This window comes from Perognathus longimembris, chromosome 3, assembly GCF_023159225.1.
Source record: "Perognathus longimembris pacificus isolate PPM17 chromosome 3, ASM2315922v1, whole genome shotgun sequence".
NCBI classification, from domain to species: Eukaryota; Metazoa; Chordata; class Mammalia; order Rodentia; family Heteromyidae; genus Perognathus; species Perognathus longimembris.
In genome coordinates this window covers 9147962-9436319 of record NC_063163.1, presented here as the reverse complement: position 1 = coordinate 9436319, position 288358 = coordinate 9147962, and the positions used below count along the sequence as shown (strand labels likewise).

The following is a 288358-nucleotide window of genomic DNA, read 5'->3' as shown; positions in this document are numbered from 1 at the left end:
AAAGAACCTGCTGAGAGTAAACAACTGCACAAGAGCTTGAGGTCCTGAGTTCAAGCCCTAGTACTGGCATGGGGAAAAAACAGGAAGGAAGGAAGGAAGGAAGGAAGGAAGGAAGGAAGGAAGGAAGGAAGGAAGGAAGGAAGGAAGGAAGGAAGGAAGGAAGGAAGGAAGGAAGAAAGGAAGGAAGGAAGGAAGGGAGAAAACATTTTCATAAGTTATTCAGGCTCAGAAATTATACCAGCCCAAAATAAACTAATATGGAAAGCTTCATCTATCTGAATATTCCCTGAAATAACTACAGCAAGGATGAGATATAATCCCAGACAAAGCAAATCCTAAATCCCAACTCCTGAAAGCTGGGGCCCCTTCACAGGGTAGACAGAATAAAGTAGGCAATAACCTTATCATATCTGTCTCCCTATGAGACATCCTAAAATGAGAACACAATATGTTAATGTTCTAGGTTCCAGGTAAAAGGAGCCTGTGAATGTTTTCTACATGTGCCTAGAAACTTTGACATATTTCCTGTAGCAAGACTTCTGAGCAGGGCTGGGAATGTGGCTTAGAAGTAGAGTGCTTGCCTGGCATGTATGAAGCCATGGGTTCAATTCCTCAGTACCACATATATAGAAAAGGCCGGAAGTGGAGCTGTGGCTCAAGTGGTAGAGTGCTAGCCTTGAGCAAATGAAGCTCAGAGATAGTGTCCAGGCCCTGAGTTCAAGCCCCAGGACTGGCAAAAATAATTTAAAAAAAAAAAAAGACTTCTGAACATCCTTCTAAGGACCTACTTCTGCCTCAGCCCTCTCAGATGTTAACTCTGAATTTAGTTGTGTGTAGTAAGTATTTCTGTAGGATAGTCTGCCAGATTCAGCAGTATGCTCAAAACCACAGCATTTATTCACTCATTCCTGCATTCATTCAGTATGTGTCTTACATGTCTAAAAGTTACAGAAACTTGATAATTGAAATAGATTTTCTTTCTCCTGGGGGGCCGAGCCATATGAGAAAATTAGAAGTAGTTGCATGTGAGACTGTACTACACACTACAGTATTGAGGAGTTGATTCTAATAATTTTGAAAAGATAGAAAGCTTTGAGGCAGATCTGATTCTATGACTCCTAGAAAGTCATGACATGAACAATCCAGCCCTTCTGTTGCCACAAGATCAATTTCTAGATCAGCCCCCAGGCTCCCAAGGGCCATGTTTTAAAAAAACAAAACTCATTTCAGAGATTTTGTTTCCGTGGATTAGATTTCAGGAAACCAAGGGACTAATTACACACATGGAGTTGAGGGAGTAGCTATTTTTATTTGGGTTGGAAACACATTTTCCATTCTCTCATTACACCTTGTTCTCTTTACCAGTGGGCAATATATATTTTTAGATCCAGGTTTTAAATAATCCTTTCCTTCCAAAACCAAGTCCTGTTCCAGTCTTTCTTGCCCTTCTCCAATTCCAACGTCATTATATTTTCTGGGAAGGAAGTTATGTTCTTGCGTCTACAAAGACAGTTTTACTATTAAGGGAAAGAGCTGTGTTATGGCATTACCTCTAGGGTGACCGGGCCATCTGGAATTAAGTGGCTGTCTCCCAAGCCTGTTGTGTGATTGAAGCTGAGTTGTAAGGAAAGTTTAGACTTAGCCCCATGTCATAAATCTCAGGATGCTTCCACTGAAAGGCACCAGTGCTCAAGATAGGAGGAAATGTAGAGCCACCAAAACAAGCTGTCTCCTGCTTGCTAGGAATGAAGAGCGCACGTGGCATCATTTCTGCGTTTCTGTCTAATTGCATTTATTTTTGTCCTTGACTCTTTGAAAACTCAGTATGGAAAATAAGGTAGCACAGACTCTCTACCGTCCAGGGGCCGTTCATTTTCTCTACCAATTAGAGATCAAAGGAGGGACAATGGTTAAGGTAAATTGAATGAGTTCATTTAAAAGGGAAATAAAAGCCAGGGAAGTGGCCAGTCCACGGGAGAGAGGTGAAAAGAGGGGTGCGATGTCCTCCTACAGGGCAGTTTTGTAGTCCAGGGCCCTACAGAATCTCCTCCCTTGGGCTTTGGGCTGAGTGCTTGACAGCTCGCGCATGCGCCTCCCCGGCCCGCAAGGCATCATGGGAAGACCTATTTAAGTAAGAAAAAGCATTTCAGCAAGGAGCCCGAAGCCCTGACCGTGCCTTTTTCTCTCTGAAACACACCACACACACACACACACACACACACACACACACACACACACACACACACACACGTGAGCACACAGATTTGTTTAAATAGCACATTGCCAACTCTGCAGGGTTCTTTTGAAAGTCCCAGGAGCAACAGTCATGATCATCTCTGCCTTGGATCCCTGACCTTGACGCGTCCTTTGGCTCTGGATCTCTGTCCTCCTGCCGTGGTGCGTTTGCGGTCGGCGCTGACATTCCAGCCTGCTTCCCTCCTCTTCTCTGGGAAAGGCTCTTGTCTTCCTCCTGCTTCCAGGGCATGCCTCTGATGGGGATTGGCACCGTGCACACCCTTGGCTGGCCGTGCTCCCTGGGCCTGCCGGCCTGGCTCTGCAGCCTGGCTGGCTGCCCCTCCTTGCTGGGTGAGGGCTGAGTAAACCGTACGGATGCGCCCTGACTTCATTCCTAAGGCTAAACTGCTTGGAATGAGAACCAGGAACCTCGGCTTTGTAAACACTCCTATTAGCATGGGTGCCGTCGGAGATTTATTTGCTGGTTTTATGGCCTACTGAAGAGGGACTCCTTTCATTTCACTCAACAAACACTGCTTTCCTTAAATCTAATTTTTTTCCCCTGACACCATAATTTGAAAGAAAAAAAAAAGACAGTGAAATCTGAATGTTTTCAATGAGATATGTGATGACAGACATAATTCTAAGATGTTTTTTTCCATGGTTTGTTGAAGATGTTTGTTGCTCTGTCTATGGACGGAGGCCTTAGGATCACCTAAAGACTTACCCCAAATGGGAAAGTGTTGGATGCCAATTATTCACACCTGTTGATCCTAGCTACTTAGGAGGCTGACATTTGAGGATTACAGTTCAAAGCCAGCCCCGGAAGGAAAGTTCCCCGAGATTTTGACCTCCAATTAATCACCAAAAAAAGCAGAAGTTGAACTGTGGCTCAAGTGTTAGAGTGCCAGCCCTGACAACCTTAAAAGATGGTACCGCAGGCCTTGAGTTCAAGCCCTGGTACTGACTGGCATGTGTGTGTGCATGTTCACACGCATGCACACACGCACACACACGTGCAAGATAGCAATCACAAACTCCGCTACAGATCTACTGAAGTCCTTCATCTTTTTTTCTTATAAAAATTTCCAGGTTGTCCGTATCCTTAGCAAAGTCTGAGAAGCACTACTTCTAGATGTTGCCTTGCAATGATGCCAATGCAAACTGTTTTCTAGTGGCCTTTGTTGTTAATAGGAAATTAATCCCCCAGTGAGCTTCCTAACTCGGACCTCTGAAAACCCAGCTTCTTCTTTTAGTATCATTGGGTAGGTTCTAGTGTTGGGCTTTGTCTAAATTTCAGGAGCACGTTGAAAGTGTCAGCTGATATCCCAACTAAGTGTAAAACCATCTTGAGCTCAAATAATTTCAGGGAAAATTTGTACAAACAATTCTGAGTTTCTATTATGACTATTTTACTGGAATAGTCTATGGATGAAGAAGTTTACACATCACCTTGGAGATGCCTAAAATATGCATTTATTGTAGAAAAGCATATGCAAGATGACCATGAATTCTATTACTGTGCTGATAGAAAGCAATCGTTCCTAATATAACTGGGGATATGAGAACCACCGAGAGGCAAAGGTTTCCCATATCTGGTTAACCTGAGCTACACAAATTTCAGCAGAGCTAGAAATGAAATTTGGTGTCCACTCTGGAATATGGTCAGCGAGGTGTTTTGAAACATAAAGACACAGCTTCACACTGGGAAATTGGGACTGAGAAGATCAAACTGAGATCAACATCCCACCAACCCTAGGAACGAAGAGGACAGGTGGAGAGCAAGAGCCGTACAGTCTCCCCAGATTCCAAGCTTCCAGCGTGGAAAGGTAAGTATGAAAGCTGGCGCTCACATACCTGACTTCTGCACAAACAACACTTTCCTGTGGCAAGGAGAATGTGTTTTCCATGCAGCACCTGTTCCTTTGCGCATATGAATTCATATAGGTACGTTTCTTTCTCCTAAGCATCAGCTTCTACTGCTTGTAGTTGAGGGAAATTATAAAAATAAGGAAGAGTGGGTTCAAAAGCTCTGGCATAGATTGGCTCCTTCTTCCTCCAAAGGAAGTTCTGAATAAAGGAAAAGGGCACAGCACGGCCCTGCCTTTCTTTATCAACTTAGACCACTTAGAGTTCATGTATCCACTCTAGCATACTGCTCGCGAGAGAAGAAGCCTGTGGAAAGTGATCTGTTCACTTACCTGTAAATTCTAACAACAAAATTTGATTTTTCACATCTTTTTGAGATCTGGGTGACCAGAGAAGAAATCCTATCAAGTGGGGAAATGGAGTATCAGGTGGGAGAAATGTAAGAGAAAAGGGCCTGAGACTCTGCCTTCCTAGGTCCCAGGTCTTTCCTAGGTCTGAGGATTAGTGGAAGAACTTACAAGGGCCTGATACCGAGAAGCTAGAGAAAACCATGTCTTTGGTCCACCTGAACATGTACCTGCCATTAGCCAGGAAGTGAACTTAGTTTCAGACTCTTACCACAAAACACTAAAGAAAGGACTGTGTGTACTCTAAGGTTTGAGGAGACACAATGTAATAAAGCAAAAAGAACATCACACAGGCAAGGAGAAACCTTCTTTCTGTGGCTTCAGAGACAATATTTCAATATATCTCCTAATCTGGTTCCCCCCTTCCTGTCATCTCACCCACCCTTCCATCTCTCCCTCCCCTCCCCATGGGCAGGATTTGTGGGCTGGGACTAGAGCACACAAATGGAAGCCCTAGAACGCAAGCATTCCTTTCCCTCCTTGGAAGCTCCAGCCTTAGGGGGAGTGGCACCCATGGGGGCGGGGAGAAAGGGGGGCTTGCCCAGGTTCTGGGCTCTTCAGTGGTGATAGCCCTAGGTGATAAGAAAGACCCTGACCTATAGAATGCGGTGTGGTGCCATCCTATTCTCAGCTCAGGATTTCTCGAAGCCTCACCACCTCAGTAAAAAAAAAAGAGTTTGCAGTCATCTGAACCCAGTCAGGCGCCTCTGTGACTTGGGACAGCTGACGTTGAAGTACCCAGCGTCCCCAGGCAGCTACGGGCAGACGCTGGGATTGCAACCTCTCTGCACACTCTTGGCAACAGTCTCCCCCAGTCGTCTGGCTTCGGGGTGCAGCTTGGGTTCAGTACCATGCTCTAGCAATTCACACCTGCTCAACCAGTCACCACCCATGCAAACAACTTCTCCTGAGAGTGAAGAAGAAAAGTGAGACGTGTTGCGTGTCTCGGGTACCCAGGGACACTGAAGCGTGAGACACGCTGCCATGCTGTTCTTGCTCAGTTTCGAGGTAGCCTTAGGGCCTCACATTGTGTCACTTCCAAAGCAGTGACTTTGCTGCTGGGGATAGAAGTTTCTGCTGCTCTTCTTGGTGGGCAGAACCTGCTCGTGTCTGGCTCCATCGCTGGCAGAGAGGGCTAGAGGTATGGCCTGGGAGAGCCAGGTAACATTGCTAGAGTTGCAACTTTGCATGCTGCCTTTGCCTTCCCAGGTTCTTCTCTTGGGAACTGAAGGCTGATGGATGAGTCACAAGTGGTTCTCTGCTATTCGGCTGTCATTGGTTGCCCGTAGGTGTTTGGAAGGTGATTTTTATTTTATTTTATTTTATTTTGCCAGTCCTGGGGCTTGGACTCAGGGCCTGAGCACTGTCCCTGGCTTCTTTTTGCTCAAGGCTAGCACTCTGCCACTTGAGCCACAGCACCACTTCTGGCCATTTTCTAGATATGTGGTGCTGGAGAATCAAACCCAGGGCTTCATGTATACGAGGTGAGCTCTCTTGCCACTAGGCCATATTCCCAGCCCCAAGGTGATGTTTTTATTGTAACATCTTAACTGGTCTTTCTTCAAATTCTCTATCAGACCTCTTCTTCAAGTCTACCCCTAAGGTCATGGAAATGCTATTGAAACTTGAAGAACTAAAATGGAGGCGAAAGGGCAGAGGTAAGATGTTTGTTTCCTGTTGGGATCACTTTTGCCACAATGTTGTTTCTTTTGTATCTGGTTTCCACTTGCCAGATGATGTCATCCAGGAGTCCTGGATCCTAACAAATGTACTGTTAGCTTTTGCCTGTAAGGTCTGTCACTTTGACTACCACTACTTTATGGGACAACCCATATCCATACACACACACACACACACACACACACACACACACACACTCTTACACTTACATCTATTGCCTACTTGGAAATCCTTACTCATCTAACAAGACCTAGGTCTCTGTCCATCTTTACCCTCTCCAAAAAAGAGGTCATTGAAGCCCTAATCCCTTTCCCTTAGTCTATGAACTAGAGCTAGGGTAGATGGAAGCACTGAAATTCCGAGGAGATTTTAATGGAAGAGGGTGAGCTCTTAACCCTTACAAGAAGAGGAAAACATTGACCCAGAGGGGAAAAAAGACACAGGGAGAAGGTATCTTTGTGAGTTTGGAGAGGGTGATGGTCTACAGGCTCCAAGACCAGAGGCTGCCAGAAGCAGGGCTACCAAGAAGGACTCACCGTGAGGACTTCAGAGGCGTCCTGGGTCCCCTTGGAGCCCCGGTTTCTGACTTTCTGAAACAGGATAAATTCCTGTTGTTCAAGCCACCATCTGAGTGCTACGTTGCTGGGACATTCAAGAGCTCCTGAAACAGTGCTCTGGGTGTGCTCTGCACACTGACAAGGTTAGGATTTTGTGTCTTTTGGTGCCACCAACGCATGATTGTTCTGAGTACTGTTATCCCATGTTTTATCTTATAAGTCCTGGTCCAGGGCTGGGTGCCCAGAGGTGCCGAATAAATACAGGAGGAACAGATGTGTGAATGGATGAACAATTGAGAGGGCTCATGCAAAAGAAAAAAAAATGTTTCAAATGCTTACTTACAGGTTTGGAAGAAGCAAGTGCAGCACAAAGGAGACATAAAAAAATGACACCAAGAGCCAGGCGCCAGTGGCCCACGCCTATAATCCTAGCTACTCAGGAGGCTGAGATCTGAGGATCACAGTTCAAAGCCAGCCTGGGCAGGAAAGTCTCTGAGACTTTTTTCTCCAATAAACCACCAGAAAACTGGAAGTGGTGCTGTGGCTCAAGTGGTAGAGTGCTAACCTTGAGTTGAAGAGCTCAGTATAGCATCCAGGTCCACAGTTTAAGCACCACGACCAAAATTTTTTAAAAAGTTGTGTCTGCGGCCTAACAAGAACATTAACAACTACTATATTGCATTGATTTTAAATATTCTCTCCTAAAGAGAGAACCAGATTTAGACACATTTTTTACCATTTTAAAGCAGAGGATTCGTTTTCTCTCCCATTTTCCCCACTTTGGTGGTACTGAGGTTGGAGCTCAGGGCCTTGCTTTTCCCCGGCAAACACCCTATCATTTGAGCCACACTCTCAGCCCAGGATTTGTTTTCTCTATTTCTAAAAAATAAGGCCAGGGAGAAAAGCACGTCTTAAATTTTAGAGAAGGCCAGAGCTTATTTTACCCTTCATCTGGTACCTGCCATGACCTATTCTCCTGTACCACAGAACAATAATAGTAATCATAATAATAAAATAATAAATAATTTAAAATGAAGACTCGGTGGGGCCTCCAGGGTCACCATGTCCCCAGGTTTAGCAAAAGAAAACAAATTTTGTTTACAAAACTGCCTTTAAGGGGCTAGACAAAAATACAGCCTAGGGAAATGAGGAGAAATGAGATTTTCTTTTCTAATAATCCCTGAAAGGTAAACGTGTCACCTTAATTTAATTGGGGCTTTGCTGTTTCATTTCTTCTCTATTTGTGACACAGTTAAACTTTTATCTTAAGCACTGACCCAAGATGAGCTACTGTCACACACACACACACACACACACACACACACACACACCTGTCTGACATCATTTTACCAATATCTTGTACGAGTCCTTCAGTTCTGAAGTAGCTATTCAGTTTCAGTTGGAACATTGGAGGCGTGCATACTTTGAAAAGCATATTCAACATGGTGATACAGATGTATTACTAGAAAAAAAATACTTAAATGTTTAACAATACAAATTAGACAGAATAGAAAGTCCTTACTATTAGGGATGCACAAATGACCGACGTGGAGTGACAGGAACTCCTCAGCGTCAAGGACACCCCCAGGAAGATTGACAGTTATCCAGGTCTTGAACACAATGACATATAATATAATATAGGAACCAGGCACATGCTTTAAATATATATATATATATATATATATATACATACATATATACCATGCTACCTACTCTTTATATGTCCTTGGCATCTCATTCAGAACACCCATCCCATGTAGAATCCATCCCTGGGCCATTCTAGTGCTGAAGCTGTACCTACCATTTCCAGGAGATATTTTCCACCACTGACATTGCGTTTGCCTCCCCTCTGGCTCTTGCTTATCTTGGACAAGTAAAGAGAAATGCATTCTGAGCTTAGGAGTAGTTGGGAAATAACCACAAAGTAGCTATCAGGATGTTTGTAGTGGGAGTGGAGAAACCACTGTGGAAACCGGCTCCTGAATAAGAACACGGGATTCTAGGTAAATTCAAGAGAGGTCTAGGTGATGACACCCACTTAAAGTTGTTTTAGGGAAAAAGGCATGGGGGATACATAATAATACAGGGGTTTGTATATAATGTATGTAGGCATATACATATGTATGTGCCTATGCACATTATGAACAAATGTCACCCTTTTGGACAATTATAGGCACTAAGAAAAATGACAATGCTAGGGGGATATATTTTTCCACGATAGTGTTGCTTTGCTTTGCATGTTTCTTCTTGAATTAGGAATTTTCAGATAGCATATGAATCATATAATTTTTTTTAAAAAAACATCATTCAGGACCTTTCAGACCCACTCATGGCTGTACAGGCGATTCTCTTCATCTTCATCTCGGGGTTGGGCATGAATGCCAGGCAGGTGGGGCGTGGCATGTCCACTGCTGGCTAATTCTGAGCCTGCATTACATAGAGGGAGAAACTCCAACCACCAGAAGCTTCTGCTACCTTGGAGGTCTTGTAATCGTCTCAGATTCAACGGACCGCTCTGCTCCCATACCAACGATGAGAGGAGAAAAATGCCCTGAGTGTTACCTCCATCTGAAACAAGTGCTCAATAATATCAAAACTAAAATTGTAGCCGGGCACTGGAGGCTCACTCCTGTCATCCTAGCTACTCAGGAGGCTGTGATCTGAGGATCACAGTGCAAAGCCAGCGTTGGCAGGAAAGTCCATGCGAATAATCACAGAAAAAGCTGGAAGTGGCACTGTGGCTCAAGTGGTAAAATGCTAGCTTTGAACAAAAGGAGCTCAGGGACAGAGCTCGGGCACTGAGTTTAAGCCCCTGGACTGGCAAAAAAATAAATAAATAAATAAATAAAATCTTAGGTTACTACCTGCTTATATTAAGAATACTGATTGAACAAAATAGCAAAGACTCATTCAATTTAGAAGTCTCAGGAGGTAAACCCAAATAATAATAATAAGATAAAGCAAATATACTATGTAACAGGAGAGTACCTGTAGTGTCAAGAGATGGGTAAATTGAGTCACTCAATTATATGCCTAGGGACATAAATGCATATGTAAATTATATGCAAATGTAGAACTGAACTGTAGAACTAGCTTTGCAATGTTGCTCTTGCCATCATGCACACATGGGAAGATCAATTGCTATGTTATTTAAAAAATAACTAAAATAGTGGATCTCAGCCATGGATGAAGGCTATAATCCCAGCTACTTGGGAGGGAGATGGTGGATTGCAGTTTGAGGCCAGCCTGTGCATAAACGTTTGTGAGGCTTCACATTACCCGCAGGCTACGCATGACGGTGCATACCTGCCATCCAAAGCTACAGAAGCACAAAGGAATGTGCCCATCATTCAAGCAACCAAGAGAAGTACAAGTGCAAGGATCGCAGTCCAGACCACCCTAAGCATAAAGAAGGACCGTGATTCAGAAGTAAACAGTGTAAAAGGGGCCAGAGGCATGGCTTGGGTGGTAGAATGTCTGTCTAGTGTAAGCACAAAGCACTGAATTCAAACTCCAGTGCTGCCACACACACAAAGAAAAGTGAGTTTGGGGATAATTGGAACCAGAAAGTAGAAAGGGTAAGGAGGTTAGAGCACTAAAAAATGTCTTTTTACAGAGATTGATTCCAGTTTATTTCTACAAGCGTGTATTCACCTGCTTTCCTGAAAGTGAAATCAATCGCACATTAAATTCATGTATGTTATTTTATTTTCAAAAATACAAGACAGCTTGTGTTAACAGATTGAAGCAAATTCTGGACCTGGATTTTTATAGTTAATCATGAAGCAGAGTGTTCAGAAAAAGGCACTCTGCTACGTTGCTTATCAACATGACCTCAGATGTACAGCATCATTCTTCCCAGTTTCCAGGTGCCATGTACCCCCATGAGCACAAAACATTTCAAAAGCAAAGGAGGTCGGAGGAACACATGCATTCCACTCTGCTTAGTATTTATCCCTGTATGTGTATATTTGTCCAGTTGAAAATTGGCTATGCTTTAGCCATCTTAACAATATTAAGATAAAGTAAAAAGGAAGATATCCAAGTCTTCGCTTTAGTTTTTAAAAAGTGATCTAGGAATTTAAGAGACTGAGCTTCAAAACTTGTCAAATCCAATTAATCCCCAAATTAACTTCCATTTCTCCTGTGCCTGCCCAGACTCGCCAGGAAATGAAGAACAATGATGAAAGACCAGACACTTTGTAAATAGAGGAGACTAGAAATGTTATGTAAATATTGTATTCCTGTCCCTCTCTTCTTTTTGCACTTTATTATTTTAGAAGTCTAGACAATTTTTACTTTTTTTTCTTGTTTCCCTTATAGAAAAAAAATTTGATGAAAGTATGGGCTTGGGCATACATTTACTGCTACACAAGTGTTTCAATAGTACCATGCACACATTCGGCACATTGTATGTATTCATTTGAATCTAATAGGCAGAATGACCATCTACAGGTGATCTATAAGCAAATGATGGCCCAGCATTCAAGTTTTCTATCAGCATTCATTTAGAATATAATGTGAACTCCTTCAAGGACTACCAAGTCATGTTCTACAAGAATCATCAATGAAATCCAATTTCTGTGGCACTTCAGCAATTTACAAAGGGTTTCCCCATGCATTTCTCATGGGGACACCTAGGATTCTCCTGGTAAGCTTTTTTTCTGTTCTCTCCATGTCAAAAAGGAGGCTAATAATACCCAGGGTAGTTACAAGATTTGTCCCAAATCAGCAAACACTCAAAATGTCTGAGCCCACACATTAGGTAGACTGAGTCCTTGGAAAGCAAAGCTTGTCTCCGCTGCATGACTTCACAGATCTGCCCTTCTTTCTAGCTTATAAAGGCTGTGTCCAAGCTGCTCTCCATGTAGCACCTCGATAAATGACCAAGAACTTCTTATCATAAAAATATCAGGTCAGATTCCCGAATGTTCCATTATCTGTAACAACTTTTCTTTGACTACCTCGTTCCTATTGTTCATTTTGGACAAGACTTTGCCAAAAAAAAAGAAATAATAATAATAATAAGAGAGGCAATGACCTCAATGGCTTTGTATCCTTCCATTCATACTGCACAATAGTTGGTTGACAGCAAGAGAATGTAAAGTAAATATCTGACACTAAACATAAATGAAAAAGACTTGAAAAAAATAATGATTTTGTTTCTGCCTATCAACGTTTGGGCTCACCTCCAAATGTCTTCAGTCAGAGGTTAGGTTGGAAATTTCATAAAAACAAAATTTCTCTGTACTCAGTTTTCTGAGAAAAATTCAGGCTGGTCAAAGCCAAATGTTTTACTGTATTATGAAAGCTTTTTGTGTTCCTAAGTAGTATGGTGAATTTGAAATGATCATGTAATTGCCTTATGCATTTAAAAATCTCTGTCTTCCCCGTGGGTTTATGACTGTTTGTGAGACGATCAAAATTAGGAAAAGCACACACTACTTACTTCTAGACAGTCCTGCCATTTGTGGCTGTGCCACAAACTCTGTCTAATACGTGTTTCCACAGGAGAGCTCCATCGCGTAGGCTGCTGGCAGCGGGGCTTGATGAGTCCCTTCAGAATGTGTCTTAGTGCATGTGTGCTGCTGTCACAAAGCATGAAAGACTTGGGATCACTATGCAACTGTGAAGTTTAAGTTCAAGTCCAGTTGGTTAGGTGTTTAGGTATGGCATGGTCCCAAGGGGACATACCCACATGATAGAAGGCGGAAGAGCCAAAGGCGTCAAGCTATCTCCCTCCAGCCATGTTGGGAGGCACTCATATTTCACAAGGAGGGAACTGGATCATATCCCCAAGTCCCCCACCTATTCATACGGCCACAACAGAGATTAAGTTTCAAGAACAAATTGGAAAGGACAGTCAGACAATAGCAGCATGGAACTCACAATAGCACGCCCAATTTCACAACTTTAATCCCAGGGAGAAGGCTTCAATGTAGTGTATTGTACAAAAGAAATCCAATGGAGGGGAAGAGAGCATCTGGCCACTCTTTACTGACATTCCAACCACACCTTAACAACAACCCCCCACCCCCAATGCATTTGAAACTCCAAGGCTGAACTTCTCATAATGTAAGTGGCGTTTCTCATTCTTCTGACTGTTCACATCGTATGTTAATCCTGACCCATTTCACTTGGGGTACTTTTCTGTGGTGAGAAGATTTTCTTACTCCTCTGAGTTCCTATTTCAGCCTGTATAGATCTGTGGCGATGCTTCCAGCATGCGCATTATTCCTCCTATGGACTGACTGCCAACTGAGATCCAGCCATAACACTAGATACTTCACAGGGCTGCCCCATTGAAAACGCCCCCTAATTGTTGTGGGACATAATTACCCCAGACTGGGTAAATAATGTGCCCAGGTTTGCACAGTACAAGCACTGCAAACCAAATATCGCTTTGTCTGATTGCAAGCAGTCCTAGGCTCCAACCCTAGGATTCTCTCCAGAGTTTAACCATGACCACTTAACCATTATAATAGTTCATTGAGAGCCATCCACATGAGCTAGTCAGTGTTTGTGCTTGAGTATTATTGCCCTAAATACTGATAAGCAGATGCTATTACTTACTACAGATGAGAAAACTGAAGTGCAGAATGGTTACAGATCTTGTTCAAAGTTATCTAGTTTATAAGTCATTATATTGGATTGTAATTTGCAATCTCACAGCTTGGTGCTGGAGGCGTTGTTGACAATCACTGTATTATACTGTCCTCTCAACTTATCAAACACTTTCAAAGAGAGGCCTCCTAAATCATTAGAGCTAGATCATTTTCCCTTGAAACTAGCTCTCTCTATTCATGTGTACATATGATACACTACACACACACAAACACACACATGCACTTGCACACTTCACTTTTCTTGGCACCTTCACAATAAGAACCATTTAGATTTTTGAAACACCAAAGTAAATATGCCCTTACTGGCTAGAGATAATATATCTGACATTGCCCTTGTCTATCTATCCCATTTAACACAGATTCTCATAGACACCAAACTGAAAAATGCAAAGAACGAACCTAGGTACCATTTGTTTCCAACATCCCATTTTATTTTCCTTGGCCCATTGCAGAATGAGGGTAGGGAGAGTATTTTTTTAGGAACATAGATAATAGTTGATGGGAAAAAACAGGGGTGACCCAAGGGGTAGAGTGCCTAACACTGAGCCAACTTTGTAGACTTTAAATAGTCAGGTTCTTGTTCCAGAGCCTTCTTCCGCCTCACCGTGGGCACATCCCCTCTCTTTTGTTTTGTTCTCTGGGTAAAGTGCTAGCAATCTACATAGGGCAGAGCTCTGATTGGGATGTCCAATAAAACTGATTGATTTTATGACTCTATAAAGGTCACCTCCAAAGGTAGACTGATGTCTACTGCAGAAGAGCACCCATAAATCCAAGCTTTTTGTGACCACTCTTGTCCCGCTATGGGGAGATGGATTTTTGGATCTTCCTTTAAGCCTGAAATAAGATAGTAAATTTTCCATTGGACTTGGCTTCAGAGAGCATACTGTTTAGCTATCGAGGACGTTTACGAAGATTAAAATATAATAGTTTATAATGCCAATTTGCTGTTAATTGGTCCTAGAGTAGAAATGTAAGAATGACCATTTTAAGCGGCGACATTATTCCTTTGGCAAAATAAAAGGAAGCCTGTTGCACTGATCACTCTTGGTTTCCTCATTAGCAAAGGGCCCTACATGACTGCGAAGGCCAGTGTGGGCCCAGAGGCCTCCTGTCCCCACTGTCACCTCCAAAGCTCTGGAAAGGTGGGGGAAAACTCTTCTTCTTTGATTATGTTCATTTTCCTCAAGAATGCGTACGGTGGAGCCCATCCTCGAAATCAGCTGAATGGATATATGAGTTTCATGAAATCTTCATCTTAAGTTTCAGGGTACCATCAGAATGCCTTGGGATTCCTTAGCCAAATGAAGGCAGGGGACATGAATGAGGAAACAGGCAAATGTGATTACAAAGTGGGGTGAAGACCCACGTTATTTGGAGTGATAATCATGTGATAATGGATATAGGAGAGGCGATTTGCATGAGTCCAGGGCAAGAAGGCCCACTGTCATTCCAACTTTCCTACGACAATGACAAACCAAAGGGAAGACACTCATGGGGACTGGAAGTTACCTCAAAGTACCACACGTGTGGCCTAGGTGACTATGGCCATCCTCTCTAACGTACGGAATGCATGGAAAGGGCAGAGACTGGAAATCCAGCTGTCCCGGAGGAGGTTGACTTGCTGCAGCCACAGATGACTGGCAGAAGGGTGGGTCTGTTCTAGGTTTTGATGCTTAGTGGCTGCCTCAGTGGCTAGCATCAGTGAGAGCCTGATGCTACCTGCCAGCTCTCCCTGCTCCCTCCTCAGTGCTGACAGCCAGAGAGGCAGACATGCCTGCTCCTCCACTTTCATTGCTTGAAGGAATCCACAAGGCTCCACCCTTGTGCTTTGTAAGCTCTGCCTCCAAGGCCTTCACATGCTAGGACATTTCCAGCCTCCACAGGCTTGTAATTTCCTGACTTCTCCCTGGAACCTTGGTCCCTGTCTGCCTGGCTAGAGTGGAATCAGCACAGAGCTGAGGTCTCAGTTTGTCCAGGAATCTTGCCCAATTGCTGGCTTGATTTAGAGGCCTTCTTCTGTGTTTCTATAGAACTCTCTAAATTCCTGGGCCATAAAAATTTACCACATTATGTTAAAACAGTCTGTTTACATAATCAATCTCACTACTTTATAGGTTGTTTAAAAGCAAGAGCCAAGTACTGCCCAGCCAAATGCTGCCCAGAGCTTTGTACACAGTCTGTAATAAAGTATATTGTGTGTGAGAGAGAAAGAGACAGACAGAAAGACAGGCAGACAGAAACAGAGACAGAGACAAAGATGGAGAGGCTATGTGTCCCATGACTGGCTTAGAATTCACTCTGTGGCACAGGATAGCCTAGGACTCTGAACCTTCCGCCTCCCAGCCTTACAAGTGCTAGGATTACAAGTAAGTACCACTATGAGCAGCCACCATGAGTGTAATGTACTACTGTCGTGATTCTGGTGGGTGGCGGGAGGTATTCAAGAAGACATGCTAGCTGGAAGGAAACTATGAAATGTCATGTGGGGGATCCTCAACTGCCCACTGCACAGCCACACACCTAAGTAGTGTCTGTATTGAGTGTTTTCCACCTTCCTTCTGGTCACACAGAAGAGCTGGCCTTTCTCTTGACTGAGGCTCCATATATTCTCCATGTCCATCCCTTTCCTCTCCCCTCGCCCAAACCATAGGAATAGAGGAACCAAAATGGTGCCGTGTGAGCAGGATAAAGAAAAAGAGGAAGAAAGTCTATGGAGGAGGAGAAATGTCATCCACCATTAGGGAAGGTGGAATGAGGCTGGCTGAGCAGAAGAAACTGCTGAAAGCTCTGTGTCTGCATGGGGAGCACTAACAAGAAGCGGGCCTACATGCTAAAGCTACCAGCACAGCCATGTTCATTGCAGAATTGTTTACCATAGCTAAGATATGGAAGCAACCTAGATGCCCCTCAGTCAATGAATGGACAAAGAAGATGTGGTACACACACACACACACACACACACACACACACACACACACACACACACACACTAGAATTCTATGTTTCCATCAGAAAGAATGGCATTGCCCCATTCGTAAGGAAATGGAAAGACCTGGAAAAAATTATATTAAGCAAAGCAAGACAGGCCCAAAGAAATGCAGGTTGCATGGTTTCCCTCATTTGTAATAACTGGAATATGTCCATGATATTCTTAGCAGGGGTTCACAATAGCCCAATTGCTAAGTGCATAGGACTATATATAATGAAGCATATCAAAATGAACTCCAAGAATTGGAAACAAGAGGTTCTTATTATGTTCTGTTTGCAATTATTTCTCCCCCCCCCCCCCGTTTTAGTTTTCTGTACACTTTGTCTTGTATATAAGGTTACCTGATCAGTGGAAGGGAATCACAGAAACAGTAGAACAAATGATGAACTAATGCAACAATGATACTCACTAGACACTATGTTGAAAATGAACTTTACAACTGGGGGGGGGGAAGAGGAGTAGGAGGGGTAAGCAGGAGAAAATGAGGGAGGGGGTTAACAGTTTTCCAAAAAAGTACACATTTCCTTACTTATGTAACTGTAACCCTCCTGGTTCATCGCCTTTACAATAAATAAATAATTTTTTTAAAGAAGTAAGCCTATTCAAGCTGCAAACCTCAATGCAAGTAGAGGGCATTGTGATGCCTTGGGTAGATTCACAGGACTTGAGGGGCAAACGAGGCTGCCTGGAGAAAGCACAGATCCTAGGTGTCGTCTCCTCGCTCATAGCTAACCAATGCCCTCCTGTATCTCCATAGGCTCCTTCCTGGGAAAACCAAAGCAGGGGATCTCCAGGGTCCAAAGCCCTCAGACCAGTGCAAAAAGTGGGTGAGTCCTTGCCCTGGACACAAGGGCATCCAGGGGAAGCCCCCATTCTCCCCACTCTGATGTGGCACCCTCCACCCTTTGTCCCACTCACCTTTCAGATTCTCACAGCCAGCTCTGGACCCTAGGAAGGAGACCGTGTGATTGGTGTTTTGTTTTGTTTTCATTTTTTAAATTTATTTTTTAAAATTTTTGTTTGTTGTGGGTTATTTTTGTATATGTGCCAATCCTGGGATTTGAACTCAGGGCCTGGGTGCTATCCCTGAGCAAAAACCCAAAGCTGATGCTTGTGCCACAGCGCCACTTCTGGCTTCTGGGTGCTTAATTGGAGAGAAGAATCTCATGGACTTGTCTGCCCAGGCTGGCTTTGAACCACGATCCTCAGATCTCAGCCTCCTGAGTAGGTAAGATTGTAAGGCATTGTACTACTGTGCTCAGCTCATTGCTGTTTATCCTAATGTGTTTTGTGGTGCTGGGGATGGAAACTCTCAGAGCTTCATATACTCCAAGCAAGCATTTTACCACTGAGCTGTTGAGGAACAGCCATCTTGGATGGCTACGTCTCAGGTTACCTTCAGGGTCACGCTAAGCATGCATGCCTTTGGATTACATCCAAGTAACGGTAGACTATCTTATGGTCTGACCACCACAAGTGACTCTTCCAACAAGGAACAGGAGCTTCCCAACAGACAATGGCCAAGGTACTCCTCAGACTTCTCTGCCATCACAGGCTTCTCCTATGGAACTCCTCTCCTGTCACAAGTGCCAGGCCTGCACTGCAGTCTTCCTACGTGACTCTTCTGCCATCTGGTTCGGAACTGACCGCAGTGGTATGAAGGCTGGTCTGAGAACATGGGCGGTAAGCCTTGAGGACCATCTCATTCACCCTGGGAGGACTCCCATTGTGAGTGCTCCTCAGTATGGAGACAGAAGCGTGGATACTGATCCCCACGAGCTGGCAGCCTCACTGAGATGGATTTTACTGGTGGTAACCAAATGTTCTGAGAAAAAGAGAAGATTCTTTGCTAAGACAATGATCCCCACTAAGGAGGCATTTACAAGCTAAAGGTAGAACTCTATCCACCACCCTAGCGGAGTTGGCTGGAAATCACTCATTCACTTTGACACCCTGCGAAGGGGTATTGAGAACCCGAGCGCAGTGCATGCACCACAGAAGCCCAGAGGCCCTTACCTTGCTGTACCTGGAGGATGGACCCAGCCAGGGAGCAGACTCAGAACCAGATGGAGCTGCAGAGCTCTAGAGATGTCTGAAGGCACAGTAAGGAAAGGTGGTTACCACAGCGACAGCCTGGCTAGGAAAATACAGAACCCTAAAACTTGGAATGAGGATACCCGGATGGATTTTCCCAAGACTGTTGACTCTGTGCGCATACCTGACTGCCTGGAACATTCTAATAAGCCCTCCCACCAACCCAGTAAAAGATATTCCTTCTGTCATGCTGGGCCTTTTTCTCGGCAAGTCAAATGCTTCCCTCCTCTCCTGTCTGCAGACATATAACTCATGTTAAACCCCAGCGTAATCTGGCCAAGAATGTGCTGAAGGCCAGATAAAGAAAAGCAGAGGTTACTCACCAAAAGAAGCTGAAAGAATTAGCAGGTATAGGCTGGGAGGACTGAGTACCCCCTGGAGATGAGCACACATCAGCACAGGGGCACTTTCTTGGAGCACTGGACTCATGGTGAGAGAACCTTGAGCATGCTTGCTCTATACTGAGTCATGAGGAAATGCCTTCATTTCCCTGGAAGATGGAGGGAGACATAAAAGGCTGAGCAGCACAGGCCTGTTAACGCAGATACCCTACATGAGGCCTGAAATACAGTATTATACTGGCTCAAAAGATGTAATAGTCACACAGGCCTTAAGAAATGTTTTAGCCATAAAGAAGTACAACTAAGAGCTGGGAACTAGCCATTCACTTCCATAATCCTAGCTACACGGGAGGCAGACATCTGAGGATCCTAGTTCAAAGCCAGCACAGACAGAAAAGTCTGTAAGACTCCAATTAACCAGGGGTGAGGGAGGTGAAAAACTGGAAATGGAGCTATGGCTCAAGTGTTAGAGCACCAGCCTTGAGTAAGAAAACAAAGGGATAGTGCCCAGACCCTGAGTTCAAGCCCAGTACCAGCACATACACACAAAAGTATAACAAAAAGCAAACCAGGGTAGACTGGAGCAGCAGGATAAAGGATGGCATGAAAATAGCTTCAACAACAGTTGTAATTATGAAATGGAAGTGATTTATTTTTGTGTCTGTACAGAGAAGGATATTCAGTTCTGTTGCAGAGTTTGAGGAATAATTAATGATCAGCACAGAGAACTTTAATGAAAAATAAATAAGCTGCATAAGAGAGAAAGAGAAATAATAGTATAGTTTGTGGCTCAACACGAATAATAATTATGACCAAATACTGAATATTTATTTAGGTAAAAAATTATTATGCAATCATCTGGGGAGAACAAAGAAAAAAATACATAGTAGGAGACCATAAGATTTCTCCAAAGATACTTTAAACTTATCTCTCATAGGAGGGAGAAGATAGAAATATATAAAATTAATATTACTTAGAAATATAATGAAAAAGAGTTTAGCTTCTTTTTTTACTTGGAAAGTAGGTTTCTGAGATAGACAGATGAGGTGTGGAATGATATTTATCCTCATTTATTCTTACTCTTGTTTTATTCTTGCAATTTATATTTATTCTTGTTAGAACATGTGTTGTTGAACTTTAAAAACCCAATTCAGTAGATGTATTTCTTTGATTAAAATAAGTTATTGAAGACCTAATCACTTCCACAACAGGTAAGAACGGTATGTCAAGTCACTCTCAACTCAAAGCAAACAATGGTGCATCTGCCTTGGTGTTTTGGCCTCTTCTACCTACTTATTGTCTCCAATTCTAACTCCCTCATCCACCTGCTCAGAGAAATGATCTCTTGGTTATTCTACCCAGAAAATTCTCTTCCTTTGCTTGTGGCTGTTGAGTAGACTCAGGGCCTAGCTACCATCTATAATTTCTCCCATTTTTGATTCCTCCTTGCCACTTTCCATCTTCTCACACACATGCTTCTCCAAAAGTTCTAGGTTTTCTTCTGTGCATGGGAATGTGCTCACAAGACTCTAGTGAATGTGTTTCCCAAGTAACATGAGAAAGGTCTTCCTTTCCATGCCCCTAACCCAGCTCACTTCACACTCTGAGATAAATCCTGGCAAGGATGAGTCCCTATAGCCCTTACCAGGACCTCCTCCTTATCAGGATCTTTGTGGTTCCGTGGAATACTCCCATCTGAACAATCCAGCGGTCTCTCCATCTCAGCAAGCCCTCATTTAAGCACATCTGTAAAATGCCTTCTGCTACCTAAAACAATATATTCAGAGATTCCCTGATTAAAATGTGGGCATTTCTGGGAGAACCATTACACACACACCATCACTCTGTGTGTGTGTGTGTGTGTGTGTGTGTGTGTGTGTGTGTGTGTGTGTGTGATCTTCCAGTGATCACACCAGAGCCTTGCACATGCTAGACAATGGTGTAACACTGAGCAACATCACTAGCCCTTGGTTTTTGAGACAAGGTCTCTCTTTGGAGCCCAGACTGTCCTTAAACGCTCAGTCCTACAGCCTTAGCTTCCGGAGTATTGGGATTACAGGTGTATACTGAACTCAAGAATGTGGCATTTCAAGTGAGATGCTGTTTTCTCCTCACCTAACCAAATTAAACTCAGAGAGATAAGGAAGTTTCATGGGTGAGTCAAGGAAATGAAATTTATACTCTTGCCATCTCTCACAGGTACGTCTAGTGAGCTGCTTATGAAAGTTTTGTTTCCTGCTCTGTAACTCTGAGATTTACTGGCTAGGGGGTTTTAGTGTCCAAGAGCACTATTCTTCACAAAAATGCAGAATGGTTCCCAAGGAACCATGCAAGCTGATTAGTTGAGACTCCTTAGAACAATGGGCAAACAAGCAAAGAAAAGTTAATGTTTAAAAAATAAATACCAGGGGGCTGGGGATATAGCCTAGTGGCAAGAGTGCCTGCCTCGGATACACAAGGCCCTAGGTTCGATTCCCCAGCACCACATATACAGAAAACGGCCAGAAGGGGCGCTGTGGCTCAAGTGGCAGAGTGCTATCCTTGAGCGGGAAGAAGCCAGGGACAGTGCTCAGGCCCTGAGTCCAAGGCCCAGGACTGGCCAAAAATAAATAAATACATAAATAAATAAATAAATAAATAAATAAATAAATAAATGAATGAATGAATGAATGAATAAATACCAGGAAACAGGTACTTGAATGTATGTGGGGTGAGTCAAGGGGAGGGGGTAGACAAAGGAAGAGAAGAAGCGCAGGAGAACGCAGTCAAAACTTCAAGGCATATCTTATAAAAGTAAGAAAAGTGAGGGAAGGGGTGAATTAGGAGGGATGGGTGAGAAGGTTGAAAAGGGTGACGTTGATCAAGACACATTGTATTCATAAACTGCTTTGTTGAATGACCCCTCCTCTGTAAAACTACTTAAAGGTGATAAAAATATTCCTTTAATGCTAATGTTTAAGCTAGTGCATTTGACGCTGACCATCTGGCATAAAAGAGGGCTGTCAGCCCAGTGCAGTAGGATGGATAATGGGACCCAGCAATCCCATAGTGTTGCTCTTGTCCTGTCTGCTGGACGGATGACTCATGCAACTAGAACAGATAGATGGACTAAGAAACACATGCCTGGTAAGAGCCCATCAAAGGCAAATCCAAGCAGGAGGTGGAAGAAGGAAGTCATGTTCAGCTAACACCTAGTGACAAGTTATAGAAATGATCATTGCTGCTATTATTCATTTTTCCTCTTTGCTATGCCTATATTAAATGTGTCATTGGATTTTCTAGCTCTTTCCTCTCCTTTCCTCCCCTATCTTATATAATGAATATTGGTGGCATTTATTCCATTTGGCACATCGTAGAAGACTTGATAAGAGGTTATGGTAGAACAAGAGGAGACTTGAGCATCACTTGGATAATCTAGGCTTGGGAGTGGATGAAGTAGCTGGTCAGATTTGTAGTTATCTTTTCTTTGACAGAGGTTAGATTCTTTTTTAGTGCAATAAGAAATGTAACATGTTAGTCAGTTTGGGACATTTTTGCAACTATTAAGATGGGAATAAGATGTGGTAGACTTTAGGCAACAACCAAGAAATGGGCAGCATGTTATGTGGTTGAAGCCCTGTGCCCTTCACCTTTCCAAGAGAACCTTGAATTCTAGCTTAAGAATAGTTTCCTTCCTGATGCATTTATTTGGTCTTGGCAAGGAAACTGGGTTGATCTAGGGAAGGCAAATGCAGGCTGACAGCCAACTAAAGAAATAGGATTAATGTAATTTATAAGTTACGCCAACTATAGATGTGTCTATTACTATATTTAGGGAATAATTAAGTTCAAATTTTTATAAAGTCAATAGAACTGTCTGGCTTCAGGAACCAGGATGGAAATGTATCCAGTTCACTGTGAAGTTGCCATGCTGTTACTTCGAACATGAATGAGGTACATGAAAATCAAATAGGATGGAGGAAGGAAGTGCTATCTCTCAATATGGAACTGAGAAAAATCTTAACAGAGATATGGTTATGCATGCTTTTCTTGCTTCATTTTCTGTTCTACTCCCATTGTTCACCAGAACCACTGCTCTCTGTCTCTTTGTGTTCCAACAACTCATCCTCTTCTAAAACAAAGTTCAGTTGAATTTGTAGCCAATTTCTTCTTCACGGTAATTACTCAGAGATCAGCAACTCGGTTTCCCCAACTCTAGTTACCTCTGCTGCTAATCATACAGAATTTAAGAAGATTGCTCCTGTTTCTACTGGACCCCAAAATCCTTTCCTCTTACTTACTGACGGAGACTCGGGTTTCTGCTTGGTAGGTATAGGTTGACGGACATCTTCTTATTGTCCTACCGGTCTCTCCCTTACCTTTCTAAGCCGTCTCCAATCTGTCAGCACACTCTGCCAGATATCCAACAGGCGCCGCCCTCTGCCCGGATCACCATTCGTGCCCCCCTCCTAAGCACAGAACCACAAACACCTGGTGTTTTCCTGTTGGACAATTTCAAGAAGATGGTTGGGTTTATCTCCGATAGGACTTTGGCCAGCTCTGACTAGCAGGTAAAATGTGCAGTCTCCAAAGAAGTGCCTTCACTTCCCCTCATTAATTCTGGAATTTTTTTTCTCTCCATGGAAACCTTTAATCTTTTGCTAGGGTGGATGGTGTGGGTTTATCTGCCTTCTAAAATCAATGAAAGGGAGTTTACCGTCCTACCCCCCTTTAGGCATCCCCCCCCTCCAATGATTGAATTGCTTGCAGGAACCTGCTTTTAGACAAGTGAGGTGGCTGTGCAGGAATGAGACAATTGGATATGAAAGCAAATCCCCCGTCTCTATTCTTCCCCCATTATGCATTGATCTAATCATTCTGATGAGAGTAAAATGAGATCTAGTTGAAAGGAGCTTAAAGTTTTGGAGATGTATAAAACATTATAGCTTAAATGGTCATAAGAAAGCACCCAATCCAAATCTTTATTTGATTTTTTTTTTTAAAGAGGAAATGCAGGCTGGTCAGATGAAAGCATGTTTTCCACCGCCAATAAGAGAGAGAAAGGACTAGTCTCATATCTATCCCACTACCAGGAAGAGCTGCTTTCTTCTCATAAGAGAAAGAAAATCATCTTAGGAGAACTTAATGTAGCACACACAGATCTGCCTAATGTGTTCATAATATTTGAGAATAATCTCTTCTTAAGAACTACTAATAAACTGGGTGCCAGTGGCTCATGCCTGTCATCCTAGCTACTCAGGAGGCTGAGATCTGAAGATTGTGGTTCCAAGCCAGCCCAGGCAGGAAATTCCACGACACTCTTATCTCTAATTAATCCAGGAAAGGCCAGAAGTGGTGCCGTGGCTCAAATAGTATAGCACTAGCCTTGTTAGCCTTGAGCAAAAAGAGCCCAGGGACAGTGTTGAAATGCAAGGCGCAAGTTCCAGAACTGAAAATAAAACAATGAAGGCAAACAAAAGGAATGTAAACTTCGCCTACCCTCATCCCGGTCAGCTTCCCTGACGTCTGGCTCTCATCTTCCCTGCATGGTGATCTTCAACTCCCATCCTTGTTATCTCCTCCATAACCCCACATTCGCTCACCGGCAGTCCTGCTCCGCCCCGACCTGCTCTCCTACCCGCTGGCCTCCCTTGTGCTACTTCCTCGCCTATTCCTCCATCGCCTCGTTGAGTCCCCTACTTATTCTTTAATAGCTCACCTTTTCAACACAAATTGAAATTTTTTTTTAATTACAGAAGGCTACAGATTTCAACAATAGGCCTACCTTGTGGAGTCGAGGCCCATGTTTTGCATGAAACCACAATTATTCACTTGATTTATTTCCTTCTGGTGTAAGGTCACATTTCACATACATTATCTCAGTTATTTTATGACTTTCTGGACGTTTTTCATGTGTTTAGCAGTTACATCACATTCGATTCAGCCAGGCACTGGGGGCTCAGGCCAGGAAACTTAGCGACTCAGAAGACTGAGATCGAAGGATCCAGATTCAAAGCCAGCCTGGGAAAAATAAGAGTCCATGAGACTCTTATTGCAGGTTAACCAGCTGAAGTGCTTAAAAGCTGAAGTGGTAGAGCACGAGCCTCAAGTGAAAATGTCAAGTTAAAGCACAGGCCCTGAGTTCAAGCCCCCAAACTGGCACCAAGAGAAAATTGTGTTTAAACCCTTATTTACAATGATATTTGATATGTAAAGAAATCAAATTCATATTCTTCATTGCCCGAATGACTCTAGTCACGTCGGCCTTTTTCATTCACGGACAAAGAGCTTTTAGTATTATGTTGATTAGTATGTAATATTGTATGCAATTTTTATTGAAGCCTAATGATATTTTATTACACTAAAATAATAGAAAGTGTACTTTAATCAGAAAACTGTAACTAATCTAAAGTAAACAATTGGGCAGTTCTTTCTCCTGGAGCTGGGTTTGGCACGCACTAAGATAAGGTGGATCTAAATTAACTCAGGTTCCTGGTAGAGATGATTTGGTGTTTTCCAATAACTAGGACTGAGATGGCAAAGAAAGGGTTAGCAATTGGGGAAATCATGAGCTCATTTTAGATATGTTGTCTTTAAGCACCTCTAGGACTACCTAGGTAGACATACCCAATTGGACATTTGGATTTAGGACACAGGAAAATTCTGGAATAATGAGAAGTTGCCCATACCTTATGGATCTGGAAATCCTTCCCTAATCTTCTCTTTGTGGCATGTACTAGTCTCAGAGTACTGTTCCTGGCCTGGAATTTCCATGTACCAAGGTTAGACATGGAAGAGACAACAGCTGAGCTTTCAAGAGAGCAGATCTGGGTTAAATCAACCTGGTATGCAGATCCTGATCCAAAGGGACTGTTAGAGTCAAAAACAAAACCAAACCTTGGGAGCAAAGGAGGGAAGTGAGGGAGGCAACAGACTGACGGGGGAGTTCTGAAGCCCTAGTTCATTGTAATCTCAGCCCTAGTTATTGGAAATCACTTTTTTGGTTGGAGACGGGAATTCAGACTCAGTAACTGAGGCTTGATTTTGCTCATTGGCTGGTGCTCTAGGACCTGTGCCACACCTTTCCCGGGGAAACATAGGATGTATGTTATCCCTCGTTTGTGGTAGCTAGAATGTGCCTATAAATCTGTAAGTAAACACTGGGTTGTATGCAAGCAGTTACGAATGAATGAACTGAAGTATAATAGATTCATAGAGAGCTCAAATAGTATTATTCTTTGTTTTGGTTTGGTTTTTTGCAAGTTCTGGGGCTTGAACTCAGGGCCTGAGCACTGTCGCTGGCTTCTTTTTGCTCAAGGCTAGCACTCTACCACTTGAGCCACAGCGCCACTTCCAGCTTTTTCTATACATGTGGTGCTGAGGAATCGAACCCAGGGATTTTTATGTATACGAGGAGAGCACTTTACCACTAGGCCATATTCCCAGCCCCTCAAATAGTATTATTCTTTAGAAATATTAAGTCAACGTGCTACAAAATAAGTACCAGAAAATAGGTCTTGCAAGAGGGCAGGTGGGGCCAAGGGGAGAGGAGTAGACAAATGAACGAGGTCAGGAGAAAATTCAGTCAAGAATTCATTGTATATACCTAAAAAAATTAAGAAAACTAAGGGGAGGGATGGGTAGAAGGCAGTGAAGATGTTGAAAGGATGACACAGACAAAGATGCATTGTATACACAAATTGCTTTGTTAAATGGCAAAAAATAAAATTCAATACAATTAACCTAAAAAAATTAAGAAAGATGAGGGAAGGTTGGGAGGGGTGGGGGAGAATGTTGAAAGGGGGGGCATCAATCAAGACACACTGCATTCATGAAGTGCTTTGTGGAATGACAACTCCATTGTACAACTACTTAAAGATAACAAAAATGTGTTTTGTGTTAAAAAATAAAAAGATTAATATTACAGCAAGAGGTTTGCTCCTATTTCCAAGTTATTCTAATGAGCACTAAAAATGATCACTCTATATTGTTACAACTTGATCATGAACCAGAAAAAAAGGGGTGGCATTGGTCATGTCCAGTGCTCAGGAGGTGTTACCAGGTTCAGACAACATATTAAAATTGGGGTTGGGTGCTGGTGGCTCACACCTACCATCTTAGCTGTTCAGTAGGCTGAAGTCTGAGGACCATGGTTCAAAGCCAGCCTGGGCAGGAAAGTCCATAAGACCCTTACCTCCAATTAACTACTTGAAAACCAGAAGTGGTGCTATGGCTCAAAATGGTACAGTGCTAGCTTTGAGGGAAAAAGCTCAGGGACACTGCCCAGGCCCAGAGTTCAAGCCCCATGACTGAGAGGGAAAAAAAATTAGATGTCTAGGGCTTCCCCAAGTGATTGTTCAATGAATTCAGTTTTTATGGAGACCCCTAAGTTCTACCCTCAGATGTGTGAGAATTCCATCTGTAGAGGCTTTCCTCATCTATGTATCTTATTACTCTGGGGATGACACGCTTAAAGATTCTGCCTGTGTTTTACTCACATGTAAGTTCTTAGAATTTATGCAATTTCACTTTTGCCAGATGTGTTGCAGCTTTATTTCCTGTTTAAAAAAGTGTATATTCTCATTGCCAAAAACAAAGATCACCATCAGATAATATTATTATCATAACAGATAATTGAAAGAGATATGTAATAGATAACCATCTTAAATCCAAAGATGTAGTCACTGTTGACACATGGTTGTATTTTTCCAAGATTCTGGCTAAGAAGCAGGTAATGCAAAGGTTTCTGTCTGTGCCAGAGTTGGCGGGGGGGGGGGGGGGGGACGGTAAATGAAACAGAGAAGCTAAAAGGTTGAGAAGTAGGAAAAGTAGCTGGGTGCCAGTGGCTCTCGCCTGTAATCCTGGGTACTCAGGAGGCTGAGATCTGAGGATCACAGTTCGAAGCCAGCCCCGGCAGAAAAGACCCCATGAGACTCTCAGCTCCAATTAAGCACTCAAAAACCAGAAGCAGTGCCGTGGCTCAACAGAGTGCTAGCTTTTGCGGGGACAGTGCTCAGGTCCTGAGTTCAAACCCCCTAATGAACAAAAGAGAAATGTAGAAAAAGCAATCTCCTGTGTGTGCTGTGGCAGCCAATGCAAGCAGCAAATGTAAGAAATCAGAGCCCCAGAGCTTCACGCGCGTGATCCTCCCTAATGTAATTGGGAAGCCAAACCTATCTATTTCCCTCGGCCACAAGGAACCTTCCAACTAGGCAGTTGAAAATAAAATAAAACAAGTACAATATCTTTCCTGAAGTGCACCAAGACCTGAGATATTAGACACAACTCCCCCCCCACCCCAACCCACAGAATATTCATGAAGCCCCAATTTGCTGGAGAAATCTACTGAGGGACGTTTCGTTTTTCATTGCCACCTCCGACAGACCGGTGCTCGGAGCGAGGGAATACTTTCCCCTAATTTCAGCAACAGAGAGATTGTCCTTCAAATGAAGCCACGAAGGTGAGCAGACCCGCTGGGGGCAGTTGAGCCAACCAATGCCTCAGCTGTCATCATCAGGGAGACAGGAGGTTCGATCTCCTCGCCAGGCTTCAGCTCTCTCCTCTGTACAGTGGAGCTCCATGTCCCCCACACTTCCCAAGACGTTTCCTAGATGATACCCCACGAGTGCAGGTAAGGACACTCCCGGACGAGTGCAGCCATGTGCATACACCAGGAATGAGCACCATGCTTGGAACCGTAATCCTACCCACCACCTCAGAATGGGGTCCCCCATTCCTGGGGGACAAACTGCTCCCCTTCTTTCTGCTCAGGGCATAGAACCCACCACTGCCACACAAGACTGAAATGTGCAGAACCCGACCTCTCGCTTCTTACAACCAGCATGTTCCAACCACGTGTGCACTGCCGACTCGTGCATAATTCCCCCAGAACACCAACACGCTTGGAAACGCAGCTGAAGAACTGAGAGGTGAGGGGAAGGCGTATCTTCCGAGCTTATTTTTACACTAAGCCGCTCTGATTCCCTCTGGGCAAGGCACCTATGTTTCCTCAAGCATTAAGTCTCATCAGTTGATCCTGACATTTAGTGTTTTCCATACCTGATTCCTATCCATCCAGCCCACCTCCTCCCTCCCCACCCCACGCCCTCCTTCCTTCTCCCAAGCCAGGCCTGGTAGCTTCATTTGCTGTCAGCCCAAAGCCCCCGCAGTTCCTGAAGGAGCCTCCATACCATTTTTCTACACACAGCTCTCTCCCTCTGGGTCTCCTCTGCTCAACACCTAGACTATCCTTTAAGCAACTCCAGCTTCCTTTGATCTCTAGAATCTTCGTCGGCCTCCAGGAAGGTGACACACTGCACACTTCTTGCACTTACCAGTCAAAGCACATCTGCTGTGTGCTAGTGGCCATTTTACTCACCTGGCTCTGTCACTGGTGAAGACAGTGCCTTCCAGCATGTTCCACAGGAACAAAGATGGGGAGACTCAGTAAATGCCCATCACAAGGAAGAGTAAAGAACGAAAGACAGAGAAAGGAGGAAAGGAAGGAGGAAAGAAAGGGAAGGCGAGGGAAGGAGGGGAAAGAAGGGAGGGAAGCGGGAGGGGGGGAGGAGGAGAAATTCAGGGTGGTTCATTTTACCTTTGTTAAGATAAAACTGAATATTTTGGTAAAAGAATCAAAACGGTTCCTTGTCTCTGCAGGGGAAGAAAACATATATATGTATACACATATATGTATTTGTGTGTGCAAAATGTGTGTGTACACATTAGTGTGTACAGATATGCATAAGTATGTATATGTGTGTCCATACGCCTTGTATATGTGTATGCACATCATGTCCATATGTTCATATGTGTGCACATGTGCACGTGTGTATGTGAATGGGTGTGTTTCATGTCTTTGTACAAATGCACATAAGTACATGCGTGTTATATGTTTGCGTGTGTGCATACGCACGTGCATGCATGAACACACACACACAAACACGCTAAGTCTAGTCTTCCTGGCTGATCTGTTCATCTGCGGAACTCACATTTCACACAGACAAAATGACTGTGATCACCACGGAACAGGAGCGAGAAGGACTTTCAGCCCCATGGATATCCATGTTTACTTCCACAACCACATGCTCTCAGCATGTGCAGTTGGCAACACCACGCGAGCCGCCTGCCACCTAGGGCTCCTTCCATCCTGCTTGATGATCAAGACGAGGGCGGCAAGTGTCAGCTCGCTCCCCCTGATATGTATTTTATCATTCCATCTGCGTGCGGGCAAAGGAGGTCAGCGCGGGAGGATGCGCGGCATGGAGGAAGCATGGGGCTCTGGCCGCCTGCCACCTCGGCCCTGGGGTGGTAGCCATGTGCCGCGCTAGCCTGACAGAACACAAAGCCCAACTGGCCGCAGTAGGTGTCAGAAGCCAGCCCTCAGCCCTTCCCGAAACGAGCAGGACCCTCGTGGATGCTGACAACCATCAGAGTACAGTCGCCAGTTCCCCTGTGCTGTGTAAATAAATACACTTGTGGAAAGAATCAAACAAGACAAAAGCGCTTGATGAGCACCGGCGGAGTAGACCTCGCTTCTCTCTGGCTGGCCCTTTGGTTTGCTCTGTGCGGTGCGTCTAACATTTGTGATGGGGTGATTTTGTTTTTGTTTTCTTAACAAAGAAACAAAATGAGATCCGAGAGGTGGACAGAATGAGTTTCCGAGGATTGTTTATGATAAGACTTGAAGAGCCAGATTTATTACAGATCAGAAATGTATACCCAAACAAAAAGTGCAGTCTCATATCAAAAAAAAAAAAAAAACAGACTTAAAGGTGGGGAGTCCTAAATTTGCCCACAAAAGAGCTATATAACACAAGGCCAATCATGCACTTTCTTCTTCTTTTTTCCTCCCCTAGGGCTTGAACACCGGAGCTGGACACTGTTCCTAAGCTTTATTTCCTCAACACTCTACCATTTGAGCCACAGCTCCACTTCTGACTTTTTGATGGCTTGTTGGAGATAAGAGCCTCATGGACTTAGGCTGGCCTTGAACTGAGATCCTCAGATCTCAGCCTCCTCAGTAGTTAGGATTACAGGCATGAGCCGCCAGCACCTAGCCAATCATTTACTTCTTTTACACTTGATGCTTAAGGGGTAAAATGGAAACATCCCTTTTGTGTATCTCTGAGGAAATGGTGCAGTAGGGAAAACACCAAGGGTTAATCATTGCCAAGCCCTGTAATGGGTGGCCACCAACACAAAGATCTGTGGTCATTTGCTATTAATTCTGCCCTGCAAAATCCTGAGTCTAGACTTACATTTTCACACACACACACACACACACACACACACACACACACACACACACATGCTCTTAACATCCTATGCAAAGGAAAACAGGTTGCACATTTGTAAACCAGAGCCTCATTTTATCTTTTATTGTAACCTCCCAACCGTTGGCTATAACAACTCCTGTTGAATACAGATAATAACACCAAGTCTTCATAACAGCCAGGCACTCTCATTAAAGTAAGTCCAATGAAATCGCAGAAAGTAATTCTTTTATTGGGAAAGCCACATCAGTAATAATGCCACACCATCATGCATGCGACAGAGATGATTAGCTCTGATAAAAGAGTTGTCACCAGCATCCTATGTCAGAATATTTCTCAATTTCTAGGAGAGTCGTGTTCCAAAAGTTCACTTAACAAGTCTGTTAGAAAGGTATAACTCAGGTTACACTCAGGAAAACCTGCTAGGCAGGTTAGGCAAATGCCTTTCCAGACAGAGCGGACCATCGATCGCTAAAAACTGCACACTCACAACTCAGGTGTTAAAGAGCAGGCCTGAAGCCTTTGCGAATCGTTCTCCCTTACTATAGACATGACTGTCTGTAGCTCTAAGATCTCAGCTTCTGAAATGAAATGACCTCAGGATGACCCCTTCTGTTTCTATGGAAGCTATGATGGCCTTCAGAGATTAACATTCAAATCTGCAGCTGGAAGAAACAGCGAGAGCCAAAAAAATATCACCTTCAGAAATGGAAGCAGAACCAGTGTCAAAGGATGTGTATTTCAGAAAAACTGTAGGATAAGAAAGAGAAACAAACCATTGCGTTCATGCTTGTGCACACGTGCATGAACACACACACACAACACAACCAAATATTTAATTTATTTTCGACCCCATCTCCTACCTTTGTTTCCAGAATGAATGGGATCCTGGGCTAGAGCTAAGAGGTAAGATCAGACCAGGCCTACCTGACCGATGTCAGACGCAAACAATCAGAGGCAGAAGTGAGACTGAATCACTGGCAGATGAAGGCTAGGCTCAGAGCAAAGCTTAGATGATGACTATTACTCTGAGAATGAGGCCAGCCAGAAACCAGGGAACTGAGTAACTCCAATGGACAGATTGCTGAACCTGAATGGTCTCGTGGATACCCACAAGGTAGACTGTTTACCATTCATAGTTTGGCAATCAGGAAACTCAGTCCTGAGGACGAGCCCTTAGGTGGGAATTATTGACGCACTTACCCTCCAGAGATTAGGACTTGACTCACTTTAGGAACCTTTGGGCCACTCTTTGAAAATTGTTCTGTGCAATTATGTTAGGTTTCATCACCTTGGGCCAGTTGCAGACCCTGAAAAGGAGGAAGTTAAAATAAAGGGAGGCCAGGTTGAGGGGTGCATGGAGCTGCCCGTCAAGCCACAGTCTCACCTGAAGGCTGGGGCGTCAGGAAGCTGCAGATGAAGGAAAGTAGATATTTTCAGGGCCTAATTCTGCCCCCAAGCAACGGTCATTTTTCTACTCAAGTCTTAAGACTTAGCTGTGTCTTAACTGAGAACAGGCAGCATTTGAAGGAAGGTCATAGAAATGTGGCGTGTGGGGTCAGACCGGATGTAAGATTGACAGGAGGTCACCAAAGAAGGAAGTCACAATGACGACATGGTTCCAGAGGACTGAACCACTCTCTGCTCTCTGTGCTAGACCAGCCTTCAGACACCAGGCTGCCCATGGATTCTGCAGCTGTGAGGACAGTTGTGGCTGGACACTGATAGGTATATGTGCAAGACCCTGGTCTGACAGGAGAGAGTTGAAATTAAGACTGACACAGAGAGAGGAACATCCAGACAGTGGTTAAGAAAGCAGGTCTCGAGGCTAACAGTGAGCTTGTGTCTTGGTGTTTAGCAAGTCCTGGCTTGATTAACCAGAGGCAAAAATACTTGAATCTCAATTATTTGATTAGTAGCATGTAGATAATTGTCGCGCCTACCTCTTGGATTCTTGTGTGGATTAGAGGTGATAAACAAGGCGAGGCGACTGCCTGCCAATCATCAGCAGAGTCTACTGAAGGTGGATGTGCTGGGTGGACTTTGTTCTTCGTCTTCCCTGGTATTTTCTCTATTAAGCACCCTTGTTTCCTTTCAAGTGTCCTCAGAACATTAGTATTATCCTCCTAGCGTATGCATGTGTCAGGACTGGCTCTGTTTTCACACCCCAACCCAACTTCCCTTCAAACTGAAGTTGCTTGAAAGAATCATCTGTATGCTGTTCTTCCTCACCTACCAATTGCTCCATCACTCCTCCCCATTCCTCTGCCTTGCCAGGGTTTCTGTACTTTATGGCCAAATCTATAGGTACCTCCAAGCACGGATTGGGTGGAGTTCTCTCCACACCTGTGACTCACCCCTTCCTTCTGAGTCTGCTTTCTTTCTTGTTGCCCACTTGAAAGCTTCACCTGCTTTTCCCTCCCACAAGCAAACTGGACCTCCTCAAGGTGACTAACCACACTACTGCTTGCTAGTACCACTGCCATATCTTTCCTTCAGGGGTCCTCATTTCTCACCTGTGGTTGCTCCTAGCGAAGTCATGTGTCTATGTGTCATGGCGGCCTCCTTAATCCCTGAATGTAAATTCTTCCAGAAGTTCCTCTATCTTTCCACGTGTTCTACCCCCTCCTCAAACCTTGGTGAATCCACAAGCTAGATTTTATTTCTAAATGTCAATTTCTTACCCCATCATGGCCCCCAGTTGTCCAATGTTGAACACATGGCTTCACCGTTGGCAAAGTTGTCTGGAGGGACATCAAGCTAGGAGTCTGTGATCAAAGGCTTTCTCCACAACCACATCTAGGTTCCAGGAGACAGAGCAGTGCTGCCCAAAACACACCTGTATCCTGTCACCTCTTTTGCCACCAGCAAGTAACAGCCACTGTGACTTCCTTCCTGGTTTCTCGGCTTCTGGTCCAGCCTGCCTGCGATCCGTTTCTTACCTGAGTCAGCACGGTGTCGTGTCTTCTGCTTGTATGCTACCTGCAAGTACAGTGTCTTCGATGGACCACTAACCCTGTTGCCCTGGGCCTCACAGCCTCTGCATCCTCCCCCGTGCTGTTTTCCAGACTCCTCAGCCTCCGAAGCTGGTTGAGCATCTCATGCTTAGCTCATAGCATTACTTTGAATATCCTTCTCGGCCACTCTTTCACCTAGACCATTCAGCACTTTCAGTACAGTCTGAATCTGGAATAATGCCTCCCCTACAAGGCCCTTGCATCAAAAGCTTGATCCCCAAGGTTGGCATTGTTCAGAGGTGATTGGATGACAGGAGCTTTAAGCTTATCCACGGACTCATTTATCTGTGGGTTCCTGGCTAAATGGACTCCTGGGAGGGAGGGAGTGGAAACTTCAAGATGAGGCCTGAATGGAGGATTGCTAGAAGCATGCCTTTGGAGGGCATATCTTGTCCCCAGACCCATGCTCATTCTGTCTGCTTGCTTCCTGGCTACCATGAGATGAATAGCCTCCTTCCCGTATGCTCCTGCTATCATGGTATTCTGCCTCACTGCAGGCCCAAAACAATGGAAACAGATGACAGTGCGCTGAAACCTCGGAGCAAACACAAAGAAATAAAAATTTCCTTCTTTAGGTTGATCTCCTCACTTGTCTTGTCATAGTAGCAGAAAGCTAACACAAGCACATTCCTGCATGAGCAGCCTCTTCCTCTACCTTCCAGTCTTTCAATGATACTACCTTACAGAGGTGACATAGAACAGCCTGCCCTGACCCCGTCCCCATGGCCAACCAGTGCCGTATTTCCTCCATAGCAAAATATGCACTTCTTTAATATAGTTTAAAGGTTTGGGTTTCCAGATTTATCAAACCACCTTTTAGAATCCAAATGCCATACGAATAAGACCCTTTCTGTTTGGTTCATCCTTTTATCCTCAATTTCTACTACAGGACCATAGGTAAGCTCCTTAAATGTTTGTTGAACGGCCAAATTAACTAAGCATACTAAAGATTTCAGTGAAGTCTGGGTCAAAGCCTTTAAAATACAGACCTTAGCCACCTATCAAACCCCTTCTAACATCACTCTGCAGAATCCTAATATTGTAGCCCTATCAATCCCTAGACAACCTTAACCTCTTTTCTTGGGCTATTCCTCTCACTTGGAACATTCTACATGTGCCATTTTCTCCTTAAGAACTTGGACATTATCTCAGCTTAGAGTTCAACCACCCTAGTGGTGCCAATACAGGGTGCCAACTCACACATCTTTCATGCTGTGTGTGCCCCAAGGACAACTATTTATCATTGTATCACTAGAACCTAGTACCTTACATAGCACGTCATTTTTGCTCAGAAAAAAAGTTAAATTAAGAAAAGAGTAAATAAAGCTGCCTCTCTACATAAGGCTCTTAGAATAGCTGTGTTATAGTACTTTGTTGTGTTTTGTTTTTTTTTAGTTTTCCTGAAATCAATATGTTGATAATGTTGGGCTAGAAATTCAATATGGCATTTGGGTGAATTAATATGATGTAAGCCATGAAGTTAAAATTATCTCTAATAGCATAATTCTACCTGGTATCAGATAATTACAGGTGATAAGTGACTTTAAAAGGTTTTAGGTACATTTTCACTAATGGTTGGTTCCTGGTAATCTTGGACATTTTAATATGGTCAATGGATGAGTAACTTAGTGATGATCAATTTTACTTGCAGGAACTTCAGATTCTGCAGCCTGTTGTTTTTCCTCTAATGGCACCACGAGGATAATTTTACGCATTCATTACACAGCAGCTGTAAAAGGTGACTGGGGAAAAAAAATCTCCAAGAACTTCCATAGTCCCAGCAAGACAAATGAATACATGCTATATTTATCTTAACTCAAGAGGACATTAGTTTTTAAACAATTTCAAGCTTATGCTGTCTCGTGCTATATTCCATATCAGTCCTATAGACAATAACAAATTTAACCCCTTTCTTTCTGTCCGGCAATATTGAAGCCTTGCTCCTTTGTTATCTTACACAGGTGAGAAGTAAATCTCTAAGTCTGAAGTTGGAAAAGAAACAACCACTTTTACATATAGCCTGTAATTTGCCAGTGATCTCTGTCTAGAAATGTTAAAATTGTACTACATCTGAAGGAACACAGAAAGTATTCTGTGGGTTATAGGACTATATAAACCTTACCCTTTGAGTTTTCTTCATCTCTTAAAAAATTACCCAGCAAGCCCAATACTGGTGGCTCACTCCTGCAATCCTAGCTACTCGGGAGGCTGAGACTTGAGGATCGTGATCTGAAGCCATACTGGGCAGGAAAGCCTGTGAGATTCTCTTCTCCAATTAATGAACCAAAATCCAGAAGTGGAGCTATGGTGTAAGTGGTAGAGTGCTAGTCTAGAGCAGAAAAGTTCAGGGGCAGTGCCCAGGCTCTGAGTTCAAGCCCCAGTAGCAAGGAAGGAAGGAAAGGAAGGGAAGGAAGGGAAGGAAGGAAGGGAGGGAGGGAGGGAGGGAGGGAGGGAGGGAGGGAGGGAGGGAGGAAGGAAGGAAGGAAGGAAGGAAGGAAGGAAGGAAGGAAGGAAGGAAGGAAGGAAGGAAGGAAGGGAAGGAAGGAAGGAAGGAAGGGAAGGAACAAAGGAACGAAGGAAAAGAAAATCCTTGGCACTTCCGTGTCATTCAGGGAAGCAGAATCTATTTTCATTGGGTCAGAAATTTTTAAGAAACTTTTAAGAGACAGACAGACCCAATAACCTTTAAGAGATATTGGGGCACCCAAAAGTTTAGGTATGGTAGGAAACCCCTCGCTCCTACACATCTGAAGGAGAAAGATGAGGAGACAGTGCTGGAATGGAGAAGGAGAGCGTTAGCAGATAGAGCTTCAGAGGGTCACAGTGACTTTGAGAAATAAGCTTGGCACAAGGAAGGACAGTATACTCTCCTGGTGTCCAGAGAATTCAGACCATAGAGGGTCAACCCGGGCATAGAGGGGTGAGGATGAGGAAGAGATAAAAAGACATAAACTAGCCAAGCTCCACAATTCTGAGGACCACAACACTCCCTTCCTCCACCCCATAATCTCTGGAACCTTCTCTATTTCCAAAATATCCTTTGTCATCACTGGGTTCTAAAGATCCATCTTTGAGAAGCAGCAGCCTAGAAAGATACAATTTAAATTGAACATCCCTCTGAAGTCCTTTTTGTGATCTTTGTTATTCAGATTGTTTACAAAGACCAAGGGTCACCAATTACTTTGCCCCTGGAGCTAGATTGTGGAATGCCAGGAAATTGCTTTCAGTGATACTGAAAATTAAAAATGGAGAGTCACAGAGCCTCCAAAGACATTGATTATCCAGCCTGGGTCTTGAAGAGGAAGGTCAGATGACTTCTGTATTAACTCTCCCATCTGTAAACTCAGTGCAATGTATTTCTATAGTTTGAGTAGCAAATACAGTTTATTTCTTAGGTAGATAAATTGTCTCAGTGTCACAATTTTATTTCTATTAAGCAATTACTGGTCTTTTGCATGCCCAATTATTTTGCCTTCTCTACTTGCTTTTTCTAAATCAGAACAAACAAGAATAGAATTCACAATTTCTGCAACAGATTAATGTTTTTACTCGACTTTTCATCCCACATCCTTGGTTAAAATATGATTTCTGGTTCTTAGTTATTGAATTTCTGTTTATCCATTAGTGTGTCAAGATCTTTATGCTTATTCATTTTCCTGGAACAATATTGATAATCTCTTGCAAGTTTTATACTACAACTGGTTTTCTTTTCATTTGTTCCACAGATAGTTTTTCATGTGTTCAAGCAGTTTCTGATTAGCTATTTTTTTACTAGCCAATTGTGCTCATTTTCTATGCTTTCTTTCTCATATTTGATTCTTTTAATAAAAACCACATGAACCGTGTGTTTATGTTCTTTGATCTACAAATGCATCAAGTTTTTGTAATTCCTCTAATTTATATTTCAGCAATATAATTTCTCTCTAGAGGATATTATTATTGGGCATTTGGATTATTTTAGGATCCAATTAAACTAGCTAAAATTAACTGCTTAAATGTTTTCCTAGTTTTTATTTAATCATTAGTACACCACTCTACCTCCCCTTGCACATAAATGCTGTGGTTGTCTATTGAATTCCGACTTCTATGCTAAATACAATGTTTAATCAGGTCAGATTCTGCTGTCACAACTATTTTAGTTTAAATAAGACTCTTAGAATTGTATCTCCTGCCCAAACTTCTCTACTGAACTTCAGAATCTTATTAGATTGTCTTCCTTTAGAAATCCATTAAGTATCTGTACCAGTTCATTGTCTATGTCCTCTTGACTGTGCTATGAGCTGCCCAGATATTTGATCGAACATTATTCTGGGTGTTTCTGGGAAGGTGTTTTAGTTGAGATTACATTTAATTCAACAAGCTGACTAAAATAAACTGCCCTCTATGATGCAGGTGGGTCTTGTACAATTAGTTAGATGTGACTGCAGAAAAAGACTTCCATGAAAATAGAATAAATGCTCCTGGTGATTGTCTTCAATGCTAACTTTCTTTCCACCTTTCTACTCATAATCTCACATCAACACTTTCTAGTTTCGAAATCTCTTGGCATTCAGACCAGAACTACACACCGTTCTCCTGGATCTCTAGTTTGCTAAGTCAGCCTGCAGATCTTGAGACTTCTCATTTCACATGCACAAAACCAGGTAGCAAACTCCCAGTAAGTCTGTCTGCCTGTCTGGCTGGCTGGTTGTGTGTGTGTCTTTCTCATGTGCACACACACACACACACACACACACACACACACACACACACCTTAGTTCTAACACGGCATCTCAAACTTTAATCAAACTTACTGGTTTTCTTTTCGCACAGGCTTCCTTGTATCAGTAAATGCTAATTCCATCCTTCTAGGTCATGTCCAAAATCCTTAGAAGTATCCCTGGCTCCTCCCTTTCAATCACATCTACAATGACTCTTTAGAAGGATTCCTTTCTTTCTTTCTTTCTCCCTTTCTTTCTTTCTTTCTTTCTCCTTTCTTTCTTTCTTTCACCAGTCCTAGGCCTTGAACTCAGGGCCTGAGCACTGTCCCTGGCTTCTTTTGCTCAAAGCTAGCACTCTGCCACTTGAGCCACAGCACCACTTCTGGCCATTTCCTATATATGTGGTGCTGAGGAATCGAACCCAGGGCTTCATGTATACGAGGCAAGCACCCTTGCCACTAGGCCATATTCCCAGCCCTTTAGAAGAACTTCTTGAAGCTAGCTTCAAAATATATGCAGAACCCCCACTTATTGCCATCTCTGCTGCCACTTCTCTGCCCCACCTTGTCTCCTGCCGGTTGCAACCTTCACTAGCCTCCTGATTGGCCTCCTGTCCCATCATACCTCCCCACTGGCCATCATTTTGTGAGTCAGATAGCTCAGTCCTTCTCTTAGCAGCCTCCAGCCACTTCCTATGTGATCATAGGAAGTCACTTGCAAGTCACATAGCAAGTCACTTGCAAAAGGTCCAGCATGATTCGCCCTGTGCCGTCTCTCCCTCACTCTTATCATCTTCCACCCTCTGCCTAGGCAAACTGTATGGGCTGCTCTGGGTTCCTTTGTGGTTCCTTGAACAATCCTAGCCTCCTTCTGCTTCAGGCGTTAACACTGTCTATTCTCTCTCCTCAGATTCTCATGCTCCAGAGACCCAATAACCAAATTCCCTTCCTTCGCTTATGTTTCTACCCAAGTAACATCTGTCAGGAAACCCTTTAGACAGGACAGTCCTCTCCCCATGACAATCCAACCACCTTACTTTCCCCATGGCTGTCGTTACCCCTCCACATTATATTAAGAAATGGGTCTCCTATCTTTCCTGGTTTGAAAGCAAACTCCATGAGTTTTTCATGCTCCCTGCTTCATCACTAGCATTCATGCCTGGCACAAAGACAATACTTAGGAAATACTTGGGGGATGGATAAAGTAATGTGTGCATAAATGGCCACAGTTGAATGCAGAATGTGTAATTACTGCACGGGACTTACCCTCCCCCCACCTAAAAAATGCCATGGATATGAAGAGGAAAGAGTATTTCTACCTGCAGAATCCAAAGTAGGCTCATTCCATGGAACCTTTGCTCCTGAGGAAGTGATTCACATTGTGTGGAGTGAGATGGAATGTGATAGAAAGAGAATGGGAGGCTTAAAAGCTCAAGCTTCCTGTCGCAAGCACTTGATTCAAATTTTGACCCTACCACTTATAAGGCTGGTGACCTTTGGCTCGTCTCTTCACCTGCTTTCTTAACCAGAAATATGAACACTAATGCCTATTTTTTCTTGGGTAATGTTGAGATAGAAGGGGATTTTATGTGTCATGCATAGAAACTGGAGCTTGGCCCAGGAGGCAACCTTAATGCATGCTAGCTCTGGTTAGATAAGCAAAAGCTGGGTGAGGGTGACATTGTTTGTATAGAAACCTAAGAAAGCCCCATCCTTAAACCCAGTGGCTCAGTAGCTCAGAGGTAGAACACCTGCCTTAACATTGTGAGGCCCTGGCTTGCTGCGTTCCATCCCTAGTGCCATAATGAAAGAAGGCCGGCAAGGGAGGAGAGAGGGAGAGAGGAGGGAAGATGTATGACCCTCAAAGATGACATATTACCATGCAGTCTGATCTTCTTGAACTCAGAAAACACACAGGGCGAACATGAGACAACCATGTAAAAAAAAACAACCATGTGGCCAGAGTGTTGAGGGACTGGAATGGCAGCCACAGTGTGGGCTCTGTCCAAAGGCAGCAGCCAATCATGGGGGGGGGGGCATTGAATAGGATGGTGTGGCTGGAATGCTATCATGGCACACAATGCAACATTTTGGCAAGGTAGAAGACATTCCTGTGAGAGCCTCACCGCTCCCTTCATCTGCTTCCTGCAGGTAGCAATGGTGCATACATCGCAGAGTTAGGGTGAAAATCAAATGAGCTATTTTATTTTTTACGTGTAGGACATTACATGTAGGCCATTCTGACCCATGGAAAGTTCCCTAAAGTGGTCACATTCGTGGTATGAAGAGGAGAAATTCTTAGGATATTTTTATATAGAAAGTCAAAATGACTCAGATCTCACAGTTCCTCAGAAATGAAGAAACTTGTCATCTTTTTCTCTTCCATGCCCACATTAGTCAATATCTTTCATTATAATTAAGAAAATTTGCCCCAGCTGGACTCAATGATTAACCCTACTTACCTTCCTACCTTTCTACCTACCTACTTACCTACAGACTTGTGTGCCTCATACAATCTTCAGAATACCCAAATAGTAAGGTTTGGAGACCACTTTGCAGGAAGAGTGCAGGAGCATTCTTTCGAGATCTTGCTGTTGTCATGGAGGCTAGACCACCACACACCTCTGACTTAAGCAATGGAAACCTGAACCTCTACCCATGTTTCCAGGAAATCAGAAACCATCCCATTTTACCTTTACCGGAAGTGAATTCTGAATGGTACCTGGTCATGTCCATTCCTGTCCTCTAAGTGGACACTTTGCCTTATTCCAAATGATTAGGATATGGACCAGGAATATGGCTCAGTGGTGATGTGCTGAAGACTCTAGGCTTATCTTCAACAACGTAAGAAAACAGACAGATTAAAACTTCTCTGGACTCATGTGGACAACCTATGTCAAGCCTTCCCCAGGGCTGCAAAGCAAACCAGAAAAGATGGTTTCAAGGTAGAACCATGATGTGGGGAATTCCTCAGTCAAAGAAAAAGTATTGAAGGATGCTTAGAGGAAATAAATCAAGACAAACCACACTTCTGCTATTAACAGAAATCAGAAAGTCTGGAGAAAGCATGTACTTACTTGTAAGTAAAGGGATGGTTTGAAATTGAGATTCTAATGGAATGTTCCATAGAATAACAGATATTTTGAAAGTAGACTTGAAAGTCAGTAGTGACATTGAAGGAAAGTTATATTAAAAAAAAGGTATTGATAGTCATGGAAATGCATGCCTTGGTATGTTAAATTAATTTTTTGTTTGAATGTTTTCATTATTTTTAAGTTGTACAAGAGTTGCTATTCAACAAAGTAGTTATGAATACAATGCAACTTGATCAATGTTACCCCCTTTTAACATTCTTACCCACTCTTCCAAGGCCACTCCTTCCCTCACTTTTCTTAAATGTTTTTAGGATATGTATTGAATTGGTTTTTTTGCCATTTAACAAAGCAGTGTGTGTGTGTGTGTGTGTGTGTGTGTGTGTGTGTGTGTGTCTATGTCTGTGTCTGTGTCTGTGTCTGTATGTGAGTCTGTGTCTGTGTTATCTCTTCACCATATTCACCTTCCCTCAACCCCCCCTCTTCCATTAATTTTCTTAATTTTGTGGTATATACAATGAATTCTTGACTGCATTCTCCCTCCTTCACTTCATTCATCTACCCTCTTGCAAGTACTCATATCCTTACTCTATGACCTAGCAATTCCACTTCTGGGCCTTTATCCAACAGAGCACAAAAAAAGGCTATACTAAAGCCACTGGCACAACCATGTTCTTTGCAGCAATATTTACCATAGCCGAAGTATGGAATCAGCCCAGATGCCTCTCAATGGATGAATAGGTCAAGAAACATTATATATATATAAAGTGGAGCTTCGAATCTATGTCTGTGATGTTTGATTAAGAGATTATTTTCCTGTTGGCTCTGTAATAACCAATAAATGGAGAACCTCTAGAATTATTTAACTTTTGATCTGTTAGTCTTAATGGACAGAATATTAATATTGATGATCATTAATGATTATGTTGGTGCATTAAGAAAGATGAGACAATTTCATACCCGGTATTTACATCATTTGCCTTGAAGGCTGTTTTTATGAATTTTAGGGGGGTATTTTTTCCTTCCAGTGAATGATTTTCAGTCATTGAATATTTTTCATATGTCATAAGATGCTGGGTAAGCTAATTTAGGAGGCTGACATGTAAAGATTGGGAGTTGAAGCCAGCCCAGTCTTACAGTCTGTGAGACTCTTATCTCTAATTCACCAGAATAAAGGCTGGAAGTGGAGATGTGGTTTAAGTGGTAGAACACCAGCCTTTAATGAAAAAGCTAAGCAAGAGCATGGAAAGGACCCGAGTTCACGCCCCAGTACTGGCATCAAAGAGTGAGAAGAAGGAAGAGCAGGAGGAGGAAGATGAAGACAAAAGAAGATGTAGGAAGGAGGAGGAAGAGGAGGAATTGCTCTGATACAATGCAGGGGAGCCATAGGAGTTAGACCTTTAAGCATTTGCGAACTTTGGGGTGAGACAATCTCTACAGGCTGTTGACCCTGTATTTACTGTGGAGCCTGAAGCATGGAGCCTTTAGGACTTTCAGCTTGGTGAGTGGGGAAGAAAGTTAAATGTGGCTGAGATCAAAGGCAAACAGGAGTGTCTCTTGGTGAATTAGAGCCCCACAAAGTCTATGGTGATCTGTAAGAGAAAGTGGGAGCAGAATCAGTTCTTCATGACCTCCACCTTGGAGCCCCTGTGGGAGCTGCTGGAGAATGGCTTGCAGCACAGAGCTGCACCTGCACACTCCAGGCCCCAGAGAAGCTGAAGCAGCAGAGCTTGTGGAAGCTGAGTGGTGGTACCGTACGATGCTGACTCACAGGAAGCAGCCAGGGAGCAGATCGGCCTGTCTTTGCCTGTACCCTATGCCAACCTGCGGAGCACGGGCGAGATGGCCATTGCCTCACCCTACATCTCAAGTCAAATGCATCCTGCAGCCTGCACTAGCCTCAAACCCTACAAGGAAACACAGGCCCCACTTGGCTAAACTGACACATCACCATTGCTGGAATTTCTCCTCATAATATTTACATTGCACAACTCATCATTCCATATGGAATAGTTATCTGCAGTGGACAACAACAACAACAACAACAACAAAATCCTTTTGCGTTACATTTTTCTTGACCTGACTACCAACAGTTATAAAACAAAATAACAACAACAAAAAAACCAGTTACAAAGTGGCATATAAGCCACATCTCTTTAAAGTCTGAAATGTACTTAATCTCTGAAACCTTACTTGTATTTGAGTATGGAATTTCATAGCCTAGTACCTACAGACACCACTGAAAGATAAATGGAGTCACTGTGGAGTGTTTTACACTAAGTAGAGGAAGGCATTGCTCGATGCTAAGGACTCTCATTGCTCTGCCTTTATTCTTCCAGGCAGATCTGCTTTCTCTAGGGTGGTAGACCAAATGACTCCTTCGGGAACTTGGGCTGGCTGACCTTCCACCCCAGGTCTTGCTGTAGCATGTACTTACTTATCTCCTTTTAAGTTCTAACTTTGTTTATAAAAGTTCATTATTCATCATTCTGATCCTTTCTTCCCTACTCATGACCTCAGACTCTCTTCTCTCTGAAATTATCTCCTCTCCCTCACTCATTAAGCTAATGGACCAACAAGAAAGTGGGGGAGGGGGAACCCTTTCCTCAAGAGCCACTTCTTCCTTGAAGTCCCTGAGTGATGAGCTTTTAATGATCTATCCCTTTCTTTGGGGGAAGGAGGCTGGGATCAGAGCTGCCCACACACAGAAGAAAAGTGGGACTTCAAAAGACCCTCCTGTCTGGGTCTCATCTGAACTTTCATTTATTTCTTTTCCTCTTCATTCTATCACAGAAAAAAAAAATCAGACTTTTAGGCTCATTCTTTACAGGGTTGGCTGTTTCGTGCCCCAGGAGAAATATTAGTTTCTTTTCATGTATTGTTTTTAAAAAACCACTTTTTTGTGTGCTGTTTGGGGGGCTTGAACTCAGGGCCTCGCGCTCTCACTTGGCTTTTTCCCTCGAGGATGGCACTCTACCATTTGAGTCACAGCTCCATCTTTGGCTTTTCACTCGTTAGTTGGAAATCAGAGTTTCATGGATTTATCTGCCCAAGCTAGCTTTGAACCATAATCCTCAGTTCCTGAGTAGCTATGATTATAACTATTAGCCACCAGTGCTACAACTACTTTTAGATACACACACATGCACGCACACACACACACACACACACACACACGATGGCTGGTGGATGAGAAGATAAATGGGTTGAGTATCAGAAAGAAAGGGACTATTTGAAATAATTTACCTATTATTCTTTTTTTCAGACCAGTGGTTTCACTTTTTCTTCAGATCTACAAAGGTTGGCCATCAAGGAAATTGTATTAATTAATTTTATTAGTTAAATAAAATCCTCTGGGACTTTATCCTCTGGGATTCCAGATAAATAGATAAATGGATAGATGGCAGACAGATGTGTGTCTACTATATATATATGTATATATATAATTTATATATACTTATGTGTACATATATAATATATATAATATCCACTTAATCATATGAAACAAAATTTGAACAGGTGGCTCTCTGTACCATGTTGTTTTGCTTGGTATTTGTGACACTAAGGATTGAACTTAGAGCAACAGGGCCTCATGCTTCCCTAGGCAGGCGCTCTGACACTTGAGCAATGGCTCTAGCCCCTTTTGGCACTGGTTATTTTCAAGGGAGGTTCTCACTGCATACCCTGCCTGGCTGCAATCCTCTATTGTGCTCCCTGGGGTCTCTGGAGATGACAGGCACACATCACAGTGCCCAGCCATGGGTGGACATTGGTAGTCTCCTGAACTTTTATGCCCAGCCTGGCCTGGAATCATGATCCCTTCAATCTCAACCTCCCTCCTAGTCAGGACAACGAGCTTGAGCCACCACAGCTGACATAAATAAATCCTATTGCTTCAGAGAAAAACACAGCCTGAGCAACTTGCCTGTAAAATAGTTTCATTTGATCAAGCAATTACTGAAGCACGTTAGAATACAAATGATGTGATAGTGAATTGCTAGAATTATTTTTTGTCTGTATAGAATCAAACCTTGGAACTATATGAAAGCTTGAACCCGAACATTTGAAACCAGAAACTGTCCATGAATTACTGTTAACATACTTAGATGTGACCATGGCATTGTGAGTATATATTCTTAGAGTTTGCTTCTAGAAACTCACACTGAGTTGCTTACAAATAAAGTGACCTGGATCTAACTCAAGATAATACTGTGTTAGGGAAATTAGGAAAAACAGGAATGGTTTTGCATGATCATTATTGAAAACAAGCAGTGTGAACATGCCAACATATTAGACTCTACTACCCACTTCAGCTAATGCTCAGTTTTCTATGACAAAGTAGATTTTATAAAACATTACTACTGGGGCATTAAGGTACTGAAAATAAGTTGTAACTTAAATGTGAGTGATTTTCATTCTAGATCAACCCCTTACTAGCCTCTTGTCTATAGAATGACAGTAATGTATATACCTTTTAGAGTTGCAAAGATTAAATGGGATTCACGTATGTGAAACCCTTATAATAGCCCCTCACACATTTTTGGTTCCTCAAATTGTTTCTACCGTGTTATGACTGTTGTATGTCATTTCATGGAAAGATGCCTTACTGCCACAACATTCTCATCTCTTCTCAGCCTGCTTGCCATGTTGAAAATACGTGTATAAAATAAACGAAAAGAGTGAATGCCACTGTTGTAGTTCTTGGGATGTAAAGTTTCCAGCCAATGTGTCACAAGCAAGGGCCAGGTGAACTTTTCCTTTCCCAGGAAGTGTTCTTGATTAAATGAGTCATTCTCCCAAGCGGCAAGAGTGACTGACCATCATTGACGAATTTAACCCATGACTGCCACATGTGATCTGTCACAGCGCAGCAGGTTTTGCTTGTTGTCAAAGAAACCATCCAGTATCCACCCCACCGGTCTCCACTTCCTGCCCAACACTTTTCTTTCTTCCTCATTCTCTCCTTCCACTCTGCTCTTGTTGCCAGTCTTTTATGGTGAGGTCATGTGATTAAGTAATGAGCACAGCACCGGCATTTGTCTGTGGGGTCTCTAGATGGGGGCCATTAGCCAGAATGAAGAGCCTCACACTTTATCTGCAACATGGACCACTCACAAATGAAAGGTCAAAACCACTGCTTTATAGAGGATATCTGGAGGATCTTCAGAGTTGTTTCCATGCCCAGTTTATACACTGTGAGTGTGTGGATGTGGAAATAAAGCCTGCATCAGGCATTCACAGATAGACTGGTAAATGTCAATGGATTGATGACTCTGTGAATAAAGGCCAAGGTCTTCAGAGTAATGTCCATTGTGTACTGTCCGGAGTACCACCCGCCATCTCCACGTCATTGCCGGGGTGATGTCGGTTCCTACCAAGCCAGCTCCACCCCTCTGATCTCCCAGAAAGCCTTGACTTTAAGCTCTGATCTCTTCCGATTTCTTTCATTGCAAAAAATGTCCTCTCACATCTGTCATCCTACCCACTCAGGAGTTTGAGATGTGAGGCTGGTGGTTCAAAGCCAGCCAAAACAGGTGTAGCTCAAGTAGTAGAATGCTAGCCTTCAGTGAAAAAAGCCAGGTGAAAGAGCAAAGCCCTAAGTTTGCACTCACACAAAAGAAAGCAAAAGCCAAAAAGTCCTCAGGTGATTCGATGACTTGCTTTCTCACTTGCTCTCAGTGTTTAACTACATACAGCCTTGGTGTGACCTGAAAGATGATTGACACTATAAACTGTTGCCTGACACTCGCTCTTTTTCCTTCTACTTGTCTTAATATTCTCGATAACATCAACTTCAAAAACACTACCTAATTTAGGGAGTTAATTGGTGATCAATCTCCTCCATCTCCATCCAAGTATATATTTGTGTCTGTTTTATTCTTTAATAGATCCCTCGATGTGTAGTACCCTGCTTAGAAGAGTAGGAAACAAACATCTATTTACTTGAATGAATGATGCACAAATGAATAAATGAATCAAAGAAGAAAATAAATACAAAATGTAAAACTTGTCATTACAAAGTGTAGCTCATTCATTTTCTTAAACATCTGCTCATGATAAAAACACAACAAATTAGACATAGGCAGAACATACTTCAACACACTAAAGGCTTTATATATAACAGACCAAAGCTCACATTGCACTGGATGGAGAACGTTTGAAAGCTTTTTCTCTAAAATCTGGAACAAGATAAGGATTTTTAGTTTTCCCACTCTTATTCAGCAGACTCATAAGTCTTAGCCAGAGCAATTAGGCAAGGGAGAAAAATAAAGAGCATTCAAATTGGAGGGGAGGGAGCCAAATTATCCCTGTTTGTGGACAAGATCTTATATATAGGAAAACCTAAATAGTCTACCAAAACAAAAAAGCTGTTAGAGTTGATAAACAAATTCAGTAAAGTTGCAGGCTACAAAATCAACATACAAAAAATCAGTAGCATTTTTACACACAAAATGCTAGCTTAAAAAAAGAAAAAGAGGGCTGGGGATATAGCCTAGTGGCAAGAGTGCCTGCCTCGGATACACGAGGCCCTAGGTTCGATTCCCCAGCACCACATATACAGAAAACGGCCAGAAGCGGCGCTGTGGCTCAAGTGGCAGAGTGCTAGCCTTGAGCGGGAAGAAGCCAGGGACAGTGCTCAGGCCCTGAGTCCAAGGCCCAGGACTGGCCCAAAAAAAAAAAAAAAGAAATCAAGAAAACCAAGAAGAAATCAAGAACGAAACCCCATGTATAACACACACACACACACACACACACACACATACACATACACACACACAAATACACCTAGGAAAGAAATTAAACAAGAAGATAAAAGATACCCCCCCCACACACAAATACCTAGGAAAGAAATTAAACAAGAAGATAAAAGAGACCCACAATTAAAACTGTGAAATATTTATGAAAGATATTGAAAGTGACATTTAAAATGGATTGGAAGTATGAACGTTGTTAAAAATGTCCACATTACCCAAAATTATAGCCTACATATAGTTATTAAAGGCCTACATCTTAATATCCATTGGTGCTCTTCACAAAAACAGAAAAAGAAAACATAAAATTCATATGGAGGGACTGGGAATGTGGCTTAGTGGTAGAGTGCTTGCCTAGCATGCATGAAGCCCTGGGTTCGATTCCTCAGCATCACTTAAACAAAAGTGCCAGAAGTGGCACTGTGACTCAAGAGGTAGAGTGCTAGCCTTGAGCAAAAAGAAGCCAGGGACAGTGCTCAGGCCTTGAGTCCCAAACTCCAGGACTGGCAAGAAAAAACAAAACAGCAACAACAAAAAATTCATATGGAAGCTCAAGTAGCCAAAGGAATCATGAAAAAGACAAAGCTGGAGATACCTGACTTCAAACCTACCTCAGAGATCTAGAAAACAAAACAATTGTGGGGCACAGGTGGCTAGCACCTGTAATCCGCTAGGATTATTCAAGAGGCTAAGATCTAAGGATTGCAGTTCAAAGCCAGCCCTGGCAGAGAAGTCCATGAGACTCTTATCTCCAAAAAATGACTCAGAAAAAGCCAGAGGTACAAAGAATCTCAGGGACATAGCCTAGACCCTGAGTTCAATCCCCAGGACTGAGTTCAAGCCCCAATAAACTACTCAGAAAAAGCCAGAAGGACAAAGCCCAGGCCCTGAGTTCAAGCCCCAGGACTAGCAAAACAAACCAAACCATTCAAAATAATTGGCTTGTTTGGATCTTACCAAGACTAGATCCCTCTCCCAACCACCCCGAGATCTGAGGATTGGCCGCAGTGACACGCTTGTCTTTTCTGGAGACCATTTCGAGGTGAGCTCTTGTGTCACCGACCCAGATGATTATCTCCTCATTGCTCTCCATTCCCTTTCATGTGAAAGACAGCAAGAAGAGTGAAGGCTGGGGCGGGGGGGGGGGGGTGGCTTTTGGGGGCATTTCCTTACAGAGTTTTAGGGTTTGATCTTGGACTTAGTGACTTGATCAATTATTAAATATGTTAGAAGAAGATGATTGTGTGAAATACTATCGTAGTCATTTCAAATATTTTCAAATTATGTTAAACAAAAAAACAAATTTGGGGAGCGATGGCATGGCGGGGGGTGGGGCGGGGGGGGGGGGAGACATGCCTGTCATCCCAGCTACCGGAAGGCGGAAATCAGGAGATCACATGGCAAAAAAATTAGCCAGACCTCCATCCCAACCACCAAGGTGTGTGTGTTGATACACAGCTGTGGTCTCAGTCACATGGGACATGTATGTAAGATGATCATAGTCCAGGCCAGCAGGCCCTGGGCAAAAGTCCTACTTGTCAAACAAACTGAAGTGGAAGCACTGAGGGCATGGTTCAAATGGTAGAAACACCTGCCCAACAGGAACAAGGTCCTGAGATCAAACCCTTGTACTACCAAAAAGGGAAAAAGATGCCATTTTTATTCATCAAACTACACAAAAACAAACCAAGCTCTTAACCAAGTATTACCACAATGAGAATTGCCTAGCTTTGTTTCCTGAATGTTATGGTTTGTTGGAGCAATTATTATCTGTGCTATTTAAAGGAGAAAGGATGTGCATTGCTAGGCCTCATGCCTGGAATCTCAGCCCTTTCATCTCCGCAGAAGCTCAGCCCGTGGCCTGCGCTCCCAGCTAGGACAGGAGCCCTCAAAGCAGGTGGAACACAGCTCAGGAACATGCCAGGGTAGGAAGTGAAACCCTAGCTCAAAAAGAACCAGCAGAAACAGGACCAGAGGCACAATTCAACACTATTGCATTAGCCTAAAAGCACAAGGCCCTGAGTTCAAACCCAGGTACATACTTCGCCAGCCCCTCCTCCCCCCAAAAAGGACAGCAGCACAGTGTATCTCTGTGAGCTCCTTCCCTGCACTAATAATCCTTCTTAGCCACAAACCAGGAGCTATACCCTGAATTCTATAAGACTATCCTTTCAATGGACTCCATATTCTAAATCTGACAATGCTGGTGGGTTTCCACTTGAATGCAGTTTTTCTCCCTTGTAAGAAGAAAACTCTCATTCAGAACAGGACCTGTCAGAAGGTGACAGCTGTTTTTTGTTGGATGTAAAATTAAGTAAACAGTTAAGACAGCGGGGCTTTGACTAAGATGATTTAATAAAGCTCATTAATGTTGTTGATTTACATAGCTGACCCAGATAGAATTACGAAATTCAACTCTGTGCCGGAGTTATGTGTCATCAAAAGAGATTTGATGTATTCAATGCACTTTCAATCTTAAATTTTAATTTTGAATTTAATCAAATTGGTTAAGACAAAAAAAAGACCACAGAATATTAAGAGGAATACTGGAGAATCTTTTACATTTATTTTCTTTGTTTTTTAACCCAGGTAAAAATGTTCGGTCTATCTTCCAGGGAAGCAATAATTGCTTCACTCTTATGCAACACACACACACACACACACACACACACACACACACACACACACACACACACAGAGTTATTTGTAAGATTAGAGGGTAAAGCTATTAAATCAATCAATGTAAAAGCCAATGAGTAAGTAGGTAGAGAAGGGCCGAGCTCTCAGTAAACATCCCTTTGTCTCTATAGCTTCTATGCACAATAGTGAATCAGCAAGAATGTATTTGACCCAGCAAAATTCAGCTGCCTGTACCATGGTGCCTTCAGTTCTGATCCTCAGAGCCAAGGAGAGAAACAAGGAAGATAATTTCCACCTCCCTCTGCTGACTGCACAGTGATGGAGGGGACCCCAGTCTTCTTGATGAGTGACTCATTTTCCATCTATTAAGACCTTTCAGCCTCCCTCAGCTCCAAAGCAGTGGGAAGGGAGAAGAATTCTATTTTACCTTGGATTCTTGCTGCTCCTGACAGTTCATAACCAAGTCTTGACTGTTTAAAAAAAAAACATGGAAAAATGAGAATTAAGCTACAAATTGTAGTGATCGAAATAATGGATACCATTTGTACATATTTGTCCTTTTCCACAGAACTCCTTCAGAGGATGACCACAGAGAGGGCGTCCAATGGACAGGAGCCCAGACAGTGCCATTTGCAGCTGCAAGAGGTCAGCTTGGTGAAGGGCTGACTGGAGCCTCCCATTATGCTATGATGCCTCTTTGATGGCAGTGTTAATAATAAGGCAATGTTATACCGAGGGCAATATGGTGGTGTGAGTGTGAGGAAAGGATGCAATTGGAGATTGGAAATAGGGATTCCATTTAACGTCATGGTCCAAACTAGGAGTGTGACCTTCAGCAAGTTATTTAACTTGTCTACGACTTAGCAACCAGACTAAGTAATAGGCCTGCCTGGTGCCCTTCCTTTTTTTCCTCTCTGTGTCTCCCCTAGACTCCAGATCCATCTCTTCTCTCCCTTGCATGCAGGCTGTGGCAAAGTCTCCAACCTCTTTACACAACTAAAGAGCTTGTGAGGTCTCTAAATGACTATGTGTGAGGTGAACACTAAGATGGAGGCTAACAGCTAGCTAACCAATAAGAGAGCGGTCCCAGGATAATCTAAATCATGCAGAGAATCAATTATCTTTTAAAAAATAGAATTGTATCTCTCAAGGTTCATTTTTTACATCAATAGGTGTTACCCAAAAAATATTGAAGACAAACAAATTAAACATGTAACTCTTGTAAAACTTCTTTAGTATTCCAGTGTTCAACACGAATCTCCCAAGTAGACGATGCAGTATGACGTTTCCCAGATAAATCTCAAGAGGAATGCCTTTTCAATTTCTCTCAGTCATCTTACAGGATGGGCCTTTAGTAGGAGAAAGTATGGGAAAGTCTTAGATTTGGGCGATACCAAGGGAGAACTGTAGGAGTCCAAGGCTGAGAATTGTCTGTCACAGGGGCATGAGACAATATAGCCCTCATTCCTCTGGGATTCCATAGCCAGACCCAGATACTGCACTAGAACTTAGAGTCTTCCTAGAGCTCCAGAAGTGAAGGCCAAAGCTATGACTTTATTATTATTTATTGCCTCCATCTTCCTGGCTAGAGATGCCTAATCATTACTCCTTGTGCTATGAAAGGCCCTGTAGAGATGTCTCAGAAGTAGCTACCTGTGAGTCAGTCATGAGAAAGAAATGAGAAGACTCCAGAAGAACCAGAGAGGAAACACAGAGGCATGAGAAGACTCCAGAAGAACCAGAGAGGAAACACAGAGTCCCTAATGTAGCTACTCATTCCAACCTGCATCTCAAGCTATCAGCCTGGCAGGTGGGTAGGGCTTAGCCGGCTGTATAATTCAAGGTATGTTGGGTAGAGTCTATGGCTTGATAATAGCCTTCAAGAATGATGACTATGATATGATGACTGTTACCTGAATCATATCCTGGACATTAGGACATACAAGTTCCATAGTCTTAACACAGTGGTCTTGGACCTGAACCTCAGCAATTAAGCAAACTGAGAAAGGTTCTCATGAAGTATTTATTTGGTTAAACCGTAACTGGTTCTTCCACTTAAAAAGTTCTGGAAGGTTATGGCAAAACAAACAAGCAAACTCATCACCCAGTTAGCTCAAAAAGACACAAGGAATTAACATAAATTCCCCTAAAGATATGAGTTGGAAGATGGGCACCTGTCACCTAGAGGATCACAGCTCAAGGCTATCCCAGACAGACAAGCCTGTAAGACTCTTGCTCCAAAGTAATCAGCAAAAAGAAGAGCTGTGGGCATGGCTCAAGTGGTAGAGTGCCAGCGTATCAAGTGTGAAGCTCTGAGTTCAAACTCCCCTACTGCCAAAAACAAAAACAAGAAGAAATTCCTAAATCCAAATCTGGACAAGACTACAGGAAGAAACTGTTTGGAAACTGGGTGTTACTGTGTTTGAAGACCTTAGAGAACATCTTGGGCTTTCCACAAGTGTGTTCTTGAAAACCATAATTTCAAGGTTATTAGCAAGTCATAGACTTTACTGAAAGCAAAGCAAAAACAGCAAACTCCAAACAACAATACTAAAATGTGAAGCCTTCAGTTCAAAATTACAATATATTTGTGTACGTGTATGTGTGTGTTAGAGAGAGAGAGAGAGAGAGAGAGAGAAAGAGAGAGAGAGAGAGAGATTGAAATTAACAATACCAGTTAAATCTCTGTGATTCCTTTAGAATATTTCAGGAAGTTCTCTGTATTTCTTTGTTTCCAAGGCAACCTCACCCCTCATTATTTTCTTCTGTGGGAGCAAGAGAATCTTACCCAAATTTCATGTGCCAGCTTCCTGCCCAAGCCTCGCGACTGGGGACCTGCAAATGGGCTCGGGTTTACCCAGAATTCCTTGCACTCCACTGGGCCTCAGCGGCCTCTGCTTGTAAAATGAATGGAGAGCAAGTGACCACCCCGGATTGCGGATGATGTGATAAATTCCTGTGAAGTGCTTTTCAATGAATGAATGCTTAATCATCTCTCTAGTATGGAAGACATAAAGATAACTCAGGCCACTCCTTTGTCCTCTTTGAGAGGTTTGCTGGTACCTTTATTTGGATGTCAGTCCGATTAAGGCAGTGAGTCCTTGTTGGTTGATTCTGATTGGGGTGTGTGTGTGTGTGTGTGTGTGTGTGTGTGTGTGTGTGTGTGCCAAAAGCAGGGCTTGAATTCAGGGCCTGGGCACTGTCAGTTAGCTTTTTCACTCAAGTTTGGCACTCTACCATTTGAGCCACACTTCCACTTCTGGCATTTTGCTAGCTTATTGGAGATAAGAGCCTCACAAACTTTTCTCCCTGGACTGGCTTCAAACCATGGTCTTTAAATCTCAGCCTCTTGAGGAGCTAGGATCACAGGCAAAAGCCACCAGCTCATGGCTGATTCTATATTTTTTTAAGGGTGCTAATTGCCCATTTGGTAAAAGTTGTCGTTTTCTACCACTTATTTGGCTACTTTCTATTTTCAATATTATAGAATCCTTACAAAGAAAGACATGGATTTCTACCCCCAAAGAACTATGTCTCCTTGCATTTAAATGCGAAGTCTGTATAAGAATTTTTAAAGTATGGCCCTAGATAATATTCAGTGATGCTACATAACTCAGTATGTAACTATAATGCAAAATTATACATGCTTAGTTATGTTAAAAATAGCTTTGAAGATTGAAACAGATTAAAAATATCATGGTTATTTCTTAGGCATCCAGTAAATGGAGAACTTTGAAACTTCCTTTTGCAGACCTGACAGCTAATGTGTGCAGAGTGTTTATAAAGGGAATCTTTGTATTTGTACATAATTTGTGGTTTTGAAGACCCAGAGCCTGACTTTGTCAAAGGGACAGTCTTCTGTCTATTGATAGCAACATTTTCCTGTCACCATGTCCAAATGCCTACGACCAGAAATAAACACAGTTTAAATAAATAATTCCACACAACGGCGAATCTTCAAAATTTGAGGCCAAAGCCAGTCGTGAGCAAAGGAAACACAGATTGGTGTCCTGGGCAGTGGAGTTTCTGGTGTCTGTTATTCAGTGAAGGATGTAGGGAACTTTCCTGGATGGGGGAGAGTGGGGGTGAGGGGGTGGATGGATTCCTGAGGATTACAACCCTCAGTGTATGATCTTTCATGTCCTTTATAAAACTCAAGGTTGGTGTCACCATCTTGTTTCCTGCCACTCAAATAAGAAGCTAAAAAATCTCTGCCAAGAAGCGGGCATCTTCCAGCTCTAGGCTCTGCAACTGCAACCTTGCAGGAACTGACTCAGAATTGCACTGCATTTTACACAATAAAACGATGCCGTTTCTAAGTGATCCAGGCTCGTTGGAGGGGCTGGGGATCCCAGGCGTGCGTGGGCACTGGTTTAGGAGAGAAGAGGCACAGGCAGAGCTGGAGTGCACTGTAGGGAGAGTGGAAAAAGAACAATTCTCATTTCATTTTGCTGGCGGGGGAGGGGGGGTGAGGGAACCAGCTAAGAGAGCTCAAGATGAGAATGACTCAGTGAATATTTAAATAAGGTTATTGCTTCCTTCCCCCCACCCCCCACCCCACCACCCTGGCTTCTCCTAAGCCTTTTACTGCAGAGGTCTATAAAGCTGTGGTTTGAGATTTGAGAGAAAGATCACAGTGACATGAGACCAGAATGATGTAAGGTGATGCCATCTACAGCACACACGGTTGCCAAGGTGAACCTGTTTTTCTCTCTAATCCAGCTGGAAGGCAAAATAATTGCCCATTTCTGGATATATATATATATATATATATATATATATGTATATATCTGTCCTTGACTCCTTGACATGATCCCCCTTTTGGTAGCAGATCCAACAAAGCCTGGTGCTCTCTTGTTTATGCAGAGTATTAAAAAAAAAATAAAGATACATTTTTCTTGTAAAGCATCACACATATGTCCTTGAGAGAAGGCTCAGAAGGTTTCCAGGCACTTTGAGATATTAATTTCTCAAGAATCTATACCAAGATTCGAACAAGGTGCCAGTGACTCATGCTGGTAATCTTAGCTATGTGGAAGGCTGAGAACAGAAGGCTCAAGGCTGAAGGCCATCCCATAAAAGGCAGCAAGACTCCCCCTCCACACAGGGAAGCTGGATGCGGGGCAAACCCGTGATCTCACCTACAAACGTAGGTGGACGGCAGCCTCAGGCCACCGAGACAGGAAGTAGGGACCCTATCCTAAAAACAGCCAGGGAGAAAAGAGGGCTGGAGGGGTAGTGACTCAAGGGCATCATCCATCACCTGAGTCCCTCTTTAAGTTCAACCCCAGGACTGCCCCCCCTCCCCCCCCCAAAAAATCCATACATACCAAGATCCAAACAGATCCTGGGATGAAATTCTTTAATGAGTCAACAGAATATGAGGGAGGAGGATTTTCAAGTTCGTCAAAGGTTCATAGAGAAATACCCATATGTTTAAAAGAAAAAGATCTGAAGCCTCCTGGTTGTGAACAGGAAAAGGGCAAAAAGGGCAGACAGACCTGGGCAGGGAGGAAAAGAGACACTGTCACGTTATACTCTAATAATGGATTCTGCTATTTTTTGCAGAGAGAGTTTCCAGCAAGATCAAGAAAAAAAAAAAAAAAAGACGGCCAGAGCGCTGAACACCGAGGCTCCTCCCACTGGGAGAAACCCTGGGTCCTGGCCCGTCTCTGTTGAAGGGCTCTTTCTCATGAGTCAAGTGCTCGTCACCCTTTTCAAGCAGGGACTATTCGCAGCTAGTGCTACCTTAGTGCCTTTTCTTCCCCACTATGCCCTACTTTCCCTGTCTGTGTTTTTTTTCTTAATATTTCATTCTTTCTAATTTATCAGCTGGTGTGTTTATCATAACCTACAGCTCACATGGATGACGGGGAAAATATCAACACTGGATCCATCTCAGCTGTGTGATGCTGGGCAGGTGGCTTTTCTCATAAAACCGAGATGGTACTAGCTTACTGCATAGGATCCATTACCAAGTGGGCATGTATGAGAATCAGTGTGTAAATGTATCAGAAATTGATTGTCTCTCCCTGTCTCCACTGCTATGGGAGATTCCCCAGAAGCATTTGTTGGGCAGAAGAAAAGATGAGTTTTCAGAAACTGGATGCTTCCATTGGAAAAGAATTTAAATCAACTTAAAATTTGCCCGGGGGTTGGGGGAGTCTGAGACACAGAAAGTGCCGTTGTGATTTGGAGGGCACCTCTGTGGTTACTGGCCACTGCAAGCCTCAGTGAAGCCAGAAAGTAGAGCCCTGAGTACAAGAAACCAAGGTGGAAGATATATGCCAATATGGACAAGGCCCAGTAAACAGGAAAGAAAATTCATCTCCAATGTACCAAACATCATACTGATCAGACATATTTTGAAAAAAAAAAAAAAAAGGTCGGTGATATTAGAAACCAAACATCCCTCTTGAGCGTCTCATTATCCATTCCTAGCAATGAGGATCTGAGAAGTAAGTCCCTTAGTGAAAACACCTTAGTTCAGGTTTCAAAATTTATTTGGCCATGGATCCTTTCCTTCAGGAACAATTTGACACAAGTGTCCAGAGATCTTGCTTGGGGAATCACCATAAAGTATGTGAAACTCCTTTGAGGGCAGATCTAGACCTTACACATCACTGTGTCTTGAAGATCTCAGTTGGGACCAATACGTTACATGTATTGGTCCTATTATCCCTACTCAAATCAGGAAACAAGAAGGTGGAGTCAGGGCAGAAATTCTAGAACAAACAGAAAGACATGGAGGAGCAAATGAGATCATTGAAGTCCTGTATTGAAGAACATTATACTTGTAGTAAATCAATTGCCATAATTATTTTGTGTGTGTGCTGGTCCAAGGACTTGAACTTAGGGTCTAGGAGTTGTCTCTGCTCAAGTCTAATGCACTATCACTCGAGCCACAGCTCTACCTCTTTTTGTTTGATGATTAATCAGAGATCAGAGTCTCATGGACTTTCCTGCCCAGGCTAGCTTCAAACTACAATTCTTATATCTCAGCCTCCTGAGTAGCTAGAAGCTACCAGTAGTGTGAGCTAGTAGTACCCAGATTTCATTATTTTTAAATATTAGTTGGCCACTGGAGTGGCGATAACACACATGTCATAAGTCCCATATCTCATCCTTCCTGTCACTCTTAGATGACAAGGTCTTCTCCAGTTGTCAGGCACATATACTGTCACTGCCGAAGAGACCCATCCATAATCTCACCAAGATCCTTGATCCCACAATCTATTATTCCCACTGCATTGAAGATCCATTTCAGGGACCTGGACTGTCATTTCATATCTAAGAAGCACAAAACCTGGACTTCGCAGAAGCGTGTGTTCTCCAGTGGTGTGAAGGTTGCACACTGCACTTTAATGAGCTGCAGAAGCCCTTAGAAGTCTGTCCAACATTGATGCTTGGCTTTGTGTCTCAAACACAATCACCTGCTCACCATATTATGATACGATTTTCCAGAATTTCATTTTTTTAAATCTTTGTTGTCAGTCTCAAGTGTCAGGTACAGTGACCTCGCAAGCAAGAACACATGAAGATCCCTTCCCCTTGTCTGTGTGGTGTCATCCTTCATAGCAAGAAGACAGACTGTGAACAGCAAATACGAAGCGTGCAGACTGATACACGGTTCTAAGTGTAAGAAAGAGCATGTGGAAAGACAGCCGGGAGAGACATGCCATTCTCTCTAACTGCTAGAGGACTCTGGTTGAGCTCGAGCTTTTGCTCAGAAGATGGGCAAAAAGTCCAGGGGTGCAGAAATCTTACCAGTATTCTGTCATGCATGTAACCTGCTGCATTTCAAAATTAGAGAGGTCTCCCTTCTATCAGAAACGAACCTTTCCTACGAGTAGGAAGACATAGGGCTCTGAAAATAGTCACCTTCAGCAAACGAGTGATGGTGCACGGTGATCCTAACTAGTCTGGGAGTTGGGTGGAGATGAGCTGCAAAGAGCTACACAGACCCACCGAAAAGCCATGGCAGGGGAAATGCACACTCCTGTCCTTTCTGCACTCATCTTCGGTGCAGGGCATCCAATGGGGACTGGCTAGTAGCAGCCATCTGCTGGAGTCTCAGCTGGCGGGGTCAGCACCTTCCTTTCCTTGGTTTCTCTTTAACCCACAAGCACATCTGCAATTCCAGAAAGCCACCCAATTTCACCCACATCTCAGAGAACTGGATCCATTTCAAGTGACCTAAACAGGAGGAAGGAAGATAACCTCTGCAGTTTCAAGTGCTCTCGGACCAGGGAACAGGAGGCAGATTTGAAGGCTCCGTCTAGAACAAGCAATGAGACAACTGGCATTGTCCAACCTGTTGGGGGGGGGGGGTCCTTGCGTTAGTGTTCATTTCCCAAATTGCTCTGAGGTACGTGGGAAGCTGTGGTGAATGCACGGGGGCTCCATGAGTGACGTCACACTTTCAAGATAAACAAGGCAATACTCACCACCTGACAGACAGCGTGCGCAACTATTAGGTCAAGGTAATTTGCGGTTTCTGTATGACAATCACAGCGCCTTCCTTCTGTTGAGATTTCATATCTTTGCAAAGCTGGATTTTTCAGCAGTTGCTAAGATGAAAAGCAAGTACACTCCAAACAAAATCAGCAAGGAAGAGGAAATGAGAATAGTCATTGCGATCTGATTCCAAGCTTTGAGAATTGTAGACAGTACATACTAGGCGTCTGCAATCCATTAGTAACTAATTGGGGTTAAGGATGAAGTCGAAATATTTTTTCTTCCAGTTATTTCCTATCAACTTTTCAAACAGCTACTGAGTTACTAACAGGCAAACACTAATACATGAAATAATGGAGAATCTCTTTTGGCTTAGGAACACAGTAGAAATTACTGAATATCAAGAGTGCTAGGAAATTACAAAACTGGGAATTTGCTACCTTCATTACCATTTCATTACCACTTTATTGTGAGCCCTGTGGACTTGAACTCAGAATCTGGAAGCTTTCCCTCAGCTTTTTCACCCAAGGTTGGCACTCTACTACTTGAACCATAACTCCCATTCTGGCATTTTTTGTTGTTGTTGTTTTGCCAGTCCTGGGGCGTGAACTTAGGGAGGGCCTGAGCACAGTCCCTGGCTTCTTTTTGCTCAAGGCTAGCACTCTGCCACTTGAGCCACAGCGCCACTTCTGGCCATTTTCTATATATGTGGTGCTGGGGAATCGAACCCAGGGCTTCATGTATACAAGGCAAGCACTCTTGCCACTAGGCCATATTCCCAGCAGCACCCCCCCCCCCCCCCATTCTGGCATTTTGCTGAGATAAGAGTCTCATGGACTTTCCTGCCCTGGATGGCTTCAAACTGCGATCCCCAGATCTCAGCCTGCTGAGTAGCTAGAATTACAGGCATGAGCCACCAACACCCAGCTCATGACCAATGCCTATTCAGTGGAATCTCCCAAGGATTCTAGAACCTAAGGTAATGATGATAATGATGGTGATGATGATGTTGAAGGCAATCATGGTAATGGTTAGAACTAAAAAACCCTGAACATGTCTGTGTTCACCATCATCCATGTCAAGGATTTCTCAGATGTTAGTTCATTTATGTAGATTTTCTTTGAAATGTATTTACCTCTACTTTCCTTACCCCAGAAAATGTAATTCCTAATTTTCCCTGAAGTCTTTTTACCTTGAGACCTATTAAAGAAAATTTAGAAATCAGCTAGCATTTCTTGTGATAAATTCAATAAGGAACATCAAAAGTTTTTCTGACAAGTATAAAACTAATTTTCTATGCCCTGCTGCCCTCTAACAATTCACAAATAAAAAAAATACACCAGTCTTTTCTAAAGGATGCAAATTTTCTTCAGCATCCTAAATAGAAATCCATTCACCAAAAGGAATTCAGTAATGTTCCGTGCAAGGCATTGTGGGGGATATGAAAAGATTTTTCTCCCGCTGGGGATATGGCCTAGTGGCAAGAGTGCTTGCCTCGTATACATGAGGCCCTGGGTTCGATTCCCCAGCACCACATATACAGAAAATGGCCAGAAGTGGCGCTGTGGCTCAAGTGGCAGAGTGCTAGCCTTGAGCAAGAAGAAGCCAGGGACAGTGCTCAGGCCCTGAGTCCAAGGCCCAGGACTGGCCAAAAAAAAAAAAGATTTTTCTCCCGCTAGGGTCTCTGGATCAAACGTGGAGCCTTGTATATGTAATGCTTCCCTCAAGTGGCTTACACTAGAGAAAAATAAAAACTGGTGTACACTAAAGTAATATACTAAGTAGGGAGGTATAAATTCAAACTATGTCAAGAAATGAGCCCTAAGCTAGAATGGACCAGACCCACCTGCAACTGTCCTTATCTCTTTTTTTCCATTCTCCTTCCTAGCTAAACTTCCCCATCAGTTCTGAGTTCCTTGTCCTTTGCTACTCAGAGGGAGATTGTGTTTCTCCAGAAATTACCACTATTTTAAACATCTTCAAGCTGGGCACTGATAGCTCATACCTAGTTACTCAGGAGGCTGAGATCTGTGGATTACAGTTTGAAGCCAGCCCAGGAAGGGAAGTCCATGAGACTCTTATCTCCAATTAACCACAGAAAAAGCTGGAAATGGTGCTGTGGCTCAAGTGGAAGAATGCTAGTCTTGAGCAAAAGAAGTTCAGGGACAGCACAGGCCCAAAGTTCAAGTCCCAGGACTGGCAAAAGAAAAAAAAAATCTTCAAAGACCTTTACCTGTTGCCTGAGCATTTGTTAATATTGGTATATCTACCAACAGAATTGGTGTCACAGGCACAGTACCTTCTACTTTATCATAACTTCCTGTTCCCTTCTCTAGCCCAAGTTTAATATACACACGTGTATATACTTATACATACACACATTCGGCTTGTTCCATAAATGCTTTATTTCTATTGATGGCTTCACAGTCAGTCTTTTGCTTGAGATTTGTATTTGTTTGAAGTACTTTATTTCTAGTGCCATTTTCAAGTGTACCCATGTAACTACTCAACTATCTAGTGCCGGTTACATAACTGCATGTTTGAAGGACTGAGGATAAATGGGTGGAGAAGAAAGGTATGGTCACTTTGCTCACAGGGACTAGGATGCTCATAAAAGTATTTCAATAGAATAAAGTTAATTCAGCCAAACATTCTAACAATAGCAATGAAAATGCTTTTAGTTGGAGATAGGGTGAAGTTGAGCTTCTTTGGTTCATTCAGGTCAAGAAAAAGGAGTTGGAGTTAGAGACCTAGAACTCGTCAACCTGTGGAAGGCAACTGAGAGCTCATTTTGGACAAATCAAAGGTGTCATTTACTTCCTTCCCTAGGACCCTTCCTTTATTTTGGACACAACTCTTTCCCTTTTTCTTTTTCTAGGACTTCCTATACACTGTCAAACAGCATACTGCTAAAAATCCATCCCTGGCCCTTGGCCTTTTGAGACAGGATATTGCTATGCAAATCACACTGGTCTTGAGCTCCCTATGTAGGTGAGATTGGCCTTGAACCCAAGATCTTCCTGCCTCTCTGCCTCCAAAGTGCTGAGATTACAAGTGTTTGCCACTGCACTTGCCACCGTCTTCTTGATACTTATAGTTCTGTTTTCTCAACCATTCTTTTTCCTATTTAGCATGTTACGACCTCAATAAAGATTAAGCTTTAATTTCACACTTTCAAGAAAGTTATGAAAGAAGGAAAAGAGAAAGGAAGAGGAGGAGGGAGAAGAATCGAGGTGGGGGGAGGGGAAACCACAAAGAAGGGAAAAATCCAGCTTGGCTCTCTATTCCCCACACCAGTCGATTCGTTCTTTGGGCATTTGTTCATCATCCATCATGTCTCCTGTGCCGGGCACATAAAGGTGAAATGCAAGTGAGACCATGCTGGCTTCTGATGCTAACACGCTGGCTGGAAAGGCCGCCCTAAGTAAACAGTTGACCAATTAAGGTAGAACCATCACCTGTCCTAAGAGCGATAAAGTCAACAGCTGCCAAAAACCCTCACACTGGAAGCAAAGTCCACGGGCAAGCAGCCTCTGCATCACCTGGGAGCTTGTTAGAAGAGCAGAAGCTCTGTAGTCACCCAGGAACCGTAGACTGGATCTACATTTTAACAAGGTCCCTGAGGGAACCGCATGCACATTGACATTTGAGAAGCAAGTTCTCAAGTTCTAGGGTGGTGAGGAAAAAACAACAGGGGGCCTCAGGTGAGGGCCAGGGATGGTGGTGTGTGTCGGGGGGGGGGGGGGGTCACTGAAAAGATGGCGTCTGATTAGGCCCAAAACTCAGGCAGAGGCTCACAGGTCACAAGAGACTGGGACGCTCACCCGATGTACATGTATTTTCTCCCAACTCCGGAGTCTGGACATCTCACCTGTGGTGAGATGCCGGGCAGGGCTGTCTTCCTGGCACACAGACATCTGCATCCTCCATGTGTCCTTACATAGGAGAGGAAGACGGGGAGGGAACACTAATGTCTATCATGAAGACCTCCTCCCCCACCATGACTTCATCAATAGCACCGTCTCCAAACACCATCACTTTAGGATTAGGACATTGCAACCTCCTTTATTTTTTGAAGGGCGGGGCAAAACTCAGTATATAATAAAAGTTTCCATCAAAGGAGTATAATAAACAATTTGTATTTTTGAACTCTTGTTCTAGGTGGAGGAGGTAAGGGGCTTTAACATGTCAAGAATAGAACGGGAGGGGCTGGGGATATAGCCTAGTGGCAAAAGTGCCTGCCTCGGATACACGAGGCCCTAGGTTCGATTCCCCAGCACCACATATACAGAAAACGGCCAGAAGCGGCGCTGTGGCTCAAGTGGCAGAGTGATAGCCTTGAGTGGGAAGAAGCCAGGGACAGTGCTCAGGCCCTGAGTCCAAGGCCCAGGACTGGCAAAAAAAAAAAAAAAAAAAATAGAACGGAAGGCAGGTACCAGTAGCTCACATTTGTAATCCTAGCTGCTCAGAAGGCTGAGATCCGAGGATTTCAATTGGAAGCCAACCAACATGGGTAGGAAAGTCCATGAAAGCCTCATCTTCAGTTATTCACTAAGAGGCTGGAAGTGGAGCTGTGGCTCAAGGAGTAGAACACTAACCTTGAGAAAAAAAGCTAAGGGACAGAGTCTCCAGCCTGAATTCAAGCCCCAGTGCCAGCAAATACCCCCCCTCCCCCAAACACGTATGTGTGTCTGGGTGACCACCTAAAGATTAATTCAATGATCAAAGTAAATGACACTGATGGCTCACACAAATAATTTGGGACAAAGCAAACCACATGGAAACATTCAGGTATTAAACTAAACAGACTTCAATAATGGAGTTCAAATTGTGGTTAGGGAGGAGATGGACCTTTTTTTTTTGCAGTTTATTCAATTGAATAAGTATGATGTCATTTCTTGAGCTAGGAATCATCAGCAATTTTGTGTGTGGCATCTTGCTAAATGCCCTAAACAATGTAGAAAGACCAGCTATCATTTAGTGCGCTGCTGTATGCATGTTTGGTGCATATTATCTTAATTCTTGTAGGATACAAACTGTTTTCCCTCATGGGAAGGTCAAGCAAGGCAAGCTATCTACACAAGGCGACATTGTTGAGAGTTGGTAACAGTCTGGTACAATGAAAGTGCAGCATGCTTGCCCCTGAGAACATCAGAGAAGACAGGACAGAGGACAGGAGATGGAAAATGAGCTCTAAAGATTGAGCCAGGCAGAAATAGGCCCAGAAGGAGCAGTAAGGGCAGAGCCATCTGAAAGTTCACTTAGTAAAATAGTAAAAGAAAAGTTGACGAGAAGGGGAGGGACAGAGTAGGAGGACCTTGAAAGTCTGTAATTTAGATTTTATAGAGGGAAGGGTTTGAGCATGAAAAGAACATGACTTTACATGATTTGGAAAAACCTGTTTAGCAACAGGGAAGCCCAAAGACAAGGCCTGAGTCTCAGAGGCCATTAATTAGCATTTGTATTGTTCAAATCATAGGTCAGAGTTTTAGAATAGCTGAAGAGGAAAAATCAACAATACTTAATTTCTTTGGGTGAGAACGGGGGATGAGAAATAGGAGTCCAAGATGGTTAAAGATTCCGGTATAATATTAGAGGAATGGGAATATCAAAGGCAGAATCAGAAGGAGATGAGAAAGAGGAAATGCCCACCTGTGTGCAGTCTAAGTGTACTGATATAATTTTTTTTTCTTGTGCCCATACCAGGGCTTTGAATTTAGGGGCTGGGTTCCTTAACTGTTTTACTCAAGTCTGGCAGTCTGCCACTTGAGCCAAAGTTCAAATTCCCGATTTGGGGTGATTAATTGGAGATAAAAGTCTCACACTTTACTGCCAGGATTGGCTTCAAACTACCATCATCAGATCTCAACCTCCTGAGTAGCTAGGATTACTGGTGTGAGCCACCAGTGCCTACCTGTATAGACTACTTGTTTGATCACAGAGATAATTTAACTTTGCAGAAAAATCACAGTAGATGAAAGCCTGAAAGTTACATATTTTGATGGATTTACATGGGAGCATATACAAATCAAGGAGAATAACGCATTGTACTCTACTGAAGAAAAGAATCCACTACTCATATGAAACATGTTTTTTTGTTTTGTTTTGTTTTCCAGTCCTGGGGCTTGAACTCAGAGCCTGAGCACTGTCCCTGGCTTCTTTTTGGCTCAAGGCTAGCACTCTACCACTTGAGCCACAACGCCACTTCCGGCTTTTTCTATATATGCGGTGCTGAGGAATAGAACCCAGGGCTTCATGTATACTAGGCCATATTCCCAGCGCCTCATATGAAACATGTTTTTAAGATGCAATTGGCAAATTAAAAACATTACACCTCATTAACCTCCTTCCAGATGCACTAAACAGTTGCTTCTATATATTAAAAAATAGTTTCGGTCCAACATTTCAGATGACTAGGTCCTTTGTTCCTGCCTCCGTCTAGTCATAAACTCATCATCATATATGTATTTTTTAAAATTCAAAATGTTGTGGTTAGTGGGAGGAAAATGCGCGCTCATTGTGTTTCCTAAAAGCCATATGTTTTTCATTTTTTGTTTTCAAAGCATGTAGAAATGTTATTGACTGGAAAAAAATAAATAAATAACCCTCACTAACCTTTCCATCTCTCTTTTCTTGCTGTATCTCAAGGAACCCCAGCAGCTTCTGGAACCTCTTTTTCTGGAATGGTGGTGGTGGGGGGGGGGCTGTGTGTCTCCACAGTAAGCACCTTCCTGTGTGTGAATGACAACGTGGGGTTCCCCGCCCCCCCCCCCCCCCGGGCGTGGGATGTCTCCAATGGTATCTAAGACTGCGAAGACACACCTAAAACCTCTCTGGTGAGTGCCTGCCAAGAACCCAAGAGGCGGAAAATGCGGGTCGGATCCATGTTATTGTTCAGCCCTCCCTAAGTGAAGTCCCCAGTGGCCTTGAAACTTAGAAGGTTATCCATCGGGGCTGCAGGAATTATAACCACTTGCAAGAACAGCGAGCCTACAGGGCCGAGAAGCGTGTTTTGATTTCGCCTGGGGGCGGGGGGGGGCGCAGTTCTCTCCCCGCAGCTTAGGAGATCCGACGTGTGGATGTGTTCTAAAGGGATCGGATTCCATGGCAGATACTGCCTTGATTTGCACAGATATGACATATATATATATATGTGGGTATGCAGAGATAGGTGTACACACACACACACACACAGGTGTGGCATGGTCTAGGGACTTGGGTTTCAGGTCCAGCCTGGGTTCCCCCCCTCCCATCCCCCCCGTAGAATCTGCGGAGTTGCGTGTGGTTTGCAGAGCTCCGGAGCGGGCTCGTCCTCTAGCTGGGCCGCCCTCCCGCCGCCTCCCCCACCCCGGGCCGGCTCTGCCGGTTACGTGCCACTTTGTCTCGGTGCGGCGCGGCGCGGCGCGGCGCGGCGCGGCGCGGTGCGGCGGCGTACGGCTTCCTCCCGGCGAGGCCGGGGAAATTCCTCTCTGCCCAGTATGGATGTTCTGTTTTCAGACCCTGCCAGCGCCGTGTTGCTGTGTCAGTCATCCTATGAGGGCCCGGGGCAGACGAAGAGGGCTGACGAGCTGGCCGCGGATTGGCTAGCCGCGGCGGAGGGGGCGTGGCCTGCGGGAAGGAAGGGCTGCATTTCACAGCAACAGAGTTTAGACTGTCTTTGCTTCATCATCTGAAGGTAAAAAAAAAAAAAAAAGGAAGAAAGAAAAAAAAAAGAAAGAGAAGAAGAAAAAAAATTAAAAAAAAAAAAAAGAAAGGAAAAAAAAAATTCCAGATACGGCAGGCGGCTCTTCCAGAGTACAAGAAACAAGGGGACGGGAACTATTGATTGGCCTGGAAATTTCTTCCTGGTGATGCAGTGGAGAAGAAGCGTCGGCCTCTGGATCCTACCAGATGTTCCTGGGGTCACCGCACAGGAGTAGGACCCGAGCTGAGCAAGGTAGGGGAGTCACCCCCCCTCCGTCTCCCCCCTCCCCCCCCCCCCACCCCGCCACCCCAGCCCCTGTTTTCCTGAATGTTTAAAGAGTTTGCTGCAGTATGGTGCATTCCATGTGCTTGGCTTAGGGAGGCCGGCGAGACCGGATTCCACTAATTTAGATGGAATACTTGCACGGAAGCCTAGAGGGTTTTTTTTTGTGTGTGTGTGTGTTTTTACATAACATTTTGATTTGAGGAAAAAGACTAGATCTCTTAACACCGTGGATTTAGGGTGAGGCGTTATAGCTGAGTTTGTAATTTAAAGACTCAATCCATTTATTATTATTTTATTGTTATTCATGCTTGGGGGGGGATTGAAATTTTGAGAACATTCTTATTTTCCGGTTGTAGAAAATATCCATGGTTGCCGTAAGTAAAGTTTACAAGGATCTGATTGTTATTTGAAAACAGCCTGCTTGGCAGTTAAAGATTGTTGTTGTTGTTGTTTAAAAAAACAACAACTTTATACAGAATGATCTAGTTAATGTGTGGGCCACAAAGATATCATCTGTTTCTGGGAAATGAGAGGCCTCCCTGGCTTTAGAAAGCTACAGTTTTAATTGAGTTTCAAGAGCACGATTTTTAAACAAGGACTAAGAGGTAGCTTTCTGGCAAGTTTCGTTACTGTAGTTGAATGTTTACATTTCTTTTCCTGGCATGTCTGAGCCTTTGTTTCTACCTTAGAAGTAGCACCATTATATTCAAAAGTAAAGCTGGGTTAATAATGCTTACTGCAATTATCCGATCCGTATGCATTTTTAATGAGAACACACAGCCAGCAGAATAATTTAATGAGAGCAGGCTGGCTTTGAAAGCCGTGTTTTCACTGTGCCCAGCCCTATCAACTTTCTTGTCGAGAAAACACCAGTGAGAAATGATGGGAGAAGATTTATTTTTAACACACTTGGCCCAGGAGAAGGAAAGGATATATTTGTTAAAGATTTCTTTCTGCCCTTTTCCGTTTTAAATTTCTGCCAGGCGTGAAGAAACTGCTTTTTTTGTTAGGCCTCTGGGGGAAGCATGTGTTTACAATAAATGTGTAACATTTTTAGAATAGTTAGCAAGCACTGGAGCGAAGAAAAAGAAAATCTGACTTTTCCAAACTGCCACAACTGTGTTCTCCAAGAAGCATTACTGTCTCTTTAAAAGATAAAGGTTAAGTGGAAAGGGATTGTTCATTGGAGAATATGTATTTGGAGAACAATAAGGTTAAAAAAATAATTAAAGGCAGAGGACGTTCTTCTAATCGCTACGCAAGAGGAAGTTTCTTCATCCTTCCTGCTTGCTTTGGAGGGGCAGTGGTGTTCATTGAAGTAAAGGCAATGCCACGTAGATTCTTCCAGACCCATGGTTCTTACTTTCAAGGAGAAGTTCAGGACACTAGCCCAGAACTTCTGACGTCATCCCCCAACTATTTCTGCTGTGTGTTCTTTTTATTCGGCTGGTGGAGAGGAAAATTTCTCTAGATGCTGGCTAGGAACATGCTAACCTCCGGTTGGCCGGACTTGAGTTGATGTCTTTACACTCTGGTCTGTTCTTTGTACATCCACAACTGATTTCCCCTTTAGAAATAGGGCATCTTGGACTTGTGGGGCCGCACAGGTTTCCCGCAGGGCTCTGGTTTGGCTGATGAGAATCGGTCGGTGGGGAGAGCTGAGCTCAGCTTTTTTTTCTTTCTTTCTTTCTTTTTTTTGTGGCCTCTATGGTTCATGGTATGGTCGGTTACCTGTGTGGTGCATTGTGTATGGTCAGTTACCTGTGTGACTCAGCCCCTAGGTCCTTACTTTCCTAGGGCCATTATCTAGGCTCCCGGTTAAGTCACCAAGTTCAAGGCTGGTGGTGATGGTAGGAACAGCGGCTTTCATACATAAAGTACTGTGTTCTAAGGCAGATGGCCCACAGGAAATCAAAAACAAGACTACCAGCTGTTAACCTGTCACAGGTGCTACTTGTGAGCTTGGTCTCATAGATGGAGGTTAGTGTTTACTAAGGAGCCTTTGGGGGGGAAAAAAAATTGGTCAGGACACACTGAAGTTCCCGGGAATTCCCACCACTTATGTAGCCTTAAGCAACTGCTTCCTTCCATTTTTCCACCTAGCAGAACCGAATATTAATTGCTATACTTCTCCTTATTCTGGCATTTTCTTAGGAGACCTTGACCTTGTACCAAAAAAAAAAAAAGTTGCTTGACTCTTGGCACGGTGAGCTGTTTAAAGTACAAAGGGATGAAATCTGGGTATTATGGAATTGTTGACAGTGCCTTGAGGTACCGAGATACAGAATCATATAGAAAATGCTGCAGTCTGTGCTCATGGGAATTTTCTAGGGATATTTATCCTTTACAAATGAATACAGTTTCCAAGGAAATGATGGCACTGTTTTTTCAGTTTCTCCATTGATCTAATCTAATATACTAGAAGCTACGTAAGCCAGAGCAACCTCATATTAGGCTTTCAGAATGCCCAAGAAAAGCATTTGGTCCTATTTTTACTTTGACTTTTGGATTAAATTTGTGAAAGTAGAATGAAGAGGAGAGAAAACAAGAAAAATAGGCTTGTGAAATCTACTGGTCATGTAGCTTCTGTGAGGAACAGCCTGCCTTCTCTCTGCTCGTTGTTTTAATTCGCTGTTGCTATGGTGAAAACAAATCAATATCACATGGCTGCCAGCCAGTCCCGCGCTCAGAGCGCCATAGAAATTCAAGATCAGGTACTCAAGATTCCAAGGAAGAATTGGAAGAAGAGGAGTTTGATATGGAGCTTCAGAGAATTCCTTGCAGTAGAATGGGAAGGGTCAATCTTGCTTGCATTTGTCTCTTCCTTTCTTCCTATACTCTTGCTCCCCAGAGCCAGAAGAAGATAGGAAGAAAGGTGAATTTGGTATGTTTATATCTTCCAAAATAGCCAGAGAGTAGCAACACAGAAGGACGTAGGAGGACATACAAGGGGTATGGGATTTGGTTCATGAAAAATGGTATAAATGCGAGACGTGTTTGTGTAAGGGGTGTACATACAAGTCTGTTGAAAATAGACTTGGGAGGACTGGCCAGGTCAGCCCGGTGCTCAGGGTCAGGCCCTGCTGCTCGGGAGGCTGTCATGTGAGGATGCAATTCAAAGCTAGCCTGGGCAATAAAGGCTGGGAGACTCCGCTTAACCACCACAAGATAGAAAGAAAGAAACCGGAAGTAGAGCTGTAGCTCAAGTGGTGAAATGCTCGCCTAGAGTGAAAAACCTTAAAGGACAACGCCCTGAGTTCAAGCTCCAGCGCACACACACACACACACCACCACCACCACCACCACCACCACCACCACCACCAAAAAAAACTAGTAAAATCAGAAAACCCTACCATTCTCATGCCAGGTAGAAAAACCTGGCAACTAGGAGGCAGGTAGGTAGCCAGTGGAAGTTCTAGAAAGGGCGGCAAGTCCGAACTTCAAAGTCATGAAAAAAACGGAAGGTCAAAAGTCAGACCATGTCAGCACAGAGCCCTTAAGAGCCAGGAAAAGGAATATGTCTCTTTTCACAAAAGCTGCGGTGGCCCCGCCTGAAGCCTAGCGAGGAAAGAGAAGAAGGTGCAGACAGGAGGGGAAGGTCAGGAGCCCAAGCATTCTTTCTGGAAGCATCTACTGAATTGGGTGTCCAGTGCTATGTCGAATATGGAACTTGATATTTTATGCATCTGAAGAAAGCCTCTTGGGACAAAGAAGCAGGAAGGCCTAGCCGAGCTTGGTAAATCATTTACAATGTTATTTTTCTCCATCACCATTCTCAGTTTCCTTTTTGTTTTTCTTCTTGAAAATGTATACACACTGTTCTTGCAGCCGTGGGAATGGTCCTAGTCGGCAGAGGGGATACCTAGCTGGGTTTGTGGCTGGCCTAGGCCCTTCACTGTGGGGTATTTATGGACTCCTGGCTCTTACCTCCGCCATTGAGAGTGAAAACAGGTGTGAAAGTTAAGGCCCTAGGCTTCCTTTTGTGGATCTGAGCTCTGGGGGCGGTGGACTTTTCTGCTGGCAATCCCCCCTCAATATGGCAGGAAAAAAAACCCTGCTTGGTAATAAAAATGGGCTCAACAATGTACCTTAGTGTTTGGACAAAGAATCCATTGTCTAAGGCCTACTCAGTCAGCATGCCCCACCAATCAATCAACAAGTGTTGGTTAAACACCCCTCGGGCTAGCTCTTGCTATTTGCTTAAAATACCCAGTTACCTAGCACCTGGCCTTGTGTGTGTGCACAAACATACAGGGGACAAAATTTTTGCTTTTCCGAGATCTTGGTAACGTCGTTTGAGCTAGTATCAGTTTCACCTTGTACGTGTTGTGTCAAAAGTGTACAGAATCTGAGAGGCTCATGCCTGTAACTCTAGCTACTCATGAGGCTGAGACCCGAGGATGGAGGTTCAAAGCCATCGCAGACAGAAAAGTCCATGGGACTCTTATCTCCAGTTAATCACCAAAAAGCTGGAAGTAGAGAGGTGTGCTCAAACAATGCAGCACCAGATCTGAGTGGGGAGAAACTAGTCAAGTAAGAGCACAAAGCCTGAAGTTGAGCCTCAGCATTGCACACACACACACACACACACAAAACATATAGACACGTGAGGTTAGTGGTGGATGAGTGAGGATGATAGAAAAATCCTAAGGACTTCAGGCCATTGGTGGCAATCGGTGTATGTCAATCAGCAAGCAGCGTTTGTTTCAGCCCTCCAGTAACGAAGGACTCGTGAATTTATGAAGTCTTAAACAGCAGTCAGTCAACAAAAGGAAATCTCAGAGTTTCTCCTATTCCGAGCCCCAGTGTAGCTTGCGACCCACAGCTTCTGGTGTAATTAGCTTCACTGTCCCTATCCAGGCAAGAAACCTGATGCCTGGCTCTCAAGGATTATACTTGCTTGCTGGGGTTTATTTCTGCTTTTGTTTTGAAAGCTGCGTTCCTTTTAGAAATGGATTGTCTGGTTGGTATTGCTTTTGGATTCTTTTCCCTACTAAAATCTGAATTAACATCCATCTTCAAAGGTAAGTTGCGAAATGAAGGGAGAGGGTCTGGAAAGAGCTGGAGAGGGAAGCCTGAGGAGGTAGCCCTGCTTTTAAAAAAAAAAAAAAATTTCTTTTCTGAGCCAAGCTATGGTAGCTCCCGCTGCTCAGGAGAATGAGATCTCAGGATCCAAGCCAGCTCCAGCAGACAAATTTGGGACTGGAGTAGAGAGAAGTATGGCCCCATGCCTTGAGCTCAAAGGCCAAGTGAGAGTCTGAGGCCCTGAGTTTTTCTGGTCCCAGTACCAGCACCAAAACAAACAAAACCCCAAATAAAAACAAAACCAACAGTTTGGAGTCCTGGCTTCCAGCAAACTGTGGAGTGAGGCTGAGATTAGGAGTATCTAAGGCAAGCTGGTTTTTATGGAAGAGCTTTGGGGATAGTGAAGTGCCCCAGAGGAAAGAGAGGAGGCCGGACTTTCTAAAAGACCACTGACTGTGGCTGAGCCTTTACAATCCACAGAGGCGGGGAGGGGAGCTATTACAAACAAGATAAGAATGGTTGAGCACACACATGTCTACAGAAGGGTAATTAACATATGTGTGGCTCCTTCCACTTCACAAAGGGCTTTCACTGGCATTATCTCAATTAACAGTTCAAACAGAGAATTAAAAAGTATGAGGCCTAAAATTAGGGCAAAGGGACACCGAGGGAAATCTCCTGGTTATCACCCCGATTTGTAAACTTTTATTTGCTGATTTTCTTTTCTTTTTTAGCGATTAATTGACTTGAATTTTTGTGCATGTCGCCATCTCTTTCCCCCAAGTGCTCTAAAGGACAGCTTGTCATTCAGGCAGCCACTGCAGACTCGAAGCCAAAGGACAGCCAGAAAAAGAGATGGAGTCCCAGCTTTGAATGCTAAGCTCTGAACCCCAACCCAAGCATACAGCAGTGTGGTACTTGAAAAACAGTCCTGAATGGTTGTAAATGGCCCGAAGACCTGGAAAGCACCAGTCAGCTAGGAAACCCCCATTCAAAGCCTTCCACGTTCCCCAGATAGCATCTCACTACATTCTCTTAAGCATGCAGAAAGGCAGGGGAGAAATGAACAAGTAGATGCACGTCCTGTAAGCCAGGAGCTTCACCATGTAGTTGATCCTTAGAAGGGCAGGAGAACCCCCCAGAGTCAGTGTGATTCCCAGTGGGCTGACACAAGGAAAAAAGCTCAGAAAGATTCATTCAGTAACATATTTTGTGCAGTCCACAGCTAATGGTTGGCCCAGTAACTGCCTACACTCAGACCCACGAGAGTCCTAAGCCCTATATATAGGTAAGCAACAGCATAGTTTTAGCAGAACAAATAAAATTAAGAAGATTAAAATAAAGCAGGGTGCTGGTGTCTCACACCCGTAATCCTAGCTGGGCTGTGGATCAAGGTTCGATGCCAGCACAGGCAAGGACAGTCCTCGTGAGACTCTTATTTCCAATTAACCACCAGAAAACCAGAAGTGGTGCTATGGCTCAAAATGGTAGATCACTAGTCATGAGCAGAAGAGCTCAGGAACAGTGCACAGACTGCGAGTTCAAGACCCATGACGGGCCAAAAAAAAAGATTAAAATAATTCATTTGTAAAAAGAAAGGGGAGCTCAAGCTGGAAAAGGGAGATGAATTACTTTAGAAAGATATATATATATATAAATGTATATAAAACTATATACATATATAATTACATAATTATATATAATATATGCATAGTTGCATAACTATGTAATCCATATATGCATGACTATGTGTGTGTGTGCTTATATTGTTTTGTGTTTTGTTTTTATAAACATACTTCATTTTTCTTCTTTTCTTTTTGTCCATCATGGGGCTTGCACGCAGGGCCTGGGTGCTGTCTTGAGCTTTTTTCTTCAAGCTAGTGTTCTACAACTTTGAGCTGCAGTACCACTTACTGTTTTGCATTTTTTTTTGTTTGTATGTCTGTACTGGGGCTCGAACTCAGGGCCTGGGTGCTCTTCCTTAGCTTTTTTGCTTAAGGCTAGCACTCTACCACTTAAGCCACACCTCTCCTTCTGGTGTCTTGCTAGTTAATTGGAGATAAGAATAGATGGGGTTTGTTTGGGCTCCTCAGGTCTCAGCCTCCTGAATAGCTAGCTCATATTACAAGTGTGAGCCACTAAGTGCCTAAATAGTTCATATCTTAATACTGAGTATAATAGTGATGAAAGACATCTCATTTGTATCTGCTATGTCAGGTTTTGTGCTTACTATGTCTTTTAATGTTTATAAAATCACCTACCCTCTGTTTTATAAATTAAGTGAAAACTGAATTTAAGTGTGGATAAGCATTAGGCTAAAGGTCTTATTAGGCAAAAAGTAGAAAAGTTAGTTCTGAGGGCTGTGGGAATCTCATTCATGTGATATTTTATAAGCTAATAAAGTTACACTGTGGTCTAACCTGGAGTTTTCTTGCAATGAATGTTGCATAGTTGAATAGAGCCCAGCCCAGTGAGTTTGGGAAGACACTAATGTGTTTAATTAAGAGATTGAACTATTCTAAAAATCTATAAATTTCTGGCATCCTAAATGCAAGCTTCAATTAATCAAACTGAAAGTATTGGTGAAGCATATATTACATAAATGATTTAGTACTATAATTTTAATGTTCCAAGACTTTAGGAAAGGAGAGCTCCGTTTTTGGTTAGATTAATAGAGAGCTAATGGCAGAAAAGCTACTCCCTCTCACTGGATGTGTTTTGTTTAGACCAGCTTTTCTAGCGTGAAACGTCTAGCAAGATTATCCACTGGGAAGGTAACAGTTGAACATATATCTTATATATTATTTAGCTCATCCTTTTAAAATGTCAATTTTCATGTATGTTTGATGTGCAAGACATGTTAGTATTATGATGCAAGTATACCATTTATAAATAACTCGTGATTATGTCTGCAAAACTATGTTTCTGATATAGATGTGTGATCAAAAAGTTTGAAAAGGCCAATGGTCAAACTTTCAGGAAAGAGGAACGATGTAATATCACCTACAGGCTAGTGAAGAAATCTGACCTTGAGAAAAAGGACTCCATATTAGGGGACAGTAAGAAATAAGGCTTCATGAAGGTTCTGGAATCAGGGAAGTGAAGAGTCATGTGGCAGAGTGTCATGTCATTATCTACAGCATAAGTCTAATGCTTGATTAAGAGCCAACCCAGACGTATTAGATAGGGTTAGTGATTACAGCATCTATTGACTAAGAGACTTTTGGAATCTTCCAGGCACAGTGTTGGAAAGGCAGTGGATGAGGAAGGAGGTATGAAGGGGAAAGGATAGGTGCACAAGGAAAAGCATAGCGCTGGTGAGAGCTCAGAAAAGCCAAGTGACATCATCCCTCTCTCTCAGAAGAGATACTGATGGTGCCGTGATCAAAATGGAGGACCAACCAATGAAAGTTAGGTCAGAGAAGGAAGGGTAAGGTAAGTTTTTCGTTTGGGGCATGGTGGGACAGCTAAGTGCAGATATCTTGGGGACTTCTGACAATGTGGGATGGAAAGCAGCCGAGACTCCAGGCTGCCAATATAATCCTGAGACACAGCCAACTTGAAGCCACAGTTGTAGCTCTGGATGGCCACAGTCACGTGGAAGAAGGGAGCAGAAAGAGAGGCTGGCAGGTGATCCAGGTTGAGTCTTGTGCTTGAAGGAATGAAGTGAACTAGCAAAGAATCAGGACAACAAAGAACCACAAAAATGCACACATGTGTTGGTCTTAAAATAAGTCATACTATGAAAGCTTCAAGATCCCGTGGGAACAGAACGGCCTCCTGCGTTTATTCCTCCTGGAGGCAAACCCTGGCTCGGGATAATTTTTAGAGCCACAGAATATTGAGTGGCTGAGGGAACGTTTGTGGCTGTTTCTTCTGCCTCGATGGGCGATGTTTTCTAAAGTAGATCCTCATGGCCAACCAAGGAGAGAGCATTAAAAAACCAACAGTCATCAATACTTCTGCCTCTGTCTTTCCTAATCTGTATCTAGCGGGATGTTACTGACTAGGACAGTCATTCTAGACTGATAGGAAATATTTCTAAATTCTGGTCAGTCTGTTCTTAAAGACCCTGGGATTCCATTTTTCTTGGTGATCTCAATTGACCCCTGCCATAAGGATTACTGTGAAGAGAACAGACCGTCAGCATGAGTGAGAGCAGACTTGGGAAGTTTGCAAGTGGTTTGATGCCCTCCCAGCAGATGCCTCCAGAGACTAAAGCAGGACAGCATTTCTGGAACTTTCATGTGCCTGCAAATCACCTGGGGACCTCATTAATGATGTAGATTCCGATTCAGTTGGCCTGGGTGGGGCTAAGTCTCTGCTTTGCTAATAAGCTCCCCAAAGATGGAGAGCAGAAATGAAAGCAGGAGCAGATGACAGACGGGGCTCGGGATGGAGCCCGTGAAGAGCTTGCACACAGCTCTGGCCAGCCTTCCATCTTCACGCAGGCCATTCAGCTTCCCCGTGGAGCTACAGCCGTCACCCACCATCCGTGCACCAACCTGGCTGCAGGCAAAAGTGTCAAGGCAGGCAGGGACTTCTGTGGTGTGAAACAGCTCTGCAGCGACACACAGCTGTCTGTGGAAAAGTCTCCTGTGCCCAAAGTGTCTGGCATCTCTGTGGAACAGACTCACAAATTCCCCCAAGAAATGTGGTTACCACCTCTAGGGAAGTCGAAGTGTTTACAGATCAGCGGCAGAGAGTTTTCTTTTTCCACTTTAAGAAACAGGTGCTCTGGAAATTAGCCCTGGTTTTCTTTTTTTTTCTTTTTTTTTTTTTTCCTAGATGGGTCAAAGAACTAGAACCCAAATTTGAATGTGCCCATTTCAGATCTCCTAGCTCCTGTGAATGAGCGCAGGGAGCGCTAACAAAGGCATTCGTCCTCTTCGGATGTAGATCACACTTTTTCTCTCCTCATTCTGCCACTAGCTAGGTAAAGGATAGAGGGCGGGTTATGGGCCATTCACATTGCACTGGATCAAAAATGGTAGGTTGAAAGTCAGGTTGTATAAATGAATGTATCACTAGGAGAGACAGCTATCAAATGCCTGGGCCTTATTGAAGACACAGCACCATCTCTCCTAAGTCTTGTATTTCGTGCCTCTGTCCGTCCTTCCTGTGTTCCCAGGTGGCCCCTTCTTTCCTAGCACCGGGAGTGGAGCTAAGCTGATTTGGAGGAAGTCTCCCCTGCCCAGATGCCCATTCACAGATGGCCGAGGGGTTTATACATTCTTAATTGACCTTTTACGAATGAAATAGAGGAAATGTTTATTGAGTTTATTGAGCGCCTACTGTATAGCAAGTCCTCTGCCGAGAGCTTTCTGTCCGTCAATTTGGTGAAGACGCTTCAGGAAGCAATCCCGGCGCTGGGAGAGGAGAGAACCAGTGGCTTGCCCAGGTCATGCTGCAAGCAGGGCTCACTTGAGGCTTGCTTTAGGAAAACCTGCACAGCTACAATGCTCAGTAGTTAGATCAGAACAGACATGGAAGAGATAGAAGGGAAATGAACAATTACTGGCAGCCTGTTGAGGCAGGAGTTCTGTTTAGTCAGGAGGTCCTTCTCACGAAGGGACTGTTCTTTATTCTGATTTGCTGGTTATTTATTGACCTTTGCGTATGTGTGTGCCAATCCTGGGAGTTAAACTCTGGACCTGGGCACTGTACCTGAGCTTTTTTTTTTGTGGGTGCAGAAGGCTAGTACTCTTATGACTTGAGCCACAGCTCCACTGCTGACTTTTTGGTGGTTAATTGAAGATAAGAGTCTTACGGACTTTTCTGCTCAGGCTGGCTTTGAACTGCAGTCCTCAGACCTCCGCCTCCTGTGTAGCTAGGATGACAGGCATTAGCCCTGGAGCGCAGCCATTTTGTAGCTTTTGACTCTTGTGTGCGTACGCGGAATACAACCCACCCTAGTGGGACCCAGCTTATAAGACGTGTCAAAGACAAAGGCTCCATTCTCAACTCCAAGGCATCCTCAAGCGAGAGATGCCTTGTGCTGCCCTGACTTTGCTTTCCCAGAGAGAATTCTTGGCCACCCCGCTCCTCGTCCGCTCCTTCCTCTCCCGTACAATGTGTTTCCTCCATACCCCTGGAGAGCACATACCTTTCTGTCTGCTTCCTGTTCCCGATTCTCTCCCAGCAGCCTTTGCTGCTCCGGATGACCCGCACTCTCCTTCCTTCAGCATCTGAGTCTGCACCTCGCATTCTGACTCCACGTCGCGATGTAGATGCCAGTGGTTCTAGGGGCTCCTCGCACCAGGCTAGACAGGATGCTTGATCCCACCTCAGGAAACCCCTCATTTGAGCCCTGCACCATCAGCTTCCTGCAGCCACCACAAACACCATCCCCTCAGGAAACAAAAACAAGCCTTATCTCTACAGTCTCCTAGCCTTCACGTTTCCTGGTGCTAGCAGGCTGCAATTAAGAGGCCGGGTGAAAAGGACTGGCCCCTGGGGGCCCCTGGGACCAGCCTGGAGCTCTGGTCTTTTTTTTGTTTTGTTTTTTTAACTGCTTGCTGTCCAGGCTGCTGCCTGAGTGCTTGGGGGAGGGGTTAGTACTCAGGGATGGGGAGGGGGGTTGTTGTGTCCATTGACAACAGCCGATGTGTACGTGCAGTTTGAACACGCTTCCTCTTGCTGCGACGAGGGCTGCTAGCACCCCACGGCCTCCCTTCCTCACTCTTCTGCTGAACCTCCACTTAGCCCATCTCCACAGGTGAGCCCTCCACCCAGCTGAGGCTGCCCGGCTCCCGTCGACGGGACCCCTGTGATAGCTCCCTTATTGGGGATACGATCATCTCATTCACACAGCCCCACACACTTTGAGCTTCTCGTCTGCGGTTGACTCCTGTTGGACAGTGGCTGACCAACGATAAAGAGAGGGGCCGTGTTCTCCATTTTCCTATCTCTGCTCCCTGGGAACAGCCGACGATGGGAGGTGAAGTGGGAGGGACACCAACCACAAAGAAGAGGGGTGCTTCCAAACCCGCACCAGCACCAGTGTGAGGCGGCTGTCCCTCCCCCCCCCCCGCCCCCCAGGTACCTGCTCAGATGTTAGACATTGGGTTTTTGCAAAATCACCCCAAGTGTGATAGATAGGTGTCAGATAGACCAAGGTTTAGATGACTGTATAGACAGATGATAGACAGATAGGTGATGGAGAAATGTAGAGAGATATAATAGAGATAGAAAGGTTTATATAGAGAGACTGACTCATTTCAACTTAAATAACCAAGTTAATTGCACAGACGTAAAATGCACATCTTAGGCTTCTTTCGCTGTGTGTTTTGCAGCACATGGAGCTCTGCTGCTCAGTGGCTCCCAGGCCTCCTGAGCGCCTCTGTGCTGCTCAGGTCCCTGTCATCCGCAGCTTAGACCCCGCCCCCCTCGCCACCAACCGGTGCCAAGGTCACCAAAGGAATGAATGAAGCAGGCTGCGCTCACCTGCTCTGCTTCCTGCAGACAAACAGGGCAGGCTTCCCCCCCCCCCCCAGCCCTGCCTGGGCCCACCCCTGAGCAAAGAAAGGGGGAAGGGCAGGGGGGAGGGGGCCCAACATCTCTCTGCTAGGGGGGCCAGGTGTTCATCTCCAGCTAGCTGGAACCTGCTCCCACATGCCTTTCAGACAAGCTTTGAGATGAGCTTCCAGAGGTTGCTGAAGAAAATCCTTAGGTTGATATGTAACCCGAAGGTCCTTAGGCTCTGACTTAGTCACATACTTGGAGCTCTCTCTCTCTCTCTCTCTCTCTCTCTCTCTCTCTCTCTCTCTCTCTCTCTCCCTCTCCCTGGCTTGCTCTCACCCTATCTCTTCTCTCTCCTCCCCCCCTCCTTTCTACCCATCCCTCAGCCTCCCTTTCCTTCCCTACTGCTAGTTTTCTTTATGCCCTGCAAATCTCACCATTGGTCCGCCATGCTGAAAATTTGCCCTTCTAATGAGAACTGCCTGTTTCCTAGCTGGGTCCTGAGGCTCGTGGATACCCCTCCCCCTCCACACCCACTGCAGAGTAAAATATATGTCGTCAAACCCAAACCACACGACACAATTGATCAGAAAAGGTCACCGAGAGGAGGGTGGGTCTCCCAGAACCCTGATGGAGGACCTCGCTGTGGAAACCAGTCCCTGTAGGCAGGTATGTGCTGCGTCTTGAGTGAATTGAGTTGTGTCGCAGACGCTGTGATCTCTTCCTTCCACATGGATCCATCAGTGCCAAGACGGGAGGCGAGGTGCTCCTGTGGCCCGCACGTGTGCCTGGTCAGCTCCGTAGAGGGGCGCCGATGCTAAGACCGTGGGCTCGGCAGCCTCGCCCTCTGTGCTGCCTTCCGGATGAGGGTGGGGGTGGAGGGAAGAGCTTAGGGCCCGGCAATGAATTTCCCATTCCGCTTAGGTCCAACCCAGCCCCGGCGAAGCCTAGAGCGAGGCCTATGCTACTCCATCTTACTCACTGGCTAAAAACAGAACAGGGGAAAAAACACACACAAGAAAAATGAAAACCATATGTTCAACACCCTATCGAGCTTCTCGCTAGAGAGCAGGCTGCCGTTAAGTAATGCCTGTCTACCTAGCCGTACCCCTCAGAGTCACAGGCCACAGAGGGACCCCGGCTGACCAGGCGGGGCTGGGGAAGGCGAGAAAGGCAAGGAGGGGTGCTGCCTGTGTCCTTCTTCAAAATGGCATGTGGCAGGAAGCCCTGCCGCCTCCACCCGGGGAGCTGAATAAGGACAGCATTGATGGACTTATTCCCCCCACCCCCCCCCCCCGGCTCATATTCCTTCTTCCCTCACTTTGCAAGACTGAAAATTAAAAACACTTCTTTCCTACACACAGAACTGCTCCTCCCCTGACACATTTTCCTCCTGTTTTGAAATGGCGATCGCTACCAGAGCAGGCTTCTCAAAGGAGGGAATAAAGGAGAGTACACACAATCCTGGAAGGCCACTGAGGGGGTCTGCCACGGCATGGTCACCCGTGGGGGCCCCCCCGAGAGACTCCCAGGCTTCTGTGAATCTCCTGTTTCTTAACCTAAGTGCAGCATGCACAATGGAAATCCACTGAACAGACACAGGATTTGTGGCTTTGTCCTTCCCTTCCCTTCCTTTCCTTTCCCTTCCCTTCCCTTCCCTTCCCTTCCCTTCCCTTCCCTTCCCTTCCCTTCCCTTCCCTTCCCTTCCCTTCCCTTCCCTTCCCTTCCCTCCCTTCCTTTCTCTTTCCTCTTCTTTCTTCCTTCCCTTTCCCTTTCTTTCTCACCTCCCTCCCTCCTTCCCTCCTTCCCTCCTTCCCTCCCTCCCTCCCTCCCTCCCTCCCTCCCTCCCTTTCTTCCTTCTTTTAGTCCGAGATCAGAATTGGCTGGCACTCTTACCACCCTGAACCATGCCTCCAACTCACTCTTTTCTTTCTTCAAATATACATATAATATAATATATATTATATCTGTCTATCTAGTCTTGCACTGGTATTGTAAACTAAAGAGAAAGCTCACAGCAAGGTCTCCTGTACCCCAAGCTTTCTCTTCCTCATCTCTCTTAGCCCTTTGGGCTTCCAGAAATAGGCCTTCTGGAGACCAAGAACTTCAGGGATTCACTAATAGACCTCTGAAGGACATTCTCCCCCCCCCCCCCCAATCCTAGCTTAGACCAGTGGGGTCATTGAAATGTAAATGTTTAACCCTAAAACTTGAGAAGGAAGGGATTGTCAGTGTTAGATAACAGAGTGATAGTAGCATTCGCTTCTTCATCCTCTGCAGAATCTTTTCCCTTTTCTCCTTTTCTTCGCCCCTTTGTTTTAGTCAAACACATGAAAGTTCAGTTTCTAAGATGAATTTTCTTAGCTGGTGACTAAGACCAGGAAGGAAGGGTATAGTGACTACTCATCAGATCTCCTTCTCCTTTCTTTCTGGGTAGCCCAGGTACCTGTTAGTCCATTTTAAGTCCAGGGAGTAGAGATCTCAGAAAATAAATCAGGGTGTCTAAGGGTGGTGGCAAGAATCCAAAACCCATGCACACTGACCTGGACCTTGTGACTCTCTCTCCTTTGACCAAATAGGGATGGTCATAGAATTTTTGTGATGATTTAGTGAAACAAAAATACTTGGGTTGCCTAGCCCACAGGGAAGGCCTCGTTGTTAATAGGCTGGACTAATGATGTTGTCCCTTTAATTTTGACATTCTGTATCAGGGCAAGTGCTTCTATAGGTGATGAATTTTATTTTTCTTGACTGTGGAAACATTTGCAGAAGGAAAGTATCATATAAAAATACAGCGAGAAAGAAATATTTCTGAAGTCTTCCATTTTATTTTCCTTCCTGGTATGTATACTCCAAGGTGAGATGTAAGTTATAAATCTCCATGTTGGAGATGACGACGCACGCCATGAGGGAGGTCAAAGGTGCCAATGAGGAGATAACTGTCACTCACATGAGGCATAGAAGGCTTCCTGGAGGAGAGAGCATCCGACATGAGGCAGATAGCAATGTATGAGCTGGGGAAGCACCCATGCAGGCCTTTCTACAGCATGAAGGTTGTAGTCCAGGAACACTTGGCATGGAATAAATTGCCAATGGCCTTGAACACCACCCCTGTGGAGTTCCATCCTCACATAGCAGATCTACCTCAGGTAAGAGATGGGTCTGGATATCACTTCAGGGAGATAATTCTATGAGCACAGTTGAGACCGAAGAATTGCAGGACTCAGGTGAGTCCTACAGACAAGAGTTACCCTAGAAGCAGTGACAATCAGGCAAGATGTGTTGTACTCGTACAGGGACAGCTTACTGAGAAGAGTGTGGGCAAGGGTTTATGGAGGCCAAGTCAGAGAGAGCAAGGCAGAGTGGACTGGAGACACTTAGGTACCAAAAACATGAGTGGTGCTGCTCACAGGAGCATATGGGAGGGTGATTCCACTCACTGGGAGGTTAAAGGAAGTTGGAATGTCCTTTAGGAAGCCCAAGATAGGCTTTGTGGCCTACAGAACCTGACATTCATCCACACAGGACTGATACTCAGATGACAAAAGGAACTGAGATAGCCAAGGAAGCAAGTAAAATAGAAAATGGTTGAGGACACAGCCTCCAGGAATCTTTACATTTAAAGGAGTATCCTAGACACACTTTCGCTGGTGTAAAGATCCAAGATGGACAGCACTTCAAAGAGGGCACCTTGGTACAGGTATCTGGGCCTTGAAGCTTTTCTCAGTGATTGCAAGAAGGGATTTGGCTCTTCGAAATCTCCTAGATTAGAGAGTCTTACGAAGACAATAATGAAAAATAATTGGCTAGATTCTCAAGTTCAGTAAAGATAAAGACTGGGCTATACCCAAAGCATGTGGAAACTAAAAGCAGCAGCCTGACCTTAGGGAGAATACATTCGGAGGAGTGCTCGATAGACATCCCAGGTACTGGAGAGCTGGAAGGAAAACCCGTGCAAAGGACATGGAATCTCTCCGGCAAGTGAAGGATTCATAGTAGAAAGAGGGAAGGGAACAGGGCAATGATGAGCTGGTTTGTGTACGAGGGAAAGGTGCACCTCGTTGGTAGCTGGTACGGGGTGCTGCTCTGAACTCCAAGCAGCTACCAGGAATGTTGGAGGCGAGGCCACATTGTGTGAACATTTATGAAAATAGGTTTGATCCCGTCATGACAAGAAAGGTGGGAAGAATCAGACACATTTGAAGGAAGATGGTAAGCTAAAGTCTAAGTGCTTCTCTGAGAAGTTCCCAGAGAACCGCAGTTTTTTTCTTTCTTTAGAATCATTGTAGGGATGTGAGCCCAGTTGACCGTGCTGATCTCCATTGCTAATTAAAGGTGAGCTTTGTGTCATTATAGGCTTAACTATAGCACAGCAACCATGTCCCTTTCTGAAGTGCTACAGTGACTAGCACTATATAGGATGCCTTTTGCTGTATTTCTTTTATCTTATTATTTTCCTTAGCTTTTTGCTTCATTCCATGGGTTTCAGCAAGTGATCATTGATGAGCCCAATACTCTCACCTTTATGAACAAAATAGATTACTATGGATGAGATCACATATGAAATACTTTTTTTTTTTGTCACTTGTGGGGCTTGAACTCAGGGCCTGGGTCTGAGCACTGTCCCTGAGCTCTATTGTTCAAGGCTAGCATTCTACCAATTTGAGCCACAGCTCCACTTCTGGTTTTCTGGTGGTTAATTGAAGATAAGAGTCTCACAACTTACCTACCAGGGCTGGCTTTGAACCATGATCCTCAGATCTCAGCCTCCTGGGTAGCTCAAATTAGAGGCATGAGCCACCAGCACCCAGCTGAAATACTTTTGACTGTCTCCTTATTGTAGCAATTTACACACATTCTAAAATTGAGCCAAGGTTGGGTCAGTAGTTGATACTCGGTGAATGTTTATGGGATACAGTGGAATGACTGAAGTGCTTTATTATTGAGACAGACATTTCTATAGATGATTATTAGCTATGAGTCATACTCACAGAAATTCATAGTTCATCATCTACCCAGTTAGTGCCAGAATTTTCCATTATGATAGAAACAGAATGTGTTTTCCCATGAGTGCATAGACATTCCTATGAAGCCGTGCTTCATAAGAAGAGAGGCCAGCTTAGTTCAGCCCAACCCTGCAACTAGGGATTGTGTTTTATTTAAATTTCAGGAGATGTTTGGCTGATGAAGGCAATAAGAGAGAGAGAGAGAGAGAGAGAGAGAGAGAGAGAGAGAGAGAGAGAGAAAGAGAGAGAGAGAGGGAGGGAGAGGGGACAGACAACAGACAGACATGAATTGAGAGTTATCTGAAATGTCCTACGTTAAGTTCTAAGTTCCTAATTGCTATTAGATTGATACTTCTGGCTTTGCTCAGCTGTACAAAATGTACAGCACGTCTCACAAAATGGATTGACCTATTTCTTTGCCCTTGAGGGGCCACTTGAAAACTAAATAAGAGGCGAGCCCATCCACAGTCAAGGCCAGGTAAGCCCTGCAGCAGTAGGACAAGGTCACATATCTGTTCTACCCTCGCTTCATCCCATGTCACTCCAGAAGAAGAAAGAAGTGTTTTCTGGCCATAGCTTTCTTACCACTGAGTGACTATAAAAATTGGTCCTGTTGGCTATTCAAATGCATGAAAAATGTTGTTTAAAAAAAAAATCCCACAGATTTCTTGGCTTCTTCTAAAAATTCTAACTTGGGATGTCTGGGGTGGGGCTCAGGAATCTACATGTATTCTGAGAACACCCAATAATTGAGACGCAAATTATTCACAGACCTCTTGGCATACAGGCTCAGAGACCATTGAAACCTCACATACAATTTCTGGCTCCGCTACAGGTTTAGATGTACAACTTCAGAATAACTGGTTTAACTTCAGGTTTCTCATCTTTAACATGAAGTAACAACACCCATTTCTTGGGGTGATGATTAGGATGAAACGAGATCACTTACCTAAAGGACTTTCTAGATTGCCAAGAATACAAATACTGCCTAAATAGTTAAGATACGTTTTCTGGAATGGCATGAAACTCTTGGAGAATAACCTACAGTCTAAGTTACAGGCCGTCCATGCAATTCCAGAAAGAGCAGAGACTTTAATGGGATGATTTCTGCACATTCCTCAAGCTTTGTTACTCACAAAGAAAGGCCTTATTGTTCTTTCAGAAGAATGGAGAAGGCTTTATATTCTAGAAAGAGAAATGTGTGCTAGACTTTTGGGAGTTTTTACACTTGGTCAGAATGGTGAGACGCTAGCACGTGCTCTCCTAGACTAAAGAAATCCTAGTATTTCCAGGATGATTGAAATGCAGTTGCTTTGGGGAAACCAAACCCAGAGTGGTAGGCTACATTTGGAAAGTGTTTCATAGTGCATGTGTGGAAATGGAGCCCGAGAACTAGCTCCCTACTGAGCCAGGCCTTGAGCTGTTCTGGCACAGAAAAAAAAAATGGATTCTGTCTTCACTCAGGCAGATTGTTTTTAGGTTTTTCAAGCAGATGGGAATTGGATCATACAAGGACCCAACTCCTGAACTTAAACTTTTGGAGATGAATGAATGAATACCTGGGTGGAAGAATTTTCTGAGGGATCCAGAAATACTCCCATGACACCTGCCAGTCAATTCTGGCCCTTTGTTCCCACAGAAAGGTCAAACAGTGTCTTTGTTACCAAAGAACCAGTAAGCAAGGATGCTTCCAGGCGTTCTGTGTAAGCAAGTTCCCTTTCCTTCCGGGATCGGTGACTGTGGCCTGTGTTAGAAGATGGCAGTGTATTATGTTTTCTTATCCCACTGAGAACCCAGCTACGGCAGAAAGACTGTTCACAAGTTAGGTGTCTGATACAGCTCTGGATCTTGCAATTTGGGTCACACACAAATAAGGGAAATGAAGTATAGTGTGAAGCCCATTTGAACAGCACACAAGGAGAAAGAAATAAGAACAGGAAAGTGAAAAAGAAATTAAAAAAACTAGAAGATGTGCTGAGTGTTGGTGGTTCACATCTGTAATCCTGGCTATTCAGGAGGCTGAGAACGGAGGATCACAGTTCAAAGGCAGCCCATGAAACTCTTTTCCCCAATTAAACAGCAAAAAGCGGAAGTGGAGCTGTTGCTTAACTGATAGAATGCCAGTTCTGAACAAGAAAGCTAAGAGACAGCACACAGGCCATCAGTCCAAGCCCCAGTAGTGGTGAGCACACACACACACACACACAATTAGAAGAGGTCATGAAATGGGCAATGTCTCCAGGATCGAAAAGTCTCAGGTTCAATTCTAAATTGAGAAAGATTTCAAATGTTTCCTAGTCAAAATACATCTGCAAATCCTCCATTCTATTATGAGTCACCCTCACCTTCTGACAACATTGATTAAAGTCTGTGTGCCCAGTTCCCTGATGCTATGTTAGGGAAGCAAAGCCAAAATGATTGAGAGCCAGCAATCAAACCAAGAAGTTGAGACAGATATAGACAGATGTAGGCATAAGAAGCACGCGCATGCGCGCGCACGCACACACACGCACACCCACACACACCTATGCACATACACATACCGAAGGGTGCATAGCTAACATCCATGGAGAGACTGGACATTAACCTCATTTGAATTGGAACCTAGACATCTGTTTAATGGAGAATGAGAGAGAGACAGACAGAGAGAGGCAAACAGAGGGCTAATCCAAGTTAGGCCAGTTGAATGATTGCAAGTAGAGTAGAGGTGGCATTGACTTTTGGAGGATACCTGGATTTAGATAACTGTGAAGGAGAGTGGAATACCTTTATATCAAAGGAAACTGCTCAACAAAAGCCAATGGGAGGAAATGAGCTCTTATTGTGTGCTCACATGGGGTTCCGTGCAAAGGAAATTGCCTGACTCATGACACTTCCGATGCCTCCCAAAGCTACCGGGAAGGCTGGACCTGTGCCTACAACCCAGAGAAGGTGTTTGTCCCCTGTACCCAGGGCCAGCCACAAGGAGATGGATAGGATTTTTAGCAAATCCAGTGCACATTTCTAGACCCCCAGAAACTTCTGTTACAAAATGGATCTTGGGACACACACACAAAAAATGATTCCTTAGGCCCTCCTTTTGTGTTTGGCTCCAGGAAAAAGTAGAAGGCAGGCACTTGGTTTGATTATCTTATTCTCTTTTTAGCCAATTGCACCAATTCCTTCAGCTCCATCAAAGACTGGAGTTTCTCCCCCTGCAGGGCTACCTCATTGCAAGAGCGTTCTATTTTTTTTTTCCAAATAAGATTATTTTTAAAAATTGTGTGCCAGTACTAGGGCTTCAACTCGAGGCCTTGCATGGCTTTTTTGCTCAAGGCTGCTGCTTTGTCACTTGAGCCACACCTCTACTTCCTGCTTTTTGCTGGTTAATTGGAGATAAGAATCTCCAGGATTTGGCTGCCCTAGGCTGTCTTCAAACTTCCTTCCTCAGAGTAGCTAGGATTCTGAGTAGCTAGGATTACAGGGATAAGGACCTTCTTGGTTTCCAAGTGTTTCCAGGTGCAGATCCGGCACCTTGACTAAGCTGGAGGGGTTTTAGCTCCAACACCCTCAACTAGACAATAACAGCATTATTATTGTAACCCTGGGATTACCTGCCATCATCTGTATGATATATAATCTTGACACAAGCATTTGATTTTGCAGGACACAGCATAGTGCCTAGGCCACAGGAGATCCCTGAGACTTTCCCATCCCCCTAGGACATTACGGTACAGTAGAAGAGCTGTACCCTAATATGTTCTCATTTAGCATAATAAATGGAATTTCCTCAGTCTCAAGAGTCCCAGTGGTAGGGGGTGGAGACGCCTAATAGTCTTAAAAGAGCTTAGACGGAGCAAGACTTTTTTTTCTTCCTCCTTTCTGTTGCTTGATTGACAGTTTGAGTACAGTTAAGCTTGGATCTGAAGGATGCTACTATAACTGGCAGGCATGGTGGAGGCCTTTCCCACTGACAGGGTTTTCTGAAGGTGGTTTCTGTGGAAGGGAGAGTGCCAGCAGACCCGAGTAGCTCCCGCTCTGGGTCCTTGGGCCTGAGCTCAGGCGGCACCTGTCATGATCACCTCTAGGGCACTGTCTGTGGCAGCCATGAACAGCGTGAGACAGAACGCATATCAAATTCTGTGGCAGTTTAAGTGGGTGAAGTTTCATTGAAGTCAGAGGGTGAGACCCTCTAGGGCCTTTAACACTTCCTGCTGGACTGCTCTTGGATAGCTTATTTAGTCAGTTAACAGAAACAAAATCAGTATAAATGCAGTATCCTGGGGCTTGAACTCAGCGTCTGATGTGCATACATGCTCCTTTGCTCTAGGCTGCTATTCTACCACTTGAGCCAAGCCTCCACCTCTGGCTTTTCTCTTTGCTGGTTAATGTTTTTTTTTTCTTTTTAACTATGAAGAAATCATCTTTAAGTAGTTGTACAAAGGGGTTTCAATTTGACATGTCAGTTTGTGAGTACAGTTATCCTGATCAATGTCACCCCTTGGATCATTCTCCCCTAGTTCTTCCAATCCCATTGATTCCCTTATTAGCTAGTTCTGTGCTCACATTTATATATTAAGTATAATGACCGTATTCACCCAGTCTTCCTTTCTCCATTTGTCTCAATCTTAATTCTCTTCCTCCCCACCCACCTCCTGGTCTTCATTTTATTAAACTGTAAGCTGTTCAAAGGAGCCACATCCTATATAGGGTCATAACCAACATGTTAACTGAATTACGGTATATGCGGGGGAAGATAATTGGGTAGTTGGTTAGTTTGAGATTCCCGGCGGGCTTCAAATCTTAACCAGAAGATCTCAGCCCCCTGAATAACGTGGATTAGCTATGTGAGCCACCTGTTCCCAGCCCAGGTATGGTTCTGACTGCTGGGTTTCAAAGATGCATTTGCCTGGCCCTGGGCTTAATTGGCTCAACGTGGGTCATCCTCGATAAGATGATGATCACGTGGGAGGGGACTTCTGTGTCCTTAGGAGGATGGAGAGCCAGTGGCTTCCAGAAACAGTGGGCCAGGAGTCAGGATTAACAGTGACTTTCCAAAAGGAGACATCTGAACTGGGCCTTGGAGGTTGGACTTAATGACAGCAAGGTGGAGAGAGAGAAGAAAGGTATAACAAGCTCAGGCTCCTTCTAATTAACACTCTCCTTCTAATTAGTTGTTTCTGGGGCTATCAAGTCTCCTCCATAAGCTGAATGAAATAAATGTGCAAAGGGGCGTTTAAGCCCGTTTCTTTCCTTTCTCGTTTTTGTTTTTTTTTTTAATTGTTCAATGGCTTCTTCCCTTTTTCAGAGAGTACCACTAGAATTAACAGATAAACTTGTCAGCAAATAGCAAAATGGGATATGCACAAACAAGACCATTGTATACAGAATGGATTGGGCTGGGAGCTGTAAGTGCTGTCCTCCAGCATGGATCTCATTCTGTTACTGTTTGTGAGGAAAGGCAGGAGCCAAAGGGTAGACATAGTAAAACTTCTCTGTGGATTCCTGCTTTCCTCTTCTCCTGCCTCCAAAAGGAAGGGAACCACACCCTTGTTCTTGCCCACCCATGTGGACATGATTTTTACCCTCCCTTTGGGCTAAAACTGACAGAAGAAAAAAATCATCTCACATGACATTGGATAAAGCTGGTTTCAAATTCCTCATAGTTTAAAGGCTAAATTTTACAAGATGAGGTCATAGACATGCTTGTAAAATTCCAGTGCGATTCTTACTGTTTAGTTTATCTCCCAGAGCCCTGGGACCTCAACAATGTAAAAATCTCACTCGTAAAATATTTGTAACAAATTAATGTTTTCTTGCATTTCAAACATGGTGACGTTTGTGGCTGTCCTGAATAAATGCAGGCTGTAATTTGGAAAGCAACACATTGGAGCACACGAAGAAAACTAGGCCAGGGCCAAATAATACTTGGAGGTCAAGATCAGGAAAGCATATTGTCTGCAAGGAAAAATGCAGAAACAGAGAGACAGAGACAGAGAGGAAGAGAGACAGAAATCCACTTATTTTCAAGCCAATGCCCCCCAAACCACTGAAGTTCACTGACAGCTTTGCAACTCTGACTTTTTTTATGTATTAGCAATGCTTCTGTACTGTTGCTTCACAATGTAGTCCCACTGATAATACGCCTTGTTCTTCATTCACTTTGTAATCTCATTCTTTGCCCCACATATAATGGGCTGTTTGTTTTGCTGCTGGGGTGTACTGGCCAAAGAATCAGACATTTGTTCCATGGTGCTTGTTTTGAAGAAATCAGTTCTGGGTACATCTTTACACTGTCCATAAAAACAGAGGCTTATCTGGGTGAGAGATATACCAGACCCACACGGGGTAGGCTACCATGTATCTACTAGTATGGAAAATGAAATTGAAATATAATAAAACTTCATTTCAATCTAATTATGTGAGAGCCTGAATTATAGACTATTCATAAAGATGTACACTTTTATTAATTATAATGACATACAGCAATTTGAGCTGGCCAAGGCTATTTTATCTAATAATGACCCTTAAGAAGCTCTTATTAATGAGGAGATAAGAATGATTTATAAGTAGTACTACAGTACTTATATCTAAATGAATGGTAATGAAGCTCCTGAGAAGTTTGCTCTCAGATATAGGGTAAATATTCCCATTAGAATTAGGTTAAGACTGTTCATTTATTCAGTAAGCATAACTTTATGCTCTTCAATTTTTTCAGTAGTTCAAAGGTAAACTTTGGCCTACTCTGAGGGTAGTTTCAACTCCTGAGGAAATTCTGATCAGTTGGTGGGGTACTGCCTGCCTAGAAACTTGTGATGAGCAGTTCTTGGATGCCAAGTCTAAACTCACAGGGGAAGAAGTCTGGGATCAATTAGTGATGCCTGCCATGGACAGGAAATGTAGATATGGAGGCCCAGACAGCCTTCCTTTGGAACCCTGGGAAAGGCCTTTCCAAACCATTGCAGTTAGGATTCTTGCAAATTGTCCACCTCTCCTACAAAATGATAAACTTCTATGTTACTTGTAATAAACGTTTTAGATGTTTCCAAAATCCCACTGATAAAGTTTGCTTCAACAAGAGTGGAAGCCATTTCACTCTTTAAGTCACTTCAATGCTAAGTAAAAAAGAAAGAACAACAAAAAAAACCCTGAATTTACTAAATGATAGCTATGCATTTTTGTTTGTATGTATATATTTATGTTTTATGTATTTTTTTGTTTTTGTCACGTTTAAGGAACACAATTATTTAGACTCTTCTTTCTCATTGTGTAGGTAGGGGCAGGGCTGTAACACTGTAATGAGCCCTTTGGGATGAAAGTCGAATACTTCATTTTCATTTCAGGTATAATTATTATTTTATGTTTGTTTGTTTTTTTAAATTTGTTTAGTTGGTTGACTGGTGTGTGTGTGTGTGTGTGTGTGTGTGTGTGTGTGTGTGTGTGTGTGTGTGTGTACTAGTACAGGGGCTTGAACTCAGGACCTGGGCACTGTCCCTTAGCTTTTTTACTCAAGACTAGTGCTCTGTCACTTGGCTTTTTGGTAGTTAGTTGGAGCTCAGAATCTCACAGACTTTCCTGCCTGGCTGAATTTGAACTTCATTCCTTCAATTTTAGCCTCTCAAGTAGCTAGGATTACAAACTAGAGCCACTGGCACCAGACATATGTTTTGTTGTTGTTTTATTTTGTTTTTAAGTAAAGTGAGTAGGTCCTACTTTCCCTGCACTAAAATAAATCTGAAATTTAAGGCTAAGTCCACACAGCAGTACATTTTCCTTTTGCTTTGAAGCGAAATAACAGAAAATGTATGGAACGGAGGAAGGTCTCAAGTACACCCCTCCCCCCCCAACACCTATTATGCTGACTTTCAAAAGCAATTTTTGTCTCATGGAATGCTTCTAGATACTGAGAAATAGATAGTATTGACCCATTTTAAAGGCAAGAGAAGGCTGGGAATATGGCCTAGTGGTAAGAGTGCTCGCCTCGTAAAGGTAAGAGAAGAAAGTTGGACTAGCCATTCAATGTGGAAGCTTAAATTGGAGCTAGCTTCAAAAGATGGCTGAACTTTCTGTTTGGAGTTCTGAATTTAAGCATAGGCCATTTGTCCCAACTTTGTGGGACTGCTCTAGAAATATTTTATGTATTGACTAATAAGAACTGGAAACTTTGGGCTTTTTGAGAGCTTTCTGTCTGTCTGTTTTTGTTTTTCTGTCTCCCTGTGTCTCAGTCTCAGTCACACACACACACACACACACACACACACACACACACACACAGAAGAAGGCCTGTTGAACTTCAAACATGTGTGGTAACCCACTTTACCTTCTTATTTCAGAAAGAAAACATGAATGCCTATTGTGTTAGAAAGCTACATAAAAAAAAACTAGAAAGGGAACATTTTTATAGGAGGGTTAAGACCACAGAGCACACAATAAAATCATCACTGTGAAAAACCAGAATCTCATCCTGACATTTTGTACAGCAGGGAATGGAACTTTGAACCCAGAGGAAACTTGCTTTCAGATAACCACTGTGAATAAACTCCTGTTTCTAAATTCCCACTCTGTCTTTTCATGGTAGAGAGACTTTTTCTCTATCTGTGTTTTCTTCCCCCTCTTTCTCCTTTCTTAAAGCTTTTTATTAATTTCTCTTGCTGAATTTTTGACCCTGTGCAGTAAAAGCAATCTATTGTAGGGAATCACACTGGAAGACAGGGTCCCCAGACAGGCCCTTTGCTTCCGGCTGAAGGACACAGATAGCAGCTTTATGAGCTGCTTGCAGTCAGCTTTATCACAAAGCCAGTAGATTTCCTAATATCCTTATTGCTGTTCTGTAAGTAGCAAAGGGGCCACCATGAATCTCAATCACTTATGGGGTCACAATGTGGCCCAGGCTGGCAATCTTAAGAAGAATGTGTATAGGAGCCTACATAATCAAACTAGTCATAGGAATTCTTTCTTACTGAGGCTGACAGCCTCAGAAGCAATTTATTGAATAACTATTGTCTTCTGAAACTTCAGGAGCTAATTCCAACTAGATGTCCTGCATTCACTGGGGAAAGCTCTGTGTAAATACCAGCTGATTGTCTTAGTGATAATAATTACATTAAACATTTTCATGAAGACATGAAGAAAGCCCCAAGATTTCTCTGCATGTTTCTTTAAAATGATGATTCACTGAAATGTCAATATATTCTATTTGTTTCTTTATATTCAAAGACTTCTTAGAGGAAGGAACATGTACCTTAATCCTAGATTTATGTTCAGAACATAAAAGTCTGCAGAGCCATAGCTCAAATACCCTCCCCTTTTAAATTACTATGCTACCTTGATTTCTAAAATTCTGGATTGTCTCCTTTGATGCTTGTAAAAGCGAGACAGAAGAGCAAGTCTCTCAGACCTAGGACTGAAGATGACTAACTTTCAGCTTTCCCCTGACTCACGTTTTTTAGAGAAGGCTTCCTTGCTCTGCTGCCGTGCCTTTCCTCCTGCTCATTGATTGAAGTTAATGATACAGCCTGGAGCATTAGCACAAGGGTTTGCCTTAAAGCTTCAGAGTTATTTGGTAGCTCATGTCTGTAATCCTAGCTACTTAGGAGGCTGAGGTCCAAGGGTGAGGGTTTGAAGCAGGCCTAGGCAGAAAAATCCATGTGATTCTTTACTCCAATTAACCAACAAAAAGCCAAAAGTGGAACTGTACTAGCTCAAGTGATAGAGCACTGGCCTTGAGCAAAAAAAAAAAAAAAAAAAAAAAAATGACATGGGACAGTGCTCAGGACCTGAGATCAGCCCCAAGACCAGAACAACACACACACACACACACACACACACACACACACACACACACAATATTAGAACTCTAGATGTTTCCTTTAGTTCATTCATGAAACACCTAAAACATAGAGTCAGCATTAATTAACATTCTCACTCCATATTTTTTAATTTATTTTTTTATTGTCAAAGTAATGTACAGTTCACCCCATATTTTAAACCACACCTTGTTTCGGTGGCATCATAAATTGATCGGTTAAATTGAAACCCCTTTGTACAACTACTTAAAGATAATAATAAAAAAAGGAAAACAAAAAACACGTTTTAGAAGCAGTTGATAGTTGCATCTCCAGGGTAATTAAGTTCATCTGTGAATTTCAGTTCCCTCATAGATTAAGCCAAAACTTAGAAAACATTTACTCGGAATCCACATTTGTCAAATCCTTTGTCACACGTTCTACCCTTAACAGTTTACCCTCAGACAACCTTGTTGTGGTTTAGTGTTTGTGTTTTTTTGGTCGTTTATGGGGCTTGAACTCAGAGCCTGTGCCTGTCTCTGAGCGGTTTTACTCACGGCTAGCACTTTGTCACTTTGAGCACCACATCCGGCTTTCTGGTGGTTTGTTGGAAATAAGAGTCTCATGGATTTTCCTGCTTGAGCTGGCTTCAAACCAGGATCCCCAGATGTCAGCCTCCTGAGTAGCCGGGGTTACAGACAGGCGTGAGCTTCTGGTGTCTGCTTAGTTTAGTGTTTTTATGGTGCACTAGAAGTGATGTATCTTGGCAGATATTCCTTCTCAGGTTTATTACTGTTGGATTTAACATGTCATTTTATTCCTTACAACACTTTTCTTTTAATAACATTTTGTGACCGTGGCTAAGAGCCCTGTTGACTTAAGTTAAATGAATTAAAGTTGGTTAAGGTTCTAGCCACACTTGGGCCAGTGATTCCAAAATATGAGCTCTGAGTTCCCAAAGGGAGCATGCTATCACACAGAATCTCAGTTTAAAACATCAAAGCAATGCAGCTCTTTGCTCATTTATTGTTGTTAAGAAAGGTGAAATTAAGATCAATTGTTTTCCTCAAATCCCTTCTAAAAATCCTATGTAATCAGAGGAAGTAGATAGAATATAGAGCAAAAAGCCCAATGTCATGTTCAAATGGTCACTTATGGTATCTTAGCGGTTAATTTTATGCTGGTTATGTTTTATTATTAGAAGCAATAATAAGCAGTTATAATTGAACATTTTTATGCCAAGTCTATGAAAAGTGTTATGCAAATTTTACTATTATTAGAAAGCTACAATTTTCAAGCCATTGTCACTTTATTCGTTCTTTTATTTAATCTTTTGAAAGTTGGCCAGCCCCCAATCCACTGGCTCTGAGTTGAAACTATTCAGATAATCATCAAGTTGTTTAAATCCTAAATCGTATTTTACTTTGTGACTTATTTTTCAATAACACATAATTTCTGATACGCAGTTTGGACAACAAACTGTGATATTTAATATGCCTATTGTAATGTCTAAATGAATGTGGTTCACACACACACACACACACACACAAAGATGTGTCCAAACTCCGCAAACCAATACCATTTCTCTGTTTTTCTGCATCTTTGCATTTAAGATTGTTTGCAAATGACCACCCTTAGATTGCAGTAACATTTGACCTAGTGTTCCATTTTAAAGGAGGAAATGACATGTTCGGAAGCATAAAAGCCCAAAGGGACATTTTTAGAATTTTTGTCTTGGATTGTTTTTGTTTCAATGTACTTTCTGTTGATAAAATAATTGCCTCTTTAAGAAAAAAAAAAAACTTGATATTATATAGTAAGCATTTGGATCTGGTTTTCTATATCTGCAAATGTGTAAAAGAATGACCATAAGTTGTTGTTTTTTTTTTTCTTGAGCTCATTCTGGTGCTTGAACTCTGAGCTTGTTTGCTGTCCATGAGCTATTTCCCCTTTAGTCTGGTATTCTACAACTTGAGTTCTACTACTTCTGGCTTCTTTAATTAGACCTAAGAGTCCCACCGATAAGGGTAGATAAGAGTGTCTTTTATTGCAGGGGCTGGCTTTGCATCTAGATCCTTAGATCTCAACCTCTTGAGTAGCTAGGAATACAGCTGTGAGCCACTAGTGTCTGGCTGGAACATAACTTATTTCAGCATTTCTGGTCACTTAATGTTCACACTGGTTCTAGTTGCTTATTTTCATAAATTATAGTGTGATTAACATCGCTAAACATAAATACTTAATCTAACTATTTCTGATTTTTCCCCTTTAATGTCTATGTGTCAAAATAAGGAATATTACTAATTTCTCTCTCTGTGTGTGTGTGTGTGTGTGTGTGTGTGTGTGTGTGTGTGTATGCTGGTTCTGAGACTTGAACTCAGAGCCTGTCCCTTAGCTGTGCTGGTTTTGAAACTTGAACTCAGGGACAGCTGTCCCTTAGCTTTTGTGCTCAAGGCTGGTACTCTACCACTTGAGCCACATTTCTACTTCAGTCTTTTTTTAATAGCAGTTAATAGGAAATAAAAGTCTCACAGACTTTCCTGTCAGAGCCGGCTTCAAACCAGAATCCTCAGATCTCGGCCTCCTGAATAGCTAGGAATACAGGCACTAGCCCCCACCAGGCTTGGAAACTTCTTTCCAGTTTCTTTCTTAGTTCCTCTTGAACTTCTCATGGTTTCTCTAACCATCTCTTACTTATTGCTTCCATTTCATTTAGTCTATTGTTTTATCTTTGTTTCCAGGAACATTAGAAGTTTTTAGGTTGGATATCTACATTTGTCTGTAGTTCCCAGATTGTTTTCATCACTTTTCCATATTTCTCTGGATTGTAGAAATTGCTCTCAAGTGTCATCTCTACCTCTGCACTCTGATTGTGCAGGAAATTCACTTATTTTCGCTGTTAATATATTAGTTTCTTTTCTTTCCTTTTTCATGCCAACCAACTGCCACACTTCCTGCTGTCATTTCCTTTCTTACTTGCTTTTCAAGTTGGTCTTTGTCCTCTCTTCTATTTCCTAAGTTCAGAGATGGGGGGAATGATGCATTATGCTCATAAATTGACATGTTGAATTGAAACCCCTTTCTACAACTACTTAAAGATAATTTGAAAACAAAATGAACTTAAGGATTTTTCATTGTGACTAGTAGAAGCTACACAGAGAATTGATGACTAGCTGCTAATATTTTTTTTTTCTCGTTTCTAGCACAGCTTCATGTTTTCTTTCCACTGAAGATCTTATAGAAGAAGTTAGGTCTCTTGTGCTCCAGCCGACCTTGTACCAAAAGTTAGCAGCTTTGAGTTCAGTAGATTTAAGCCTGTAAAGATGGACCTTTATGTCACCTTTGTTTGCATTATTTTTATTCTTAGATGTGTAGGCCTATCATCAGGAAGAAATTGCTTTTTCTTTTCTTTGTCTTTCAGTGAATTTTCTTTTTTAAATCAAATCAGCTGTCAATCTATTAGGGAATAGTAAAAACTGAGTTAATAAGTTAACTTATTTTCCTTTTTATCTCCCTAATATTTCAAATTAGAATTCAGCACCATTTCCTCACATGTAGTATTTATTATATATACATGTATCTATATCTTTTTCAAGATGTTTGTATGTATATGCTTTTAATTTCCACAGATTTAGCTATTTCGTCAGCAGTGACATACTGCTGTTCTAACTCCATATATAAACAGCACCTGAATCATGTGTTCTCGGGCTTACCCCACACATTGTGGTTCCTTCTCAGAAGTATGTGTCTTGTCTTTCATCTGTTTCTTCTTCCAGATAGCAATATTCCCCAACAATAAAAATATCCTCTGAGATTTTATTTAAACTGTATTGAATCTACAAAATCATTTGGTAAGATGATAAGAGTGTTTGGGCTGGAGATGCAGCTCAGTGGCAAAGAACTTGCCTAGTATGTGCACGTTCCTGGGTTCAATCCTCAGTACTATGGAAAGAGTCATGAAACCCTTTATGCCTGGATTTGATTCCAACCGTACAAGAGAAACCTGGGTGAGGCAAGAACAAATGCTAATATGCACATACCTCAATTTTATTCAATATTATTTTATATCTCTAAGGAAAGTTTATTAATATTTATGCTTGTCCAATACATTTTTAGTTACTAATGCATTATTCCTGGCTTTCATGAATGAAATATTTTTCTCTTCTATATTCTACCTAATCATTGCTAGAAAATAAGAAAACTATTGATTACATTTGACTTTATTTGTCTTATTTCTAGCAACTTAACTCCTTTCTTAGGAATAAATTTAATTTTCCTAAATTTTCTGGTTATATAATCGTATCATCTGAAAACATTTTCTCCTCTTTTCCAATAGGTCTGCCATATATTCTTGTTATGTATGAATGCATTGGCTGTTTCATTTCTTGAGTTTTGGAAATTTTGATTAACTTATCTTCATCCCATTCTTGACGATAAATGGATAGTGATGGAGATTTCTCTAAATTTTATATCCTATTGTAAATGCAAGTTTTCCCAAGAGACTTTGAAACTACTTATAACAGCTAGCACAGCAGATTTTCATCTTACTGAAGCTGGAGACACTTAAGCATCTCACAAATATTGGTGTTCAGATATTAAAAACAAAAAATTTAAGGTAGGTACATTCACATCTGGTTGCACATAAATTACATTCTTTATAGAAAATTTAATTGTGACATGTAAGTACATTGCAAAGCTAAACAACCTTTCTTATTCTCTTTGTTCCATCCTTCTATCCACCTGTCCATGTTCAACAAGTATTATTTATTTATTTAATAAATCCAAGCCTGCACTGGGGCTTGAACTCAGGGTTTCATACTCTCACTTGGCTTTTTCATTCAAGGATGGTGCTCTACTACTTGAGCCACAACTCCACTTCTGGCCTTTTGCTGGTTAATTGGAGATCAGAGTCTTACAGAATTTTCAGTCTTGGTTGGCTTCAAACTATGACCCTCAGATCTCATCCATTGCTTGAGATGAAGAAATGAACATGTGTAGGCCTGGTCCTATGGATGACTTTCCATCAGTTAGGAATATGCAGTTCTGTTCACATAATTGTGCTCCAGATGTTCATGGCTTAAATAAATGCTCTCACATGAAAATGTATGCGCTTATGTTCTTATTCTAACTTACAAGTAAAATCATGATCCTTGGAGCTGGAGACACCTGTGACAGATGAGTTTAAACAGATCTCACATAGGGATTCTGCTCATTGGCGAGCAGAAGCTTCTCTAGCTTCTTGTATCCTCTCCAAGGTTTCTCACTCACGAAAATTTGGAGCTCTGTGGATAAATGCAGAGAAATGAAACAAGATTCACGTTTCCTAGCTTTCTTAATTTCTTTTTTTTTTTTTTTTTGTCCATTGTGGGGCTTGAACTCCTGAGCCTGGGCACTGTCCCTGAGCTTCTTGTACTCAAGGCTAGTGCTCTACCACTTGAACCACAGCACCACTTCCAGTTTTTGAGTGGTTAATTGGATATAAGAATGTCACGAAGACTTTCCTACTGGGCTGGCTTTGAACCACAATCCTCAGATCTCAGCCTCCAGAGTAGCTAGGATTACAGGCATGAGCCACCAGTACCCAGCCTCTAGTTTTCTTATACACCAAAATAAATAAACCAACCCCTCCCAAACCTTTCATGTTCTCTTCCTAAAATAGAGAATTAATACTTATCCATACTTATTAATATTTACTATAGAAAGAATCACATGGTTTTCTTTGGGAGTTGACATTCTAGAAAATGTGTAGTTTTTGCTAGGAATTTTCTGGAAACATTTTTGCAAGCATGTAAACTTTTAACTATTAGCTGCTGCCAAGAAAGAAGCATGCAGGTGTTTCGGTTAAAGTATAGCACCAAATCATTTCTAAATTTATTAGTATATCTGATTTCTCTTTGTAAAATAAGCTATAATTTAGGCCAAAATATATAGAAATGATCTCTTTTAATTTTTTTTTCTTGGTGATACTAGGGTTTGAACTCAGGGCCTTGTGCTTGCTATGCAGGTCGGTGTTCTACCACTCCGGCCGCAACTCTAGCCCCTTTTTCCACTGGTTATTTTCAAGGTAGGGTCTTGTCCTGTGCCTGAGCCCTCCTGGACTTTGATGCTCCTATTTGTGCTGGGATGACAGGTGCAGACCACTGTGCCTACCCACCGGTAGAGATGGAGTCTCAGGAGCTTTTTTTTTTTTTTTTTGTCTGTCCTGGTCTCAAATCATGATCCTTAACTTCTGATGTGGTTGGGATTACACACTTGAGCCACTGTGCCCAGCTTTAGTTGGAACTTTATTGATGCGTGGTAAAAATTGTACAAACCGAAGCTACTTAGTAATAATCTGAAAGTGGGTCATGAGACGTTTAGTTGTAAACATTTCAATTCAAGTCAGTGGTAATTGCTTACTCCACCTCTAACGTGGCCTCCAGAAAAGTAGGTACAGAGAAGTTCAGAAAGTTTGTCAACCTCAACATCTTAAAATCAAAGCATCTTATTTGGACTTACCTTCTGGTTTATTTTGGTCCCAGTCTAACTTCCTTCTCCTTTTCCTCCCCTTTTTTATATTTGCTTCTTATAGTTGTAGGGGTGTAAGGTCCTCTGTAGTTCTCAATCTCCTTTTTAATTACCGTTTTATTGTCAGTCACAGAGTATACTCTTAAGAAAATAAGCCAATGGATGTTTTACAGCAATAACGATTTATCAAGTAAAAGCAAATACAATGGAAACGATTGGTCCCTTCTTTAAAGTGGGATGGGCAACCAACTAATGTACTTTCCAATACACAGAGAGGTACAAAGGGTTTCCAGGCTCAGAGGTGACTCTAAGACCAGGGTATATACAATGATCATTCCAGGCTCTTTACTCTGGAAAGAAACACTACTTTCTCTGAGGAGAGTTGGAGATTATAGCTGATGTCATTAGCCTTAATGAACCCTGTGCCTTTGCTCCAGGGTAAACAAGCAAAACCCTTGGGGGGGGGGGTCACAGTCATCTCCCTCAAGATCCCTTCTGCTAGGTGAGAAACACAATTGCGGGCATGTCCAAGGTAGAAGGACTGTGGGTGTCTTGGCGGTTCATATTTCTCAAGGATTTCTTACAGCACCTTGAGAGCAGAGGAGATGAGAACTGGACCCCTTGGGGTTAACAACAGACTTGATACTGGTTTCCAAAACATCTTCTAAATCTTGTTTTCTACTCTAAGGCCTATGTCTGCTCTAATATACTCAGTAAGTTGGAGATTACTTACCACTTGGATTAGTTGGACATCAACAGCTGTTGAAGTGACCTGATACTACTTACTACTTACATTTGACTCTGTAGACCCTCTCACCTGAGTCTGACAACCATGCCTTGGTCCAGAGTCATTTTCTTTTAGAAAGCTTGGGTAAACTGAGGCCTGGAGAGAACATGAAGTCACTCTAGACCTGTGCACAGGAGCCAACAGTCAGCTGATCTCCTTCCCTCTTCTTTCTCTTTTCTGATGAAACAGACAATTGGGCCACTTCCGAAGGCAGTCCAGTATGTACCAGAGGGCCTTGCCTTTTTATATGCTGGAAGAAATTCTGATTGCCTTTTCTTTCTGGAAAATTCTTGGGATCTAATGAGCCACCTGTGTTTTAGGGGGAGGAAGATGATTGAAGAGCCAATTTTCCGTGAAGCATTCAGAATTCTCCCGCAGATTCGCACATCCACATATTCGTGAGACCAAACGGCTCTTCTTCCTAGAAGAAGAACAAGAAAAATAGCCACCCATTTAAGTTATATAGCAGCAGACTCCTATAGTGGCCAGCTTGGGAACCTAGATCTTTATCATGTTTGTTGTGCTAGTACTGGAGCTTGAACTCAGGGCCTGAATTCTGTCTCTTGACTTTTTGGCTCAAGGGTGGCGCTCTTCCACTTGAGCCAGAGCTCCATGTCAGCTCTTTGGTGGTTAACTGGAGATCAGAGTCTTAATAGACTTTCCTGCCCTAGCTGTCTTCAAACTGTGATCCTTAGATATCAGCCTCCTGGGAAACCAGGATTACAGGCATAAGCCACTGGCACCTAGCTGTCAATGCTTTTGATTTTGTTGTTGTTGTTGTCAAGTACTGGAACTGCTCTTCGTGAGGCTAGATGAAATCTTTGAGTGCCTCTCGGCTCAGTGAGCAGCTCTGGATACCGAGCTGGCATAGTGAAGAACTCCCAGTCAGATTTACTAAGTCTTTGTAACTGATGAGTCATTCTTACTGGAAAAAGGGAACGGATCCGAGCCTGCATCCTTGCCAAGAGCTGCAGAGAATGAGTGGAGTGCCCATAACCAAAATTTCCACCATGACTGCCACAGTCTTTCCACCTCAGCTTAGTAAGGACCCTGGAGGACAATGCGTTTATGCTAACCTTCTGCCCTAAGTCTTTCCCTCCCATCTACAGATGACTGGAGACTCTGCAACAACCTAGTAGAGACAGGGTCACTGGAGATTGAAGTTCAGTGGCACAACAGTGGCACATGTTTGCCTTAGCTACATCTCTGGGGTCTCAGCGCTGTGGATTTAAATGAGCAATGCCTTTCTCATGAGGGTTACTATTCTGATAACTGACCACCAAGAAGACATGCTAAAGGAAGCAAAATGGCATTTATATCCACACATGCAGAGACTTTTGTTCTACTCATAATGATTATTGTATATTTGTCACTTGTTCAAAAGAGATATATTAAAAGTTTAAATGCAAAAATATTACTTCAGGGCCAAGTTGCTTTTTCATATATAGTGTTAATGGCAAAAGCAAGCAAGCAAGCAAACAAACAAATAATGAGCGCTGACACCAGTAGCTCACTCTCCTGGCTACTCCAGAGCCTGAAATCTGAGGATTGAGATTCAAAGCCAGCCAGGCAGGAAAGTCCCTGAGACTTTTATCTCCAATTAACCAACAAAAAGCCAGAAGCAGAGATGTGGTTCAAATGGTAGAGCACCAGTCTTGATGGAAAAAGCTATAGGACAGTGTCCAGACCCCTGAGTTCAAGTCTACTTCCCTCCCTGTCTCAAGTCGGTTATTGGGATATGCAAAACATATGTGTAAAGTACTTAAGTCAGTAGCTCTGTAATCTTTTGCATATCAGAAAAAGTATATTATTCTGGTTCTACCTTCCCCCTCGCTCCCAGCTTCATTTTCTCTTCTCAGGTGTGGGTTGATTGAAAACTCTTGGTTTACTTAGTGAAAGAGGTCAGACCAGTTTGAGGAGCCAGCAACCAGCCTTAGCAGAGAATTGAAGTATGCCCATGGGAACTCAGATGATAAGATCGTTCTGGAAAATAATGAACAAGTAACTTGAGAGTTTGTCTTGAGGGTGGTATCACAGGTTATGTGAGGTTATTAATTTTCAACTCAGCGGTGTATCTCTCAAAAAATTTTTAAAAGGAAATAGATATGGTTTGGAGAGGAATGTAGTGGGTAGAGAGGAATTACAGGGATGCGTTTATATAACAATTGTGTATTTGAGGACGACAGGTCAGAAATAATAGCTACAAAGATGGCCATCAGCTTGAGCCTAGCTGCTCAAGAGGCTGAGATCTGAGCATTAAGGTTCAGAGCTAGCCTGGGCAAGAAAGACACTCTTATCTCCAAATTAACCACCAAAAAGCCAAAGTGGAATCGTAGCCCAAATTGGCAAAAGGCCACCTTTGAATGAAAAAGCTAAGGAACAGTGCTCAGGCCATGAGTTCAAGCCCCAGTATGAACGTGAGTGTGCAAACACATACACACGTGTCAGCCATGCTAACTGTGCTTCATATAGAAGTCTACAGGTTTCTAGGCACATTGCTTGGATGTTTTGTTGAAACCAAAATCCACATGAACAGCAGGCCACAACTTTGTCAATGTACTCCTCTTTGGGCAAAGATTAGGAGAACATTGGCCTGTTCTTCAGTTTCTCCTTGTATGAAATGGGAAGAAACAAGCATGATTTGCCACCCCAGAAGTTTCTGGAGACAAGGCAGTAGTTGGAATTCTTCCTTTCTCCCTGCTTCTCTGGTTACCATGGTGACACAGCACCCCAGGTAACGTTGGTTGGTGGCAGCTGGGAAGTAGAGCCGGGTGGTGATCAGCTTCTGAGGAGCCGGTATGGGTGGCGAGACAACAAAAGCTGCTGTTGCACACATGCGTGGAGGGAGGGCCCGAGGAGTCTGTGTCCCGTGTCCCACATTCTGCGATGGGCGTGCTTGTTGCCAGGCAAGGCGTTCCTGGGCAGTCCTGGGCTGCCATCTTTTAAGATCTACTTGGTTGCCAGAGCTACTTTGTGGTCCAGAGCTGGGGGTTTTAAACACAGTAAATATTTGTTTGTTGATTTCCACATGGAGCCATTAGCTCAATTTCCTGTGAGGTAAGAGGACTTGTTGACTCAGCCTACTGCTTGCTTGTAGCTTCTCGCACTCACTCCCCAATGATGCTTTTGAAAAGTATGGCAGGAAATTGACTAGGATAAGCGAAATCACAGCAGCAAACCTTGCTTAATAAATTCCATTCCGTGATTGCTGAGTTCTGCTTTTCAGCTCCAATGGTGGATTGTTAGGGAAGTCTCCTTTTGTTCAGGGTTCATGGAATAGTCTCCCCCTCGGGGAGTCTGCTCATGCTGAGATTTCTCCCAATGGACTCAAAGAAGCAAACATCAGTCTGTTTTGTTTTGTTTTTTTGTAGCACTGGGGCTTGAACTCAGGGCCCTATGCTTGCTGAGCAAATGTTCTACCTTTTGAGACATGTCGCTAGTCCTTTGGTGCATTTAGTTCGTTTTTAGGGAGTGTCTTGTGCCCATTCTCCTCTCTGCTCCCCCACTTCAGGCGAAGATCCTTCTCCCTCCACTTCCTGTGTCGCGGGGATTACAGGTGTATACCATTGCCCCTTCCCCAAACAAGTCGAATTCTCTGCCTTTCCATCCACCATATCCCATCTCAGTTTGTACCAGAATAGCTGTGTTGTCAGATGGCGAGGTGGGGGTTGGATGTGCAAAGAGGCTGAGAGCTGGGAGGTTCTTGGCAGAATTTCTTTGAAACATCCTCAAGGGAACAGCCAAGAGAAAAAAAGCCTGCTCTTGCTGGCCCTCTTCAGAGACCTGGTGACCCCCTGGTGGGGGATGGGCATGCTAGGACCAGGACCAGGTGGCTCAGAGCTGTGTCTCTGCTTGCTAGAGACAATGCCAGGGCTGAGGGATGGGGGACTCTGGGAGCCCAGACTTGTAAAGAGACATCCCGCCCCCCCCCCTCCACCTCTCGGCAGCCAACCAACTCTGCTGACAGCCTTGGAGACACCACAGCCGGTGCCCGTTCAGAGTTGAGACCCCTCATCTGGGTCTTTGGCTACTGCTGCCCCATGCATGCTGGGCTGAGTCCATGCACGTGGGCATTCCCAGGGGGTCCTCCACGCCATGGCTCCTCCCGCTCTGTGTTCTTAACAAATAGACCCCACACAGCCCCTCCCCCAATGCCAATGTCCCCCTTTCCATCCCACAGCTCAAAGGAGCCTACTAAAAGAGAACACACACACACACACACACACACACACACACACACACACACACACACAAATCTAGGCCAAACCCAGCCGAGCTGATAAGATTTCCAGAAGAGTTCCTAAAAATATACCCTTCTCCTTAAGTCAGCCTCGCCAATCACTACACACTCTTAGAACTTTCAAGCCAGAGGGAACTTGGGACCTGACCGAGCGCCTCCCTTTTCCAAGCTTAGAAAGTGGCATCCCAGAGAGCCACCAGGGCCGAGAACCGCCACACCTTGCGTCAGGAATAACGTTAGGCGGGGGTGGGGGGGGAAGCAGGTGCGTGCTGTGAGCTCCCCAACATAGTCTGCTGTTGGTCCACCCATCCGCTCGCTCACGCAGCAGGTATTATTCATTGAGGGCCCACGCTATCCCCAAGCCGGGTATTATTATTATTATTATTATTATTATTATTATTATTATGTCCAAGTCCTCAGGTGGACCTCACAAGTAGATTATGGGTGGGGATCAAATAATGATACGGACCTAGGAGGGAACTAGATGAGTGAAGTTGGACTGATGCAATATTACGTCAGGGCGGGCCTCCCGACAGGCAGACATTCGCTATGTGACAACCGGGAGAAGAGAATTCCCAACAGAGAGAACAGGGAGATCAAAGCTCAGAGGTAAAGCTCCGCCTGTCATCCCGGACCGACTGAAGGCCAGGATACCTGGAGAGGGGCACGCGAGGAGACAGGGAGTCCCCCAAGTGTGGCCATCGAACAGGTCTCTTGACTTTATACCCAGTGAAGGAGGAAGTCATTGGAAGTTCTCAAGCAAAGACGTGAGAGGACCTTACTGTGTTTCAAAGACTCCCCTGGGATCATTTGCTCCTGAGGCGACTAGAGGGCTGGAAGACGATGCGTAGGCCGGTGACAAGGCTAGGAGAGAGTTAAAGGTGGCTGAAAGACAGTTCCGGTGCAGTGCGGGCATAGAAAGCCACCAGATTCCGGATGTGTGCGGGAGATGGGATAGGATTCGCCATGGGATCTGTTGGCACTGCGTGAGAGGAAGAAGGGGCAGAAGGAAAAGGGGGAAGGAGGGAGAATATGGACTTGGAGTCAGCACTGACCAAAGCTCTAAAGGTGGACAAGACCGAGGTTCAGACCACAGAATGAGCCAAGTGGCTTGTAATCATAGCTACGCAGGAGGCTGAGCCTGGAGGGTCGGGGTTCAGAACCAGCCCAGGCAGAAAAGTCCCTGAGACTCCATCTTTAGCCAGAAAGCTGGAGTTCAAGCCCAAGTATCAACACACACACACACACACACACACACACACACACACACACACACACTACTGCCAATGCCTCTCAGCCAATGTGTGTTCTCAGGTCTAAGGGGGCCTTAGCTCTCTGCTCGAGATGCTAACCAACCCCAGCGCGCGCGCCATTCGCCTGCTCATCTCTCTTGTCAGCCACCGTGGCTTTTCCCCCACACCTGAGCCTTTCCCACCGCCCTCTCCACGTTCACGAGGTGATCCATTCCCAGGGGACGAGCCAGCGCTGGGAATGGACAAATGGAGAGGGAGAGCGCATGAGCAACTCCAGCCTCTCCTACGTAGGGAATAACAGCCGTGCCCACTTTCAACAGGGCTCCCTGCCGCTCGTGGGCACGTGGAAATCCACCACACACGTGCCCACATTGAGCTATTTATGGGCTCGCATGATCACGTAGGCCGTTCTCACCCAGGATCGAGCAGGCCTGCCACCCACTCTCCCTTAGCTTGCTGTCACCTGCATGGGTAACCCTCCCCTCACCCCCACCGCTGGACCGCTGGCCTTTTGGTTTCTCCCACCCAATCTCATGTCCACGGCTTTGAACTTGGAAGTGGGTTTCTCCCTTCCTCCGCTCCTGCTCTTGCCCAGCAAGGTGGGAAAGGTGACAGAAACATTCTGTGGGATGAACTCCGGCTCTTCGGGGCCACTTGCTATAGCCTCGCTTGCATCTCTGCTGCCTTCGTGGATTCAGTTGTCTCCGGGCCACCCGCGGCTGCTGACCACACGTGGTTGACAGACATCTACCTGGCTGAGATGGCGGGAATGTGAGCAGGAAGGAGCTCTCTCTCTCTCTCTCTCTCTCTCTCTCTCTCTCTCTCTCTCTCTCTCTCTCTCTCTCTCTCTCTCTCTCTCTGTGCCAGCTGCCACTCCCTGGCACCCATCGCCCCCTCCCCAGCTTCCCAGGGCCCTTCCTGTGTCACAGAAAGAAAGCCAGGAGCCGAGGAAGGGCAATGGGAGACGCAGGGGCTGCCTCCTGGAGCTGCATCCCGAGCCTGGCAGAGCAGCCTGCGCTTTGGGAAGGGGGACAGCCCAAGGAGCCCCACATGTGCACAGAACCCATCGGCCTTCAGAGCCGGGGGCCCGAGTGCCCTGCAGCACCTACTTCTGCACACACAGTGGGTATCTGATTCCCTGGCCGTGCCCTGCAATAGCATGCCACAAAACCACCACCTGCAGAGCTGCACCTCCCCATATTGAGCTCCGTACCACCCAGCCTGCACACGCCTCCACACCCCGAGTCCTCAAGGGAGTAGGCTTTTTTGGCTACTATTGATAGAACCTCTATTGCCCTGTCTTCCTTTATGGCTATTCTGAGGATTCTCTCTTCTCTCTCTCTCCTCTCTCTCTCTCCTCTCTCTTTCAGGAGGCTGGGATATGAGAATCATGGCTCAAAACTGGAAGTGGAGCTATGGCTCAAAGTAGATCGAGTACGAGTCTTAAGCAAAAAACTCAAGGGCAGTACCCAGGCCCAGAGTTCGAGGCCCACAACTGACAGAAAGAAAAAGATAGAATTTGCTTAGGAAATGGAGCAGTGGCTTTTATAAGTATACAGGCTGTTAGGGTGATGTCAAGGGCAAAAGAGAAAAAAGGACCAAGGTGAGCTGGGTAGCGGCACAGGATGGGAGCTGGGAAGGAGTTCAAACAGATTTCCCAGGAAAGCAGCCTAGGTTTCAGCCTGCTCCTCCATCTTAGTCCTATCTGGCTATAGCTCTTGGTTCCTGGCCTTGCATACACCAGTAAGAGCTATGTCGATCTTAAATGTTATCTCATGTAATTACTTTGATTCTGATCTAGTGTCTTCTAACTGAATTGTAACTATTTAAGCCACAGACCCAGACACAGTGAGAAGAAGAACGCAATTTGAATATAAATATGTGCTGGATATATTCTATCTATATGTGGTTTCAGAAGTATATTTAGAATTTTTCTCACTTTTCTAATTAAAGATTTTTTTGTTTTGTTTTGTTTTTTAAATCTCCTTTTGGAATGGACTGTGAAAACGGGTTGGAAATTTTCATATACTTAAATCAGCCCTGGATTTGATTTTCTTTCTTTTTCTTTTTTTTTTTTCTTTCTTTACAGTTTTTCACTTGTACTTTAGGATATAAAATGTATGAGAAAACACTTTAGTTGGGCATTTTCCCCTTTTATTATCTTTAGCATGGTATGTTGACCTTTTGATTCACTGTGTAGCCTGGGTGTCTCTATGTTCTATTTCCTTACAGGAAAAAAAAAATTCTAGAAGTCGGGTACCGGTGACTCATGCTTGTAATCTCAGCTACACAGGAGGCTGAGATCTGAGGTTTGTAGTTGAAAGTCAGCTCAGACAGAAAAATCTGCAAGATTCTTAACCCCAGTTAGCCAACAAAAACCCAAAAGTCGAACTGTGGCTCACATGGTAGAATGCCAGCTTTAAACATAGCTTAAGGCCCTGTCTACGCAGTTGCACATGGGAAAAGGAACTGAAAGTGTTTGACAGAAGGAAGTGCCATGGGAAATGGCTCGTTTTGGTCAGCCATGTTCTTTCCCTACTTAGAATGAGAGTTTTTAGTTGGATTCAGAAGATCTATCAAAGGTTTCTTTTAGCTCATATGCTAGAAAGGACGTCATGTTTTACACCAACCTTTGTATCAAGAACTTTTCTACTTTTTTATTACATATCACTGACTTTGGAGAGATTACAACTTTGTGTGTGTGTGTGTGTGTGTGTGTGTGTACGCATGCACATGTGCATGTAGCATGGGTGTGCATACTGACTCCAGTATGACCAATACCCAACCATTTGTCAAAATGCCCAACAATCTCTTTTTCAAAATGCCAAACAATTTCTAATGAAATTCCTAAAAGTATAAGAATAGTCTTGCCTTCATTGATGCGATTGAATCATTCAATTGTACTAAGACTGTTCAAAAATACTCTAAACAAAATAGAACTTGATATAGATGTCTTTGAAGATCTAAGGTTAATACCATAGGTGTATATCATAGAGGACCTGTAATATATAATACACTAGTAAGTATATTCTTGCTACAGTATATATATATGTATATGTACAAATATGTATACACATACATATACATATATATTGCTTAAATTTTACTCTTTACCTGATTTATATAACTGTAACTCCTTTGTATAGCACCTTTATAGTAGCAATATTTTTTTTAAAAAGAAGTTGGGCACTATCATAAAGCTATTTAGAGGTAGAAGTGAAATTCAGAATAGAAAAGTTGAGTTTTGTCCCTAAACCAAGCGGAATGTTCAAAGTACAATGTTATATTAATTAAAAAGAAACCAGATTTGGCACAGTAGAGAAACCCTGTAATCCCAGCTACTCAGGAGGCAGAGTTAGGAAGATCAAGGTTGATGTCTAACCCAGGTGCAAGTGAAAGAGAGAGAGAAAGAGAGGGAAGGAGGGAAGGAAAGAAGGAAGGGAGACAGGGAGGGCAAGAGGAAGAGGAGAAAGGGAGCAGGGCATGGAGGATGGAAGGTAGGAAAGAAAGAGAATAGAAGGAAGAAGAGAGAAGAGAATGAAAGGGAAGGGAAGAAAAGGGAACAAACCAATTTGAAGGAATCTAGAAAGGAAACTGCAGTTTTCATTGGCTACACGGGGGGCCTTGGCCATGCTAGTTAGTCTCTCTACATCTCCAGCCCTTGGTTCGTCAAGACAGAATCTTACTACATAGTACATGCTGGTTTTGAACTCAGTAGCCCGGGCCTCTGACGCAGGATTCTCCTGCCTGTACTTCCACAGTAGTTCTGAGATTCCAGGTGTGCAACACCACAACTGGCTCACGATGAAAAGCAAAATTCCATCAACACCATGTTGCCATCCTCTTCTTTTAATTTTCTCGGCCACGTATCCAGGATGTCTATTTCCATTGCATTGCAGTCTCCCTCACTTCTGTGTTTTTCTGGGTCCACCAAGCTTCCTGTGGAGAGTTCCAGGCTAGACCCCTCCTGTTTATAGCTCTGATTACAGGGCAGTATCATGCCTCACTCCTGCAGGCCAAGTGTCTGGCTGTAGGTCTGTGTGCTTCCGGGAGCTCCTCCTGGTCCCTGTCCGGGCTTGGTGGCTGCATCTGGTAGGTTCATGTGTGGCCAAAAGTCATCGATGAGTGGAGAGAAACCATGAGAGCTCTTTTCAGTCAGGTTCCAGAAACATCGTTAAGGATGCCTAACCATCAAGCCACTCACAGCAAGCAAAACTTATTTTCTAAAAGATGTATTCCAAGCATTTAAGAATTAGAGATAGGAAACTCTATAAAGATTAAAAAAAAACAACAAACCAGAGAGACATAGGAAGGTCAAAGAGACAAGGGTTCTTGATTGTAATTAGATTTATGCAAAATAAAATTAAAGGCGTCCTATAAATTGCTTAATGGATAAGGAGTGCTTGACTGCCCGGCTGAGCAACCGGTTTGTTTTTGCTAAGCTCCTTTAATCAGTGCTCCGGGAGGCTCATTTCTAGCAGACCAAGTTCCCGGATGACCAAAGGTCAGCCCGGAGAGCTGAGCACTCGCGGGCAGAGCTGTTGACCTTAGGAGGCTCTTCCACCTTGATCCACCTCAGCCTGAAGACAGGATGTGATCGGCGCTTCTTTCAAAACTGGACAGACCTTCCACAGAGTGTTGCTGCTGTAGAGACCTCTAGCATCCTCAGCTTGGACTCATCTGAAAACCTGCAGCCCCAGGAAGCTGCAATCTCGCTTGCAGAGTGAGAGGAGGCCTGGCGTTTCCCTCTCACAGGGCCCCATAATTCAACCACTACCCAAGAACTTGAGCAGTCAACTTTGTATTTATTTATTTATGCCGGTACTGAGGTTTGAAATCAGGGCCTAAACACTGACTCTTAGGTTTTTTGGTGTTGTTTTTTTTTCTCAAGGCTTGGCTCTACCACTTAAATCACAGCTTCACTTTGGACTTTTTGGTGATTAACTGGCGATGAAGAGTTGAACTTTGATCCCCCAGATTTCAGTCTCCTAGGTAGCTGGGATTATAAGCATGAACCACTGGCAAATTCTTGCCCTAGCAAATTCTTCTGTATAGCCAAAAAGTCACAGCTTTCTGAAGATCTAATACCTAGAAGAAGAGTTTTTAAATACATTTTGAAAAATGAAGTGTCATGTAAATAAAGACCCTAAAGATAATTGGGATTTATTTGTACAGTTGAGTGGAAAGGCCATTAGCATTTAAGGAAAATACTGTAGAATGTCATATCTTTAATCTTGAACTTCAATTTGGTCTTTCCTTGAAATACATTTGGGCAGTATTCTGTGTAGTATACTGATTGGCAGGGATGGATTCTGATGGAGGGCTATATGGGGGTCACTAAAGCCCCTTACAAAGCAGTTCTCTCTCAGACAGGGGTCCACAAAACGAAGTCCACCCTTCCCTCTATGGTCTGTTTCATCCTATGTGAAATCTACAATTAGTCTATTCTTCCATTTTCACAGAAGAATCTTAAGTGGGACATCCCTAGGGTGTTTCTGTTAGTCTATAGATGCATGCATCTATAGATATGGATGAGTGTGTGTGTGTGTGTGTGTGTGTGTGTGTGTGTGTGTGTGTGTTCCTGGGATTTGAACTTGGGGCTTCATGCTTACTAGGCAGGCAGTCTACCGCTTGGATCTCCACTCTCCCTTTTGCTTTAGATTATTTTTCAGATAATGTATTGAGTTTTTGCTAAGGCTGGCCTTGGATGCCAGTCTTCTTACCTAGTACCTTCTGAGTAGCTGGGATTATAGACATGAGCCATTGCATCTGGTCTTGTTTTGCTTTTATTGATGAGCCACACAGCCGCTGGGGAAGATCCTCCCTCTCTGCCAGCCCTCCTGTAATTATTTCTGTGCACATGTCACGGAAGAGGTAATTATGGGCTCCATCTCTGAGTGTACGGCATAGCATTATGTTGGAAACCTCAACTTACACAATAGAGCAGATTAAAAGTAAAACTAAGTACTAGAAACAATAGGAGCAGAGATCCTACTTTCCAGTATAGCCCAGGAACTTCTGAGAAAGGTAAATGGTGCCTGGCATGTCATGGGGCCCTAGCTGGTGTGTCTGCCACCTACCTCACCGGGAATCGGGGAAAGAATGACCTTTCCAAGTAGATACAGGGGTCCCTGTGGGCAGATGAGTTTGAAATGCCACCCCTTTCCCATTCACCCAGCCAGCTGCAATGGATGCTGTTATACTCAGAGGAAGCAGCCTCCCACCTGTGCTGCCAATTCCCAGTGACTGCTGGGAGGTCCGGTGGTGCTCCGCCCCCTTGTGACGTAGATGTGGCTGGAGCAGACACTCCACAGAGCCCTTGGGTCACAGAGTAAGAGCTCGGGAGCGGCTGCAGACCAGGGGCCCGTGTGCTAGGAGGGCAAGTCACGGATGCCCCTGGCACAGTGTGCTGAGGGCACAGCCCCGCTCTGAGGGTAACCAGGCCCCCTCCCCCTGGGCCAATCCCACAGGGGAGCAAGGCATCTGAACGTAGAGGTGACCACGATAGTTCTAGAGTAACTATTTTTACCATCTTGCATTGGGACACTTTACTGTTTACAAAGTACTTCGGTATTTTTGCCTGTAAATCTGCCCTACCTGACAGGAACTGTAGTCAAAGTTTGTACAGATAAGGGAGATCTCAGAGAAGTTGTTTTACCATGGAGAACTGACAAGGGACCTTGGTAAAATGAGGGTTGAAAGGTAGTCATTTGGTCAATGTGGTAGAAAGTTCTATATTGGCTAATGGAAGAAATTCGGAAAGCAATAGCGGTGGCAGTAAGCTACCTATATAATTCTGAATTTTCTAGTGGTGATAAAAAGCAGGTAAGATTAATTTTCATACTTAACCTGACATATTAAAATATAATTAGTTTCCTACATGGCAAATATGTAATAAATATTAATAAAATGTTATCACTTTGCTCAGTTAAGTCTTCAGTTTCAGTCTATATATTAGATTTAAGACGATCCTCAGTTTGGATGCTAAATTTTCATGGGGAATACTTGATCTGTGTTTCCATTTCATACAGTTTGCCAGTGTATCCTCATGCTGGTAAAATCATATTTGGGAGGTTTCCAGTGACTGAATTGAAGGTCACTTTTAAATTGCATTTAAATGATTGAGGAATAAAATTTTTAAATAGGTTTCTTAGTCACATGGGCCAGTTAGCTCCACATAGAATGACTCTTGTATTGGAAAATCCAGCCTAAAGCTTAAATCTTCTCAGAAACTTGCAGTCTAGTAGACCTAGCATTTAATTAGGCCTCTAATTAGGCCTCTTGCAGCCTCGGTAACATGTGAAAATTCATTCTTTCCCATGCTCGCCTGTCACTGCTGCTCATCTCTTTTAGAAGCTTCGCCCTCACCTAACTCCACCAAAGCCTGCTCTCCTTCTCGTTCCCACAGCTGCCCACCGCTGCCTCTTTGGGACAGCCCAAGGAGGTGGCTGGAGCCTTGGGTAACTCGATTTGTAGAGTGAGTACAGGAGAGGTTATGACAGCAGCGCGCATGTGTGATACCACCCACTTCCCTTTCCTCCAAAGCATCTTACTTGACAGGTCCTTTGGCCATCAGAAAGCTCACCTAGTCACGTATTGGTGGCTTATGCCTGTCATCCTAGCTCCTCAGGAGGTGAAGAGCTGAGAATTGCATTTGAAGGCAGTCTCAAGAAGATATAGCTGAGAGACTCTTTTCTCTCCATTTAACCAGCAAAAAAACAGCCTTTGACTTGGAGGCATGGCTCAAGTAGTAGAGCTCCAAGTATGAGTGGAAAAGCTCTGCTTTTTTTTTTTTTTTTTACAGTGTCTTATTATATAGCTCCTGTTGGCCTTGAGCTCATAATCTTCCTGTCTCAGCCTCCAGAATTCTGGGATTATAGAGGTGTACCATTAGGTACAGTTGTTACTCCTGCTCTTAAAAGCAAGTGCATTTTAGGGATTTATATGTGTATGGAATGTTTAGAAAAAAAGCACAAAAACTCAGAAGCAGAGAGTAGAACAGTGGGAATAGGAGGCCAGGGAAGGGAATTGGCAGATGCCAGGGCAGAGATGCAAAATCTCAGAGGAGGAATAAATTGAAAAGATCTATTGTATAACCCTAGTGACCACAGTTAGGAACAAGACATTTAATTCTTGAAAACCACTGAGAGTAGATTTTTACCTGTTTCTACCACAAAAATCTGATAAGGTAATATGTGTGCTAATTAGCTTGATTACCCATAATATATATCCCCAAATATTGTGTTATTATATATATATACATAGTTTTTATTTATCAGTGAGATAATATTTCTTTTAAAAGCAAGTTTGGTACATAAACAGAGTTGAACTATCTGAATTCTGGTTGGATTCTTTGTTGTTGTTGTTCTAAGTAGAAATGAGAACCTGCCTAAAAGAGAAGTCTTCCTTATCTCAAAAACATAGCATAAGCAAACACTGTTCAGCAAGACTAGATGGAAAGTATTGCCCAGGCATGGTTTTTAGGAGCTTCTGAGTTAATTATTCATGACTGTGCCAACTACACAGAAATGCATATGTGTGACTATTTCTGGGCCATTGAAAATGAGCAAGGGCTTCACTTTTGTTTTCCTGAAACTTAGCAAGGACTGGGGAAGTCTCTATACTATGTCACGGGTATGGACGAAATGTGTTCGTCATCCCCCTTGGCACCGGAAGGAATTTCCCCCTTTGGCGCTGGCTTCCAGAACCCTTTGTTCTCCTCTGGAGTTGTGGGGAGGGGTGGAGGTAGGAAGGATGCAGGTCCTGGCTGGTCTATGAAACCAGACCCAGAGGAAATTTGGTTCTTAAGATCGTCGTCTTCTTAAGCTGCCTGACTTAAGCTAGTTGATGTTGCTGCTTCAAACTGGTGTGCCAAGCAAACAGGCAGGAGCCTGCCTGGCTCCCTCAAATATTCTGCAATTGAAGTTAGGTATGTGTCACAGCATTGCCAATTTACACACACACACACACACACACACACACACACACACGGAACCGCTTTGCTACAGGAATGCTACGTGATTGGGTAAAGCTTGAGTCGTACCATAGTGGTCCCGCCTCACACAGCAATGCACTCATGGCCAGGAAAATCCCTAGTACAAAGAAGCCTGTTTGGCTTGGTTGGCCAAGAGTTGATCTGGAGATCAACCCTGGGGAAGTCTGATAGGTGCATCATTGGGCAATTTCATCACGGAGCAAGCATGTAATCTCGACAAGCCTAGGTCATTCACTTGTCTTGGAAAGAGTATTACCCTGGGGAATATTATTACATTTTCTTGGTAATGTTCACATTGTAGTGCATCTAATCCTCGAAATTAAAATAATCCTCGAAATTAAAATCCTCGAGATTAAAATAAGGGAAATGGGCTGGTCTTAAAAATCTAATCTTATCAATTGCCCCTTTCCATTGTAGACATGTTTTAATTCCAACATGCCAGGCGTGAGAACATTTTTAGGTTGTATCTCAGTTAAAACTAACTTGAAAATAAAACTAAATTGACAGCTGGTTCAAATGTAGAAAGTCTGCTGAATCAAGGCCCTGAGTTCAAGACCTAATTGCTGCCAAAAGCAAACCCAAAGTCAAATGAACTCATCTCCAGCTAACTAACTAGCATGCACTCATTTAGTTATCAGTTAGAGCAGTCAACAATATTTCTTGAGGCCCCTGGTAGATGAAATGAAGCAAGATACTTGGGAAACGAAAACTATAAAGACTGGCCCTATGCTGAGAGTATTTACAGAGCAAAGGAAGGCCAACACCAAACAAGTAATAACAGGAGAAAGAGAAAGTAGTAAAAAAAAAAACCCCAGAAAGTTAAGGATGAGGGAAGGATTTGCCTAAGCCCCCAAGATCAGATCTCTGTAAACCAGAATGAACAGGAAGAAGAAGAAAGAGCCCACATTTTGTCGAAAATGACAATGTCTTTATTACATAAAAGAGACACATTCCAAATAATTGTTTATAGCATTGCCAACACTAAAATCAATGTCCTAAATGTGAAATTAATTGGGAGCCACAGTTCTAATTCACTGTTTTGGCGATTAAGCACATTAGCTGGAATTGTTTCAGAAGGTCTAATTATTGTGTCTGCCACACTCATCTGTTTGAGTCACTTTTTGCTTTTGGACTGCTGCCTAGATTGTTCTGCAGTACAATTTCAGTTGCATCTTCTTTTAAAACGAATGCATCACTTTCCCCTTTGTACTCCGAGTTCTCACCTGCATATTTGCAAATGCTACATAGGCGTTAAAGAGATGGCTCAAGTATTGATATTGTTGAGTTTGGATATAAGTTCATGTTCATGATTTCAAGTGCCTGTGCAATGTCTTAGGTCTCATGTCACTTTAGCCTGATCTTCTGAGCAAAGATACTTTTCACTTGTTTGACTTTGATCATTGTTTAATTTCAGAATTTACAAAGGAAGAAGGAAAGAAAATTCTGCTAGAATATGAACATCTGAGCGGCTTGTTTTTGAGCATCATCTGTCACTCGGAGCACCAAAACGAAATATTCTCTCTGGGAATGCCATGGTATTGAAGTCACTTTATTAAACAGAGCGCTGTCTACAGAAGAATCCAGAGACTGGGACACGGGAAGCCAGAGATGACCCTGACCAGGCTTGTCTTGTGGCCCACAGTCTGCAAGTGGGACATATTGATCCACGAGTGACCGCCTGCCAATAAATCCTCTCCTCATCAACCCTGCTCTGTGCATTAGACTTCATTAAGCAGTTTACCACTTCACTTCGGACTTACATGTGGGAGCTTTCACAGTAGTAGTTTGGGAGTCACTAGAACTTGGATTGATTGCACCCTTTAACAAAAACGAACAGAGCCCAAAAGTACGTTCTCAACATGGCTTTGAACGTTGCTCCCGTGAGAGACACAAAGTGGCTGACGTTGGAAGTCTGCAGACAGTTTCAGAGGGGGACATGCTCCCGCTCTGATGAAGAATGCAAATTTGCCCATCCCCCCAAAAGCTGCCAGGTCGAAAACGGGAGAGTAATTGCCTGCTTTGACTCCTTAAAGGTAAGAAAATGCCCCTGTGTGCCATTTCCATGCCAAATTGGACTCGAAATTGGAATGCTCTTCATTGTGCTGCTTTAGAAATTCAACCACTGCTTTCCGATTCTGTTGGGAGATTTTTCACTCAAATTCCTTCATGGGGGCATATATATATATATATATATATATATATATATATATATAAAATATACATATATATACACACACATATATATGTACACACACACACATATATATACATATATTTGTATATACACATATCTGTGCTTAAATAAAAAGTGCATGCTGGTGTCTGTCTGGTCTGGCATGACATTCATGTCCCCAAGAGTTTTAAATCAAAGTCAGGCTGGGACAAGTGAAGATAAATATTTTATCAGTGTTTGATCTCCAGGAGGTTATGTAAAAGAGAAGAAATTGAATGTGTCACTTTCATGGACCAGTCACTCAGACTGAACTTCTTGAAGCATATTCTATTCTTGTGGCTTTTTCTCTTGAACAAAGTCTTCCTAAGTTGTATTTTATTAGGGCTTTCGTGCTCTTTTAAAATTGTTGTTAGGCATAACCGAAATTTAGTGCACACTGAGTACTTAGGGAGATACTATCTATGAGTTATGTAATAAGAGGAAGAACTGTGATTCAGATAGGCCCTTGATGAGCTCATGTCTGGTCGGAAGGAGAACTCATCAGCAAACTGGTACAATGCAAGAAAAAAGAGATGAAGGCCGTACAGAGAGAGTAGAGAAACACATCTGTGTGAATGCAGAAGGGAGAACTGGCTGCCACTTGACAGTCTCCAGTCATCTTTTTGGACTCCTGGGTACCTATGTTGTAGACTGATGGTAGAGAGTTTGTGCTTGAAGACAGGGGTGAACCCAGGGAATGAACTGTTGAAAAGAAGGGAGATGATGGGGTTTTGGTGGTGGTGGTGGTGGTGGGTTTTATCAGCCCTACCGTCCTAGTGTTTTGAGGTCGTTTGTCAGCACAAAGAGGATGAAGATGTTGTTCTGAATAGACAATTGAAACAGTTAATTTAAAAAACAGCTTGATGGTTTCATTTCTATAAGGATTCAGTGAGTTTACCAAGCAGTTAAAGACAGGTTTGATCATGTTCTTGTTACATTATTTGAGAAAGTAGATTACTAAAGTCTTAGACTAGTAAAAATGAAGGGATTGTGGATAACCTGGAGAATTAACTTCTCATTTCTGACATGTTTCCATATATTCAAGCCTGTCTGGTAAGTTATATGGACAATTCAATTGTGGGCCTATTTATCTTGTTTTAAATTATTTGTATATGCGAGTAAAGTATATATGGAAACAACTTTGGATCATGATTCAAAGCCACCCAGGGAAGGAAAGTCCAAGAGATTCTTATCTCTACTTAACTACCGACAAAAGCCAGAAATGGAGCCATGGCTTGAGTAGAAGAGCATTAACCTTGAGCAAAAAAGCTCAAGGACAGTGCCCAGGCCCTAAGTTCAAACCCTAGGACACACACACACACACACACACACACACACACCACACACACACACACACACACACACACACACACACACACACACACACACACACACACACACACACACACACACACCACACACACACACACACACACACACACACACACACACACACACACACACACAGCCAAGTCCATCCTGTGGCATTTGTCCATTGTCACAGCTGTTACCTTTGTGCTAAACACCTGCGATCAGGCTGCTTTTGTTTTGAAAGTTGCAATATGATTGTGAGCCGTGGATATGACTTAAACACGTTTCAAAAGGCCAAGTTACATTCCAGAACACTGTGTTCCTCAAGTTAGGTTAACTTGACAATCTGCAAATTGCTTCATGAGCAACCAACTCCCTTGTCCCAAAGGCCTTGACCAAGTGAACCCCCAACTCTGGTACTTCTGTGAAATGTAAAACATTTTCCACCCCAGTTAAGATATTTGAGATTTTCCTTTTCAGATCCTTCTTCTTATGACTGATAGGAATTAATCTGTTGCAAATTGAAACATCTGGAAAGAATTACGTGAATTCACTCCAGTGCTTATTAAGACTAAGGATTTCTGGATTTACTACTTTCGCCTAGTGTTTATTCATTTAAACATTTGAATTCAGCTTTATAAAAGAAACCATTTCTAAACCATGTTGCTAATTTGGGTTCTGAGGCAATTGCCTAAACAAGTTTTAGGAAGCATGGCCTCCTTGATATATGACTGTTAGGGTGGGGGGGGGGGGGGAACAGTAGAGACCAGGTCTGTAAAACAACAAACTTCAAATGGTATTTCCACAGGTTTGGGTCAGTGGCCTTACATTATGTATCTAAAACCAAACAACTACTAAACATAAAAAGGTCTAGAATAGACCTATCAGTGGATCACAATAGCTCAACAGCTATGTACACATGATCATATAAGACAAGGATAAGCAAACACAACTCCAAGAGAAGGACACAGGAGGATTCTATTGTTGATGTTACATTTAAAATTGTAGGTGAATTTCCTGTGGCATACCCTACATGGTTACTGTATATGATTTTGGTACACTGGATATTGTATATATGCCTACCTGATCTAGGGAAGGAAAAGAAAAACGAGGGTGTAAAATATCACAAGAAATGTACTCACTGCCTTATTATGTAACTGTACCCCTTTTGCACAACACCTTGTCAACAAAATTTAATTAATAAAATAAAAAGAAATTTATACTCATATTTAACATGCCCTATCAAAATTCATTGAACCAGTGAATGAATGCCTGGGCCCCAGTGGCTCATCCTGTAATTCAGCTTCTCAGGAGACTTCAGTAGGAGGGTCACAGTCCAGACTGGCCTAGGTAAAAATACCTGAAAAAAATAACTAACACACAAAGGTCTGGAGGTGTGGCTCCAGTGGTAAAGCTTGGCCCTAGAAAGCATAAGGCCCTAGGTTTAAACCACCTAATACCACCAAATATAATTTATTTTCAGAGAAAGACACGATGATTCTTTTAACATCTCAATCTGATGATATCAGTTGAGTATTTTCCAATGGCTTCTCATCTTACACAGAAGAGACTTAACACTGCAAAGCAGAGTAGACTTGCACGACGGGTCTGTGTCCAGCAATCAGCTAGCTGACATCTCCACTGTCTGTCTTCTGGTCTGTTCCGGACACCCCATGTTTTTTCAGGGGCACAGTGCTCTTCCCGCTGCATGTGGTTGACACTCCTGGAATTGTGCACCCTGCCACCCAGACAGCCTGGTGCTGTGGTCCTGTGGCCCGTATCCCAGATGATTTCCTAATCAGGAATTTCAAGACATGGAAGTTGATGCTGGGAGTAAAATTGAACACTGAAAAAGCGACAAATCATTCCATTTTCTGTGCAGGGTAATTCAAGCTGCATACAATTAGTGGATAGAAAATAAAAATGTTAAGTCTTACTACTTGTAGATAATACTTTGAATATTAAAATGATACATGGATGGCCGTTTTAGATAGTTCCTCCAAAACATATCTAAAAAGGTGATGTTAATATGTAATTGGCCTGGACCTTAAAGTTCATATACTTGAATCACTACTGAGCTGTTAAAGGCTAATTATGTGCAGAAATTACTTGAGCATTTCCTAAATTACATACCTCATTTTGGCCTGGTTTGCAAATATATCCCAGACAATTTTTTTTTATTATTCATAATAGCCTATATTGTCCTATAGTACCAGTCCCTTTTCGTGCATTATTATGCATTATAGTATGAAGTCAGCCAGTCGATGTGGGCATTGGTTCAAAAATTTAAGAAACTTACCACTGACTACCAAACTTGAACATAGTAGAGAAAGTATTTGTTCCCAGGTAACTGTGGCTTCGAAGCTGGCATTATCCATTTTCTCTTCTTAACCCCTTGTACAGAATGAATCAGCGATGTGACTAATTATAACATTCCTAAAAGTCTGATAATATCCACGCTTAGCAAGTTTAGAAAGTTGAGGTGCAATCAATCAATCAATACAACATTCTAAAACAGAAACCCCGAGGAATAAACCTGTTTAGGTATAGAAACTTAAACAACTAAATGAGCGAGAAACGGCGAGAGAACGCAAGCTAGACTTGGTTTTTGACTTGGTGTATGTCTGTGTGTAAATATTCTGCTAGCACTTAACTTGAAGTGCTTCTGTTTCCGTGAACCAAATCAAGTCCCACAGAGCCCGGGACCCACTGCTGTAAGCCAACGCCAGGCTTTCCGACAGGCTGGGGAGATGGGGCTTGCACTGCAGGGCTATACCAACCAAGAACCTACCCGCCTCCGGGTCCAGTCATGACCAAGAAAGAGGTGGATACGCTGAACAAACTCACTCCCCGAGCACTGACCTCCAAGATTCAGGGGCTGGGTAGATGTGAACACATTTATTTGCACTCAAACTTACCTAAGCCACTTTTCCTGACCAACCAATCAGCATGTTCAGGATATGGCCAATGAGACCATTTTTCTTAGGACTTGAGGTTTATACTTACTCCAAAGAGTAATCCCTGTAGGAGATATTTCCAGGTGAAGGGAAGGGAGGGGAGCAAAAAAAGACAGATCATAATGTAACCAAAGAAAAATAAAAGAGCACATTCAACCCCAAAACAGTTTAAGTTTCACTGAAATTACCATCATTTTACTGGAGCGTTTCTTATTCTCAAAAAAAAAAAAAAAGAATACTGTCTTGTGGATGAGGAAAGGAGAAAACAATAGAATGAGGGAAAGGGTGGCATTGTCCAAAAAGAAATGTACTCATTACCTGACTTACGTAATTGTAATCCCTCTGTACATAGCCTTTATCACAGCAATAAAAATTAAGAAAAAGTTCTGTCTAAGCCGGGTGTGGCTTATATTCTTAGCTGCTTGGGAGGTAAGAATCAGAGAATTCGCCATTCAAGGCCAGCCTGGGCATATAAACTCCATCTCAATCAATGGCTGAGCTCAATTAGAGTATACGTACTCTCGCAGCTATGGGGAAGTACGGTGGCTGCGTGTAGTGGCATTCTCCAGCAACACAGGGAAGCACAGGTAGGATTGTAGCCTAGGCTGGCTGGGGCATAAAAGCAAGATGTACTGCAAAAATAGCCAACGTTGAAACAGGGTTGGAGGTGTGGCTCAAATAGTAGAGTACGTGCCTAGCTAGCTATATATTCCAATGTTTGAAGGAAAGCTTGACATGGCTGCTTATATAGTTCCCTTAATAATCAATTTTAATCTAAAACTCACTTGGTGAAAGTAGAATATAGTAGATGTCGTTTTTATTAAATATCCCTCCTGTTCAGTCTCCTCTCATGCTCATGTGAAGGAATATTTGCTAGGCTCCTAGCCCTTATGAAAGTCATTAATGACACCAAAGAGATCATTTCCACACCTGCTACAAAAGCCAGGCCTGACCCAGATGCTAGGCTCTAAAATTAATCAGCGGCAGCCCTGTTTGGAGACATTAATTCACAGAGCTTCCTTCAAGGCACCCAATTGTAACTGGAAAATACTGGGATCCCAGAATCCTAAATGAAGATTTCCAGAAGGTTCGCTGTGTTGAGTGGCATATAAAGCCATGGTGAAGGGAGCAAGTCATTTAGTTATCCCACGGAGTCTTTTAGCTGGTACTAAGTACCAAGCACTATACTTGGTGCCTAAGCAAGAGACAGGGCCTTTGTCCTCATGACACTTTCAATCCAGGGCAGAAAACAGTGGGACCACAAGGGTTAGAGTGAATGAAGCCAGAAACCAGACCTGAGGAATTCCTGAGCAGATAAGCCACTTGCTTGAGCCACCTCTTTAATAGACCTGTTTTTATTCACAGTATGCATCAGGTATTTGAATTTGATTTAGAACTGGAATTTGATCTTGAATGACTATAATAGCGATCGTGTAGTCATTATAATCTCGAATTCACCACCATCATTCATCCTCTCTACAAAACAATCCTCTAAGAACTTGCATTGGGATCTTCATTCTTTGTCTTCACACCTCGTTGAATTAGGCGATAGGGTTGCACCAAGAGAAATAGAATTAATTCGTCTCTGGTGTTTCACATGGACTAGAATCACAGCAATAAGTACTATTAACGGCCACATTAGGACTCACCATCTAGTGTCTCCTGTGATCATGTTTAAGAGGCAGGGAAGAACAAACTCTTTTTGTCACCTCCGTCATTTACATAGGCTAGCACACCACAAACACAGTGCAGAAGAAACGCTTCCAAAAGACTGACGATCTTAAAAAACGTCTATCCGTACTGCTGTCCTGCCTCTCCTGTGTTTCTCACTCTGCTTCCAGAACCCCTCACCAACCAAGCAATTGCTCTGTTCAATATTGTGCCGTATTCCTTGGAAAAGATACAGAAATGTCACACACATGTTCTTGTCTTTAGAATTTTATAAAGTAACTCCAGCACAAAGCCATGCCAAAAAAAAAATCCCCACAATTAGGTATTATACTACTTGCTATTAATTATTAGTAGAGAAGACTTTTGCTCCAAGTATATGATGTGCATGTGCAGAAATAGCACAGTGAAATCTCTCACTTTGTACAATTAATACATTATAACAAAAAATTGAAGTAAAAAGGAGATAAATTTGTTAACTTGAATAGTATAACAAAAAACATAAGGTTTTTACTGGAATAGTTAAAAAAAAAAAAAAGAAGAAGAAGAAGGCTTTGTGGCCCAGGTAGCCTTTAGCTTAGAGGAAAGGCTGCTCTTAGAGGAAAGGTTGTATGCCCCATATTAGTGACCCCCAAATGCAATCCCCCTGGGGACTCCCAGAGACGCTACTGAGCAGGTCTAGGATGGATCCCAGGAATCTGTATTTTTAGAAGTTCCCCCGTGATTCAGATGCACAGCCAAATTTAGACAACATTACTTTAAATGATCTCATCACATACTTTGGAACTGTTCTTTTGCTGCATAAATCTATTATGCATCCCTGAAGGTCTTACTGGAAGTTTCCATTTGTCTTACAAGGTTCAAATAAGGCACCAAACTGTATTAACTCACCGACAGCATTTTCTAACTCAGGATAAGAATAGCTTGCACACCTGCCCACACCCTTTGAGTCCTGATTCCTGTGTGGATTTTGATTGTATTGTTTAACAGGGCAACTGCCTGTGTATCACTAGCTAAAACATAGCCTAAATGACAGCCAATCCCAGCTAATGTCAGTTTGAAGGGCTATGATGTCATTTGTTGGAAGGAAGAGCCAGCCATCTCTGAGAACACAGGAATGAGTGAATGAACTAGCTATAAGCCTAGATGCAGTGTAACTATGACAGCCCTCTGCGAATATTCAGTTGGGTGTGCTGAACAGGAAGTAGCCTTCCTTCATAGAAATATCAGAGTCAGTGTGGAAGGTCTGGAGAAGACATGCCTTTGTTCAATACAAGAGGGAAATATATAACTACTTTCGGGGATGAAAGTCCCCAGTCTTAGGAGCTAGTCAAATAGATGCCAGCCTGGGATTGATTTGGGGATTAGGTGTCTTTTTAAATACTTTCTATACCAGACACACTAAGAGCAGGCCCATGCAGAACTAACTACTGAAATGATCAACCCCTAGCTTGGCAAGGGACATTTCCTCTGGTGTCAATGTTGAAATGTTAGGTTGCTAAGCAATTAGTAAATACCTGAGATGCATGGGGAAATCACTAGTTTGTAGTTTGTATGTTTCACTCATGACAAGGATCCCATCATAGGTTGTGACATATAAAAATGACCCTGAGCTGTAACTTGTACAGTGTTCACCTCTCTCGAAGCCAAGCCAGCTGTCCAGTTGAGCTGTAATACACACAAAAGAAATAAAGTTGATCCATGATGGAGATGATAGGACAGAAAGAGGATCCGTTGAAGCCCAAAGTGACATAGTTTTGGGAATCACAGTGTAAGTTTAGTCATGAACTCTTCAACTTTGGAATTCTGCGCATTTTCAGTACGTGATGAACGCCAGCATTTAAGGTATAGAACAGGTTTAAATACATAACGTGCTTGAGTCATAACTTTCCATTCACAGTCTCCTAGGAAACCAACAAAATATATCTGGATACTGTAAGAGTTCCATCCCGATTCCAAAGGGCTGCTTTACATGGTAAGAAGCAAAGAACTGTTATTTGTCAAACTCTCCCCACTGAAACATCTGCCACATCTTATTAGGTTTTCTTAGTAATAATGACTCAGAACATGAGATAAACCGTGGGACTCTTGTCACATTCTATCCACATTAAATAATGGAGACACTCATTTCCGCTCCTTTGTTTGATCTCTCAAACTCAAATTGTAATTTTAAGAGGGGATTGATATTGATTAATTTCTCTTTCTCCCTAAAAGATTTAGAACTGCTTTAGGTAACTTTTTATTAGCCAGTCTAAGGCATTTGTAGGACTATACAATTAATCGCATTTTTAATGAAAACGATGGCATATTAATTGGTAATTTTGGGATGAGTGTTCATCCTAATTACTTATTAACCTTTATATCAGATATACACAAGGGAGCAAGATTCATTGTAGGGTGTCTAGAAACTGTTTCAAGGTGCTTTTTTATAAAAAGAAAGAAACCAATGAAACTTTCCCCTACATGAAACTTAAAATTTTATCAGAGCTAAGTGTGGTATAATGCTTAATACATTAATATGCTACAAAAGTTTTCCATTGATCTACTCTCGGCACTTGCGTGACTCATTAATAACAATATGGCTGAATAAGATGATAGGGGTGTTGCTATCAGATTTGTTTTATTATTTAGATGTTCGGTTATTTGCAAAAGGTTCTGAAAAGAGAAACAACACTAGTATTCCTTGAAATGGTCTTTTTTGAAAATGTTGATGTAACTGCTAGGAAATGACGAAGGTTAGAGTTGCAGAAGACTGCTAGAACTTTGGCCTTACACATCAAGTCTCAACATCACGGTCTTCAGAAAGTTCCTGTGACAAGCGTTGACGACCCCAGCTCACTGTCACTTAAACAAGGCGTCTGTTTAAGTGGTTGCACACAAACTAGAAGAAGGGACAGATAAGTGAATTTCAGAGGACAAGAGTCCTGTTTCATTTCTCTGATGAGAAAGGACATCTCATTCAGAGAGCCTGGCCTCTCTCTCTCTCTGAATTTCTTTTTGACCTTTCTGTCCACAAAGTCTGTTGAATAAGATGCTCTGAAGGTCAGAGTTGCCCTTTCTCCTCCTCCTAGAGATTCATTTCCTATGTATGCCTTGTGCCTTACCTCCCCATTGTTCCCCGGTCCACTTTCTGCTTTCTCCCCGTGATTATTCATGTATCTAGTGGAAATGTACTGAAGCCTTACTACCTACCACATTATGTCTTTGGCATGAAAGGTACCATTCCTTTGCAAAGAGTCTGGTAAGGGATGGGGGCATTGTCAGACAGCGGCCATGCAGTGCCTGGTATTGAGAACCAGGAAGGGAACCCACTGGTCTCGGCGTGGGCTGAGACCTATGGCATGTATTCCGAAGCCTGTTGGTTGGGGATTAGAGAACTCAGCCTTGGAGCTAGAAGAGAAAAGGGAAAACATCTTATGGGGCTTGACTGGGTACATGGGAGTAGGGCTGGGTAAAAGGAGGGCATCACTGGCATTTCTGGCCCTGTGTTATCTCATACCCTGAGGCCTCGCATTCTCTCAGCTACCCCATCTCTGTCTGTCTCTCTCTCTTTCATGTCTCCCTATTGGCTCATTATCTGTCATTAGGGAACAATAGAGAATGAGAGCCTGGCTATGGGTGTACAGAGGAGACTGAGCGCCCCTTCTGGTGTGGTTTGCCTCCCAGATCCAGGAGGTCTGCATGCAATCGGATCAAGTTTTAACTGCAGCTCTGCATTTCATTCCCGGTAACCTACCACTGCCATAAAACAGAGACAAGAAAATTCCGCAATGGTTACATAGTAGCAGGGCATAGAAAAAGACACAGAGAAATAAAATCTTTCAGGGAAGAGAAGGAAAAACAGAGAAATGATAGCCAGCACGGCCATTGATTGAGAATATATTGTGTATACATGGTGGTTGTGTCGGGTCTTTTCAGTATATTTATATGTAGTTCTCCTAACAATTCTAGAAAGCAATTACAGCTTGAAGCAAAACAAACAAAAACAACCAACTCCATGAACAAATTTTTAGCACAAAAATGGGACAACTTGATAACTCTCTCTGGAATAGATAAATAAATTCATTTTCTTGTAATCTGTTTCTGTCCCCTTCCCTGGCATAGAAGCTGGCCATGGGCAGGGACCTTGTCTTTGCCTTTTCCTGAATCCCAGACACCTAGGATGGGGATTGCTCCGTGGTCCACATTCAGTGGGAGTGTCTTACTTTAAAGATCAGGACATGGGGGCTTCCCAAGATTCAGTACATTATGAAAATTCATACACAAACTGGGGAGATTGAGGACTTGATCTCAAGTCAATACGCCTCTCCTTCCCTCTCCATAACCGCAACCTGGCCTTTGCTCCCTCCACCTAACACCTCTCAGGCTGCTCATAGTCTGTCCTTAGATCACTTAGATCATGACCAAGTCTCTGAACGACTTAGCACAAGTCGTTGGTGAGTATTTAACACGTACCTTTTGTAGACAGGAGGAGTAGTTACGTGTTATTCCTCTAGCTTGGACTGAAAGAGGGGCACACATAAAGGACAATTGAGTCTACTTGTAGCAACCATACACTTCAGTTTCAGAGAAGACACAACCTACCTATTCTTAGCAATGGAAAGACAAACTCATGGATGCAGGCCAGTTAATACAGTGGTCCCTGGAGGTCACCAGGAACTTGGTGTGGCTAGCATCCTAGGATCCTGGAACACACAATGTGCACAGAAAAGTGGGTAACTTACATTGTGTCCAGTAAGAAGGCAGAAGGAACAAACCACAGGATCAGGACCAAAAATCGTGGTGTGTGGGTGAATAACTCAAGTGACTCAGTGTCACCAGGTGGGACCATTCCTGGATCTAAGTCCCAGCTACTTTCTCTTCCTTTTTTGGAGGTCCCCCCCACCCCCAGTCTTTGTGTAGTAATTTCTCCTCTCTGTTTCCCTATGAGCTAACTACAATGTAAAACCACTAATATAGACAGTGGTACAAGGAACTCTATCGTCTTGTAAGGAATTACAGAATTGTATGTTACATATGGAAGCGGAAGTTGGTTTCGACTTTTGGGAAGACCATTTGTCAACACATACTATATTCTCCAGTGGCCATGCTACTCAACCATTTCATTTCTAGATTTTTGTTCAAGGGAACCCTGTGTACATACAAATGTGCACATTGGTGCTCATGTGATGTTGTTAACGGTAATGTAAGGTGAAAGCACTCTCATGGCAGGCTACAGAAGAAACTGGCTAAATGAACTGGGTTTATAAATACTGTGAAATAGGACATCGCATTTTGAAAATAAGGTAGAACTACTGCCTCTTTCTCTCTCTCATCTACAGCAAACACATACCCATGTGACATGGAAAATACCTCCAAACATATTATTTAATAGCGTGAAAAACTTGCTGCAATGTTTTGTACACTATTCTCTGTGTGAATTGAAAATAGATGCATGTTTCTATAGCTACAGATGTAATGTGTTAATCAGGTTGCAACAGCTAAACTGTAACGGAAGACCCAATATCATATAGTTCTGAGCCATACGATTTAGGCCAACGAACAAGAAGCTTTTGCATCTCCTCACAGGAAGTGGTTGGCATTCCCCAATCACATAGGACCCAGGATCCTTTTCCATCACTGCCCTACTATTCTTTAGGCCCTAAAGCCTTAGAATTTCAAGGTCGGGTTGAGGTCACTGGCACAGCCAAGTCCCAATCAACCTTCTCCTCCTCCTCCTCCTCCTTCTTGTTATTATTATGTTTTCTTTTTTTTTTTTGCCAGTCCTGGGCCTTGAACTCAGGGCCTGAGCACTGTCCCTGGCTTCTTTTTGCTCAAGGCTAGCACTCTGCCACTTGAGACACAGCGCCACTTCTGGCCATTTTCTGTATATGTGGTGCTGGGGAATCGAACCTAGGGCCTCATGTATATGAGGCAAGCACTCTTGCCACTAGGCCATATCCCCAGCCCATTATTATGTTTTCTTTTAATGGAAGTACTAGAACTTGAACTCAGGGCCTGTTGCTCAGGGCTAGCTCTCTACCACTTGAGCTCTATTTCTGACACTTTGGTGGTTAATTGGAGAAGAGTCTCACAAGTCTTTTCCTGTCCTGGGCTTTGAAACTCAATTCTCCAATCTCAGCCGCCTGTGCAGCTAAGATTACAGCCTTTGACGCCTGGCCCCACTTGCAATCTTAAGGGTTCTAACTTGTAGACAACACACATCGTGGCCACTTATAACCCATTAGTGAAAACTTGGCAATCAGGCCCTAGCAAGGGGATCACAAAGAGTATTCACAATTGGTGGGCAGCCAGGAGTCATTTCTACCCTGTAAACACGAGTATAAAATAAGGAAATATGAAGTTTCATTATTTTTTTTTAAAAATTAAGCTAAATTTTGTCAAGGTCATGTACAGAGGGGTTACAGTCACATACATAAGGTATTGAGTACATTTCTTGTCAAACTTGTTACCCCTCTCCCTCATTTTTCTCCCTGAAGTTTCATTCTTAAGGCCAAGAATGGGGCAAGATGCCGGGAAACCATTGCTTTATCAGCTTTCCTTACGTTCCTGTGTGGAAGTGAGAGAGATTATGTCTGATGTCACATGCTTCCCCTGCCTGAGCTCCTCATTCTGAGTGGGCACTACTTCCGGAAAGCCCATGTGACCCCCCTCCCCCCCGAACTGACCTCTCATAACATCATTTTCTCTTTGCCTTTCTCGTTCCCTTAGCTTCACCTACAACATAAACCACTTCTATGCCAAAAAAAAAAAAATAATCTTATCAACTAAAAAAAACACCTGAAGTCCTTAAAACATCTCCCTGTTCAATACATACTGGATTGGAACTATAAAAAAGCCAGGTCAGTAGCCATGGTGGCTCAGGTCTGTCATCTCAGCGACTTGGAAAAGAGAGAGCAAGAAGACTGCAATTGCACGCCGGCCCAGGCAGGAGATTAGTGACCCCCTCCTTCAGCTAACAAGCTAGATCAGTGATATTCGCCAAGCAAGAGGTAGAAATAGGCGAATCACAGTCCCAGGCCAACCTGGGGCAAACATCAGAGCTCCTACTGTCATAATTATGGGAAAGCGCAATGGGATTGGAGGCATGGCTCAAGTGGGAGTTGCCTGCCTAGCATGCCTAGCCGGGCTCTAGGTTCAAATGACCCTTTTACTTTCTCACTGGGATTTTCTGACTCATTCCTTGGCTTGCACAATTCTATCCGGCATTTACAACAATGATAGATAGTGTAGGAAATTGAAGGGATGAGCTAGAATGATCACTGAGACTAGCTTCCTCCCTCAGAGACACCTATCTAATTGGCCAAACAAGACATCTGCATCAGAACAGATGAGTAACTCCAGCATTGATGTACCCAAGCCAGTAGTAAATCTATTCAACTAAGCAGAACTTCAGAGCGGAGGTGGTAATAGGATTAAAAGGATCCAGAGAAGGTTCCTTAATGAGGGGACACTGGAATGAGGCTCCCCAGATTCTGTGATATTTGTCTCCACCATAAAGACATTATTATGGAATGGGGAGAGTGAGTGAACATTTTTTTTTTTTGCTCGCCGGCTAGATAGTTTGCATAGTGCCAGGTATTTTCTATGCATTATTCCATTTATCCTTGAAATAGATCATTAAAATAGATACCCTCATTTTGCAGGTGAGGAAAACAAAGCCAAGAGCTTACATCCATGATCCTGAATCCCATAAACTAGCAGGTAGAAGAAGTGGAGTTTGGCTTCTCTTTTTCTGTCTGAAATCTGTTTTCTAGATGGATCTAGCGCTCTTCGGTTTCTAATTAAATCGCTCTGTTGGGAGCATTTCGGGCAGGAGAAGAAGCAGTAAAAGCGCATTGGCTCTGGTTTGTGGAAGGAGCAGAAGGAGAACAGGCTGAATTGCAGGATGTCATTCCGGGTGCTTTTAGGCTGAGGTCACGCTGGTGGCTGAGGTTGTTCTGGTACAGAAAGATTGAGTTACCTGCAGGAAGTGCTGTATCATACTGCCCTTGGCATTGAGCTCCCCGGAAGCCCCCAGGGAGCAAGCCCTACAAGGCAGTCCAGCTCCCTGGCCCAAGTTAACAAACCAGTTTCGATGAAGGAGTTCATGGGCAAGAAACACCACCCGTCTATATTAATTCTCCAGCAGCCAATGGTGCCCAGGAGTCCTGCAGCCTTCCTGTCCCTTGAGCAGAGCGCTCATTGTCCCCAGTTCCTTGTGGCCACTGGAAACAGGGCAGGCTGGCTCTTCTGCTTTCCAGAACCACATGGCCTCGGAGCCCTGAGCTCTGCTCCTCTCAGGTTTCTTCCGGTTGGACTGTGGAGCAGCTCCCTGAGGTGACCGACTTCCAGTGTGTTCGCAGAGGTCACACTTTCTGAAGCGTCCAGCGCGTCTGCAGCTCTACCTCGGACAGTTGCTGCTGCTACCTGGTCCGGCTGCCATCTTCCGTGGGCCTCCCTCTCACGTGGAAAGGCAGGAGAAAAGTTCTTTCCCGGAGCTATTTCTCCTCCATTTATTCTTCAGTCTGAACCACTCTCAAATGCTTTTTTCTAAAGAGCTTTCTTCTAGAAGAGGCTCATTGTTTTGATCAAATGAGAGGGAAAAAGTTCTAGAAAGACAGGTAGGAATGTTCTATACTATAGAAGATCTGAATGCCAAATGAAGTCCTTTGTGCTTTTCCCACCTGTATTTGGTTAGTTGGAAAGCCACTGAGTCCCTAGGAGAAGAAGAATGGCAAGGGGGGAGAAATTATATGCCCCGTGTAACACAGTCCTAGGACACGGAATCCATTTTATGTGGAAAGGACTCTGCCTGACTGCTATTTATAGACCAACTGACATGCCCAGCACCAGGCCAAAGTCTTTAAGTCATTACACTTAATCCCGCAACCAACCCTGTGAGAAGGTGCCATTTTGTTGATGTGATAAGAGAATGGTACAGTTTTGTTTTTCCTACACCGTGGTGGAGTTGTGTTTGATCTAGAGGATTTCAATCCAAACAAGTATAAGCATGTCAGGACGGTGAGGTTAGACACATTTCCTGGGAACTCTTCCCAAGCCCAGACTATTGCTTCAGTAACGGAAGTTAAGAAGCAAGAAGCATCCAGGAATGCCCGACCGGCTGAGCTGCAAGGGAAATGAAGAAGACAGAGCAGAACGTGTATAGATCAGCATCCTGCAGGCCATGCTATCAACCTCCACACAGATCCACAAAACGCTTCTTCTGTTCCCCTCTGCGGGGGAGGAGGCAGGTTTGGAGACTGAAAGAACAATAGCTACCAGATGGCCACCCAGGGGCTGGAAGCAGGACCTGGGTGACACCCAATCCACTTGACACTACACTGCTTCTAATGTGGACCTGAATTCAGGTCCCTGGCCGGTGGAGGACCTGGAAGCCCACTCCCCAGGTCAGAGAGGTTGTGTTAGGAGGAAAATATGGACGAAGATGGAGCAGGAGTCTGTCTAGAGAGAAACTTCTCAAGTTTATCTGGAGGCCAGGAGCTCCCAGTGCCGATTTGGGGGGCCAGATATCATGAGGCAGATGCCAGCCCCCTACCAAGGAAATACCAATAGGTAGAATCAGGTGCACATGAAGGGCTGAACAGGGTAAGAAGCAACCACAGTTAGGGTTCAGGAGAACCTGTAGGTATCAGCCAGACAAAGAACAGCACAGAAAAATCTAAGGGAACGTCATGGTCAAGGACACAGAAAGAAGGCCCAGAACCCAAGCACGCCCCAGCCAGCAAGCCTTGGCTTCCCTCTAACCTGCCCAGGCTGCTACTATGGGATGTTGAATCATAGCAAATTTATTAGGAATATATTACATGGCATTAAATGCTGTAGCCATGAAGGACAATGGAATGTTTGCTCTCTTAGGCCTCGCTGCTCTCCATAGCAAAAGGCTCTACTTTCCCAGTGATTCCTTCAGACTGGTGACTGTCTCCCAATAAAGTACTTGCTGAGCGTTTGCCTTACATAAACAAATAGAAAAATAATAATAGTTTATACTCCCACTGAACATTATAGGAGAGTGCAAGCTACCATTTAATTAGGTCTAGAGACAACATAGCAATTTTGATGTCCTGTCAAGCTTGTTAAATTGCCATTCTACTAGGATTTTACATTGCGCCAGAACCAGCATGTCCCATGATATAAATTAGGCATAATTGGATATGCTCTGACTCCTTCAGGTCAGTGGGATATAATTTCATGCTATAATTGAATAAATGATACCGCTATGGCCTGAAAAGCCCTATTCCAAAACTTCTGGCCCACTCTGGGGAAGTCACTGGGGAGACTGAGTCCAGAGAAAGACTTTTTTTCTCGCCAGTCCTGGGGCTTGAGCTCAGGGTCTGGGCATTGCTGTCCCTGAGCCTCTTTGTGCTCAAGGCTAGCACGCTACCACATGAGCCACTTCCAACTTTTTTGAGTAGTTTCTTGGAGACAAGAGTCTCACAGGGTCTTCCTGCCCAGGCTGGCTTTAGACATCAATCCTCAGATCTCAGCCTTCTGAGTAGCTAGAATTGCAAGCGTGAGTCACCAGCGCCTGGCTTCCAGTGAAAGACTTTTATAACTATGACAGTGTTTTCCAAACCTAACCCCTACATCTGAAAAAATGTTTGGACTCAGAGCTATTTTCCATTGAAGGGGCAGGAAATTACATTGTTTTAAAAGTTCTCTGATTCAGTTGAAAAACACATATTTCAAAATTACTTTTTCTTTAATATGTGTAAGTTCAGAAAAGATTCATCACATGTTTTAGCGACCTAACCTTTGTAGAGATTGCCTTAGTGGAGGGTGTTAGTCATTTCTATTTGATCATTGAATACACTAGCTCTTTGTATTAATAAAACTTGGTATTTAAACTGGCTGCAGTGGCCCATGGCTAAAACCTTACCTGCTTGGAAGGCTGAGATTTGGAGGATTATGGTTCAAGGCAAGCCCAGGCAAAAATGTTTAAGAGACCTCCATCTTTAGTCAAAAGCTGGGAGCTGTCATCCCAGCTTCACAGGAATTGTGATCAGGAGGATCACAGTGCAGGCTGCCTTAAAGAAAAAGTGAGCTCGCACATGAAAAAAAGTTAAAGTAAAAGGTACATATCTCGCGTGTGGCTCAAGATGCAGCTTCTATAGACAGACAGACAGACAGACAGACAGACAGATAGATAGATAGATAGATAGATAGATAGATAGATAGATTACAATATAGATATGTGGTTTATTTACCTTTTTACTTAGGTAAAAATATAATAAAAGGGTTTTTTACATTATTGATTTAATTATATGTGTAATCATCCTTTGGGAAGTTGTCTATATCATATAAACTTGCATCTCGTCCCCACATACCTTTATGTATATGCAAATAATCTAAAATCAGGGAGAAAAAAGTCTGAAATCCTAGACTCTTCTGGTCCCAAAGGTTTCACATAAGATATTGGCAATCTGTGTGTTACAGCGTAAGATCTCTGAAAAACTGGTATGGAGCCAGGTCCGTGCTTTGTGTAGGTGACCTTATGGAAAATATTTACAAAGGTCAATAATGGCAGCATCAAGATCTACATTATGTAGATCACAAAATTGTAACAAAAAAAGTACAATGAAATTGGCAGTGCTATTAAATAGTGCTACTATTAAACACTCACAAACACAGCCCATATTGAATTAAAATAATAAGCTCCTCATCATTACCCCCAAGACAGTCCTTGAAGAGAAGCTGTAAAGACACCAAGCTCTACTTAATTTAAGCAAGCTCTATTTGAATTTTGGGCCTTATTTCTGATGTGTCAATTGAACTTCTATCTAAGGCTTCATTGAAAATCACCCTTCTGAGTTCTTGAGCCTTCTGCCCATTTTCTCCTTCCTTTTAATTAAAATCTCCTTCTCCTTAAGCAAGTAACTGCTCATTATCGCCTTCACAGGACTGTTAAAAAAAGTGACATTCCAGTTAGCTTCCTATCTTAACTTCTGATCACAATTTCTTTCTGGCTACTTTCTTTGGTTTAGCTGAAAACTTAATGCCGTATTATACTTTTAGATGAGTTACTATTATTCCCAAATTGTCTTTCAATTATTCTTATGCAGAGAAAACATTGGTTGGGGGGAGAAATCTTCCATGATGTTAAGCAAATCATTTTCTCCCTTCTTCCCCCAATATTATGGTATAAGGATTTGATTTAATGGGATATTTCAGATGGAATCTCTGTTAGTCTCACTTCTCAGCATTTCCTATTCCTAGCTCACTGTATTCCTACTCAGTTTTTGGTCCTACCACTTTGCTAACATTGCTTGCCCTCAATGAGATCACCCATGTGGTTTTGGTGGTTCCTATCCATTGGTCAGATTTTGCAGCCTTTTGTTTTACTTGACACCTCTGAACAGTATATGACCTTGCACAGTCCTCTGGCTTTCTTTCTCCAGATCTAACCTTATCCTTTCTTTCCTTAACTTCAAGGAACATATGTCTAGAGCTTTCTATTACCATCTGACACAACCTGATGGTCTCTTTTTACTACCATTGTCGCTTAAATGACACATCATATTCTACTACATACTTCCGTGATCTGTTGGTGTTGCTGAGAGGTTGGTGTTGGGCCACCAGTGTGAATGCTTGGTAAAAATGCAAACTCACTCCTGCATGAGTATCTCTTGGCTTGCTACATCTGAGCAAGGAACAGATACATACTTACAGAGAAACTAAAGGGATTCCAAATACCAGAAAAGCCAAGAAATAGATGTTCTCTTTAGTTGCTCATTTCCCATGTGGCAAAAACATACATGCTAAGTAGAGAACTTTTGGGTTTTGTTCTCCTGGGATCCAGTAGTGCCTGATGTTGGTTGCTAAGCAATAAGGGCAAAAATCAAGGACTGCAAGTTCTTGTCTAGTTAGGACACATATTTGGATGAATTCTCAACAGGATTTCCGGGATTTATGGAGGCTCAACCTTTGGTTAGATCTTTCAGTGATCATAATGTTTGAGACTCTTAGTTCTTATCAAGATAGCATCTGAGCCATTATTTCTGTGTTGTTCTGTGAACTCCTTAGTTAAACTGAAAAAAAGTTTCTAAATCATAGAAATGAACCATAAATTGTATAGGTCCCGCCTCTCTCCATCCCATTCATAACATATCTTCAGTATAGTATTGGTTGATTGATTATTTGATTTTCCATCTTAGTTATTTGTCATAGGGCCTCCTTTTTTTTTTTCTTGTCAGATACAAATTTTGTGACACTTACAAACTTTGTTTCTCAACTTTTAACTTCCATTGATTTTTCCATTATCTGTGCCAAAGCTTTAAATTGATTCCAGTTGCGTAAAGGAAATGTATATTTTTCTACACATTTTAATGTATTTTCCCTAGACTAAACCCAAACCAGATAGCTTTTCCAGAAATGTATGAACAAACACCAAAGTGGTTACTCTGGAAGCTGAAATGCCATCATATTGGATTTCAGAAAAATCTCATAATCCTGTACTTCATGTGACTCCAGGTGAAAGAAAAAAATATTTAGTCAGCAACAGGAAAAGGAAAAATACCCTGAAAGGCTCTTTTGTGCAGACTTGTGATATAAAAACTGAACCATTTAGTGGAAAAAGCAATATGGCAAATTATATTAGTCAGTGAATATGAATTGCATTTTAGACAAAAGAGTATTCATGACATTTTTTTCTTGCTTAAAGATAAAATAGTTCTCTTGATCACAGAATCATAAAATCTTGGATCTGAAAAAGACTTTGAGAGAATTAAGTTATTTTCCATGCAGTGCCACGACAGTGACTCCTCTAGGGCAAGGATCATATTTTCTGCTTGCTTTTCAAAATGTCCATGATGCTGAGTCAAAAACTGTGTCCTCACTCCCCATAAATAACCATCAATGGTGTGCATGCCAAGGGTTCCCAGCTACAGAGGGTAGAAAGGAAATCTCATCGCCACCACCCAGAATTGGATTTCTGTTTTGGTAACGGCCCCCTTTGGGTCATTGCACCATTGGAAGAATAGGAAACACAGCTTGTGAGTTCTCCGGTGGTATTCATTAAAGGGTGGGTGAGGCCAAGAGCTACCAGGGCGCTTTTGTTGCCTGAGGTCACTGGCCAGTTGTCATGATGTCTGCAAGGCCCATGATGTCACAGAGACCCTGCACACTGACCTGGCCATTCTTAATGTGTGGTGAAAACCCCACCTTCTTATCACACAGTCTGGTGACTTCCAAGGATGCAAGATCAATACTCCACTCCAAGTTCCTCCAGGAAGTCTGACCAGCTGTCATGCAAGGGTAATTAACACATCTCTCTCAATTATGCATGCTGGTGGAAGAATTTCAAACATTTGGCTGGATCACAAATCCATCCCCTCTGTTAAAGAAAGGTCATCCCTCCGGCCATCTGGATATTTACTTTTCTTTAGAAATGAACTTCATGGAATTTTCTCTTGGGTGGCGGGAGGAAATGGTGAGGACGAAGGGAATTTCCTAGCAAAAGTGATGATGTCGTCCTACATTCTGTGTCGTCCCACAAGCCACAATGTCAAATCCTACACCAACCCTTATTTTGTTTATGCCACAATGTGTGACATGTAACAGTCTGTGTGCCCTTATAATACAAGGCCCTCCCAGGTGTCCCTGAACTGTGTGTTTATTGATCTGTACCGCAGAATTTCCAAAGAAGGAGGGAGGGAAAGCTGGTTTGCTCTCCAGGTACCAGGAGGGTCCAAACCAACAGGAGAAAAGCAACAGTAACTATATTAAGACAAGGACCACAATCTTCAACTGGCATCGAGATAAGAAGAAAAAAAGCCCTGTGGAAGAGACAGTGTTTCCTAGCCCAGGGACAGGAAAGCACTGTGGAGCAAAGAACATGAGTAATGGGTTCACGAAGGCTGAGTAAGAAAATTGAGGCAGAAAGACACATGAGCATTGATGTAGAGGCAGGAAAGCACAGGAAGCGTTTGGAATCTAAAAATAACACAGTTGAACTGCAGTGTAAAACAGAAAACCAAGGAGCATAAAGGGAGATAGAATTCATAATACCTGATTATCCAAGCACCAGTGGCTCCTGCCTATAATCCTTGCTCCTCAGGAAGATGAGGTCTGAGGATCCCAGTTCAGTGCCAGCCTGGGCAGAAAGGTCTGTGAGACTCTCATTTTCAATTACGTCACAGAAAAGGCCAGAAGTGGCGCTGTGGTTCAAGTGGTAGATTTCTAGCCTTGAGCAAAAGATGCCTAGGGACAGAGCCCAGGGACAGGGTTCAAGCCTCAGACCCAGAAAACAAAATCCTGGACGGAGGAATTTGGGCTTTATTTTGTTAAGACCAGGGAAAATTTTCAGCAAGGAAATGAAAAACAATTAGAAAAATGGTGCTTTGGAATTGCTTTTCCTCAAAACTCTTAAATTGAGGCTAGATGCTAGTGGCTCATGACTATGATCCTAGCTACTCAGAAGGCTGAGATCTGAGGTTCATGATTTAACACCAGCCTAAGCAGGCAAGTCTCTGAGACTTATCTCCAAATTAACCACCAAAAAGCTAGCTAGAAATAACTCCAGTATAGATTGCTAACCTTGAGCAAAACAAACTGGGGACAGTGCCCAGGCCCTGAGTTCAAGCCGCAGTATCAGCAACAACAACAAAACATCTTAAGTTGAATTACAAACCCCTACATCTGAGAATATGCTTCTTGGGAGAGAGTCTTCCCAGATGTATGCAAATGAAAGAGTGGTCCTTGATTTGGTATGACTTGTATCACTTTTAATGGGGACATTAGAGCACAAAGACGAGCACAAAGGAAAGACAATGTGAAGGAACATAGGAAAAAAAAAAAATCAACCATCTACAAGCCAAGGAGGGCTTGGAAAAGCTCCTTCCTCCAAACCCTCTGAAGAGTAAACCATGTTAACACTCAGACCCCAAATTCCCCGCATCTAAAGCACTGAGGCCCTGTTTCTGTTAAGTCACCTGTTTGCGGCACTTCATTGTGGCAATTCAGGAGCTACTCCAGGAATAGCTTGTGAGGAGAGCTGAAGCAGGCAGGAGTGGAGTAAATGTGGCTTCGTCTGGGAAGGTAGCGATGGGAAATCAAGGAAGATATGGAAAGTAGAGTACAGAGGTGCTCATGTCTGAGCCCGTGACAGGAATGTCAAGGTGAAAGGGACAACCAATCAGGTGGTCCTCAGGCTTTATTCAGGGTTGGGCTTAGGGATGGGAAGGCTTGAGTTCTAGTTAATTCTAGCATTCACTCCAAATAGTTCTGTGATCCCCAGCAACTTACATTCTCACTCTCACCCCACCCCACCCTATTGAAAAAGGACAGGATTGCTTCCATCACCTTTTGCAATCATGGATCATCTTGAGTTCCAGATCCAAGATCATTTTGCTTTGGTGATGCTGCTGACATGAAATTTTATGTTAGATACAACAAATACCTATGGGTGTGCACACTTTTATTCGTTTGAGTGTTATAAGCCACCTGTTTTGGAAAAGGATTTGAGGGAACTTTTTGAATACAGCATATATATAGGTATGTATGAATTTGTATATACCTATATATGTATATATGTACATATATATACATACACACACATACACATATATGTGTGGGTTTTTTTTTCTTTTAAGGACAGCAATGTACAAAATTGACCCAAAGGGAAAAGAGAAACATATTACAGGTTACCTGAGATGAACTCATTATTGGATTTGAACTTTAGCTCTGGGTTTCCTGGCTAGTTAAGGCAAAAGGGAAAACACATGCTTACTGTCTGATAAAAATCAGTGTAATATGATTAGTTCTTGAGAAAAACACGTAGATAGGCTGAGTGCACAGATAAGATTACATTGAAGAATATGCCGATTCAAGCTACATTAACTGCCACACAAAAATCCATACTCTTTAATCCAATAATTCCACTTACCCTCAGGAAATTTAAAAAAAAAAAAAGAGGAAGGAAGGAAGAATGATGTGTGTAAAAGCACTTGTCTCAAAACTATTTATGAAGGTGCCTAACTGGAAAGAGGCAAGATAGAGGAAATAGTTAACTTAATTATGGTGCATTCATTCAGGTGTGTAGAATGCAGATACTGTAGACAAAAAGACTAAAAGCAGCTCAGAGACACATGGTTTTATGTGGGCTCAGTAAGGACATCCGGAAGATAAAACTATTTGTTCCCCCAAATTGTACCTGTATAAAGATACAAAATACAGAGAGTGCTCCAACACAGTGGTAATGATGATGGGTAGGTACCCTGGAGGCCTGTACCCCCATGCCATGTTTTTCAATTTTTTAGTAATGTTTACAATTAAATTTCAGGGAACAAGCCATCTCACACACTTAAACTGTACACTAGAGCTATGTTTTTATGGGGCTGCTTCTCTTTTTTTTTTAAATTAAAAGCAAAAAGAAAGATTTCAGAAATGCGAGCATAACAAACAGAAATTGTATTACTTGGAAAACGCTGGTAATCGCTTTCTTGGAATGGCTTGGGTTTCAGAAGAGAAGGTTTTTTTGGAGTGCACCTGTGGTGATCTGCCAAGGCCTCCTTGTTTGCATTGAGAACCCCAAAGCTCCTGCAGGAAGCATGTGCTAGAATGTTGGGAAGCGCTGGCGAAGGAGAGGATGCTGGGTCCTCTGACCTGAGATGTTTCTGAGCCTTCACCTTGGGTAGCTCTTCCTATTCTCCTGCCTGGACAATGCTCTTCATCATTCTCCATCTTCTTGTGTCTCTGAACTAAGAAAAAAGCGCTTCTTTCCCTTCCTTGTATTAATGTGAATGAAAACAATGATGGCCAAGAACTGGCTGTTAGTGGGGACTTGACCCATTCGAAACTTCCACATTGTCAAATCTCCATGACATGTAAGAACATTCTAGACATGATTCAGCCAAGGCAATAGTTTGAAAAAAAAAAAAAGGAAGTGTTGGTGTGCGTGTCAACAACAACAACAAAAAGACCCAACCTTGGGCTTCCAAACTCATGGAACAATATAATACTACACTAATACAGTGGGGGTAGGGAGTGCCATCATTTCAATGGGTGTGTAAAAAGTAGTTGATAAAAATCCAATACCCAGGGGGCTGGGAATATGGCCTTGTGGCTAGAGTGTTTGCCTCTTATACATGAAGCCCTGGGTTGATTCCCCAGCACCACATAGATAGAAAACAGCCAGAAGTGGCGCTGTGGCTCAAGTGGCAGAGTGCTAGCCTTGAGCAAAAAAGAAGCCAGGGACAGTGCTCAGGCCCTGAGTTCAAGGCCCAAGACTGGCAAAAAAAAAAAAAATTTAAAACTCCAATACCCAAATTCCTTAGAGAGACTAAGTCAAAAGTTGAACGAAATGAACACCAGGAAACAGTACTTTAAAGAGGAGTAGGTCGGGGGAGAGGAGAAGGAGAGGAGATTGCAGTCAGAATCCAGCGTCTATCCTATAAAATTAAGAAGAGTGAGGGAAAGGATGAACAAGGCAGGGATGGGTGAGAATATTAAAAGGGGTGACATTGACAAAGATGTGTTGTGTTTGTATACTACTTTTTAAAAAGGCAGTTCCTGGCTGGGAATGTGGCTTAGCGGTAGAGTGCTGGCCTAGCATGCATGAAGCCCTGGGTTCGATTCCTCAGTACCACATATACAGAAAAAGCCAAAAGTGGTGCTGTGGCTCAAGTGGTAGAGTGCTAGCCTTGAGCAAAAAGAAGCCGAGGACAGTGCCTCTAGTCCAAGCCCCACAACTGGCAAAAAATAAAATAAAATAAATTGCAGCTCCTTCGTACAACCACTTAAAGATAATAAAAATATTTTTAAAATCCAGTACTCACTTATGATCAAAACAAAAAAGCGTTTGCATCTTCTTGAAGCATTTCTTATTACACTTAGCTTTTCTGAGCACTTCTCCTAATTGTAATACTTTTTTTTTTGCATATTTGTGATATCTATTTCCTTTTCTACTCTGTCTTCTTTTGCTTTGAAGCAAGTGATTATCAGATATCACTGCATGGATGATTTCATGAGCCATGGATTATGTTCATTGCAGAATTCCGGGCCCAGAAAAGGTAGGAAAGACCTCACAGAAATGAATCCATGATGGTGAGCTCAGCCAAACATTTTGAGGATCCTTCTTTCTTTCGGTCTCTCAATAACCTGTCATTAGCTCTAACCAAATATCAGTAGTCCACAACTTGTGTTCAGTTTTTATGGTACGATTTACTACTTAGAGGTTTTGTGAAATTTTAAGATTTCTCTGTCAATATTAAGAAAATTCCCCAAGCCCCTGTTCTACTAAATGGTGTTTTCAATATGTGTTGATTAGGAACAAACTTTAGAGCAGTTAGTATAAGCTCAAATAATGCATGTGTGTTTGAATCTGAGTTCTATTCCTTATATAGGAATTTATAACTTTGGAAATAGTCATTTGTACAATTGCATGACACAGTTTAGTCACCCTATCATCAGTGTTTAGTGGCTCATAACAGCCCCACTCCTGTAGCAGAAAGCCCCCAAATATCGGGGTAGCAAATGCTTAGAAACATGGGTAAGCTCAGAGAAGAACTAATTCTAAACAATTCTTAGGAAGAATTACATGCGCATGTGCCAAAGAGATGCACAGACCTGAGGCCCGTGAATTTGAACATGGAGGATCCCAGTCCTGTGCCCTAATTTCTAAGGTCCGGGGGCTCTTTAGAGTGTAGTACTCCTCAGACTAAAGGCTGATGGATGGCCTGTGTTAGCTGAAATCCTGAAAATAGAAACAAAGTGACCGGGTCCGATTATTTTGAGGCTAGCGTTCAATGGTTTTCCCTTGCTTTTCTTCTTCATTGGCACCTCTCGCTCTGTTCCTGCCCTCTCGTGGCTCCTGAGCCTTGCTTCTGCCCAGGAGCACAGAGCAGGAGGCTAGCAGAGCCTAGCCAGTCCCCCCCCCCCCCCCCCAGTTCTCTCTGTGGAAGCCTGCATCAGAACTACAAAGGAGAAAGGTCATGAGCAAGAGAGGGAAACGAGGTGTCTGGGATGACGAGGAGCGCTCTCTGCTGAAGCCCTGCGTGTCCGCCTTTGAGACGGCCATCCGGGACAGGTGGCTCTGTTCTCATGACACAGCCAGCCCAGGGGGACTGCAGAGAGGCCTTCCCAGATATTTGGGCTTTCATGAGCAGACGGGGCTGCTTGAACAGCCAGCCCTCGGCTCTGAAGGAGGGGACCCAGACATGAGGAAAGGCATCCTGGAAACAGGGGCCCCATTGTCTCCAGGCTTCTCGTCTTTAAGGCCTCCATGTTCTCCCAGGCTCTGACTGGCTCTCAGATCACAAGGGCAATGCTAAATGGAGTCCTGTATGAGATCAGCAATATTTAGTGATTGGAAGTTTGACATAATGCACTTCCTCATCATTTATTAAAGTTGCTAATACATTTTAAAAAGTACGTGAAGAACATGGAAGTCTCTCTGTACCACCGTGCCGTGCATTAACCCTGCATTGATTTTGCATCTTTGTCAGAGTAAAAGCCACAGCCTTTGTGATGACTGGTTAGCTTCACTGTCTCCCTCCTCCTCCTCCACCTCTCTTGTAGTACAAGTCAGTTACTACACTTACCTGGTCACTCTGCTCCAGCCATGTGATCCTGGTGGCCATTTCCACAGCATGCTAGTGTGGTTGCACCGCAGGGCTATTGCGCTTGCTATGTCCTCATCCCAGCACCTACCAAGTTTGTGCCCCCTGTCCCTGTCCCTGTCACTCACAAGTCCCTTCCCATCCCAGACCATTTGACTCTCTGCCATGATCACCTCTCTACCCAAATGTCTATTGTATTGATTGATCTTGTTCGCTCTCTGTCTTCCCTAATTAAAACATTTAAGCTCCATGAAGACAAGAGCCTTTGGCTTGTTCCATTCATTCTCATAAACAAGAGTCAAATACATTCTGAATGAATGGATACTTGGACAATGTAGGGAATTTTGTCCAAGGACACAATTACTTATGATGCCTTGCCCTGAGCTTCTTTCTATTCAAGATCCCCAACACACAGTGGTCAGAAACCCCTTTCTTGGAGGCTTTCAGACTAGAAGGTGGAGGACAGATGTCGGGCTGGGCACAAGTTTGCCTTTGGCCTCTGAGAGAACTAAGTTAGAACCCCCACTTGACCAGCCACCAGCTAGGTGACCATTGATTGGTAAGCTAATCACTTTGGGTCGGTGACATCCTTGGCCCTCAGTTTGCCTGCTATGTAAAATAAAGACAGTGGTGATGATGAAGAACCAGGGCAAAGTATGGAATATCGGACATGAAGAAAGTCGTTATTCAAATGAACCTATTTTCATTTGCATAAATCATTAGTGTTAGCATGTGGAAGTTTGCATTGTTGGGGAAGTAGGAATTCATATCCTTGTTGGAATTTTCATTTGAAGGAACACATGGCTTATTTTAAAACTCTTTGTAGTGGTCTATTTGGTTTTATAGGTAGAAGGGCCTGTGACATACATTTATCAGAGGACCCCCACCCCTTCAAATGATACAGATATCAGCATGTGCAATAGTTAAAACCATCTTCAAGGTATATTTGTCTGTCCACATTCTTTTGGGGGCAATATAGACCTAAAGTATATTTGTCTAGGTTTCATACCCCGAGGGTGACAAGGGTCTTGCTTTGGGAAATCGGTGTCTCTCAAAAATCCATCTGTTAAACAGACATGGAGCAAGGACCTGAGCTCTGCGGTCAAGGGCATTGGTTATATAGCACAGCAGGTGTGAACTTCAGCTTGTGATTCCCAAGTGTCCAGAATAGGCCCAAGAGGAGATCCAACGCTGCTCATGGCAAAGGCAGACATCAAGGGTCAGGTGACCCCAGAGGTGCAGGGTGCTAAGGAGTACAGAGAGGACAACTGGGGAATAGTCTTCCTCTATCCAGGAGGGAGAAGGCCATCCATGCTGGGCCTTGGAAGAGAGTGGATGGTTCAAACTAGGGGAGATGATAAAGACAAGAGACAGCTCCATCCTCTTCACTCCTCCATACCTTACACCTTTTCATGCAAAACAACAACCAATGCCTACGTCCAAGTAGCCTCATCTTTGCAAATTTGAGGCTCTATGCCACAGACTCTGAGGTTCTTACTGGTTCCCCCTTCTGCCCTCATTGACTAGAGACTGAGAGAGGCCTGTTTCCTTTTCCTTTTCTCATCTTAATCAGCTTACATCAGTTCTACAGACAGAGGGGGGCCTATCTCAAGCAGTTATTCCCTTCATTGATTAGTCTGATGTATTAAAATGTAACCATATTTATATAATGTACTCATTTACTTTAACTGGGTTTGTAAAGATATAAGATTTATGAAATATTACATTGGATGCTTCTGGTTAATATTAAGTATTACTCACTACAATGTTTTCTTTCCCTGTGTCTATGGATTGCAAATCTATTTATCTGGAGTTTTTCAAAGGTAGGAACAATTCTCATGGCATCTCTGTGTTTGTTCTGACCTGGAACAACTCCAGAGGTCTGGTAGACGCAAGCAATATATATTCAGAGCAGATGGTGGCTCTGAGAGTCGGCTGAGTGGCCGGAGATCTTCCTTTTATTAACTGTGTGACCTTGGGGAAGTTGTTTTACTTCTCTGTGCCTTCATTTCTACATTAGAAAATAGAGATTAAAAAATAACATCCACCGCACAGTCTAATTGTGGCCAGGAATGAGGTCAGTTCTGTAAAGCATTTACCACTGATCTTGGCACTCTGTGAGAACTTGCATTGAAAAAAATAACAATAATATGAACATAGGAGTGGAGCACAATGATTAACAACAGTGTCTCAGGGGGCTGAGTTCAGGTCTTGCTTTCTGCACACTGTAAGGTAAGATCCTTAGTCTTCCCAGGCCTTCGTTCTCACAATATGTCCATTGGAGATATTAGTGCTACCTCCCTCTCTTACCAGGTTGCTTGCGATTATGCATATGAAATACTTAACACAATGCCTCATGTGCTTCTAATTATTATACTCAACAGCAATACCAATACCGATGTATATTCACATTCAAAAAATGATACCAAGGAGATATATGTACATATGCACACACACATATGTATATATGTATTTATATATACATAGGTAGATAGATACATATTATACCTATGGATAGAGATAGACAGACAGACAGACAGACAGACAGATAGATAGATAGATAGATAGATAGATAGATAGATAGATAGATAGATAGATAGACAGATACCTTAAAAAAAAATTGGCTGGGGGCCAGTGGCTCACGCCTGTAATCCTAGCTACTCAGGAGGCTGAGATCTGAGGATCGAGATTCAAAGCCAGCCAGGGCAGAAAAGTACATGAGACTCTTATCTCCAATTAACCCTCGGGAAACCAGAAGTGGCACACTGGCTCAAGTAGTAGAGCACTAGCCTTGAGCTGAAGAGCTCAGGGACAGCACCCAGGCCCAGAGTTCAAGCTCCACAATCAACAACAACACACAAAACATTTTGTTAGTGGATCAACTTGGCCAGCAGTTTCTGGACAATTCTGAGCTCTCAAGTATCTAACCAGCACCAATGGATAAGGAACATTTAGGACTGGTAAGGGAAAATATTTCTTCCACAAAGTCTTCTGGAAGGTACGGAGAGGGAGAGGAAATGAACACGTGCCTCCCTGTATAACTAGATTTGACCCAGAATTGGTTGTTCCCCTCCATACCATACCCTATCGCCAAAGGGTTTTTTTTTTTTTTATGCCCAGGTGAGCACAGGTGTGTTTCTCTGAGGTCTCTGCCCTATCTTGCTGTCTCGGTTCACCTGGGAGGAAGTTTGAGTATAGAAGGTCTGAGAAACAATAGCAGGTGTCTCCTAAGCATCAGTTTCAGTCCAGAGTGCTGACCCTGGAATGTCTGGCTGGTCACATGACCCTTCCTGTAGGCAGAGCTTTCCCGAAGAGCCTGGAGAGTACAGGTTCCCCCAGGCAAAGGCACTTGGCTTGGAGAGAAAGAATGGGTGGACCAGACAGTGGAGCGATGGGAAGAACAGAGCAGGCCTCTTCACTCTTTTCTCTATATCTTTGCTCTGTGTGTCTGTGTCTATCAAGATGACCTCCCTTGGGGCTGAGGATATGGCCTAGTGGCAAGAGTGCTTGCCTCGTATACATGAGGCCCTGGGTTCGATTCCCCAGCACCACATATACAGAAAATGGCCAGAAGTGGCGCTGTGGCTCAAGTGGCAGAGTGCTAGCCTTGAGCAAGAAGAAGCCAGGGACAGTGCCCAGGCCCTGAGTCCAAGCCCCAGGCCAAAAAAAAAAAAAAGAAAAGAAAAAGATGACCTCCCTTTATAACAAAAAGAAAAACTATAAAAATATTCTGTTCAGCTTTGAGAGAACAACTTTAAAATGCTGGCCAGGTTTATTCCCATTTTCTTTGACTTATTTCCTAGTTAACTGAGTGATTCCTTTTCCGCCCTTGCAATTTTAGTATCAAGGACAATTTATATCAAGTCATTCTCTATAATCAGAATATAAAAATTATCCCAACATTTCTCTTTGAGAATGGATCTTCAGAGACTCAGTAGGCCTTTATGCATTACTAATGAGTTCCTCAGTAAAACATTTTGTCTTTTACTAAAATAAATCTCTCCTATTAAATCTTTCATATTAAAAAAAAAAAAACGGGTAGCATTTAAGCTGACAAGTTTCATTGGTAGAGAAACAAAAAAAAATCATTGTACTTGGTAACGTTTCCAAAACTGTGATGGTTTATTTCTGAACAAACAAGGGAATCTTCTTACCCTTTGGGTAAAAAAAAAAAAAAAAAAATCAGGATAAATATTCTCAGAACTGAAGGTTAGTGGCCAAACATAGTACAGGGATTTTCTAGCATAGACTCTGATCTTGTGAAAATATGCAGTAGCCAACATTCCTTGTAGATGACTATATTAAATTCTCCAGGTTGCTGCAACGAGTATCACTAACTGATAGAAAATGGCTTAGAAAAATGGAAATCTGGGCTGGGAATATGGCCTAGTGGCAAGAATGCTTGCCTCATATACTTGAAGCCCTGGGTTCGATTCCCTAGCACCACATATATAGAAAAGGTCAGAAGTGGTGCTGTGCTCAAGTGGCAGAGTGCTAGCTTTGAACAAAAAGAAGCCAGGGACAGTGCTCAGGCCCTGTGTTCAAGGCCCAGGACTGACAAAAATAAAAAATAAAATAAAATAAAATAAAAATAATAAGAAAAGGAAAAATGGAAATCTTTGCTGTCACAAGGTCAAAGGATCAGCAAAACCATGTTCCCCTGCAGATCCTAGAAAAGGCCATTTTCAGGCCTCTCTTCTTTCTCTGAAGCCTCAGATGTCCCTTGGCTTATAGACAGTCATCTCTTTTTTATGTCTCTTCCTTCCTATTGTGTGTCTGTCTGTCTTATGTGTCTGTGCCCATATCTGTGTGTCCAAATTACCCTTTTTTGCTGAGAATACAGGTCTTCCTGGGTAGAGCCCATGCAGATGATCTTATCTTCACTTGATTACCTCAGGAAGACCCTATTTGCAAATAAAGTCACTTCTGGGGAGGGGCTCTAGGTTAGGACCTTACCATATCTTTTCAGGGAGCTACCGTTCAACCCAGCACAGTCATCTTGTGGTATCATCTCCTCAAGTTCATTAACTCACAAGGTCACCCCTTCCGTTTGAGACAAATCTGGCCTAGCCGAACATCATTCTTATTCCGTAGCTTTTCCCACTGGCTGCAAGGGGCATGCTCCAGTCACCAGGGACCGGAATGCAGCCCTCATTGACTTGAACATGACCTTGGAAAGAATCTTGACATCTCCCCCTCCTCCTTGCCTTCACATTGGGGTAACCTATTACAAGAGCGCTGTGAAGCTGTGACAGGACCCCCCTGTGTGTGAGTCTTTGTGAGGTGAATGGTCCATTGTGAGTCCCTTTATCAACAGAGGTGAGGACCCCAAGTGCAAGGCCCATGGGCCTGGATGGAAGCCCAGCTCTGCTGCATGACCTTGAGAAGTTCTTTCCCTTTTCTGGGCCTCCATTTCATCCCATAAAATGGGGCTGTTCTCAGTGCCTCTTTTAAGAGCTTGGAGTGAAGTTATAAAATGGGGATGATGTTCAGGCACTCCGGAGCTGCCTGCTCCGTGGTACGTGCTGTGTTATGTAAGTCTTTGCTATTTTTATCCAGGGTAAGGCCACAGCTCCACGTCCTGTATGCAGTTTCATCTGGCAGATAACAGGTGCTCCAGAACTGTCTGCGGGATGAGTACAGGGAGCGAGGCCAGTTGCAAGCCCTCCATGCCTCTGCAGAACTCTGCTGTCTTCTCCCGGGCCGGTGCACCAGTGCCGTGCTGCGGCACAAGTCACTCTGGCCTCCACCTTCACGGGCTACTTGCTTGCTTTCTTTGTTTAATTTTTATTGTCAAACTGATGTACAGAGAGGTTACAGTTTCATACGTTAGGTCTTGGGTACATTTCTTGTACTGTTTGTTACCTCCTCCCTCATTCCCCCCTCCCCCTCCCCCTTCCCCTCTCCCCCCATGAATTGTTCAGTTGGTTTACACCACACAGTTTTGCAAATATTGCTTTTGGAGTCGTTTGTCTTTTTATCCTGTGTCTCTTGATTTTGGTATTCCCTTTCACTTTCCTAGTTCTAATACCAGTATACACTGTTTCCAATGTACTCAGATAAGATACAATGATAGTGCAGGTACAACCCCAGGAAGGAGATACAAGAGGATCATCAACAATGGAAGCTGTGGTTTCACATGGCATGTTGAAAGTAATTACACCAGTGATATAACAGTCATTTCCATAACATGAAGTTCATTTCACTTAGCATCATCTTATGTGTTCATAAGGGTATAGCTATTGGGCTCTTGTGATCCTCTGCTGTGATTAGCCTAAACCTGTGCTAATTATTCCCTATGAGGGAGACCATAGAGTCCATGTTTCTTTGGGTCTGGCTCACTTCACTTAGTATAATTTTTTCCAAGTCCTTCCATTTCCTTACGAATGGGGCAATGCCATTCTTTCTGATAGAGGCATAAAATTCCACTGTGTATATGTACCACATTTTCCTGATCCATTCGTCTACTGAGGGGCATCTGGGTTGGTTCCATATTCTAGCTATGACAAATTGTGCTGCGATGAACATTGTTGTGCTGGTGGCTTTAGTGTGTTCTTTTTTTTTTTTTTTTTTTTTTTTTGCGGGGCGGGGGTGCCAGTCCTGGGCCTTGGCCTCAGGGCCTGAGCACTGTCCCTGGCTTCTTCCCGCTCAAGGCTAGCACTCTGCCACCTAAGCCACGGCGCCCCTTCTGGCCGTTTTCCATATATGTGGTGCTGGGGATTCGAACCGAGAGCTTCATGTGTTGGAGGCAAGCACTCTTGCCACTAGGCCATATTCCCAGCCGCTAGTGTGTTCTTGTTTGTGGTCTTTTGGGTAGATGCACGGGCTGCTTTCTCTGGGCCAAACATTCTGACCTAGTAGTTTGGGTCTGAAGGTCATTTCTCAAGCTGCTAAGTCATCCAAACCAGACCAAGAGGAATGTTCTTTTCCTTCTGTGACTTAACACCAATGCTTGGTTGAAAAAAAAAGGTTTTCTAGTGTCTTGTCTTCACGCAATACTTCTTACCCTGACTTTGGTTTTGTTTTCCCAGTCATCCTGTCTGTCCCTTAGCTCATGTTATTATATGGCGTTGAACCTTTCTCCCACTTCTACAAAGTGATGCCAGGGTACTCTGGCTTCATCACAGGATTTGTCATCAAGTGTGACTTTCACAATAGTTTGTCCTAAGTACCTCCCAGGTGGGAAGCAGCCCGTCAGAAAAGCTATTTAGGTGGCGGGGGGGGGGGGGGCTTGGCTGGTTGGGAGTTCTTCTTTGCTGAAATCTGGAGAGAGGGGAGGCGGGGTAGGGGTGGTTTTAGGGTAGTCAGACAAGGGAGGGAAAACACTTGATATCACTTGGGCTTGGGAAAGCAGCTGTTTTCTACCTGAGTAGAACTATTTCTAGTCTTTCGGTAAAAGTCACAGGTGCACAGCCACTAAAATGTCAGCCTTGAAGGTCGGCTGTCTGTGTTTGAATTCCAAGAAGCTCTCCTGGGGATAGGTGATTCACCAGACTGCCAAAAAAGCCCAGGCAGTAAGAGACTGTGGGTAAGAAGCTATGTGTAGGTACCATTTACTTAAGATGCTGACTGGCCTCTGTAATGGGTCATCACTCATGACAGTAAAAATGGCAACCAGTAGTTAAGCCTTGTCTTCTTCCAGATGTTACAGGAAGGTCTTTTTAAGAAGAATGAAATTAGATAACCCTCACGCTAGCCAGGAATTACCTTGGCTTGTAGGGGAGGGGTATACATGTATGCGTGTGTGTATGTGTGTGTGTGTTGTCCCTTCGTTTTTTCACTCAAGGCTGGCACTCTGCCACCTGAGCCATATTATCCACTTCCATCTTTTTGCTGATTTATTGGAGAGTTTCATGAACTTTCCTGCCCGAGACTGCCTTTGAACTGTGATCCTCAGATCTCAGCCTCCTTCATAGTTAGGATTGTGGGTATCAGCCACCCACTGGGTCCCAGCTAGGCTTGTTTCGACTCACCAAATTGCCACCTTTTACTCTCCATCCCCATCTCCTTCCTCAGCTGGATAACCTGATGGATCTTAGCTCCAATCCCACTGCAGTGGTTCCTGACTCCCATAGGAGGAAGAGCTTCCTGCAGTCCGGATGGGGTCTCCCGCCCCTCCCTTCAGTCTGTATCCTCATTGTGCACACACAACAAGAGGGCAGCACCTACTGCAAAAGCAAAGGGGGAGGTTACTGGCTAACACGCACCACCGAGTGCCATGAAAGGGACCTGGTGCTGTGGGCGGTGGACAGAGCTACAGCCAGACAGAAGAGCCTGCCCTCCCCACAGGAGAATTTTCTGGGGTTTCTAGCTCACTCAGGCCACTATGGCATCAGAAAAACCCGGTGTTGGTCATCCACCCTCCACATTCGATGAGTCACAACCCGCTTACCCTTGAGAAAGAGAAAATCATTTTGAAATGAAGCATCTGCCGCCCAGAAGTTGGTATGTTTCCTTGCATCTCTGGAAAATGCAGGGGCTATTTTGGATTTTTCCAACTTCTCTTATCATGCACATTTTTAGTATGCATTAACATACAAAATTGGGGACATGAGCAACGTTACCAGCAAAGATGGGGAGCCTTGGCCCGCAGCGGAACTAGTAAACAGTTCTCCCCAGCACGAAGCACAGAACTCGGAAAATCTAGCACCGTCCTGGCAACCAAACTCTACTTTTTAAAACAGGCTTACAGACCTTTTGAAGTAGTAAACTATAGGCAAACTCACCCTCTTTGACTTGTCTCTCAATGGATTCATTTTTTATGCTTTTTGTTTGTTTGGTAAGGATACGGGGATGTTGGGAGATTTGAGCTCAGCCTCATGCCTGCTAATGGTGGGGTTGGGGGGGGGGTCACTCTACCTCTTGAGCCATGCTACCAATCCTTAAGAGAGAAAAAAAAAACCCAAAACTTCAAGTAGTTATACAAAGGGGTTACCATTCTGCTTTCATTATTTCTCAGATAGGGTGCTGTTCCCACCCCTCCCCCAGGCCGGCCTATATTGAATTCCTCCCATCTCCTTCCCATGTAGAATAAGTGTTTATATTTAGCTTCCATAGAACTTCTCACATAACTGGGACCTCAGCACGTACCACCATGCCCAGCCTCTTAGTCAAGATAAGTTTATGCTAATTCTTTTGCCTGGGAGAGCTTCGAACCCTGATTTTTCCCACCACATGAGTACCTGGAATTATAAAAAGCCACCTCACCAGGCCTCATTTTTTTTAATTTTTTTTTTTTACCTTCTATGTGTTTCCTGTGGTCACTAAATACATGGCATGTCTCTAGGCCAGTAACGCTAAGGGAACAGTAGTACAGCTGCTTGGGGGGGGGGGGGTGTGCTGATAGCAGCTGCCCTAAAGACAAATGCAGAGGGGACCAGAGGAAGTGTTTATTTGTGGTTCCCTTCCAGAGAGGTTGAAGCACTAGCCTTGGGGCCAAGAGCTCGGAGAGTCATCTCCACAGTCAAGAGCAGCACTAGAATGATCTTTGGGGTCTAGGATGGTTTTCTGGGGAAGAGGTGAGGAAGTGCCATGGGCTGAGACCCCCCACGTGTGTCCCCGAGTCTTCCACTACAGTCACAACTGTGCAGCACATGATGGTTGTGGTGGTGGAACAAAGCGACTGTGCGGGCACTGGTGATTGCTTCCTTTACTCTGCAGACTTCATCATCAAATCCTCCTTCTGTCACCCTCAGCGCGGCAGAAGCCACAGAGGAAAAGGAACACGTCCTAGATGAGAAGAGATCGTACACAACCCATCTCCCTTTAATAAGTACAACGCTGGGTCCATTTAGCAAAAAAAATGGTGGCATCTATCGCCTGTAAAAGATGAATGATCCTAGAAATTGAACCAGATATTCAACAACAACAACAAAATGACCTATTTTTGATTCATGCATAATGTCCATGATGAGAACTGTTGTTTATTTCAATGGGAGTTCTGGTTATCATTTACAGAGAACGATTCCCGAAGCCTATCCTTCCCTTCTGATCACTGTGTTCTGATGTGGCTGGATTTCATTTGCAATACCATGGAGTTGGAATTAATACCAGGAACTCGTGTGGCTCAATTCGTTTATTGGAACTCAAAAGAAGCCTAAAAGCCTAATCTGTCACTTGCCTGGAGTTGAGCTATTTCAGTCCCATAGTTAATGCCATACATTAAGCGTTGATGTAAATAACCATTTTATTCCCCCAGCACTTGTGCTTGCTTGTATTCTTCTGGAAATGTGCTGGAGGAAGTAGAGGAGGTTCAGGCCAAATGTTAAATTCAGCCATGAGCTACCTGACCCAGACCCACAAAACTGATGTGTCTGTAAGAACCAGCTCCCCTGTTCAAATCCACAGCCTTTGTTTTTGGGGTTTGTTTTTAAAACCAAACTTTCAAAAGCCTTGAGGGTTTTTGAAACTTGAGAGAAATTGAGGCAATGAGCTATGTGGTACACACAGAGAATTAAATCACTAGAAAATACCTGCCAACTATGTCCGGAGAAGAGGGATCAAGATGGTGGCCTGCATTTCAGTTTTGTCTGTTTTGTGTGTGTATATGTGTATGTATTTGTGTGTGTGTGTATATGCATGTTAGAGACAGAGACAGAGACAAAGAGCATGCCCCTACAGGGGCTTGAACTCAGGGCCTGGGTGCTGTCCCTTAGCTTTATTGTTCAAGACTAGTGCTCTACCACTTGAGCCACAGCTCTACTTCTGGCTTTTTGCTAGTTAATTGAATATGAGTCTCATGACTTTCCTGCCCAGCCTGGCTTGGAACCATGATCCTCAGCCTCCTGAAAGGAAGGATTTATTACTGTGAGCCGCCAGTGCCCAACTCAAGATGATGGTCTCCATGATGGAATTTTTCTGCTTCTTAGCTGTGTATGCTTCAGGACTTCATAAATCCTCCTAGACTTGATCAGGGTTGGCTAAGGTGCCATGGTTGCTGACATACCTCATGTCAGCCACACTAGCTTCTCCTAATGCTCACAACAGCCCCCGGGGGTCACTTTATACTCGTAAATTCATGTGATTTTTCTCCTTCTATGAAATCAGGAACTTCTGAAGGGGATATAGGTATGGGCAAAAACATACATGGCGATTTCTGTCTTCCTTGGCAACTTTCCCTGTCTCTCACGTTCCCACATGTGTTTAAAGGAGCTAAGAGATGAGAATAAGATCACTCCCACCTTTACAAGTGAAAAAAAGTTGAGTCACAGACCATAAATGATTAATTATAGGTAAAAGTTTACGTAAAAGTTGTTTGTAGATGGAGCCACAGCCAAGAGTTCCAGGGGACTTTCCAACTGCAATACCTAGCTGCTTTCAACTCTAGGCCTACCGCGTGGGCCAGCCCTGGCAAGCCCAGTGTGGTTATATCAAAGGGAAGCAGATCTGAGACGCTTTGAAGAGAGAAATTACCAAAGTTGGCACTGGACGTGAGAATAAGAGTAACGAAGGGTTGGTACATTCAAGCCAGACAGAAAAATAGCAATTGAGAAATCAGAATAGGAGGGAGATTGTTTTATTTTTTACCCACTATGCAAAGGGAGTCATTGAAATGATGATGATGCTTAGAGAGTGTTTATTAAAGCATAGAAAGCGCCAGGAACTGTTTGAATCTTTTATAGCGGTTATGTCTAAGCTAAAGGTAGTGGCTTACACCTGTGACCCTAGCTACTCAGGAGGAACAAAGTTCTGCGGCTCTCCCGTGGTTCTTCTATGGCTAGCCTTGGGGTCCAGAGCAGGTTCTGGGGATCAACATGTCCCTGGCATGTCTCTTGGTACTTTAGGGTCACTGTCCACTGCCCTTGCTGGTGCCAATGGTCACTCGCTCTTCCCCAGGTTGGCCTGTTCCTTAAAAACCTCATCACCTGCTGAAAGTAGCCAAGGCAGAGCTGGAGAGGCCGTGTCCAGATCAGCTATGAGCCGGTGCTCACCCAAACCCTTCTTTCCAGAAAGATCTCATCAGAATCTGCTGGCCAATGACACAGCCCACACAGACACAACTAAAATGACTGCCAGGGAACACAATACCAACAGTAGGGGCCCCTTAACTGTTCAAATTATAGATCCAGTCACATCTACTGCTTTCCCCATGGAAACGCAGTTGGATATAGTTGTCTGGTAGCTATTCCTATGGGCAAAGGCTTTTATTGTTAAGGAGAGATTTCTTTAACAAGCCCCTGATTAGTCTGTTTTCCTTGTGCTTTTGTATTCCGATTGACTTTTTCCAATTAAGAGCATACTAGAAAAAAAAGATTCTCACAATCACGTATTTAAAAATAAGCAATTAGAAAATCTCATTTTCGTATTATGCATTTTCTTTCTGCCTACCAACCTGATTCTGGAGTCTTTTGTTAGCCAAAGCTGCAGTTTGGTGTTTCCCCCGCCACCCCCCCCCCCATCATGGGCCATGTAATTTAATGGCCATGTAATTGTGACAGCTCTTATCTGTTGTTCTGCCAAGTACACATTATAGCTATTTAGCATCTTTCTTTGTCCTGCTGAGGATCAATGTGAATACTCTGTATTAGAATCCTTCATGGTTGCTTATTTTAATAAATTTAATTCAGCTTGAAGTGCTTACTTGATTCTCACAATTGTCCCTCATCTAAATATTCCTGGATACCGCTTATTTTCGGAGGTAAATTCAACAGCACAAATCCAGTGTAGACTCCATGACAATTTCATTATGTTAATCAAGTGGTCTCCAAACTATAATACACTTAGAAATATAAAATCTGATCATGTCGTATTTAAATATACTATAATGCACAAATCTGATTTTCTTAACTAATCTTCTTCTGCCTGGGAATTTTGCAGAGCACTGAAGCTCAGACCCCTTCATGAGGTTCTCAAAGTCCTATTATCTAGCTTATACCCACCACTTCCTGCTTCCCCTTTCTCCCTCCCCCCACTCCTTCTCACACCCCCTCAGGATTTCAGCCTGTAAAGCTGCTTGCAATTTCTCAGAGGGGACATTTTCTAGCATACCCTCCTCCTCTGAGTGCTCTCATTTTTTATTCCTCTCCAATGCATACCAACACACACTGCACACATGCACACAACATGTGTATACACAATTATACCACACATAGGCCCGACACAACACACACACAGCACTCACAACATACATAACACAGGCAATCTATGTGCCATGGGCGTGCATGTGAGCACACAGACTCGGAAGTTCACAGTGACACGCTGGAGCTTTGGCCACCTCCCATTTCCTTGCCAGGTTCCTATGCATCTCCCACCCACAGCTGTCAATGCTAATCTGCTCCCACTATTGTTTCCCAGCATCCTCCTCTAGAGTACATACTATGAAATTAGACATTCCTCTGTGGCCTGATTTGGTTTAGCATCCATTTCTCCCATTAGCCGGGAGGCTCCACAAAAGGAGGCATTGTGTGTCTTAGTGTAGGCTCACTTCTGTTTAAGTTACACTGAGCAGGAAATACTTGCAGAATGAATGAATGATGGGTGATGAAAGAGGTCTAGCCTAAAAGTGTGTGCAGCCATCTGCCATTTCACTACCTGGCGGGTCCCATGGGTAGTGGAACCTGAGAGCTTCTGTGACTCATGAGCCACCTACTCCAAATTAGTACTTGGTGTTGTGAGCTCATCGCGTTGGCTTTATTCTGAGCCCCTGTGCCCAGTTCTCGCGAGCCTTTCCAAAAGCACTGACACTGTGCCCTCCCGTCTCCATCCTGCTCAGCTTTCCCAGGACTGTAACCTACTTCCTTAGCTCTTGGGAAACAGCACTTCACCCAGAAGCAAACGGAGGAAGTGTGAAAAACAAAAGCAGGAAGTGAATGCTAGCAGCCACAAGGAAGTTTTTTTTTTTTTTTCTTCCCCAGACAATTCTGTCTTTGTTTTTTAGACTAAACTCAGGAGACACTATTTTTGACACCCCATGTTTTGTTTCCCAAATGATAAACAAAGATGCTTTACACTTCCATACTGTGGCCCCTGTCATTTGCTTATGACAATTTGCTTTGATAATCCACAGTTTTTGTGCACTGATGCATATCCTGGGAAATCATATGCCTTAGCAAACACCTCCTTACAAATTGTTTACTGTGTCACATAGCTCATTATATTTTGACAGTAGCATTTCCTTTAGGATTGTAGACACTTATCGGAACTCCTACTAAAAATTCTGTTTCCTAGGGCTCTTTGTACTTGAATTAGCATGCCCCAGACATCAGACACCCAGGGACCAATATCCAGACTTACCAACCTAAGACTCAATTAGAGTTCAAGAATACTTCCTTATGTATGAATAATTGCAAGACAGCCATAGCACCAAAACTTAATTTGAAACATCAGATATTTGATTAGACATCATCAAGTACCTTTGGCATATGTTGATGTGAAAGTTTAAAAACCAAAGAGCCCATCAAAATACTACTAAATCCATGATCCCACACTTCTTGGCAATAAAATAACCTAAACAAAGATCTTTCTTCCTTTCTTTCTTTGATGCTAATAACATTTATTCGATTATTCCTAAGCCTCGCATAAGTGTCAGTGCCTTTGCTGTTGTAACAATTCTGAGAGGAAGACACCATAATCATTTTTGAGATGAAGAAAAAAATTCAAGTCATCACTCAAAGTCACATGGCCAGAGCAGAGTGAACACAAAAACTAGGAGCCTAGAACCTCTGAGCCCAGAATCCATGACTTTTGTTACCCCCCCGCCCCCCCCCTTGAGTTCCTTCAGCATGTTTGTGTATCCACACCCAAAATACACCTCCTATGCACAAGGGGCTCAGCTGCCGCGTACAGTGGTGATATCTAAAGAGAATTTGGATCAAAGTTTCCAGAGACGATCCTGGAAAGTGACTTAGTGTCTATACAAGAGAAATGCTTGCTGGCAGCTTGGCTCAGTAATAAGACTGCCTGCCTTGTAAACATAAGGCTCTGAGTTCAAACCCCAACAGCACCAAAGATAGATAGACAGCATTCTCTTTGATCTCCGTGATCCCCAGAGGGCGAGTAGTGGGGATGTCCCACTCTCGTGACCACCTCTCTTCATAGGTGACACATGGCATTTGGGCATGTGACACACAGGCAGAGTGGTCATGTTCGCATTGTGTTGGAGGGGATGGCCCCATCTGAATGTTTTGGAGATTTGATTGTCCTGGTGCTAAAAGCTGAGAGCTTGAGGTAATTGTCAGGAGGGAGAAGTAAATTCAAACCATTCTGAAGCTAGTAAATAAGGTTGGCGGGATCCTGGGAAGTCATGAGCAATGAGTAAAAGAATTAAAAAAACAACAACAGCATATTTGCAGAGAAAGGAGAGATCCCTGGACTGTTTTAATTAGATGAATTTTATAGTAGCCGCTCCATCTTACCTGCATCTTTATAGTAGATCTTCCAGTACTGGCCGGAGTTGTCTATTTGTCCATAGGAAATGGAACTAAACATCCTGAGTGAACTGGAGGCTAAGGACAGAGACGGACATTGCCCATTGCAGTGGTTTCTCCATGCACAACCAATTCCTCCCAAGTCCTCTATTTCCTCACTAGCCAAGAGGGTAACACAAATGGCAATGGCACTAAGAGTGGGCTCCCCAGGAGAGCAGGAGTGGAGGGCAGAGACCATCAGCACTGAGCCCAGGACCCAAGTCGACACTTCTCCTTGTGGTGAGGGAAGAGCCTGCCAACAGTGCCGCTGCAATTAATGAGAGGCAGAACAAGAGCACCAGATGTTGAGAATTAGCCTGACTGTAAACAAATTCATTCCCATAGATCCACCAAGCTTGCTTTTAAAAATTATTTTTATGCCTGGTAAACAAACTCATATTCTCTTTTCCTAGCTGCAAATGGACTAATTCTTTAGGGAATGATAATACTCAAACTGGATAACACATTGCTGTTCTTTCTACCACAAAAATTGCATAATTCACACAACAACATGATTTACGCAACTGGTAGTTTTGAAAACTTGGAAATTGAATATAAACACTGCCATATGAAATTTCTTTTCCAGTCTGGTTGTATGCACACCTGTCACTTAATGTCGTTTTTGGCGGGGGAGGGGTGTTTGTACAGTCTCAGCATCCAGATGTGAGCCCTGAACATATCACCTTATGACATCGAGAGGGCTGGTCCCTCCTGAGAAACAAAGTACTCCTGCTTGGTTGCAGCACTTATCTGAGTTTATACCTGGCACTCAGAAATCCCAGTCCTTCTGTTCCCATCACCTCAATGCCAACAAGGGGAGGCTGATGTTTTGAGCTAGTGTGGAACACCTACGATAACCCCTCCTCCCATCTCCACTGCACATGCGTGCCACGTAGTCATAGCTACACTTTACCCTAACATGCACAGACCAGTGCAGGGCAAGTTCAAAGACTCCTTTTCATGGGCCATGATATGCATGCCCTTCTGGTGACCTCCCATCCTGCCCAGAAGAAGTAGCTTTCTGTTGACTCTTTGTAGTCCACTGTCTTTGGAATCTATTGCCAGGATTTAGGATAAAGAAAGATAGAAAGACCAGGTGTTGGTGAGTCCTTCCTGTGATCCTAGCTGCTCAAGAGGCTGAGCTGTGAAGATTGTCATTCAAAGCCAGCTGGGCAGAAAAGTCTGTGAGGCTTTTGTCTTCAGTTAATCACCAAAAAGCTGGAAGTGGAACTGTGACTCAAGTGATTGAGTGCTGGACTCGAGTAAAAAAGCTTAGGGACAGTGCCCAAGTCTTGAATTCAACCCTAGTACTGGCACAACAACAACAACAAAAAAAAAAGGAGGGGAGGAAGGAAGGATAAAGGGGAAGAAGGAAGATGAAGAGAGAGAGGAAGAAAAGGAACAGGAAAGAAAGAAGAAAGGAAGGGGAGGGAAGGAAGGAAGGGAGGGAGGGAGGGAGGGAGAAAGGAAGGGAGAGAGAGGGGAGAGAGGAAGGAAGGAAGGAAGGAAGGAAGGAAGGAAGGAAGGAAGGAAGGAAGGAAGGAAGGAAGGAAGGAAAGAAAGAAGGAAGGAGACAGAGGAGAGGAGGGAAGAAGGTAGGTAGGATAGAGGAAGAAAGAAAGCCTGTATGTATATTTTCTGCTTAATAGGGTCAAGCCAATCTTGATATTATATGGTATTTGATTCATTCCTCCCCAGCGCGCGTGCGTGCGCACACACACACACACACACACACACACACACACACACACACATACACACACAATCTTTTTCCTTGATAGATAAGGAGTTGTAAAAGGGTCAATGTCCTCATCGCAAGCTACTTGTAACGGTTCCACACCCCAAATGTCTTATCTTCCAGGGCCGTTGTTCAAGAGAGAACTGCAAGTATCTGCACCCTCCGACCCACTTAAAAACTCAGCTAGAAATTAATGGGAGGAACAATTTGATCCAGCAAAAAACTGCAGCTGCGATGCTCGCCCAGCAGATGCAATTTATGTTTCCAGGAACTCCGCTTCATCCTGTGGTGAGTTCGTCCTATCTAATGGTGGCTGGCCGAGTCCAGCATTGGGTGGGCACCGCCTCTGTGGCCTAAGACACCCTCCCCCTACTTTGTCACTTTGCTTACAGCAAATAACTTGGGTGCTCAGTAGATACTGAGAAATAGCTGTGAAAACATTTCAATGGAAACATGGTGTGTGGGGGAATAAGAAACAAAGACAATCTCCAATCAATATCTCGGAAGCCAGCCTCACTCTGACTCTGATCAGTAAATTCTGCATCCAGCCGCCTTAGGATGGAAAGGGTTCCACCGTTTTATTCGGAGTGGGGCTCGATAGGCGATGTATCATTGTTAGGATGAGGAAAGTGAGAAACCAGAGGATGTGACTGAGCTTTCTAACGTCCCACAGCTCAACTTGTGGTGCTGGACGCTGAACTTAGCCAATAGCTGGGTAGATTCTCCAGCGTGCTCCAGCTTAGGCAAGACAAGAGCTGGGTCAGATGGCCCCTGTCTCCTCTCCCAGCCAGGCCTGGAAAAGGCGTAGCAGCTATGACAAAGGCCACAGAATAAACGCCCAAGGGAGTTAAGTATATGAATATATATTGGGTAATAGTTTCTCCCTGATTTCAATGTTTGAGGGTCCTTCCTTCAAGGTCTAGACATTGCTTTAAGAATGAAGCCCTGAGGGAAAGGAGCACATTTATTTGACTTTAGTGGGTTTCACTTTTATTGGTGAATTATTTGCACAAAAACAAGTTTAAAAAAAAAAAAAGCAAGTCAAGGGAATGAATTTGCTTTAAAAAAAAAAAAAGGCAAGTACAAAGGCTTATTGTAGAAAAATCAGCCTTCATTGTAGGAAAAGTCTATGTGACTGAAAGCTGTTAAATTAAAACAGATAGCTACCAGTGAGCTCCATTTTCTTATTATGTTCTTGTGAGACGGGCTGGAGAGAGCGAAGGGGTGGTCAAGGAGAGAGAGCGCGTCTGAGCAGGTTGTTAGCTATTCCATGTGTCTCCAGCGCTCTGCACAAAGTAGCCGGGAGCCAGCTCTTCCCGGAGTGAAAAATGCTGGGGCAGGGAACTCTGAGATAAGTCAGACACAGCCTTTGACGACAGACAGGCAGGCACGTGGCAAGGCCAAGCCGGGCCCAGAGGATACGTGTGGATGAAGGAAGGTAGTCTCAAAGAAGTGCATCCTGGAAGAGCAGTCAGAGCTAGCCCAGACGTTCAGACTCGTTGGAGATGGATTAATTTGTACTGCGGATAGACTTCTGAACACATTGAATCTTAAGCTAGGCATCCAAGTACTTCTATTTAAAACTACACACATGTATAATTTATGATTCTCTTTACTGATCCACCCTTTATGAAGCATTTTATTAATTTACCTAAATGCTAAATAACATCCTTCTACATACTAAATACCATGTATGGAAGTACATTTTGAGCAAGATCAGCATTATGCTTCTCCCTTATTTGAATCCTGTACTTCCTGTTTATTTACAATTAATAACAATTGACCCGAGTAGTGGATGATGACAGTGTTTAACATGAAACTTCCATCAACTGATGGTGGAACTAGTTTTGAAAGTTTATGTACTGGCCTCCAATATTAATTAGGAGTTATGAATGACCATTTCTCTATGACAAAGGAATGCTGCATGTCAGTAGTCCAGGAGAGTTTTTTTTTTAAGTCACAGGAAGCATTAAAATACAAAGTGTGACAAGTCCCAAAGCGATCAAGTCCACCAAAAAATCATTTCAGAGTTTCAGAAGTGAGTTGTGAAAACAGGGCCTGGCAGAGAAGATGTAGCATCTTGGGTGGTGAGACCCTGCTGGCTGACATGCAATTATAAGTTTCTTTGTAAGAGAAAGGCAGAGGAGACTTGACACAGGCAAAAGAGGAAAGAGGTAATGTTTCATAGCTAAAGATTGGCGGGCTATAGACAAAGCCAAGGAAAACCAGCAGCCACCAGAAGATAGAAGAGACTGGAATGGCAGCGTCTACCACAGAACTTCCAGAGGGAATGAGATCTGCCAACACTTTGATTTGTATGCAACAACACTGATTGTAGATGTCTGGCCTCCCAAACGACAGAAGGATAACTTCATTTGTTTTCAGCCATCACATTTGTGGTAAAAAAAAAAAAAAAAATTAATGGCAGCCACAAGCACATTATAGATGCAGAAATTACTGAAGTCAAACACATTGATAGACACAGAGTAGCAAGAACCACTCCACTATGAGGTCATCTTCTTTAAAGCACTAAGGGTATTTTTCCCATGCCTTCCACTGACCCCTAAACTCCTCTGCTGGCGTCTCTTCCCCCCTAGTCCTCATCTACTAAACTGAAGGCTATCCTCTGAATGTGTATGTCACCTGCTGAAGTGTAACCTGACAAGGGATGATAGGACAAGTGGAGGTGAGGCGATTAGGTCAGGAATCTGCGTGTGTTCTTAGCACCTTTAGAAGAAGAGAAGAGAGAGTCATTGCGGGAGACAGCCTTCATTGCGCATTTACTCTGCCAAGGCCTTCAGCTTAGATTTCCCAGCAGCCTTTAGAATCGCAATATATACATTTCAGTTGTTTTAAAGCTACAGAGTTGATGGCATTTTACCCCAATAGTAGCCCAAAATAATGAGCACATTAGACCAGACCTCCGCACGTGTCAGAGCTTTCTCCTCTTCAACAGGAGAAACTTTCTCTCTGACCACTTCCTTCTCCATCTCCTTCATGCCGCTCAGGTTCCCAGACTGAATATTTCTTTCTGTTTATCCTCTTAGTGACGGCCTAACAGGCTGACAAGCCCCATAACCCCCCTGCCCACAAATAAATGTTCATTCCCAGTCCAAACTTCTGTTCTGAGCCCAGGAATCGTAGGTCCAATTTCCTGCTGAGCTCATCTTTAAATTTCCTACACAAGGTTCATGTGTTCAAAACCCAAATCCTCATGCTACTCCATTCCCATTTCAGTAAACAGCAACCCCAACCCACCATCTCCAACTGAAACCTAACAGACCTGCCCACACTCTCAGAAAGAAAATTCTCGACTTCCCAGCACACTCCTCTGAGCCATCCTTCATTTTTCCCTCCAACAACTTTATAAGCACCTCCTTTCTCAGCGGTTCCGAAGCCATGTTCTTCAGGAAGCTTGTCCTCTGGCCTCGTCAGCTGGGATTTAGTACAGAGAGAGGACGGGGAGCAGATGACTCCTGTCTCCCCTCGCTTGGCAGCCACACACGCTGTGCAGAGACTGCAGCTTCATCCTCCTAACTGCTGCTGGGGTGCTTCCAAGAATGAAGTCTTCTGCCAGGGGCCCTTCTCATCCCTCCGAGGCTGCAGCAGAAACGGGGCTCACATTCCAGGATAGGTTGTGGACCTAGACCCTCTCCCAGTAGCAGTAGAGACCCACGTGGCTGCTCAGAGCTCTCCATGCTTCTATGATCTAGCAGGCTCAGGCAGGGTGTGGGGTCTGCTTTTTCAATATACTCTTTTTTTTTCCTTTACTTTTTTAATGTGGTGTGTGTGCCAGGGTGTGCGAATCAGTACAGGAACTAGAACTTAACACCTGGCCATTGTCCCTTAGCAGCACTCTACCACTTGAGCCACAGCTCCACTTCCAGCTTTTTGGGGGCTAATTGGAGATAAGGGTCTCAGGAACTTTCCTGCCCAAGCTGGCTCCAAACCACAATCTTCAGATCTCAGCCTCCTATGTAGCTAGAATGATAGGTATAAGCCACCTATGCTCAGCTGAGTATACACTTTAAAAATATGCAGGATATTGGTATTTTTTTGGTTCTAAGAAATTATCCACAAAATTTATGTCATGAAGAAGAGTAGCCATAGCCTGAGACCTGAGGGCAGGCATCAGGATGCTTTTCTTAGACATAATATTCTTTCAATATCTGCTGGCTTAACCTCCTCTTACTCCAGAGTCTAAAAGCCCTGCTACATTAGGAATGAATACCTGCAAAGAAAATTTAAACCTGGGTGTATGAGGATTGGCTCTTTCCTTTAAATATTTACTTCAATAATTCATCTCTGAGTTAAATAACCCACTTAGTACAGGTATGTGATTTTTAACACCTGTATTAACTCCTCATTTATTTATGACAATGGTCCTCAAATTTGGACACACATCATCCCATGTAGTAATTTTTTTTAAATAAGACTATCAAAGTTCCTGCCTAGACCTGTTATATAAGAACGCATCTCTACTTTAAAAATCCCTCTTAGGTATTTCTTTCTTTCTTTTTTTTTTTTTTTTTTTTTTTTTGGCCAGTCCTGGGCCTTGGACTCAGGGCCTGAGCACTGTCCCTGGCTTCCTTTTTGCTCAAGGATAGCACTCTGCCACTTGAGCCACAGCGCCACTTCTGGCCGTTTTCTGTATATGTGGTGCTGGGGAATCGAACCCAGGGCCTCATGTATATGAGGCAGGCACTCTTGCCACTAGGCCATATCCCCAGCCCCCTCTTAGGTATTTCTGACATGGCTGTTCCATTGAATCATAGCTGTGTTGTGAATTATGACCCTTCTGAACTGGTGTGTGTGTGTGTGTGTGTGTGTGTGTGTGTGTGTGTGTGTGTATGTGTGTTCATGCGTGCGCATGCGTGCCAGTCCTGGGGCTTGAACTCAGGGCCTGGGCACTGTCCCTGAGCTTTCCCCCCCCCCCCCCAGGGTTAGCTCTCTACCACTTGAGTCACAGCTATACTTCTGGCTTTTTTTGCTAGTTAACTGGAGGTAAGAATCCCATAGACTTCCCTAACCAGGCTGGCTTTGAACTGATTCTCAGATCTCGGTTTCCTGAGTAGTTCGGATTACAGGTGTGAACCATTGGTGCCCGGCTGAATTGATTTTTTTTTATTCAAACATTACATAGTCGGTATACTATTAAATCACTTGGTTTCTTTTAATAAGACTAAATTATGAAAGCTACAGTTACTGAAAAGCTGCAATTTTCTGTAATTATGACTGAAATGGGTAACATACACATATAAAATGTTGTGGCACGTCAAGGAAGAAAAAAGAAAATCCTAACTACCCTCCATTTCCCAGATTGAGTCCACAGGCTAAAGCTTCCTCCCGAAGCCAGTGTAGGGCTGAGCTGCTGCGGAGGTATAGGTGTTTTTCACGGGAAGACTATGAAATCTCCTCTGAGCTCTCAGCCACCTCCGTGGACTCAGGCTTCCTAGGAACTCCCTGCACAAACTAGCAACGAGGGACTGTGTTCCAGAAGAAATAGTCTTTGTTTTTCTGTTACTGTTGTATTGAGAAATGTGTTTGTAACGCACAGTTGTTTTTCCCACATATTAAGCAACTCCTTCCCTGTCATAAATAGACAAGAATCATGTTACCCAAGGTAGATAGATAGAGACAAGTATGACACAAGCAGCAATGTAGTTCAGAGTTAGAAAACGCATGGACGTAAGATTACATATATTTGAAAACTTATCCTAAGACCAAATAGGTCAAAAGATTCATAACTAAAACCAACCACCCAAATAGGAGTCCTTCAGGCCTACGTAGTAGGGCACTGTAAAATATATCCTGACGAAAGTCTTCAGGATCATAATTGTTTTTAAAATAGTGACTCTTGAAAAAGTTGAAACAAGGTTTGCTCTCCTTTTAAATGTTCCTCATTTCTTTCCTGAGAGGCAAACTGGTTACATCTCTCTAAGTACTTAGAAGTTTTTAAAAATAAGTATACCATTGGCCGACTAGAACATTGCTTCTTATCCCATGACAAAGTAGAGAGTGATAAAGAATGTATTTGAGTTTTTGGTTTTTTTTGTGTTTTGTCCGGGGAGTTTTGTTGTTTTTTTTTTGTCAGTACTCAGTTTGAACTCAAGCCTTGCACAAGCCTCTGTCATTTGAGATTTGAGCCAAATGGTGGTTTGTTTCTCAAATAGGGTCTCACACTTTTGCCTGGAACTGGACTCTAGAATTCCAAGTTCACCCCATCTGGTAGTGGCGGCTGCTCCTCCTTCTCCTCCTCTTCTTCTTTTTGCCTAGGCTGGCCTTGAACCATGAACCTCCCAGGTAGTTCTGATTACAGTTGCTCCCTGACCTTTTATCTTTTCAATTATGCTTTCATTATCTTTAAAGTAGTTGCCAAATGGGGTTACTGTTCAACTTTCCTTTTTGCTTTTGTTTTTTTGTGGTACTGGGGGATTGAACCTCAGACAGCTTGTAGGCAAGTTCTACCACGTGAGCCATAGCCCCAGTCCCAAGACTGTTTAATAAGCACTATCTGCTCTGGTCCTGACTGTGTGGATTTTGTGACCTGGGAAAGCAAGCCCACTTTTAATGTTCAAAGGTGGTACTGTGCAGGGTTTCAAGCTTTTTCATCCAACCTTTCAAGAAGGAAAGATTGAATTGAAATATAATATAGCCAGTCTATATGAAAGCTGCACCTGAATTTTGGAAATATTCCAAATGGATGATGAGATACACTGGTAAGTCTGAGCTCAGTGAAATCCCAAAGAAGCTCCACCTTTTGAAAGTAGATAAACTTCTTACCTGGAAAACAAGGATTTTGTTTCTTTTTCTCCCTATGAGAGACCTGGAAGAGAAATAAAACTCTGTATTCCATAGGTATTTGTGCGAAAATGTTCCATTGTTTGGAAGAATGAGTACTTGGAGTGGAAATTATTTTCTTTAAGTTGAGAACACTTTCTTAAGAACATAAATTTAATTGGTCCCTTCTAAGTATGTGTCCATGATATTCTCCCGTATTTTGTATGGTTTGGGGAAGAGAGAATCTGTATGCTTTCCATTTGTATTAAGCAAAACAAAAAGGAAGTGATTTTTTAATGAATTTCTACAACGCCACCTTGGATTCTGCCGTTCACACAGAGTAGTCATATATGATGAATACATTTTGTTCAAATGACAGTTGCTAATAGCTTTATTTTTTTTTTGCTCAAATGATAATATTTGCTGGTAATATCTTTTTAATTGTCCTAGTAAATCTGTTTCCTGTGTTGTCTTCCCTTAACAGCCCACTTTTCCTGTAGGTCCCGCCATTGGGACAAATACGGCTATTAGCTTTGCTCCTTACTTAGCACCTGTAACCCCTGGAGTTGGGTTGGTCCCAACGGAAATTCTGCCCACCACACCCGTCATCGTTCCAGGAAGTCCACCCGTCACTGTCCCAGGCTCAACTGCAACTCAGAAACTTCTCAGGACTGACAAATTGGAGGTACTTTAACTGTGTCTGTGCTTTGAGATGCATTTGGGGTAGAAGAAAATGTCTGTGTAAATGAATGCTTGTAACATCATTGAGTTCTGCAAAAAAAGACCACACACACACACACACACACACACATACACACACACACACACACACACACACACACACACACACACACATCCAGAACCCATGCTTCATAATTCTATGGCCTGAAATCCATGCCAAGTACAAAGGGAATTACTCTGTAAGAAAAAGAGTAACTTTAATACAAGCAAAATTCATCTGCCTAGTGTATATGTTTAAGAGCAAAATAGTTTCAACTAAGAGATGATCCGAATCCATCCCAATGCAAATTACAGAGGTTAATGTAAATTACAGTCTTTTGCTGTGCCCAGCATTAACCCTTCCTGAATCTTGAAAAGCTCTAGAACTAGTCAGGTGCCCAGCAGTCAGGGCAGTGGGAGATACTCAGGGATTGACAATCCTTTTGGTTTGGTCCTATTTTAATGCTTTAAGACCATGTATGGGTGTTCTTGAATGTTCCAGAATACCAAGCTTGAAGGTTTTGCTGACAAGTGAAGGAAGGGGGAGCTGTCAGGGGAAGGGAGGAGGTTAGGTAAAATTAGTTATTGATAGGCATGTCTACTTTCACTTAAAATCAAGTGTTCTATAAAACTCAAGGTAATAAGTTGATATATTTATAAAATACAAATTTTGAAGTTGTAAATCAAGACAACCTTTCTGTACTTAATTGAGTAAAATTTCTCCTGAAACAAAGCTAGAAATTTGGTCTATTAACCTCACTATGGTTATCAGTATGATAAGCAACAGAATGTTTTGTAAGGTTGTGTAAAGATTGGGATAGATTTTTCAAGGAGATCCTTTCATTCTGTTACTGATTAGAGTTACTAGGTAACCTTGTATACTGAGAACATTGGGTCATTGGAGAATGTTCTTTCAGTGTGCATTTGGTTAAATATTAACCCAGAAAACCTGGAGGGCCACAAAATGTTTGCTACCTAGACAACCTGTGAGTGTTTTAGAACTCAGAATCAAACTGTAAATAGTTTTAAAAATATGTATTTTCTTTATTAACTTGGCTCCAATCCAGAGTATATAGGTCGTTCAATGAAGAGAATGTAAATTCTAATCACTACTATTTTGAAACAAGGGAGCCTGTCCCTGTGACTATGGATGAATGGTCTTTCTAGGGGTTGGGACATGTTTTGGGCTCCACCTGCTGGGGCCTTGTGCTCTTTAGCACTCAGGATGGCGCTGCATGCAGAAAACAGATTTTCAATCAGAAGAGTTGGGACCAATTGTGCTTCCCACAATGGACAAAGACACATGTAAAACTCAATTCTCATGAACTGTAACAGAGCAACTGCTGGTCCATTTCAATCCAGTCAGAAGCTGGCGCCAGTTTTTCTGTTGTCCCAGGCAGGAATGGTTACATTTGCAGAGAAGGGCTTCTTCTGAATCTGTAGAGAGCTGAGTAAATTCCACTTCCCACATTGTATGAACTCAAGATGGAATGTTCGCTAATTCCCAATGTAAGATGAAATAATTGACAGCCTTGCAACCTTTCACAACTCAGCTCCCCACTTTTAAACCTTTCGTTTACCTCTCATCTTCCCTTGGCCACAATCAGTGAGAGAAGCACTGTGTCCTGAGGTTGTTTGACTTGCCCAAGACTGGAACCCCACCTCAATGACCTTTCATTTAACGTCACTGGTGAGCCTCGTGTGGGCTGAAGAACTGAAGACAAAAAGGAATTAATACACATCCTACTAGTTATTCTTCCCTGCAACTGATATTTATAAGCAGGCAAGAATTATATAAGCCACACACAATATGTCTTTAGTTCAGGTTATTTATAGCTGGAGCATTAGTAAGAAAACTTCAGATTATAAACAACTATTTCTTTATGTAGTAAAACCTTGGCCTACCAGCATTGGCAAAGGATAGAGAATTTTATTTACCTGAGATTGCAGAATTATAAAGAACTTAAAAATCATCACTTTAACCTATATCCTATTTCTTACCATCTTGTTCTGACCCTATTTCTGTTTCTGTATTTTTCTCTGTTAAAAAAAATAATAATAAGTAAGGCACTAACCTTGAGTGAAAAAGCTCAGGGGCATGGGCTGGGAATATGGCCTAGTGGCCCTGGGTTCAATTCCTCAGCACCACATATATAGAAAACGGCCAGAAGTGGCGCTGTGGCTCAAGTGGTAGAGTGCTAGCCTTGAGCAAAAAGAAGCCAGGGACAGTGCTCAGGCCCTGAGTCCAAGCCCCAGGACTGGCCAAAAAAAAAAAAAAAAAAAAAAAGCTCAGGGGCAGCCCCTAGGTCCTGAGTTCAAGCCTTGTGACTGACAAACAAACAAAAAAAAAAAAACTTTTATCTTCTTTAGGAGCTACCAAAAATACTAATGAAGTGACTATGAAATGAAAGTTCGGTGTCCTCTTTACTGTGATTGGTGATTGCAGGTGTACATTTTCCTTGTAGAGGGCTGGAGATGTCTCAGAGGCCAGATTGATCAAGATCACAGGCCCAATCACCAATCACCGTCCTGATGGAAGAGCAAGGGTGTCATTCATAAAACTTGTTGGAATTGAGCTCTATAACAGCTCAATCAAACTATCTGTGATGATAGATAATGGGAGAAATGACCTGTTTGCGGATACGTATACGTTTATACAGATATATATGCATATATGTGGATAGATATATAGACAGATGATTTATGTCCATAGATACATGATAGATGATATACATATATAATATATATACTACATATATACTATGATATCACATATCTGTGGGCAGAGCTATTCGAGACAGAGATAGATAGATAATATATATACTATGATATATCACATATCTGTGGACAGAACTATTAGAGACAGAGATAGATAGATAGATAGATAGATAGATAGATAGATAGATAGATAGATAATAGATGATATATATACTATGATATATCACATCTATGGACAGAGCTATTAGAGACAGACAGATAGATAGATAGATAGATAGATAGATAGATAGATAGATAGATAGATAGATAGATAATAGATAGATAATAGATAGATAGATGATATATATACTATGATATATCACATATCTATGGACAGAGCTATTAGAGACAGAGACAGAGATAGATAGATAGACAGACAGATAGATAGATAGATAGATAGATAGATAGATAGATAGACAGACAGACGGATCTGTAGCAGCAATCATGGTAAGTCACCTAAGTACAAACCCAGACACATGGAGCCACCGACCCTAGAGACTGTCGGTGTCCGTTTTCATTCTTACTTTGGCTAACTGCACGCCCATTCCTCTCTTACTTTTCGGAGAGGAAGGACAGCTTAGAGGCAGCTTCTGGTTCTTGGCTTGTGGGGAGGACCATGTTAACTGGGAGCGCCCCAAAGCTCCCCCCAACCCCACCCCCACCCCCCGTCCAGCCGGGTCCCTTCGTCCTGGCCCGGGTGGCGGTCGCGGTGGGGCACTGGCCCGGCATCACCACGGTCGCTCTTCTCCTCGCCCCAGGTATGCAGGGAGTTCCAGCGAGGCAACTGTGCCCGGGGAGAGACCGACTGCCGCTTTGCACACCCCGCCGACAGCACCATGATTGACACGAACGACAACACCGTAACCGTTTGTATGGATTACATAAAGGGGCGTTGCATGAGGGAGAAATGCAAATATTTTCACCCTCCTGCACACTTGCAGGCCAAAATCAAAGCTGCGCAGCACCAAGCCAACCAAGCCGCGGTGGCCGCCCAGGCAGCCGCGGCCGCGGCCACAGTCATGGTAAGTGCGCCCGCCCCCTCGCCCGCCCCGCGCGCCCGGGGCCCTGGGGTGTGGGGGGGGGGTCGGTGCTTGGGGTGTGCGCCCTAGGGAGGCCAGGCTGCTCCACCCACCCCACCCCACCCACCCCGCTCCGCTGCCGAAGTGCCGTTGTCGTGCCCCCCCTCCCCCTGCACCCCCTCCCCCGTTCAGTTGCCCCCCCCCCCTTCCCTTCCCTCCCTTCTGCAGCACAATAAGGAAATCCCTAGGCGGTCACCTGTGATGTCAGTGCAGGCAGGTGTCTATCTCTGTCTTTGCTATCTTTCTACCACCTGTCGTGGTTTACCCACTTTTCACGCCCATCTGTGGCTCCGCTGCACCTGCACCATGGTCCCTTCCAGGGAGGCAGGCAGGAAAACCAGCCTCGCCCCCTGCCCACATCCGCTCCCTCCATGCTGCCCTGACTCCCCTCCCCAGCCCTAGCTTATGTGGAAGAGCAGGTTGAAAACAGCACTGGGCTGGCCAGGAGCTAAAACAAGACCTGTGAGTGACCCAGGCTCACCAACTCCATTTTCCACACTGCTCACTGCCCCTCTGGGGGAGGGGGGTGGTGGTGGTGGCAGGGGCTGGGTCCTGGGGTCACCAGCCGCCCCCACCCCACCCCAGACAGCCAGAGGAGCCTTTCCCTTACACTCCACGCTTCAGTCCTACTCAAGCTTGATCCCTGAGATCAGAATTCCGCTTCCAAGACCTTCCCAAACGGGCCGCGTGCCTACCGTGTGTCACCCACGCTGTCCCCACGGTGGCGAGATTTTACAGTGAAGGGGAGGTTGGGTGGCAAGGGTCTCCCTGCCTCTCCCGCTTGCGTAGTCAATGGCATCGCCTTGAAAGCTCCCATGAAATCCCAAAGTACATCCAACTTGAGGAATCATCCAGCCCGTTCCGGGTGCTTCTAATTAATTTCTACCTGGGCTAAGAACCACGCCCGCCCCCTTCGTGGAAGGCATTTCAAATGAAGGCTCTTTTCTTGGTAATCATCTTTTCAAGCCAGCCTCATCGTTCCCTAATTGACGTGTTGATGCTCCGACACGGAAGGCCCTGTTTTTCCCCAGGAACGATGTTGCAAATCACAACTTGGTCCTCAGTATGCCCCCCCCCCCCCAGGACAAGCAGGACACTCAACTGAAATAGCTTAAGGGACAGAATTGGATTTTGCTGCATCATGAGAGGAGAGAGGAAGCTTGAGTCTCGGAACTTAAGATCCATCAAGTCTTCTCTTTGGCTTGCCCCTCTTTCTTACTATGTCAGCCAGCCATGATGTAGACCAGAGCTGTGGGCAACTATAGGACACACTCTGGTATCACCCTGATTAGGAGGAAAATCATGAAATGTCCTTTTGACATTCCGGTGGCTGTCCCTGTGGACATTTGACAGGAATTACCTGTGTAAGACTTAGTTTGGGTCTCAGGGGTCATCTCTCACTACCAGGGAAGGAGACGAGGCTCTGAGAATATAAAAACATGAGTCCCCATAATTCAAATACCCATCGAACAAAAAACACACTAATGTGAGGGTTCGGCCCTGGTTTTACCTGCCTGCTTCTTCTGAGTGCCAACTCTAATGCCTATGAGCCATTTAGGTTTCCATCCCTGAAGGAATGACCAGTGTTAGGCGACTGATAGGGCTAAGAAGACACGTGTTCATTCATACAAACAGATCAACGTGAGACCACAGCTCTGCCCTGCCAGAGTGTCTCCGACACGTGTTCACTATGCCGTAGGTGCCAGGAGAGTTAGTTGCCATCGTTTCTTAAGCTTGTTACACTGTACCCAAATCTGGAGTGCTGCCATGTCACCGGTTCTTGCCACATCTTCAGAACCAACCCAAAAGAATGTCGCTTCAGAACAAAAGCCAGCCTCCTCTTGACAATGACAGGAAAATGACTGAATCTGTCCTGTCTTTTTAGGTGAACCCAGAGGCTTAGCAGAAACCAGTTTAGACTTAGGTGGATGAAGTTATAAGTATTCCTACGCTAGGGGCAAGCTGACTCAGCACATTGCAGGAAGATGATTGTCTGATTTTCTTCTTTAGGGCAAGTGAGAGTGATGATTGCAATGCAAGGGAGTAATAAGCCATTCACCTGCCTTCCACATCTCCAGCCAGTGTTCCCTAGTGGCATTGTTATTGGCTATCTGCGGATTTCCCCCTTATTTTGATTAATCAAACCTTTAAAAATAAAAGAATTTAAAGCTCTTGCCTCGAAGAAAAGGCACATTTGTTTCCTTTTGAGCCTTATTCTTTTATTAATACCCCTTAAAACACAAGCATTGCTCTCACCAGACATGTTAAAATGTAAGAGGAAGCGAGACACAGCTGCTCTTTGGTAGTTTGAGCACAAAGGGTGTTTCATCTTCCGGCATGGGGTCTTTGTTCACATAAGCCAAAATGGGACGAGACAAGAGAGCACTAGTTTGTAAAAGGAAATATGGAGGCCGCCATCGGCAAGATAAGCATCAATTGTTCACCCACATCCTTGTATCCCCCTTAAGGTGGCAGTTCTGATTATTTTGTCAGGGTTTCCTGACCCCTCAGAGTTGATCTTTGCTCTGATCCCTTGGTTTGTTTGCCTTGACATGAAGTAGGGTGTGTGCCTTGACCCAGAAGAAGAAAAGCCCAACTGCATTTATATGGGCTCCATCTACTTTCAGTTATGTCCCCAAGGCAGTAGGGGCCCAAATACAGGATTATAAATGCCAAGGAGGCTGACCAGAAAGGATGTCTACTATCTGGTCCCAACAAAAGGGCTCAATTTAACAAGATGCACACCTTTCCCTACAAATCCTGTTTACTTGGAAAGAAGATGCTTGCATCTAATAAAGGAAACAAAAGTATTCAATAGAAAAGAGAGACATATCACTTTCAATGTGCTCAATGTGAAGTTCTCAGTTTCTTTTCACTCGTAGATTATCTGAAATTATAGGAAAATTAGTTTTCAGTAAGCTAAAAAGAGGAGGGAAAATGTGGAGAATGTTAACTTTTCATATGATTATCCTAAAAGGAAGTATTCAACATTGTGTATTCTATCCGGAGATAGATTTCATTAAATGATGCTTTGTCAAATCAAAATTTTGATCATAAATATCAGCCTTTGGAGACTTTTCCAGTTAGCATGCCAAAAAAAGACTAATTCAATAGTAGATTCATTTTCTATAAACCCCCAGGACTGGAAAAAATGAAGGAGAAAATTGAGTCTTGAAAATGAAGGCCACCTGATTTTGAGTTTCTGCATCCCACTAGTGTTCTGAGTGTGTGCTAGGAGAATAAGTGGCTGTGTAGCTCTCTTTAGTCAGTACAGATTACTTTAAGCTCAAAAGTAAATACAGTGTGGAACCACAAAGATGCAAGATTTCAAAGAAAAATGGCACCTTGGCCAGCCACTGATAGCTCTGTCATTCTAGCTATTCAGGAAGCTGAGATCTGAGAACCACGGTTCAGGAGCTAGTCATGACTGACAAATCCCAGAGACTCTTAACCAGCAAAAATCTGGAAGTAGAAGTATGTCTCAGGTGGTAGAATACTAGCAGAAAAGCTCAACTGGAGCTCAAGGCCTTGGTTTGAAACCTCAGTATGTACAGGAACACACACACACACACACACACACACACACACACCCCACAAGTTATAAAATGTCAAACTTGTGTGTTTTTTTAAGAACATAGAAAAGCTTTCTTGTTATGGAGCTCTTTGGAATGATTTTATTTTTAATGTTTGGAATTTTATAATGCTGCTTTTATCTTATTTCATGTCCTTTATCAAAACTGCTTTCCCAAATTTTCTTTGCCATTCAGCCAAATCTTGTCTCCACTTCCAGCCCTTCCCACTTTATCCCTAGTCACTCTTTTCTCCACACTACAGCACTTTACCTACCTCCTATTGTACATCTTTTCCTGAATCATCAAAAGATGATAAACGATCTTTTATTTACCAAGTAAAATATCAATGATTCCCATTTTAGGCATGTTGTTCCACTCTATTTTATTTCAAAACTATAGCTCTACTTTAGAACTTTAGAATATAAATTCTTCATTATTATAAAACCCTTATGGATTTACTTATTGTGCTAAACATAAAAAGGGATATTTCATTTTTCTTATTTGCATTGAAGCTATTCTTTGAATTACTTTATTTTCATAGAATTCCATCATAGAATTTTTTTTCCATTTTTTTTTAGTGACAATTAACCAGGAAGAGGAAAATTTTTCATTGTGGTCTAAATTAATCCATATCTGTTATTCTTTCAATTGTTTAAAACAGTGAAACTAAAAATATGGTTATGACATTTATTTCTAATCTGTGAGCTATTGTTTGCTATTTTAGCTGTTTATATTGTACGTCGTCTAGCCAAGAATCCCACTTTCCTTAATTGGTTTGACTACTAGTTGTAGCTAAAAGTACAGATAGGATTCCTAAATAGAAATTATTTAAATACTCAAGGACACCAAATACCTTTTCAGAGGGTATTTTCTTAGTATAACCGGTAAGTTGTTTGAAATGAAATAAATTATAATTTCAACTGTAGTCAATAACAGAATGGATGATAAGTTAGTCATAAGCAGAAATAAAACAGAATACAAGTGAGAAATTTTGAGAACTCACTATTTAAATTCAAAACTTGTATGTTTGGCACATTAGTCCACATAATCTTATAAAGACCCACTAGCAGAGTGAAACAAAGAATTGAGGCAATTATCTATAGGATTCAGACAAAAAAAAAAAATCAACATACAAACCCAAACAGTTTTGCCTAAATAATCTTGTGTTTGAATATTTTTTTTGCCTGAATTTTCATTTGTCTCAGTTTGCTGCTTCATTTTGTTAGGCTAGAGCTGAAGTGAAAATTATCTTTGTGAAAATTTTCAACTTGGATTGTGCCTCATGCCTTTGGATTTTTGTCAACTATATACTTGAAAACTAACTTATCAGACGTTCTTCAAGCTGATGGCCCTTGAAAGTTTTGCATTTTTTTTTTCTGAAGCAATATAAAAAATGCTTATGGTGTGTATGCAAGCTGCTGTTTTAATTAACTTTCCTGAATTTCAAACATCTATATTTTACTCTCTTATATGCTTTTAACTAAGGTATAGTAGATGCATTTTTGCTTCAATACTAATTTAAAGGTGTAATATTCATTTCTTTAGAGAACATTTTTGTTGTTGTGCATGCCTAGTGTTTTGTACGTTGTATATTGCATTCAGAATATTTTTTTCCTTCTCACCTATCCACAATGCAATGCCGTTCCCATGATGCACCTCTGCTTGCTGTTTACCTGTATGTTAATTCGCTTGAATCCCATTGGCCCACTGCCATCATGTGCTCGCTGCCTGTTATTAAAAGACTCAGTCGACTGCCAAAGCAATGAAGCGACCTCTCGAAGCAACTGTAGACCTGGTACTTTGACCTTTCACCTTTCGCTTTGCATGTAGCTTTTCAGAGAACCATCTGAGATTTGTATTTACTTGTAAAATACTGGTTGCAGCCAATCATAATTATTAATTTAATGGAAAATTTCAATAAGGTGTTTAGCCATCTTGTTTGCATTTGTAATCTGTGAAATAAAATTGACCCTAACCAATTTTAATACCTTTTCCAAAAGAGTGAAACAAATTTAAATTACTTGGCTCAGATAAAGGCTCATTATAATCCTTATTAACCTTAACAGTCAAGAAATCATCATTGAGTTAAAGTAAAGAATAGGTATTAATAATAACACAAATGCTTTTTTTCTTCCCTCTCCCCCTCCCATTAGAATAGTTGAACCCATTTAAAAAAAAGCTGAAGCCATTTTTGTTTTCGTTGTTGTTGCTTGATAGTTTTTCTTTTCCTTAGTTGAGATGCTACCGTTTTTGGGTTACAGAAATCATGCTTTTGCTCTCAATAACAAATTCTCACTCATTCGACATTGCCGCTGTTTAAATTAAGGTGCATGGCATAAGCATCTCCTTAGCTATCATTTAAAATGTAAAGAAAGAAAGAATATTGTCCTTGACGATCTGTAGAGACACGGAAGATGTGTTTGCTTTAAGTTAGACATATCTTATGGACTTCTTCCTTTCTAGGCCTTTCCTCCTGGTGCTCTTCATCCTTTACCAAAGAGACAAGCACTTGAAAAAAGCAACGGTGCCAGCACGGTGTTCAATCCCAGTGTCTTACAGTACCAGCAGGCTCTGACCAGTGCCCAGTTGCAGCAGCACGCTGCCTTCATCCCCACAGGTATGTGCTCTGACCGTCCACCGCTGCGTCCTTCTGTCCTTCCGGTCATGTGCTTTCTTCTCATTTCTTTAAGCTGTTTGGTGGCCTCTAGTGTTGCATCTGATGGTGCCATACAGCCTCAACTGTATCATTGTCTAGATATCTAGATATTTTGACCTTGTTTGGATAGCTGAAAGTTGTTAGGATTCTAAAGCCAAATATCTGATCGAGCTGAGTGACAACTTTAACCCAGGAGAAACAGTGCAGTTAGGGGCTTTTGCTTTCTTGTATTCACACAAGCCCTGTAAAGTTGTTTCTGTGTGACAACTGAAATTTGTCCTTAACACTGAATGACCTAAAAATAGCAATTCTAGTAAATACTAACCAATTTGTATCTCTTTCTATTCAGTGCACTAAAAAATAATGAGGCTATTCAAAGTAAAGCAATCCTCTAATCATATTTTATATCCATGCTATCTCTCTCTCTCTCTCCATGCTTCTCCACGGTCACCAAGTTCACAAATTTTTTAGAGAGATATGAGTCCGTATCCTCCATTTCTGAGCCAATATCTAATGATAGGAAGTGCTACTGTGCATTCTCTTATCATGCCACTCAGATATCAATCATGTTTATCATGAAATCTCAGAGTTCCAAGCCAGCTCTGGGATCTCCTCATCCAGTTGACTGTTTTACAGATGAGAAAACTGAGGCGCCCCCCCCCCCATGACAAGTGGCTTTCCAAGGTGACAAGGAAACATGGTAGAACCTGGATCCCCCAGCTCTTGTCCAATAAGCACATTACAGCAGCTCACTGGCATCCGGATACAAGATCCCAAAGGGCCCTCTGAAAAAATTCAGCCCATAGTGGATCTGGATCTTTAAAAAAAAAAAAAATAGCATAACAGATAAGATACATATGGAGGAAAAAAGCATAATGCATGTCATCACTACCCCAGACACAGACACCCCAAACATACACATCACAGAGAGCTCAATAAGGCTGATTTTCACCTTAAGTCTGTATTAGAAACAGGGTATGACTTCATCTCCCATTCACTAAGTTTTGGGGTTCAAAATAGATGTTCTTCCTTCCCTGGTAGTGAATTGAAGATGAAGATAGAGGAATAACAATTTCACTGAAAAGAATTTAACTGATCCTTATCCATACAAATGGACTTTTTCATTTCACTCATTTTCTTAAATTCTAAAGCATATTAGAAGATTTATTTCATCAGGGATAGAGAAATACTTTTGTAATATTCTTTATTATAATATCTATACTTTAAAAAATCTAATGACCTATCAACAGTTGTACTTATTATAACAAAATATAAATTATGTAAGCAAAATGAGTCAGGATTTAGCCCTCTTCTTTTATTTCTGTACCTATCTTAAATTCATAGACCTGTAGATAAATCTTTTAATTCAACATCTATCAGCACGTGAATCTAACACTACGACAGCCCTAGACAGTGACCACCCAAATAACATAGCAGTATTCATACTTGTAACCCACTTGAAAGAATATCATTACGTAGCAATTACTAGAAAATTAGTTACCCGCCCCCCCCCACCCCGAGTCCTGTGTGGTTTCTACAAATGTCTTGTAGACCTCTTAAGAGGGAAAAGAATTACTGAGAGGAAAAAAATAAGAGATAAATGTGTTCCTTGAGAACAGGAAATAAAACCATTACCATCTTGGGAATATCTGAGACCTTGGAAGCTAAGCCTTTGCTAGACTTCCAAGCCCTTAATTACATATGTAATACTCTAATCCAATAATGACAAGATCGGAGGAGGAATTGTTGAAACAATTCACCTTTTAAGATATTTCACCTGCAAACCACTTACATGTTTCCAACACAAGAGGGAATGACACCTCTCATGCAATAAACTGTTCGCCTTTCAGGAAAGGCCTTATATTAATAAGACAGCTATTAGGTGTTGGGTGCCATGGCTGTGCACTTCTGCCCTCTGGTGGATTCTCTAGGAACAGCTCAGACATGTCAGCAACCTCTCATCCAATGGACATAGAAGCCAGAGGGTGGGACCAGCCCACATAATCCAGCGAATTCGAAATTTCCATTTGTTACATAATAATGAGATCCTAGTGAAAAGAGATGTAGATCTTGTGTTTTGAAGTGCTATTTCCACGTCTAAGAAATATTCCTGTTTCTCTCAAATTATGAAAGAGCACATTTTATTAAAAGTAGCATACGCTTTCTCCCACTTTAAATCCAAAGCAGCAATTTCCGTATGTAGAGTAGGCCCAAGTTTTTATTTCAGGATTTCCTTCTTATGAACCACATTTCCAGCATCATCTTAAAAGGGATCATGATAACACACATTCATTGTTAATCCTGGGTTTTTTAACCTCTGCAAATTAAGTGATGATGTTCAAAAGAATAATTTGTAGAACTGAGCAGATGGTGGACCAATTATTTTTAAGTGTACAAAATTGTTTTATTTATATATATGAAGGTTTTAGATAAGCAATTATTATAAATATGAAGTAATAACATTTTTTTTGTTTTCCTGGAGGTTACCTTTTATGGAAAAGACGTTCATAGTGAATCCTTTGGTATGCTACTAAAATTCTCCCATTGACACATGTGAATTTGGATTTTTAGGAATTCTACCTCCAGGCTGTAAAGCTATTAACATAAAATATCACACAAAAATATGGGATTCTTCTCCAAAAACCATACTAAGATAATTATCACCCTGGTTGATGCCTTGGCACATTTTCAGTGGGTGGGACTTTTTTTCCCTCCTTTTGATAGGGATTATTTTAACCAAGTAGTTATGCTTTTTCTTTGCTATGTTAAGAAAGTGACAAAAACCACACACAGTTACTGAAATAGCACCATAATGATTCTTGGCATTTCTCTGACAGGTTTATTCTGAGTTACTGGAAGTGATCTTATAGATATTATCTATTTTTCTTCAAGATGTTACAGTTCTATTAATGGCAAACAGTTATTTGCCTTTTGCAGATGGAAAAACTGAGGCTGTGTTTATTCTACGAAGTGGCATACGAATTATCTGGATAATTCTGGTTGACAGTGATTAGAGGTTAAATGCTTTGGGCAGTGGAAAGCAGAAAATATCTGAGAATGTTTGTTTATAAAATTAACACCTGGGTGACAGGCCTCAGCTGGTCAGACAAAAAGGCAATGGCCAGAACCCTTCCTGAGTCATCAGTCCATTATAATGGGAGCACAAACTACATGATGCAGGGGAGCGTGCTCCCGAAATGCTGCCCAATGATGAGAAGCTATAGAAGTTACTTAAGGTTGCCATATACCTTGTGACTAATTTGCCCATGTTGGGTAGAAACTGTCCACCTAAAATAACCAGATGCCCAGGCACTGTAATCCTAACCACTCAAGAGGCTTAAATAGGAAGGTTCAAAGCCGGCCTGGGCAGATGAATATGAGAGATTCCTATTTTCAATTAACTAGCAAAAAGCCGTAAGGGATGTGTGGCTCCATTGGTAAAGCACCAGCTCTGAGCAGAGAAGCTAAAGCAAGAGTGAGAGGCTGAGTTCAAGCCCCAGTACCAACGCACATACACACACATGCACATGCACACATACACTCATATTCACTTCAGTCAGCAAACACGTCCTAGACACATGGTACGTTCTGGGTTTGAGAGCTGGTGGTGAGAATGCAAAGGAGCTCTGACCTAGGTGAAAACCACACAGAAGGCACAGCGTGCAGGCTGAGCGGAGGGACTGAGGCATAGAGAGCTCTTGGAGGTTGCTAGAGAGGGAGGCAATGCGTTCTGCCTTCCACACGTGCAGTGGGTGGTGGTACAAAGCATATGGAGGAAGAAGACTTTCTAAAGCTGGAGACATTGACGGAAGACTTTGAAAGAGAAGTGAGATTTTTACCATCGGGTGGAGAGGGGGGAAGCGCATCCCAGGCAGGGATGATGGGAAGAGCGTATTTGCAGAATAGAAAGTTGCCCACTCTATTACATGATAGCATCCAGTACTCGCAGGGTCTTTGGAAGAGGAGAGGGGAGGAGTGAGGTGAAAAGGCAGAGCTGAGCCTTGGAAAGAAGAAGAGCAAGACCATTGGGCAAAAGAGCCAACCCGATGGCAAAAGCAATGTGTTTCCAACATGCACATACATCCCTCTTAGGCTGCCAAAGGCGAGGCTTACTGAGCTAATGTGGCTGAGCCAATCCAGGACTGAAGCCTGAGCGATGCCTCTGAGAGCGCCACCAGCAAGTTGACAGGGGAGCAGCTGTCCATCCTTTGCATCCCTATGGCCCTTCTCACACAGGGACATCACCAGAATGCCTTCCCAGTCTGTCCGCACGGCGCTGCCAGAGAATCCGAGGTGGTTCTCACAGGGGCCATTTTGAATCCAGCCACGGTGGACTTGAAAAACGAATCATTCACAAGCTGGGTGCTCGAATGAATCGGAGGAATCAATTTCTCCCAGTACACTTCATTCTGATGCTGGAGAACAGCCATCCAACACAATGACGCCATACCATGGGCCTCATAGACCAAGCCAGACAGGAACTCTGTCCCGCTGAGCTTACAAGACAGGAGGAAAGATGGATGGCCCACAACCCCCGTAGAAAAATAGGATTGAAATTCAGAGGACTGCAAAGGCAAAAAGTGAGATGAAAAGAAGACTAACTTAGGGGGCCCGAGGAGTCGATAAAAGAAGAGTGGAGAAGCTTGCTGAAGACATAGCATGTGCCTTGAGACAAGCTGAGCGATGACAGGAGCGAGGATTCTTCTGCTGAGAGCAGAGAGCTTGTAGGAGGCTCCCATCGAATGGAAGGGTAGTGTGCTCCCTTGAATGCAACGAGAGGTTCCTCTGTCTATCTAGGACAGCCTGGGGAGGGAGACAGAGCCTGGACCACAAGTAGCTTCCTCTTAAAAGCAGGAGCAGCCATTGATTCTTCCTCAGCAGAGGAGTGGCCAGGCCTGCCGAGGCAGAGGTTGATTAAGAATGGGCTACAAGAGGAACAGGAAGGCCAATGAGAACATTGACTCCTAGCTGATCCTAGACATAATGGCCTCCGAGGTGATAGTGGATAGGCAAACAGACAAAGGCAAGCTGCATTTGGGGGGCAGGATTGCTTTGGCTTGTTAGTGAGTGGGCCCCTGGGGTGGGGGTGGAGTGTCACTAGGGCAAGTGGCATCAGGTGTGACATTCCCTTCAGGCTGGAGCTCCACGGGGATGCTGAGGTCCACCCCTGACCTCTTGAGATGGAGGAAGAGACTGAGAAACAGTGAGGTTGACACCTATTCAGCATGAGACTCAAGTAACAGGACAAGACGGATGTGTTGAAGGGAGCGGATGCTCAGAGAAGAAATCTGAGCAAGAGCACAAAGCATGGAAGTCATGAGTTCACTGAGGCTCTTTAAACGCGTACATGGAAGAGTACCCAGGACTGGCATATCAAAGTAGATGAAAAACACCCAGGATTGAGGAAAACTCCAGAAGACAGGGATGGAGAGGGAAGATATGAATACAGAAAGAGGAAGTTGCCAGAGATAGGGTTGGGAGGGTATAGGGGTGTGTGTGTGTGTGTGTGTGTGTGTGTGTGTGTGTGTGTGTGTGTGTGTGTGTGTGATCAAGCATCTGAAAGAAGGATTGGTTTGTTGTTGTGGAAGGAGTGGCCAAATGCAATACACTCCTGAGACTCCAGAACAAGTAGGCGATGGAATAAGACTTTCTCCTGCTCAACCATGCCATGCGGAGTCACTGATAATAGACATTCTTAGAGTAGAGAGATGAAGACTTAAGACCAATTTGGATAGGACTGAAGAATAAATGGGAACAAGGGAAGTGAAAAGGTGGATATGGCTCACTTTCTAGAAGTTGATTTGTAAAGATTAGAGCAATTGGCTGGAGGAAAAAGTGGTGTCATAGAAAGGATTTGTGAGAGAGTCTATACCCGCACATGTTTGTTGAGGAACCCAGTAGGAATCCCTTTTGCTGATGAGGTAGAATTAGCCTGGTCACAATAGGGGTTAGATAGAAGTCTCCCTCTGGCATGGTGAGCATGGCAGAGAGAATAATGGTGTTTACATCACAAAATCTTCATTAAAAACAACCTCACATAGCCTGGTTTTCATCCCAAGGAACAGAAGAATGATCAGATAGTTTCTCAAAGTTCTCAATACACTTCTTAACAGCCCAAGTTTTATGATCCATGTACATTAATAAGACTACCTTAGATAAAGCAGCTCTTCCTTAGGAAAGGATGAACCTCCCCACCCCCCTCCACTTCTACCCATTACCCATGTGAGACTCACCTAAGTCCTTCCTCTGAGTCACCTTGATGTGACCTTGACAAAAAAACGACAACAACAAAACCTCTACCCTGGGTTCTCATTCAGTCCTAGTTCTACACAATTTTGATTTAGAAGGCGAAATCCTGATTACAGTTCTTTTCATAGTGATGTTTACACAAAATATTTTATCATCACTCCATCGAGCAAGCAGCTTCTAATGCAGCAAGTACAGCATAAGTGTAGTGACCCTAAAACCTGGCCAGGATTTGGGAATGGAGTTCTATTTCTAGTCTTGCCCTTGACTCACACTAGTCATGACCTTGGAGGAGTTACTATGCCTCAGATTTTTTCATCTGTAAAATTTCTACTTCCTCCCTTGGAGGATTAATTTGATCGTATCTGTAAAATATATTGAAGTCATAGAGGAAGGGAGCTACGACATTATCACATGTCATTCTTCTTAGTATCATGTTGATGTGTATATGACTAGCAAGTGTGAAGAAGTAGTGTGAGCTTGGGAGGTAATTGGCTTACCACAAGTCAGCTATATCTGTGTCTGTACTGACAATGTGAACAGCCCTTTTCAAACTGTGTTAACTAACCCTACTTATTTCTGGTTGCGCTTCGATCTCACTTTTGAATGTTAACTCTAAACCGCTAACCTGTTTCTTTCCCTTTATCCACTTTTTCCACCCACCATTGCATGACGTCAGGGTCAGTTTTGTGCATGACACCCGCTACCAGTATTGGTAGGTTTCAACCTTTTTTATTTGTATTTTTATATAATGTCTTTTATACAATACTTTCACTTGTTTGACATCTGTTTCAGAGATGGTAAAAATAAATGCTTGAGGAAGTAGTTGATCTGAAGGCTTATTTGGCTTTAGAGTTACCAGGGTTGTTTTGTTATTTTTTAAAAAGATGTATATTTAAGAAAATGATGGTTTTAATGTGATCTTTTGTGCTAGAACAATCGCTACCAAGACATAAAACCACAAGTACAAGTCTGCTTTTTAATGATTTGTGTTTTGTTTCTCTTTATAGTTTATCTGGTATAGCATAAGGAAAACAGACAGGAGGCAGGCTAATTTCATCAATGTTTTAAAGTTTCATAGTGGTGTGCCTTTATCTCCTCTTGCTTGTCTTAGAGTTATCAGAGTTTCCCAGAAGTATTTATTTTTTAAAATGTATATATGTATATATACATATACATACATGGATTCATTTTGAAACCAAATGTCAGACTTACCTTGCTTATCTTTTATAAGTGTTGGCTCATTTGTGATGATTTTTGTACCTGCTCATTCTTTTTGATGTTAAATGATCCTCAGCCTAATAGTTCCTCAGTCTGTCTTTAGGACATATGGATTGATTCCATCTGGAGTCCAGAAAAGCAGATGTTGCCAGAATTTGTCTGGATGTTTCCGAGTAACCATGTTAGAATTTACATCAAGGCCATTGCTTTGCTTGTTTATTGATCAAAATAAAACACAGTCTCCAGCAATTCTTTTTTACATAAAAGATCCCAAATTGGAAGAGTAAAATGTTCAATTTGACCATAGTTAATCCCAAAGAATATCTTACCCCAAATTTGACTTACATATCAGGCCTTTGATGTTTTAGAATTTATGATTATTCTACACTTGATTGTCCTTTATTCTTACTTGATTGGATGTTGCCTATCAGATTTTTTTTTTTTAGAAACAACCATTATTAGATTACTGTATGCTAAATTGGGAATGGTTCTATTGTTAGAAAACAAATGTTTATAAATCCTTATCAACCAAAGTAATCTGCTTTGGCCTTTCTGGGAATCACTGATTATGTTTTAAAACTTCCTTTAATTGTACTTGTAATAAGCTATTTTCCCTTTTTTATTTCTCTCCCATGCTTCCTTGCTTTGCATTGTGATTGCATGCCATCTGCTGGTTTAACCCATGATGGCTTGCTGCTCTGATATTCACCATGCCAAATACCACTTCTATTACCATAATGCTACACCCTCCTGTTCATTGCTCCCATGGTTCCCCTCCTGAAAGTACCCATGATGCACAGCGCTACGTCCGCCACTGTCTCTGCAGCAACAACTCCTGCAACAAGTGTCCCCTTCGCAGCAACAGCCACAGCCAATCAGGTTTGCTCCTTTTAAAGCTTTCTTTCACAAATCCCGAACTCTAAATGAGTGCTGATATTTAAAAAAAAAATTCTCGGTGAGAGAATTTTTTTTTCATGTTTATCCATCAAATTTTATTTTTTTAATTAGTTTTGTAGCAAGCATTTACAGACAGGTTGCACTTATTTAGAGTTAACATTTACTGCAAATAATGATGTAGCTATGTTTTGTGTTGCACTGTTTGTTTTCGTACCTAATATTGTGTAATTAACCTGACAGGCTTAAATTCCTTTTAGTACAGCGTTACTTATCCAGTGGTTTATGAACTGCCCCATAAAAATGGAAAGGCACCCAGGGGTGCTCCGGAGCTGACTCTAGTTTGATTCGGTTTATTCAGACCTTATCATCTGTGGTAGAGGAGGAAGTCTCCTCTTAGAAAAGTCTCCCTCTTCATTCTAAGTATTAAATTTGAGGTCTCAATAGTGCTTATTAATTTGACAGTGGTCATAGGTGCTACCAAACTCACTCCTCCCGCATTGGACAATCTGCCCAGAATCCGGCCTAAGAGCCATTACATCCCAGAAGGAGGAAAGAAATGGACCACTGGGTTCGCAGAGCTGGATCTAAATAAATAGGAGAGTTTAACTCTGTGGGTTTAATGCATGTTCCAATCCCACCTTGCATTATGACACTACCTAGTGAGAGCCAGTGACGGTTTCCTAGAGCCACAAGCTTTGACCTCAGCAGTCCACTTAGATACATTGGTTCCTGGCCACAAGGAAACGGTATGTGTGATGATGGAGAATAAATTCTCCCATCACCTAGAAAACCAACTTCAGAAAAAAACAATTGTGTGTGTGGAGGGGGGAGGGGGTTATTGTTTGTTTCATTTAATTTTGAATTTTGTTTGTGTTTTATAATAAAATAATCCACGGTGCCAATACAAGATGAAAAGGAATCTAGGAGTAGGCTGGTAGGAAGGCAGGGCTGGTAGGACAAATGGTAAGTTGGGCATTGGGGGCTAGCAGGTGGGCATAAATGGCATCCGGCTTCCTGCAGGCTGGCGGGGCTGATTTCCACTCCAGTGACTGTGGGATCCCGAGGCACTGGGCTTCCTCGCTGACATGAGAGGTGTAAAAGCACTGGGTGGCGGGAATGAAAACGAAGCCCCTGACCATGCCTACCCTGCCCCCTCTGCATCATGAGAGAGCAGGGAGGAGCGAGCAGTGGACTGCACAAAGGCAAGGTGAACCATGTGTTTGGACTTCTTCTGTTCACCACCCCACGCCCAGTCCCCCTCATCAGCATCACAAAAGGAGGCTGGCAAGTTTCTCACCTGGGTAGATGATTTTTTTTTTTTTTAAACTCATAGGGTAGCAGAAGGGAAAGAGGTTGTTTGTATCCTCCCATCATTTGGTTCAAAATTCCTCTTCCCACTCACTCACTCATCCTTTTTGATGGATCCCAGGGCCTTATTACCTGCTAAGCAAGTGCTCTCCCACCTGATCTATGGCCCAAGCCCTTTGGGTGCTTGGCATTCTGTTCATAAGACAGGCTCTCCCAAACAGTGACTGAGCTGACCTCCGAGTGGAGACCTCCTGTGTCTGCCTCCTGGGTAGCTGGGATTATAGGCATGTAGCTCCATGCCCAGACCACGTCCTTGTTCTTTTGAGGGAAGATGGATATGTGCTAAGTCTACATCCTACCTCCTCCAACCATGTTTATGCGTTTTAAACATTCTAATGTGTATTACAAAATTTCTCGATAGAAAAAAGTTTGGAGAATAATGTGATATCAAAATTTCACCTACACTTAATAGCAAGTTGCATGTTTCAAACACTTAGAGTTAGTCTGTAACAAAGGGAAGGGAGCCTTGGAGTTTCAAAGCAAATTCCTTCCTATGTGATTAGCGTGTGGCTCGTGTCATTTATAGTTTTGTAGTCTGATGATCTTGTTTGGCTCTGTTTGATAAAGGAGAAAAAGTAGAGACTGTAAACACGCGTATGGGTGGGAAGAGGCAAGAAATAAAAAGTATGGACTATTTAGAAACGCAATCATATTATTATCAGTTGTGTCTGATCAGTAAAGGAACTAACAAGTCTAACTTTAATTTCATCCCAATAACTTTAATTACAGAAGTACTTAACTAGCTTCATGAATCCTGGATTCTGTGCTTTACAGTTTGTTGGTGGCAGTCATTGCTACTGTATTGCATGTTGTTATAAAATGAAATCCTAAAGCAACACTTGATAAAGTCTGCTTACAGAGAAAGGTGAATCACCTGAAAACCATAGGTTTTCAGATTGAATTTTTTTTTTATGTATTTTCAACAAGTCTCATGTCATCTACAGAAGAACTTGGGAGTTCTTTTAGCACCTAAGCATAAGAAACAAGAGATTTGCTAATGATTGTGAAACAAGAATCCGGTGAAGATGTCACCATTTAAACTCAACCGGAATGAGGAACCTCAGCTCATTCCTTTGTGAAAGGAGGAAGAGATTCTCATGACCCCTGAGATTTGTGCCTCTTGCACAAGCCTGAAGCATGGCTTTGTTACAAAGGTGACAGGCAGGACAGAGAGTAAAGGCTCAGAAGCTCCAGAATGATACGCAATCTGCCTTCTCATCCTTAGCGCAAAATGCAGCTGGTTTTGATCCCCCTTTTTTTAGTTAATTTGATCAATTCAGACCATCAGTTCAAATATTTGAGCTCTAATAGGTACTTGTAATTAGATACGTCTTTCATAGGAGGAAGACAGTCAACTAAAGCTTCTCGGGCAGCTTCTCTGGTCCAGGGTGTTTTTAGTTTACCACGTGGAGAATCACACATAGCACACACAAATGCATGAAGTCCATCCTCAGGGTGAACCCCCCAATAAAAGTTTGCTTGGATCTCTTTGTAGACTAGTGGTTTTAAATTAAATGGAATCTAAACACAGGAGAAAACTTTTTTTGAAAATGTGATTGTTTAGCTCTAAGAATAGATACATAGACAAAAAGACACTTTCCTATTTCAATTTTCCTATTGCAAGATCTTTGAGTCTTAATATACAAACTATATCGATTAGTATTACTACTACAAGCCATTTTGTATATGCCAGGTATGACTAGAAATGCTCTCTCATAGATTACACATTATATGTCATATATTCAACTCTACTAGATAGATGAAAGCATATGTGTGCTTAAATACATAGATTCTTATTTAGTCCTTCCAATAGTTTACAAGATAGGCTCAGTGCCATTTTATGGATGGCAAAACTTGAACAAGTATAGCGGCATGAATAAGGTTCCATAGCTAGTAAGTGGTCCTGCTAGAGTTTAAACCCAAGCAGTTTGGCCCCAGAGGCTTGGTCTTACCAACCAGGGTCTGCTCTTCTTCTACAATTATAAGCAATTATAAGTATCAAAAGATACTTCGTCCACAAATAAAACATCTATTGAGTGACACTCAAAACAAACAAATGGAGAAAATGAAGAAGCCTTGCGAACACCGGTCAAGCCAAGGAGGGGTCTTAATTGGGAAGTTGAACTCTCAGCTAGTTATAGAATAGCAAGCTCATGTTTAGGACCTCTGTAGTTGAACATCTTGATTCTTTGTGGTACTAGAATCAGTGGGAATTTGTAATATCTAATAGAAGGTTTAGCATCCGTCTTAGACAGGTCTGTGGGTACCTTCTGTCTCAGACTCAATTCCTAACCTCTGTTAAATCTCTGGATACCTTGGTAAACAAGCAAAATCAGACAAGAAAATGATGTCAACCTGAAAATTAGTCGGTTCCATCCCACTAAAAGAACCAGAATTCATAGATTTGTTGATGTGTCTGCTGAAACAAGTTTAGAGTATGCAGTAAAACGATAGAGGTAATTGGCTTAGTATATGGATTATCTAGATATTTTCCATGTTACAAGAAATTTTATTTAATAAAAAGAGCACATATTAAAATTTCTATAACCTGAGTGGTTATAGACCTCTGTGGTATAATTGCTTTTTTAAATTATTCAGCAGTACCTTTTATTCTTTCATAAGTGGAGAGAATATTTCCAAATAAGTATAATTTGTATTTCAGCTTCTTTATTTATACATGGATATTACCCAGTTCACTTAATTACATCCTTCAAGGCCCAACTCAAACACAGTTTTTACTGAGTCTTGCCTGCTGAAAGTTCTCCATCTGTCCTATGAGTTTTAAAAGGACGGTCTGCATTCCTCTTAGGGTATCTTCGGTAGGTAGAAAGTCACCTTCCAGTGTACAAAAGTGGGGTATAAATTTACGTGGAGAAGAGCCAACAACCTGAGCAATCAGAACCTCCACTTGTGGGACTAGCTCTGAGTTACTGACTCCAAGTTGGACAGGGCCTGAATGCCAGGCTAAAGGGTTCTGCCACCAAGGGATTTGCAAGCAGATAGTGATGGAAATAAAACCTAGGAACACAGAGCAGATAGATTGGAGGAGAGAGTCTGCAGGAACCATAAAGCATGCACTCTGGGACCAGGGCCATCAATCAGCAAGTAGCCTGTTGGTCTCACCATTTCCCATTAGCCTGGGAATGTTACTTTTAGCTAAGCAAAAATATAAACATCATTTCATACTAAAATGTCCCAATCAGCATCAAGTGACAGGAAGACATATGTGGGCTGATGTGACAGGTTGGTGATGGGGCCTCTTGGGCCTGGAGCCTTCTAGAATGGCGCCTGGGTTCCCCCACTGGTTGCTGCCTCTCTTTCTCAGCTTCCCACTGCCTACCTCAGGGAGATACATAGAAGCCTCCAGTCCCATGCCTGACAAAAGTCACTTCAGATGTCACCCCATGTCACCTCAGGGTGGCTTTCTGGACAGCAAGTTCCATCATCCATCTATCTGGTGCATTGTGGTTTTTATGTTTCTGTGAGGGGGAAATGATCCTTACAGACTAAGGACAAGGAATCTCTCGAGAGCACCCAGAGGTGCCTTAAATGCTGACTGAGTCAGACGTTGTTTCTGTTATGTGTTAACCACATCTCTAAGAAGTGCTGCCTCGTGGTTAGGGAGTATCAAGGCCTCCACAACTCCCGAGGCCTCTTCTAAAGGCTCAGTCCATTCAGCAGAGTTGACCTTCCAAAGAGTTCATTGGAAATTACTTGAGCCACTAGTCATTGGAATATAAGAGAACCTAGGAATTTCCCTTTTCTATATATGCTTGATAGAAGTTCACTAAATTTAAACCATGTCTTATCATAAAGTAAAATAAGTTATCTCAGGAGCATCCTACTTTATACTTAGTCCTCCCCTATGAATGTGAACACAGCTTCACAACTGATTGGAAGGTAACCCATGCTACCCAGGAAAGCCAGAGAAAATGGTGAGGTCACGTTTCGTGACACCTCCCTCACATCTGTTTTATAAAATATCTGTTATTCAAGGCCATCTGTTGTGACTATATTGAGACAAAAGTAGGAGGCACTCCACATTTTCTGCTGTTCACTACTTGACCCATTTTGGGGGTCTGTGTTTGTTTCACAAGTAACGATCTTGGTTCTGCAAGGCCCCAGTGTAGGTGGCGTAGGCTCCTGTCAGATCTCTCCTGAAATACATGGCAGAGTGGCTGGCCATCCTCTGTGCTGCTGATCCAACTGTGAAACTCTTTTTTCACAGTTTGCTTCTTCCTGAAAGCAACTGGACCCCAAGTATTTTCTTCTCTTTCCCCCCAAACAGAGAATGCAACTGTTAGAATCCAGCTCTTGCCAACAGCACCCTGGGCTAGGATAGCTTCTAGGCACCATACTGCCAAAGTGACTGAGCTGCCTTGAGCTCTGTGCGTATACTGTGGCTGTAGAGAAAGGGGTTGGTGTCTGGATGGGGCATGATTGCTTCAGATGAGATAGAATTGTCATGGCAGATATATTTCAGAGAAGACAAGCCTAACTCTGTGTGTGCATGCATGTGTGTGTGTGTGAAAGAGAGAGAGACAGACAGACAGACAGTCTATTAAGTTTATCTAAGATAAACTGTAAAATTGAAGCATTTGCATTCCGTTGACATTATTAAGTAAATCTACTTAGCAGTTTTTCAGTTCTAACTTCCATTGTGTATCATGGTTAGGGAATCTAGATTTACTACTAGTAGGGTCGAAAAAAAAGAGTTTTCAAATGTGTAGGGGTTACTGTGCCCATCTTGGATGAACTTGAGTCTATGAGAACCACCTAGAGAAGGATGGATTTTTCCCTTTATGAAATCAGAAAAGAAGGAGATGATAGACCTTTTGTTTTCCTGCCTTCGGTGCAGCTGCTTCGCAGGACTACTGTGAGGTTTAGTTAATAAATGTCTCTGCAGATTCTCTAAGAAGAGCCAGGTTATGTAAGCATTGTGGTCGCATACAGTTTCATTTTGCATGAATAATTTACACCTCATGATGAGGAGTTGGGTAGAATTCTTTTGTATACAGCACCTAAAGATATCATATCAGCTCCAATTTTGTGCAGCTGAACAGAAAAAAAAAATGTCAAGAGTCCTTGTGTGAAGCTTTTCTGCCTGGAGACTCGCTCTACACATGACACCTGCAAACCCCACCCTCTGTGGCATTTTGATGGGATTTGGGGCAAGGGGGCGGTGAACTTTCGGATTGGAAAGTTACAGTGCCGGTAGTATTTTGGCTTTTGTTGATGGTAGAAAAATCATGCTCCATTTCTCTAATTTTAGGTTTCCTCCTTAGAACAGAATGAATATGTAGTTCACTCTATATGTGTGTTAGTTCCAGCTCTAGATTTGTAAAGGAAGAGAGAACCTAGCTGCAAGGCAGGAATTCAGACCCATTTTCAAGGGCTGGGGGAGCCGCCATGAACAGAGTGAACCTTCACTCAGAGGCGTTGGTTTTGCCCGTGCCCTACCTGCGTGGCCCACCTTCCTGCATGTCTGCTTCCACGTTGGGAGCGACGAGCTTCTATGTCCAGATGAATAGGGATTCCAGGCAAAGCCTCCTGTGGCTCCACTTAACAGATATGACACCATATGGCCTTCAATGTGGCCTCCCAACCCCCCAGGTCACAAGGCTGCAGGCACTGACGTCCAACCCACGTGCATCTGAGTCTGTGACTATTTCAGAGGCCATCAGTCAGGGAGATGTGAGAGATATCCAGGGGTTCATTGTCTAGTCAAGGAGATGTGACTCCATCTAAAACAAAGCAACATAGAACACAAATTCCAACACATAAATATTGCCTTGTGGAAAATAAGCCCTATGGGAGAACTCATCCCTAAAGTGGCTCTGAGGCGCTTGTAGTAATTAGATAAAGGATGGGTAAAGCAATTAGATAAATGGCATGGACCAGTTTGTAATTTTCAAGGGTAGAGATAAAGATGGAGTCAAAGGAAAAAGGAACCCACATTCATAAATCCACCACCGTGCCATTTTGTGGCATGCTTTTGTGTATGCTTTCACATTTAACCCTATAAGTGGGTTCTATTTTCTCTTGCAGAGGTAAAAAGAAATCTCAGATAAGATTTGGACATATTCCTAATAAGCCTGCCATTTGATCTCAAGTCTGTCTATAATCCTGATGTCCCTATTGGTCAGATTTCTTTCACGGTGACAAAATCCCTGAGAAAGATTAGTATGGCCTCACCGATTGAGGGGTTTAAATCTATCATCAGCTGGCCCCCTGCTTTGGGGCCTGTGGCATAGAAGACCATCATCGCAGGCAGGAGCAGATGGCAAAGAGGGTCTGTACACCTCGTAGCATCCAGAAGGCAAAAGAGAGATGGGGAGGGGATCGAGTCAAAATGATTCTCAAGGACACGCCCCAATGACCTAACTTCCTCCCTCTAGGCCCCGCCTTTGGAAGGTTTTGCCATCTCCCCGCAGCACCAGGCTGAAGAGCCCTTCTTCCCCGTTAGAAGAGCGTGTGGTTTAGAAAGGGATTTCAGGACCAGTCCAGGGCTTTATCTCATGGTACAGATCGACAGAGCAGCTCTTGTTACCTCAGATCTAAAAGAGGGGACAGTGTGACTCGTGTGAGCAAAATGACTTGCTTTGGGCCTCACGGCCAGTGAGTGAATAATATCGGAAGGTATGAATACAAGATGCAGCAGGAAGTCCTAGGAAATACAGTTCATAATTATGTAAGGAAAAGGTCAGGCTTATAGAGGGACCGGGTGAGAACAGGACAGGAAATGTGGTATTGGAGGCTTGACTCACCATGACTCTACTGAGAGGGAATAAGTAGGTCACTGGGAGAGGCTGAGTGTTGACTGGCCAAGAAGCAACTGAGCCCGTCAAGTGATGAAACCGAGATGGGAAGAATAAAGAAAATGAGTGAGCTTGAACCACACAAAGCCAAAGAGCCTTCTCGATCCTTTACTTTTTCTCCTCTGCTCACCTGGAGGCTGTCATTAGCCTATACCAAACTGTGGATGTTGATACCTCTCTCCTCCTCACCCCATAACCCTCCTTCAACACCTCTTGCATTGAGTTTGGTAAAGCGAATAGTTTTTGTCTTCATTTCTTCCCTTCAGTTTATTCTACAACAATTCAGTTGCCTGGAATTTTTTGACATCAGTTGATGAAAAATGATAGTGATTCTGGCAATTAGAATCCATCATGCTTCCACATCAAATGTGTATGCTGGAGCTTTTGATCGGTTGGTGTTAGTTTTGGTGATCAAATTACATTATTCTTCCCATCAATCTGCTTGCCTTGTGGTATCCATTGATCTCAGCCCCCTCTTGATAAGCTTCTTGTAATCAAATACAGATACTCGCCACTATTCATCACAAGGCATTTCTAGAAACAGCATTATTAAACTGATCATTGTAAATGTCACCCATTTTCCCCCTGGTCTCAGGCACATCAGTCATTGTAGATCTGACCCAAGACCATCATCAACTAAATCGTAGGAAGAGAAGACACTAAGTCAGAAGAGCAAATTTACTGCCATCATGCCATGTCTCTAAAATAATATTTTAAAATGTGATATGTGTTACATTACAAATAGGAATCGAGGCTCAGAGCAGTGAAGAACCTAACGTAACTCACGTAAACAGCAAGGGAGGCAGGCCTTGAATTCAGTTATCTGTGTCCTGCGGAATGGTGTTCTTCCTCTTTCACCTCATCCCCTTCCTCGCTTAGCAGAGTCTGAAGTGATCATATAGGGGGTCCAAGGCCCACTGAACATGCAGACAGCACCAACACAACTCAACCTCACTGCCCTCTGTGAAGCACTTGCTGTATGCCAGACTCTGTGCGTATAGTCTTTTATCTATATCATCTCAGAGAAACTGAAAACCCGCCTGAAAGGGACCGTAGTGATTCCAATAGTAGTGATGAGGGAACTACAGTGTAGAGAAGCTGAGGAACTTACCCAAGATCATACCCTGATTGGGGGGAAGAAACACAGGTGTAAAACCAAGCTTCTCACTTTCCACTGTGGTGAAGAAATGAAGAGAGGGTGAGGGAATGATTCGTTCATGATCGCATAGGCATGAGAAACTCCGACTCCTGACACTACACAGGCCCTCGTCCCATCCATCAACACATAGCTAGTGTGTCCTGTTAACTTATTTTTTTTTGTTTAATTGAACAAAATATAACGTTACTTCCTCCTTAGAATTTAGAAGTTTTTGAGGAATAAAAAAAAAGCACTCAGAGAAGTTAAAGTTAAAAGGCTTTGCTTTTCCCTTTGTATCGCTTCCTGTATTAATTTCATAACTGTTCCATTCCTCATTCTTTTGATATTTGCTATTGTTCCGCTGCGATGTGTAGGAAGGTCACGGAGCTGCTTCTGCTATGAGGATTCGGGAGAGAAGGAATCGCATGGATCGATTCCTATTGTCCATGTTCTTTTCTTGGCGCTTTTCTGACTCTCTGCCTGGTGAAGGGTGGTCTTAAACAAGAAGAGAAGTTAAAAGAAGGAAATCTAAGCAAAGTGTAAAGAAGGAAAAAAGCCCATTAACTTGCCTTGTCCTTAGACAAAGGTGTTTTAATTGTTGGTTGAGTTTTGTTTGTTACACTTCACCTGCAAAGCTCCCTTCTTCATGCTACCCATGCAGGGAGAAGATGAAAGAGATGAAGGCTTTGGAGAGGGAAGAACAGGCTTCACTAGATAAGGCCAAGTGCAGTGCATGGACTTGTCCATAAAGCATCATTTACTCAAGCACAAGAATTGCTAACAAATATTATAATGTGTCATAATATATGTTTTGTGGCTCAGACTGACTAGGAAATTAAAATCACTTAAGTATTGCCACCTAATAATAATTATAGCATTTCTTTTGAGCCTAGTGTCACCAAGTATTTATTAAACACACTGTTTGATTTTCGTAATTCCCCATGAGTACTGTTGCATTTCCAATGATGCTAAGGACACTAAGAAATACCAAGGATCAAAGATGTTCAAGAGTCAAGTGTAGTGGCTCATGTCTGTCATCTCAGCTATGCAGAAGGTAGACGTAGGGAAAATTTCAGTTCAAGGCTTGAAGGATGTGGCGGGGGCAGGGGGTACACAGGAGTCCCTAGCTAAAACATACTGCAAACAGAAAGTAGCTGGAAGTAGGGGGTATGGTTCAAGTGGTAGAGCAAGTGCAAGGGCCTGAGTTCCAGTCCTAATACTGCAGATAGATGATAGATAGATAGATTTTTAAATGAGATGTTTAGTGAGTTACCAATGGTTACATAACCATTGAGGGGAAGCTAGGTTTGAAACAGACCTGCCGTTAAGGAAGAGGAGATGGCGCCATTCAGGAATGTCAGCTTTCTCTTGTGGCAGACCCTGATCACCACACAAGGGATGGCTGACTGCACCATCTACAATAGAAGATTCCAGTGTGTGAAATGATTGATATGACTTGACAGCCAAAACTTCAATGAAAAGCCAGAGAAGTTCAGTTTAGACTAGTCATCAGTGACAAGATATACAGAGCACAAGCAGAAAGGGAAGTAAGTGTATTTGATATTTATCTCATCAAACCAAGTATATTTCCAACATATGGAGAGTCATACAAATCCAGCATTTAAATGCACAATAGTATTTATTTGAATAACTATATAAATGGCAGCTCAAGCCAAATTTCATTTAGGATTGTGCATGCTAAAACAATAGCCTCAAGGAAAGGAACTCACATATGTCAGATAGTTTATATGAATTATTTCATTTAATACTCAACTCTGAAGTGTCTTCTCCATTTTCCAGATGAGAACAATCTAAGAAAATAATTGGTTTAGGGTTCAGGAAGGTAAGATAAGAGGTGGTTGGACAGATACAGACAGGAGGCTCCTACAGATTTTATTCTCCAGTGAGCACAGCACACGTGCAAAAACTGGACCTTATGGACAATGTGGAGTTGAGACCAGTCTCTTTCTGTGATTCTTCTTGAAAACTTCTAACTACTGTGCTGGAGACGCAGCTCAATGGTAGAGCACTTGCTAGTATGCATAGGGCCACACTGTCAATCTGAGCACTACAAAAAACAAGAAGAAGAAGAAAATCTCCTTCTAACTAAAGAGCTTCTATTGGTCTTGAATGTTTTAACCACTTAAGGGCAAATTTTATAGTAGAGGTAAAGCCTTTTCAAAGTCCAAGTTCAATATCAGAAAACATTAGTTGGTGAGATAAAGGGAGTTCACATTTCTGTCCTGTGATCACGAGCTAGAGCACAGAAGGAAGAAGGGATCACTTCACTGGCAGATAATCCTGGCTGAAAAGAGTCAACTACAAGGACTGAAATAACTGGAAAAGAAAAATCCAGGCAGAGTAGCTCAAGCACGGAAGCCTTGCTACTTGGGGCGTGAAGATTGGGGTTTCAAGCCAGCTCAGGCATAAAATGTCCATGAGACTCCATTTCAGCCAGTCAAGTCCTTTTGGCTTTCTATACCAGGGGGCATAAGCAATAAACAAACATGCAAATGGTTACTGTCAAAGATAATTATGATGCCAAAGCAATCATCTCAAAAAGCAAGCGCTCAAAGAATGGGCCTAAGAGGGACACTTAGTAATGAAGAAATAAAAGACAGAGTGGACACTCTCCCTCAGGATAAAGTAGTTCCTTCCTTTGTTTCCACTTGCCATCTATGACACAGGAATGTTTCGAAACTTCCTGGAGAGCAACTGGGGAGGGCAGGTGGGTCCTTCACTGAACCAAGTACCCACCACACTGATCAGGGGCTAGTGGGATACGAGCAGGGAAACCGAGGCCCAGAAAGGTTACAAAGCTGGTTGATGGCATGGAAACACTCCCAAATTCCACGTAATGGGTGCTTTCTGGATGTTTCTTTGCACCCTAATTTTAGACACAATTGAGTGTTCTTATTAGCTTCTCTCTTTCATCCTGTCTCTATGTATGTCTCTCTCTCTCTCTCTCTCTCTCTTTCACACACACACACACACACACACACACACACACACACACGGTTAAAAAGAGGGACCCTAATTACACTGGAAATTTCCAATGGCAGCATCGTCTCACAAATTTGAGAAATGCACAATTACCATGCACAAAGTCATACTTCTGTGTCTGGTGCATATAACACTAATCCTGCTAGTCCTTTTAGTAAAATTTAGCAATCCGTTGCTTTTCTGCCCTTGGTGTCTTCAAAGGCATTTCTTAACTGTCTGAATTATATATTCTGCTACACTGTTAAAAGAGATGCTGCAGCCAAAATGTACCCAGGGTTCTAAATCAAACACAATGGTAGTGGATACAAAAGCAGAGCATTGAGCCCTGTTGGGGACTTCACACTCAATCCAATTGGATTGTGCTTCTGTGATTTGGTTTTTCTTGGCCTGAATCTTCAATCTAGTATTATGACTAAAATCCCATATTGGGAAGAAAAAAAAATTCATATTGTATAAATGAGTATTTTCAAAATTGCTTTACAATTGCTGCATAAACTTGTTTTGTAAAATGCTCTTCGTTGCTTTAATTCAATTTTTCATGGGCACTTGGTGAATTTGCATGTCTAAAACTGTGATTTTTTTTCATCTTCATTCCTGCATTGCTAATTCATAGCTTTTATAATCCTGATGTCAAAAATAGGAATGAGCAAAACTAAGTACAAAATCATTCATTTACACAACAAAGTAGTTCATGATATTATGTTACATAAACAAAGTTTTCTTGTATCCAGATATCCTGTTCAGTGAAACTAATTCAAATGTGGACACTCTATTTAACCTTACCAACTCTGCTTTATTTTCACTTATTTCCTATACTTTTATCCCTTATTATTATTTAACCTTACCACTCCTCCTACTGTAAATATTCTAGACATCTTAGAATAGTTTCTTAAATAGTGTGGCCCCCAAATTATATTGTTTCCTGACAGAGTAGAGAAATTTAACTTTCTTCAGTATAGACAGGACTTAATTTTATGAGTTTCCTCAAAGTCCCTTGATCATGTGGTTCAGAACTCATATTTCCTACAGAGACAAAATACTTTTAGTGGTAAGAGTTCCAGGTTGGCCTAACAACACTATGCAAAGAAGTGTAACACGAATCAAAGCATCATTTTTAAAAGATGAATCCTCCACAATATTCTTTCAGTGAATTGAATACTCCCATCGTGGGACTTATTTCTTTTTTAGGTCATTTCCATTTCCTGAGTATTTTGCAATGGTACTTTAGCCATAGCTGGGCCCTTGATGCAATCATTGACTTTTCACTCCTAACATTATTCATGCACAACACCAAGTGAATAGTACAAGATGCCTAGGATAATGCCTACATTCATGGACGTTTCATTTTCTTTGGAATTTAGGAAAGACACCAAAAGTATGGGCCTAACCCAAACTTCCAGAGTATGATAGAAAATTCTTTCACATCATCCACCTGTCAGAGGTAGAGAAGCCATAGTCTGGAGAGAATCTCATGACTGAAATCTTATTCAGGGATGGTTTCCAGACTAAGAATGTAAAGTGCAATGTGGAATGAAGAATGTCAGGTGCCAACTAAGAGGAGAAAATCCAAGACTATCCCTAGTAGCCACCAAACTCATACACTACTGTCTTTCGCATTTCCCATGATGCTGTGCTGCTATGTGCCTGTTTTTTTTTTCTTTTCCTGTCTCCCAGGTCACTTTCCAGGGTCAAACTATGTAGGGTTCTTCCTTCTCTAGAAACTCTAAGCAAACACAGTGTCTGTCCTTCTGAATAAGCACAAACACACTTGCCTATGTTTTTGTTTAAACAGTTCTATAATGCCAGGAGATAGGGCTGTTTTACTTCTAACAAAGCTGGTCATCAAGATGCTACTAAACATTATAGATATTCCACCAAACCTCAATTTGCCTGTCCCCAAAATGAAACTAATCATATTTGAGAATTTTCTTGCAGGGCCTCACTATATGGCTTTTCTGAACAGATAACAATTCATTTTAAAAGAATGAAATATGGTACAACACTATCTACCCTTAGAACAGTACTCCGCCACAGTAATGAAAAACTAGTTCTCAAAGTGCCCTTCTGCATACCACAAATTAGCTCTGAGCTTTTCATAACATTCGAGTTTATATTGTCAGAAGATATGCTCAAAAAAAGTGCTTGGAAGTCTATATTTATTGACATGAATAATTATAATTGCTTTAATTAATTACTTTTTATTGAATACCATATGTTCACACCAGGATATAAGTGACATTTGCTTTTGGCTTCAGTAATTCTTTGATTAAATATCAAATTATATTGAGCCACATATATAACTGTCCAACTGTATTTCTACAGTTTGCTACAACCAAAGTAGTCCAGAGGTCTTGTATCTCAGACGAGACCAGGGATCGCCTCAGACAGAGGTTGCTATGGAGAAGCGGTGTAGGGAAGTAGGGCAGAGATGAGAAGAAATTAAACGGTAGAGACAAATGGAGCTGTAGCAGGGGAGAGTAGTAAAAAGGAATGTGTGCCACAGAACAAGGAGAAGAAAACTATGGATGAAGAAAAACAGAAGGCAGAGGTATAATGCACTCGGTGGAAGAGCACGTTAGTCTAGCACGTGCAGGGTCATGGATTTGATCCTCAGCACTTTGGGAGGAGGGAAGGAAGGGAAGACAGAGGGAAGGGAGAGGGGGAGGGAGATGAACATGGTGAGCCAGAGGAAAGCCAGCTTGATCTTATTTAGGGAAAATTTCACTTCAGTTTTCCATTTTCAAATACATTAGCCATATTCAAGAAAACAGGGAAACTGCCTTTCATTAACTGCATTCTGAGGACACAGGGCCCTGTAGCCCTGGGAAAGGACTTCTAAGGAATCTACGAAGGCTCTTTTGCTTCAGGTGGAATTTTTGTTTCCCTCCTCTGTGAATTTTTCCAGCCTCCGCCTTGGAGTACTTTCCCCTTTGCTGGATATAACAAAGCGTGGAATAGGAAGGAAGATCTCTTTTTCTTGGATATTTCTGAATTCTGAAATGCCGTAAAGGATACAGAGATACATCTTGTCCAAAAGGTTCTTTTCCTGCCCTGTTGTTCTCTGTCCTGTGAATGGTCTGGCAGTCTTCTGTGGATGCCAACATGGTGGCCTTCTGTGCTCAGTGACTTTGGATTCATTCATCTGTACATGCCACCCAACACCTAGGGATGGCCTCCTGTGGGCTCAGCCCCATTCCTGACAACAGGGACGTGCCTTACAGGTGCCTTAACATTCCCTTCTGCCTTCAGTTGTTCAGTTTTGCTGTGGAACTCAATTATTGTACCAGCCTGGCTTGGAAGTTTCTAGGCCCATGATACCAAGATCCACTGAGCTTCCTTTATCTTTCAAGGCCACACAAATACTTCACAAGATGTAGTTTATGTATCTCTCCGAAGTCAGCATTACAAAGATAGTATTGGATGGCTGTTTTGCTGAAGGATTTAACCAAAACATCCCTTATTCCTCTTTCCTAATTGTTTTCATGGTTTGGATACAGAGGAACAAATGGTCTTTTCATTGAAATGTTTTCCCCAATCAAAGAGCAGCATTCTTATGAATCAGATTATTCAGTTAGAAGATGAGTCATCTGACATCACCCCTGCGTCTTTGCAATGGGCCCTTTTACATAAGAAGTGTAAACATTTCTAGAAGCTGCTTAGAAACTCAGTTTCCAAAGCAAGTCTCTGGAGATAGACCACACAGCGGAAAAGCTAGAAATATGAATACTTGGTAGTCCTGAAATATAAAAGAAGCCCTATGTTAGGTTATCTTCTTTCATACTCATTCATGAGGCCTGGCTAGTTCAACAGTTAAGTTCATGGTGCTGGTGAGTTCAAGTTTAATGGCTCAGTTTCTACACGGGCTATTTTACCTTAAACCAAGACCACCACCACTACCCCTTTTTCCTCTCTCTCCCAGATGATGGATAGCTCAGCCTCAATCCATCATCATTAGGAAAGAGACAAGACAGCATGCATATTTCATAACTGATGACTCAGTCTGGGGTGAGATGATGGTATTTTCTTTGTAGGGAGTGGGTGTCTGTTGGCCAAGTGCCCTGTTCCTTGGAGTGAAAGCCAAATGTCTGCAAGTTGCAGAACTAACTCTCCAGCGGGCCTTCTCTCCTCCACCCACTCACTCTCCCACCCCACCTCCTCACAGATTGCTACACCTCCAGCTGATGCTTGCTTCAAGAAGCAATGATCCTGTCTTTCTGTGAAGAGGGGAGACTGCTGCATGCACCCATGAGCAGCTCAAAGTCAAAGCCAGCCAAAAGACATTGGGACCCATACAGAACCCTACTCTGTAAGGTGAATTGATCACTGAAATGGAGGGATAGACACTGTGGAAACCAGATATTTCTCAAGTAGCACCTGGCTGCAGCCAAGTAGACACTGCCACCCTTTCTCTCTAGCCCACACATTTATGATCATTTCCTACCTCGCCCTAGGAGGCTTGTTATTTACAAGATATCTAATTCAGACCACTTCTTCCTTTTGTGTGTGTGTGCCAATATTATAGCTTGAACTCAGGGACCTGTGCTCTTGCTTGGCTGTTTTTATTCAAGATTGGCATCCTACTACTTGAGCCACAGCTCCGCCTCTAGCTTTTCACTTATTAAGGGGAGATACGAATCTCACAGACTTTTCTGCCAGGGCTCGCTTCAAATCACGGATCCTCAGATCTCAGCCTCCTTAGTATCTAGTATTACAGGCATGAGCCACTGGCATCTGACTAGACCACGTCATAGTAAGTTTTACTGCAGTTGGCTATTGGCTATTCACAGAGACTGTGGGAATTATTGAATGTTTGCTCATAACACACCTGATGAGATCATCTGTTTTTCTTGTGAACCATTCGTGCTTGCTTTTCAACAAATATGAAACTAATCATAGACTAGGTTCATTAAAAAGTAACTTAAGTATATATATATATATATATATATAGAGAGAGAGAGAGAGAGAGAGAGCAGAATCACTAGATCCAGCTGCTTATGGAAGATAATTTAATTCACTGGGCATGAGTTCTTTTTCCATAGGAATAAGTAGGCTCTACTGAAACCAACTGACATGTTTAGGGTCACAAAACCAGAGGAGCCACTGGAAACTTTAGAAGGCACTTCTGACTTGAGATCAAATGTGCCTTTACTTTATAAGTGCAATTGTGGAATTTGCGGGCATCAGCTCTTCTCGTTTTTGTGTATTCTCATTTAGTGGAAAAAGGAGTTGAAGACAAAGCTTTCAGTTCAGAATTATGATTCACCCTTCAAGATTGGCTAGCATCTTATTTAAGAATTTAACCTCCTCCTTCTGTCACGGTTCTCTATTATATAAAATACTCCTTGCTTAAGAGAATAGTCCATTAGTGAGATAGGTAGGGAATGCACCCTGCCCATTGCATTCGATTATCTTTGTGTTGTCGCGACTCCTCAAGCTGAGGCTTCTTAGCGTCTGTAGCAGTAGGACCTTGGTGAGATGGAATGTTCTATTGCTGTGAGCAAACAGCTTCTGAGCATCCACCTGGAGGCACCCTGAGTGGGACATGGTTGGCTACAGAGCCAGTAGTCACACAGGACCCTCAGCCACATCTCCCTACCTGTGTCCTTCCCACAGTCCCGGCAGTCTCTGTGGAGCAGTACATCATTTTGTTCAGGCCCCACTTCAGGACTCCTCTTATCTGATTCCTAAGCTTGCAGGATTCTTCTGAACATTCACCTTAGCTGGCCCATTAGAGGTACAAACAAGGTTTTGGGAACCATACTTCTAGTGTCATCTCAGATCACCAACCAAGCCAACACCCTGGAGGTGTTTTGCATGCCAAAGAGAGCAGACAGCTGGCTTCTGCAGCTAGTTAAAATTGTTTTTTATGGTCTTTCATATCTGCAAAATAGGACTACAATGCATATGTAATTTATAAGGCTCTGATAAAAATTCTCAGATCCTACTAGAAAGCCCATATCACAGTTGTTCCAACAAAAGCAGTGGTACTTGAGAGAAGAGATCTTCAGGAAACCCAGCATGCTATCTATTTCTCTGACGTACACACATATTCTTGCAGAACTCTCCAAGAATTTGGGGGAGTAGAGGCAGTACCTTAGAGGATGAAGCAGGAACTTTGAGTATCAGTCTCAACTTAGATCCAGTCTAAGACAGGGAAGAAGTCCCTGTTGATCTGTTGATACCAGTTTAATCACCTGTTTCAGCTTTTGTTAAATGGGCAAATTCCAAGGTGGATTATGTCCATTTTAGATTTGCAGCCAGTGTACCAGGGTCATATATAGGCCTGGTACCTTAAGAATGTATGTTTTTGTGATTATGCTAAAATATTCAGTCATCTTTCAATCCTCCTGGTTATAGAAATTGCAATGGAACTCAGAGAAGTTTATTTTAGAAATCTCTGAGGAGAGGCAACAAGAAAACATGCAAATAAATGTACTCATTTGTCATTAAATTATGTTTCTTTAGTGCCAATTAAAAATATAATCCAAATGTAGAAAAGGCAGATTTAAGACTAGACAAAGATGCCTCTTTTGTTACGACATCTCCCCTGCCCCCCACAACTCCAGGAAGACACATGTCTGTGGCTCCCCTCTTCCCTCCAAGGGATCCTCGGGGTGTTCTTCCAACCAACCAGATCAGTCCCATGCTCCCCTGGGGTCCTGTCTGCCATCACAGGTGTCCACCAAAGAGGCCATAATTAAATAAGCAGCGTTCGTTGGCAACTGGTCTTCCTTTGGATTCCCATTCTCTCTCTGTTTCCAGGGCACATTTGATCCCTGAGTGAACATAACTCAAACTGGACCCACAAGCTCTTTTTCTCTAAATGGAAAAAAAAATGCAATATTTTCAAGACAAAATGTTGCCACCCCTAAGTGGTACTTCTAAGGAGAAATACTCAAAGCTTTCTCCAGCTCCTAAGATCAAATCCCATAAACTTCTTAGAGTTCATCACACCTTCTGGGAGGTTAGTTCTTTTGTCACACCACGTGTGTAAGCCATAAGGGAGCCAGAGACTACACTAGGGTAAACAGACCATTCGGGGTCCAGCATGCCAGGCAACAGCAATAGCTTCAAGCTGTCCTTATCCATCTACTCAGTGTAGAAGTGTGTGGCAGAGGGGCAGAGCTATCCTGGTAAGGTAGCCAGGTAACACTCTTAATTAACCCCAAAACTGATTTTCAATGCACTTAAAACCCCATGGTCATAATGGCTCTTGGTTGAGTACAACTTCAATGCATTAGAATTCGTTTCCATAATGCAAATTCTGGTTTCCCATTTTCAGGCTTTTGGCGAGGGCACCTTTCTTTCCAGGGGGTTCAAAATTTCGTTCTCTTTGGCATTTTGATTTCAGTTAGTAAACAACAATGTAAACATATTTTAAAGTGTGCAGTATTATATATCAACTTAAGGAACTACGGACTTTTTTCCCCTAATTACTTCAGAGAAATTCTTTCTACAATAAGAAAGAGAAAATAGAAAGTTGGAACATGATTTTATAGCTTAGATACATTATTACTTGAAAAACTTACCAATAGTATTAAAGCACAAGAATGAAATAGAACAGGTGCCTCTAGATCATGCCTGAAATCTCAGCTGCTCAGAAAGCTGAGATCTGGAGGATCACAGTTCAGTGCCAGCCTAGGTAGAAAAGTCTATGAGACTCCATCTCCAAAATGACCAGCAAAAAACTAAGCTAGAGACATGGCTCAAGCAATAGAGTACCAGACAAGCAAATTCAAGGCTTTGAGTTCAAACTCCAGTACTGGAAAAAAAATTTAGAAGCCTTTTAATAATCAAATATTCAAACCTAAAATTAAATGACAAACTGACCATTTGACCAATATAAATTATAATGATAATATTCAAAGTTATATGATAATAGTATCTAAATACTAGAAACTGCGATCGTATTTTCATGTAAACATTGTACGTTATTTTGTTTCTATCAATATGTGCACTAAGGAATGGCATTTTGCCCAGTTAGCTTTAAATTCCAAGAATTTTTTTAAACAATGGTCTCAATACCTGTTGTTTTCTGCTTTCAGTTAGTATAAATATTTAATGTGAGATCTTGTATTTTTATCAGCTCTCCACACATCAGTCTGTTTCCATGAAATAAAGAATGTGCTTATTTACTTTATGGGAAAAACCATTTGAGTGTACTAAAACCATTGCTTATAAACTTCAGGAGCCTCATTTAAAGGGGAAAAATACTCATGTATGAATTTTTTGACATAATGGTATAATAAATTGTAGTTTTACAAATGAAGCTTTTCCTAGGAATTGAATTCCCATGTCTAAGAATATTTGCTGATTATTACCCCCAAAGAATTTTATCAGTTGTTTTCTAAACAAAGAACATTAGCTGTTTAGTAAATAAACATTTTAATTTATTAGCTACACAAAGTTTAGTCAAAACATTGCGGCAAGAGTAAAGTGTTCTTGTTAGAATATCTTCAAAACTTGGCATTAATCTTGGCACTTAGTGGAGTAGCTCAAATGGGCTAAACTCTGTTCCTTTGCAAATGCTTGGAATAGGAAATGAACTTGGCAATCAGACCAGAGGAATTGCAATTGCAGTTTGTTTTTGGTTAGCCTTACCCGTGCTTTATCAGTGCTTTGGATTTATTAAGAATATCTTAATTACTTTATTATATTAGTATTCATCTTTCTCTTTAATAAGTGACATTTGGGCGTACTTTGAATTTGAAACCGGGTTGTTGTTATATTTGGGCAACAAATTTCCATTGGTGGGACTATATCTTTGAATTATGTCAATAGATGAGTAATATCTGTCTAGTGGTACATTGCAAATATTTATGTTGCAGTTTACAAAGAGCTTTTACAAGTGCAGACAAATCCTCCAGCTAAACTTCTTGATCAACACAGCAAATATTAGCTGGATAACAGTGGAGGCATGGAACCGAGGGATAGAAACAAAACGTTGCTTAGGAAGAGAATAAGCTCTAACCAGACTGCATTGGCCAAGGGTGTGCTATCCCAGGCCTACAGAAAATTGGGCATTGTTGTTCTCTACAGTGGCCACATAGCACAAGTGGCTGAGTGTAAAATTTTTTTCAGTATGAACGATGGAGATTGTGCAAAACGTAGAATCGCATCCAAATTATAAGAAAATGGGAGAAAGTTCTCCCTTTCAAATGGCTGCTTTCAAAACAAGAGGGAAATGTTAAACTCATTCTCTTCCTTCCCAGAAGGTGTCCTAATCCTACTTGTCTTTTTCTTTAACAGATAATTCTGAAATAATCAGCAGAAACGGAATGGAATGCCAAGAATCCGCATTGAGAATAACTAAACATTGTTACTGTACATACTATCCTGTTTCCTCCTCCATAGAATTGCCACAAACTGCATGCTAAATAAAGATTTAGTTCTTCTGGACAGATCACAACTCTAAGAAGTAGTGCTGCTATATCCATATATGAGTATTAAATATGGTATGCTTAGTATATTCCAACCTAAGATAGTTAACTACCTGAGACCAGCTGTGATGTTTAAGGACATAAAAGGATACAGTTTACTTTTAAAAGAGTTTCTAAACATAGTTTCTGTCCTAGGAATATTGTCTTATCTCCATAACTATAGCAGAAAGCCCAGCCAATAGTACTCATTTCGATTCAGAATAGTTCAAATTTAGCAATAAACAATTAGCATTAGTTTAAAAAAAAAGAAAAACCTATCCTAAGGGCAGGTTCAATTCTAACTTGAATCACTGCACTGTCATATCATTTACTCACTGAATCAAAGGGGAATCTTTCACTTCTTGACAAAGTGCACGCTGCAGCGAAGATAAGAAGTGAAGTAAAACAGATACCTGCACCTGCAGGTCTAAAATCGAATGCAAGTTCAAGCACAAGTACTGGGACACATCAGTGTGTGGGATTTGGTTAGCATGGAGATGCCGCATTGAATCCTGTGATTCTAGAATGACATTAAATAGATTGAAAATGAAACTTTGCACGGTATGAGCTTCATACCCCACCCAACAAAGTCTTGAAGGTATTATTTTACAAGTATATTTTTAAAGTTGTTTTATAAGAGAGACTTTGTAGAAGTGCCTAGATTTTGCCAGACTTCATCCAGCTTGACAAGAATGAGAGGCCCAAGCCAACAGTTTAATCTCAAGGATTAGCCTTTCAAACTCACCATCCAGTTGCCTGTTACAGAATAACTCTTCTAATCCAAACCTAGTCAAACAAGGAAGCTGTAGGTGAGGAGATCTGTATAATATTCTAATTTAAGTAAGTTTGAGTTTAGTCACTGCAAATCTGACTGTGACTTTAATCTAAATTACTATGTAAACAACAAAAAAAAGTAGATAGTTTTCACTTTTTAAAAAAATCCATTACTGTTTTTGCATTTCAAAAGTTGGATAAAGGGTTGTAACTAACTACCGCATGGAGAAAAAAAACTAGTTCTTTTAATTCTTTCACTTAAAGCATATTTTATGTCTCAAAAGTATAAAAATCTTTAATACAAGTACATACATATTATATATACACATACATATATACTATATATGGATAAAACATATTTTAATGTTGTTTACTTTTTTAAATACTTGGTTGATCTTCGAGGTAATAGCGATACAATTAAATTTTGTTCAGAAAGTTTGTTTTAAAGTTTATTTTAAGCACTATCGTACCAAATATTTCATATTTCACATTTTATATGTTGCACATAGCCTATACAGTACCTACATAGTTTTTAAATTATTGTTTAAGAAACACAACAGCTGTTATAAATGGATATTATGTGTAATTGTTTAAAACATCCATTTTCTTTGTGAACATTTTTAGTGATTGAAGTATTTTGACTCTTGAGATTGAATGTAAAATATTTTAAATTTTGGCATCATCACCTACTCTGAAAATTAGATGCATCAACCATGTCTTTTTTTTTTTTTTTGGTTTGAGAAAAAAAAGAAATCTGCATTTTAATTAATGTTGGTCAAAGTCTAATTACTATCTGTCTTATATAGTAGATCTGATAATCCTATCAAAAGAAAATCACATTCTAATTGTAATCTTACCTAGTGCTTGTATTGTTGAGTTTGTTTTTAATTTGTGGAAAGGTATTGTATCTAACTTGTATTCCTTTGATAGTCTCATCTTTATGTATTCTTGATATTTGTAATTTTCTCAGCTATAACAATGTAGTTACGCTACAACTTGCCTAAAACATTCAAACTTGTTTCCCTTTTTCTTTTACTTTTTATTTGTTTATACATTTAACCTCATTGAAAACATAGTATACATTACTAAGAAGTAAATTACAGGAATCATTGAAATATTTTTGTAGACTAATTGTTATAACATTGTCTTTTTTTCTTTCATTTCATTATTTTAATTTTTTAATTACTAGCACACAACTATTTTCAGCCCTTTAATAATGGAGCATCAAAAACATCACCTGTATCCCCAAGCAAATATAGATGACTGTATTTTTTACTACGATATCCATTTTCCAGAATTGTGATTATAATATGCAAAGAGTCATAAATATGCCATTTACAGTAAGAAGGAGGCAAGGCAAATGCATAGATGTACAAATATATGTACAACAGATTTTGCTTTTTATTTATTTATAATGTAATTTTATAGAATAATTCTGGGATTTGAGAGGATCTAAAACTATTTTTCTGTATAAATATTATTTGCCAAAAGTTTGTTTATATTCAGAAGTCTGACTATGATGAAGAAATCTTAAATGCTTTGTTTAATTACAAAAACAAAAAATCACCAATATCCAAAACATGAAGATATCAATTCAACAAATACTGTAGTTAAGAGACTAACTGTCCACTTCTACGGGAGCCACATTTCACTCTTGGTTTTCAGGAAATAACAGCACTTCATGGAAATATTCTTTCAGCCACATGCCACTGGTAACATTTCTACTAAATCTTTCTGTAACACTTCAAATTTTTCTCCTTAGTTCTATATTACAGTGTAAACAGGAGTCTAATTTGTATCAATTCTATGTTTTGGTTGTAATATTCAGTTCACTCACCCAATGTACAACCAATGAAATAAAAGAAGCATTTAAAAGGATTGTGTGGTCTTTCTCCTTTTTGTTTTGGACAGCTGGACAATTCGCTGAAGAAAAGATTTTGACATTCACATGCATCATGTTAGGGGAGGTCAAGGAAGACCAAATTCTGGGTTGATTTTGCTTTGAGGTTTGACTTTTTTCAAAGCTAGAAAAAAAAAAAAAAGAACTTGCTCACCAAAATGCATAGGCCTTTATTCTTCTTGTTACTATCTTTAAGTAGTTGTACAAATGAGGTGCCGTTTAACAAAGCAGTTTATGAATACAGTAGCTCTTACTCGGTGATACTTTTTGCCCCTTATTTACCCACACCGTCCCTCACTCTTTCATTTTGTAAGATGCCCCATTGGATGTTTTGCTGCTTCCGTCTCTTCATTCACCTCCCCTTTCTCCTTGACCTCCTCCACTTGTCCCAAGTACCGGCTTCCTTGTTTGAGACAATTCTTAAAACACATACACTTCTAGAAGTCCTTTTAGTAATCTTTAATATTACACCAAAAAAAAAAATAAACGCCACCGCTCAGCTCTCTTCTCCAAGCCTATGATAATGAATTGTGACTGATAATAAACATGAGCATCAATAAGGAAAAGGGGGGATGGGTCCATTTCATTTGGAGGCAAGAAAGCACCCATTAACCTGACCTATGGCTTGCAATCAGAACATGACAGAGCACTGAGGCCACACACAGATGGAAAGGTAAGTTCTGTTCTCTGAGGTCCGGCCAAGTGAACACCAGATGCTAAAGGGAGTGAGCTGCGTCCCTGCTGTCTCATGAAGAGCTCTCCCTCCTCCTCCTCAGTGGACACGGGCACCCCTGGATTTCCTTCCTCAGCCCTTAGAGACCCTGGGTAGTTCTTGAGGAAGAGGCTACCCACTTCTTGGCGTCTTAGTCCATTTTCTGTTGCTATAATGTCTATACATTTGCATGAGCATGCTTTTAATGCAGAAAATATCTTATCAGTCACTTCTTACCAAAAAAACCCACCTTTTTCATGCATTTTCTTGTGATGGACAGAGGGGTTACTGTTATATAAGTCAGGTCATGAGTACATTGCAGTTTTTCCCTCCTGTCCCCACCCACACGTTGTACAGTTCATTTTCCACATGCTATCCAGTGAGTCCCACTGCTGCATCCGTTCATGCTTGGTCCCTTCATTTCCATGCCTTCCCTCACCTTTACAAAGACAGATAAATGAACAAGACAAAAAAAAGGAAACAAAAACAGCAACAAAGAATAAACCCTCATTTCCATTTCCTGGAGTTCATGTGGATGAATATTACTTTGAATGATCCGATGCGTATTGGTAGTGTACCTTTGCATTCCTCGCCTAAGAGTATCCTTTTGGCTCACTGTGTTAATACCTAGAGACCCGTACAATGTAGCATGCTCCAGTGTATTAAAAAAAAAACAACACTTTTGCTGGGAATGTGGCTTAGCGGGAGAGTGGTTGCCTAGCATGCATGAAACACCCTGGCTTCAATTCCTTAGCAGCACATAAAAAGAAAAAGCCAGAAGTGGCGCTGTGGCTCAAGAGGTAGAGTACTAGCCTTGAGCAAAAAGAAGCCAGGGACAACAGTGCTCAAGCCCTGAGCTCAAGCCCCAGGACTGGCAAACAACAACAAAAAGAACACTTTTGTTAAAAGAAAGTTCAAGGTGCGAAATTTAGAAAACAATTTGTTATTTTAGATGAAGTATTGAAGACAAATGGTACTTAACTTTTTTGCTTTTTTTTTTTTGCCAGTCCTGGGGCTTGAACTCAGGGCCTGAGCACTGTCCCTGGCTTCTTTTTGCTCAAGCCTACCACTCTACCACTTGAGCCACAGCGCCACTTTGGACTTTTTCTGCATATGTGGTGCTGAGGAATCGAATCCAGGGCTTCATGTATACTAGGTAAGCACTCTACCACTAGGCCACATTCCCAGCCCCTTACCACTTGTTTTATGAAGTATAATTTTCATCAGTAGACTTACCTTTATGTAACACCTCCAAACAACATTTTATGTAACACCTCCAAACCAAAAAAAAAGCATGTTAAACCTGAGAGGATCTTTTAAGCCCTACATAATTACTTCAGCATAGGAATGTTTAGATATAAAGTATCAACTACCCTATAATTATCTGCCAGAAGCGAAGTGTTATTTGGACTTTAGGCTGTCCAAACTGAAAATAATATTTCAGACCCATGAATAGACTATTATTAATCAAAGTCCTCTTGTAACACTATAGATTTTAGAGGCAGACAGGCTAACCAAAATAATATCAGCATTCTAATCCATATGAACATATGTTTGGGGCAGTAGTAGACATTGAAGCTAGGCCCTCATGCTTGTGAGGCAGGTGCTCTTCCACTTGAGTCACTGGGCCAGACTTTCGTGTTGATTACTTTTTGAGATAAGAGTGTCTTACTTTATGCTCAGGCTAGCCTCGACTGTGACCCCCCAAATTGCTAGGGTGGCAAGTACAGACCACCGCACTCAGTCATTGTTCAAGAGGGAGTGTCACGGGCCTCCCGGTTTGTTTTGTTTTTGCCCAGCCTGGCCTCAAACATCATTCTGCCACTCTCCACTTCCCAAGGAGCTAGAGGCCTGAGCCACGATGCCCAGCCCTAAATTCTGACTAGTGCAAGAGGAAGGTGTGGACTCCCTAAAGAATGAGTTCTTTCCCTTTTCCCCAAATACCCTGGTGTCTGAAAAATGAAGCAATCATACCTGTCAGACTGGTCTATCTCCATAGAAATGACTGAGTCACCGTGAGCCAGTCTGAGTCACAGGAATGAGACACAGGAATGACTTCCCTCCGTGTTCTCGCTGAGGAGGTGGACGGCAGAGCTGGAGTTGGGTGGGGATGAGGGGGATTGCAAATGTTGGCCAGAGACCTAATGAAGTTGTGTCAACACTCTATGCTGAAAACTCAGTATAGGTTTCCAACAAGCTCATCCCCTATCAGTGAAGAGAATTACTAATAACTGATAAATAAATCCCAAGGGCGACAGAGACACCCTGTCATGAGAAGGAGCTACCTCTCCGTGTCTGGACCCGTAGCTCAGCTCCCAAACCTTAGGCCCTGCATCCCACGTGCATGAGCAACTGGGCTATGACGACACTTTCTTCCTCTGTCTCAACAGCTTTGAAAAGCAATTGCCCACCCATTTAAAGTGTCATTTGAGTGTAAATTCCTATGAGCTAGTTAACCTAAATTTTAATAAAACCCTTTCGGCCGCCTCTCAATCCCATACAGCTGCTTTTATATGGTCAGGTGTAAACAGAAAAAAAAAATTGTTTGGTTCATGTTTACATTATCTTTGTCATCGCAAAGATCTATTACATTTATAAAATTGAAGAGAAAGCAAGACTCAGAACAGTTAAACAACGCTGTTGGGATCAAAGAGTTTCAAGCTCTGGCTCGCCCTAACTTTACAGCTGTGTTGCAATGAGCTTAATATTTGTGGCCTCCTCCAAGTCAAAATTTAATTTAAAAATACAGTGTAGAGCATTCTTTTGGGTTTAAGGTGAGATCATAATAAGAATCTTTTCCTTCAGATAAATGGGTCTTATTACAAGAATATGATGTGTATGAGGAGCTATAAAGTACTATTGTAGATTTAAGACAGAGCCTAATTCTTCACTAACATACCAGAGGCAAGGAAAGTTACATTGTGCCATTTCTCTAGCTTACTCCTTTTTAAGATTTTACTTAGGTTTGTTTTTGTCAAGCTTTTATATGGTTCTTCTGTGATAAAAATACAATGGAAACTATTGGATTTTCCCTGTAATGATAAGCTAGTTCTGTAGAAGTAGCCCTAAAATGTTCTCATTTGAATGGCTGGAGTAAACAGCCAGAGAAAATGAATTTCTGAATAAAGGTCACACATGGAATACATTCCCCCTAAAATCCAGTTGTGTCCAGAGAGGCTGACAAATTAGATAGTGGTTGTATTTTACCTCATAACTTTATTGTGGGTCTTTCCAAGTCTTTGGTTTCTATAAACAAACAACAAAAAAAGATTTATATCTCTTCCTGTGTGCAAACTGAAATGATCTAAATGAGGATCGTCTAACTTTTCTTTTCCTGGTGAACCTTTCTCTCAAAAGTTCACCCTATAAAAGTGCTCTGGTTGCAGTGGGCTCCCCAACCCCTCATAAACCTTGTGGTTTATTAGAGATGGAAAGCCTGCATTTAAACAGAAAGTGCATCAACTCACCATGTGAGAGAGAAAAAAAAAAAATACCTCCGCAGTCAAACAACAGTTTACAGAAAGCTAACTCCAAAGCTCTAAAGATGTCTTGAGAAAAATGATCAAATTTATGTGGAAGTTCCAAACATATTACAAAATAAGCACACCCTCAACACTTGCACAAACAAATACATCCGTGGAGAGAGACAAGCCCAAATCCTTTATCACTTATAAACACAAAGCAGGAAAGGTCAGAGGCTGCATGCCACAACACTCGAGTGGTTCGGAGCTTCCTTTCTGGTCCAGTTTAACTCTCCAGTTTACATTTGAATGATGTCCAAGTAGAATTCATTCTCATCTATGAGCTGGTTCCAGCGATTCAATCTCCCTCCCAGGGGTTAGGGTTACACAAGATGGTGGCTGACTGTGTTGAAGGGGGATGCTCAGGTCTCAGTTTCCCAAGTAGCTGGGGTGGTGCACCCAGCTCAGCGAGCCCTGACGAAGCACTCTCTGGAAGTCAAGGAACAGACAGGGGAACCCAATCCAACCCTCGGCCCTCACGAAGCTTGCAAGCTTGCAGTGTAGCCGCTGGTTAGCATACACCTGGGGACATGAAGGAAGGATGAAGAGTGTTTTCCCGGCTCTCTGGGGCTGCAGTGAGAGCACAGCGCGAACAGGTTGCCTTGCGTCCCTTCTTGCTGGAGGCCACAAGTCTGAAAGCCAGATGGTGGCAGGGTCGTGCTCATGCTGGGACTCAGGCAGAGCCTTTCCTGGACATTTCGAGCTTGTGGTGGGCATTGGTTCTGGCATCCTTGGCAGTGCCAGTCTCTGCCTCTGAGGTCCCATGCTCTCTGCCCTTGCGTCCTGTCTCCACCTTGGCTTTGAAGAATGTGGTTCTTGTGGATGAAGACCACCTCAAGGACCTCATCTTAACTTGTGAATACCTGCGAAGTGCCCATACTCGGAGGTTATGACTGTAACATGCATATTTGGAGGCCACAGTTTAACCCCTAACAAGTAAAAACGGAGCATGACTAAAGATGGCTTTGTGAAAGTATTTGGTATGACTTGTCAAAGTACTGATGAAAGGGTTTTTGTGGCTCTCAGCAAGTCAATATCTACATGGTGTATGCTGTCCAAAGCTACAGCCTTAGGAATACCATTCACTGTATACTGTTATTTTTTTATATATAATAAGGCAATTGGACTCCACGATCTTAAATTTCCATTGTGAATATAATATTCTGTGACATATAACAAATGTTGTACCCGGTAAACTCATTCAATTGTCATTTTATTTATTTGCTCGTTTGTTTTTTTGCCGGTGTCTGGACTCCTGCTTGCCGAGTTTCCTTGCTTGACTTGCACTCTGCCACTTGAACACTGTCTCCAGCCCAGCCTTTCCATAGTTATTTTGAAGATGGAATCTTTTTTTTTTTAACCAGTCCTGGGGCTTGAACTCAGGGCCTGAGCACTGTCCCTGGCTTATTTTTACTCGAAGCTAGCACTCTACCACTTGAGCTACAGTGCCACTTCTGGCTTTTCTATGTATGTGGTGCTGAGGAATCGAACCCAGGGCTTCATGTATACGAGGTGAGCACTTTTACCACCAGGCCATATTCCCAGTCTGAAGATGGAATCTTAAGAGTGTTTTCTGCTCAAGCTGCCCATGAATTGTAATTCTCCAGCTCTCAACCACCTGAGTATATAGGATCAGAAGCATGACAGCTAGCAGCTGGCTTATCCAGTAATTTAAAAATGGATTTCATGCTTTATAAGTCTGCATTGACTAGACTAATTTCACTTAGTCCCATGCAGCAGACACCAACCATTGCCTTCTTCCAAGGTGCACGAGTAATTCTGGTGGTGAAGGACTCTTAACCAAGCTTGGCTCTGACAGCTAAGTAGTCTTTCTGATTGCTTCAAGAACAAAAACAGCTAACTTTTTGTGTGTGTTTGGGCTGTAATAACCGCTTAGCATGAAGTGTCTTGTTTAATCTTTACAATAACTCTCTATGGTTGATTCCATGATGGGCGTCTCCATTTATAAAGGAAAAGCTGAGTGTGAGAGATTGAATCATTTAACAAAAGTCACAAAGTTTGTAGCTAAGTGGGGCTTCAAACCCAGGAAGTCTGATCAAGTTCTAGGGTGCTTTCCTACTTCCTTATTGCAAGTGAAGTCCTTGAATTCACCCCCACAAGACTGACTGGGGATTTGCAAAAAACAGCCTCACCCTGGATTTACAAAAACAGAGACTGCATTTTAATGAGATCCCAGGAGATTCATCAGTCATAGTTGTCCAAGACCAACTGTCTTAGAGACACTGGTGATTCTAGATAGCAAGAAAGGAAGGTTAATGGCCATCACTGGCTATTGGGAGATCTTCTTCAGGAACTACAACCAGATCAGCCTGCCTGGATGCCATCCATGATCTCTGATTTTACTCCAATTTTGTCTCTTTTTGGTCTATTCTCCATATGACATCCAATATCTTTATTTTACAAGGAAATCAGAACCAAGGCCATTTCTTCATCAGAGCAGATTCAAGTTTGTGGCACTTGAAGTCTTCAAAATCAATGTCAGGGCAGGAGCTCTTAAAAGAAAATGGTTTCCCTTCAAATGATTGTAAGGTTAACCGGACAGTAAATATATAGAAAACAACATGCTTTTTAAGGAGCTACCCACTATCCCTCTATAATGTGGCTTGTTTGCTTTTTAACTGGATCCTCCTGGATTATATCCTCATAAAATAATGCCTTTGTAATATCATTTTCTATACAGATAACACAAAGGCAATTCAATCATACTTCCAGAGAGGCTCATTGAGATGTGCTTGTTAATATCCATGCTTTTGCATTGCCAAGTTTACACACACAAACACACACACACGTATATGTTTATCATTCAGACACAGGGATTCTAGATTTGATTTCATACAAGTCCTATCTGAAATAGTAAGAATAAATACTAGATACTTATAATTCTTTGCTGTTTTTTTCTTTTTTTGGTATGTGTTCTAGTCCTAGGAATGAGCTTTTTCTTTTTTCTCCAGGCTGAGATTGTCACTTGAAGTACAGCTCTACTTCCAGCTTTTTTCGTGGTTCATTAGAGATAAGCATCTCATGGACATTCCTTCCCTGGGCTGGCTTCAAACTGTGATCCTCAGCTCTCAGACTTCTGGGTAGCTAGCATGATAGACATTCTTGGTGTCAGGTAAGTACTAATAAAGACAAGTAAGTGCTAACATTTTTTTAATCTTCTGCATTTTAATGCCTAGAAGAATTTCCCATCGGCTAACTTCTACCCAATTTCCCTCTTACCTTTCTTTTCTCTCCCACTGCCCACTAACTTCCAGGGCCACGTGCAATAAGAGGCATTCTTGCTGCAATGTTCACATCTGGTCCTGCGTCTTACAATGTGACCCCAGGTGTGTCTGCCTCTCCACCACGGTGACTCACAGCCGCGTTAGCCAACTCCAGAGTGGCTGCAAGCCATGTGAGTGGATTTCACTAAGTCCGAGCCAAAGGCATCCCCAACCCACTTCCTGAGAGCTAGATCCACCCCCACCCCCAATGGCCTGTATATATCAATCCACCCTATCCAAGGGATTGGAAACCAATGTGGGAGACGACTGAATCCTGAGTGACTACAGTTGTATGAAGTCATGGCCTTGAACACAGATGGCTCTAGCATTCCTCCCAAGTCTTCAAGCAAGTGGAAGATGTTGATGCTTAAACACCATTGCTTTCATGGCAAGTCTGACTCTATCCCTTATCTTAAACAAATGACAGCAACCCTCCACTGTGTATTCACTTCTTTCTCACTTCCCTTTTGATAAAAATCGAAATCATTTTCCCTGGCTGATACCACCTCCAACCTCATCCTCACTGTGGTCCGCTGAGCCACGATGCCATCCAAGCCCTCCGACCGCCTCTATTTCTCAGGTGCATGGAGTCATTTTGCCTCCTTGTTTCTTGTTCCTTCTGTCCCGAGGGCTTGCCTCTCCATAGTCATTTTCTTCACAAGATATTTCTACCTGGTCCTCGCAGCACCTCACACTGTGAGTTATTTTGCTCATCTCAGTTTCAGTTGCATGACTTGTAGCTCTCATTGGAATTTAAGTTCCATGGAGACAGGTCCCTTGCCTTGCTCACCACCATTTCTTCTTTGCTTATGGTAGTGTTTGGAGCACACTAGAGTTCAATAGGCATTTAGTGATACTAGAAGAGACAAAGAGAGAAAAAACAATCCAAACAAGAAATTGAAACCTTTTCTCATTCCTCTCATCTTTACTCAGTCACATTCTTGCGTAAAGAGCTAACATTTTGGCCTCTAATTTGTACATTATGAAGGATTAACACTCAGTTTTTTTCTCTATTATTATCTAGTTACAATCTAGTTAGAGAAAGAGGAAAACGAAGCAGTAGCTCTATACTGAGACACCTCATTCATGAAGCAGCTCCAATCACTACACACAACCTGAGAGCCAGAAGAGAGCATAGGAGATGTCTCAGAAGACTCTACAGGAGAAGTTTCTAGACATGGAGCCGGATGGATTGTGAACACAGAATCTGGCAAAGCAATGGGAATAAATGTGCAGAGGTGGGTGATTAAAGGGGATGGGTGCTGTTTCTACACGCAGAGAAATAAGGAGCACACAATATATAGCAAGGCACACCAGCTTTGACAAGACAGCCACCACAAACACACAACAGAACAAAACAAACAAGGGTGGCCATGGGGTGCTGTCCATTCCTCCTTCGGAATGCAGCTCCTATCCCCTGGAGTGGTGTGGGGCACACCTGCCCGGACGCCTTGCATCATTAGGAGGCGGTTCTAGCTGGCCCTACCTCTTTTCCCAGCCCTGGGGCCGCGTGGCTGGTAGCCCCGCCTGCTGTCCGAGTCTGAAACCGGAAAGGCGGTTCTAACCAGCCCCGCCTCCCGCCTCAGACCGCGTGTGCGCCAAGATGGCTGCGGGTGATGAACCCAGAGGCGGTCCTGAGGGCCATGAGTAGATGTAGGCCGCCCCTTAGGGAGGTTCCTTGGAGCTCCACCGTGACAGACAGGTCAGGCATCCATTCACAGCCCCTACGTAGGTGCACGTACCCCTCCCCTTCTGCCGCCCTCTGACCCCTTTAAAAGAACAGCTCATTGCTGCCATTAAACGAGTCTTAGCGCTGACTGGCTCCCGGACTGTCTGTGGGTCCTCCGACAAAATGGGGGCTGGGGTGGCAGTTGTCAGCCCTCTTTTCCTCTTCCTGGCCTGCCTAGGTGGGGTATGTTTCCCCGTCTCTCTTGCAGGACAGGAGAGCCCCGGAGGCTAAAAACCCCCGACAGAATGGGACAGCAGTCTGCCTACCCTCAGTTCTTGGCCTTCTTTTGTAATCACATTGATTCCCAATCACATCAGTCCCAAGTCTCCCTGCCTCAATGTGCAAGGTGAGTGTGGAAAGAGCTCACAGCCCTGCCCCAAATCCTGGCAACTCCACAGTCATCTCCAGCTCCCCTGAGGTAAGGCTGAGACAGCACTGCAGCTGTACGCTAGTTCCAGATTCTCCCTGAGGCCCACTGGGGCTGTCAGAGTCCAACTTCCCCCTCTGCCCAGTCACATTTATTCCCTGCCCTTCCAGTGGGGTTGGCCCCTGTATTTTATCTAATCCATTCATCTCCATCATTTCCCAATCTCAGTATTCAAGCAGTAATTTCTTCTGAACTGATGCAAAAAAAAAAATACATTAAGTGAAAATTTTGATTCTTTCCTTTTTCTTGCCCCCAAAAATTATTTGTCTGTGAAAGTGTTGTGCCCAGGATAGCTCTAAACTCATCATCACAAAGGGGAAAAAAATGTGAAGAGAAAACTCAAAGTGGGATTTTTTTTTGGTAATTATAAATTCAAAAGGTATCACTGTTTAAAAAATAGGGAAAGATGGGATATGGCAGAGGAGGCGAATTTGTTCAAAGAACACTGTGCATGGGTTGAAATATCACAGTGAAACCCCCTCATACTAAAAATGCATGCTAACTCAAAAAGAGAACTTAAAATGTTTTTATATGTTTCAAGAGAAAATATAACACATTAAAAAAATAATCTAAGCTGGCTGCTGTAGTGCAAACCTGTAATCCCACTACTCAGGGTCAGAGATCAGGAGGATTGAAGTTTGAGGCAAAAACAAGTTAGTGTGACTCGAACTCAAGAAACAAGCTGGGTGTAATGGTGCCTGCTTGTGACCTCTACAGCTATACAGGAGGGAGAAGGAGGAGCATGGAGGTCTGAAGCTGGCCCTGGTAAAAACTTAAGATTGTTTTTTTTCAAAAACAAAGTAATAATAACTTAAGAAAGACTGGAGCTGTGGATCGAAGGCTAGAACATTAGAACATGTGCCGAGTAAGTACTGTTCTCTGAATTCAAACCCGATAAATAAATTTCTGATTCCTGTACCGAAACTTCTTTGAAAAGAAACCAGGAAAAAATGGAAACCAAGTATCTTTGTTTAAGATTAGAAAACAAAGTACATTAAATTTGCATTTGTTAAGCAGACATTGGAAGCCAAATCTGCTTGTAGAACCCAAGGGGTTGAAAAATTAGAGTCCACTCCACCTAGTCCAGAGTCATTGCAAAGCTAACCCAAGTGATTCCCCAGCGTTGCTACATGGTGTTTACACGTTTAAATGGGTCCCACTTGGGAATTCAGACGGTTAATATGTACTATTGATAAAAATGTCCATTAAGACAGCAAGGAATAATTAAAGGAATGTATACACATAATCAACACATAATCAAGCTCCTCCAAGACCCATCAATACATGTGAATACAAACTACCTCATAGGTTGGTCTGTGGCTGGCAAAAATCTTTACAGAGCTCAGTTAACATAAAAGGGCATGAACTGATTGATGGCAATTTGAGGACATCGTGACTGTAACTTTTCTGTCTCCTTCCCACTGCTGAAGGAGACAGGAAACGAGCCGTTTGGGAAGTCTTGCTGATTACTTGCTGGAACTAGCACTCAACACTCACCAAACCCACCTCATCTTCCAATCTTCTAAGATAAAATAGTGGTTCCAAGCATGGACTTAGAAGCCACACTCATTTGAGTTCAAATTCTGGTTGTCCCACTTCCTGCTTCTGTGATCCTAGACAAGCAAGCGAACTTGCCACCCCTTCCATGTGTCCATCATATAGTGCGGTCATGAGCATTAACTGTCACTGTACACAGAACTCAGCACTGTGCCTGTGTTATAAATCAATAGCTGTCCTTGAAGCGCAGGCCCAATTGCAATGAGTTCCTCGGTTCCCAGACAGGGCAGGGCAGGCCCCCACACCGCAGGCTGTCCTGTTCACTAGGGCAGTCAGCTCGATCGCCTTGCAGTGGAGTCAGGTAAACCAGGGGCCCCCGCCATCGGCGCTGGCTTAGCTCAGCGGACAACTCAGCAATTTATATCCCAGTAATGAACATTCCAGACGACTATTTCTTCCTTGCCCAATGGAATACATACATTGAATGAGTCTCTGGAGGAGAGTAGGAAAGACAGCTGGATAAAATATTGTGACTATTTTTCTAAGGAAAGGAAGGGATGCTGAAAATCTAGATAAATATTTAACAGGAATCAGCACCAAATCTACCTTCTGCCTCATGGAATCTGCCCGACTTCAATAAACTAAAATCTCCACGTGGCACAGGAGACCACAGGGAAGACGGCCTGTGGCAGCCAGTGAGGCAGACAGAACTGGGCTGGTAGCCCCATCTCCAAAAGGCTACAGTGACTGGGAGTCAGGTCAGTCAGTGCTCACTAGCCTATGCCAACATTTAAAAGGCCACCCCAAACACCCACAACTCAAGGAATAGTGCTAGTGTAATGTTCTTTAAAATAAAAAAATGAATGTAAAAAGTCCAAGCTGAACAAAAGGACAGAATCATTAGCAAAGACGATCTGTTATTTATTTGATGCGCATCTTAGGCATGGACACTCAAGTTATGGGCCCAGGTCACAACGGGGAAAAAAGCATATTGTCTTCTCAAACATGTGAAACATAATAATGTACATCCATTTGTGATCATATAAATAAGATAACACCCACTTACGATAACATCTCTTGGCAAAAGCAAAGAATTTGCTTATGCCAATAAAAGATACGCATCTATGCAAGCACAGCAATTAATAGTAAAATGTTAAAAGAACTTAACATCGAGAACAATGCAACTTGCAAACCTAGTTGCTTTAACACTATAAGGAATCTCTTGGCTTGTAGTGTACAGAACAAGAAATAAAACCTGTATTTTAAAAAAAAACGGGAAAGAAAATAAGCCAATCACATTAGTTCTAGTTGATTTAGTATTGGGTGTGGAAAATACCAAAGAATCAACAGATAACTACTTCAATTAATAAGTGCATATATCAGATTACCAGGATTGGAACTAATACGCATTAAGATAATCTCACTTATTGCAATATGTACATCCATTGCAGCAGCTTGATGAAAGAAAAAAAAATAGTTTCTCATTGAGTAAAACGATTTGAATGGGGACTGGGGATTAAAGGAGTCCTATTCCAGACCATCACTTGGGAACCCAGCTGATAGAGAGGTTCCCCCCAACACACCCCCTTCAGTATGTGACTTACAAAGCTGTCTGGACATGAACATCCAGCATTAAACAAAGGAGGGTTTTGTAAAGCAATGTTGAGCATGGCATCTGCTCCCAATTCCACAGTCACTGGCCACACCCAGCCGAAAGGCAGCCTGGGAGGAGACAGGAAGCACTTTTAAGGATCAGCAAGGTTGTCTCTGCCACATAATAAATAAAAATCATATAAGCATCCACAACAGCAACTTAAATATCAGCCTTTTTGCAAAAGTGGGGATTAAAGTCAGGGGCCATGCTTGCTTCATTCACACCTCTAGCCCCGGCTTTGTGAACTGCAGTCCTGCCTTTGTCCCCCTGAGGATGACAGCATGCACCACTGTGCCAAGCCACGGTGCTTCCCGGGAGCTGGGATTCCCGGGAGCGCACCATCGCTCCCGGTCATTGGTGCACATGGAGTCCAGTGAACTTTCAGGGCCAGGCCGGCCCCTCACTGCAGTCCCCTGGTTCTTTACCTCCCAAGAAGCCAGGATTCGAGGCTGGAGCACCGAAGCCACCTTCGTGCTCACACCTAGCTTCCCTTTCAACTTGTTGGAAAGAATTCAGCAGGTGGAAGGACACAAGAAAGCAGCACTGTGAACACGTGACTTCTACTTAGGTACAACGTTAATGCAAATGAGTCAAAATACAAATACAATTGTTTCGCCGGTCTATGGAAAAGCAAAATACTAAGTGTAGCCAAAACACCTCTAAATGAGGATAAAAGAGTGCTCTTAACTTTACCAGGGTTGATTAATAAGTGGAGATAACTATGACAGTATGGAATTGACAGTGTTAGAAAAAGTCAGCTCGCAGAACAAAATTAAGCAACCCACGCTAATAAGAAAATTTTGATTCATGACAGTTGATAGATGGATACTGAAGAACAATCCAGGCAGAGAAACTATATAGGAAATAGTACTCCAGCATTTGGTTATCCAATGGATATAAGAAAAATTAAGTTGGATTCCCACCAATCACTGTACATAAAAAAAAAATCATCAAACCTGATCAGATAAAAGTTTGTATATAGCAGGGCACTGGTGGCTCATGCCTATAATCCTAGCTATTCAGGAGGCTGAGATCTGAGGATCACTGTTCAAAGCCAGCCCAGGCAGAAGAGTACATGAGAGTCTTATCTCCAATTACCAAAAAGCTGGAAGTAGAGGTGTGGCTTAAGTGGCAAAGTGGCAGTCTTGGATGAAGAAGCCAAGCAAGAATGCAAAGCCTTGAGATCAAGCCCTGGTACTAATGCGCACACGTGCACGCACGCACACACACACACACACACACACACAGTTTACATGTAAAGGGCAAAATCATAAATATTTAAGAAGATAGTAACTAACATCAGGAAGTAGAGCAAAGGTATGATGAATGTTTAAGCCCCTTTAAAGGAAGATATGAAACACAAACTAAAATAATATATCTGATATATATAAGACATAAAAATTAATGTTTAACTATGTGAACAACTCATATAAATCAATAAAAGAGACAACCCGATATCAAAATGAGTGAAAGACATGAACAGACATTTTAGAGAAGAGAACATATAAACGTCCCCTAAACATGAAAAATCCTCCACCTTATTAATCATCAGGTAAAAAAAAAACACAATGAGATACCATTTCACACCTATGAGATGATCACAAGATTTAAACAGTGAATGAAAAGTGCCTGACACTGGGATTTTGCAATGGTTCCATCACTTGAGCGGTGGACAGGGGCTGGTGTATGTGAGCTTGGGCATGGGTAAATGCCTAGAGTACAGATCTAAGCCCCCCACTTACCAGTCGTAGGAGCAGCCAAGGGTGGTAACAGGAAACGTGACCAAATCTGCCTGCATCAGTAGTTCATGTCAATGCCAAATGCCTTCAAAAACAAGAACAGGAATGGCAGGTGGGAACGTGAGTGGCTTGAAAGTTAACTAGCCTGGGCTCTCCTCTGGTGGCCCAGTCAGTTATTAAATGTGAGTCCTGAGCAAGACCCTTAACCTCTTTATTTCCTGCATCCCTAAATGGGAACCAGAAGCCTGACCATTTAGTGCGTGCCCTTTCACTAGATCTGTAGGCCTGGCTGAAGAGGAGGGTGGAGCTCCAACAGGACTGAGGATGGCTCAGCCCGGAACAGCTCCCATACAGAACAGTTCCCATGCTCCTCATTGCTTGGGATTCTCATGGAGACAGCAGGTGCCGCGGTACACCCGCCCAGCGATGTCTGTGCCACTTGTCTTCATTTCTTAGCTAGAATATGTCATGTTCCTAACCACTTTTTGCACAGGCTGAAAGAAAACAATCCCACACATCTATGTCTAACTTCTAAGCAGAAGTGGAGAAAATGAAGTCGCTACTATTTTAAAAGCTAATTACTAATAAAAATACTTTCAGATGTACATTTCCCGTGAAATGAAATTCTGCCTTGCAAATAAAGTTCTCTAGCAAAATTATTCAACAACACCTTTATACCAAGCAGCGATTTCCCCCTTAGTACAGAACACACCGTACCCAGCTCAGAAAATGACTGATTGAATTGTAAAGGGGAAGACATTTAAAATGTATAATTGTTAAGATGCATTTAAAAGTATCCGAGAGGCATAAATGTGGGTGAGCGCTTTCATTTTTGAAAGTGTTATGGTGAGACATGTTATAGAATATAGGAAGATATATAGTTTAGAGTCTAAAGTAAAAAATAATAAAAATTTGACCACAAAAATAATCTACCTTTTAATTGTGGGTTTGAACACCTCTTCAAGGCATTGAGTAGTTTCATGGATATCATGTTCCTTACTAGTATTATAAATGACTCCATGGTTTTTACTTTGATACTTTTCTAAATGATTCTTTTCAGAAAAGAGGAATTAGAGATGAGAAGGCATGTATAGAAAAATTATTTAAAGCTACTTGTTTTGTATTGATTTAGTTGAGCAGAAATCCCCATTTGAACACACCAAGTGTCAGGAATAATAGTTAAAAATTATTGACAAATAATTCTAGAATACACTGACTCATAATTCTAGCTTCCAATGCGGATTTACCTGCAGAATCCCACAAACAGAATGCATTTTCTTCTCTTCTTCCATTTCTTCTTAATGCCATCTGCATTTCCTCAGCCCTGATCTACGCTTTTCATTATAGACACCTGTTGTGCACAAAGGCCAGCTGAGCGCGATGGTTGATGCTGTAACCCCAGCAGTTGAAGGGCTCAGGCAGAAGAATTGCAAGTTCCAAGTTAACCAGGGCAACATAGTGAAACGTTGCCTCAAAAAAAAATGAATGAATAAATAAATAATAAACCAAAAATCAGATACAGAAAGGTGTGAAGAATTTCAAAGAAGAACTGAGTGTTTCTACCTCACAGCTTTATTATCAATATATTTCAAACTCAGCCAAGATCCCCATATGCGTGTTGATTCTACACCTCTTCCTCCTGAATTAGCCCTGTGCTGTTCCCAAGCATTGCCACCTAATTTTATTTTATGAGGTACATCTCCTCAAACTATATGGACGTTATTTTGCATTTTTAAACTTTCTGTAAACTGTGCTGTGGAATAGGGATTCTTCCACAACTTGCTTTACTCACTCAGCACTATGTATGTGAGATCTTTCATATGCGTGCACATGGTTTATATCTGTCTTTTTCCACTGCTGGGTAGCATCCCACTGTATGAATATTCTGTAACTTAGGTCCTGGCTCAGTGATGGCAGTCAGTCCACTACTGTAAATGAACATAAGTTGTCCAGATTTTTATGCCACATCTTCTCATTACAGGTTATAGTGACATTTTTTTATTTTCCTTTTTTGTCAGTACGATGGTGATTTTGCTCACTTTTTTCAATCACTAATGTAAGTAAATTTCTTTCCTATAAGTTTCTAGATATTTGAGTGTCCTTTTCTGAAGCCAGTTCTATATATTTGTTCAATCTCTTTAAATTTTGGAGGCCATCCTTCCTCCCTTCTTTCCTTCCTGCCTTCCTCCCTTCTTTCCTTCCTGCCTTCCTGCCTTCCTGCCTTCTTTCTTCCTTTCCTTCCTCTTCCCTCCTTCTCACCTTCCCTCTATCTTTTTATTTTTAACATTATCAAGTTTATCAAGTATCAAGCTTTTTATTTATGGTTTAATAAATTTTTCCATAGCCTAAGGCCATGAAAATATCTTCCTATATTTTTGTCTATAGTAACTGTACCTTTCAAATTATTCTACTGAGAATTGATTGCTATATAAAGAGTAAATCAGGAATTTCATTTTGTTTTTCCCTTGGTGATAGTGAAATATCCCAGCACCATTTATTGAATACCATATCATTTACCCACAGGTCTGCATACCTACTCAGACATAAACCAGTTTTCCTTATGTTTATGTCTGGATTTCCTACTTTTTCCATCTGGAAAGGAATTTTAATGTTATTTTTTAGGTGAGGTGAGCCCCTTTGCACTTCTTGCCCAAAGAGTCAGTCACTAGTAATTTTTCTTAGAAATATATGAAAATATGCCTTTTCTCCAATGGTATTTAAGTGGCTAGCCAATTAACTTCCCCTGCACTGTATAAGACATTGTTTTGTTGCAGATATTCACAATCACGGGAATAGCACATAAGAAGTCAACTCCCCATTGGTCTTGCTCCTTTATCTATAATCTTATCTCAGATGGCACTGTGTTTTTTTTTCCTTTTTATCTTTGGCATTTTGCAATTTTAACATAAGATACCTAGTTTTACATTTATTTATCTTTCCTGAGGATCTGTGTGCCTTCTCAAAATCAAGATTGTTTTAACTTGATTCTAAAGAGTGTTCAATAGTTATATCCAATACTATTTCTTCCCCTTCCTTCCTTAACTGTAATGCCTGCCAACTATATACTGAAGCTACTCATTTCACCCCGGTCACTTGGTGTCTTTCTTCCTGTGGTGCATTCCATATTGTTTCACCAGACTTTACCTTCCATCAAGTTCCTCTCCATCTGCATCCACTGTATGATCGACAGATCTCTATGTTGATGCCTTTATTGCTCATGGCTTAAAAATATCTGCATCCTTTTCCTTTTGACAAAGCTGCATGGCTCTCCACCTCCAATATCCAGTTCTTAAAATAGAGACCTGGCTTCTTCTTGTATTTCTCTGAGCATTTTGAACACTGAAAGCCTCTGAGAGTCTGCATTGTTTGGCTTGCCCATGCCGGTGAGTCTCTCGGGCTTTGGGTTTTCTTTAGAGCATGTGTTCTTCACCTTTGGCTGCTGGGGTCTGCACTCCTGAGATTCTTCTCCAGTGCAGTTGTCCAGGGCACTCTGGAGCCTTTGCAGCTTTGGACACCAGTGAGTCAAGGGGTTCCTGGGAACCTTCACCAGAGGCTAATTCACCACTAACATCACTCTGACCCTGAATTTCTAAGGCAGGCTTCCTTCCTGCCTTTTAATTGCTAAGACATTCTTGCTGTCCTTCGGGTCCTTGACCTGGAGTCTCTCGAATGCATACTCAACTTGCTCACCCTTGGGAAAACCAGTGATTTCTTTGGAATAAATAGCAATAGCTCCATGTGCCAACTTCCATTAACTATTTCAGTTCAGTTCCTAGCCACCATTTTTTTGTGTCTAGCTAGAAATTGGACATATTTCAGTCCAGCTCATGAAACCTTTCCTAAATGAGGACACCTAAAGGCCACTAATGAAATGGACAAAGCTGGAATAAAGTTCAAATTCCTCCAGGGATAAAGTCAAGGAAAAGAGCACATACAACTATTCCGGGCATTAGAGGGAAGCATCGGTCCACTTCCATGCTCTTATTGGGGCTCAAGGATCCTATCACCCAAGCCACTGGGCAACCAGCCTCTTCTGAAGAATGCCGACTCAGAGATTCTGGAAGAGTCAAAAAATGAATCTTTAATTAAGAAGATTTCATTCAGCCTAAAGAGGAAGAAGGTCAACCAAGCCACTAGCAACCAAGGCACTGGGCAATCAGCCTCTTCCGCAGATAGTATATTTTGAATAAAACTGAGAAGCACTTTTCTTGCCCCTAGCTAATAAGGTCCATGCCTGCACACCAAGTAGATAGAAGCCAAAAATCTCTAGAAAGTAACCGTCTCTCACGTCCTCGTAAGAATAGAATCCCAGCTTTCTTTTTAAGCCATACAGAACAAAACTTACTAAAGGTCTGACAAAACTAGCCTTTTCTGACAAGATTCTATTTACAGAATCAAGCCCAACTGTTCAGTGTAGCATTTGAGGCCTACTCAATAGATTGAATCAACCTTTATAGTCTATTCTTCATTATAGCTCCCGATAGTAGCAACTCTAGCCAGTGGCATTAACAAAATGACCTCTGTGCTCTCTCACCTTTTGTCTGACCCTCTTCCTTTTTTAAGCTCAGAGAAACTTTCATTATTAAAGATTCAGCTTAGACCTCTCCAAAATTTCTAAACTGGAATTATTCCCTCTCTGCCCCATTATCCTATAACATTGTAGTTAAGCGTCTCTTTCAATACTTACCACTATGTCTTACATTCCTAGCCACAACTTTGCTTCTCTTATTAGACTGCAATGCCTTTTTATTAGCTAAGAGGACACACAGTACCGTCTTCCTCAAAAATTCCCAAGAGACATGTGTTGAAAAATCTGCATGCTCTATTCCTCCTATATCCTGTTCTTAAAACTGAGCTAATTGAGTTGAGTTCATTGAAAACTGGATGTAAATGAACTGCAGGGAGCTTCTCCCACAAATCTCCATTTTTACTATTCCCATTATATATTTTTGTCTTTCAAACAATAGCTCAGGGTTTTCATTATGCCACGCAGCAGGTTGAAAAGGAAGTAAATCTTGAGTTTCCTTTATAGTTTGAAGAAGATACACGTAAGTGACATCTTCCTGGGCAGAGGTTGGGGAACGCCACAAAAGGTAAAGATCACAGGAAAAAAAGCCAATCCTATTTCTAATGTCTACAAGTTGATGGGGTTTCTGATCCCCCCTACTATTTGTCATGGTTAGGGAAAAGTCCAGCTGATGTTATGATAGTAGGAAAAGCACCATGAAACAATGATCATACCTAAGGGTTAGCTTTGTTTTCTCTCCTTTCCTTCTCCTAGTTGAACAATAGAAATTTGGTGTCCATTTAGAAACAGTTGAGAATTTGTTGCACAACCACAACTCCTCCATCTCCTGTAGTCATTTCCAGTTTAGCCGGTTACTTCTATAGTCATCCCTGGGCTTCAGATACCTTTCTACTACTCTCAGGAACACTAATACCATAACAGGAGTTTCCATTCTTTTCCTTACCAAATTCAAAAGCCAGTTGTTCTTGCTTTTCAGTCACTAAACCAGGTATTAGCTGAGGTCTATGGCTATGCCGTAAGCATTATGCTAAGAACTCAAGGTAGAATGATGAGAAAAAGTAGATGTGGCATCTGATCTCCTGGAACTCACCTTTCCTTGAGTAAGATAGACACCAATAAGATAGTTTCCTTGATGAATGTAACATATGATGCTGTCAAAGAAGTCTTACAGAAAGAGTATGAGACCATAACAAAGGGACCTGAGCTCATGTGAAGACTTAGAAAATCCTAAGATTTAGAGGTTCAGACTATGTGAAGTAGGGGATGTTCTAGCATAGGAAATAGCACGCCCAGAGACCTTACTACCTGAGAAAGGCTATTCAGGAATATTTCTGAAAAAAAATAGTTTAAAAGGCCAATCATAAAAACAACAGTACACCATCTATCCCCTCTCTTTGAGCAGTGCTATGTAGTGAATACGGTTCCGTGACTCTACAAAGCACTGAGTTCATACAAGTTAGTTGTATAGCTGTTTAAAAAATACAAACTGTCTTAAGAATTGGGGTGATAAATATAAGCCTTACTATAAGATAAGACAAAAGAAGAAATGAATAGCTGTGTAGGTCCTGAAATTAGGTTCTACATCATATTCCCTACCCCATGATTCTCCCTTTATTCTGAACTTCCGAATGAAAGGCAGCTGACCCAAAACAACCTAGAAAAGATACCACTATCCGTTCTTGACAGCATTTTGTCACTGGACTTCTAAACAACGCGAATAGAACATTCTTGTCCATTTGGGGTCTTAGAATAGAAACAATATAAAGAAGGGTAGAAAATCAAATTGAGACTGCACTAGTTAAGTTTTGGCACATCTAAAAAATTCATTTCTTAAAGTTTCTAGTTGTTTCACTGTCTGAAAACCATAGGGAAGAACTGGAATTGGAAACCATTATTTAATTCAGTGTTTTTCCCTGCTGGCCAGCTTGTTCTAGTTTCTGCTGGACAGGAGTGATACATTAATATCCTCCCATAATTCTGGCACTTGAGATTGGCACAGTATTTATTAATTCACCTTTCACTTAAATTGGTTTTTCTTTTAGCTGTACTGCCTCCAACATCAGTGCAAACCATACCTACGTTTTAGCATAATGTGAGATGGGGTCAAACCTCTACTTCAGGAGTAGGGCTTAATAAATAAAACTAATAGCTGAGATTGATTACCCATTTAGACAGCAAACTACAAAACCTAAGATGGATAGTGTAATTTGCAGCTCCATGACATGTATTAAATTTCCAGACATAAGATAAATAATTCATGGAAATAAGCAAGAGAAGACACCCAAGAATAAAGTCTGTGGTTAGCCTTTTATGGCAATGAAATAAATGACAATTTTCATTAACTCTTAGCTTAGGATATAGTAGAAATGTATTTAACAGATTACCAATTGACACTGGGATATAGACTAAGGAAATTCTGTTATTGAAATTCTGTTATTTAAGGAAATTCTGTTATTTGTTGGTTCTTTAAAAAAAAAACCTGAAGACTTTTTAAATTAAATAGGTATTTAAGCTCCTCCTCCACTAGAATGTCCATATATTCTTATATTACTTACACTCTTACTTTACTCTCAAGCTAACCTACCATGTTGTAACTTAGGGAATTGATGTGGGAAACAGGTATAAAGAGCATGAATACCAAATTCCTTATTTAGAGTCTCCTGAGTAGAACCTACCAGGCAAAAAACTGGAGCGATGATTTTTGCATGGCATTTTTAGACCTCCTATGCTTAAACTTGCATACTTCTAAGTGCCATAACTAGATTATCCTTCGAGGGTTTATATATATATATATATATATATATATATATTTAACTCCTAAGAGCGATAATAAGCTAACCTCTTTGTAGAGTCACTTCATGGTTTAATTAGATTTGAGGAAGCCAAGAGATCCTGATTCCTCTGTGGAAGATATAAAAATAAGAGACCATGTGATTGTTTCTCCCAGCTTTAAATTATAATATCCATTAGCCCCAGGGTTGGGACATTCCGGCCTGGGGTGAAACAGTGACTAGCTTCCTAAGCCATGGAGGAAAAGGCGAAAGCTAGGTGTAGCACACATCTCTTGACCTCAAGATGCAAAGGTGAGGCATCCCAGGTTAGTTGAAAACTTACTTGAGGGCTCCATACCAGACACAACGCTGTGGTCAGACAAATCCCCTGAGTATCTGTCTACAAGGCAGTGAGTTAGATCCTCCTAGAATGTTAGAGAAATGAAGAGACTCCCTGTCTTGTAGGATTTGTGTTCGTAGGAGAAGGGGGTAGATGAATGAAGGGAGGTGTGGGAGGGAGAATGCAGTCGTAGAAGTCAATGGGTATCCAACCAAATTCAGAACATGGAGGGGAGCAGAGGGGTTGGGAGGGATGGAGGGAAGGATATAAGAGGTGACATTGATCAAGATGCGTTGTATTCCTAAAGTGCTTTGGTGAATGGCAACACCTTTGTGTAAATAAAGATTAAAAACAGAGAAATGTTTATAAAGGAACTTTCAAAGCATAAATGATACATAATTCAAGACAAACTGATAAAGGAGCCACACTAGGGGTAAAAAAGAGAATTTTGCAGAAGGACGCACACCAAATTTAAATCCACACTGTACTCACCTGAACCTGCAATGCTAAGAAAACTGAGTGCATTAAAAAAAATAATGCGTCTTTAAAAAATATAAAGATAGATATTTGTGATGGAGATTATCAAGTCAAATTGCTTCTTTTCATCTTTAGAAGAAAGAAGATGATGATGATGTTGATGACGATTATTTATTATATAGTACACAAAAAAACCAAGGCACTGGAAGAGAGTTTAGTGATGCCTGGCCATAGCTCGACACACACACACACATACACACACACACACACACACGCACGCACACACACACACACACACACACACACACACACACAGTACACAGTCCCGGTTGTGGGGAACACAAAGGAAGCTCAGGCTCGAGTCTTTACCTCACTCCCTACCCTGGTTATTGAGAAGCAGAGTCTTGACACCCAGGCTGTCTGTAAGTTAAAGTTTTGTCCCTCTCACAAGATTAAAAATAAGTGACCTCATCTTTACCAGGGACGGTGGTTTGAATGTTGGAAATGTCTGGGGCTTCGTGTAAAAGCATTGGAATAAATTTTGAGTGCGCATTTTCTTTAGAAACGGCTGCCTGAACTTTTCACGGCTGTAGACTCGTCTGTATAACCGAGGCAACTTCAGGTCATATGGGAGAGATCAGATTGATCTTTGACAGTTTTCAGTGAACATTAGAAAGGAAACCATGAGGTAGTACTAGGGGACCTTGAGGCTGAAGCCCAGGCTTGGTGGTGATGTTCATGGATGTCTTTGTGCCCCTTTCAGCAGCCACACAATCTAGGGCTACTCTTGAGCCCAGAGACCAATGGGCACTCACCCCAGTACAGCTCCAGCCCCTCTCCCTGTCAAGAACTTGCATCCCTACCCTCCTTCTCCCCGTGAGTTGTTGCTAGCATACCCATCTCCATCTCCCAGCCTTGTGAAAAGAAAATTCAGACAACTCAACACGTGGTCATTTGTTGGGTATCGGAGTTTCCCAAAGTGTGTGTCTTCTTCCTCCCCACCTTCCAGAGACTTCATGTTTCTTTTCTATACCTCAGCCAAAGTTGTAAGCTGCTCCTAGTGGAAGACACAGGGAAAAGCTTGACTACTCTATTTTTTTTTTTTCAGCAGTGATCATGCCATGTCTTTTCTTTTCTTTCTTTTTTCTTTTTTTTTTTTTTGGCCAGTCCTGGGTCTTGGACTCAGGGCCTGAGCACTGTCCCTGGCTTCTTTTTGCTCAAGGCTAGCACTCTGCCACTTGAGCCACAGAGCCACTTCTGGCCGTTTTCTGTATATGTGGTGCTGGGGAATCGAACCCAGGGCCTCATGTATACGAGGCAAGCTCTCTTGCCACTAGGCCATATCCCCAGCCCGCCATGTCTTGTCTTTTCTTTTCTTTGAACAAAACATATATAATATAAAATCTACTGCTATCCATTTTAAGTATATAGTTTCATAGTGTTAAGTACAAGGCTATACAGCCACTAGCACTATCTCCAAAGTTCTTTCACTTCCCCAAACAGAATTTTGATAGCCGTGAACACCAGTTCCCATTCTCTTACCTTCCCCCCTGGCCCTAGCAACTTCTAGCCTATTTTCTGTATTTATGAATTTGCCTATACCAAGAATTTTGTGTATTTGTCTATTTGTGATAGGCTTATTTTACTTTATATAATTTTCAGGTTTTGGTACATTTTTCAGAATATGTCAGAACTCTCTTTTTTGTGGCTGAATAAACACTTCCTTATATAGAATTATATTCTGTTTATTCTTTTTTCTATGGATAGACACTTGGGCTGTTTCCCAACTTGTCTTGTTGTTGTTATTGTTGGTCATAGGGCTTGAACTCGGCATGGACACTGTCCCTGAGCCCTTCAGCTCAAGGCTAGCACTCTACCACTTGAGCCACAGTGCCACTTCCAGTTTTCTGGTAGTTAATCAGAGATAAGAGTCTCACAGAGTTTCCCACTTGGGCTGGCTTTGAACCACAATCCTCACATCTCGGCCTCCTGAGTAGCTAGGATTATAGGCATGAGCCACCAGCTCAACTTGTCTTTTGATAAGGGTCTTTTGATAAGAGGGGAGAATGGGTAGTATGAAAAAAAAATCTTACTTCTCTTTACTCTTGCCGCTTCTCTCAGTACTATTATCAGTGAAGAACAGTTTGAATCTTAGGATGCAAACCCATTAGGGACTCTGAGCAAAGTTGTTTTAAAACTCATATATTTGGCAGACTGGTGCTTAATTTACTTTAATAACCTCCCAGTATGGATTTATTCACAATGTAATCTGATACTTTTTCAATGCCAAGAAAAGGGAAAAAATAATATTTGGAGTCTTCTCAGAGAGAGGAAAAAAAGAAAAAAAAACCAAAACCACTGCGCAGAAAAGAAAAAATACTATTGGGAGTCTGTGCACATTTCTGCTCCTCGAGGCCTCATCAGTCCCTGTCAGAGCCTCGCCCTGCGGAGACTGCCCGCCCTGTCACTGGCGGACCAGCCAGCCAAACCCACTGGGAAATCACAAATGGGAAAACCTGCACGCATGACTGTTTGCCAATGCTTTTCTACACTGTACGTTCTGTCAGATTTTGTCAGATGTCACAGTTGAGGCACCAAGTCCTAGAATTAAAAGCATCAGATAAAGTTTGCTTAAAGACAGTGGAGCTCAAGAGAGGGAGAAGAGCGTCGTCACCCCTAGGATCCCTGATACTACATGGGCAAGCACATAGCTGCATCCTGACCAGCACTTCATATCCCTAAAGGACTGAATCAATGCATTGTGGTGTCCCCCACATCCCTACTCCAAAACAGTCACATCTATTACCTGCCCTTCTGTAAATATTTCTGGGATTAGGTTGGGAAATGACCTCCAAAGCCCCATACCCTAAAGGCCTGGTCACCCCCAGCCCCACACTATTGGACCGTGGGATCTTTAGGAGGTGGGACAAAGGTAGGCCATTGGTGGTACGCCCTTGAAGGGCACACCTAGCCTCTTCCTCTCCCCTCCCTCCTGCTTCCTGGCCACCATTAGGTGAGCAGTGTTGCTCTATCATCTGCTCGAGACACAAAGCTCAGGTTTGTCGCAGACCCCCAATCTCTGACCATTGTTTAAAACCCTGAGCCAAAGCACACCTTCTCTTCTTCTGAGATACCTATCTTCGGGATTCTCTCATAGCAACAGAAAGTTGACTGACCACCCAGGGTAAAATAAATCATCCCAGTTTAAAATCTGTAGTCACACTGCCATGTGAGCTGTGGTTTTAATTCAAGTTATAAAGGATATCTTAGGGTAGGAGACTGTTTTGTCTTATTTTATTTATTTCCCCAGACAACCTGCTATAGCATGATGGAGACTTGAACACCAGCTTTGGTTTCCTTTGCATTAGCTCTATTCATGACAGAATATGACCTCATGAGAAGTCTAAGGAGCAGAAATCAAATCTTCATGTATACTGAGCTTTTTTTTTTTTTTTTTTTTTTTTTTGGTGCATGGGCCGGGAAATATACTGAGCTTTTGAGACTGAGCCACATTCCAAGCATTTATAACATGTGAGCTACTAACAAACATAATTATTACATCATGGAGGAGAAAATGGGAAGTCAGTGAGTACAGAAATAAAGAACAAATTCCAACCTAGAGCTGAAACTTATGATTGAGTTTGATGCCATCCACAACAACATGGAAAACCAAGGTAAGTCCAGGGTCTGGGAGTGAAGACAGAGTAGAGTTTCAACACCCCCAGCATCCCCTCCTCAGTCAAAGAGAGCAAAAACAATTCCAAGAATCTCTGGACTCCTCAAAAACCTATGAGTCTATCCTCAAAAACTATTCTCAGAATCCCTGGGTGTAAAACCCCATAAATAGTATAGCATATCATCTGCTTTGTCTGGACCAGTCCCAAGGACGGCTAGCTACCCTAGATTCATTATTAACAGTGACTCTTTTTGCTCTCAAAATTGTCCCAACTCAGATGATTTTGACCTAAGAGTTTCATTTTAAAATGTATTTAATGTTCATCTAATGCTATTTTAGAAATGACAGCAAATTTACAAACGTGACCTCGACAATCATGAAGAAGACCTGCATCCCTCTCCCTGCAGTAAGACAATGCAGAACTCCCAAGAGAAATGTTTTTATTTTTGCTCTAGCCAGGTACTATTTAAAAGAGGCACTAGATCATTTATATTACTTTTCAACCAGAAAATGATTATGTAAGAAAACAATAAATGATAAATTGAAGCAAAACACCTCTTTCTTCTATATTTGTTGAATAGTTGCTGGGAATTCTCAAATCCTCCTAGGCACTCCACCCCATGGAGGGCTGGCACCAGGCTCTAGGTCTGAATCTGGGAGATAAGACAAAGTCCAGGCCTCACGCTGCATGACCAGGCTACTGCCTGGAGCACCTTCACTACATTTTGTTATTAAATCTGCATGAGAAAAAATATTTGCATCATTACAGAGGGACAAAGTGTCACCTCCAGTGAATCTGGCTGGCCACATAAACACAGCCACACAGAGGCTGGGGAAGCCACTGTCATCAGCTCTGTGCAATTAGGTTCTGAGAAATGCCTGGGTCGCACAGTGTACTTATTGCTGACAAAATGGCAGTAAAATGCCATCCATTTCCAATGTAACCCAAATGAGCTGTAAGGGAATAAGTTCTAATAGAATAACCTTGACTTTGCTGGGAATCTGGTTTCAAGTATAAACACCTACTGGTGTTAGCTTAAAGGAAAATTTAGCATATGGTTAGAGAAGAGCAGAGATCTCATATGCCCCTAACAGAAAATGCAATTAGATCCCTTCATAAGAAGAAAAGCTCCCGAGAATAATGAGATGCCACCTCTGCACCTAGGTAAGCTACTGCTGCTTTGCTCTGACTCTATGAAACTACTTTATTCTCTGACATTTCTCTATAGACTGACAATCTCGTGTCCATGAACACAATTAGAAAAGGTCTCAAAAGTTGTTCTGGGGTATTGCTGTCTCATATTTCCTAGTGGAAATGCTCAACCCTCAGGATTTCTAAGCAGAAACAAATCTGGCAGACCCAGGAGGAAGGCATAGTGGACCAAGGCTTAGGCAAGGGAATGTATTCACTATACACACAGGTCCTCTGGTGCTGTCAAAACGCACCAAGGGACCTACAAAGACACATAAACAGTCTTGGACATTTTAACTCACTGCCTCAAGTTCCAAGGATCTTATTTTCCCCAGTTACATTTGGAATAAGTTGGGCATATGGACATGCACAAGTATCATGTTCTGAGTAGGTAGTAATGCCATTTTAGCACATTCAACTGTGCCTCTAAAAACTTCTGCACAGAAGTAGATCAGATTGTGTAATTTGTGTGCATCACACCAAGGCCCCCTGGTGTGGGGTGGACTCACAATGAGAAGGTAGGCATTCTTGATCCTCCACTCACTCTGCTGTCATCTGGAAAGTCACACTGGAGCCTCCATGCTGTTTCTGTGCCATCTGCCACCTTTAAGCTTTCCTGGCCTATCTTCACCAGCTCTCAGGATGGGATGAAAGAGGGGGTCCCCAGTAAGGAGATTAAACACACAAATATTCTTTGAATATCTTGTCAAGTCTTGCCACTCAGATATCCTTGATATCTTTCAGTATGTCTACGTGAGTGTGTGGTGCTGGTACTGGGGCTTGAACTTAAGTCCTTGTGCTTTCACATGGCTGTTTCCACTCAGTGTTAGCACTCTACTTCTTGAGTCACACCTCCATTTCCAGTTTTATGCTTGTTAACTGGACATAAGAGTCTCATGGGCTTTTGTGCTTGGCTGGCTTCAAACCCTAATTGTTAGATCTCAGCCTTTTGAGTAGCAGGATTACAGGCATGAGACTTCAGTGCCTAGCAGATGAACTTAATTTCTAAGCAACAAGTAAAGCTCCTGGAATTTCAAGGGCACACAAGACACAATTATATCAAGGGCATGTTTAAGATTTTATAAATCTCCCTAATTTTTTAACTTTAATGACTCATATCTTAATGACTCATAACCTTAATGAGTCTTTTAGAACTCATTTGCCTTAGTGATTTGTCTTATTATTGTTGGTTTATATTTTTACCTAATTAGAATAGTCCTACTGGCTATTTTTATTGAAACATTGATGCAATTCTGTTAAGAATAATTTCACAGGCAATGAGATGGAAAAGGGTAGTCTTTCTATGGCTTCAACCTTCCTTCTGACTCAGACTTTTTGTTTGAGTTCAAGTATAATGATTTGGTTAGGAAAACAAATGATGATCTGCAGTATGGGACATAGTTGTGGTCCAAATCTATGTGATTGCTCTTTGGAGAATTATGATGTTTTGAAATTTCATTAGTTATCATTTTATCTCATTTAGGGGTGAAGTTCAATGCTGAAGCAGTCCATTGATGTTAAGTATTACAAAATTAGAAGTGATATCTTTAAATAGAGAGAATTTAATGATTTGAAACTTGTTTAGATGCCATCTAAAATTTCATATTTAATCTCATCGAACCAATATGTATTAAACAAATGCCATTGATTAGGCAGAGCATTATAGGAATTACAAGATGAAATGTTGTAACTTCTCTATTTCCCTGCCCTGTAAATATCCAGTAGTCCATATGTAGTCTTAAGTGACAGAGAGAGATAATTATAAAATAGTACACATGTAGAAGAAATGGTATAAAATATTTGGAGAATGTGGCAACAAGAGATTACCTCTAGTGCAAGAGACTCATGGAGGAGGTAGAATTTAAACTAAATATTGGATTTGGAATATGTAATCTCATTATTCAGTATCCTATGGAAGTTTTCAGGATTACTTCTTCAGAAGAAACAGAATATTGTTCACAGAGGGAGGGGGGAGGAAGGGAAGAATAGAAGGAGGGAGGGATTAAAACTGTTAAGGTAGAATCACGTGGCACAGGATGCAGTGAACAACAACCTCTCCGTGTTGGCAGCAACCAGACACACCCAAACTCACTGAGACACACAAATGAACAAGATACAATTTTTAAAAAAAAAAGCATGTCTGTCCCACAAGATTTGGGACATACTAAACACATTGCACTTACCAGACTAAACCATATGTCCATGTGCATATAAAGAGAGTACTTAAGAGTACAGCCTGACCTACCAATCCATAATTGCATTATGAAACACTCTGGCACACTCTTCATTAGCTCTGTCAAGAAGATTGCCTGTGATAAATCTTCAATCGTCCTCAGATTGCGTAGTGAAATCCTCCCTGTTGCTGACTTTTTCCATTTCAAGGAGTCTGATCTTATCATCAGAACATCTCCATGACCAGTTGTTAATCCCATATCTGACTATTGCAATGACTCTAACTTATACCAGAATCTTAATCCCTTCCAACTTTCTCTAACCTAGTTATAATTGTTAACAGTGTAATGTGTATGATGCAGAATACAGTGGGTTTCCATGGCCTTATTATGCTCCCTTTGGGCCTACCTCTCAAGCATGCCTTAAATCCTCATTTATGACTCTACCTGGTTTTCCTTAATGGTCAGGTAAACATCGTGGAAAGCCCCAACGTAGACAGAACAACATTACAAATAAACTGCCTATCTTCAAGTTAAACAAATGGTTGTGTGATGAGGGAAGGAATTTCTTTCATACTAAAAGACTAAAGTCCTAAGTGCAGAATTTCAGGTGAGCAATTAACAGAAGAGGTGATTTTTCTAGCTCCTTCAGGCCCTCAATGGTCAATCATCTTGCCTGGGGCAGAAACTCTACAAGATGAAGCTTCTTGGGGCCTAAGGCTAGTTTTACAAGGTGTGGCTCTCCTTCCTCTTGATTTTTTTGGGGGGGAGGGGGGCTGGAGCAGGAGTCCCCATTCTTCATTGTTTTCATCTTCCTTGTGAGGAAAGAGCAAGATGTTGAGAAGCCATGTAATCATTCATTCAAGCGTTCATCCACTTACCAACATTGTATGCATTCCCACAATGTTTAGGCATTGGACTGAGTGTTGGTAAAACAAAAAGTGTGCTAAGTACTGTCACAGTATTCCTAGTCATGCCAGACGGAGAAATCTCGTAGTGTTGGTGCAAGGACACAAGTCTGTTCGGGTTACACTTGGGGAATCACAAAAATGAATAATAAATTCAATTTCCATAATATCAAGGTGTGTTCATATGCTACTGTAGTTTAGCTTCTTCTTTTTTTTTGTTTTCTTGCCAGTCCTGGGGCTTGGACTCAGGACCAGAGCACTGTCCCTGGCTTCTTTTTGCTCGGGTTTCATGTATAGGACACAAGCACTCTTGCCACTAGGCCATATTCCCAGCCCCCTACTGTAGCTTCTTAAAAAACATATTTTTTAGTACAGAAACTAGCATTATAAGTACCATTACAATCATATTTTATCAGAAACCGCATAATGGAAAAAAATTCTGATTTTTTTTACAAGTTTTTATTATAGTTACTCTACTATTATAATTGACACATCTATGGGGTTCCTTCCTCAAAAAAAAATGCTTCATTTATCTATAGTTTATTATTCCTAACCACCTCTATGTTAGCAAAGTACAAAAAGACATTCTCAGGAAAACATTTCAAATTACATTATTTACCAAAGACCACCTTTATATAAGACTTATCTATTGAAATGTTTCTTTTCAATCAAAGCACATTCATTTCTACAGAATGCTTGTCAATAACAAGCTGCCATGAATAATAACTAGTTTCCCACCTGTCTTCATGTTTTCCTGCCCCTTTTTCGTTTTCCCTGTATTTGTGAAAGTTGAATCCTTGAGTGCTTTAGCCCCAGTACTTCTTGTGACAATTCCCTCACATTACAAATTGTTCATTACTTTGAATAATGCCTTACATTTCAAGTGCATCTCCATACCACAACTTTTGCTTCTGGGTGCTGTCTAGGGGGGTGAGGTTCATTTCTCTGCTGATTAAAGAATTGGTATGTCATATGTGATGTTCATTTTTTTAATCCATATCTACCTAACTTAGGAGGCCTAACTTTCTCCTGTTACTCTTCCATCTATGTGTTTTATGCCTTTTATATTCTTGCTTGGAGACAACTGGTTTCTGATATTTTCCTAGGTAGCATCAGTAGAGTGACACTGCTACAGTGAAGTAAAAAGTTAAGAATTCTATTTGGTGCTGGGAATATAGCCTACTGGTAGAGAGCTTGCCTTGCATACATGAAGCCCTGGGTTCAATTCCTGGGCACCACATATATAGAAAAAAGGCCAGAAGTGGCGCTGTGGCTCAAGTAGTACAATGCTAGCCTTGAACAAAAAAAGCCAGGGACAGTGCTCAGGCCCTGAGTTCAAGGCCCAGGACTGGCAAACACACACACACACACACACACACACACACACACCAGAATTCTATTTGCCTCATCTCACACTTTGTTCTGCTGTTGGTTGGTTGCTTCCATCTTCCCTTTTGTCCCATCCAGCTTGGCCTTTGGCCATTTCCTTCAAAACATAGCTCCACAGTCATTTTCTTCAGATAGAGTCTTTAGCCTCCATTTTTTCCCTGATTCTCCTGATCACTAGGAATTCATATATGAATTACACACTAGATGATCAACAAGATAGTGTTAGTTTCTATCATTACTCAATTGTTTAGTTAGCTGTCTTGTAATATTTGATTATTAATACTTTATTACACAACCTTCCTAATCTGACTTTTCCATGTTTGCATTCATGACAGCTATTATTTACAATGTAATTTGACCGTTTAATGTCTGTTCCCTCCTGCTAGATTATAAGCTCTTCAGGCTAATTGTTTACTGCTGAATCCCCGGAACTAAGAAAAGTAGATATAGTAAGTGCTCAATAAATAGAATATTTGTACATATAATTCAGGATATTAAGAGAATGGAAGAGCTCATAACACTAGCTGCTTTTTACAAAAGTGTTTTTTTTTTTTTTTCCTTTTTGTAGTACTGGGATTTGAACTCAGCTGGCAGGCACTCTACTGCTTGAGACAATACCCCCACCCCAGCTTGCTGGCATTTTTAAAAAATTATTTTGTCTGGAATTCCTTATACTCTCTAACAGTTGGGATATAGCTGGCTTCTAAGTGCAGAGAACCAGACACAAACTGAAACAAAGAGGTGATCACCCTGTGTACTTAGCCCCAAGTCCAAAGGTGGACATTTCCAGTGCTGGGTTGACAATTCAATGTTATCAACCAGGACTTCAGTTATTCTTGTCCTTCTTAGTCATTTGGGCTTGGCTGTCATTTCGCTTCCACCATAAGGTATGGCAGCTTAAAGATGGTGACCACACTCTCCTACACCAATGCACAAAGCAGAATGCAAGGGGAACAGTGTCTAAATACGGGGATAGCGCCTCCTTCTCATCAGAATAGCACAAGTCCCCAAGTCTGGCAGGCTTCTTCTCATTCCAAAGAGTGGAACTGAGTCATGGAATTATCTGTGGGTAGAGGGGAAAACACTGCTATTAATGTCCAATTCTCAGTCATGCTAGCTTCTCTTGCAAAACGAAACTGCTAGCTATGTAAGCAACACTATGTACACTGTTGTGCCTTAAGTGAATTGCATCAAAGCTCTGTTTCTCTCAGAACCTCAAGCTCTTCAGATTCTTCAGACTACCATATTTCTTGTCCCCTCCAGCGTTTCTCCATTGAAAATGTTGCTTTCACAAAGTCTGCTTTCTCAACGAATCATTTTCTTTCACTGACCCCTTTGCATACTCCGTATCTGCATTTTCATTCCTTTTCAAAAGCCCCAAAGAACATCACATTTTCTTAAGAAAAGCCAGTATATTTTGCACTTTTTGCCCACTCTTCGTATATATAATATATACACACATATATGTGTGTGTATATATATACACATACATACTTCTTTTTCTGAAATGTATTAGGAACTTCAGAGGCCAAGTACGCCCCACGTGGTCCCTTTAGAATTGCCAGCAGTGTTTCATAGGTGCTAGCTGAACTTGACAAGCCCTCCTTTATGATGAAGCAGAGACTTCAGGCATCAGCAGGGAGCAAGAAACACCAAGGTTTTACACTCATGATGTACTGGTCTTATTACAAATGTCCTCTACTAACCTGTTTGTATTAAATCCTGTGCATCTTTGCTTCTTGCTGCCCTCAGAAAGTCCCAGACTACAATGCATTTCCCACTTCATTCCACCTTTTTCAACATCTTTCACAAAAGGGGAGAAAGGAGCTGTGTTTCCATGGTAACCCAAGTGTGACAATGGAGGGTATCTGGATATAGGTGAGATCACTCCCTCTGGATCCAGTAGGGAGAGGAGAAATGAAGTTCTTCTTTCTTTATTTTCTCCCAGCATCACACTTCTATAACCGAAGGGCCCCTGCAGTGTTAGTGAACTGTCACATAGATTTATAGCTCGTGGGGAAAAATTCAGTTTCATCTTACCCCGTTTTTATTTTGTTTTTCTGTACAAACAAATGAATGAAGATGTAATTTTTGTATCTAAAATCTCTTTCAGAAGAGGTGATAGAGGCATAAAAATAAACACAATTAGTAAATGAGGAAATACTCTATCTAAGCCTTCAAAATTCTCTGTCCTGACATCTTTCTTATAGCAGCTAATCGTCCAACCAGTCATGTATGTACTGCCACAATCAGGTGTCTACTGTAACCCATGCCAGAATACAAAATGCTTAAGACATCTGTCCTACATATTCCTTGGGTTGTGAAAAACTTCCTGCCTGGCATTGAAAATTAAAACCTGAGACCCAATAATATAAAAAATAAATATGAACTAAAACTATCTCATAGACTGGGACCTTCATCCTTCTCCTATTTAAAAACTGTCAATAATGATGAAACGTTGAAGATGACAGTAAGGAAAACATCATAAAGCTCTCTTACTCTCTATTAGGCTAGGGAGAATGACTATATAGCCATTCACTATTCTGTGACAACTTTGTTTCCTCTTTGCCAGTACTAGGGCTTGAACTTAGGTTTACTTGCTGATAGCTGGTGCTCTAGAATTTCAACCATGCCTCCAGTCCAGCATTTTGCTAGTTATTATTGGACAAGGACTCTCGTGGACTGTTTCTGTTTGGGGTGGTTTCAAAACACAATATGCCAGTTCTCAGCCTCCTCCTCCTCCTAAGTAGCTGTGACTACAGGCACGACCCATCTCCCACCCAGCTCTGTGACAGTTTGTAACAGATGCACCTTGCCTTTGGCATCCATAATCCCAGTGCGAGTTTCTCAAAAACAAAAGTAGACCTTTTCTCCTCACAAAGTGGGAGAATTGTCATCTCCATAGAAATGCAAGGTACTAGGTGAATTGTTAAGATCTGTACAAAGGAGGTCTGATGTTTCTTGGCCTAACCCTCAACATATCTAAGAGCTTTTTATCAGCAAAAGGAACAATTTCAGTCTTGCGAGGGACCGTTTGTCTTTCCTCGGAAAAACAGTACTGAGCTAAAGAAATCACAAATAGACATACACATTTATACAGAATAAGAGCCATACATACAGTTGAACACTCTATTTACCCACAATGAAAATGTAATGGACATGAAATATACACATAAATTATCTCCATTTTAATTCTTTACATTCCTTAAATTGAGATAGGATACACTCTTCTACTTCAATTTCATTTAAACATTCCTGATTCTTCCTTTCCCTTATATTTTGCCTTCACTCCTGATTCTGATAGCTTTGATTTAACTCATATCGTGATCATATGTAATCAAGAAATAATGACTGAGCAGGGCGTGGTGGTATGTATAACCTGTAATCTCAGCTACTTGGGAGGCAGACAGGAGGATCAAGGTAAGAGGTCCACACAGGGGTAAGTAGCCAGAAACCCTTTCTGATAAACAAACTAAAAGCAAATTAAAAAAAGTCTGTGTGTGTAGCTCAAGAGGTAAAGCACCTGAGCTTAGAGGCCCTGAGTTCAATCCTCAGTACTGATTTTTAAAAAGGAGAAAAAAAAAGGAAGGAAGGAAGGAAGAGAGGGAGGGATAGCAGGAGGGAGGGAGGACAGAGGAAAGGAGAGAGGGAGGAAGGGAGGAGTGAGGAAGGAAGGGAAAAAGACATACTTTCAGCCCTCTATAGCCATGAGTTCTGGATCCATGAATTCAACCACCACAAAAATAAGGGAGTGTGTGTGAGGGCCAATGAATCTGAACTTGTAGACCTTTGTCCTGTCCTGTGGACTTTTTTCCTTAACAACACAGCGTAACAACTATTTGCATAACATTTACATTTTATTAGGTATCATAAGCAATGTAGAGATGACTTAAAGTATATGGGAGGAGTGCGTAGGTTATATGCAAATATGCCATTTTATATAAGGGATTTGAGCATCTGGCAGATTTTGGTGTAGGGAGGTGCATCCTGGAAGCAATCTCCCACAGATATGGAGAGAAAACTGTATTTTACTGAGAAACGATAGCTTACACTTTGAATTTGACAGGACACTTGCCCTTCATTATTTTAAAGGCAAGCGTGAAGTACTATAGCCAGGTAATGCAAACACAAGCCATTCGTTCTAATGCAAAAGACAGTGTGGTAATGCTACCTCAGAGTACATTTCTGCCCTTTAATACCTGACAGGAATGTTGGTTTAAAATTAAAAAAAAAACAAACACAACAAAAACACTGGCTTTTAGAGGAACTCAGACCAAAATCTCCTCCACAATGACCTTGTGGGAGGAGGCCCTGTAGAGAGAGGCAGGACATGATCTAACATTAGAGTTATATAAATACATTATCCTCAAGGAATGTGAGGTGGTAATACTCAGGGTGGCCAATTCAAAGAGGATGTATTTTAAGGGCAGTAACTGTAATAATAACCAGTTATTTCCCTCCCTCCCCCCCCCCAACACACACACACACACACACACACACACACACACTTGATGTTTAAGGTGGGTGAATGCGAGAAGCAGGAAAACTAAGTCGAAGAAAAAAGAAGTGTGAGTCCGGAGGAGGGACACTTGGAGGACTTGTGTGCAACCTCTGCAGTTTATCTTCCTTCCTAAGGACCAGAACATTTCCCACCCTCAAGACAAAAGTGTCAAGTCTTCTCCATTCCGCCCACGATCCAGCCCATCTCCATGCCCATCATTTAGAAAGGGTGCCACAGAGGCGACGTGAGAAAGCAGGATTCCTCAATTCTCGCCTGCCAACGCACCCCGTTCTTTCTGCCCAGAACAGGGCACGGGCACGCTTCAGCCCTGGAATCACGGCCCCTTCTTTTCTCCGTAGGAGCAGCCCAGGGAGGCAGGAGAATCCCGGGTTCTGATTGGCTCAGCACAGACCCCCGTCACGCATCCGCCCTGCCACGATTGGTTGGCAGAGAGTGCGCGAGGGCAACCGCCCAGAGCCTGGCGAGATTCCGGGAGGCGGGTTGGCTCCCCAGAATCTGCGACTCGAATCATCAATCGATTGGCTGGAGGAAGGGAGCATCACATGGTATGACGAACCTTCCTATTGGTCGTGAGTGGTAGCATGGAGTCCAGGAATATGATCTGATTGGCTAAAAATGAATCCCAGTTTCCTAATAGATGCCTCCCATCCCCGGGCAGGCTGTTGCTATGAGGTGCACCCCGGTTGTCCGCCAGGGCCTCCGTTCTCCAGGTTTTCCATGTGCTTGTGGCGGGCAGGGCGTGGGAAGAGCTCCACTTCCGTCACGCACCCGAAGGGGCGTGGCCAGGGTGGGCGGGGCCCTGCCGACGTCATTGGGCGTGGACCAGGCTTGCGTGGTGTCTGAGCGCCGCCGCCGTCTCGCCCCAGAGCAGGCCAGAGCTGGAAGGGCCTGTCACCCCGCCCTTAGGTCCGGGCGTGGGAAACTAAGCTTCAGTTCGCAGCAACAGCCTCGAAGGTCCCCTCAATAAAGCTACAGCTCTCCGGAATGGCTCCCCGGTGTGCGCATCTCTTACAGACTCCTCGCCTCATCCCGAGGCCTCCATCTCACCCAGACCCCCTTCCTCTCCGCCACTTCCCGAGCGTGGGAGTCACCCACAGACGCGGCCCGGAGCGCGCGCACGCGCAGTACACGGGCCCGGAGGTCCCGCCCGCGTTTCGGGCGGGTATACTGCCAGGCGGATGCAGGGCGCGCTGCTTGTTTACCTCAGCGCGGACGGAAGCTTCGGAGCGGCGCAGGGCCTCTCGGGAGCGCGCCCGAGCGGTCGCCTAGGCGACGAGAGCAGGGGCGGGGCCGCGCCTAGGCTCCGCCCCCCCTCCGCCGCCGGCAGCTCTGCGGCTGGGGCTCGGGCGCGTGCCCGGGCACTGAGGAAGCGGCGGCGGCGGGCGGGCGGGAGTTGGGCGTGGAAGCGCGAGGGGCGGGGCGGGGCGGCGCGGCGCGGCGCGGGGCGGGGCGGGGCGGTCGGCACTGCGGGGCCCGCGGCTCGGGCGGCTCCGGCTCCCGCTCAACCCATCGCTTCGCTCCCCGCCGCTGGCGCCCGCGGGGCCGCATCGCCGCCCCCGCTCGGCCCATGCCCAGGGCCGCCGCTTCCACAGCCGCCGCCCCGCCGCCGGCGCCCGGGGGCCCGCCGCGGCCGTGAGGTGGGGGGGCGGCCGCCGCGAGCGGCGGGGCTGCCTGCGGGCAGGGTCCGGGCGCCGCGCGCGACGGGCGTCGGTCTATGTCGCGGGCGGCGGCGGCGGCCGCGGAGGGACGATGCGCGAGTACAAGGTGGTGGTGCTGGGCTCGGGCGGCGTGGGCAAGTCCGCCCTCACCGTGCAGTTCGTGACCGGCACCTTCATCGAGAAGTACGACCCCACCATCGAGGACTTCTACCGCAAGGAGATCGAGGTGGACTCGTCGCCGTCGGTGCTGGAGATCCTGGACACGGCGGGCACCGAGCAGTTCGCGTCCATGCGGGACCTGTACATCAAGAACGGCCAGGGCTTCATCCTCGTCTACAGCCTGGTCAACCAGCAGAGCTTCCAGGACATCAAGCCCATGCGGGACCAGATCATCCGCGTGAAGCGGTGAGTGAGCCCGGCGGGGTGGTGGTGGGGGTAAGGGGGGGGGTGGAGAGGGGGCTGGGCCGGGGCCCTGGGTCTGCGTCCCGCCCGCCCCGTCCCGTCCCAAGGCCGCCGGAACTCCCGCGCGGGCGGGCGGGCGGGCGGGCCGGCTCGGCGGCGGGAGGAAGCCCAGCGCCCGCCCGGGCTCCACCACCACCACCACCCTCCTCCTCCTCCTCCTCCTCCTCCTGAATCTCAAATTTTGAGAGCTTTGTTTTCACAAGGAGAGAGAGAGAAAAAAAAAAATTGGCATCCCGTGAACCCCACACAGCACAGCCCTTTGTCTCCGGGATATCATTAGGAGCGCTCGTTCTGCAGCCCAAAGGAAACAAAGTTTAAAACTTGGCTGGGGGAAAAAAAAGAAGGGTTTGGGGTGGGTAGGTCGGGAGGGGGTGGGGCGGGGCGGGGTGGGGGCGGCGTGGAGGAGAGGGGAGAATTTGCAGATGGAACACACACACACATACACACACACACACGCACGCACGCTACCTTTGCAACAACGTGTGTCAGCCAAAATTTCACACCCGCCTTCTTCCGTAATGTCGATTGGAGAGGAAAGGGTTTCACGCTCCTAGGGAGTTTTGAAAAAAAAAAAAAAAGGAAAGCAAAAGGAAAAACTTGAATTCAAGTCTGGGAACTTTACAGCTGATCGATCACATTCTATGGGTGTGCGGAGCATTCGTGGGATAGTCGTATTAAAAGATTCAGACTTAACGTTTTTTGTGGCGTGTTTTTTTCTTTTTTTCTGTGTCTTAAATCTTTGAGGCTGTACTTTTTTTTTTGTAATCTAGCCACGTTTCCACCTCAAGAAAAGGGCGTTCCCGAAAACCAGTTCCTTTTAAGGTGTGGCCCACGTATTAGCTAATTTAAAGTTAATGCAAGTAAGTGTTAACTGATATAAATGCTACTATGCGTTTTGGAAATGTAGCTGAAGGCTTAAATGCGTTCAAATGTTTGTTTTCTCTTATTATTGACGGTATATAATACGTTTTTCTGGAATTGCAGAAATTTTTATTCTGTACCCACAATTATATCTTAATGCTGCTGATAACTTTCAGTTACTCAGTAGCTAGTGCCACCAATAACTAAGTCTAACTATAACCCTAAATCTGAAGACATTTACTGAAAATCGGCTGTAAGTGTATGTAGCCTCCCTGATATTATAGGTCATTTTAAATTTACCTACTAATTTGAAAGAGCCAGGTCCAAGTAACTTGCATTCAGGGGTTGCTGAAAAATTTCTTGCAAGTAATAGACCCTGCTGGGTGTGAAATGAAAGGAAAGGCCCTCTCCCCACTGCCTTCCCCCAACTAATTGGGTGTGTACTGTAATAGCTAAATTTAAATTTTGCATGTTATTTCTTGTATTAAATTTCACTTCGAATACAGTAAGTATTTTCATGGTCTCTGTTCTGACATCTGAAAATCTGGTAGCATTTTACTTTTCCCATCTCATTTTCTTCGTTAAGAGAACCACGTATATGTATGTGGACTTTTAAGTGACCCAAATCAATAATTATCTCCCCACCATCACTCACTTAAAAAGCAAACTGTATAACAGGGTAGTCACATATATTTGTCACATGTCAGTAGCAGGCCAAATACATCAGATGGTAATATAAGTCAAGGCTTCAGCTGCCCCACCTTTCACATTAAATGCATACATGCCTTAACACAGGGCTAACTTCTGATGCAAGCCCAAGGGAAAGAACCTAACAAAGTAGTGTCCACATAGTGTTATAGTTCCTTATTATTTAAAATGTGCAGAGTACTTTTTTGTTATAATGATGGGTTAGTCTGTGTACTGGAGTAATTTATTTGTGTGCATTATGACCTAGGAAAGTAAAGTTCAGTAAACTTGTACTGGTTAAGATAACCATTTTACTTACTGGTGTCCGTTCTTGATATAAAATGACCACTAATGAGCTGGATTCAAGTTCATAAAATCCTTTCACATGAAAGTTCTTCTTTCCTTCTACTTGCTGTTTTATTTTTGGTTTGGTTTTGTCTCTTGCTAAGATAGTATCTCGCTTTATCATCCAGGTGTACCTTGAATTCCTAGCGGATCCTCTTGTCTCTGAGTGCTGGTATTGCAGGCATGCACCACCACGCCCAGCTATGTTCTGTTTTATACTTTGCTGTGACTTCATCTTTTGGCTTTCCAGTCTGACATCTTAAAAACAGTTTAAATTGAAAGGAAGACAGGATTGGCTATATATTACAACATAGCATACAGACTATAATATAGTATACTGTATAAGGCATGCATTAATCTAAAGTAGGAATTCTTCAACTCCTCCCACTTAAGAATAACCTGATTTTCAAATAAGTGAATTTCCTACCCTTTTGAAGACTTAATTTTTTTCATTTCAAAAACTTTTAATTTACTAGTTATACAAAGGAGTTTCAACTCAAGTCAGATTAGGAGTACAATGTTTCCTGATGAATGTCACGCCTTCCATTGTTCTCCCCCATCTTCCTGAATCCCATCCTACCCTCAGGTTACACGGTTCCATTTTCACATACGTACTTGAGCTGGAATGACTGATTTGCCCACCCTTCCTCTCCCCACTTGTCTCCCCTCTCCTTTCTCCCTCACCCCATTGCCCTGAGGAACATTCATTTTGTTAAGCTGTTTCTTAGTTTTTAAGAGAAGTTACACCACTGGAATCCTGAGGACTAAATTTTGAACAAATTAGTTTCTATAAGTTGTTCAAGACTTGTTTCCTCCTGGCTTGCCCAGGGTGTGCTGCTGGCTGCTTCGTATGTTCTATGCAACAGTTGTTTGGGACTATTTGAGATCACCTTAATGCAGCTGAAGTGCAAAGACCAGTCATGGATGGGGAGGAGATTTTAAATCCTGTGAGAACCCACCTGTCCCTTTCCATGCCAGTCCATCCTCTAGCGTGGTGTGTGTACTGGCCAGTTCAGCAACCAGTGTTTTAGGTCAGCCATGTTTGATAGACACACCAAGTGAACTGTGGGAGTGGAGGCTTGGCTCAAGTGGTAGAGTACCAGCTTTGAGCAAAAAAGCCGAGCAGAAATGAGGCCCCGAGCTCAAACCTCAGTACCAACAATACAAAAAAAAAGAAAGAAAAAAAAGAAAAGTGAGCCATATAGGTAATGTACAGTTTTCTACTAGATAAGAAAATTGGTCTTTAAAAAAATTACCAAACTAATTGTTAATTGTTATTATAAAGGTGGTATACAGAGGGGTTGCTGTTATATGTCAGGTAATGAGTACATTTCTTCTTGGACAATGTCACCCCTTCTCTAACTCTACCAGTTTTTCCCTCCCAACCCCACCTATGAGTTATATAGTTCATTTTCAACATAGCGTTTTAGTGAGTACCACTGCTGCATTTGTTCACCCCAATTGAATCTTAATATTGTGTCTTATTTAACCGCTACATCCAAAGTATCATCAATTGTTGAGATATTTTGCTTTCTTTTTAATAGACCATGTCTTTGAATCTGGTGTGTGGTGTTTGTAGCATAGCGTATATTGATCGGTTAGCCACTTTCCAAGTGCTCTCCTGCCATACCTGGCCACAGGCCACCACGTTGGCTAGCACAGGTCTAACGTGTATGTGGTTTGGGGCACTCTTGCTTATTTCTGTGTCATCTTCCTATCTGTGAAGAGTATGTGCTTCTCAAAGTCTTAGACTTAAATAAGTACTAAGGTGCCCAATAGTTCCTGGTATACAGAATTTTTTTTTTTTAATCTAGCTGTCTGTTTTTTTCTTTGCCAGTCCTGGGCCTGGAACTCAGCCTGGTCACTGTTCCTGAGCTCCTTTCTGCTCAAGAATAGTCACTTGAGCCAAAGCGCCACTTCCAGCCTTTTCTGATTAATTAGCAATAAGAGCCTCATGGTCTTTCTGCCCCGGCTGGCTTCAGACCACAACCCTCAGATCTCAGCCCCCTAAGTAGCTAGGATTACAGATGAGCCACTGGCACCGCGCTTGTCCTTTCTTTTATTAATAACGTTTTCACCCTAACTTAAGCATAGGACTAAAACATAACCAAACAGAAAATGGAGCTTTTTATTGGCTTATTCGCGTGTGTGTGAGTGTGCGCATGCACTAATCCTGGAGCTAGCACTGAGGACCTGGGTGCTGTCCCTGAACTTCTTTTGCTCAAGGCAAGCATTCTACCACTTGAGCCACAGCTCCACTTACAGCTTTTTGGGTAGTTTATTGGGGTAAGTGTCTCACAGACTTTCTTGACAGACTGGCTTCAAACCAATATGCTCAGATCTCATCCTCCTGCCTAGCTGTGTCCTCACAAATTTAAAACTGGCACATGCTTTCTTTGTATTTATAGTTTTGTGTGTGTGTGTGTGTGTGTCCACACACAATATCTCATGTCAAAGCCAGGTGGACTAAAAGGAAAATTCATACTTTTTTTTCACTTGACTTTGGGTGAGGTCACGTCCACAAAGATACAGAAAAGGCTTCCATTGTAATCACACTGGAACTCTTTCTCATGTTGTAATTCCTTCTTTCTTACCCATCCCAGGGCTAGCCATGGTCGTGGCCTGTAGTATCTTGGAACATGCTGTTCAAGGCCTGTTTGTTCTAGGTAAAGCCTAGGAACCTTCAGCATGACCTTCAAAGCCTTGCTCGCTCTCATTGGTCCCTGCCTTTACCGTCCTGGTCTATTCCAGCTCCTTAGTTTGTTCCTTGAAGGTGCCTTTCTCTGAATTCTCAGAATTCATTCCTATTCATTCTTTCACTCATGCTTAAAAGGTTATCCTCCTACCATGGGGAATCCACGTGCCTCTTCCCAAAGTGAATCCATTCCTGTCCTCTCGTGCTAGACTTACTTCAGCTTAATCCCTGCCTTCCACACAAACTCGACATCAGTATGCTTTATTTACTTTCCTCGTTTTCTCTATAGCACTCAACAACCATTATTTGTTAGTATGATGATTTATGTGCAGCCAGTCCTACTAAACTCCATGCCCTGGTGGCTCACATAGCTCCCAAAAAGTAGGAAATAATAAACATGTAGAAAATAATAAGTGAATAAGAGGTTGAAATGGGAATGTTGAGAAAGAATGGTATTTGCACTGTCGTTTGGACTCTGTCCCCAAATGTTGTAGTGTTTCAAGTTGACGTTGCAAACAGGAGATAATCTACTTTTCAGCCCTCTCTTCTTGTGAGAACACTTAGAGCTGCGCCACTGAGGGAAAAGATAAAATTCAAGATGAACCATAACCAGTCAGGAGTGTAATGTCTTCCAGATCAAGGAACTGGTATGAGAATTGCATAGAATATCATTTATGGAGGTTGACGAGATTGGCTAGATTAGAAATTTATATAAAAATGAGAGAAGGGAGGTAAAGTGAAGAAAAAAAATTGAAAGCTTAATTACAGCAAGTTAAAGACTTTGGGCTTGATCTTGTAATCAAGGGCCATAATCAAAATGCTATAGCTACAGTAACAAAGAGGTGGTGTAATAGACTAATAATAGAGCACTATTTTGTAAGGAGGAATAGTTGTAAATATTGATAATCCTGTATTTATATGAAGTATAAAGATTCTGATTTAGCCTGGAGTCTCTAGGTAAAGAAAAGAAAGATGAGAGTAATGTTTTAAGGGATGAGTTTGTCAAGCAGTGGGAGAACTAGAGGAAAAGGTCAGAAGTAACTGACATTTGGAACATGGGTGAATGAGATTATAGAGGAATAGCTGGGAAAGATCATTTCAGTTTGAGGGATGATAATGATTCAGAGATAGCTATGTCTAGTAAGTAATTTGAATATTTGAATAAAGCCTCGAAGGTCAGGTTTCTCTATGGATATAAGGCCCCAGATCATGTGCATAGTGCAGACTGAGATAGTAGATGAACAGACTGGGTAAAGTTTAGAGGGTAGAAATGAATGGATATAGTTAGGAATAGGACTTAAAAGCAAGAAAAAATAGCCAAGAGTACAAGAGAATTAAGTGTAGGTGAGTAAACAGCAGAGATACATTGCATAAATAGTGTAATAACCATATATTGCACTAAGCTCGACGGGGGCATGAGGTGTTTTAAGGTTGGAGAAAAAGTGTTCAATAGCGCTAAGTAAAAATTGATGACTAAGGGCTGGGGATATGGCCTAGTGGCAAGAGTGCCTGCCTCGGATACACGAGGCCCTAGGTTCGATTCCCCAGCACCACATATACAGAAAACCGCCAGAAGCGGTGCTGTGGCTCAAGCGGCAGAGTGCTAGCCTTGAGCGGGAAGAAGCCAGGGACAGTGCTCAGGCCCTGAGTCCAAGGCCCAGGACTGGCAAAAAAAACAAAAAAAAAAAATTGATGACTAAATCCTGACAAACATAACTATGGAGAAAAGGTCGAATGGTAAGAGCTGTATCCATTTGAATACAGAACCAAGAGTTAAAAGCTATGAGAATTGTGGTCACAAGACAAGGTTTTACCATTAAAATCACTGACAATATAAGGTAAATGATAACACTAGTCAGAAAAAGAGGAAATAAATCCAAGTGTTCTGTTCTTTATTTTTCATTAGGGGAATTCAGATGATTAAAATGAAAAATACTGTTTAGATGATTCTAAGAATGTACTAGTTTTCATAACTTTTTCTCACATACACAATCCTGTGATATTTAATATCTAGAGCTTGATTTGTGGGGCTGGAAGTGCTGCTCAGCAGAAGAGCACTTGTCTAGCATAGGTGAGGCCCTGAGTTGGATCCTCAGCACCACAAAGATAAAGTTTGCAACTTGACTTGTTGGGAGAGAAACATACACACATGAAACCATCACCACATTCAGTGCCATAGATAAACCTGTACATCACTTCTAAAAATTTTCCCTTGTTTTGATTCTTGATTTTTTTTGTGTGTGTGAGAAGAACATGTAACATAAGATCTGTTCTCTTAGGAACATTTTAGGGCTGTAATACTGTATTCTTTACTATAGGTACCATACTGTAAAGTACAGTTCTAGGATTTACTTCTACTGCAGAACTAGAACTTTATAATGAGTATAGTGAGTCTTTTATAATCCAAAGTTTTTCTGAAAAGGAAGCTTTCTGTTTTTGCTGCTTTCTAAAGTTAGAACATAATATAGTAGTATTCTCTGCCATCTCAGTATTGGAAGTTTTAAATAAAATTCGCCTTGTGGATGGTGGTGAGCTCTCTTTAACTCTTGCCATTCTGAAAGCACTTCTCTCTGTAGCTGAGGTGATTAGGGAAAGGGAAAACATTTAAAAGAAGCCTTTAAAAAGTCAGCATCTTGTGATCTACAAGCTTTGCCCAGTTATATTTGATAACAAACAATAAAATTTGTAATGAGATCAACCATTATGATTTTTGAGTGGAAGGAGCCAAAAGTAAATAGCCAACTATTCTACACATGAATAAAAGATACCAGCTCTCCTTGCATGCTGATAAATACTCTGGCAAGAAGAATGAATAGTTTGAAAAGTAATGTGGCTGCCCACTGAATGAGAAATATTGAAACCACCCACAAGTGCATAGTGTTGACTTTCTATCTTTTAGGAAAAGTCAGATAATTAACAAACATTAAGGAAGAGATAGAAAACTGATAAAAATATTTCTAAATGACAGCAGGAAGAGCCAAATTACAAAGTTGTAGTCTTTATTTGCTAACATTTTTTAGTAGCAGCAACACCTGAATAGTTTTAATTACTGTGAGAATCTTAAAGAGTTATATATGGTGCATTAAAGTGTGTATGCTATACATTTATACATATTTCTAAACAAGGATTATATAAAACCAAGTAGACTGTACTTGAAGAGATTATTTTTCCAGAATAATTTTTATATCTTGCATGGAGCAAGATAGCATTTTGTATTTCTGAGGTAATCTCGGTCATTCTAGTAAGGATAGATGTTTCTGTCCTTTTGGAAACTCAGAGTAGAGTATGGGATGTATGTGAGTTGAGTATCCCAGTCTAAAATCTTGGAATCCAAAATAACCCTAAATCTGAAACTCAGAGAACTAACCTGATGCCACGAATGCACAGTTCCACAAGATTGCATGTAACTCGCTGCAGTCAAAGCACAGCTGTGCTAAAAGTCTTGTATAAAATTACCTTCAGACTGTATGTATCAGTTGTATGTAAAACATAAATGAATTTCATGTTTAGAGTTTGCTTCTATCTATAAGATACTTTACTGTGTATATGCAGATATTCCAAAATCTGTGATCCAAAATATTGTCCCAAGCATTTCAGATAAGGGATATTCAACAAGTAATTAATCTTCACATTTTGCTACATCTAGTTGAAATCTACTCGTTTGAGAAGATCTGTTACGTTGGTCCAGAATGGTATTGATTCAGTAAGTGAAGACAGTAATGAAGACAACCGTAATCATAGATAACCTCAAATCACTTAGTACTGTTACTCCAGAGAACATTGCAATCCTTTACTTAAGACACTTAAGCATAGTATTGTTCATACTTTCCATCTGTTAAAATGGGATCATTCAAATATAGAAATCCTACATCATATTGATTACTCAGTACTTACAAGTATTTTCTTCACTAGATGTCTGTTTTTCTCTGTAATTGCTAGGACAATTTTTTAAGTACATCCATTTTTCCATTTCAGTGAACTCAAGGTATATATGTATGTATATATATATTTGTGTGTATATATATATATACACACACACACATGCACACACACACAGCCTTTTATTGCGCATACTGATCTTCTCATCTGTGAAGATAGTGTTGTGGTTAAAGCCAAACTCCAGCATTTATTAGTTATGTAAATAAGAGCAAGTTAATATTCTCTACATTTTAAGTTCTTCATATTTAATATGGATATACTAAAATAATGAGAAAATGAGCATAAAACATTTCTTTACATAGCGATTCTGAAATATCAACTAAAAACTTTAAAACCACAGAAATGGATATGAAACCTAAACATTTATGTGACTATAAGACAGTACTGCCATGTAATCTCTTAGGAATTGCCTTATTGCCTCAATTGCCTTATTGTACATAGATAAATTACATGCCTAGTGTAGCATCTCATTTCCATTGTTTTTTCCCTTTGAATTCAGCACTTAACATAGTATGTTTTTAGAACTTACAGCATAGACCTTTAAAGCTTTAGCTCTGTTATAGCTTACCCATAGAGACCTGATTTAATAGCAGTATGGTTTTGTAGATAACAAAGAATCACAGTGGTTTTTAGTGAGTATGTTCTAAGTACAAAACTGCTGTAGTGACCCAGCTTGGTGATTCAACCAGTAATCCCTGCCCTCAGGAGGCTGAGCTAGGAGGATATAGAAGACCCTACCCTCCTCCCCCAAGTAGAACCCCCCTCAAAAGAAGAAATGATAGTAGACCTTTTTACAAACGCCAAAAACTACACATGGGATAAAAATAATTTTAACAGTCTTTATGGCTAGTTATATATAGTGAAGTGTTGACAGGACATTTTAATAAATCTGTCCCAGAAAAAGGTTTATCTGTTTCTTCTTTAAAAAAAAAAAAAATCACTGCCAACATAAAATAATGTAGTATAAGCTTCATTTGCATAGCATTGCCCTGGGCATTATGCAAAATAAAGTTACTATCTTTATCATTCTGATATGTTAAAATGTACTTTTCTCTATGTGTTTGACAGTGTTGATTTCTAAATTTGAGAACATCTTTCCACCAAAAAGGGTGATAGATCTGACTCTACGGCTAGTAACAATTATTTGGGATTTGTCTTGACTAGGTCATTTGATGCCCACAGTTCTGGAGGTGGGAAGTCGTATCTAGTGAGGGCCTGTTCTTTATTAATGGCACTGTAGCACCTCATTCACTTGAGATGGAAGAGGCAGTATGACTCTGAAAGCCTCTTTTCTTGTTTTTAGAGGTGTTTTTTTTGGCCAGTCCTGGGGCTTGAATTCAGGGCCTAAGCACTGTCCCTAGCTTCCTTTTGCTCAAGGCTAGCACTCTGCCACTTGAACCACAGTGCTACTTCCGGCTTTTTCTGTTGAACCCCATGCATGCTAGGCAAGCACTCTACCACTAAGTCACATTCCCAACCCTGAAAGCCTCTTTTCTAAGGGCTCAAAGGATACCTTCCCTGAGGGCCAGAGCCTTGAGGCCTAATCTCCTTTAATTTTCACATTGGGGATTTTAAGTTTCCACACTTAAATTTTAGAAAGCCACAGCTGTATGTAGTACATTCTTATCTTCCCTAGCCAAAGTACAGTTTCTCTCGGGAACCAGCAGTCCAAACTAACTTGGGCCATTTGGAATGTTGGTTGGTAAAACGAGGGGCAGATGTCTCTTTAAGACTTTTAACTCAGACATCCTAATACTGTGGCAGAGTTAGGAGCCTGGTTTTGTCTTTATCGACTTTTTCTTCCTTTTCTGATATACAACATTGTCTTGCAAGGCCTTTGCAGCTATGGTTCAAATCTAGTGACTTAGTAATGTTTGGAGCAACAACTTAATTGCATGAGGAAAGATACTCCTGTCTAAAGAGTCAATAGTCTCCCTGGGTGTGATATTATAGGGAATTGTATCCATTCTCAAATCCCTCCACAAGCATCAATAGTTTTGGGGTTAAATGGTTAGATTTGACCATACATGATCAGGGGAATGGAAGCCAGAGACACTTTTGGTGCATTTTTGCAGCCATACCCTACAATTAAGATTCTAGAACTGACTTGCTAACAGATGGCTTGGGAGAACTTACAAGAGAATAATTAGCATTTCTGTAGTATTTCACAGTACCTATAATACTTCAATGGATAATTTATGTAAATTGCTTAGTACAGAAGTCTGCCACACCAGCCCTCCATACTGTATTTGTTATCAGTAACATTTGTACCATCATCTTTCTTAATATTATACATTACTTTTCTTTCACAGAAAGGACCAGCCTGGGCGAAAAAGTTCGGAAGACTTCTGTCTTAACCAGTAATTGGTTGTGGTGTCACATACCTGTAATCCCAACTACGGGGAAAATGTAAATAGGAGAATCCAGTCAAGGCTGTCTGGTGCATAAATGTGAGATTCTATTTGGAAAATAACTAAAGGCACAAAGGGCTAGGGATGGGGCTCGAGTGCTACAGCACCCTCCTTTTAGTAAGCCCAAGGCTTTGAATGCAAACTCTAGCCTCCTAAAGAAATAAGTAAATAAATAAGGAGCGGAGGCTTAGAAAAGTCCTATGACATAGAAGAGAGTTAATTTCTAGGTTCTCTTAAGTCCAGATCCAATTTTCTCTTGCTTATGTATACATCTTGATTGTATAGCCAGTAACCAAATTGCAGTTGTCCTTGAAGTAACCTAGAAGTAAGCTTGGATGCAGGTACAGTATATGCTAGAGCATATTTTTATGGGGTAGTTGTGGGAATAGTAAGGAGACTCTTGTAGGACTATATTTTAAGTTAATTGATAAAGAAGTAGCATATAGCATAGAGAGGTAAGAAACAGCTTAGACCAGTTAAGGTACCATTGGAATAGCTCAAGTCTAAGCTATTTTTGAAATGAGAGAAGTTTGTAGTGGATAGGGAAATTAAGAGACAGATTTTCTCGCATCCAGTATTTCCTGCTCTGCCCTTCCCCTGTAATCACTACTCTCCAAGACCTGTGGTTACCACCTCTCCTGTCCTGTTCCTGATTATGATTAGAGACTACTAGAGAGTTTTTGGCTTACCACCCACTCTCCCTGCCTCACAGTGATTTCTTATATGATTATCTACTTCCAGTGTCTTTTAATTTGGTGTTGGCATAAATCTTGTCAAAATACCTGCAACTTGTCATCCTCAGTGGGCTACCATGAAGGGTATACTCTCTGCTAGTAATGCCAACTCTAGGTACTTTCTTTCTTCACTGCGCATTTGTTTTCTTTTGCTTTTCCCATCTGTCACTTGTTCTTCTGATTCAGATCTGAAGACCCTTTTAGTACATAGTACCAATCTCATGCCAGTACAGCCAGCCAGTTAGAAAAGCATGCCATGTGTAATCGATGTGTTTCTCTGCTGAGTTGTTTATTGCTGGAGAGAGGTTCTTGCTTTGTTGATGGCAAATCAGCTTTCTGGAAATCTAGATTGTGGAAATTTGTTGTTCTGGATTTTTTTTTTTAATTTGAGGCTATTTGTACTTGACTTTGAAATGAGGAATATATTTGGCAGTTGAGGGCCTTGAATCTGTTAGTTAGCCAGGCACTGCACTACTTGAGCCACATCTCTGTCCCCAAATGAAAAAATATATAAAAGTTAAATATTGTCCCAGGTGAACACTCTTCTGTCCATAAGTTTAAAACTTCTAGAGGTCTTGGATCTCTAATTTTGAAGCATCTTTAGGTCTTCATTCGGGTCAGCTTTAAAAAAAGAAAAAGGAATTGTGATTAAACTGCGTATCAGATAACTGATTTTCACTCATGAACATTTTTGCCAAGGATCTGAAAGGAATAATTTAATCCAGCTATAAATTTTGGTAACAGTTCTGAGTCTGCATATATTGCTGAATGAATCCGTTTTTATCTTTTCAAGTGCAACCATTGGGCCTGTCTTATAATGCACGATTTAAGACTTTAACTCTCACTAAAGACAGAATGCATGTTTTATGTCTGAATGCTTTCCTTCAGTTTGATAGATGTGCATTGTTTTGCATGTGTGCAAGCTTGGGTTTTCTTGATATTTAAATTGTATAAGGAGAAGAATGTTTTAATGACAGATTTATAATGATATACTCTTTATTTTGACTAAACGTACACTAAAGTATAGGTTAAACTTAGCCACACATATAAGTATCAACTATATATCAACAACTGCTTTTTCTCTCCCTTATTTTTGATGTCTTGGGTATGGTACTTTATAAATAAAAAGACAATTAACTGGGTGTTTGTTGTTTTTTTGCCGGTCCTGGGGCTTGGACTTAGGGCCTGAGCACTGTCCCTGGCTTCTGTTTGCTAGCCTTGAGCAATTTTGGATATAAATTCAACAGCCAAAATCTTGGACAGAAATTGAAAATTGATCAGCAGTGTTCGGCAGAGTAATAAACTGACTGATAAACCCCGAACTGTACATTTACACTATGTTTAAATAACCACGATTCGTTTTGGAGGTTATTCTACTATTTCTGTTTTAGTGAGGAAATTGCTCAATTACTGATTTTCCTCTGCTTCAGCTTAGTATTTTGTAACTGCAGTACCTTTAGATACACAGCTAGAAGCATCTACTGTATCTGTTCACCCTCTGGGTGCATCAGGCTGCTCACCCAGGTGAGGATGTGCGACACTTGGAACAGCACAGGAGGCTCCCTCATGGTTCATTTCCAGTCAGTTTCATTACAAAGATTGCCATACATTAGGGTTTTTCTTTTTCCTATTACACTTGTGGCTTCTGCCTTTCAGTATTCTCTCTGGGATATTCATCCACGTTGGGTGTAGTGGTAGTTCTTATTAGTTGAGGTACAGTATGCATCTCTGGACATCTTGTCATTTCATTATCTATTTGGTTGATAAGCATTTGGATAGTTCTGGATGGGAGCCTACCAGGTAGGCTACTGTATAAACCTGCTAGCTGATCTAGCACATATCCTTTGGTGAGTGAATGTATACTTTCTCTTGTTGTATGCCTAGAAATAAACACAAATTATTAGTCCATAAATACATGTGTTGTCCAGCATTAGTAAATACATCCAAATGGTTATCAAAAGTAGTTACAACCAGTTTACTCTTTTTCCAGTAACATTTCGTTACCCTACATCCTGACTAACTCAGTAATGTCTTTTAATTTTAGCTAATCTGATAGGATTCTAAGTATCTCATGGTGATTTTAGATTTCATTTCTTTGCTGTTTAGGATTGAGCACATTTTCCTAAGTTTAGTGGCTGTTTAGTGTCTTCTATTGGAAAATACCTTCAAAGCCTTTTGTTCATTTCAAAAATCCTTTTTAAAAAGGCTTTGCAGAAATGCTTTATATAATTTGGATATACATCCTTTGTCATATACGTGTATCACTAACACCATTTTCCTGGTTTTTTACTTAATGTTTCACTTGCTTTCATAGGTTATTTTAGTAAGATTTAATTCTTGTTTTCATGAAGTTAAGTGTAATCTTTTATAGTTAGTTCTTTGTGTCCTCTTTAATATGTATTTGTCTAACTCCAAGTTTGGACCAGTGTCCTTCATTTAACTTCTGTTTCATGATCTATCTCCATCTAATTTGTATGGGACAGAGGACAAGGACTCTTCTTTCTTTTCTTCTCTTTTTCTTTCTTTCTTTTGTTGGCATATGGCTACCTAGCTGACCCAGCCCCATGTCTGTAAAGGCCCTTATTACCCAATCATTTGTAGCTGTACCTTTGTTGTAAGGCAGGTTTATATGTGAATCTGTTTCTGGGTTTCTGTTCTTTTCCATCTTTGTATTTTTCTGTTATGCCCAATCCACTTAATTATTGGAGCTTTGTGGTAGTAAGTCTTGATAACTGGTATCTAATCTCCAGTATTTTTGTTGTTCTTCAGTTCATAGGTAGTTTTCTTTTCTATAGAGTCCTTTGCATTTTCAAGGGTCAGAGTGTTACTTTGCATGAAAACAACCATTCCACAACAACCTGGCATTTGGAATTATATGAGATCCATAATTCAGTTTGTAAACTGATGCAGATAATAAAGTTGCATCCCTAATCAGTGAATGCAACATCTTGCTGCTCTTAAGTCTTCAAGCACTAATTTGTTATATTCATTGTAAAAGTGTTTTATGTCATTAAGATTTTCAAGTATTTGATATTTTTGCTATTTGTAAATGGTCTTAAATGGATTTTCTCATAGTCTTCTAATTTTAATACACTGGAGTTCTGTATATAGGTTGACCTTGTCACTATAGTTTTGCTTATAAAACAAGTTTATAGGACTAGGGATGTCGCAGAATGAGTTTTCTTCTTTTGCCTGTTCGTGTAGTGGTTATGTTATTTGGCTTTTTAATATTACCACAGCCTTGCATCTCTAAAATAACTGCCATTTCATCAGGTTGTGTACCATGAACGGCTAGCTGAAGGCAGGGCAGTGACGGCTTCAAATCCTTTTCTCTTGCCCCTGCTCTCCCAAACAGCATCATCTCATTCTTTATTATTTTTTTAATGGAAATGCTTGGCTTGAAGAAAATAAAATAATGAAAGGGCCCCATTGTGAAACATAACCCAGGCTACAGATAGAGCTTTGTGGAAGAGCAGTGTGCTTTTTGCCTGTGAGACCCTAGGACCCTAGGTCTACTCCTAGCACGGCAAAAAGAGAAGTTTGGACAAATTTTCTTTTAAAAAAAAGAAAGTGTTTGAGGCGGGATCTCCCTTTGTAAACCAGGTTGTCCTTCAACTCTTGTTACTACTGCCTCAGCTTTTTAGTTAATGGGGTTACAGGCATGTGCCACTATACCTGGTATTATTTTTCTTTAGGAAGCCAAAGATAGTGTTTACTGAATTAATGTTTGCCTATGCTGACCTGCAGCAGTCCCACCGCCTGAGTAACTGGAATGATATGGATGCCTTTGTTGCTAACGTTCCAAATTTGTGTTCTTAATTGTATTCTAGATATTAGTCTTCCATGGTATTTTTTTTTTTTTTTGCCAGTCCTAGAGCTTGGATTCAAGGCCTGAGCACTGTCCTTGAGCTCTTTTGCTCAAGGCTAGCACTGTACCACTTGAGCGACTATGCGCCACTTCTGGCTTTTTCTATATCTGTGGTGCTGAGGAATTGGACCCAGAGCTTTATGTATACAAGGCAAGCACTTTACCAGTAGGCCATATTCCCAGCCCTAGATATTAGTCTTTTGTCAGATACATGACTGGCAAAACTTTTCTTCCAGTCCATAGGCTTTTACTTCCATATTTCTTTCGCTGTGCAGAAGCTTTTTAATTTCATGTGATTCCATGTGTCACATCTTGCTTTGCTTTCCTAGGCTATTGGAATCGTTTTTAGGAAAACATTGCCAGTACTGGTATATCATCATGGTTCCCCTGTTTTTCTCTACTAGTTCCATAGTTTTAGGTCATACATTAAGGTCTTTGATCCATTTTGAGTTAATTTTTGCATACAGTGAGAGATCGGGGTCTTAGTTTCAGTATTCCATATGCAGATAGCAGTCTGTCCTGCATAATTTATTGAAAAGGCTGCCTTTTTCCAGGGTATGCTTTTAGTACCTTTGTCAGTAATCAGTTTGCTGTAGCCGTGTGGGCTTATTTCTAGGTCCTATATTCCATAACTGATAGCATGCTCTCTTTGTTGCTATGCTTCTGTTGCATTTTAAATAATGTACCTTGATATCTTGAGCATTGTTCTTTGTGTTCCGGATTGGCCCTTCGGATTGGCCCTTTGAGGTCTTTTGTGCTTTCGTATGAATTTGGCTATTGTTGGGTGTTTGGGGTTTTTTTTGGTTAGGCCTGGGGCTTTGAACTCTGGTCCTAGGCGCCACCCCTGAGCTTCTCAAGAGCCACAGTGCCACTTCTGGTTTTTTGGTGGCTAATTGGAGATAAAAGTCTCGGACCTCCTGACAGGGCTGGCTTTAAATCTCGATCCCCAGATCTCAGCCTCCTGAGTAGCTAGGATTACAGGCGTGAGCCACCAGCGCCCAGCTGGGTTTTTCTAAGTTTGCTTTTGTTCTATGAAGAGTGTCTTTGTAATTTGATGAAGATTGCATTGCATCTTTAGATCACTTTTAGTTATATGGACATTTTAACAATAATAATTCTTCCTATTCATGAACATGGAATCTCTTTCCATCATCCAATCTCTTCTTCAGTCCTTTTTTTTGCTTTACAAGTTTCACTGCTTTAGTTACGTTTATCCTTAGTTATTTTATTTATTCATTTATTAAGGCTATTTTGAATGTGATTATTTTCTTGGCTTCTTTTTTGGCTGATTTCATTGGTGTATATAGGAAGTGCTACTGATTTCTGTATGTTAATTTTGAATCCTGCTACTTTGCTGAAATTGTTAGGTCATTTTTGAGAAGCTTTGGGTTTTCTAAGTATTGAGTCCTGTCATCTGCAAATAGACATAGTTTGATTTCCTTCTTTCCTACTTGAATTCTTTCATTTCTTTCTCTTTCCTCATTGTTGTGGCTAATTTTCCTCTGCTTTGAAGGAAGTGTTTTTAGTTTTTCCCTATCAGTATGATACTGGGTATGAGTTTTTCTTTGTAGTCTTTCAAGTATTTTTAGCTTTTCAGGTATGATCATTCTGTAGTTTATTATGAAGACATTGAATTTTCCCAAAATTCATCTGTTGTGATTTTTTTGTCCTTGATTCTGTTTATGGGCTATATGTTTATTGTTTTGCATATGTTAAGCCATCGTATCTTTACAATAAAAAACAACTTGATTATCATGTATGATCTCTTTAATGTGCTGTTGAATTCGGCTTCCAACTATTTTATTGTGGATTTTTAGATCTATGTTCATGAAGCCTATAATTACTTTTGTTGTGCCCTTATCAGAATAATAGTGACTTTATAGAATGAGTTTGCAAGGCTTCCCCTTTCTGTTTTATACAAGAGTTGAGGGAGCATTGATTTTGATTGTTTTTTGGTTTTGTTTTTTTCAATACTAAGGATTGCACGTAGGGTCTTGTTACATACCAGGCAAGTGCTCTACCACTTGAGCCAGATCCTCGGTTGTAGTGTTAGTTGTAGAACTAGCTCTAGATAGGTGGATTTCAGCACGTCTCTCTGATCTGATCTAGGAGATTTCATTGCTTGTTATTGATCTATTTAGATTTTTTTATAACCCGTGAATTGTGTGTGTGTGTGTGTGTGTGTGTGTATGCTCGCATGTGCTGCTCCTGCAGCTTGAACTAGGGAATCAGAACACTGTCCCTGAGCTTTTGTGTTCAAAGTTAGCATGCTCTACCGATAAAGCCACAGCTTCATTTTCAACTTTTTTTGTGGTTAATTGGAAATAAGTCTCTCAGACTTTTCCTGCCTGGACTGGCTTCGAATCTTGATCCACTAGATTTCAGCCTCTTGAGTTGCTAGGTTTATAGGCATGAGCCACTAGCACCCAGCTCTCTTGGTTTAATTTTGATAGATCAAACATGTTTAGAACCAATTTACTTGTGTATGATTTTTCAAAATATATCTTAATATTCCTAGGTATCTCAGTGGCATATTAGAATATTTCCTTCTTTGCCTCTAATTTTGAGTCTTCTCTTTTGGTTATTTGGCTAAGGGTTTGTACATTTTCTGTACCTTTCAAAAGAACCAAGTTGTATTGATCCTTTATATTGTTCTTTTAGTCTCTATTTCATTAATTTCTTGTCATTATTATTTCTTTTCATCTACTAATTTTATGGTTGATTTTTTTTTCTTGGTTTTGTAAGACCTTGAGATGCATTAGCTGGTTATTTATTTGGGTCTGTTTCTTAAGGTAGTCACTCATAGCAGTAAACTTCCCTATTAAAATTGTTTTCACTACCTCAAAGGTTTGGGTATGCTCTGTTCCTATTTTCATTTGATGGTAGATTTTTTTGGGGGCGGGGGCAGTCCTGGGGCTTGGACTCAGGGGCTGAGCACCATCCCTGGCTTCTTTTTGCTCAAGGCTAGCACTCTGCCACTTGAACCACAGCGCCACTTCTGGCCGTTTTCTGTATATGTGGTGCTGGGGAATTGAACCCAGGGCCTCATGTATACGAGGCAAGCACTCTTGCCACTAGGCCATATCCCCAACCCCAGATTTTTTTTAATCATGGGAATTTTTTAATTACTCCTCAAGTCCTCTGATTTCTTCAATGATACACTGTTGATTTGAAAATGGATTGTTCGGTCTATGTGTTTGTATGATTTCTGTATTTTTCTGATGATTTCTAGTTTCATTCTATTATGATTTTGTAAGATACCGTAAATTATTCTAGTTTATTATGTACATTAAAACTTATTTTATGACCTAAAATGCCATCTCTTTTGCAAAGTGCTTAATTTGCTGATGAAAAGAATGGTGTTCTACCACTGTTGGATATAGGATTCAGTATGTTACATCCATCTATTCTTTTAGTAGAAATAGGTATGTTGAAAGACTATCAAGACAAAATTGGAGTTGCAAAATGATTTTTAATCTTCATAAAAAGTTTATACATGGAAATAATATATATCCTTAAAATACATCTAGGTAATCAGTATTGTGTAAGTAGAAATCCATAAATAGTATTAATAATGAGTTAACCTAACTAGCATTTGTGAAAATTTAAACTTTCATAGATTACTCAGTTAGTACAGAAGAGAAATTATTCACTTCTGTATGAAAATAATTATTCTGTAAAAGTTAAGCCAAGAGGAAATTACGATTAATAAATTTTTTACAAGTACTGATTTTTTTAATGTGTGTACATGATCACAGTACAAGTGCCTTAGAAACAGCAGGTCATAGGAGGCATATGCAGTAGTTTCATTGCAGTCTAACGTTTTTAGTCCTGAGATAAAGCTAAACTTGTAAAATAAATAATGCCTATTAGTCACTTCTAATTCCTATTTTTTCAAAACAATTTACACTGTTTCCTTCAAGCAATGCATTACCACACCCTTCATTATGCCACCTCTAAAATATGCCTTCATGGACCCAATAACAGTGTTTCAATCAGTGATATTCTGCATATACTAGGGTATATGCCAAAGGGTGTAGGTGGTAGTAGGCTATACCATCTAGATTTCTGAAAATTCACACTGTGATGTTGACACAATGGCGGAATCACCTAATAATAACTTTCTCTGAACATATCTCCATCAAATGACACACATACACACACACAAAGTAGAGAGAGAGAGAGCGCTGCCACTCCAGCCCAGGTCACTTGCCTAGAACACTGCATCATTGCTCTTGGACATGTAAAATCCATTTTTTATATCAACCACTCCTATCTTTTAGCACGTATGCCACATTGTTTACATGCATAAAGACATTAGGTGGATATTTTTTCTCTGCTTTGATGTACTCTGTAACCTATGAAACTATACATTATCTAAGTTTTTAATCCATCATTCATCCTCTTGCTTCTCTTTTTCTTTTCTTTATGCCATAGCTGTGCTGATCTCCTTTTGTTTCTTTTTCTTTCTCTTTTTTTTTTTTTTTGTGCCAGTCCTGGGCTTGAACTCAGGGCCTGATCACTGTACCTGTGTTTTTTTTGCTTAGAGCTAGTGTTCTATCATTTGAACCACAGCTCCACTTCCAGCTTTCTTGGTTGTTAATTGCAGATTAGAGTCTCACAGGCTTTCTTGCTTGGGCTAGCTTCAAACTGTGATTCTCAGACCTCAACCTCTGAGTACCGAGGATTATAGACATGAGCCACTGGTACCCATCTCCCTTTATTAGTTCTTAAGTAAGCTTCTCATATGCCTACTCCCCCTTTACCTTAGCTGTTCATTTTATCCAAAATGTTCCATCCTTAGCTTCCTCCCCACCATAGTGACTTGACTTTTAGCCTTCAAGCCTCTGTGTAGTATCTTCTTTGAGGAGGGTTTTTTTTTGCTCACTTCATGTAATATTGATGTATTTATATTAACTATAATGACTGCCACAATGTCTAATTGTGTTATTTGTTTATTGTTTCCTTCAGCTGGAATATAAAACCTTGTGTTATATTGTCAATCCCTCATATTCAGCCTAGTTAGATACTCAAGAAATTAATGAAAACCCATGAACACCAAATTCTTAGTGTTATAAAATATGAGTAAGAATTCAAACAAATGAACCATCTATAAAAGTAGAGGAAGACTTTAAAGAAATGAAAATTTGATCTAAGCCCTGCGTGATTGATCATCTTTTTCTGCTCAGTTCTGAGGTTTGAACAGCCTCAGTGCTCTCACTCAGGTTACTTGTTCACTTGAGCCAGTCTGGCTTTTTTGACAGTTCATTGGAGACAAGAGTTTTACAGATGTTCCTGCCCAGGTTGACTTCAAACCTCGATCCTCAGATCTCAGCCTCTCGAGTAGCTAGGATTATAGATATGAGTCACCCACAGGTAGCTTGATAATTAAAATTTCATTAGTGAGGAACCGCTGTATGTAGAAAACTAAAGTGAAAAATGGAATAGAATTTAATACACACGATCTTTTTTGGAAAGTTATAGGCGATAGGTTGAATTTAATATGGGGCAGCAATTAGGCAAAAGAAGTAAAACAGGATTGGTGATGGTGGATGGTAACAGCTCTAGCGCAATCAAGGATGGATGATATAACCACATTGTTTCACATGATTGGTGCTTTTCATCTGTGTTTTTATTTCAGGAGCATATTCTTTTAATGTCTTGTCTACAGGGTCTGTAGTGATTTTACACTTCCATTCTGATATTTTAAATTTGTGTTTTTTTTTGTCTCGGTCAGTTTGGCTAGAGTTTTATCAGTCTTATTGAGCTCAACTAGTTTGGTTTTCCTTTTTAAAAAAAATTTTGTATTACATCTTTTTATTCTTAGGAATCATTAATGATAACTAGAGTTGCATTGTGAAAATTTCATAGAGGCATACAGTGTACTTGGAACAAGTTCATCCCCATTATAAGTTCATTATATTCCCCAAACTTTCTTCCTCTGATATCATAGAGTATTTGGTGGCTTTCAGTATGCTGTCTTTGTACATATAATACACTTTCAACCATACATATACATGCAGTATCCTCTCTTATCCCCTCTCCCCATCTTACTAATTCACCCTCTCCTCCATATTGTCCCTCTTCTTTATTCATGTCCCATTTTCATTATTCTACTCATGATTTTTCTTCAGATTTCCAAGATCGTTTTTAAATTTTAGAACATATAGGTACTTCTGCTTTTTAAACTAGTTGAGTACTATTAAACTGAAGTTCAGAATAGCATGATGTCCAGAAAGCTCCAGGTTTGTGAGCATATGAGAGTTCAGATTTTGGCACTAGGAATGCTCAGATGTGGTGGTTGTTTTGATATCTAGTCATATCTGGGTTATACTCACAGCTGTTGATTATCTTGAGGATTAGTCACATTTTCTTGGTTCTTTGCATGTTTGACAATTTTAGATTGTATGAAACATTTTTAGCATTATATTGCAATTTTGATTTGCTTGCAATAGAAAACCAATCCACTTGGGTTCTAACTGTAAACTCTAAATAGTTCTTCTTGCCTAGGGAATGATGGTTAGTTATCATAGACTGCTGCAGTTGCTGCAGTCGTTGCTGGCCAGTGGCTTGGGGGGCAAGTGGAGATGGAGTCACGGAAGAAGAGGGGGCCTGGGCAAAACAGACTCCAGAGAACAGACTCGAGGTACAGATCTAGTTGATTGTGCAGTTTCAAAGCCTATATAGGCGAATCACCCAGTATATGATGTCATCAACAGCCAATAGGTAACAGACACCTGTACTTAGGGACTCCTTTGAATAGGGACTTTCCAGGAGGTGCAGGTTTGGGGTAGAGCCAACTCATGCCTTAATGCCCATTGGGTTTGCCCAAGAGCATGTAGTGACTGCTGTTTGCAGCAGAGTTCCGGGCATACATGGCTCTATGCCGATAGCCGCTAGCTCCCCTGGGGCGTTCCCCACAGTAGACTTCCTTTTATCTTATGAGCACCACTAGGCTAGTCTGAGAGTGGTTTAAATTATGGTTCAGTTCTCAAAACTTTTATTGTACACCTCTAATTTATTTAGATATGAAAAATAGTCTGTAAATATTCTTTTTTTTAGTCTGTAAATACTCTTACAGAGGTAAAATTAAGAAGGTATTTCATTTTTCTTTCCTTAAGATATATTGTTTAATTTGAGCTAGGATGCAGAGAAGAAAATGTTTCATTTTGGGAAAAGAAAAATGTTCCTAATACTAAAAGGAAGAGCACTGAGGGCCTGTGAGAGGAGAGCTCAGTGTCACTAATCACCATTCCTTACTGGAGGACAAGAACAGACTCTTTAACCCTAACATTTACCAGAGATGACAGCAAAGACAACACAAGCTGTCCTTGGATATGAGTTCTGCATCACCCGAGGTCTTCAGACATAAACTACAAAGCCATTTGGTGAGGTTGACTCAAAAGTGATTAAAGCATCAGGTATTTTGACATTTTGCCTCAAGAATCTCTTAGTAGCGGAGATTTTAACACCGTGTAAAGTTAAACAAGGGGGTTTAAAAAAGGCCTTTTTGATTCTTTTCTGATTTCAAAGAGAATTTTATTTCAACCTGTTTATGACTTAAGAGTATATAACAGCATGATAAAATTCCCATGAAATTTGGCTGCCTTTAACATGCTACACCACCCTCAAAAGGAAAGTTAATGGTATTGTCAACACTGACATCTGATTAGTTTTGTCATTGATGAATAAATGAAGGGATAGAGCCATCAGTTGTGGATTTCTTCAGTGTTGTGTACAGTCACAAAGTCATAGGTGAGCCCAGGGCTTCCTAAACTGTCTGAAGTTTTCAGAATCCATCTTCAAAGCTTGTATGTTTAATAGTCCAGCCATCCATATCTTTTCAATTCTCAAATTTGTTTAATGATTGACCAAGAATAAAATGTACACAAACACACACCTATCAACAGATATTAGGACAATTACAAAAGAGGAGAAAACAAGGTCCATTGAAAAACACATCCAATATTTTTGAGCTCCTGATATTTGCTAAGCACCCTCACTGAAAGCCCATCAACATTCTACAGATAAGCAATGCTTCATTCAATCCATTAAGCACAGCTGCTTAAAAGAGCTGGTTTTAGTTATTCATACATTATGTAATCATGTTTGTGGATACAATAAACAGTATGGAAATTCATGTCAATAAAACAAGTGTTTGTCCACAGACTGTAAACAAATTAATTTGAGCCGCACCAGCCACTGTCTGACGCTGGTCAGACTCATAAAGGAAATACCAAGGACAGCAGCTGATACTGATGCCAGCAGTGTGGTACCCTGCCCCTGACCAGGGTAACACTAATACACAAATTTGCTTCGGAATTTGGCATTTTCCATTTCTTACCCAGTGTGTTTAGAATAGGGAAGAGAATGAAGTCAACCCCCAAAATCGTGATGACTGTAGAACATGAAAACACCTATTGCTTATTGCCCTACCATGAATGTCACATCAGTCTGGTGCAGCCACTTTTGGCACCCCAGTTTCTCGGTTGTATTTCACCTGTCCACATCCTGCAGGAGTTGAGGGAGGTCTTACAGGTGCACAGGCCTGTTTGCTAATACTGAACCCACCAGCCATGCCTTCCTCTGGCCCTCCACTGACTGGCCCACGGTCCAGCGCTCTCCTGATACCCGCTCGGCACACTCCACAGCCTTCACTTCTCAGCTCACATGCCACCTTCCCAACAAGGATGTGACGATCTTACCCAAAAATGGCGCCTCGGCCCCCAGCTTGCTCCTTCATCAATGTCTTCTCTTTGTTTGGCTTTTGGTTTGGGATTTTTCTTTTTTGTCTCTAATAAACCTGTAATTGACTTACTCATTGGGGTTTACGGTTAGCCACCTCTCTAGTATCTATCCTCTGTTACTATTTTTTTTTTTTTTTTGGTCAGTCCTGGGCCTTGGACTCAGGGCCTGAGCACTGTCCCTGGCTTCTTCCCGCTCAAGGCTAGCACTCTACCACTTGAGCCACAGCGCCGCTTCTGGCCGTTTTCTGTATATGTGGTGCTGGGGAATCGAACCTAGGGCCTCGTGTATCCGAGGCAGGCACTCTTGCCACTAGGCTATATCCCCAGCCCTATCCTCTGTTACTATTAGTGTCCTCTCCTGGACTGTCATCACTGTGAAAGGCAGAGAGCTTAGAGACCTTTATTTATCCCAAGTAGAGACAATTGTATCTTAGCTTTTAGCAAATAAATATATGTTAATTAAGCAAATAGCTCATCATTGCACCACATCAGACAGTTTTCCATGTAGCCTGCAGAAATCACAAGATTAAAAAGCTCCCACATACTCAGGTCTAAGTGATATTGTCCAGTGCTAAAGTGGAGCTGCTTGGGCCTTGAGTGCATCTTTCCTCTGTCTTAGAGTCAGCATGCTGGTGACAGCTGCTTTACCGATAGAATTGAACATCTCTGCCCTTGCTTGCTGTAGGGACCTCATGAGTTCTCACAAGGCTTTCCCTTGCCTTTTGGCTTTGCTCCCATGTACTTTCTCTCTCTTCTACAGGTCAGACTGTTAGATGTTGTTCTCAGAAGAGCAGTAAAGGATAGGCGCTGCTGGTGTGTGTGGCCCAGCACTGTTTTTACTTTAGAGGTTAAGAGCACCTAGGAAATTATCCAGTCCGGCTCATTTGAAGGAACTGAACCGCCAAGACTAAATTTTATCTAAATCCACAGAACCATCCACAGATAGTTCTGGAAGAGAAGCCCTCATCTGGTGTGTACCATATTGGTCCATGTTGGTTCTTTGGTATTGTTTTCGGCTGTGTGTCTCCATCCGATGGTTCTGTAGCACCCCCCCCCCCCACTCCCTTAGTCCCCAGACTTGTTTGCAACTTCAGGAAATCTCTACCTTTCCTTCCTTATTTCTGTCATCTCATGGGTGCAAGGAACATGACAGTGACATAGAAACATCACTTCTTTTCTGTATTATCTCAGTTGACCCTGACAACGACCTTGTATCCAAATGGAAATAGATATTCTCTTTTACTGACAAAACAATAAAATACAGATACATAAAGGAAATGATTTGCTCAGTCATGGAAACTCTCATTGGCAGAACTGGAAAAACATTGTACTTGAAATATTTTCTACTCTCTCATTTTCTTGTTGTTGTTCGTGTGCCGGTCCTAGGGCCTGAATTCGGGGCCTAAGACCTGTCCCTGACCTTTGTTGTTAAGATCTAGTGCTCTGCCACTTAAGCCACAGCTCCACTTCTAGCTTTTTGGTAATTAACTCCAGACAAGAGTCTCAAGGACTTTCCTGCCCACACTGGCTTCGAACTGTGATTCTCAGACCTTGACTTCTTGAGTAGCTGGGATTCACAGGTATGAGCCAGCAACACCTGGCTGTCCCAAATTCCAGTGCCAACAGAGACAAAATTCGTCACCATCTGCTTTCTACGATGCACATAATTTTATCTTAAGATCTTGCTCAGTTTTTTTAAATCTGAGGATATCAATAATCTCTAGCATCTTGAGTAGAAAAGATTACTGACAGTAGATAGATGAAAAGATCTTCTGATAGTGATTTTTTTATCTATATTACAGTGTCTGGTTTCTGTTTTCAGAATTGAATTAGTAAAATGGATAAAATTCTTACAATGTTACCATCCAGCTTTAATGACTTAATATTTCTGCAAGTTTCGGAAAATACATGTATTCTAAGAGATCTTGTGCTCTTCAAGTAAATGTAAAAAAAATTTTTCTTTAAGTATAAGACATGATAATAGTACACTATTTAAAGTACTCCTTAAAGTTTATCTTTCATCTAATAATAGAAGTAGTATCTTAATCACTTTTCTTGCTAAATATTGCTAGCAGATTAAAATTGATTTTTTAAGTTCAGTCTAATATCCTTTACTTAATTGTATTTTTTTAATTATCTTATTCACAAAGCATGCTAAAGCACTTGATGATGTTATATCTTCTCAAGTAAAGTGATTAGAATGGCATGGTTGGGACATGGCTCATAGTGTCAGCTCCTGACCAACCTCCTCTGTACCACAGAATAAGAGCACTCTGGTGCAAGTAGCTGGAACTCCGTGTTTTGTAATATGAGTTCATCACAGAGTGCACATGATCGTGTGTGTGTGTGTTATGTCTGCTTAGAGCTGTCAGCATGATCTAATGATGTGGTACAGTGTATTGCAGGTTCAGAGCCCTTTGATAGAAGTTGGAGTTGTCCATCCATATCCTGTATTTTGATAATATCGAAATTCTAGGTTCACCCTTGATACTCCTTTCACTCGTGTTTAAGTTTTTAAGTGTTTCATTTGATATACTTCTTGGAGCATGCCTTCAAATTGAGGCCAGGCTTAGTGTGATGTATTGCCAAAAGAAAAAAGTGAAACACTGAGAATGGTTAGCTTTCCAAGTTAGAGAATCATCTTGACAAAAAGGTACAAGTATTGCCACAAACAAACAACTACTTATCTATTCTTCAGACCGGAATGCATTTAGAAAAGTGAAGTGATAAAAATCTTGCCTCAGTGAAGTTGTGGCTATGTGGTTTACTCTTCTGACAGGTTAACTGTCCAGTCACATTTGCTCTCACTTGTACACAGTTTTGTTTTACCTTCTCTAGAAATCAGATGTAGGGGGAAATAGACACACACACTCTCAAATTTATAATAAAATCCCAGAAAGGACAAAGATCTTTGGAATGACCTTCAAAGTAAAAATAATGGTATTATGTATTATATGTCTTATAACTAGCAAGGTACATAAAAATTTGCAGCCTAGAACTTGATATATCCACACACAGCATCTTTTATGTCCTAAGTCTGTTGTGGGCCTTGAACTTGAGGCCCAGGCTCTGTCCCTGCGCTTTTTCCATTCAGGACTAGTGCTTCATCACTTTGAGCCACAGTTCCACTTCCAGTTTTCTGGTGGTTAATTGGATCTGAGTCCCATGGACTTTTCTGCCTGGGCTGGCTTTGAACCATGGTCCTCAGATCTCAGCCTCCTGACTAGCTAGAATTACAGGAGTAAGCCACTGGCATCCAGCAAATAAGCAGTTTTTACAGCAGAAAATTTTAACCTAATAGAACTTAGTCTGAGAATCTGAGAAGAACTTTCCAAGGATATCTGGAAAGGTAAATTGGTTTTAAAGGATGCATAATTGACTAGTTTAAAAAAACACCATTTATTAAACAAAAAAAACACTATCTAATAAACAACACCTTTCATTTCAAACAATTAATAAATGATCCACTCCAAGAGAAGCTTCAAAATGGTGGTGGGCAGGTACCGAGCCAGTGGATGCAAGTTATTTTTCTCATCACTAGAGAGGTCATTCCCAGAGGCATGCGGTTAAAAGAGAAAATGCATTTGCTCCGTCTAGATTTGTGCTAACGGCTACGATCTCCGCGTGTGTTGTGTGTTCTTTTGCAGATATGAGAAAGTGCCAGTCATCCTGGTTGGGAACAAGGTGGACCTGGAGAGCGAGAGAGAAGTGTCCTCCAACGAAGGCCGAGCTCTGGCCGAAGAGTGGGGCTGTCCTTTCATGGAGACTTCCGCGAAGAGCAAAACCATGGTGGACGAACTGTTTGCAGAAATTGTGAGGCAGATGAACTACGCTGCTCAGCCTGACAAAGATGACCCATGCTGTTCAGCCTGTAACATACAGTAGCGCCTGAACCGTGGCTGTCTTGGGTGGGAGGTGCCTAGCACTGCAGGCGATAGAAAGCTCGCCTAGCCTGTTGCAGTTGGCGGGATGCATGGTATCCACCGGCAGTGCTCTGCAGCCCTTATTCAGAAACGATGCCTGTGAGCACAGTGGGGCGCAGGGGGGCTGTGTTCTGCACCACCTTCCCGTCTCCTTCGTGCATCTGCAGCTTGAAGGCACCCGCCGCCCGTCCACAGGGTGATCTCATTGCAAAGGGATGGTGGCGTGGCCACTGGGTTGACAAAGCAACTATTGTATAATTTGAAAATAATCATGAGAGAGAAACCAGAAGAATTCCTATGACCACTTACAATTAAAATATTTTGTCGTCTTAAAAAAAAATAAGTAAAGGAGAAATATTTTCCTACAAGAGTACTGAATTTCAGGAACTTGTGACCAGTGATTCCGTCAAGTCGGACACCAGCTGGCCTGCCAACAGAACTCCGGGGAGAGCCTTTGCTCAGCCGCCACATTTCTGTGTTTCAGAATTCATGCTGAAATGTAGATGTGATTCTAATTTGTGACATGAAACTAACTCACGCATCAATCCTTGATAGAGTCAAAATCAGAACAAGGTTGTGTGCAGATAGTCAGGCTTTAGAATTTGTTAAGTCACAGGCTTTAGGATTTAAGTTACCTGCTTTGCCGCAGAGAATGGAGATTCTCACCAAGGTTTGGTCAGAATTTAAGGCACAAACCCACCTCTCTTAGCCAAGCAGGGATGGTCTTTATTTACTGAACAAGAAGGAAGCAACTGAGATGGAGAGTTTACCTAGCCTCCCTAGCACGTGCAATGTGGGAGATGACCTAGTACCATCATGTAAGGAAAACAAAGCCATGCTGTTCCCGTTTGCAGAAATCTGACAGGCCAGGACAGGTGTCTGGCATTTTTTTTGTTCATTAAAGCTGTAAATTCCTCCTCTGCCTTTAAGGGCTATGGTTGTGATGTGAGCCTTGGCTACCCTGCTTTGGAAATCCAGTTTGCTGTAGCAGAGCTTTATTTGCAAGGCATTTTTTTCTAAGTCGAATTACCATGTGAGATAATTTGAACTTAAAGTAGAATGTAAATTATAGAGTGGAAGGTAAGGGACAAAAAAGCCTTTTTATCTTTCATTTTCCTGAAGAATTATATAAAGGTTTTCTTACAACAATTTTGCCCTGATTACCGAAGTGGCAAATAAAGCTGGCGTGAATATTTTGTTTTGAAAAGGTGCTCAAGCTCTGACATTTTTGGTTTTCATAGCCTAGCCGTGAAGTATTTATCATTTGCATGAGTAATGGCACAGGAAGAACCTACTCAGAAGTTTTACAATCAAGGGTAGAAGGGTTTTCACCTCACTTCAGTTAGAAATGCTGAAGAGATTGTCTTGAGCCCGCCCTCTGGAGAGAAATTTGGCCTTCAGAACTGCAATATCACTGAGCCTGCGATATACATCCCCCTCACACTTTCCTCGTTCCACGGTCTTGTGCAAGTAACCTCTGGTCTTAACGTGTGTAACTGAGGGAGGAGTGTGTGTTCGTGTGTGCATGTGTGTTTACTGTTCCTAAGAATTTGGCACAAGTCAGAGATAATCGCCTATCCTGAGAGTCTATACTGTATCAAAAGCATTTTTTTTCTTTTAAATCGCCTTCTTGACATCATGGACAGCCCCACCTCCAACTGTTTAGCAATTGTCCCTAAGTTTAAAGGATAAGGAACAAGGTCAGTAATGTTTTTCAGAGGTGCAAAAACTGAAGAAATAATATGGGTAAAACCGGGTTATAGTTGTTATAGTCATCATTGGATTATGAATATTTGCAATCTTCAGTGTCACATTTTTTATTATAATCTTCAGTTACAAAGACATTTGTAGGACAGTTTTAATCAATTGTATTGAAACCAACTTCATTATGTAAATGTTGATTTCGCTCAAATAAAAGATGCAAGAATTACGACTCACCTACTAAAACAGATGTTTTTTAAGTAATTGAGTTTTGAAGCCCTGACTTCTCAAACTGATTCCGTTTTTTTTTTAAGATTTCACAATTAATAGCAATTTATGACCACTCCGATCACCTATTAGAAGTGCTTATACAGATTCCACAGTTTTCTCTCTTGCAATGCTATGCAGACTTGAAGAATAGGTGAGCGCACATGAGAAAGGTCTGACAAAAACGTAAGATGGAAAAGATTCTCTAAAAGGTGGGGCCTGGGTTTGCAATATGTGTCGGACAATAAGGTGAGCTTTTCCTCTAAAGATGTTACTAGGAACGAGTGGCCACCTGATCATTGTTTGCACAAGGTCCACATGCAGGGGCCCTGGGGCAAGGCATCCCAGCGGGGTCCTCCTCCTCTCAGCCTTCTGGCATGAGGCTAACTCAGTGCGAGCGGATGAATGTTTGCTGAGACCATCACTGAAAACTCAAGAGCACGAAGATTCTACTTGTTGGCACAGGAAATACCAGTGCTGTAGAGGAGAGTGTGGTGACTTTGGGTCACCATCTTATGCCCTGATCAGACTAGCAACTAGGAAAGTGAGTTTTTCTAACATGCCTTAAAAATATTATGGTTTGATCCAAAGACCCACTTTTTCTTTAGCTATTGTGGTAAGGTTTTTCTCTTTTGGTTTTGGTTTTTTTTTTTTTTTACTTTTATACTAAGGCAGCATCTTTTTTTTTTCTTTTTTCCTTTTAATGTTGCAACTTTTTCTCTTAAGCTGTGATAGTGATGGTAACTTGATGCCTTTGAATTTGTTCAGCTTCCTGGGAACCAGCCAGCATCTGGTCAGAAGTATTACATAAACTCTTTCCTTAACTGTTGAAAGGTGCTCCGATGATTTTTCTCCCTGGGTTTGTAGAATTGAGACTGAACTTTTCACTCCCTTGCCGCAGCTGACATCACTTCCCATGGTGAAACTACTGATTTGCTTTCTGTGTAAGGAAATACTGCCCGAGATGTCTCGTATTTGTTTTCCAGGGTGGATGTTGTCAGTGTCTGTGTGCATATGAAAGTGTTGTGCATAGTTTATTGATGTTGAATTGTTCGTTTTGTTTTCTGTTCTCCTTAGCTCTGTGTTAGCACTGGTTGAGCTTTAATTGTCTCCTTAGCCAATCAAACATTAAAGACTATGGGGGTCTTTTTCTTTCCTTTCTTTTTTTTTTTTTCTTAACTTGTCATTGTGCATCTATTAAATCTTGATCAGGGTTTCAAGAATGACTACAGTAGGTTTTAAAAACAGACTTATCATTATTGATTTGAGGTTTCCCAGAGATACAGTTCACAGTTAATTGTTGAGCTCTAATACAACTGACCATTTCAAATTGAACAACAAGTTATTGTTTTGTAACAATGTCAGTTGTTAAATCTTGGCATTTCCATTAAAAACATGAATTGTAGTTAGAACTTGATGCAAATTCAACAGTTGTATTTGGAGTTAAATTATTTTAACAAATAAATTTATTTAATGAAGCTCTGGAATTTGTGTTTTTTGTGCAGTCATGAGTGAAGCGTATCTCTTAGATACTAAAACAAGAAATGCATTTCATCTTCTGCAGGCAGATATATTGAAACTGAATTACACTGAGGATTCGTCACAGACAAAGGAGGGCCCAAAGATCCTTTCTAGCCATTTAAAAATAAAAATAACATTAGAAAGATTTAAACCTGTCATCGCTATGAGCTGCCCTTTAAAAAAAAAACTTCTCTGATAGCTGGTACCAAAGTTAGCAGAATTATTCAGGCTAACCAACATGAGCTAGCACTTTGCCTCATGGTCCTGGGGCACCCCCGAATGTGGGGGTGCCCTGCGGGGAGCCTGGAGGGGGAGCTGCCTTTGTTTTGGGTCATGTGGGTTTGAAGGTGCCAGAAGCTGAAAGTTGCTCCTCTGCCGGGCTGCAGGGCCCCCTTGTTCTATATGGGGCCTTGTGAATGTCCACAGATGCTGTTCATTGTACCCAGCGTCAGCTGCTCTGATAAGGCGCCCATTCATTCCCTAAGCCAATTTGAAGGGTGCCTTTGGTGGTGTGGCCTTCAAACTCAGCTGAAACCCCCTGGCGACATTCCACCATTGGAGAAAGCTTCATTGTTTGAGGACATAAGGATAATTTAAATGAATATAACAGAGGCACTGTAGACTGAATCTCAGCTATTTAAAGGAAAATGTGCCTAGATTTTGGTAATATTGGCAGATTGATTTCAGACTCATATCTATAAAATTCGAATTTCAATTAAGAGTATCTTTGAGGTGGAAAAGTATTTCAAATTTCTCTCAATATGTATACTTTCTAGCCAGTGGGGGTCCATGAATGAAAATGGAAGTTGTTGAAGGAATACAGTGCCATCCAATTTGGAGCCCCACTGATCTAATTTAGGGCCTGTGAAGCAGGGTCTTTTCCCAGGCGCTGGTGGCTTATGCCTATAATCCAAGCTACTCAGGAGACTGAGTTCTGAGGACTGTAGGTTGAAGCCAGCCCATGCAGAAGTCTGTGGAACTCTTATCTCTAACTAACCACCTAAAACCCAGAAGTGGAGCTGTGGCTCAAAGTAGTTACAGTGCTAGCCTTGAGCAAAAAAGCTCAGGGATAGTGCCCAGGCCCCACACTGACAAAAAACAAACCAAAGCTAAAGGAGAGACCTTCAAGGATAAGACCTTGTGATAGTCTTTGTTAGGAAAATGTGATCCTCTTGGAAAACCCATCTCATAGTTGAAGGAACTCTACATTGTAGTAAAAGAATACATCTTATTTTATTCCACCTGCAGAATTCCTATTGGTCCTTTAGGATCATGGCATTCTCTTTTTCTTGCTTTTTACAATGACTGTTTGAGCCTCAGTCCTGAACAAATATTGCCTGACATATTAGCACATCTGTGGCTTAGGAAAATATAATTAAAGGTAAAATGGACCAGATCTGGGCAAAATAGCTACCCCAGTCACTGGCATTTAATTACATTTGGATGAATTCTCCATTGCTATGGAAACCCTCTTGTCCTTAGGAAGTTTAGGAAGTAGGGATCTTCTCCAAGTTTTGTGGTTTTATGGCTCAAAGAAATCTCTTGTCCTATGAATTTAGAAGCTATGCTGCCATTGGAATAACATACAGACTTGTCAGTTGTACAAAAATGGTTACTATGGAAGACATTGTGTGTTTCTGAGGGTTGAACCCAGGGTTTCCTACATGCTAGGCAAGTACTCTGCCACAGCCCTGCGACTATTTTCTTTGTAGTTGGGATGATTCGGAAAATAGCTCTGTCTACTATGGCAGCATATGTAGCTAGTTGAGTTTATACTAGCTAAAATAAAAATTTCAAATACGAATTCCTCACTAGCACTAGCCCATTAAGTGTTCAGTAGGGACTGTATCTGGCAGCACAGACCAGTTTGATTGTCACTGAAAACTCATTGAAAAGCACTGTGTTCTAATAAAAATCTGTCCACCTCAACCCTAGTCCATTTCACTTGTCCAAAAGCCATCAGAGACTAGACCCATCAGCAGAGCTAGCATTAGGGTGTGTAACCTGTGCACTTAGAAGGAAACATGTTCAGCTTACCCTTGTAATTATCAATAATTCTGAGCAAGTGACCCTGAATGAATACCCTGGGCTCCTCAAGTGACATAGTACTGTACTTAGGGAATGGGGGGTGCTCAGCTGCTGAACATGTTTCCCTTTTCTTGCAACTGATTCTTTTTCAGCCTCCTTTCTTTAAAGGAAGTGTAGTTGGCACAAGGGATGAAATGCAGGTGTCTGCAATCCTTTAGGCCAGCTCCACAGAGAACCACACTGGGGATTCGGCGTTAAATAACATCTGTTCTCAGGAATGATAAAAGCCTAAAACCCAGGCCTTGGAAACTGCAACGCTAGAGGAAAACGTGGGTTCCCATGACAGGTCTTTTGCAACATGAGTGCTGATTTTCCCACAGTACAGTCCCTTCAGCCCTGAGCTGTCCCTTGCCAGAGCACATTTGTAAAAAGCTTTCACCTGGCCAGTTTCGTTCTTCATTCTTGGGGTTTTAAAACCTTTTGTTCCAAATGAAGCATCTATTTTGCACAAGACTCTATTAAAAGCCTAAACTTAAAATTCTTCAGTACACGCGTACTGTTACCATCTGGTAAGTTTTGTGCTGCAATTAACCCAATAGTGACAATACATAGAAGAGCACGAGGAAGCCAGCGGCAGCCAGATGTATCAGTTATTGGCCATGGCAGAGTAAGAAGGAAAAATGGACAGTTTTGACTGATTCATGTACTCAGTCATGAAGTTTTCTTCCAAACTAAATTTTGATTAGAATTCCCCCCCCCCCAAAAAAAAATGATAGACCAGCTGGATCTCAGATGGCTCACATCTGTAATCCTAACTAGAGGCTGAGTTCTGAGGATTTGGGTTCAAAGGGCAGAAAAGCCCATGAGACTCCATTAACTACCCAAAAAGCCAGAAATGGAGCTGCGTGGCTCAAGTGGTAGAGCTCTAGCCTTGAGCTTCAGGTCATGGTATCAAGCCGCAGGAATGACACCCCAAAAATAAAGAAGAAACCAGGGGAAGGAGGGCTGGAAGAGTAGTCTTGATAAATAAGCTGTGTAGGATTTTAAATCTCCAGCAGTGGCCCACAATGTCCCATAGAAAGGTGCTACACATTCTTCAGAAACAGAGATGAGGACAGGTGTTCTCAATTGGGCATAAAACCAGAGTCCTACAGTGGGGGCTACTTAGCCCTAAATATTTCTACATACAGTGTAACAAGCCTATTACTGAACTTACAGATCTTATCCTCAAGAAAGTCTAATTCCTACAGGCTTGGGGCTAGAGTTAAACGTGAGTTTATCTGTCTGAGCACAGGGATCAAATACGTCCAAGATATAAGATCAGTCAGGGCCTACTCCTGCTCCTCAGTAATTGTCAGTGGGGTCCAGGCCAAGAAAGCAGACTAGGTAATATACCTTCAGCTCAAGAGTTTGTTTCTCATTAACTCAAGAAAATTTGACTTTCTCAAGACCTGGTCTGAAATGCTATATAAATTGTGGGAGGTGGAAGTAGTGTGTATAATGGAAAATAATGGAGTGTGAGATAAATCTAATTAGGAAAAGCCAATTATAATCTTACCTCAGAAGACTGAGATGCTTAGGGAAATGAATTGAATTTTAAAGTTAATTAGGCAAGAATATATTGCACCGTTTGTTGAAAATCTTTATAAAATTTATGTGTTCAATTTCCAAGTTACAGTATTTGCAACTTGGAGGGATCATATACTTGTTTCTAATTCCTTGTTAAATTGCCCATGGCATTGCTGAAATCTGGAACTGACAAAGTGTCAAAGTCAAGGTGAAATCTCCAATGATTGCATTATTCCAATATGTTATCACGGTAATCACCCCTACCCCACACAAACACATGACCGTAAAGACAAACTACTGGGGATAGTCCCGGGATAGTTAAGGACAAAAAGAAAATGTCCAGTGTGATTGCCCTGCCACTAGTATCTGACACTGTTCCAAAAGTTTTATCCAATTCAATAAAACAGAAAAGATATATAAAGACATGAATAGAAATTAAAAGAAAAAATTAGAGACAACTATTGGCAAAACCTAAGAATATCAATTATAACTATTATAACTAAAATAAGTGCTAACCAGAATCAATGAAAAGATAATTTTTAAATATCCATCTCATTGAGCTGGGTACCAGTGGCTCACACCTGTAATCCTAGTGACTCAGGAGGCTAAGATCTGAGAATCACAGTTCAAAGGGAGCTAGGACACAAAAGTCCATGAGATTCTTATCACCGACTAACACCTCCCCCCCCCCCGCCCCCCAAAAAAGCTGGAAGCGGAGCTGTGGCTCAGTAGTAGGGCACTAGTCCCAGAGACAGCATCAGGACTGGTACACACACAATCCGTCTCATGCTATTACAAAAAGAGGGAGAGAAGCAAATAAAATGCTTATCCTTTCCTAAATAATGATAGCCTAATAAACTCCATTTCATCTGAAACAGATTTTTATATCACAGTTTGTATCTGAATTTCTAGATTAAAACATCAGCTCAAGACTTTGTCGATTTAAACATTTGCAAAACAGTGTAAAAGCTTTCTAAACTTTATAAAGTTGTGTATACTCTTACAATAAGAATGTGTAGAATCATAGTACAATTATAATTATTGGTGGAAAAGAAAATTTCAGTACATCGAGAACCTCCTATGTTAGATTAAAGACAAGTTAGCTCCAATTTTGCTAAACCCACTGGTTCGATATATTCAGAAGGCTTATATACTTTCATCTACTTTGTTTTAAATACTTCGTTTGAAAAGTAAGTATAAATCAAGTAGTGTATTACCTTGATTTGTAGGTATTTGTGTTACAAAGGTGTGTTTATGCCACATGCGCACACATGTGCGTGCACACACGTCAACTCTTTAAAAAATCAGAACTCTCCAAGGCCTAGATTAATAAGTAGCAGAACATATTTCATATCCACATTCATTGTCTTTACCTTTTTAACAAGATGAATAGCCAGAGTAAGAATACAGGAGGAATAGAAAATACTTAATACAATAAAATATTCAGAAATCTGTCAAGATTAATTTAGGAAGCAGAATCAATATGAAAAGCA

At 42.2% G+C, this 288358-nt stretch overlaps 2 protein-coding genes and 2 long non-coding RNA genes across 7 annotated transcripts; 2 read left to right on the top strand and 2 right to left on the bottom strand.

The window, feature by feature from the left end:
- Nucleotides 1-67325: 67325 nt before the first annotated feature.
- Nucleotides 67326-212890, top strand: Mbnl2 (muscleblind like splicing regulator 2). Of its 4 annotated transcripts, XM_048341166.1 has the most exons (9): nucleotides 67327-67648; nucleotides 118134-118752; nucleotides 162688-162852; nucleotides 169829-170029; nucleotides 173580-173843; nucleotides 179214-179267; nucleotides 179936-180089; nucleotides 188380-188474; nucleotides 210069-212890. In XM_048341166.1, exons 2-9 carry the CDS (start codon nucleotides 118579-118581, stop codon nucleotides 210081-210083), a joined length of 1122 nt encoding a protein of 373 aa, XP_048197123.1. In that variant the 5' UTR covers nucleotides 67327-67648; nucleotides 118134-118578; the 3' UTR covers nucleotides 210084-212890. The 4 variants fall into 4 exon arrangements, with proteins under 4 accessions (XP_048197122.1, XP_048197123.1, XP_048197126.1 ...); XM_048341165.1 differs by lacking the exon at nucleotides 188380-188474 and having other exon boundaries at nucleotides 67326-67648; XM_048341169.1 differs by lacking the exon at nucleotides 179214-179267 and having other exon boundaries at nucleotides 67328-67648.
- Nucleotides 127007-142903, bottom strand: LOC125348158. The gene is made up of 3 exons (XR_007210309.1): nucleotides 142769-142903; nucleotides 133883-133889; nucleotides 127007-127016 (listed from the first exon to the last, which is right to left on the bottom strand). It is a non-coding gene; the product is annotated as an uncharacterized LOC125348158 (long non-coding RNA).
- Nucleotides 153118-168216, bottom strand: LOC125348157. The gene is made up of 4 exons (XR_007210308.1): nucleotides 168038-168216; nucleotides 165769-165775; nucleotides 154134-154143; nucleotides 153118-153129 (listed from the first exon to the last, which is right to left on the bottom strand). It is a non-coding gene; the product is annotated as an uncharacterized LOC125348157 (long non-coding RNA).
- A 38224-nt stretch (nucleotides 212891-251114) lies between the features above and the next one.
- On the top strand, nucleotides 251115-282987 carry Rap2a (RAP2A, member of RAS oncogene family). The gene is made up of 2 exons (XM_048341164.1): nucleotides 251115-251512; nucleotides 279504-282987. Exons 1-2 carry the CDS (start codon nucleotides 251199-251201, stop codon nucleotides 279739-279741), a joined length of 552 nt encoding a protein of 183 aa, XP_048197121.1. The 5' UTR covers nucleotides 251115-251198; the 3' UTR covers nucleotides 279742-282987.
- Nucleotides 282988-288358: the final 5371 nt, after the last annotated feature.

Excerpts from the sequence above, each read along its gene's own strand:
- Mbnl2 (XM_048341165.1), top strand. The coding sequence starts at position 118,579 with ATGGCTTTGAACGTTGCTCCCGTGAGAGACACAAAGTGGCTGACGTTG. Across the intron at positions 170,030-173,579 it reads TCAGGACTGACAAATTGGAG|GTATGCAGGGAGTTCCAGCG; the intron begins GTACTTTAACTG and ends TCCTCGCCCCAG. Across the intron at positions 173,844-179,213 it reads CGGCCGCGGCCACAGTCATG|ACTCAGTCGACTGCCAAAGC; the intron begins GTAAGTGCGCCC and ends TGTTATTAAAAG.
- Rap2a (XM_048341164.1), top strand. The coding sequence starts at position 251,199 with ATGCGCGAGTACAAGGTGGTGGTGCTGGGCTCGGGCGGCGTGGGCAAG. Across the intron at positions 251,513-279,503 it reads CAGATCATCCGCGTGAAGCG|ATATGAGAAAGTGCCAGTCA; the intron begins GTGAGTGAGCCC and ends GTTCTTTTGCAG.